The following is a 288,358-nucleotide window of genomic DNA, read 5'->3' on the forward strand; positions in this document are numbered from 1 at the left end:
GCAGACCTTTTTAAGTTATAGTTCTATAACTTAGAAAATGCCCTCAACATACACATAACAGCATTTGAAATCCACAGTTCATTAACCTTTTTCTCTAAAGAATATAAAATAATCAAGGTAGGCCTGACAAGAAAAAGACAGTGGGAGGAAGTTCTGAATACCAGAAACCAAGAGGGTTTTCTGAAGGAAGATTTATATCTTGCATAAGCTAACTATAAAATCAAATATTAACTGAACTATTAAAATATTAATTTCTAAAGCATAGTCGATATTCAATTTAAGATAATATCAAGGAGACATTTACATGCAGCTTTCAGATTTCAAATTCCACTTTTAAGGCACTTTACAAGGATATTATCCCAAAGAGATGTCATGAATTTTATCTTTTATTTTGCCTGGAACATTTTAATAAAATCATATAATCAAAAATAATTTAGCTTAGGAAAAGACCTTCAAGATCATAGAATCCAACAGAAAACCAATTTTTGATTAAGTAATACAAGTTTACTGGTATTGCCTCTGCTTTCTGAAGATGTACTCCCCAAGAGGCTGCAATTCTTTGGGAGAAAATTCTTAGGCACTGCACTGAGGTATAGAAGTATTTTGCAGGGCCAAAGGACTGGAAGTAAACAATAAAGATCACAGGGAGGAAGTAAATGCAAAGTAACCTGCAGACAGTAAGTAAATCTGTGTGTACTGGAGTGGAAGTTTTGAATATGAATCCATGAGAAAAGAAGAAGCTGCTGCTGAGGATAAAGTTGGTCACATGAGCTCAAAGTTTGTGGAAACTTGTGTGTCTGTGTAAGGGTCAGGTTTTAAGATCAGAGTTCTTCAAAAGTTTGCCATTATAAGCTTCCCATTTGCATAGTGTCACCGTGCCCTTGGAGCTGTTTTTCTAACTTCTAACAAGTAAGAGTGTCTTTTTTTCTATTTAAAGGAAAATAAATTTTGTGTGAAATGATGTTATTATAGATGCTTAAAAGAAGGTGGTAGCTGAGGAAAATGCTAAAGAAGGGAAAAATGCTAAAGAAAGAAGAGGAAAAGTTAATGTGAAACAGAGCCAGCTGGTGATTTTATAATTACGTAACAGAAACTTTACTTCAGTCCTTGGGTTTTGTAGCAATTGAAACTAAAAGGTGTTATGTAGAACCAGATAGGAAATTTTATATTTTCAAAATGAATGGTTTTTCTTAGATGATGAAACATGAATGCATGACCTGTGCTGCTGGAGCGGCAACTTCCCCTTTGGCTATCAATGAAGGAAAGCTGTACTTGTCTTAATTTTTAAGTTTGATGGGTAGCAGCAGAAACCTTTCTTTTGGAACTGAGGTAGTGATTCAGATAGGATGAACTAAAACACAAAAAAGAATTTCAAAATTAAAATTAATATCTTTTGGTTTTGTCACTGTGCTGTAGTCCCACATGAATATTTGTGAACATCTGAGGTGAGTGGATTGCTCCCCCACCCTATTCTCAATTTCTTTCAAATAGTTTGCAAAATTAAAAAGATTTTTCCCATACTCAAGGTACAATTTTCATTTGTGGATACCTTAAAAAAAATGCCCAGAATGTCTCTCAGAGAAAATTATCCTATTGTCAAATCTTTTGTCATAAAGAGTGTTTGTAGATTGTACTGTCCTAGAATTTTAATTAGCCTTCAGTAGCATTATCAAAATATGTTTTTAAATATATGATAACAGGCATATTTCTTGAGCTATTAGGTTCATTCATATTATCACATGAACAAAACACAAGGTTGATGAATTTTCCTAGGAATGAGTTAGATATTTGCCTTAGAAGTAGTTTTTTAATACTTTTCTTCTACAAGAATGTGTCCAAAACATTTATCATTTCATGACTTGTTGAAGATGCAACTCCTGACAATTCTTGCACTCAGTGACCACAGAGGATCATGAAGAGGCAGGTGTGGTATATATTCAGTTTTCTCCGATTTTGTGCGGAGAACTCTTGCACTGGGGAGTCCAAAACTTCAAGTGCAAATAAAACTGCATCAGAGATATCTGATATGGGGTTGATACGGCAGCAATGTTTTGCAAAACAAGCTTTCCCTTGAGGTTTTGTCTTTTTGTTGCCTTTTTGTTGTTGTTGCTGTTGTTGTTGTTGTTGGGTTTTTTGTTGTTTTTTTACCCAATCAGTTCTGACTTACTGACTCTCCTCTCTGCACTATAATCAGGAATAATCAGTACTTTGGCAAAGGCTTCTTTATAAATTTTACATCATTATAAAAAAACCCAACTGCAGCACTGTTAGACACCTGTTCGGTATTTTTCCCTCTCTGCTGTTCAAGCTGCCTGTACAGAAATAGCCCAGGTGTTAATCTGTGCTATTAGTGCCTAGAGAGGTAGTGTTTGAGTTAGAGGTAGTGCTTGAGTTAGATGAAGTAAGGGGCTAAAGAGAAGCTACCAGTCCTATAAAGATAGAAACATTACCATACTCTGTCATCTGCACATCTTTCTGGGAAAGTATTCCTCATCATATAGAGCAGAATCCCAAAAAAAATTAATTTTACGTCCAGATTAAAAATTTTTCAGGACCCTTATTGAGGAACAGTGGACACTGCTTTATGATTTTAAAAATAGTGATGATAATGACATCTTTTTCCCCTCTCCCAACAGATCCATGAGATACTCCTTTTCTTATTCCAGGTAGACAATAAAATGGGAAAGTGGCTTAAATATCCATCCATTCTGATGTGTTTGAGAAGTGGGGGAATTACTGTCTTTGTAATTATACCCTTGGACAAAATTTTTAACTCTCTTACCATGTCTCTCATGACATGACCCCACTCACACCACTCACCCATTTATGCAGATTCTTCTCTCTGTGTCACATTCTGTTTTTGCTTTTTCTCTTTTAATAACCATGGCAACAGAATGTTAATGGACAGAATTTATGAATGCTAAGTACTAATAAACTAACATCTGAGCTCAAAATCAGCACCTACAGAAAGTTTAGCTTTTCTAAATAATCCCATAAAACACGAACATTCACAAAAATAGCATCTGTACAATTCCATTCTATTTGCAGAGTTATTATTAAAGAGTTTCTTGTCAGTGTTCTGCCTCTGAACACTCACTCTGCTGAGAGTAGTGTCTTCTGACTTTTAAAGTGGTGTTGAGTCACTTAGAATCACTGGCATCCTAGAAGATTTCACCACTCTGTTCTGGGATATATGGTCTTGGGACAGTAGCCTGCCATATTATGGGTGGGTCCAACTCTTCCATCTGAGGGCAAATCCAAAACCAGTTTCATTAAACTCACCCTTTGTTTGGGAGAAATAATTGCCCTGCCTCCTTGTGAAGATGTGCATTTCAGCAGCCTCCATCTATTGGTGTGGGCAGCCAAGTGTTGAAGTTAAGTGCCGTTTTCCTTAGTGGGTGTTTGAAGGGAGCAGTCAGGAAATTCAGTTTTTCCTGACATCAGACAGCAGCAGAATGAGGTATCAGGATTCATCAGCCAAATCAGAAACTTGAATTATTCAAACTTGCATTTACCTCAGTACCACCGGCCTTCTAAGGCTGGGCTTTGCTTTTACAACCACACAAGTATTTGTATCCATAATGTCTGTTCCTTCAGTATTTAATTACTGAGATTGTCTCATTGTTGTCTGAATTGCCACCTTTGCCTTCACTGTAAAAATGAGCGTTTCAAATATCTCCCAGTCCTAACTTCAGCTTTTCTTGACTAAGACTTCCCTGCAGAGTTTAGTTCCTCTGAACAACTGTATTCCTGTAAAATTCCATTTTTATTTATTTGATTAATTAATTAATTAATTAATTTAGAAATCTCAGTGCAGCTGAGTCAACTCCTTTGGCTTCTGCATAATTTTATATTTACCTGACTTTCACCTCGTGTTACAGACTTTTTGACCTGGATGAAAAGTGTTCAAAAGGAAACACATAACTGCTTTTTAATCTTGTTTCACAGGGTTTGTTGTAAGTTATTTGGTCTCTTCATGCATTGGCAATTGCTCTGCTAGGCTGCAGAAGTAGAAGTAAGCTTCCAGGTAGAAGTAAGCTCCTTGAGTGTAGATTTGTGCCTCTTATATAAAAACCCCAGTTAACCTCCTCAGAATATTCTTGCAGAGATAACAATGACTGTTGAGGACTTTTTTTGGAAAAGGAGTCAGATGCTGAGATGGGAAGATAATTGACAGACATGGTCACATTACAGAGACTTAAATGCACACCTCAGTACCAATTGTGCATTTATTTATTTCTAAATGTGTTGAATTATATTCAGAATGTCATGCCATATCAGCAGTGAGGACCTGTCTACAAAGACTTGTCTGTTTGAGCTTGGGTTTTCTCTATTCCAAAGTACCTCCTGCAGGCAGGTGGAGCCACTCTTACCCTCTCTATTAGGAAGAGTTAAGGTAGGCTGAAATGTAAAAAATGTTGGTTAATGTCTTGTAGTGAAAGTAATTTTTTCACAATTACTTTCCTCTGTAGAAAAAAGAATTAAAAAACAAACACTCTCTTCTAGAACTATTTTTTTTTTGACAATCATAATTTGAAAGAAGTTACAGGGGTCATATATTTTGAAGAAGTGATTTTAAGGTTTCTAGGGTTTGGGTCTTTTTTCAAGATAGCATGGTAGCAGGGATTCTGGTTTTCTTATCTGACATGTACTTTGGTATTCATGGTCACTGGAGACAACGTCACCCCGTGGTTTGGAGCCATACTGGAGTTTGTTGCCTTCACTGCATAGTTTCTTGAGGATGATTTGTATAGGACTGGGATTAAGAATTTTAAAACTTCTGAAATTCATGTCTTTAATATTGGCTTTGAAATTTTTTAAAAGTAACTGATTTTAGAGAAATTACTGCAAATATAATTTATTGGGTCCAAAGGAAGAATTTCCTTTCAGGAAAGGGAATGATATCTTATGATTTCAATGAGGATTATTTGGGCAAGTTTCAGTCCATTTCCCTGAACTCTTTGCCATCCCATTCACTTTCATTGTTTTCACTTGGTTTCTGAATTTTCCCCCTTTTTTTGGAGCATTTCTCTTCTTTAGGTCCTTCTCCTGTCTCTTTGTTTACATTTCTTCCCTGATTTCAGGATTTTAATTGCAATAATTTTGTCAAGTTTTTGTCCTTTTCACTGCACCTCATTTCCTCAGTCCATTTGGTTGCAGTTACTCCATTACCAGATTTTCTGGGTTTTTTCAATTGTATTGGTTTTGATCATGTCTCCTTTCCAAAGTGTTAGACTTTACTCTCTGATTTCAAGATTTCATTCTCTTTCCCGAAAGGAAAAAATTTCCTATGGTAGTAAACTTGTAAAAATGAAATTAATGGAGCAGTCATTAATTATTACAGATGTAAATTGCCTGCAATGATTATTTATAGACCTCAAACCCACATTTAAATTCATTGCTTTCCTCAGATTATAATGTTATTTTTTTGCCTTTTAAGACATAGTATGCATTTATGAAACTCACACTCCAATTTAAGTTTTGAAGAACATGACGATTTTTTGTCACAATCCATCTATCCTCTCCTTTCAAATAAATTTTGTATTCTTTATAATTACCATTGCAATATATACCTTGTTGTTTTTCTACTCTGTTGTTTACACTACTTTAAATGCTACTAGTTGCTTCTACTGTAGTATTTAGAAAGCAAAACTTTTTAAATGGAACTTTCCTAAATATCTTATTGTTTGTATTTTGGGGTTCAACATTATTTGTCAGATTCTCTGACACAATAACATAATAAGCATATTCCAAGAGCATTGTAGAGCTATTCTGAAATAATTTTTCTTATAATATCAGTATTTCAACTTTATAATGCTAAAAAATCTTCATTACAAATGAAGATTTTGAAAAGTTTCATTAAATTAAGCTATTTTCTCTGCACTCTTCTAATATCACTGGCTTCAATTTCAAAAAAAGTATTTCAGTAATTTCAAAACCAACCATTCTCATTAAACAGAAGCTTATCCTGATGGGGCTGCATTGCTTGTTTTTTTTCTCCCTTTCCCGTTAATGAATTTTTGTCAAGAAAAAGCATATTCTGATTCAACCCTGTGAGCACCTTTAATTCAACTTTGAGCAATTATTAGCTAATTCAAAGTGCCTTGCAATAATACTACCTATCCTGATGTATGTCAAAATTCTGCAAGGATTTCTTTCAAGAGAGTAATTTATTTGACTGTTAACAAATGGTTTTGTAAGGCAGAGCAGTGTATTATGTTAAGGACCTTTGAAAACAAGTTGAGTAACTCCAGAGTTTTTATCACTTTTTCAAGAAATATAGATCTGTTCCATTTGACCCATAAAATGAAGGGGGTTTTCTGTATTGAAATAATAAGCAAGAAAAACTGATTTTGTTATGTCTTCAAACATAAAATTATTGACGATATTCCAGTGTTATCATTGTACTGATTTTTTATAGAGAATACCATTCTCTTGAAGAAAAGGAGAATATAAAATAATATTTAGATTATTAAGCTCAGTGATGATGACTACAGGGAAGTTTCTGAAAAACTCACATTAACAGGACTTATTTTGCTTTTGACTTTTTCTGCTTTCTGTCTTGCATTCTTCTTTCTTTCCCATATTCTTCAGTTTAGCTTTTTAGAAATTACAGAGATATGAGATTCAACAGCTGCCAGAACAACTACTATCTTGAGTTTACCTGGGATAAGTCCAAGTGCTGAATTAATTGTTTGAATTCATGTATTGCTGTCAACACAGCTGTTCAACACTGCAGTGTTTCCTTATCTTGGTTTACATCACTATTGGTACAGGTTTGCAATGCTGTAGTGCAGCTTTCAGTCCATTCTGTGATGTATTTAAATAAACTGAGCTTTACTGCAGTGCTGGAGAAAAAATAATGCTATATTTTATTTGACTGGCAACTCAGAGCAATCCAGCTAAAAATGTGGTGAATAAATGAATTTTGAGGCATTGTTCTGAGCCAAATCAAATTTAGAAATCCATATGCTGAGCAGATTATCTTTGAGGATTGCAAGTTGTTCCATCAACTGATGTTTATGTACAAATGGCTAATTTTGAAATTTGATACCTGTGGTAATACACATCACCCATCTAGCTGAGCTTCTTTTGTCTTAAAATCATAGCAACATTCTTTCTTATGATGGCAGCTTTAAATGGCTAAAATAAAATGATGCTAATGCCACAAGATGTTTATACAATAACTAGACCAATTTAATGGGAAATAATTCATCTTTCCTACTTCTAAATTCCTAAAACAAACTCTTTTTCTGAGAGGGAAGTTTAGAAGCTTAACATTTGTATTATTTCCTTGGGATACCCAAGTAACCCTTGGGGTTTTCTTGCCCTTTTCCTTCTATGTACATCAGTGTAAGCCTAATATGCCTGAATTTTAAGTCTGTTTTCTATGATGTGGTATGGGGTAGAAATTCCTCTATGCCAGCCCATTTGTTTCCAGAACTAATACTGTGTTCATGAGAGAGCAAATGGTATAGACAACTTTCCTGATAAATGTAATTTACAGGATGAAGAGGCATTGGGTCATTTTAAATTAAGAAATTATGTTCTTGTGTCTCCCTCTTGTGGTACGAAAATATATTGACCAGAAATTGTTGAGAACCATTGGAAAAGAGCACCCTACTTCATGATTTCAGATTTGTTCATTGCTAAACATTTTCTAATGTTTGTGTTCCAAATTTTTGTGCTCTTTTAATTGGACTGAATTCTCCTAGAGGTGCAGGGAGATTTTCAATTTAAAATTTTGGCCAGATCTTTTACGAAAACACTGCTATGTAGCTGAATATAAAGAGTGCCCAAAGATAATAAAATGTTTGTAAGCGCCAAACCCATTGAAGCTGTTGTAAAACAGAAATTATAGTTCAGAGGGAAGTGAAGGCACAAAGCTGTCCTTCAAACATGGGCTAATAAGCTTGCAGAATTTATCAGCAGCAAACTCTTAAACCACTAAATTATTTCTGTCCTTGTAAGGCGCTGATTAGGACAGAATCAGTACACAACCAGAGGAGTCAGTGCAGTCACAGAGTTTTAGACTCCCATTTCAAAATAGAAAACAAAGTGTTTGAGGTGCTGTTTTGTTCCAGACTTTAGACACAATACAGAAAACAAGGGAAAACTCCTTTGACTTGAAGACAAAATGTTTTCTATCTCTGTTTCTCTAACTGCAGTCCTATAAACTCACTTGTTCTCTTATAACCTGAGAAAAGATGTATTCTTATATTTTGTAAACTGACCCAGAAGGGATGCTCCTGGGAACATTTTCTGGCTATGTGGAAATGTAGGGTTTTTTGACAACATGAGATAAACAGCACCCCCTGAAAGAATGAGAGATGGCCTTCAAAACACTGTTTAATTACAATAGAAGCAAAAGTCTGAACTTTATGTGTCCCAGGTGAATGTCTTAACCACAGAGTTTTAAAGTAGACAAATGCTATCTTGTCTGGCAAATAAATATCATAAGTAGAACATCTTTTAACAGAAGACACTGCTACTGCTAATAAGCAAGTACAAGATTCCTGATCTGGTAGTTAATGGCATCCCAGAAATCTAAGCAACATTTTCTTAGTATGCTGAAGCATATTGAGTATTTCTTAGTGTGATCAAGTGCAGATTTGAAAGCAAAAGTATTACCTACAAGGGAAATTATCTTATTTGCAATCAAACATAAAGTATTTGCACAGCTGTCAGACAAAAAGGGGGGAAAATTTTCCGAGATACCAGAAGCATTCTGTAAAATCTGACATACCAGGTCAGAGAATTGGTTTTCCCCATTCACAACTTGTTAAGAGACTAGATGGTTTAATTTTGTCCCTAGTAAGTTCAACTTTCTCATTCTTGTACACAAGAAGATGCTCAAAGTACTGTTTGAAAGACTATTTTGAATGCTTAAAAAGAAAACCAGTGAAGAAGTAGGTTTATGGTAGAGCAGCAGTATGCCAGATGTGAGTTAATAGAAAGAAAAATGATATAGCACCTGCTTAAATCAGTGTAGATGTTGAATTTTGCCTAATTTTTTCTTGTCAATACATGGGCTTGACATTTCTTTCTTAACTCTCCTGACAGTACTTCAAGTCTGATTTAAAGGTTTTATAGGAATGTCCTTTGTTCTTGCTGTATAGTTTTGCTAGTAAAATTATAGTGCAAGTGATCCCATCCGTGCAAAATCCTATATTTGGTCATAAAGAATGCCAAACAAAACATATAATAAAAGTTGGGTACAACAATAATTTAACAAGTATTTAGCTCTATTTCTTTAGGAAAATAATTCAACAATCAGTCTAATTTTGTCCTACAGAAACTACCACTGCAGACTAGCAAGGCAAAATTTCATTTTGACTCTAAGATCCTAGGTTAGCATGTAAAAAATGTATTTGAACTTTTAGGTGGAATATAGTGATCCAGAGTAACTGGTGGGCCCTAAGCAATAAAATCATTAAGGTGTTCCCTTTCCCACTACTGGAGAGCTAGAGAGCCAACTGTCCTACTGTAACTGGGAAGCTAAACTGGCACATTTGTACCTGTCTCCACTGGGTGGCAGCCCAAGCTCTTGAACCTGAAAGCAAGAGCCGAAAAAAAACAGCATCACCCTCGCATATCCCCACTTTGTAAACCTCTTGAGAATTTTCTGTACATCTAATGAGTCAGATGTTGGCCCCTTCATCTTCAGGGTAAGATGGTCTCTCTTCTACTAATGGCTCTTCAAAAAGGCAGTTCCATATTGTTCTTAATTAGATTGTGATTAGTTCACACAAACTGTTTTTAAAGTGAGGATTCTGAAGTGAACATCTTCACAGTGAGCACTCTCTACTCACAAAATTCCCTGGAGAGATCTAATAGATTTAAGTAGCTTATCTGGAAATTGAGGGGAAAACCATGCACTGTGTGCCCCACAGAGTCTTGTACTTTAAAGCACATTGAAGCACCACTGAACAAAGTGAATTTTTACCTCTGTGACAAACAGCACTTTTGATCTGCTGTCCCAGGAGGCTCATGGCCGTGACTGCAGTCATCACTGTTTGTTCAGCTGTAGTCTTTGCAAGCCTCACAAGTGGTGAGACTCTCTGGCTCTGACTCCTGTGACACTCACTGGTGAGGGATTCATTGCCAGGATTCCTTCCTTCCCCCAGCAAGAAACATGGGTCTCAACAGCTTCAGGTGACAAGGACCCCATTGTCCTTCCAGGATGGTAAAGAGAAATTGCAGTGTCCTGGCCATGCCACATAGAAAGTAAATTTCCATAGGTGCTGGAAGTCTTTCTGTACTTTCTGTTGGATACAGTTTCACTTTTCTCTCTTAATGGATTTTCCAAGGAGTTGCTTGGCCTCACAGCACATATGATTGTTTAGTCACCATTCCACTAAACAACAGTATAATACAAGAAGGAAATTTTTATTGGACTCTGGTGTACAAGCCATATTCTTTTCAATAGAGATCTGTTAGTTTAATCTGTGTAACCTTGGATTATTTCAGATACTTTCAAAAATTCCTTTAGGAAAGATTGCACTGTTTTCCTTCAGTAGATAAATAAGGTAATGGATCCTTTTCTTTTCCATGGACAGGCCCAGGAAACTGGGTAACACTGAGAAAAGACCCTAGCTTGGAGTTTGCCCTGATCTCAGAATCACAAGTCAGTGTGATAGCAGCTTCAGAGTGGTGTCATGCAGAAAGACACACTGCATGCCACTTTTCAAAACCTTTGCATCTCCTAATCTCCAACTTGGGACCTGCAAGATTTAGGAAATCAAGCCCAGGCAAGAATAACCTGTTAAGGAAAAGGTTAATCTCTGATGAATTTATCTTCACCTTAATCTATAACCCTTATATTAAGTTTAGGGTTTCAGTCTGAGAACCTAGGACTCCTTGAAAAGTTTTCAGTTGTTTTCCTTTAAATGTTTTCAGCCAGGTTTATCTGGACATTGTCACTGAAATGGGTGCTTCATATCATAAAACACCTGAAGGAAAATGAAAGCTATCTTTAGTTTCACAGGATAAAATTTCAGTTCTGAAACAGAGGTGTTTCTAATAAAACTGTCTTTGGGAGTCGGATGACTTTTTTTTTTGTTTTTGCATCAAAGGCACAATGAAAATATCTTCTTGCATTAATTTCTTTCTTGTTCTTAAAAGATGGGAAGAATCAAAAGCTTCTGTACCCATATTGTGATGTAGACTGCCCCAGAGTCCAATGGCTCTGATAGTGCAAGCTGATGTAGCTGACTGTAGCCCACCAGGAAAGGTACAGCCCTTCACACTCTCTCCTCAACTGCACAGGAGGTTTCTCATACTCAAAACAGAGATACATCATTCCTAATGTCTAGGAGTGGTGTCATGAGCTGTACAGAAATCCAGCCAGAACAAACCACAGGTCACGCCCTGGCAGCAAAGGTCACTGTGGACATGTCACCAGCCCTATACTATCAATGCCAAAGCTCATTTGGCAGCATTTACTCAGATTTCCATGAGTTACCTGGGGGGTTGTGGTCATGTCTGTGATGGTGATTGCTGAGACCATTTTGAGACAACAGACTTTCAAACAATGACAGTTTTGGACGAATTTATTTCAAGAGTGAGATCTAGATTGTAATATTTGCTTCTAAAGGAAAGGGGAGTGAATATGAACTTCAGCTTTATCTCCAGATATTTTAACTGCACTTGAAATGTCTTCCACCCAGACAAATTGCTTAGTACCTGCCGTGAAATAATGCAACACACCAAGAAGAGGACTAACCTTTCTGTGTCTGTTGCTTTGTAACATTTTATGCTGCCTAAGGGTCTTCTGGTCTCCTATGGAAACAACCTGGTCTCTGCCTGCCCACAAGTAGGTCTCTGTCCCTCACCTACCTCATGAAAGAGGGTTTTCACAGTTAATTTTTGTGAAGTGCTTTGCAATTACTACCTGACAGATGCCTAAATATGTGCCATGGTTAGCATAATAGAGTAACTAAAATGACCTTTACAGAACCATTTTTGCTGTAAAAACCTCTCCTCTCAGTGTGCTCTGCTTTAATGTTCTCATCTTCTTTCCATTTAATTCTCATCTCATACTTTTTGTTTCTTTTCATTGACCCTTCTGGACAACTGTTTTTGGGAAAGCCTTTTTATATATCTCTCTTTCCTTTCTCTCTCTAATAGATAACATCTTCTTTTAAAGAGCAGGCTTTCCCTCCCTCAGCTAAGTACTATCTTGGCAGGCAACTGGGGAGGAGGAGTTTTCTTTAAAAGGCTCTGAAATTGTGTTGTTAAAAAAATATATAAATAAAGCAACAAGCCTTTTAATAGGGCTTTGAACAATCATCCCTTTCATTCCCTTATGGCCTTTTGTGCTTCTGGCTTTTTTATTATTTAGTGTGCTTCAAAAAAAAAATCCAAATGTTTTATGTTAAGCCATTAAGAGTTTATTTGGGTTGAAAATAAATAAATAAATGTGATGCTAGCAGTTGCGACTGGGAGCACATGCACAGTTGCCTGGCAGAGGCAACCTATAGGAGGCACATCAGAAGGCCAGAATAAGCTTCAGTTAAAGACCAGAACAAAAGCATCAGCAGCATTTGTTTCTGGTTAAGTACTTTTGCATGAGCCTGACTACTGGAGTGGTTTACCCAGCTTTTATCTGTTTCAAATTCACCTCAGTCCCCTCAACCCTCACTACAGAATCACTCCAGACTGTAATTCATGGTAATTACATGGAACAGGAGGAAGCATGGGATTTTTAAAAATATTTTTTTTGGTTTTTTTTTTTAATCATCTGATGAAAGCGTGTGACTGGTTGGTATCCAGTGTTGCTCCTGGAGTTATGAGATACCTAACTGTTTTATCCATGACCTGCCTGGGTGGTGTGGTTTTTTTTGGTGGTTTTTTTTGTTTGTTTGTTTTTTTTTTTTGGTTTTTTTTTTTTTGTTTGTTTGTTTTTTTTTTTTCGGTGTGTGTATATTTTGATTTAAGTCATGGGTAAATTTTGTGAATAGCCAGAAACAGCATTTTTCTCTTTCTACCTCCTTCCATTTTTGCCAGCTTTGCCTGTCATGCCCAGAGAATTCTGTATCAGCCTGATGACTACAGCTAGGTGTCCTTTCTGTGCATAATTAGTATCAATCTTTCTTCATCTCAGTTCCCTGGTGGAGTCATTTGGGAGAGAGAGAAGAGTCTTTGGCAAAAACCACGTTATGAGGCTCACATCAGAGCTCCCATGTGAGGGATTTGGCAAATCAATATCAAAACTTAAACTTTCAACCCTCTTTCTTCATGAGACTGAAGTATTTGGAAATTCTTGAAAAGCACACATTTAGACTATAGCTGGTCTTGTTAAATTAATAGATTGCAAGTAGATAGGAGGAACTTCTAATCTGAGCCTGACTTTGCTGTCTCAGTTTTGAGACTCGTGAATAAAACAACCTGATAATCATTGTGAAGTTGAATGGAATCCCTTGACAGTCCAGATCTCAAAAATTTAGGAAACAGGTGTCCATCTCTAGAAAGGATTCAAAGGCAGGACAGTGCCTAAAGGGCACACTTCAATGAGTGCCATTTTGTGTGTGGGCCATAGAATGTCAGGTTGCAAATGACAAAGAGAGCTGCTGGCACACATAACCTCAGGTTCATGAAAGAACAGAAATCCACTACATTAAACAAGAGAACATGAAACTGTCTCTCTGACACAGCAACAGCTCCACTTTTTGCTCTCTTGCAACAGTGTTGCTGATTTTTATAGAATCATAGAATGTCCTGAGTTGGATGGGACCCACAAGGATCAACAAAGTAAAAAAAAAAAAAAAAAAATTATCTTGGAATTATATGTAGGAGTATGATCTGAACACACTTTTAATTACTAGATTCCTTTCACTTGTGTAATTTGCTGGAGTTCCCTATAAAAATAAAGTGTACCTTTCAAAATTTTGTTACAGGATCAGGAACAGAAAAGAAAAAGTCATCAGATACTTGGACTTGAGAGGCTTAATGCTTTATAGACCGGGCTCTTGTGTTCAGCCTTCTGTATGCTGGTTCTGACCTATTAAAAAATAATTAGTAGGGCTCATAAAAAGCTTAAGAGGAAGACCTAATTAAGGTTTTCCCAGTCCATAAACCAGGGATTATAAACTTTCTGACCTTATAATGATATGTGAAAATAGTCAACTTACTGCATTCTGCAGTATTTTAGTAGGCAGGGTATGTGTTCCTGAGATACAGAAAATTAAGTGGAAAATTGAGGTTATTGGGAAAGGGGAAGACTACATTGCTATTACTAATTTTAATGAGATGAGAAGAACTTATACTGTAAACTTGAAATATAAAAAATCCCAAAAGATCAGTAGAAAACTTCCTACTGGTTTTTCAAAGTCTTGACTAAAAAGTAGTAACAACTGGTATGGTATCTTCAGCTATTATGGACAAGTGAAGGTTCACTTGATATCTGTAAGTAGCTGCTTTTAGAGAATGGTACTGCTTGACAAGGCACATCTCTAACCAAAAATTGGTTCATTGTTGGATACTGAGAAACAATCATATTTGTTTTAAAAATCCTGAGTTACCTGGACAATTTTACTTGTAAGATCATTCACCATTGGTATTTTAGAGACCTTGGTCTCAAGTTTGCATGAAAGAAGTGTATCTAGGTATCTTAAGGGTTTATGTGTTTCTAGAAAACCTTTACAATTTAGAAGCTATACTTTTGTTATCCAATTATTGGTCATGGACCATTCAGTTATTGAAGAATATCAGCAGTTGAATGTGCTTCATGTCATACTTGGAATGATACTTATTCCTGGAATATAGATTTGAAATAACCTATGTCACAAACCTATAAATATTTATGAAATGCAGATCAAGACCTCATAAAAGAAAATTCCAACTTGAATTTATTTTACGGCATAATGTCACCATGTCTCATATTTTCCTCTCACAAACCTACATTGCAGGTATTTTATAACACCTGTCTTTTAGACCTTTGAAAAAAATAAAAAAATATTCACTAAAGAACTGTTAAAGAAAAAAAAATCAAGCATGGGTAGGGACACCTTGGAGACAAGAAGTGAGGATGGTTTGGATTGTGTGGCAAAAATAGGATTGCAATGGTGGTCTGACAGTTAAAAACTGAAATTGCAAAGGGATTAATGAAAACAATTATTTATCCTTCCAAATCTGGAAACAGTTGTTTGTGATTTATTGTAAATATAACCAAAGGCACTGGAGTAGCTTGGTGTGAGTAGAGGCCAGTGGTCAGTACCAGAAGTGCTGGGTCTGTATGGTAATTTTCTTCTTATAGGGGGCTGAAAAAGACATTTCTGCTTCTCTGCCAAAGTGTGACTTTGGGGTGACTAATGTGGTAAGAATTTACAAAGAATAGATTAATTTAAAATATTTTTTAGACTATTTGGAGTTTTTTTCCTGGTCATGAATAAGGTAAGTCACTGAGTTTGTCAGTTTCTGTGATGAGTCTGGAAGATTCTGAAGTAACTTCTCTTACTTAACTGAGCTCCAGGGTTCCAAATCTAGACCCTGCACAAATTCCATCTGTTCCTTTTACATCTCTTCTGGAAGAAAATAAAGGTTATAATGAGGAAAATCCTGCGCAAGGACTATAGCAAATGCAGTGCATTAATGCAGTGCAGTAGATTAAGCAAGACTGAAGTTCTGCTTCAACCTGATAAAACAAATACAGCATAATGTTAAGACAGAGGAAGAGTAACACCAGCCTCCTCCTCCTCCTCCTTCTCTGCACACACACACACACACAACTTGTTTACAAAAGTGCCTTGTAGTGACTGCTGGTGGTGTCACTCCGTCCCATGCCCCAGAGCTATCACCGGGCCTCATGGGAGATGTGACTACAGCATCGGACATGGGACTGTTTGTTCACTCACTTTCTGTGAAGAGAGTTTTGAACTGTGTTTTGAATAGACAGCATTTTCTTTGTGTGGTTGGTAAATAACACAGAGCAAAGTTAGTCAGCAAGTTGCATAGCTTCTGCATTCTGATTCTTTGGAGCCCTTTTGTACCAAGCTTGACAGGATGTTTTTAACAGAATGTGACCTCACTGGGATACCAGAGGTAAGGAAAAAAGTTATTTGGGCTGTTGTGGAATAATTTGCGCAGAGCTGACTGAAAGTACTGCTTTAAAATGCCTTTTGGAAAGAAGAGGGTCTCATAGTGATCCAGTCAACACCTTGTTCAGTGAAAATCAGTGTCTTTCACTCCTTTGTGAGTCATAGGAAGTCTTAATGAGATTTTCAATTTCCCACATGTGGAAAAAGAGGCCGATCTGTAAATCTCAGAATGATCATGTACTTGCTCATTGAGCAAAGGCCCAGTTCTAGAGCATCAAAATGTTTTCTTTCTAACACAGCACAGAATAAGCAGAGCAGATCCAGTTCATCCAAGTCCTAGGAGCAGCAGCGTGAGCATCGGAGCGGCGGCAAACCCAGCAAGACCAGGCAACAGCAACCTTGCGGACACCCATCCTCAGCCACTGGGTGAAGGTAAGAGGCAAAGCCACACCAAGCAGTATCATGGAGTTCCCTGGACAGGAGCAGGAGTGTGTTTTCATCATAGACAGTGGAGCTGAGGCTGCCGCTTGTCACCGTGCTTGGAGGCAGAGCAGAGGGGGGTGCGGTGCCCTGGGGGCTGCGGGCAGTGCGGGCACCCCCTCTCCTCCCTCTGCTGGCCAGTGCGGGGGGACCGGCACCCCCAGGCTTCTGGGGAGCCTGACCTGCACCGGCCCTCCAGGGCTTCCCCGGGGGCTGCCCCGGCTTCTGAGCACTGACAGGATGGAGAGGTGCGAGCTTCAGCTGCAGTGAAACAACAGAGAGAAATATGAGTGCTCCACAAGTCGGAGAACGTGACTCAAAAACACCAAAATAAAGAGGATGTCAGATTCAGATATTTGTACAGTATAAAATATTAGAGATTCATGCTGAATAACTGATTTTTTTACATTCAGGATCTAGAAAGGTATTTATGGAAAATGAAAGAAAAATGCATTATTACAAAATACAGCTTCATGAATAATAGGAATCTTGCTATTCTGAAATGGAATTAACAATATGTGATCCATTTTACTATCTATAGCAACAGAACAACAAAGCTTCTTTGTTTTTGTGGCCAGCAATTGTAGGTTTTTTTTTCAGACAGCATAGGTGACTTAAAAATTTTAAAAGTTTCTTTCAAGTCACTGGTGGAGCAATAAGAGGAAATGGAGTTCTCATGATATATAAAACTTATTCATTCTTAAAGAATTTCATAACAAAAAGATCTAAAAATATGCTTTTATTATTGGAAAGTTTTGGGTTTTGCTGACAACGAAAGTGCTCTTAGGTAAATGAGGATGGAAAAGTTTGCTCATTTACTTATGACTAACTAGAGTTGCTTTTTACTGTAAAGCACATAAGGAATTAAAGCTTTGTTTTTGCTAGTGATAAGTTAAAAATGGATGGTTTGAGCTTCATTTAGTTGTATAAAAGATGTGGTGAGTGCATCACTCGTCTCAGACAGAGTAATGACTTAGGTTTGACAATGTTTTTATTGTGATACTTTTATATTGCCAAGCCTACTGCTGTCTTTCGATCCATTGGTGTGTGGTTATAAAAGCTGCAAGTTCTGCTCTAATCTTAAAGCAAATATTTGTACTGAAGAACCTTCTAGAGAGAAGCATGTTCTGTGAAGCAGAAGTATTTCAAATGGGGATGACTAAAGATGTTAAATTTATATTCACAACTTTGGTATTTGTGTTGCAGTAGTACTTCTGATCTTCATCATAGGTCAGATGCTAGGAATTCTATAATAAACCCCAAGATTTTATAAAGCAAACAACTAATTACCACATGAAATAGCAGTTCAATTAAAAAAAAATATAGCAAATTATTAGTAATAAATGTGTTAAGATAGAGTTTTCAGATTTAATATCTACCTACAGTTGCATATATATACTCTGAAGCAGTTTTTAAGAGATGATTTTTCCTAGTGTCTCATTCACTAAAGATAAACTGCCACCAATAGGTGTAAGCTTGATCTTTTTATGACCTTCAGTCAGGGAGAAGTTAGCAGAGTGGGGTGTAATTTACTTCATCCCAGAATTTGAAGAAAATAGTGCAAAAGTTCAATAAAAGTGGATTGTTTCATACTGATGAAACCTAAAGTGGAGAAACCAGTAGAGGTCAGTGCAGAGTGCTGAAATGGAAGGAGAGTGCCAAGGCTTTGTGTATTTATGCTCTCTACTTTGATCTTTAACTTTTCCTTTAAACTGGGGTAAAGGCTTACAGTGGCTTACACCCAATATTCTCATCCTCTTCAAAAGATAGATTTGAAGAAGATTGTATGAACAATCTTGTATTGAACAAGTATGTTTACTTGTGATAATATGATAATGTTCACTGCTTAAACAGATCAATTTAAGCAACAAAAACAAATTTTGTTGTATGTTATAGCTAGCAGACATGCTGGAAACCTTATTTGGTGGAATCATTATTGAAAACTACATCTAGCTGATGGCTATGTAGCAAAAAAAAAGTAGTAGGAGAAAGTATAATTTTTAGGGAACAAGTTTTCAAATAATTGAAGTTAGAGTAACAACAGGATTTTTCTTGTTTTTGGTAAAAATTTTGTGTAATTGTCATTATGTGGTGTTTTAAAAGCCTTTTCTTCATGTATATACATAGATATGCAGGGGGCTGTGGGGACGCAGACTCTGTATATAAAGTTGAATTATCTTTTGTTTCTCTTTTTAAAGCCATTGTTTGCTCGTGGTTTCCTTTTGTGATTTAAAGCAAGGAAAAGAATCACTGCCTATGGTCTGTGCATAAAAAGATCCTTCAATATATATTAGCTGCAAAATCTTCTCTCTGAAAAGCTTCTGTTCAAGCTGCTTTCTGAGGATCTAGAAAAAGCAACCTGCCTGTGCTCATTCTATTTCTTTACACTTTAACTGAGTATTTTGAAAAGTAGCTTACTATTGAATTGTGATTCTTGAATATCAAGGAATTGCAAAAAATATTATCACCAGATAAAAGGGGTTATGTTCTACTTTGATTCTGATACCAATTTACATTTGCTGTCTATGATGTTAGGGAGAAATTTCTTGTATCTTTAAAGAGAGTAGAGCCACACAGAGTAAATATTCTTGAAAATCCTCTTCACTTGTTCTGCTTACCTTTCATGTTCTTCTTTAAATTAATTATGGAGCCATTGGAAAGAATCCAACACCTTTGAAAATCATACTTTCTTTTAATTTGCTTTATCATGCTCTTAAAAGTGACGGGAACCAGACAGGGACTCTGCAACCCTTCCTCGCAGGCACTTGTGCTGTGTGCCATGAGTGTGAAGGAAGCTCCAGAGGCTTTAAAGGGAGGATTACTGAAGGGGAGGGATTCCCTGCTAACTGTAGCAGCTATCAGCAGTATAAATTGAGGTGGGAAGAAGGGAGAGGTGTTATAAGCTGCTGTTGCATATCTGACCTGTGATATGGTTTTTGCTACAATCCTCTGGGTAATATCACACACAGGTCTTCCAATCCACGGGTTTTCATGTCAACATCTCCCTTTATACATGTAGCACAATGTACTGGATTTGCTGAAGCCAATTAAGTGCTCCTTCACAGTTTGAATCAGTGGTGAGACCAAAAGCTCTACAGCTCTCTTTTTTTATTTTTTTTTCCCCTGGAGCAGAGGAAACTTAGAAATAATCTCATTTCTTTCATAACACAGGATCCAATCTAATAGAGTGGCATACAACTGATGGTATGTCAAATGACAATTTCTAGCATGATTCCAAATTTTTACCGGAACTTTTCTCAATTCCTCTCAATTCAGTTCTTATTTGAAACTGAAGAAATTACTTTAAGTACTGATTTCACTCCTGGATTTGACTGTGTTTTGAAAAAATAGTCTTGAATCCAAAAGCCAAATCCACCTACTTTCCCCACATAGATTTCTGTTGTCCATAACATTTTGACAAGCAATATTTTTCCAATTGGCTTTTACATATCTCTCTCATTTTTTGTTGGTTAAAAAGGCTGTGAGAAGTTGTATTTAGTTGAGCCACAGTGGAAGGGCTCGATTGCAGTAACTGATTCTCTTCATCAGTTATTTTTGGGAGGGAACACTTCTCAAATGCCTTTTCTGAAAAGTAATGCAGAGATTGAAATTAAGGTACTATTAAGGTACTATTAAGATAATATTAAGGTACTATACTCTGTGCTCCTATTTTAGGGAGTTGACGTTGAAGTCCACAAGTCCAAGTGGACTCTTGCTTCAATGAAGTTTTTTTTTTGTAAAATATTGAATACAAACCCCTAAAATTCAGAGACCAAAATAATATTGCTGAAAATGCATAGTTTAGTCAAGTGTAAAGCTATTCTAGAAGTTTGGTGTTCTTATCTGCATCATGACCAAAGATAAAAGATTGCAGCCAAGCTGTTCATGACCAAGAAACAGAAGGTCTATCTTATCACTGAAGTTTCCAGTCTCTCATAGATCAGTGTTTGATATTTTCTTGATTGTGGTATTGCATTCATACTTACAGGTATAGAAACATCATATTCTCATTTTTTCCTTCTCTTCTGATGTCTTTGATCTTCTTTTTTTTTTTTTTTTTTTCTGGTTTGTAGAAGTCCTTCCCTGCAAAGTAGCTATGCATAGTTAAATTATCCTGCCACTATATAACCACAATTATGTTTGTTTAACTCAGGAATATGTTTCTTCATTTTTAGTGCATATGGGTGTACCAGTATCTTTATGTTACCTGAAATGAAGGTATCTGTCATTCACCTATAAAGCTTTGTATTCTCTATAGGTACATATCGAAAAAATGTGGGCTTGTGTCCAGATGGGAATAGCACTGATCCAGTCAGTGGAGATCAGTGACCAAGACAGCAGCATTAGTGAAAATCTCCTCATGTAAACAAGGAAAGTGTGGCATTTGCACCAACAATTGAATAAATCCAGACTCCTTGTTGGTAATTACATTACCAATCTGCAGATTGTGAAATAAATAAATTAGAGCCAATAAATTGGAATAATATATGCAGGCAAATAAACCCTAATTTCAAACATTTGATAGGGAGGAAAAAATATAGATTTTTCACGCATTTAATGAAGAAATGGACAGCCTAAGTAATTGGTATGATTTTGGGAAATGTAGACATATATCTCAAGAAAATGTCAATATAACAGTTTCATTTTTGGTGGTTCTATCATTTTACTGAAACATGTCTATGGAGGCACCTTTATTCCTAATGTGCTTTAAGAATCAAAATGGTGATTTCCCCTGATCATATTAGATTGGATTGTGTAGCTGGGTTTGGGTGTTTTTCACTTTATCCTGGATTTCTGTTGGGAATTTGTTACCTGCCCTTTAATTGTGTATCTCAAGTCAATACTAGGCTTTTGTTTTTAATTGCTCCACTTTCTCCTTTGTCAAAAGCAAAGTTTAGATGCCAGTCTAAAGTCTTGATATTCTTTGACTTACTCTGAAACCCACACAGAGCTGATACAAGTTTTGAGTATCTTACATATCCTGGGAACAGAAAAAAAAAGCAACCAACTTATGGGTTGTGGTGATCTAAAGCTAAGGAACCATATGATCTCAGCATTAAATCTGAGGAATATGCAATATTAAGGCTTTCTAGAAATTCTGAAAATCACTCCCCTTTCCTAAAAAAATTCTGTTATTTCTCTTACACATATGTATTTCTAAGAGTTTAATACTCACACTGCTAACTGTAAACAAAATAAGTGTGAATTCAGTTTTTGTAATACATATTCATGTTTACAAGCAAAATCACTTCAAAAGATATTTATGTTTTTAACAAATCTCATCTAACACTGAATCCTATCTTTTGCTCTACTGTACAGAATAACTTTTCTATGAACACTCTGTAACATATCAAAGTCTTCTGTAGTGGATGTTTGTGATTAGTCAATATAGTTCAAGGAGTTATTAAAAATAGGCTTCACAGAATAGAAAATATTTAACAAGTACATTTACTTTCTATTTTTCTTATTTTTCCATTGTTTACTTGTTCCTTTTTTATTATGATGGCACATCACAGTTTCAATTTTACACACAGGGTGTCCCAACTCTCTGAAAAGGCAATAAATAGCAGTGTTATTTTAGTACATTATTTTACTATTCTTTAGGGATTTCAGGGTGGTCCAGAAAAAGAAGTGTGCTCTTCTGAAAACTTTTTATCTATTTTTAAATTTATTTTATTTTTATCAATACATTCATATTCTAGGGCTATATATGTATATGAATCTGTACAGAACATTATTAAATTTCTTCAGGGAAATGATACTTAGGATCTCATCAATATATTTTGTGATATCAACAAGTTAATATGGACATTTTTTTTTTCCAGGAATTAAGTTGTTAAACTTAAGAAAACACTTCATTAAAATTAAATGAAATATGGATCAAAGTCTGAAAAAATACTAACTGCAGCTTTAAACAGTATGAAACTGAAACACATTTCCCGTGAACTTGACTCACAGAAATATTTTTTCTATTTTTCTCGGTAATAATTTTATTAGTAGTGCTCCTATAGAAGTGTTAATCATGTGATTGCATGTGTCACAGATATTCCATTTTGCTAGCAGATTTATGCTACTTCAGAGAAAACATATGAGTAAAGATTTTCTGGCAGCTTAATTTCAGTGGTAAAGATGACCACAGAGAATATGAATGTTTATACATGGTATGATTATATCCAGTTATTTTATGAAAAAGTTACCTGGAGTAGCATGGATTTTAATTCTTAACCAACACAGTAGCATCTGCAATGAGATGACAGAGTTGACTGAATTCATGTTTAAGGGGAGGAGGGGATGTCATCTGCTTTGTCTTAAGCAAGTTTTTTAGCAAAATCTGCCATGACATCCTAATATTGATGCACTGTATTTGTGGACTAGATGGAGGGACAGGTGCATGAGTAAAAAACAGATGGATCATTGAATTCCAGGGGCTAATGGTTCATACTCCATCTTTTTATCTGAGTTCCTTAGAGGATCATCCAGAAGCTCACCCTGGTTCAGTAACTTCCTCAGTGTCTTGGTGGACAATGGGTTAAACATTTTATGCTGACAGTGATAAAGGGAAAAAAGCACTGGGCTCTGTCAACAGCAGACTACCAGTAGATCAAAGAAAGCTGTGATTTCCTTATACTTGGTACCAATTAGGCCACATCTAGAATGATACATCCAGATCTGGATACCTCCATTCAAGACAGAGGTTGTTCAACTGGAGCAAGTTTGGCAGGGAACTATCAAGATGGTTGGATGTCGGAACCCAGAATGTCCCTTGGACACTCTTGGATGTTCCAGGCCCAGGTCAAAAGCATCTGAGACCCTGGAATGCAGCCACAGACCCCTGTGACTTTGAACTTGATCCATGGAACAATTTACCAACTTTGCAGGAAGAACAAGAAATCACAAAAGTTTAGATATTATAGTAGAAGTAGTCACAAAGTGAGAGGAAGAATTTTTGAGTGCTGCACAGGGGGGTTTTAGGCCTTGTACAGAGGGGTCTGAGTTTTGTACATGGGGGTCAGAAGTTCTAAGATGGAGGGACTTGGGTGTGCCCTGTCCTCTTTCTTTCTTCTTCCTAACCTCCATGTTCTTGGTGATGTTGGCACTCACAGATTGGTTTAGAGTAGAAAGTCACTGTTCAGTATAGGTGATGGGCATTGGGAAAAAACTATAAACATCTAATATGCAATGTATGATATAAAAGAGGGCACCAGCCCCCTGGGCAGTGGAGCGTGCCTTTGCCTGACTGCTGAACGGACCACAGCAGCTCAGGGAGAAGTCTTTTAGATAACATGCAATAAACTACCTTGAGACCAGACGACTGAACACTATTGAGTCTTTCTTTGGAAGCTCGGGTTGGAGGAGAGACTTTTCCACCTTTCCGGGCCACCCCAATCAGGGAGTGAGGCCCGATGACAACAACAGACCCCACAGGTAGAGGCAGCAGCGTATGTCTTGTGAAGAAGCTCTGCAAAAGCAGAGCCTGTTTAATCTAGAAAAGAGATACCTGCAAGTAAAAAAAAAAAAAAAATTAGGCAGAGCAATCCTGAGAAAATAATAGTGTGGCAGCTTCTGGAATAATATTTTCCTTGTAAGTGGGTAGTGCCTCCTGCCTCCTAAGGAAGCTCACCATTCATATGCATCAGGTGAGTTGGGCTACTAAGCAGCTCTAATGAAACACTAAACATTGCAAGAGGTTCCCTTCATGTTAGGCAGTAATAGTTAATAGTAGTTTACTAATTTGTATGGGTAAAGTATTGCTTTCACACAGACAGTAAATAAAATATAAAAAAAATTGGCATTCTAGGGCTTATTCAGGTCTCTGAACCTCCTGTGTCTGCTGGGAGAATTCTTTGCACGGATAGTTTCAGCATGTCCTGTTCAGCTGATTTAACTTCAGGTGGAAGCAGCCTTGTTGCTTTCCTGAGCGCAACACCAATATCATCATCCTTGGTTATTGCTGTTGGTATCCAGCTGCACAAAGGGAGATGAGGAGATAATGGCATGGGCACTAATGGCTGGTGATGGATGGTTGAAACCTCTTCAGGTTCCTTCCATGCATCCTGGCACAAGAACCCATCTGCCAGGGCTATTTGGGAGTCACAGTGTGTGAATGGAAATGGGAGAAAACTCTGTCTAAATTCTGAGCTAGTAGGAAATGAGGACTCTAATATTGTGTGAGTAGATGTCGCTACAGTGGCCATGATAAGCAAGCCTTGTAGGAAGGCTGGATGTGGCATCACTTTTATTAGTTCTTATATACAATATGAGAGTTGGCTGAATTAAAATACAGCAGTGTGAGGTCTTATTTGCTCACAGTGGCACCAACAGACCTCATCAATGAGACAGAAATTTTTTTCTTTTCATTCCTGGTCACTGAGGACAGGGAGAGCAGAACAAGTAGGAGTAGCTGTAGTCTCAGCTGTCATTGCAGCATCAGTGTGGGAATAAACACTTAGAAACTGGATACTGGAAAAGTATCCCTAGTTCTAATCCATGGTAAAGCCAGATAACTTTGGGTAGTCAGCTGTTAAATGGGAATTAAATGGGAATATTCTCTGGTTATGAGACACTGAATCCCACCACAGCTGTAAGGCAAAACTTAAGTATTACAATCCTCTGGTATTACATGAAGAAACAGGTCTTCAAAGTCAACATTCACATTTTTTGATTTAAAAAAGAAAACAAAAACCCCTTTCCTAAATTATTTAAATTTGAGACTTTAGGAGAATGATATTGATGCTGCCCATTTTTATCTCTTGTAGACACCATACTCACACGCTTAATGGGTATTTACCTCTTAACAATTAAAAACTGTACAACTTGGTTGTTTTTTTTTTTTTTTTTTTTAATATATAATGTTTTGGAAATAGCATTGGGTTGATTAATTTCTGTATTATTAGATCTTTACACTACTTGGCTGCAAGTACAACAAAGAAACAAGATGCATAATCATTTCTGTGATTGCCATGTCTGCTGCCCAGTTGCACAGCCTCTGTCCAGAAGGAAGGGAAAAGGCATCACATCCTGTACATCTGCTTATACAATCTTATAGATATTGCTATTGCAAAGACATCAGGGTTTCTTCCATTGATTTATGGAAGTCAGATTTCATGAGCACAGTGAGTGAGGCACAGTGAGCAATGCTGATTAAAACGGAAAGATAAGGTTTATTCTTGTAGCAAGAAAATGTTCAAGAGACTGGTATCAATGAAACTACTTCTCTTTCTGTAACAACACTGGGGTTGCCAGTGGGAATTTCAGTGGGATTATACAGTTGGAATATGATTATATTCTTAGATGGCTTTTGTTTCTTTGTTAAACACTATCTAAAGCCCCATCAAAGATATAAGCATTTTGTTAGAATTTTAAAACTCTTTTGTAGGTGCTGTTATAGAATTGGCATCCTTCCTTTAATCAGCTGACAAATTGACCAGTGCTTGTACAAGTTCTACAACTGCCTCAAAGTATAGCTGAAAAAGGACAAACTTGAAATTCTGACTTCCACAGGTTTGGAACACAGTTAATCTGGTGTATAAAAGACAAAATTTTGAAGAACCAGAGTTTATTCTGAGGATTTCTTTCACTTGGAGGAAGAGTTTTTAGTACCCTTTTTGGATGTTCTGTTCTAATTTAGCTCTAGATATTTGGTTATGTGCCTGTAGTGATTTTGAAATAAGAAAATTATGGTGAATTAAATGTTACTATAATACAGTGTGTTTTGTGGTGTTTACCCACCTTTATGTACATGATCTGCAGATATATAGCATTTGTATGAAAGATACTTCAGTATGAGAAATCAATGTCATGTGCAAGTGTAATGTAAAATGATTAAAAAGCAGAAATTCTTTGCTTTTTAGAGCTTTGACATAGGCAACTTTCCTTTTTGTTTATCTGGACTATGAGGGAGAGAAGCACATTGTCCTGCTTTTTATTAAGTTTTTTTATTATGGGAACATTCCTCAACCAAAATATACCTGGAATAGAACAGTCCATCTCCAAAGGCAAAATACATTCCCTTCTCAACATACTAGAATGAAGGACTGAATCATACTTTAAATTATTTGCCTTTTGCCAAAATATCTGGTAAATCTACTTAACTGAATAAAAAATTATCCTGAATGCTCAAAGTACTTTTGTGAAATAAAACGTATGTACAATGACAGCGGGAAAGGAAGAAGCAGAGATTGCCAAGGACATTCTGAGAACATTTATTGATTGGAAACAAATCAGTGAAATTTTGTTTTGTTTTGTTTTGTTTAGTTTCGCTGGATTGTTTTTTTCTTCTCCATATTACATGAAGTGGTCTCTGTCTGGGTGTAATTTTTACTTTTTAGTGCCATCTGCACCTGTGGCCTTTGGACTTAATGTTTATGACAGATGGACTGGACTGTGCTTGCACCATTTAGTGTATAATCCTTCTGTATGTATCTATGCCATGCTAGGCAGTGGCACTGGCCCAATGGGCATATTTATTAGTGCAGACTTCCTGTCTGCTTCTATTGTTCTGTTGCAGTATCCTTTGAGCCTAATGGACCTTGCTTTGTGCTGGGCCCACCTACAAAATATTGTTTCTGATTCGTGCCAGATATCTATTGCAGACTCTGATTTTTTTTTCTAAAACATTTGCCAACTAGAACGCTTAAAATGGATCAATTCCATATTGTAAATGCTCTTCCTCTCCTCTCAGCCTGCAAGCTTCATTTTGGAACAAGCTTGCTAGCTTTGTTTGCTAGTATCAAGATACTTGATAAAAACATGAGAAGCATTCGTATTGAAAAATGTCACCTCTCACTACCTGAGCTGCTGTCCTACTGGAAGCAGAAGTTGTCCCCAGTAAGGCAGTGGTCCCTGTAGAAGAGAGTGCAATAAACACAGCCTTGGCTGCAGGAGCTTGCTGGCTGGCTCACGGCCTGCAGCCGGGAGCTGGGTGGCACATCCCATCCCTGCTGACTTCATTGGCCCTGTGTGATGTGGGAAAAAGGATGGACTACTATTGAACAAGAAGTGTCGCCTTCTAGATCTGAACAGCAAAACAAACGCAACACTTGGGCCCTTGAAATTTTGCAAGTTATTTGTGAACCTAACAATCTACAGAGGTGATATCATGAAAATGAAGAACAATTCATTATCAATCATTTATCCCATAAAACCATGAGGTTGCCTCTCTAAAATTTTTGGGCCTGCTACAGAAAAACATGAAATGAACCTCACAGTTTAATTGTAGTCACATTATATTAGTGGCAAATTTCAAGAAGACAATTAAGAATCAAAATCACCCTGTTCTAAAAATACAATTTTTCAACATATATATCCTAACAGTTAAAAAAGGCTTTGTAAAATATTTCTACAGAAAGTAATCATGCCTCATAGAGTAAACTCTCTATGGATAAAGAGACCATCTATATATCTTCTCATATTGCATAGCAAGACTATGTAGTATGGCTCATATTGTCATGGTCATGAGAAAAGGAAACATATTCTGCATCATACACCTTCAATAACAGGGATATTTTCTGGAATTGGGTATACCTAACAATCAGATTTCTGCAGGATGAGAATGAAGACCTGTGAGGGAGAATTTATCATTTCATAAATGAAAAAAACAATTATCAGCAACAGTTTCACATCTAGAAAAGGCTTCTTTATATTTTTGAAATAAAGCTATATAGTAAAACCAAATATATTATGATGGCATATTCATGACTAGGAAGTAGGGAAATTTTTCTTTCATTCAGCCATTTTAAATTTGACATTTTTACTTTGTAGTAAAAACTCAAACTATCACATATATATCCAGAATATATTACTTGTGATCTCGGCCTTAAGAAGAAAGTATGTAGAAGTCCATATAGGAATATTCATATGTGTTTTTTATATCTGTCTTTTTCATTCACCTTTGCTGTTGAATACTTAGAACTTTTGAAGATCAGGTAACCAACTTGCAATGGTGAAACTCCATACAGGCAATCTTTGCAAAGGAATATGTATATTTTCAACCTCGAATTTAATATTAAAACACATTATTGAAACTTGAAAATCCTATGGCAGTATGTTTTACAATTTTCTTTCACATCTCAAGCAATTTATATTTGTTTCTTGTTGTGATATCTGGAAGAGTTTCATCAATTTAGCCTATTAGTTGCACATCTTGAAGGAATATTTTTGAGAATATAGTGTAAAAAATGTGCAAGCTAGTTGTAGCAAATCCAGTTTAATACCCTTCAATTTGAATTAGCCGTGTGATGATTCTGATTTTTTTTCCCTGTGTTTGCTGTGGCAGTATCACAATTTGTTTCTGATAGATTATTGCTCACCTACTCCACGAAAAAGCAGTTTTCTAAGTTGCTTTTCTCTGGTGCCAGTCAGTGTGAGGATGAAGTATCATGTCAAAAGCTGCAGTATCTCCTTATTTGTAAAAGACAATATATAAATTTTAAGGTGAGAGCAGAAGCTGGTACAGTGGTATATCACAGAAGAGACAGGATATTATTGTTTATTTTTTTTTATTTGCTTTTCTTTCTTTTCCTTCATAGAGTCCATAGCCAAAATGCAGGACAACAATAGAGATATAATCCAAGTTTGCCAGAACAGAGCAGTAATCTTCTCCCACTTAAGTCTGTTGGTTATGTGATAAGATTAGCTTTAAGGTTATTTTATGTTTGAGTTTCTGATTTGAGCCCTCTGCAAATAATGACCTGAGGGGTTGTGTCATCATGTAGACAAGCTACATGGCCATTCAGCTGTGATTATCCTAACTTCAGTGCCAGTAATATACTGTGCCCCAGAACTGTGGAGCTAGGTATCATGTCCTGCAAATGGAATTATTCAGTTAATCACGGAAGAGCCCGGGGACTGAGCTGATGGAAGCACACGATAGCAAGGTTATGCCTATCAAGGATATGCAGCCTAAATCTCTCAACTGTGGGGCATAGTAGACACAAGTGTTACATGACGGCCCTCCCCTGTGGATCATCATCATCTTATCCCCTCCCTAGACAGTACTTGATTACCAGCCAAGCCAATATACCAGACTGTCATATTCCACCCTGGCATCTGCAAGGTTGCATCTGAAATGCACACAACCAAGGGGATTTTTTACTACCCTGAACATTACAAAGTCAGCCTTATCTGGCCTTGACTGAATTCACACTTCTCTTAGAGGAGCTGTAAGTCTAAAGAGCTTCGCAGAACTTTCAAACTGGCCAATAGCTACCTGCATGGCTTTGGGAACATGAGACAGGAGACTGTGGTCATCTGCAAGCAGATAGACTGCCTTTCCTCATCCATGACTTTCCAGGTGCTGACCAATGGATTAGGCCACTTTGTTCTGATGTCTCTAGGCATGTTCAAGTCTGTTTTTCAGAAAGACTAATCTCCTCACCTGTTAACCTGCTGAGGGATTCCACTGCTGTGGTTTATTGTAAGATCCATTAAGGAAACCAGCTGCTTCTTTTGTCTGCTGAAACACCAGTTATTGCTGCTAGATCACCTGTGAATTCAGAAGGTCCCATGGCCAGATTACTGTGAGCCACACCTGACACCTCCTGGAGGGGCTCTGAGCGTTGACTGATGGAAGATCTGCAGCTTTTTGCTCCTCCACCAATTTTCATTCTAGTATGTCAGCACATACTTTTTAATTCCATTGTGGTGTTCTGTCTTTGCAAGTTATTCTTAATGTTAATACATTTCTGATGCTTTATACCTAGATGTTAGGAGCAACCTTATCTCATTTGTGGTGCAATTGAATAATTCTTCATACCTGCTCCTTACAAAATCAAAGAATTTCTCTGATGTTGAACACTAGATAAAAGGACATCGTGATGAATTTGTCAAACGTGGTAGTCAGAGTAAAGCTCAAAGAACTTGTTTTACAAATGTGTAATATGGCTGCAGCTGCTTTATTTTAAAAGTTATTCTCACTTTGTGCTCTCAGGAAGCATACTTAAATAGTGAATAACTGCTCCAAGTTGAAACAGAAATTAAAAAAAAATGCATTTCACTTATGAGTAAAGAGAATAATACAATGTGATTTGTGCCCCTTTTAATTATTTTAGAAATAATACATTTTTTTCTTCTGTTATTTTGTAGACTCATATATACAAATGACAATGTATAAAAATATTCACATCATAATATTTTTTTTTTTTTAATAAAAAAGCAAATGTCAAAACTGCAAATACTGGAATAGCAAATTTTAAGAGAGTAAAATGAATGTATTTGTGGAAAGCTTTTGTGAGAGATCTGTATAATATTCTCTTGTTTTAATTAAAGGTCTTTTTTGCATAAAGACCTCAAGTTATCATTGGTTGTGTTTCTCATCTTTTTAGATATCATTAGGTCCTGCCTAAAAAATTAAAAGGACTCTGTGCACATACAACTCTCCTATGTTTCTTCCCTAGTGGTGGGGAGTTCAAGTGTTGAATAAAGTGCAGTGGGAGACTGTGAACTTTTTGGAATCAGTTGTTTCTCTGTATAGGGACTCATAGACAGAGTGTGATTAATTCCATTAGCCAAAGTCTGTCCATCAACTTACTTTAAAATCTATTCTTGTGGTAGTCTTCAGTGCTAGGAAAAGTAGTTTTTCATGTGTTTGACAGCCCCACATGCGAACCTCACTGCACAACTTCTGCATGTAACTGAGATTGATATGGCCAGCACTGGTTTCTGTGTGAGATTATTTCACTTGTCCCCCCTTCTCTGCTCTCAATATTTTTCTTCTTTCTATTAGTTGTATTTCCATTCCACCAGCTAATACTGCAGTCAGTGAGGTTGAGAGAGTAATTAATCCTTTTTATATGTCTTAAGTCTTTCTTCCATCTACCTACATGTTTTCCCTAAATCCTGTGATTGCTTGGGCTGAAGCAACAGAGACAGATGGAGATTGTCACATCTACATACAAATGATGAAGGGATGATGGCTGCTGGCCATTGACTTGCAGTGGCAGATGCATCTTTAACTTGTACCTCAAAGGAGCCCCTTTTAAGGATCCTGTCACTTTCTTTGGTTGCTGAAAATGCAAAAACCGATCCTCAGCTCCCATGTACTCTTCTGGTGATTCATTGTGTTGCAACAGCAAGCCATTTACACAGCAAAACTCTCACTTAGAAAAAGCTAAGCCAAGAAAAATGTGAGAGACTAGTAAGGTGCTCAGTTCGTAGTAAAAATGTCTTGTAACATCTAATATCAACATAGAAATCTGAAATGCAACATATCTTTCAAATAAGATAAATTTTAAGGTGGTTACTGCTATATGTATGTATTACCAGAAATCTGAATTAGAGAATAAATGTCTACCTAATGTCTCCTTAACTGAAGCTGATATCAAAGTTAGCTTCTTTGTAACATTACTGATATATTTTATGGGGCTCTAGATAATTCAGAGAAAATGTCTTCACAAAATGGTATTGTTAGGCTAAACTGGTAGATAAACACTTAGGCATGTTTGTGTAACATGAAAAAAGGTCAGTGTGGGACCTAATAGCTCAAAGCTCTGATAAAAGCTGCAGCATTGACTGCTTGTATTTATGTTAACTAGTATCTTCATAAATTAAAAGCTGCTTCCATTTAAAATAGTAGCTGCACTATGTTTTCCCTGTGTTAGTGTAAAAAAAAAAGAGGTGTACTTGGTGGGAACAGGAGGGAAAGGACGAATGAAGACTTAGAATTTCCGTTAATTAATCAACTTTGCTATAGAAAAATAATGGGTGAAATAGCAAGAAAATAATATTTGTGTGTTTGTATGTGGAATAAATCCAAATGTATTAAAAGACCCATTAATTCTAAGTTCCCAGAGGTTAATACTAGTCTATATTTTTGGTACTCTGATATTTGAGTTTATGGAATATATATATTCCTTCTGACTACTCTGTAGTCTTTTCTGTTAATTATCATCTGAAAGACTATGTAGTCCTCTTCTAAGTGACATAAAAATGCAGCAATTCTCAGAAATTTTCCCACTGATGCCTATGAAGCTATTTGCAAGAGAAACTGCTGACCAGAGTAAGCAAGGACTCTGATAAAGGGTTCAAATGAAATATACAGTTTAATGTATGTTTGCTTGAATTATTCTCGTTCTCTAACATTCTCATTGTTGAAATCCTTATTTCTTTTTCTACTTATATTTCTAACTCCCGACTCTTGCTCTGTTTCTTCTTCTTTTTTCTTTTTTTCTTATTTTTCTCTTTCCTCCTCCTAATATTGCATTTTAACAAGATTTTGTGAGTCACACTGATTCCAGGCAAACAAGCTGCTGTACTGTAAAATAAATAGCCTTGAAATGCTACAAAGTAAATCACTTGCCTTCAAGATTAAGCTTAAATGTTTGCTTCAGCTTCATGTCTGAACATCCTTCCACTTAACCAGATGATAGCAGACTTTTTGCCAACAAAACATATCTTTACTAAACCAGGGCCATCCTTCAATAAGAACAGAGCAGTATGATGCCCTCTGCCATCAAAACATGCCTCTAGCCCTATTTATTTATGAGGAGCTTTGTACTGGATACAAACTGATCATGAATGTTATCCAGCTTTATATAAGACATCACATGGCATTGGTAATCTGATACAGGGTTTTAAATGGATAGCTACACTGCCAGTTTGAAGTGCCAGCATTTTTTTTTTTTCATTTTGCTATCAAATAACATAGCATGAAGAAATAGTCAAGCCTTCACTGAGTTTATGTTTCCTGCAGAGGAATTGATGCATCTTTATTTTGCCTTTTATTCGTCTTTAAAAACTAAACAATTTAGTATTCCTTATAGAGAATTCTGGAAAAAGATTGTTTTAGGAAGAGTAATCTATATTTTACTCCTTTCACCCAAATATATCTATTTCACAACCTCATGTTTCCACATCTGTTTACTGCATTCTATTAAAATAGTTATACTTTGATTTCAGAGGAGAGTCTTGAGAAACTGGCAGGGTTTCAGACAAGAAGCATTGACTTTTCTTACTGTTTATTCTCATAGAAATCTATTTGATCACATATTCTTGTTATTGCAAATCTAGAGAATCAGCTTTACATGTGGATTAGGTATATAACTGACATTCGCTTCATGCAGGCATGGAAGAATCTAACCTGGTGTGAGAAACCTGAAGTGTGACTAACATTCTGAATTTTTGCTTTGCAATATAAGCTACAGAATGGATGAGCATTAACATGGAAAATCTAGGCTCTTTTTTCCCAGAGGGCACCTTTGCATTTTTGTAGCTGAAATGCTTTGTGTGCTCTATCACTTTGATGTGAAAGCGAAAATCTGATGAACATTTCTTTGAGTGTTTTAAAGGTAAAGTTAGTAAAGCCTTGATGACTGCCTTGAATCCCTAGTTTAAATCATTTTAAGACAACTTAAAGTAAGATTCTGGAACTGGTCTGTGCATTCTTAAGGGAAGGGAAATTGGCTGATTTGTGCTTGAGTAACTGAAAAGCAGGTACGAGAAAAATATGGCAGAGGGAGCACCTAAAAAAGTGAAGATAACCTAACTGAAAATTTTGTAAGCAATTAGATGGTAGCATAGGTTAAGGTGTCTCAAGACAGCATTTCAGTAGCTAATTATTTAGCAAATATTCATTTGCAATTGAAATAGCTTGAGTAGAGTTGTGACGGGGGCAGAGGGTGGAACTGGTAAGGAGAATTGCATGCTCAATATCTGTATATATGTTTCTTCTACCATGACAGAAAGACCTGTAGGTTTGTATGCTTCCCTAAGTCTGCACATTAGAGAAACTGAATAGCATGACTGAGTTTAAAAGGGGTTACATTAATGTGGAGTCTAAGGATTCTTTATGTGCATAAAACCATGATGGTTCATTCCATGAACAGCTGCTAGCCAATAAACCTTTTAAAAAGCCTTTTGGAGGCGACACTGAAAATCAAGAGCAAATACTTTCACTGCAGGATTTTTACACTGAATTTTCAAAAATAGGGCACCTCCAAATACATGTTGAAGGGTAATGTAAATGCCTCTTTGGGACTCGGGATGATATTAATTGTATATCTCACTAACATAGTTTGACCCCAGCCTGCAGTTAAGCCCCACACACCCATTCATTTGCTCCCCTTGAATGGGACTGGGGAGAGAATAAGAACAGTGAAAATGAGAAAACCCACTGGTTGAGCTAAAGATGGTGGAGTAAGTAAAATAAAAGACACACCTTCAAGAAAAGCAAAACAAAGAATTAATTATCCACTTCCCATCAACAGAAGTGTTCAGCCAGGAAAGCCAGGCTCCATCATGTGTAACTGTGACTTAGGAAGACAATGCCAACGCTCGAATGCCCATTCTCTTACCCCTTCTTTTTCTCCCAACCCTATATGCTGAGCATGATGCCAAATGGTGTGGGATATACATTTGGTCAGTCGGGGTCAGCTGTCCCAGCTGTGTCCTCTCCCAAGTCCTTGTGCACCCCCAGCCCACTTGCTGGTGGGGTGAGGTGAGAAGCAGCAAAGGCCTTGGTACTGCACAAGCCCTGTCCAACCATAATGAAAACACCCCTGTGTCATCAACACTGTTCTCAGTACAAATCCACAATGTAGCCCGCTACCAGCGACTGTGAAGTAAATGAACTCTCTCCCTGCCAAAACCTGTGCACCAACATGACATTGAAATAGCATCTCTACTTAGTATCTAATAGAGAAGTTGTACAGTGTTAAATGTATTTAAACATAATTAGATGAAACTGCTTTGAGGTGGTGACTTAATTGTCCAAGTTTATATCTGGATGGATCTGGCTCTTTGGTATTTTTACTCCTGACTTTATGCAGGCTGCAGAACTCTCACAGTTTCAGTGAGAACAGAATGCTGTATATAATAGCTGAAGTCCACTAGTGATGCTAAGCCAAAGCTTCTAACAAAAACCTTCCACTTGGTTGAGGTTATGTTGTCAGTTTTTGGGGAAGACTCTTTATTTATACTCTGCCTGTACAGTGTTTCTGATTACTGAGTAGCGCTATGCTATAAGAAACAAGTAATAAAATTTATGGATTTGCTTGTAAATTGAGCAATTGCTGTTGATTCCATACTGGCTCTGCTGCATTGAGAGAACCTTATATATTAAAAATGTGATATCTAAAAATGATAAGCCAAAGGAAAACAAAACCAGCATGTTTGTAATCTATGTTACTGCAGAAATGCAAAATAAAATAGAAGAATAAAAGATGTTAAAATGTTAAAAACTTTCCTTCTCTCTTTCTCTGGTGCAAAATTTTCTAGGAGCTAAAGGATGGGTGTGCCAGCTCCAAATCACCACAAGTGTTCAGCATGGTAGAGCTGTCCATGAAAAGGAGCATCACATTTCAGGGTTTCTATCTTTGTACAGTCAGCACTAAGGATTAAGGAACTGCAGCTTAATTATGCAGAGATAAGGGCAAGCTGGCAAAAGTACTAGTCACATGGCCACTGTACAAAGATAAACGCAATCAGCATGTTTCTATACCTAACTAAGATATTTTAAAATGTGTTTCATTTTTTATTAATTTAAAGCCTTTTAAATAGTAAGGGTTTGTGGGACTGGTGTCCTACACGTCCTGACCAATGCATGGGAAGAAAAATTATATTCCCTTTTAATGAAATTACAAAGCATTTCCTCGAGATCTGATCCTGTAGCTTAATAGAATTGTCTCATCTTATGGACAACTTAGTTAATGCTGGTGTAATAAGAGATGGCTGTAGTATCATGAGTTGGAAATCCATCATTAAGGATGTAACAGCTGCAACTTCCACTTAAAATTTGTCATTATATCTTGAAGTATAAACATTCAAAATACAGTTCAAAAGAAAATAGAACCTTCAGCTAAGTGACTTTCATCACTGAAATGGGATTAACAGTAAAAATACAAATGACAGACTCAGGTAGCATCTTTGCTCGGTGGGTTAGAAATTTGCCCCCTTGTGTTTGATGACTACAGCTATCAGGGCAGGACAGAGGGTCTTTTATCACAGTCTTAAAGTGTATTTTGCAAGTCCTTTTGCATACTTGATTTGCATCTTGTATGCAAATATATTTGTTCTATATTTGAAAAGTGTCTCCTAATAATCTGCATTGATCTTATTTTCTTTAGCAGATTGACTAACTTGCTTTGTGTAAGTTACACTGTAAGGACATCTTTAATAGTTGAATTAGATGGTTGGCTCACTTTTTACAGTACATTTTATTAGACTAAATGTATGGTAGACAGGTTTAAAACCAATACCTACAGGTATCTTTTCAGTACAGTGCTCAGGAAATTAACCATGGAGCTCTCATTAGCATTAATGGGTGCTTAGTGGTTAATTTACTGTGCACCATACTAAAAACATTCCCTCCAGGGTGCTCACCAGGCTGTGTGGGAGATTTCTCCCTGCTGATGGTACTGTAATTGTATTTTATTAGATCAAGTTGCATCTGAAAGATTTTGATTTCTATGGCATCTGTGACTGACTCTGAGTCAAAGACAAAACACACCTGTGTTCAATATGAGTCAGCTGTGACAGCAAAATACTCCAAGAAGTTCTTGTGGAAAGATACAGTGGGAAAAAAACCCATACTATCAATACTTCCAATTTCTTGTAAATGGAAGGTTACAGCAAATGTATTTTTAATGATATATTAAACATTATAACCATAAACTTTCAAAATAACTGTTCAGAAATTTGGAATAGACCTTGAAATTTTAGTTTATTATGCAAGTGTTTTCAATCGAAAAGGGAAGACTTCAAGAAATTAGGAGAAATCAACTGGAATCAAGAGTTTGGAAAGTCAAGTCTTAAAGAAATGAAAGTTTTCCCAGTCAGAGGTGCAAAAACTCCCTGGAATTCATTCTCCAGTCCAAGAGAATTGCACTCAAAGTCTGTTCTGAACAATGAATTTTTAAAAAGCATTTATCTTAAGCAGAAAACTATAAAAAATGGGGAAAGGAGAAAACAAGAAAGAATCCTGTGCTTTGTTGAATAGAAACTGGTGGGATAAAAGAAGAAAAAATCAGCCCATGTCTTTGCTTTAGAAAGAAGATTATTAATTTCTTAGTAGTACATGAAGAAGGAAGATGTGCTTAAAATTATCTTTTACCCAAACGGCTCCAAATTATATCTGTTTCACTTATTAATGAGACCAATGCTAAGTACAAAAGCAAAGGCAGGCTTACTAAAGCAAATCTCACTAAGCTTATTGCATGTGTATGTGAAGGAGATGGGAGACAAAAAGATTGGAATATAAAATAACAATCAGACAGAAAGTATTAAGAAATATGAGTTCCTCCACCATAAAATTGTGGAGTAATACGACTTCTAGCTACATTTAAGACAAGAAAAAAAATAAAGAACAGACTAATATGGATTTCTAATTGTGGCCCTATCAGAAAAAAAGTTAGAAAATGTTGATGATATGAAAGAGATGGAAGTAAACAACATAAAACAAAGGGCTCATAGGTCATGTTGAATCAATCTCAGATAAGAATTTATTTGTTGTTAACAGAAGTAAAAATCAGTCTAATTTATCTGGACTTCAGAGAGCTATGGGGAATCATGGGTTACACTGAGAAAAATGGGGATTAATAAGGAATTCTTGAGTGAGTGAAGAAGTGGCTGGAAGAGAGATGAGTAGATTTTACTTTAATACTAGTGCACTGCTTGTGTATTGCTTCTTGTCTGATAATATAGATCCAAAAATATTATCTATCTTGCAACTATTTGGCCACTAAGGATTTTTTTAGATCATTTTCATCACCATTGTCTGTAATGTTGAACTAAAGAGCAACTGTTACAGTGTCTGTCACTTAAACCTATGTCATAAGTGTCACAGATTCTCATAATTCATAATGGTAGTATCATTTTTTACATTACAGGCTTTAACATCACTGGTTTGTGATACCCATCTATTATTATTTTTTTATCCTAACCTCCTTCCTCATTATTGCATATGTACACGCTGAAGTGTTTGCTACTCTTTAGTGACCTGCTAATACCCTGTGTCAGCCTGACATCAAAAAGGTGCAGAAAAAATATTTAGGACAGTGCTTTGCACTCTAATATCTTCTAGGAAAGTTAAGAATAAAACTGAGGTTGGGTAGCCTTTTTTAGACAGAGAAAGTGGTTGCCTCCAGAAAAAGATCTTTCATTTGTTTCAGATATGTTTACAGAATATAAAATCTGGAAGCATATTTAAAGCATATTACCCTTGGATATCTGCCCAAGGGTAGCCAGCAGATATATTACAATTTCCAGTTGTGGGTGAATTGTAACAGATGTAATGAAGTGAGTGGTGCAGGAAAAGCACAGGAAAAAATATGATATATCACAACTGGAAGTCTAATGTCTTTCTTGTCACAGATATTCAGATTGACTGCATGTAATAGTTCACAGCAAGTAAAGAAAGGTAAATATGGTCTCACTTCAAAAGGGTGATTCCAAAGCAGCTTTTCTGGTTTTGGAATAAAGCAGTTCTAGTGATACAGACAGAAGAAAACTGCAGGTCTTGCCCACCTTTCCCTCCCTGGAAGTAACATGTGTTGCTATGGTTTAGGTGATCACAGTCATCTGTTTCAAAGTTTTTCAAAAGAAAATGACACAGTGTAGCTTTTGTTAACCCTGTATTTTATGCTTGCTATATAAATGCTGGGAAAGAACTTCTACCATTCATTTTCAGAAATGTCTCTTATTTAAACACTGTCAACCTGTGAACTAATGTTGCTTTGCAAAAGTGAGACAAATTCCTTTACTAGAAAAAATTATGACAAAATATATCACCTGTTTTAGAAGGTTTGTACTTGTTCTCCTCAGTCAAGATTTTCCATCACTGTATTCTTCCATTCTTCAGTATTAGCAGTTTTGTTTATCTATTTCTTCTTAGCTTCAGGGAAGATTGAAAATGCTTCTTGAATGGATGAGGCATTGAGCAAAAAGTGTTTGTAGGAAAGGGTAGCAGGCAACAGCCTGCTCTTACACAGCATAGGAGGAAATAAAAAGTGCTACATTCATTACTTTTATGAAGAGACCTGAAAGAACAAACTATCAAGAGAGGCTCCTAAAATTGCAAAGTTGTTTTGTTACATCTGAAAAGGTGTTTGTGTGGCAAAATGACTAAAACTGCTTTCCAGAAGTGTGGCAATTCTGGGTAGACTGTGTATAAAGGGGCATCTATAGCTCCTAGAATATGCCCTTCATTGTTCCCACCATGAAGACATCCTGCCCTCTACCACATGTAAAAAAAAAGCTCTATCAGTGCCCCCAGGAAGGCTTAGATTTTTCTGGAAAAAGAAATAAAACTTCATAGGAAGAAAATCCTGACTCCACTGAAGCACATGAAAAACGACCCACCAGCAGCAGCTGTAGCCTCTGATTTTTCTCTCTAATTAGCAAAAAGTCAGCTGGAAAAATAGACAGAATTTGATGCATTTCTTAACAAAGACCAGGTTGTTTGTAAAAACAGACCAGTTTTTAAAGAAAGTAAGGACTGAATACACTTTTTGCCACAAAAATCAATTCTTAACCATGCAAGGAGCTGAAAAGGTGATGGCAAAACTAATGATAGACAGTAGGGTGTAGAATGAGTAAGGATAGATTGTACATTCACTTTGATGATGAAGAATATTTAATAAACTCAGCGTTTTTATATTTAATAATAGAAAATAAAATTTTCTGTGATATACTTTCAGCTTTTACCAGTGTAAAATAGTTTGATGAGATGATCTGTTAGAAAAAAATTCAAAAGATTTTCCAGCATAAAATTCTCATCTAAAGAAATTGAAACATATGGGGGGATGGACAGACACATGCCAGCTAAATTTATTTAAATTGAGACATTGATCTGCACCTACACAGTATTTTTTTTCAAATTACTAGATACTGCTTCACAAAAATAAAGCCAAATAATTCTCTGTAATGAAAAAGGCTATTTTAATGTCTTTGACATTTCCTTGATATTATTTGCTTTGACTTTGCTGCTTCTTTCTTTTTTAATTTCTCATAAATGGATATCTCTCACTCCTTGCAGTGTGAACTAAAGGAAACAGTATGTTTTTGATAAATCAGTTTCTGTTAGTTTTAAGAGTGCTCAGAGTTTCCCTTATGAATCTGTATTGAACCTACTTCCTGTGGATGCAGGCATACATCTTTGTTTTTCTTCATGGACCTCAGCTAGAACATGAGATTGGGTAACCTATGTGGTTTGACACAGGGTATGCACTGCAACTGCTACAAATTGTTTTCCTAGTAGTTGCATTTTTTATCTTATAACACAAAAAAGAACTCTTATCTGGTCTCATCATTGTCTGATATATCTAGAACACAGAGACTGTTGGTTGGGAAAAATGCACGATAATGGGATGGCTTCTGTACTAGAAACACACATAAATGTTTAGTGGGTCTCTTAGATCTTTTTGTAAAAACACCTGACATGCTGCTATCCTGCATGGAAATGCCAAAACTTTCTAGTATTTGAATCTGGACTGACTGTGAGCTGCCCTATATCAGCATGACTGATGCCAGCTGAGAGCATGTTCATGTTTTTCATGTACTTGCTGGTTTCATCCTCATTTACAATTTCCATATCTAAGTTAGGCTTGCCAGTGCACTGTGCAATATGTGCAAGTCCACATTGCTGCACAGAGCATGTTCCTGGACAAGCTGCCAGAACACAGGTGCCTAAATGCAGCATCTTAAATGCTGCACCTTGGAGCACCTTGGTTTAGGTGTTAATTGTAGATGTCCATAAAAAGTCTTTATAACTTAAAGACTACTGCAGTCAGGTAACATAAAATTCCTCCTATACAAAATTTCCTTTTTCTTCTTTCTCCCCTTTAGCCATCTCTGCACCACTAAATGAATAAGTACTATCTCACAATACTAAATAGAAAATAAATAGGCAATATAATACCCATATAGCATATGCCTAGCATATGGACTATGGTCTCTGAAAATTTTTTGATCTTATATTGCAGAAAGCTTTTATCATGGATCTGTGGTGTTCTTTCCAAGGAACGAGTGATTAGTGGTTTTCTGTGTATATAGTTGTAGTGATGCTGTAGCTGCATGGTATGACACAAACATATCTCTTGTATATTTACAGGGAGCAGAATAGTCTAGTTTAATTATGTAAAAATATTTATCTCCCCTAATACCATATCTGGAAAGTGTATTTCCCACTCCCACAGTTGAATGTATCCTCATATCAATTTCTCATATGTAGTTCTCAACACAATGCTTTACATTTTCAAAGTGCTTTAGAAACATTAACTAATTAACTAATGCATATCATTATGAGCCTGTGAATCTTGGATGTCAAAAGGCAAAAGACAAGGCAACCAGAGTGAATTAAATAAAACACAGATTAAATGGCCAGCATAGCAGCCCTCAACAAATTTCTCTACCCCGTGCAAAACTCTCTGATCTGCACTGCTCTTTCTTGCTTCTTTCCTCTGGTGTGAGGCAGCACTGCTTGGTGGTAATCTTTCCTTTCAATTTAGGTCCCATAATTCATGGCACTTGTCTGCTCCTGCTTTAATACATATGAGCATAAGATTGTACTGTCCTTGATAGGTGGTTAAGACAGCATTTTTTCTGAGACACACTCACTGCGCAGTCTCAGAATAAGAAGGAATATAAATGCAGTAATCTGATTAATACAAAAATCCTATTTGTCGATTTTGATCAGAGTCATGATCTGAAAGTAAAATCTAAATATGAGACGATGATAGGAAATATTTATGTCCTTTGATACAGTTCTGATATTGAAAGGACTGTCTGTATGAAGGTGTCTGGTCTTTTTCCTGAGAGAATATCCCTCATGTACTGGATACAGCCCAATAGGAAAAAAAAAGTCATTTGACTCACAGCTCATTTATAATAATTCTCTTTCCTTAGATCTCTTCAGATATGGACAGATGATTTTTATTTATCTAGATTTTCTAGATGATTTTTATGGCTGTTTGTTCCTGCTTTCCTTTTTCCAAAGTTCTTTAAGTCTTCCCCTACACATAATTATATGGTACGTTCCTCAATTGACCCAGCTAAAGGCTCTTCATTCAAAGAAGCGTTCCTAATATGTAATGGTGCTGTGTTTTCATGGCTGTAACCATATTTTTTTTCATATGCAATTGAATGTAACCTTCATGAAACACCCTAAGAGCTCGAGGAAATGAGAAATCTGCAAAGGGAGAAGGGATAAGAGTGACAGGTGTGCCCATCAGTACAGCAATTCATTCTTTCTTTGGGGATGACTAGATGGGCAGGTTTTCTGAACTGATGTGAGCTTGTAATAAAAAGTTTGTAATGAAAACTACTTGCTGAAGTTATTCTTAAATTTTCTGAAAAATTAGAATTTACTTCAGTGATTTTATCATCTTTCATTCTCTATCCTCAAACCCAACATTTCAGCATTCCTAGGGGGCAAATAAAAGTTGTAGGTAAAAGGCATCTTAATAACTACTGGATAATAACAAAAGTTCTGACAATTTAAATTGATTTTGTACCAGTATTAATAACTGTAGAGCCATTATATAGCTATTAATGATGATACAGCTATTATAATTACAGCTATTGTAATAAATGAGGAAATGATTTCACTGGCTTAAGCAGAAAGATTATAGTATAATCTATATGAAATGGCACTTTTCCCCCTCCTGCAGATACTTCATTAGCACAATCATACTTCTCTAGTAGTAGCACCTAAGAGTCCCTTATTGGTATGAAAGAATTCCTGACAGCAGTGCCAAGTTGCCTTGCAGTTAAAGTGAAGAGGCCTGAACTATAAATATTTTTGTGACCTTTATGAATGCAACCAGATTGCTAATTTTAAATGATAAGTATATAAACAGGTTGGAAAAGCTGGACTGTACTGCTGAAAATTTGCCATTAACAATTTTTTTCCCAGAAATGTATGTTCAAGTGATTAATTACTTCACGTTACGCTTGTCGTTAATCTCCCTGGTGCAGTGCTCCCCCATCTGTCTGTCTCATCGTCACAATCTCTCCTGCTCTAAGTGTAAGTGTAGCTCCTTCTCCAGATATGTGGTTAGATACACACCCAGAAAGACTTTATAGAAAATGGAGGGCAGAGGTCCAACAAAGTACAATGTGCTGTTGATGGGGTTGTTTTTCAACAAGCTTTTAGAGACAGGGATTGTCTTTTAATGGTGTTCACAGTGCCTCTTTATATGGGCTTCTTCCAGACTCGCCACCCATGGCTGAGGTGTCTAATCTTTACCACAATCCAAAAATAACTGTGTTCAATTCAGGCATGTTCCTGGTTTTAATTTACCTTTAATAACAGTCTATAGATCAAATCTGTCCTTTACATTATGGTTAATAAATGGTGTCCCAGCACAGGGGTTCTAAACAAGCTATTTTGGTTGCTAAGATGGAGACACTTTCTCCAGAGCTAATGAAACTTTTATAGATCTGGATGGGTCCCTGTCCATCAGATCTTGGGGGAGAATTTTATAATCAAGGATTAACGAGATAAATGTCTGTGGTTGGTACATTCAAGGACATCTTTCGCAGCTTTGTGAATAAAAGATATTATCACCTCATATAAAGTAGGAAAGAGAGATGAGGTGCATGGACCTGAACTGTGCATCTGGGGCTAGTTTAAGGAACAATGCTTTGTAAAACATGATAGTAAAACTAGACTTCCCTGAAGCTTTATTTGCCAGTTTAAAAAAAAGCCTGTTTTATTTCCTCATGTAATATCCACATCTAATATATATCTCTAGGCCAATGCTAGATGGAGGGACTTAATTAATTGAAAACAGTTTGAGATTCTTGCAATAACTTTCATCTTAGAAGTACATTGATAGATGTGTGATCAACCAGATATCTACTTATTAAAAAACAAGTACCATATTTTACTCCTACTGTACACAACTGGTGCCTTTATATTGCTTTAACCTTTTAAATTCATAACTAGGCAGTGATTTTGTCTTTTTGGTCAGATCAGCAATGCTCGATCTTCCATTTAAATGAATGCTTCCTTTAACATACTGCTTGAGAATCAGGAATGTTTCTTGTGGTTTATGTCTTGGCTATATTTCTATAATTCTTTGGTGCCCACCATTTTTTCTTTTTCTCTCTCCTAAAATATTTCAACCACACCCACAAAAATATCCCAAACCAAACAATAAAAAACACCCGATGAAAAAATCTCAGGCACAGTCTGAAGAGGGAAGTCCTTTGCAATAATGATAACATACCCACAAAGGTCTGTGTTTCCTGCTTCTTATTTCTACTTTATTCCATTTAAGTGAGCATGAAACATGTATTTTTTTCCATTTTCTCCCTAGAAATGTTCATTCTTATATAACTATAGAGTATGTATTGAAATGGAGTACATGCAAATAAGTGGTAATGAAAGCTCTGTTCATAAAAAGATTAAATGCGATACCGAATGTTTAGTCAATTGTTAGTCTCTTCGATTAGATTCAACAGATCAATAGGCTGTTATTTTCATGAATTACTATAATTCTGACAGTTTTCTGTTTGCTTATAACATATGTTGTTTGCATTTATATTGTAATTTGCCTTGTAATTTGCAATATAATCTTAAGGAAACATTGAATATTTCCTTGATATATAGGGTCCCCTACAGTTAGATTTTCAAAAGTCAAGCTCAAATAAACCATTCGGATTTAAACAGAAGAAAGGAAATTAATAATAAGATATTGATAGAAACTTTTTCAAGGAATTTCAGAACTTTGAGAAGAAAATGTTTGAACTGCGTCTGTGTTGAATACGCCCACGGCTCAATATGACATCACTCCTAATTATGGTCTTGAAAACTGACAATGTAGCATTTGAAACAAGAGTTCTGTCACTGACCGTATTGGGGCAATATTGATAACAGACCGTACTGGACCTCCATGTGAACCACAAGGTCCATTGAGCATGAGCAGGACCATACCTGGAGATCATCAGGACTTCTCAAGAATGCATTAACTCAAAACCTGGGATTTGATGCTACTAAAATTTCTGCAGAGAGCTAAATTCCTAAGTATCTTTATCAAGAATTAAATGTGGAGCAGACCCTCAACCTGAAACACCTAAAAATCTCAAAATTAGGGAGTGTGTAGTACCAGGTTTAGGCTGCCCTTCTGGCTGACTTTGACTGGGGACTAGAACCTGGATAATTCTGTGTCTCGAGCATATTAACAGGGATAGTATATCTACTTGAAAAGGTATTAAAAAATGAGAGTTCCTCTGCTTTTTTGCTAATATATGAGAGAAGGTATAGTCATTCTAGCTCTGTAGAGTGCTATAGTAGCACTGTAACTGCTAAGACAAAAATTTTGTCTGCATATAGTTGTGCAGAAAGTCTGTCTGCCTGTTTCAGGAACACCTACTCTGCCACCCTCCCACCCATCACCACCAAGCTAGAGTTATAAATGTGGTATAAATAGTTAAATATTCAGTCACTTAGGGGGAAACTTTCTGGGACGTTTGTTTAATACCTGGCTTGTAAAAGACATAATTTCAACTTCTTGTCTCAACTCAGGTAGAAACATTAGGTTTCCTGAAATATTTTCCTCTTCCTGCTGTCTGTCTCTCAAAATCTCTCTCTTTTTCCCTTTGATTCTTTCTCTGGTTAAAACATATAACATAAGATCATTGGATAGCAAAGAAATTTTTTATTTTCCAGCTAGGCAATGCCTAGTCCTCAGATGACATCATGCAAGGCTTATGAACTGCTCCAAGTCACCTTCTAGAGTCTGACCACTCTCCAGTAGTTGCTTGAGGGAGGGAACTTTACCTTGAAGTTCAGAACATTTATGAATCTAGGTTGAACCTGAGCACCTTCATACCACAAAGTGTAAAAGGTAGAATGTGAGCTGCTATAGGATAGTGGGATGTCCTACAATATAGACTGAGCTAAAGGAGGAACACAGCAACAGAAGGAAGAGAGATACATGGAGCATCATGATTTTATAGAGGTTTGAACAAAACCCAGGTGGGATCCAAACACACTGCAGGAATTTCAAAAGAAAAAATAAAGAGCTAGAGCTCTTGGGATATTTTCATATTCATTTACTATTTTGAGGAGTTATTGCTTTTAGAATTTTATAAATTAATAAAGGCTTTGCTTTATGATTTCCACTGTAGGAGCTTGTGTTGGATATCTGCCTACTTGTAACTCCTTTCAGACAGCCATTTTCCTCCTATTTACCGGCTTTTTATCATTTTAATTATGTGACAAATGCTACAGATTACAGATTTTTTTCCTGATTAATGTTGCTACTGAGGCATTCACTCTTGGAATACTGTTACAAGAAAAATATGTATTTATTCAATCTTTAGGATTGCTTAAATAATAAAAAAAACTTGTCACTTTGTAAATCTCCTAGAAAAACATTTTTGTTTTGCCAGATCTTATGCTTCATACAGACGGCATGCACCATGCTAACAGTCAAAATACAGTATTACTGTAATATCAATATTTTATACACAACAATTTCATAAGCAATAACCTTGCAACTTAAAACAATGATTCTCTGTCATAATACAGATAATTAGGGATAAGCATCCTCATTCTGTTCATTTTTGGTTGCCTCCTAATCTCTGTAAGTAAGAATATTAAACTCCAGTAATCCATAGATAATATGGTGGGAGTGACTTACCACAGTTGTATACTGGGATCAAATTAGTTACCTCAGAGACATTTAGTTTCCTTCAAATGACAAAAAAAAAAAAATCGATAAAAGGAAAATAAAATAACTAGTTTGTATCCCCTCTGCTTCCCCCATCCCCCTTCAGTCTTTCTGAAAAATTGCTATTTGTAAGAAAAAAACTAAGCACAGTTCTAGATGTTATTTGGGGATTTAAATTAATTCTACCACAAAGGAGAAATCAATAGATTATAGCATTTCAACCACTCAGAAGCAAAATCAAAAACTATTGGGCACTTTATTCTGATCTATTGAATATCTAAGTGGGATTTTTGTGGGGAACCTCACACATATAAAATACATAGAAAAGGGTTTAGAAGACAAGAGATGCAGCCTTGTAACTGTGGACCTACAAATCAATGACCTGCACAGAAGTTCTGAGGCTATTTTCTCACATAATGCCTGCAAAACTCCAACAAACAGCCTACATCCTCTGAAATTTCTCACTTGTGTAGATAAACAAACTCAGTTTCTTCAGTCCTTATTTCCAAATCTTGTTTTCCAAACCTAATTCATTGCTGTTGCTTTCCTCTGGACCGCTTCCAGTTGATCCACATCTCCCTGCCAAAAACTCCATGTGATAGAGCCAGAACCAAGTGGAGTGGAAGGATGACTTCACGAATCTAACATGACACTCCTATTTGTACACTGCCTCTCCATCTTTGTATTTATATATCACAGTACAATGTTTGCTTTTTTCTTCACACCACGGAGGTGCTTTTAAAAACCTGTCCATCTCTTATCCTCCAAACACTTACATGCTTAAATTGACTTGAGTTTAAGGGGGCAATTAAGGTGTGTAAAGCAATGCACATATTTAAGCATTTCAAGGGTCAAGGCCAAATATTTCTGTCAAGGAGTTGTTATTAAAAAAAAAAAAAAAAAAAAGAAAAGCCAACCAGAGTCAAACACAGAGTAATGCAATAACAGAGTTCTCTAATGTAATTAAATCTTTACTGATCTGCACTTACATGGGATCCAAGTAAACCATTGTGTGAAGAACTAAATACTGTAATAACAGTATTCTGCATCTCAGATCTGCCATTGTTTTTGGAAAGGACAGAAAATTATCTTATTTCTAATTGAGTTTCAGTTTACTTTTTAAGTAAATAGAATATCTTTTAATTCACTGACTTTCAAGATTTTTTTAAGATACTAGCCAGACTGAAAAAAGTCTACCAATTAAAAGATTTACATAAATGCTAATTGTATTCTGCTAACAGATTAAGCAACAATGGATTGCTCAAATTAAACTTGTTTATTTCAAATGTGTTTCAGAAAAAAATTCAAAATAATATCTGGTGTTCAGTTTACTTCTATTTTCTCACAACAGAATTCAGTATTTAATAGAAAGTTTAATTCTGATTTTTAATTTCTTCATTCATGCTATCTCAAATGTGTGAATTTGGGTTGTTTTTTTTTATTGCTTTTTCCTTCTTTATAAATTTTTTTTACCATTTTTATAGACACTGTCAAGAAGATTTTATTTTCATCACTGATTTTCTAAATATTTAATCCAAAATGTCTTTAAAAATGATATTCATTTTTTTTCAGAGAATTATTTGTATATTTTTACCCATGTGATTATGTAAATAAACATTTAGTTAAAGGTACCATTATTGAACTGCTTTTAAGGATGTTCAGTACACAACAGCTGACCCATCATGATGTGATTACTCATGTTGCCTTCATTTTCATTTCAACCAGAATGCAGGGTTTTCTTGGTCCTATTGTAAGAGCAGAAAAACAATTATTTTATGCATGACTGATCATAGTGATGGAGACTCTATATGGGACACAGCAGGAAGCTGAGAACTGCTTGATGCTTCAAAATGCCATGTACTTACAGCACATTCAAATGTTGTAAAATCTAAATATTCAGCCTAATTTTATTTGTAACTTTAGATTTTCTAATCAGCTGTATATATATATTTCTAATCCCCATGGCATGATGAAAAAACAATACTTTTCAAAAAAGGTATAATGCATCAGTTTTAAAGCACAAATGAGTTCTGACTAAGTGGAGGATGCTTTACTAGGCAAACTGGTGTTAGAAGTTAATTGGGTTTGACTAGCAAGTCCAGTTATTGGCAGAATTTATAAGCTTTTGCAGAATTGTGACCATTGTGCTATCATACAGTAATATGCACAATGTGAGATCTGACAGTAAGTGCTTGCTGTCTGACAGTAAGTAATGAACACAAGTAAAAAATATCCTTATAAAATAGACCCCTTTTTGAAATGAAATGTAGTACAAGACTATTTTTCAGGATGCTTAAACATTTATTACATTGGCATATAATTAACTTTTCATTGTTTTTCTGTTCTGTGCCAAATCTGGTACAGGAATGGTCAGTTGTTGCTCCATGGCGGAGTAAAAATATTCCTAGTACAGGAAGGATTTCTTAGAAAATATTATTATATAACTATAATAATTATTCTGTATTTGGGGAGACTTCCTGGCTTTTTATGAAACACAGTGCTATAAATTTAAATCCTAAAGTAGAATTCCATAAATCCTGGTGGTCTATTGCCATATAATTTTTTTTTTCTTTATGTGCTTAAATTTCTGCAAATGTTTAGACATGCAGTAGATCCTTTAGCATCTAGCATAAATTTGAAAACACTGAAGAAAATAATACATATGTGAACTGCTGTGTGATGCATTTTGTTTCTATTTAGTGTTAAGTGAGTTAATCTGAAGAAGCATTTAACCACCAGAGAGGTAAACATTACTGTGAAGTGCATAAAGTTTTGCAATTAAATTCAGTTTCATTTAGGAGAAAAATCACTTAAGTTGCCTCTGTTCTAAATTTTTTCAGGGGATTATGATGATTTGAGGTTGGTAATACATCTATCCCCCACTATTTTTCCCTCAATTATCCAAAGGCTGGAAGAACCTACCTCCTTCGAGAGCTTAACTATTGTTAAAATCCCTGTTTTCCTGCAGGATAACCAACTCCTGGCAATTGCCCTGGAGCCCAGAGTTTGCCTTTGCAGGCTCATGCGTGCACATCACACCACCCGTCTCTTTTCCTGACTGCCAATTCCATCCCAATGAGCTGGCAGGGTGCTCAAATTCACATCAATTCTGTTCCATGATATTTTCATCAAATTGCCAAGCCTTAATTGCATAAGTGGGCTACATGGTTTTTTTTGTGCTTGCACACCATTGTAAATAGGGCTGGCTACATGGAGCTGTCGGTAGGATATTTTGCATTTCAATGTTCTCATTTTTTTTCTGGGGGATCACTTTGTGTTCATCCCTTCATAAGATGCTTTTCTAGGTTTCTCCCTTGTATTTCACCAGAGAGTTTAGTTTGTGCTTTATTTTGCATCTCAGAGAAAGCTAATTTTTTCAATTTATTAAGGAATTCAGATGATTCTTAGAAAATATGCAGAACTTCTAGTTCTTTATTATCATGTTTCACTAATACTTGGTGAAGTACATTAGTTGACCAAATGCTCTTATAGAATGGGACTGATTCACCATCCACAGCTGTACCTGGAATTGTGGTCTGACTTCACTGTGCATGCTCAAGCCTGAAATCAGCTGTTAAGGTGATGCCAACAGCAGTTTTGGTACCACTTCAATGCAAATCCGAGGGGTTTGAGAAGGAGGAAGGGGGTGGGGTGTGTGTGTATTTGTGTGTACTGACTTCTGAATGGGACAGTCTTGAGAACTTTTTCTTCTTGGGGCTTAATTCCAACACTGACCTTACAAAGTGTGTTACTGTGATTTTTCTCTGGCGCATTTCTAAAGCAGTAAGAAGAGTAAACATCTTGGTGCTATAGTTTATGTGAAGAAAAAGTAGACCTGCAGATTCTGATATTGATGTTGAAGATGAGTTCAAAGACAGAGTTTGCATTTGCTTCTAATAAAGTATTTAATAGATCCTCAGGGTAAAGTCTTGAAGCAAAATTATTTCTAGCCATTTTTAGAAAAGTACAGGCAGTGGTGACTCTTTCCATGTTATACCCAACTCTAATAAAACGATGGGAGATTTATTTGGATGCTGATCTAAGAGCGAAAATTCAGGAAAGTAGCTTATATAAAGCTTAAATGTAAGACTTGTTTATTCAAAAGTTTTGTGATTCCACTACCCTGAAATACATCACTACAGGCCTGTCAGCCTGATGTTGCTGTGGGGGCAGGTCATGGGGCAGATCATCTTGAGTGCCATCCCACACCATCTACAGGACAACCAGGGAATCAGGCCCAGCCAGCATAGGTTTATGTAAGGCACTTCCTACCTGACCAGCCTGATCTCCATTTATGACCAGGTGACCAAAATAGTGGATGAGAGAAAGGCTGTAGATGTTGTCAACCTGGAGTTTAGTAAAGCCTTTGGCACAGCATTCTCCTGGAGAAACTGGCTGCTCGTGGCTTCAATAGGTGCACAGTTCACTGGGCAAAAACATGGCTGGATGGAGAGGCCCAGAGAGTGGTGGTGACAGCATCCATCTGGCAGATGGTCACAAGTGGGGTCATCTCAGTACTGGGGACAGGCCTGTTTAATATCTTTATTGACAGTATGGATGAGGGGTTGAAGAGAACCCTCAGTCTGTTCACAGCCAACACCAAGCTGAGTGAGAGTGTTGAACTTCTGGGGTGTAGGAAGGTTCTGCAGAGGGATCTGGACAGGCCGAATTTATAGGCTGAAGCCAGTGATATAGGTTCAACAACATGAAGTATTGAGTTCTGTACCTGGATTACAGCAACCCCAGGCAGTGCCACAGGTTGGAGGCAGAGCAGCTGGAAAGCTGGAAACCTGGATTGCAGCAACCCCAGGCAGTGCCACAGGTTGGAGGCAGAGCAGCTGGAAAGCTGGTCAGTGGGAAACAGCTCGGGGGTGCTGGTTGACAGTGGCTGAACACGAACCAGCGTGTGCCCAGGTGGCCAAGAAGGCCAGTGTGATCTGGGCCTGGATCAGCAACAATGTGGCCAGCAGGACCAGGGCAGCGATTGTCCCTCTGTACCTGGCACTGGTGAGGTTTCATCTTGCCTGCTGTGTTCAGGCTCCTCATTACAAGAAGGACATTGAGGTGCTGGAACATGTCCAGAGAAGGGCAATGGAGCTGGTGAAGAGTTTGTAGCACGAGTGTGATGATGAAGAGATGAGAGTGCTGGGGGTATTTAGCTTGGAGAAAAGCAAGCTCAAGGGGAAACCTTATCACTCCATACAACCACCTGCAAGGAGGTTGTAGCCTGGTGAGGGTCAGGCTTCTCCAGGCAACCAGTGATAGAGCAAGAGGAAATGACCTCAAGGTGTGCCATGGAAGGCTCAGATTAGGTAAGAGGAGACATTGCTTCATGGAAAGGGTTTTGAAGTATTGGAACAGGCTGTCCAGGGAAATAATCCTGAACACATTTAAAACACATGTTGATGTGGCATTTAGGGACAGGGTTTAGTGGAGGACTTGACAGTGCTGGGTTGGTGGTTGGGCTCAGTGATCTTACAGGCTTTTTCCAACCTAAAATATGCTATAGTTCTATGATTCTGAATAGCCAAAGGTCTAGCTGTGCTCTACTGGCTGCATCTGCCTGCATGTGAAGAAACTGCTGCTGTTCCGCAACCTCTGGTTGCCTATCACTAGCCTTGGACATGAATATGGTTAAATCACCTCAAATGAAATATCTATTGACTTACTTAAAATAGGGAATTGAATAAAATGAATTGTTGAGCTGAAACATATGTTCTTACGCTAAGTATTGATTTGTAGCTGCAAGAAATTGTTAATTAGTCTGTTTCCCCAGCAATAAGCAATACCAACCAATAGCTGTTCAATGTTTAGTAACTGTTGTCCACTGTATTTATATATTTCTCTGAAGATTTAAATGCTGAGGACAGTTAAGTGTTCCCAGATCATTAATCATTAGGTTGTGTAGAAGTCCATAGAAAGACCCCATCAGCTGGCTGGTTTAGATGATAGTATTAACACTTCTTGAGAAGACAATCTCTCTCAAGGTTCTCCAGGACTGTAAAAAAGCTCTCAGGGATTTCATGAAGTCTAATAGAGTACCAGTCATCTCACTTTCTGCTTTTATTCAATGCTTAAGAAATACTTTATTGACCACGTTCACAGGCAATACTCTCCTAAAAATATTTTTAAAAATCCCAAATATTGATTTTGTAAACATACAGCTGATTTATTTTCTCATAATTCCCACCTGTGCTCTCAAAGAAGCATCTTGAAAACTTGCTATATGGAAGCATTATATTCTGAGTCATGCATGGAGAACTCAGCATCTCTGGAAACCAGAATGTGTTCAGAAAAGTACGTGTATTAAAAGGACAAGACAAAGAAGAAGTTAGACTGAAGAACCCAACTTGACGGGTTAATTCTTTGTTCCTTTGCAGTCACTGAGCAACCTAACTGTTATGCAAACCAGGGAATGCTCTTTTCTCTCAGCCATGTTTTGAAATAATTATTGACTATTGTCCTTGCTGATATTTAGGTGGAGACTCTATTTTCTGTACTGTGTGGCACTGTATTTCCATGGTGTATAAATTGTTTTCCTAAAAAAAATCAGTCAGCCTCTTCAGTGTTGTAAAGATATAAGCCCAATCTATTGGTGACAACAGCTTTGAATAAATAGTTCATTCATTCCAATGGAATATCAAAATGTACAGTAACCTATACATCCACCTGCATTACTGGAATGCATTTCAGATGTCCATTGGGTGCATCACACAGCACTGAAGTGATGAGAATGACAACCACTGGCTATATTACTTGTACTACTGTCACATGAACGTGCTCAGATAATTGAATAATTTGGTTTTGGGGTTCAGATATCATATAACAGTAAATACTCATGCTACTGAAGGTACTCATGCTATGGAAGGTGTGTACTAAAAGGTATTATTATGCCTCTTTGAGGTAACATTGCTGTTAATTTAAGTAATTTAAGTAAATTTAAGAAAACTCTATGTTGTCTCAATGTTTTATCACAAATTTTGTGGGTGCCAGCAGTACCAAAGGTTTATATGGTTCTTGCATAACTAGTCAGGGAGCGGCATTTGGGATTTTTGCAGGAGTGAAGTCCTGGCTGGCTGCCCAGCCTTTCCTCTCTCTTCCTGGGGGTTGGAACTGTCAGGGGATTCCCCAATAACAATCAATGACCTGCTGGCTCTTCTGGCAGCATGCCATTAAGTTGTGAAACTGCTGAGAATTACATGTCCTGATTCACCCTCACATATGCCAGGGAGCTTCCAGCCAGGAGAATATTCTAACCTGTTAAACAAAGATAATGAATATATTCTACCTCTAGTCAACCATTCCCCCCCCCCCCCCCGCCCCTTATTAACACAGGGCAAAATATGGTTTTTGTGTGTTGGACTTTTGTGCAAGCACATCCTGAGGTCTCTTTTCATGTTAGGTTTTAGTGATTCAATAGGGGTTTTTCACACCATTTTTTTCCTTTAATTTTCATGTGAACACCAAGAAAATCTAAATACATACTCCAGGTTTTTGTGTTTGTGTTAATGCTAAACAATTCTTAACAGATTTTAATCAAAGGTGATGATAATGATAACATCTATTTTACCTAAACCTTCATTTCTCATTTTACATATTACCTTCAACTGTCTTCTCGCTACAATTGCCAGCTTGCTCCACTTTGCATGCAGCACATTTTTGCACTTAATTCTAAGGGTACTTTTTGCAGTGAAATATTGGGTTAAATAATGACTATCTTGTTTTTACCTAGCTTTTTTTCTGAAGAAATTAAATTTACCTTGGGTTACAACAACTCAGTGCAATGCTACAGGCTGGGGGCAGATTGGCTGGAAGGCTGCCCAGCGGAAAAGGACATGGGGATGCTGGTCAACAGCCGGCTGAATATGAGCCAGTGTGTGCCCAGGTGGCCGAGAAGGTCAATGGCATCCTGGCCTGTATCAGAAATAGAGTGGCCAGCAGGACCAGGGCAGTGATTCAGTGATTGTCCCCTTGTATTTGTCACTGGTGAGGCCACACCTGGAATCTTGTGTCCCATTCCCCTCACTGCAAGAAGGACATTGAGATGCTGGAGTGAGTCCAGAGAAGGGCAGTGAAGGTGGTAAAGGGACTGGAGCACATGTTTTATAAGGAGTAGCTGAGGGAGATGGAGTTTAGCCTGGAGAAAAGGAAGCTCAAGGGGAGGCCTTTCCATTCCCTACAACCACCTGAAAGGAGCTTGTAGCAAGGTGGGGGTCAGTCTTTTCTCCAGGCAAGCAGGAAGACCAACATTGTCCTGGGGTGAACCAGGAAAAGCATCACCAGCCTTCCTCAAGGGAGGTGATTATCCCACTGTACTCTGCACTGTGTGCAGTTCTGGGCAGCACAATATCAAAAAGATTTAAAGCTATTAGAAAGTGTCCAAAAAGGCGCTATGAAGGTGGTGAACTGCCTAGAGGAGAAGCCATACAAGGAGCAGCTGAGGTCACTTGGTCTGCTCAGCCTGGACAAGAGGAGACTGAGGGGAGACCTCATTGCAGTTACTTCCTCATGAGGGGAAGAGGAGGGGCAGGCACTGATCTCTTCTCTCTGGTGACCAATGACAGGACATGAGGGAATGGCCTGAAGTTGTGTCGGGGAGGTTTAAGCTGGATATCAGGAAAAGGATTTTTACCCAGAGGGTGCTTGGGCACTGGAACAGGCTCCCCAGGGAAGTGGTCACAGCACCAAGCCTGACAGAGTTCAAGAAACATTTGGACAGTGGTTTCAGGCACACGAGTGATTCTTGGGGTGGGGTGTGCAGGCCAGGATTTGGACTTTGGTGATCCTTTTGAGTACCTTCTACCTTATATGTTTCTGTAAACTAGCAACAGGACAAGAGGAAATGGCCTCAAGTTGCACCAGGGGATATTGCAGCTGGACATCAGGAAGAATTTTTTCACTATAAGGGTGGTTAAACATTGGAATGGACTGCCCAAGAAGGTGGCAGAGTCACTATCCCTGGAAGTGTTCAAGAAATGACTGGGCATGGCACTTAGTGCCATGGTTTAGTTGGCATGGTGGTGTTCAGTCAGAGGTTGGACCTGCTGATCCTGAAGATCTTTTTCAAACTTAATATTTATGATTTTATGATTCTGTGGTTTTACTGGGAACAGGATTAAGATTCCTCTAAGATCTGTTGTGAAACCCTAAAATGGCATACGTTCTGTGGAAACATTCCAAGAGAATACTGAGCTATAAGAATTCATAGAGATCTAATGGCATTCTTTGCTGTGAAAGTTAATATAGTGACTCAGACTTAATAGTTTCTTATCCTTCAAGGCCTTGTTAGGTATTTTTTTAGGATTCTAAAAGATTTTTCCTGATGATATATTTTAGTTTCCAGAAAAAATAAAAAAATAGAAAACTTGGAGTCCTTTTAGATGTAGTAGTTATAGGTCATAGATAAAGAAGGACATAATGTATCAGTGGATCAATTACTCGTATTGTCAGTCATACATATCTCATGCTATTTTCAACTTTTAAGAGCAAATTATTCTGCAAACAATTGCATAAACCCTGCCAAATAGTTTATTGTAAAAATCCCTTAGAATGCAAATTCTCCAGAAATTTCTAACATAAATTTTATTATGGCTTCATGTCTGGTACAATTTTGGAGTTTAATGCAAATGGATTTTAATGGTTAGAATTTTTACGGCTTTTTAAATTAATGCCAACTCAAAAAAACCTTCAAAATCACATCTAAAGTAGTTACTGACTTATTAAAAATCAATGTACCACATTTTATAACATACATTTTAAAATTCATCTAACAGTGTGCAACAGGTTATCTTACACTTTTGCTGTATAAAAGATGGTTCACTGTGAAATTAGTTTGAGTGTCTGTAAAGAAGAAGCTACCTACAGGTAGGATGAACATGATATGTATGTGTAATCATGTTTCCTTCTTTTGAACCAGCAGAATTTCCCCTTAAAAAAAAGAGATTAAAGGAAGTATTTGTTCAAAATAATTTAAAAGCTTTGAAGCCACTTAAGTGATTTCACTAATCTTTTGGGGTTGGATTGGTTTGTTTTTTTGTTTTTCAAAAAAGCCTTTCTTTAATAAATGTGCTTTGCCTTTAGATGAGCAAAAACTGAAATTCTTACTCTTAAGGAAATCAAGGTAGCTCTTAATCAAAGTGACCATTTTTATTATTTTACTTACTCACAAATGAAAAATCTAGGAAAAAAAAAACCAAATTAAAATGTAAAAAACCCCACAAGCTGTATTTCTAAGTGGTGATTAAAAATGTGGGTGTGGATTCTTCAAGAAGTTTCCTTTAAACCCTTCCAGTCACATAGTGAAACTCTAGGATTGTAAAGTCCAAAGCTTTTCTAATTGCCTGATTCATGTCGTAGACATCAGACTGTGTCTTGAGAACAGGAGGAAGAGCAAATAGTGTACTCTGCGCCATATGTTTTGCCAGTGGCTTACACCTTGTTCCACCTAGAGGTGTTTACCTCTAAGTACATAGGTGTGTGATTGCATTCTCCTCCACATGACAGAGTTGACCAAAATTGTACAGCAACAGGCCTTAACAAGTTGTAAGCCTTTTCTTCCCCCATTCATGAATAGCTGGACAGGGAATTGTGACTCCTTTGGGTCAAATCTCCTTTCTGGTACAGTTCCTTATATCCGAACTTGTCTTAGGTGATCTCATATTGGAAGATTCATTGAAGAAATGTTCTTAAGACACCAATTAATGCAGGACAGAAAGTGACATCTACCATTTTTATTTTATTGTTATTCTAGCAAACACTCTCACACAAATGAAATTCACATTTGAATTGAGATTTCATATATCTGCTTTGAGAACAAAGAAAATTGTTAAGATCAACTTGCAGCATACTGAAAAGAAAATCTTTAATGAAAATCCTGAACTACTTCAATGTGCTGTGACACACACTACATTGGAATAATTGTGTGTGTGTAAACAAACTGAATGCAACTGTACTGCTGTTTTGCTACCACTAACAAGAGATGGCATTAAATACCTCAGCAGCTTTACACATTTCATCTCTGTTACTAATACTAATGATACCTAGATGGCAACCCAGAATCATAATTACTTTGCCATCACCACTCCCATTATAGTATATATGAAAGAAAAATGAGACCCTAGCTCTTCTACATTCCAAGCATCACAATACCATGAACATGAAGCATAACTGTGGAACTGAGAAAACATATTGAACAGAATACAAATCAAGAGCTCAATGACATAAACACAGCTCCTTCATGTGCTGATGAGGATGTCCTCTGTGATGACTTGCACACGAGCTGAAGAAAATGCACTTTTATTTTCAAATGCACTTTGCCCAGCAACACAGACACAAATGAAGCTGACTGTGATAATTTTCAAGTATCAGGTATTTAGTGGTACTTCCCATCTAGCTTGGAAAATTTTAACATTTTTAAAACATCTACCCTAGTACATGTCTTAACATATTTTCAGAGTAATATGACAAGCAGTTATTACCTATTGCAAAAGCACTTCCATGCCTAGTCACAAACATCCCAAGTGACACAGCAATGCTGAGTAGATGTTATAATGCCAGGGCATGCACTTTGTTGTTTACAATCAAACGTGTAATTTTTCTTGACCTCACTGGGCATTCTGTATGCATGACACTTGATGTAACTTTTCCTGCTAAAAGATCATATTTGCTGTTCAGTAATAATACCTTTGCACTTTGTGTTTGTGTCTGTGAGCATGACACACAATCTACCTCAAGAATTCAATTGGGAGTTTTCTTTTCTTCACAGGAGATAATATAGGTTCAATACAACATAATACAGCATATAGAATAGGATGCTGTTCATAGCAGAATTTACTATCAGCCATGTTAGAGAAACCATTTTATTCCTCCCTATTTTTTTTTAAGGAGAGAATAAATGATATTTCTGGTCCAGCTAATGCAGTGGCAAGGACTGTCGAGCTACATTTCCTCCGTTATCATGAGCCCAGGTGTTAAACATGGCACATGACACCAGCACTCACCATGCAGTGAGGCAGGGGCATTGTGTGCTGACAGAGAATCAATAATGAAGTGGAAAAGACAGTGACACTCTATGGCATTGTCTCTCTTCCTGACAGATCTGTTCAGCCCCAAAAGTATTAATTCAATTGCTTCCGTAGCATCAGATCCTGATTTCATTCAGAAATCAGCACTCATGAGGAGACTGAGCAGCATCTATCATGCATAAATATATTTCATGGTCCTTTCTTTTTAAATACTTAGTTATACAAATTGCTGTTACTACTGATGAAGCCATAGGGTGCTCCAATCTTTTCTTCTCAATGATAACCATTTCTGTAGCAGAAATCCAATTTTAAGTCAGAGCTACTCTTGGCTTGACTCCACACTTGGGTATTTTAGGGAGAATCTAGTGGCAAATTTAGTTAAAAGTTAATTAATTCAGTTTAGTCAACAGAGCTATGTTACTAGTAGCTATATAGCAACAAAGTAAGTTGCATATGTTAATTGTTCTCTCTACTCTCTCTATTCACTGTTATGACGACTGGGAATGTACAATGCTTTCTACTTTTTGTTCACAACAAATACAGTCACACTCAATATTAGTTTACCTCTATGCCCCTGTTTCTCCCAAAATTATGGCATTTATATATTGAGAACTCTCAAGCATCAAATCCAAAGCAGGAAAGATCTGAGTTATAAGTTTGTAAAACACATCTGAAACATATAAGCTGGAAAAGCTTAGGCAGTTTCTGCAAACAATATTTACCTGCTCTACAGATAAATGGACAGCTTGATTGTATTCTTTTTTAGCTTGCACAATTTTCACAAGTGAATGTTAACACAAGTGAATTTTAAGTCAAAGTACCTAAATTACATTTGATTTTCATTCACTGAATTTTTATTAGCTGTAATGGACATTGCATGCTTTCAGATTTTTTTTTCATTTTTCAAATTAAACTTTTCACACAGGTTACTTAATCGTTATTTGGGTGTCTGGCATTTAAGGATCATTCTGTGGATACTTAGGCTTCTATTTTTGTGGAGGATTTGGTGGAGAAATCAGATTGATGAATTTAGACTACTTTCATATCATCAGATCTGATAGTACTTGTGAAATCACTGTGGGCTTCAGCTCTATTGTTTGTCCTCATGGTTCAGTTTCTATGGGAGGCCATACCAGAGTTAGTGTCATTCCCACACCAGAAAGTAAAAAAATACCAGTACTGGAATCGCATCTTAGGATGTGTACTCACATAGACACTTTAAGAAATAATCTGGAATGTAAACACAATTTGTAATAGTGAATCACACAGGACATTCATATTCTTTACCTGAGGTCTTGTTTTACATTTATCCAAATTCTGATGACCAAAGTTGATGAAAAGGTGTACAAAATCAGCATAGAGCTAGAGCTATCATTACAAAATAAATGTGAAAAATGTTCTTGAATCAAGATCTGCTGAAAAATCCAGGGAGGTAGTGTGAATTTTAGACAGTAATAGAAACTTTAAACAAAGCTAAAAGGACACACTGAGGTTCTGAAGGCAAATTAAGATCCTGTCTAATTGCTATTTTAATTTTAGTTGAGTATACTTACTTTCTGTACTGAATGTACATTCTACTGTGGAAAGTAGATGTCCACAGAGTGAACTGCATGGAAATAGTATTTCTATTAAGTTGTTATTGGATTTTTGTCTGACTGAAACTGCCTTAATGAAGCTTTATTCTGTAAGAATTCAGAGATTTTAAAACCTGTAATTCTTCTTTGTGCTATACCAGGTATCCTGCAAGATGTGCCAAAGTCAAATACCATTTTGAAACAGGATTATGAGAAGTGGATGTTTGCATGATTTTGTGAACATGACTCTATTTAATGGATGAAAACCAGATCACTTTTCACATCAGTAACTTCTTTTTAAGAAATTCTTTTGCCTTTATTTACTTTAAGAAGATCCTCAAAAAAGCCTGTAGCATGGTCCACTGATAGGAAGAATTAGGATCCCACTAAAGAAAGAGAGAGAAAGGAAGCAGGGAAGAAATGTGAGCTGCTATCATTTTCCTCTTGAATAGGTAGTTATTTTTTCAATCTGTGATGTGTAAACTACTGAAAATGTGGAGCCACCTTAGGAGCATGCATGTGCAATCTTGATTTTTGTATTAGAGAAATAAATAGTTCTTACAGCATTCAAAGTCTGGATGTGCTGTGTTGAGACTCATGTTACTCTGACAAGGCTTCCACGTCAAACTGGGGAAATTATACTGTCCCAAATTTTCTCCAACAAGACATCACAGTAGATTATCTGGCTGCCACCACTCATCAGGCTGCAGCTGTTACCCTGCTCTGTTTGCCTGAACCAGCTCCCTGCATCTCTGCTGAAGTCAGATGGGATGCAGACCATGCTTGAAAGCAAGTTGGATTAGCAATAATAAGGAGCCAGACTGTGAAGCCAGTAAAGAGTCAAACATGACTGGTGGTGCAAATCCAGGCTCACCCAGACTTTTGTTTGGTGCTTTGGTCCAAGGGCTAGTGGGGTTTATCCATCACAGCATTAAAAATAAAAGAGTACATTGATGGTCTTGACCTTAACATTATCCCTTTGATTTAATGTTGACCTCATAATTTTGCACCAAAAGGATGAGGTACTGCTAAAACATATCAAGAATTGAGACTGTAGGCAGTACAAACAGTAATGTTGTGGCAATGTGTAGAAGCAGTGTATTGCTGAAGACTCTCTCTCTCTACTTCAAATGGTTTCGTAATTCTGCAGCTGTATACAAATGATCCATTTTGTTAATCTGAATTCCGAGGGTCATTAAAATTTTTTTCTCTTCTCTCCAAAGTAGTTTATTACTTTGAGAGAAAAAAATCAGTTTAAAGCCAGGTAAGGGAGGAAAGCTGACAAAAACATAAATTAGAGGAAGAACTTAATTTAAAAAGTGTCAAAAAGGATAGATAGTCTTAGTTCAATAATAAAGCCTGGTTCAAGAGCCTTCTATCTTAAAATAAAGCATTCGAGCACTCTATTACCTGTATACAACCAATCTTTGATTTCCAATCTAAGCCTATTTTTGCTTCTTATGTGATTAGCATACAAATGTAACCAAAAAAAAATGTGGCTACTCTGATGACACCTAGGATGGGTTTTTGACTTTCATGTCAGTGTTAGTGAGAGATTGTGTATGATTTTGAAGGTAAGTCTTTAATTAAAACCTCTTGTTTTTCTTGACTCTAAATATCATCACTACTGAGTCAAGTTAAGTCTACACTTCCTGGAATATTTCGTGCTGTGCCTTGTGCTGTTTTATGGAGATGCCAAATAATTTTTATCTGTTATTTAAGGGATTTGACCTTTTCTGAACTACTATACTGTGTTTCTGAGTGTGAATATCTATTGAAGTCACGTAAGGCACTGTAATTGGAGAATAGAAATGCCATCTAGAGTTGCATAAGCAACTTTTGTTTTCCCTAGGATTTAATGCTTGCTGGAGTTCTCACTGATAAGATATCCCTCAGGTCAATCCCTGTGAGCTACAGTCATCATAGTACTCTTATTTCAAGATATTATAAATAAGTATAATCAAAGCAAGATGCCACAAACTTGAGGAGAGCTGCACTTTGCATTATTTTCTTATAAATATTTTTGCTGCTCCTGATATTATAGACCAAGCCTCAATTTGTCTCCCAAGCCAAACATCAGCAGCAACCTGTACAGTTATTTATCATAACTTTTATGCCAAGACAAATCTTGAGTGACTCTGTTGGCGCCAGTTGATTTTCTTTGAATATATATTGATTTCCAGTGATGTTACACAGTAAAGTCATCATATTCATCATAAGAAATGTAATCTTATTTGTAATTCCACAACTTGGTGTAGAGGGACCACTAACAAATAAACAAAACCAGTCAGTGTAAATAGTCAGAACTGTGAATTCCTTCCTACTGATCCATGCCATCATCTTGCTTTTTTTAGTGGCACCAATTGTAAGAGGAGATGTGTGTAATTACACCTCTGTGGTTTCCTTTGGCTTTTTTCTGAGATTGAGCACAAAGATGCCTGTTATGATGGTGAGATTTGTGAAGTCTGTCATACTTTGTTTGCACTGGCCTAAGACAATAAATATATTTCATGTAGTTCATGCATTGAGATTATTTCTTTCTCAGTGCTGAGTGCAGTGGGGTCTGAGGAGTTTGCAAATAACTCTAATCTTCAAATCTCTCTCTCAAAAAAAAAATCAAACCTAAAATTAAAGTTGTTGGCTATTAGGTTATTTAATTATCTTTATAGCAACAGCTGCATAATTTGCAAACACTCAAATCTGATTAAAATTAAAGATACTGAATTTACTAGCCAAATATTTCAGTCTAATGATCACTGAAATGGCAGTTAGCCAAAATATTTAACAATTTAATTTCTGGTAGTGCACACTGCTTGAGTTCCTTAATATCCACTGTCTCATTAATATTTCATTTGTAATGAGTTTCAGAAGTTCTTTGTAGCTAAGTTGCAACACCATGAAGCTGGTTACTCTGTATTTTTTCTCATAAAGGAAATAGTCTCCTGGGGGATGATAATTGACTGCTTGGGTTGGTCTCTGAGGATGTTAAAGGTCTTCTTGGTTCTTCATAAGTGCCATTTGTATCTGTAATTTTTGGTCTTCTAAGGCAAGCTGAGTGTCCAAATGGACCTGCACTCTTAAATTGCTCAGCTGCAGTGAGGTGACAGGTCTCTTGAAACCCACTCTTCTGAAACACACCTTTTGGTAGGGAGGGTACTTGCTCTCTTTGTCTCTAGACCATCACATTAGGAAATATAACTGAAAATGTGATTGCCTTCTACAAATGTCCAGGTCAAAGTAGCTTGCAAAAGTTCCACCTAAGTTTTATTTAGGTGGCTGTATTATTACTACTGTCTGCCTGCGTTTTGCTTCATCATTTTCTTTGGCACAGTTTTGTTCTTTCTCTTGCTTTGACTCCCTCTTCTTTACTCAGATCAGGAAATTTGTTTTTTTTTTTCTCTATGTTATGCCGAGATTCACTGACATTATAAATGTTCTCAGAAAGAGACAAATAAGTGTTATCAATATAGAGGTCTAAATAATGAATAATGACCTACATGATTTCTCTCTTCAATCCTCTTTTTTCATTATGTCACACAGTATTTAATTTCTCACATAGTTGCATTTTCAGATATTGTGACTTTTAACACCATTAAACAATTATCCCGGTGTACTGTAGTGCACCATGATAATTGTTCAGAGGAACTGATGCTGACAGATACATAAGAAAATATTTTGTATTTGCAGTGGCAGTATAGCAAATATATATGTGGTTTCCAATGTGGCTGAGATGTGCTTGCACCCTGGAAGCACTTCACTGCATGTACTGAAAGTAAGGTCTTGCAGGAGTATCAGATTCTGGCATGATACTTATTGTCTGGCTGCAGGATGCTTACCTGGACTTTCCTCTATGTATGCCCAATTCTCTTTTCATTGTTCTTATATTTTAAAAGTCTTTGTAACCTGTTTATGTGAGGAGGAAGAAAGAGAAATGGAAAGAAGAAAAGTAAAGGGCTCATATAAAGCCAGGAGTAGAAGGAAATTTTTCAGTGTCGATATTTTTCTGCTTTATTTCTTCTTCCTTTTTTTTTTTTTTTCCATTTCCTAAGATTTTGGTTATGGTGATAAATGTTACCACTTAGCTGGCAAATTGTTTGGAATTGATGCAAAATAATTGATTTATAGTGTACTTGGGTGATGACAATACTTTTTCTCTGCTCTAATCTTAGTCATTTTACAGTGAGATTTATGCTTACTCTTTGCAATTGCACTTGTTGTTGTTTGGGGATGAGAAGAAATGTTTCCCTCATTGATGAAATCGTAGATGAATCTCCACTTGCCTGTAAGGTTTAGCTGTGTAAATGATGAAGTCAGGTTCAGTATACTGCGTGACAATGACTAGCAGAGATGCTTGATCCTCTCTCTATTGCTTTATTAAAAAAAAAAAAAAAACAAAAACAAAACAACAACAACAACAACAACAACAACAACCGATCAAACAAAAAAACCACCACAAAACAATGAAAAAACACACAAAAAAACATAGCAAACCTTCCCTGTAGCACCAGCTCATAGAGCATTAAGTGGTATAGCAGCTACCCAGCTGTGTACTTCATGCCTTCCACCCAGTCATACCAACCTGCACCTAACTCAGAAATTCCTCTCTCTCCAATATCTTATGAGCCGAGTCTATAAGTCCAATGTACTATGAGAAGACTAGTAAAAGAAATACAATCTTGTAGGGTACACATGACATCTAGGTGGCTTTCACAGGTGTTTTACTAAATTTATGGCTTCAGTAAGCCACATTCCTGGCATCTAAAGGTGCTGCATGGGCAGGCTTCCTGTTGCTTCCTGTTGTAGGAACCAGTGTTGTTTGTGGAAACACCACCTCTTTTTACTGCACAGTAGCTTCAAATTCATACTAATTCAAAATTTAAAATAAACATGTCCAGGTTCTTGGTAATGAAATATTTTAAAAAGAATAAGATCCTACTTTAAGTCTGAATAGTTAAATTTTGTACTGAATGCATAGTTAATTATAGCAATTTCTACATTTGCAGTAAACAAGGAAGTCTGTAAATGTAGTACCACACTGCATTAATACAATACTAGCATGAATAGAAGGTAGAACAGAAAAGAGGGTTAATAAGGCAGACATTATAATAAGTATATTTTTATGTGTAAATCAAAAGATCTAAAATGTAAAATATTACCATGCATGAGAATTGGCAGTAGAAACAACAGAGCTTTAATCTAAAGTACACTAATGCAGCTCAAGTATAATCAGGGTTGAATAAATATTCATCACCTGTATTATACTGTACTCTGAAGATGAAGATACAGAAAAAAGTACAGGTCCATATTAAAATTCAGTTTTTGGCTTTGCAAGCTTGTTCAAGTCATTAATTTATGTGCAGCTTTATAGCTAAGGGCTCACCGGTGTTGCTGCTCAGAGTATGTGCAGTTCTGTCAAAGTCAAAATGTGTCACTGAAGTGGCCAGTTTTGCATGAATTCTGTTTGAAAAGGGAAGGTGTGGGGGGAAATCCAATTCTGTCAGAACAAAAAAGGTTAAAACATTAACTTCAAGCTGATTTTTCTTGTTGACATTTGGGATTGTGCCTTAATACAAAATAACACAGTAGCTACTGAATTCTGAATAGTCAAAAAAAAATTTAAGGTGTTGTATTAGCCTTTGCTTTGGTTTGGAAAAGAGCTATGCTTAGAGTCTTAAGTTTGTTTACATATTTTGCAGACTTTTTCAGATCAAAATAAATAGAGATCCGACCCTTCAAGGATGAAACTAAATTCTTTCTCAAGTCTTGGGAAACAATTTCTGTTACTTTTAATATTTTGCAATTACATTGCCCTTTTCTTAATTCTGGTTTCCTGCTGTGGTTCCAGTATCCTGTTTCTACTAACAGCAGATATCTTGCACCTTTTGAGTTTGCTTTCTGCTCAGGAGCAGAGAACATAGACAATAAATTGAAGTGGTTGAAGAGAATCAGGCAAAGACCCTTTATAAAATTCTAGTACTGTGCCCTGGAAAGTCTTTCTTGTTCATAGTCGGGCTAATAAGAATTAGAAAAAAAGCTCAGAGAGAAGATCTGAGTGATGCTCATCTAGGGTGAAGTAACTGACAGCTTTCCAAGTCCCTACCGACGCTTTACGGAAAGCACACTGCATCTTCCAAGGACTGGTGTTTTCTCATAGATAAAGACGCTGGGAGCTTGACATTTTCAATACACTGAGATTCCTGACGAAAGGGATTTATTCATTGCCCTGCACTAGTTAAGTGAACCTGGAGATTGCATTAATCACCATTTGCAGATGGTTTCCACAGTTTTACGTTTGTACTTCCAACCACTTTGGTTGTGTTTCAGGCAGATTTTTTTTTTTTTAAAGTGCCAAGCAACATCAACAACTGCTAAAGTTATTCACACTTAATCATTGATTTCACTCACTGGTGAAGGATCCCCTCACAGGAACCCTTGAGGAAGCTGAAGTGAGGTACCTTCTAAGGATATTGTTTCTTTCAAGTATTCAATTCTGAGCCTCAGTTAATTATACCCGTGTTACTACATTGCCCTAACTCAAAGGTAGTTAACAGTACTTAGTTATTCACTCAACTGTGAATAAAGCTCATAGCTTCGCCTTAAGTAGAAGTAATTAGCTCAGAAACAAGTAATTTCCAGCTAGGGAGGTAAAAATCCTGTGACAATAATTGATGATAGGACTAGGAGAAGAAAACAGGTCATCTAGTTCTTGGTCCTGTACCTAAAATGAGATTATTCTTCCTTCTGTGCTTTGAAATGTCATTCCATTCATCAAGTTAAATGTACAGTGGATTAATGATACCAGTGTATTCTAGCCAAATTATTTCCCTTTTGAGATTCTGACATTGTAAATGACAATATTGTTTCAGTAAGCTTTCATATTCTTTGTAACAATAACAAAAAATTTTGACAATATTACAGATATTAATCAGATCCTTTTAATGTAGATCTGATTTGCACATTGTTTATTTCCTTTCTTCTGTACTAGATGAATATGTTACTGGTGAATAAATGTTTCCATTATTCAATTAGTTGTATAGATAGTCAAATAATGTTTAATTTTGTGACCTATTCACATTTTTTCATCAATTGGTACTAAAATACTCTCAAGTAATTATTTTCATTATTCAACTAGCTTTTTAAATGATCAAATAATATTATTAAGTTAAATTCAATTATTATCAGCAAGTGAAGAACTGAGTATTAGAGTATTGTTTTTCATTATTTGCTTCAATGCACTTGCCTATGCCATTAACTTACTTTGAAATGTTTCCTGTAAAAGTAAAATCTTTTACACTTTTACTTTTGTACACTCACATATACCAATAATATAACCTCAGACTGACGAATAAACCTAATGGACTAGAAGACAAGTACTGTAGATCTCACTTCTTCACTGTTGGTATAAAGATTGACCACTTCCTTTCAACTGTGTTTCTGTCAGTAGTTTAGCATGTGCTTTTTTTCCCTTCCATATGAGGAACCATAGACTACTATTTCAGTAAATACAATATTTGTATTTTAGTGATGTTAATATTGTTAATTGGAATTCATTGTTCAGCCTGAACTTGTTTGCAAGTTACAGGCTTCTTTCTTTCCAAAGCAGTTTTGGATTTTACACCACTCATTTTTATTTGGTATATTTTAAATTCAGTCTAATATGGTGTTCAAAAACCACTGGTATAAACATGAAAGAATATTAATGTAGGCACAAGAACACTGCAGTGCACTTGACAGATGGAAAAAAGTTTACAGTGAATGTATCATTGCCCTATGGTGGAGAACAACACTGTTCATAGATTAGTGCTCATTTTATTATGGTCATATCTTAGCATTAATCTGTGTGTAGAACTCTCTGTGAAGTGGTTGTGATATGTGTGCATCAATTAAGGGTAGTATGCGACACTTAGGACTGTATTTTCAAATGTCAGCTCTTGGTGTCTGGAAAACCCTCTGTCTTATATGTCCAAAATATTTATTTATATGTGCAAATATTGGTGGTTACAGAATGCTTTTGTGAGTGAGACAGTGAACCTGAAGTGTTTGAAAAATTCACTGATTTACATTTACCTAAAATTGAGTTAATTAAGCCATAGGCTTAAACCAGGTGGACTCATTCAAGCCAGTTCCACAAAATTTCCATTCACAATGGCATGAATGTAATTTCTACCACTCTGTATGACACTGCAATACCCTTGCCATGTAGCTCAGGATAATATCTATTGTTTTAATTATTAAATCTGTTAAATGTGGGTCTATATAAACCCAGACAGCAATACCACAGTTCTGAACAAAGACTTTGGGCTCTATGAAGGCCTATGTTAACAATTCTTTCAAAAGAGTTTTGCATGATTTGAAAACCTGCTTTGTTTACATGAAAGCAACTTCTGTTTATCACCATTTCTGATATCTCAGACCTCAGATAACAGAAGTAAAAATGTGGTCCCTGAAAAATCTGGGAGAATCTCTACTTTTAGCATACAATCAAATAGAGAAACAGTTTTGTCCACACTTGCTCAGTATGACCTCTATATTTTGTGAAATCCACAATGACATAGGATTGTATTCTTCTGAATTGATATTATTAGAAAAGTCCTCTAACTGTTGAGATTTGAGAGGAATAATTTACCGTCAATATAATTTCCTGTGTCTCCCTTTGTGATGCTCTAATGAAGTTATTATAGTTTGGCCCTTCAGCCTATGACAGATTGAATTTTCCATGACTTGATGATGTGACAAAGTCATTGCTCAAAGGCAAATATACTTTGTAACTGATAAACTAATGCAAATTAATTTATACTTCAAGTAAAGTTTTTTAAAAAGGCATCTGATTTTATTTTAAACTCAAAACCCAAGCACTGTCATAATTTAGTGGTCTCAAGAAAGCAATAAGTACAATATGTGATGCAAAAAGAAGTATTACCACAAGATTAGGGAAGTTTCAGAACTTTAATCTTTTATTTTCCATATTGATCAGCTATGATGATGGCCAATGTCCTTTTAAAAAACTTTAGCTGTATCATAGGCTGATTTAGGACAGAATGAAGAACGGGACATAAAAGTAATTTTCACTTGTCATGTTCATGCAAAGAATCTGTGAATTATTACTCTCAACAACAAAAGCTTTACCCAGATTGTCAATTCACTTATTTCATTGCCTTTAGGCCAGAACTCTGGACAAGGGTTTGGTGCTGTCACATATCCTTTTCCATCTCATTTAAGTGATCTGGCCTCTGTTTTGGGAATGCATTTTTATTGTGCTGTTAAGCCCTGTGTCCCACACATGAATATTTCATATCTCTACTAAGTGCTTTCACTGAATATATTAGACCCTGGGTTTTTTTGGTGTTTTTTTTTTTTTTTTCATGCCTGTTGCCACAAATAAGGTGGTAAGCATGCCCTAAATATACATGAATAATCCTTTATGGGATGGGAATTTTCAGATGCCAATAATAGCTACTTTGTCAGGTTTTAGATAGGCTATCGAAAATGTTTAAACATAATCTGTCCGTCATACTACGTAAGCATTTTTCTATTTATATCTGCTTTACCAGTCCACAACAAACATAATGAGCAATAAATGAAGCAGTGGCCAAAAGGCACGTTTATGACTCATGCAGATGCCAAGGGACCATCCTAATATGGGCACTGCTTGGCATTTCTGCTAGCAACAGACCAGAGTGTAACTCTTATTTGACAGTAGTTTTTAAGTTTACAGTCAAAGCCCCTAGATCTTACTCATCCTAATGTAAATTAATGTTAAAGTTACAATTTACTTATTCTGCTTAATATGAGAGACATCAAGGGCAGGAAACACGAGCAGTTCAAACCAATATTTTACATCCAAAGCACAGTACAAACAAGAACAAAATTGGTCCTGTACTGTGGTAAAATGACAACATGGAAGTGTGCCCATTCGATACTCTTCAGACAGACCTAAACTAAATTAACCCTGGAATTTAGCTTCACCTATTTTCTAAGAAATAAGCTTGGCTGTTTTAATAGCCAAGATTCATAACCTCATTTCAGCCATTCTTGTGACAACTAGAATATTTCCCAACAATGAATCTCCTGATAGTTTATGCAGATTGCATCTATAGAGCTGAAAATATATATGCACTTCCCATGAGTGATTTCGAGATGGAGATGGAAATGGAGCAAAGAATGAGTTAATAAAAGGACAAGAAGGATACTTTACATCATGTTAGAGGGCTGTGATCTATTTTTGGGCCTATGTAGAAACCTCCTTCCATGGTATTCTAACCTAAGGTTTAAAAGTAATGTCCTAGGGGACTTTCAATACTTCTGTTTCTCCCATTTGCATACTGGAGTTATGAGCCAAATGTACCAGTGCTCCAGGAGATGTTCTTGGGGATGCCTGGCTGTGAAGCACCTGACAGATGAACTTTCTATCTTTTTCTATACATAAACTTTCTATCCAGTAAAAAATTTATTATTTATTGAGCATAGTTATGTGTCCTTTTGCTGTAGAAATAGGGTCCCTTTTCATCTTCAGAAGGTGCTGCAGGAGCCACTTTGCTGTAATTTAAAATCATGGTAGCCTTTCCCTGCAAAATGCAAGCTGTACATGCAAGACTTAGAAGTGATACAATGATCTTATCCATGTGCAGCTCTGAAACAGCCTGTTTCTTGGCTGCACAGAAGAAAACTATGCTAACATTCTGAGTCCTTCTCCATTGGTGTAGAACAACTTCAGAAGTCAGCTATATTATAATACTTCTGTCTGACAGATGAAGTGCTTTTCATAAAATCCTCTTCTGCTGATACAAACTGCTTGGTTGATTCCTTGTACTTCCAACGAGACCAATCTCCTTTATTCCATGTGATAAACCCCCTCATCAAGAAGTTTACATGAAGCTGTACAGTAGGATGTAACATTTGTTAGACAGGGAGTCAAAGAATCAGTGTTATTACCCAAAGAGGAGCCCACATATTTACCACCATGCAGATTTGGCATTTTTGACATCTCTGCTTCAGACTGGAGTCTTGCCACCAGTTTACACTAAAAGCTTGAAGCATGCTGAGTTCAATGGAAGCTTTTTGCATTAAAACCTGAGTGCTACGTATCAAGCTCTAGGTGCCTATTTGCTGACTTTTCAGAAAGAAACATGATAAAAACCCTTCTTAAGGATTAGAAGAGGCTCCATGTCACTGAATGAATTTTTTATCTATATGTTTTATTTTGTATTTATTTTTCAGTCATCTCCGTATTAACATCTGATTAGCAGCCGCTTGTTTAAGAGAGCATATCAGGTTATCTGGCTGGAGATAACAAAGCATGTTTTCCATAGAGGCTTCCAGACTAGAGGCTACACAGATGTGCCTGAGTTAAAAGGATCTCACTGTGTACTTTGAGAAGTGTAGATGGCTTCTGTATTTAGAGAAAACTCATCTGAAGCATCATAAAATAAAATGTACGGAAAATATAATATTCCATAATTAAGATTTCTAATGAATTGCCTTGTTAATCCATACAGTGTATGCATGTTGCAAAATTTTCCTGGCTTAATTAGTGCACTTGCTGATTATGTTTATTTCCTGATGTACACACTGATTAAGCATTGTCCATACACTGAGGCTTGAAGCGGGATCAGTCTACAAAATAGTACCTAGTCATTTAACTGGAGACTCAGAATGCAAATAGATCAACTTATGTAAAATTAAATTAGTTCTAATAGAACCCATTTTGACTGAGCAGCTGGTGACACATCATAAACAGAATTCTCTTGTTATGTGAAATAAAGGGCTTCTGCTAACAGATGCTTATATACTTTTAAGCCACAAAAAAATATTGTATTATGTTTAAGGTCTAAAGTTAATGAAAGAAGATAAATTCTGAGCTTGTTAGGTAACATTTCTGCACTGGATCTCAGCATTCCTATCTGAATACTGTATAAGGTCAGGTAGCCCTTTGCAATGCTCCATAGGAGCATTGCAAAGGTGAGTAATCACTAAATCATAAGTCTCACAGCACATCAAACATGCTCTCTTTAACAAGCAGTGTCTCTCAGCTGATTTTTGAAATACAGTGCGAAGATTTGGTGCTGTCCCATATATTGTAATTATTTTTCCTTTTAATAGAAATGACTATTTTTTGTTTGTTATTTTTTTGCAACATAATTTCAGACTTGTTATAACACTCAAACTAGCCATTACAAAGCAGTTGTGTGCTGTTCCTAATCAACATTTCACAATGAACTGCAATTTTTTGCTAGGAATGTTGTCAGACATCCTGAAATGTGTAAAGCCCCTGTGACAGGCGTTTTTCTTGGTGACAGAACACTTAGTGTTCTGTATGAACGAGTCTGGTGTGTTTAAGCTCCTGGATGTACTGTTTATTTATGGTAAATTTCACCCTTCAAGAAACAGAACCAAATAACTTCAACAGAAATAAGTAATTAAGCAACTGAGTAATACATTAAAGGTCTAAATTTGTATTTTAGGGATGTAATGGATTTAACTCTGATCATGAATTTAAGATAACTTTTGTGAAGAAGTCATTATTCTTACAGACTCCTTGATTTTTGTTCTGTGTTTGACAGTGCTTACCCTAGAAAAATTTCTCTCCCTAACTGACATACAGAAGCATACAAATTAAGGCATATGGATGCTTTAAAATATTATAAAATTAGTCATATCTTTAGTAAGGTAATTAGGAAAACAATCAAATGCTTAATGCTTCTTTTTATTCCATTCCTGGCAAATTCGTGATTGCATTTTGTTTTTTAGTCAGTGGCATCAACTAAGTTGAATTAAAAATGTTGGTTGATATATTCACACTCTGGTAGTTTTTCTGGCTTTACTAAGTTTTAATTTAATATCAACGTATTCTATGGAGTTAGAGGTCTACAGAGTTTATACCACAGTATTTTAATCAAAATAGATATGTGGGCTGAACCTAGATGAGCAAAGAGAGATGAAAGATACAGCAATTTAAATATCTTAGTTCTTACTATCATTTGAATAAATGAGCAATAAAACTCGAATCAAAGAATTGCACTTGTATTCTTAATGCAAGAATTACATTTATTTTCTTAATGCAAGGTTGAACTATGAAGATGTGGATTTTCAATTATCAAGAAACTTGTACTAGCTACACATGCTACTTCTTTTTGACAATGTGGAAGATACACTAGCTTCACATTTGAGTAAAATCATCTGAATTTATGTTTCTTCAATTACCTATTTTGTGAATTGTTTGATTTTTATAGTTTTAAAATTTTTTGTTTTTTTTTTTTTTTATCCTTATCATGTGGGTCACTCTTTCTGTGGGGAAACAGGAATTCAGTGTGGTCACACAATCAGTCATTGATATTATAATTGATACATAAAATTATGGTTTAGATACATTATAAAAAGTACTGGAACAGTCTGCACTTAGAACTGACTTCAAAAAAAAGTTATAATGTTTTCCATGTGTGGTTTGATGTTTTATGACTAGTCTTTTCCATGTTTATTCACATGTGTATTCATACATGGACTTGAAGAGGAAAAAAGTGCTACTGATTCTTCAAGACCTGATAATTAAGTTTTTTTGCACTTAAAGTACCTAAACAATAAAGGATGTACTTTTCCTGGGTAGTCAAAAAGGCATTTTTCCAATTTATTTATTTATATCCATTTATTCACATGTGTATTCATACATGGACTTGAAGAGGAAAAAAATGCTACTGATTCTTCAAGACCTGATAATTAAGTTTTTTTTGCACTTAAAGTACCTAAACAATAAAGGATGTACTTTTCCTGGGTAGCCAAAAAGGCATTTTTCCAATTTTCGCTACTAGTTATGTAATAGCACCCTTTTCAGGTGTGAAATGCCACACTTTTGTGTTCTGAATAAGACTTTTGAAAAACAATACCGCTGTTTTTATTAATATTTGGAAAGGATAATTTTAACAATAAAGCCTACTCTTTAGAGTATTCTTGGGAAAGAATACACAAAAAAATACATATTATATACTTAGGCAGTAATTTTAGGAGACATTTTGTAAATGTCAAATGTAAATTTTGTCTTTAAATACAGTCCTTTATTCCATCTATTCAATTAATAAACGTGTGTGGGAATTAAAATTTTAAACTAATTTCCTCCATAGTCACTTAGGATTTTAATACTGCAGAAAAGAATTAAAATACATTAATCTTTTAGCAATCCTCACTGGTACATTATAGTTCTGCTCTACAGTTATTATTATAGTTCTGCTCTACAGTTTCCAAGCTATGAGGAAAAACCCGGCCTTTTGTACAAGTGAAATTTTTTGCCTGAGAGTCTTTATACCTAGGAGTTATGTTTTTAAGTGTGATAGGCTCTTGATCAGCATGCTTTAATGCAAAGCTCTTTAAGTTGGAAGGATGTTCTCACCTGTCATTGTTATGAAAACATTTAAAAGTGTTAGGTTCACTAATCATAGACATAACACAAAATCTAGTTCCATTTTTTTTGCAGAGATTAGGAGCAATGGAGCAGTAGATATGAATGGACTTAAATCTACACCAAAGTTTTGGAGACCAGACAATATATCTGAATTTATATGCAATTAAATCTTTCCTCCCAGGATGTTCATTTTACCATGTCTCAGCCCTCTGTATTCTCTTGAAGACACTGAAAAAACCCCACACTAATATGACTTATAATTATTTGAAAACAATCCCATAAATTTGCATAATCTCATTCTTTTACTTGCTCTTTGTGGTTTGTCAGCAGCCTTTAATGGTGGTAAAACATCCAGATGACTGAAAAACATTTACTGCTAGTCAAACCTTTGTGCAATACGAGCTGAGGCTAATGATATCATACCTGGGCACTGGTTATTATGGTCACAGTTTACATTCCTGACACTGTCTCTATGGTCTCACCCATTTTATGCCTAGAAAAAAGAAAATCAGCCAGCATGCATTCCAGACTGAAATTTAAACAGCCAAAAATCATTCTACTGTTAAGCAAGAAGACAATACGAAGCAAGCAAATTAAATCCAAACATGTTTAAATTGCTGATTTAGCCTGCATGGCCTTTTCATATGATTCATACAAATAAAACCAAAACCAAACCACCCCAAAAAAACCCACCCCCTAAAAAAAACCCACAAAAATTCCCCCCCAAAAACCACTAACCCCAAACTAAATTGGGATTACAGCTCTGACAAAGTGCAAAACTTCATAATTTTGCCTCTTTCTAATGCATTATCAGCTGCAAAATGCCAGTGTGCTAGGATCAGAATTAAAACCACATGAAGTGAAATATCAAACTTTATGCTCAAAAAACCTAAGAAAGTTCCCGAGACACAACCTTAATTTAAAGAAGCAAAATTACAAGAAGTCATGCAGAGCAGTATTCTCCTCCCCTCCTTGGAATTGTGCAGCTCTTTATTATGGAAAGGCAGTAGCCCCTCTATAGTTAGGGTTGCAATCAACTTCCATTATAAAGCCCTATTTTAGCCCCCTGTAACTTTGGCTTGAAAAAATTGGAATACAAATTGCCATATTTTCTTCAAAAGCAAAGAAGAATAGCTGAGGATTTTTTTGTTTATTTAGTGGGGTAGACGAGTGTGATGATTAGGTTTTATTTTAAGCTTTTTTTTTTTTTTTAATTGAAGATAAACTGTTTAACTGTAAAAAAGTTCAAGTGTGTAAGAAAAAAATAACACATTTAAAATTTTAGGTTTTTGGAGGTTTTTTTACAGTTGCTGCCATTTCTGCCCTTATTAGTTGAAATTATTTTCAAATAATTTAATAGAAATAAACATTGCCTTTTCTCTAGTAGGAGGGATGGGCTTAATTTTTCTGCTGCTGCTGACAGTAAGAATATTTTGCTGGTGACTTCTATGGACATAGAACTAGGCAATCTGATCGATATTTTCAAAAGCAAGTCCATGTTTGGGAGTGTGGTGTATATCTCACAGCAGAGCGTAATTCATGTGTGGATCTACCTGGAGATTTTGAGCAAGTGATTAGTTTCTGGGGCTTTCTGCATATTCTTGGTTGACATTTCCAACACAGAGGGAATGACTGAGCTTTAAATTAAAAGACTGCTTTTAGAAATGCCAGAAGAAAACATATACTTAGTAACTGAGGGCTCGTGACTAATGACACAGTGGTTTACACTAGCCACTCCCAGCATTCAGCCTTATTTATCACGCTTGGCTCATTTCCTAGGATTAGGTCCAGAATAGCCTCTGGCCATGTAGGCTGTTCAACAAAGTGTGTAAGAAAAGAAAGCAAGTCTAGTCCATGGAAACATAGTTCCCCCTTTTTTTCAGATGGCTGTTATCCCTTTCTGGATTTCAGCTTTTTAAATACTTCATGGTTAAAGATCAGGCATTCTTGTAGATCTCATTGATTCACAGAGGGAAAAAAAAGACAAAAAAAAACCCCTCTGATGGCTCTCCTTTACTTTTGTGCAAATCATTTAGAAAAAGTTTATAGCACTATTTCCATCCTATTAAAATTGTCTCTTCAGTGTTAGAAAGATTTTTTTGCCCTGAAGGTTTAATTAAATTATGCCTAAAATTTACATATATATATTTACAAGATTATATGAACTAGATATTCATATATAGATACTTGAAAGCAGAGATTAATTTACATATGCCTATTTATAGTGGTTTGGACAGCCAAAGTTTGCATTCACTGTGTTACAACATTAAGTATTGTAATTGTTTATTGCATTAAAATGGTATTTTAAAATACTAACAAGGTGCATAAAATGTAAATTTAAATCCAGTTGTGGTCATATAGTCAAAATATTGTATACACAGACTTTGGATCCTTTTCATGCAATGCTTAAGATTTCCTTGTGAGATTACTGTGTCCTATGGCATAACTATCTGAATACATTCCAGTAAAGTTATTCAAAGTTGAGCAAAATTATTTTAATGTTATTACAAAAACCCCAACAATATAAATTTAGAAATTTCAACAGTGAAACCTGACAAGGTTTTAAAAATATAATACAAATATCTGTACTAGGGAGATGGTTCTACTGAGCAAGTCAGATAGGTTTTAGTAGGATATATCTATAAAATAGATCATAAAAATGTAGAAGCAGAAGGAAAATCCTGTGCCAAAATCCTGGCGAGTTAAAAAAGGAAGAGGATGCCAATATTTTCTGTCTTTATATCCACAAAAGAGATGTTTAAAAATACTTATTTCGACTGGCTCCTTTCATTGCGATAATTAATGTTGAGACCTCTTTGAATTTTGGTTCACCATGTAGAATTTTTAAACCCCAGGAACACTAAGATCACTGTTTCTACAGTGTCATTAGGGTTTTCTTTGGAGAATAAGGATGCTCTTTGCACAAGCAGAAAGGAGAAAGGAAAATGATGTGCAGGATTTCCCTGGAGGAAGCAGCTGTCAAAGAGCAGGTAAGACATTGCTGGCAATAGGTGTTGAAGTTTTGTGTATGTAGCTGAGAGAGCGGCAGAAAAGGTTGCCTTGGCACTCTCCCAAGGCATGGCTATCAGCTACAAAACTCTGAAGAACCACAGCTGGAAGCCAAGGGAAATATGAGGACAGGAACTTAGACTGCAAGACAGATGGGTGTTTACCTGTTGAATTCTCTATTCTGGAAAACTGGAATGTGAGTAACGGAGAGAGAGCAAGCAGACACACTTGCCTGCAGACAAGTCCAAATCAAAAAAAGAATGCTTCCCAAACAGAAATCGGACTGCTCTCAGTTGCCATAGGTAGGCTTTAATAAAATACACATAATGAAAAATATGAAGGGAATTGAGGAAAAGGCGCAGTTTTCAGAGATCTGGATATTTACACAACTATGCTGAGCTTTGTGCTTCTCAGGACTATTTAGATTTGGTGAGCTTCATGTTAACATTTTCAGGGCTCATTTGCTCTGGTAGAAATAATTATATTCCCAGAGTCTGATGTTGCAGATACCCATGATGAAGTTTTTTGAGGTTAACACTAGAAGTTAAAGGTGTCACCCCTACTTCTTACAAAATTTATGATGATGTGTGAAATGTACGAATGGCACATACAGACGCAAATCCTTAAAATAGGCAGCAAACAGATCAATAATTTAAAAGTCAAAAGTTCTCTAAAATAAGGTTTACATAAACAGAATAATTTTGCTTTCTGAGTCAGGACTTAAAAATTACTAATTTATTATAAGATCCAACATTGTGACTCAAAAATAATTTTTCCAGCTGATCAGCTATCTAAAATGCAAATGAAAATCTGATAGGATAGAACTAGGATAGAAAGTTACCACAATAGCAATATGATTATTGTTTTTTTATTTATGTATTTAATAATACAATGATTAGGAGAAAGATATGTTTGAGAGCTTTTTTTAATTAGCAGCAAGAGCTGAGAAAATTTGTTACTATTTAGCCTTATTATGGGAGTTTTTGAAAGGTTTAATCTATATTTGACATCACCTACACCTAATTTTCAGTGAATATTAAATAACTGCTTTCAGTTACTTATTAAGGCTATATATTAAAGTAAATAAGACTGCAAAAAGACAATTTTTTCCCCCCGGTTTTAGATCTGCTTGCATTTGATAAAACTGCAACTCTAACCAGCAATATTCTAATCTCGTTTTCAGTGAGGTACAATCCCAAAAATAAGCCCCAGTAAGAATACTTTTTTGCATCTTTTGCTTGAAGAATTTTCCATAGTCCTTTGAGAATTTTTATAGAAAGCCTAAGAGAATTGGTTACATGGCTGCACTAAGAGACTTCGAGAAAACTCACCTGAAATGTCTGTTTTCAGCATTCTGTGGTATAATTTATTGGCAGGAAAGGACTACTTCAAAATTTGCTGGCTTTCTCTGGAGCAATGTTGAGCAAACATTTAAGAAAGAAATTGGCTAGAGAGAAGATGAAATCTTTCTGTTATTTCAGTGAGTAGCATTTCACACAGAACATGCTGAAAACCTTTACATTCCTATGAGCCAATATATAATTTTAATTGGATTTTTTTTTTCCTTGTTAGTATTAGTTCAGGTATCTTTTCTTCCTCCTCCTTTCTATTCATCTAAATGGACACTTTAGAAGTAATATGTTGTACAAACATGGTTAGTACATTTTCTAAATGTCATTTCAAAGTTGAATGCTTGATGATTTGTAGTTTTTATGCTATGTATATATCTGCCAGCTTTCCTCAGCATAGGCTGGCTAAAATAACTCACTCCACGTTGATTTATTATTTTTGTTACACCAGGTGCTTCATGGGTTTGGCAACTTTGGCAATGTTATTGTCTATAATGACTCTGCACTTGGTGCTTGATGATGTCAACACGTGCAATGAATTTACTGGCACCAGCAGAGAATATTTCATTCCCTTATCTCTTTGTGAAGCAGCAAGCTTCATCTCCCATATTGCTTGTTTTTCAATACGTCTCATGTAATCTCTCTGATTTCTTTGATACGTCTCCCTTTCAAGAATGTTTAGTTATGATTCTGCTAAGCTAATAGCTTTTCACAGAAGTAGAAATACATTTGTTATGTTAAAGTTTCTTTATAATTATTATCACTCTCTATTTTTTGTCTCATGATGTCTCTTAGGCATCTCTGTTTTGTTTGGGAGGTAGTATAAACATGTCTTTCTCTATTAAGTAGATCTAGAATATCATTTGGTAAGATGTGGGGATACAGAGAGTACATCTATTTCTGCAGAGGAAAGAAAACTACCTTTTTCCACTGTATTAGTCTCTCCTTCATAAATGGAAGAGAAAATAAATTCAGGTGAAAACATTGAAATTTTTTGTACTATTTAATGCAATATTCATGGTACTTATTTAAAGTTCTGTGCAGTTTTTGAAATTTTCCCCGAATTTGAATAGCAGTCAGGTAACTGCTGTACAGTTTACAAGAAGACTTTCTTTGTCTGTCTGGTTTATCTGATGTATTACCACCATTAATTTATAATTTTATCTATGGTCTTTGAGGAGTATTTTATTTATCAGTTGAAGTCTTGTACCTGACCATGAATGAACAATTGCTTATCACAACAAGTCTGAATAGTAAATACTGCATATTGCAATGCACATTTGTTTCATTTGTGTTTCTGCAACAAGTCATCACTCTCTCCTATTATATTTCACTTTTGCCTAAGTAGCAGTTTGAGGGATAATTTAGCTTTTTTTTACCTTCTCCTCAGTTGTCTTGCAAGTTTAGAACCTCCTGTTGCTTAGAGAATTAAAACAGTATCACTGTTGCAACCTAAAGTTTTGCTAAGTTTTAAGCACTTGCATCCTAAGTACATTTTTTTAAATGGATGATAAATACAATCCAATCTGCCAGCTTTCCATTACCTATGGGACTGCAAACTATGCAAAATGCAAAGTTGTGTTAAATCTGAACTTTAATTAGGATTGATTTAATGACAAAGACTTTTTCTTTCTTACTTAAGTGTCTCAGTGGAATGGAACAAATACCTTTCAAATCCTTTTTAGGAAGTAGTTTTAAATATGCATGGCACTATCACTGCATATATATAGATAGTTATAATACAGAGAAGTATTCTGTATGTACAAATATTACTCATCCTTCCAGCTGCATGTTCCTCCCGCGTTCAAGAGGATCTGAATATCTCTGCTAAGTGAGCTGTATCTTTAAGGTAAATGAGGTGCTTATACTTGATCCTGGAAAAAATAGAATGTGACCTAAATGCCAGTCTCTATGATCAATTAAGGCCATGCACAGCAGATCATAAAAAAAGGAAAAAAAAAAAAGACTAGGAAAAAAGCTCCATCTGGTTCAGAAGACAGTGGCCAGTCCCATAAATAACACAAGCTGTCAGGAAAGCATCATTCCTGAAGTACTCTCTGTATTGGCTTTCTGTTCAACTACTGGGCCACTACAAGGAGCTTCAGAGCTTTGCATAGGCTTGGACCAAACCTATCTCTTCATCTCACCACAAGTGCCTCGTTCATGAGTTATTTCAAATTAGCAAGGTAGAGAATGAAATGTATAGAAGTAAAGAACATGGACATATACAATTCTAGAATCCAATTGCACATGCACACATACACAGACACACACACAGACACAAAAAGCCTGTGTACACATAAAAAAAAAGAAGTCTAAGTTTTCATTTCAGCTGAGCTTTTCAGAAACAGTAAAACAAAACCCAACTGCAACACTACATTTGGAAAATGTAATTGCAAACTCCATACCAAAGTGTGAGGTAAAGATGAACAATAAGGTTCACATTAAAATTATTTAGTTTTTGAATCACTGTCTTGGGAGCTAATAACATTTTTACTCCAGTAGAATCTATTAATAGGTCTGAAGGTGAGAGCGCTGGTTGATGAACAATCATAAGGTAAATAAATAAATAAATAAATGTTCTGGAAGTTTATTACATTGGTGCACAATAGAAATATGCCCATCTTGGGGTTTTTCTTTAGTTGGGAGATGTCTTTCATAAAAAATGGAAATGCTATCAGAGAACATGAGCAGTGCTGAGATGATGTTGAGCTCTACACAACAGGAGAAGAATCCACAGTCCCAGCTCTGCCTCTGTAACTTTCTATCACTCAGTTCAAGAAAGCATCTGGTATCTCAATTTTCCTTCAGATGCTACTCAGTGTCTCCTCTCTGGTGTTAGATTTAGGGCCCAGGGTATGTAGGCTACTAGGCGAGCACTGAAAATTGCTTTCAACAATCTTACCATTTTTGAAGAATTATCTCACGTAAGGGGTAGCAAGCTTCCTTGATTCAATTCTGCGCTAAATCTCTAGCACATGATGAAGCCACTCCTTTCCCAGGATGTTTCATCAGTTTCTCTTAAACATCCTCCCCCCTACTGCAGAAGATTCTCCATTTTTCTAAAGTATTCCCTGGGGAAAAGAACAAAAGAGAAATAGTTTCTTTAAGTATATTTTCTTAGTTAAACATATAGTATATAGCTGAACTGTATTTCCGAGGAATCAAATGGTTACTCCCACACCCAAAGTATTAAAGAATGGAAAAGTTGTGGCATGAACAGGGTGAAGAGACACTGAAATTTCGCTTGCTCAGGGATAAAATGGAGCTAGGTACTCCTGCCTATTAATCTATTGAAGATAAATAGCAAACTGCTGCATTTACTTCTTTCTGGTCTTCATTCAGAAGAGAACACACAGAAAATTCACTTTGAAACATCTCCTTAAAGGTGCATAATCAATCCCTAGGGAGAAATTCACAGCCCGGAGAGAGCCTTGTGCTTGGGTTTGATAGTGACAGATAGCAATGGAATACGGTACTCAGTTCTCCGAACTAAGAGACCATTATGTGTGCGACTCTCAGTGAGACCATGGCAGAATAAAGCTTCCCCCAGCCCCACCCAGAAGTGTGGCTGCCTTTGTAATTTTAATTGGTCTGTGTTTGTGGAGTGGGGCCTCTATTTACTTATGGCTTGGGGCTTGTGTTTACCAAGCCTGGTGGAGGCCAAGTGTCATATCACTGAAGCTTAGTTCCTGCAAGCTCTCCTGCTATATCTTGAGGCACTTTTCTTTTCAGTATCTGTGCCTGTCTAATTCACGAGCTTCTGTGAAACAAGCACAGGAGGGTACAAGGCCTACAGGGAGGAATTACACCTAATTACTCAAATAATTGCTAGGCTGTTGCCTTCTTAGTCACTGAAAATAATTTCCAGGTCCCTGGCTTTTATAGATAGTCTTCTAGAGGCAGGAGGACACAGCCCCCTTTTTAACTCAGCCCATTCACTCACAAAATCAGAACACTCGAGCCTGCAAAATTAATAAGCACCACTTCCATTACATATATTTTAGGTTGTTGTTGCCGTGGCGATAAAGTCAGGGACATTGAATCTCCTCTGTTGAGCCATTGTTATCATCCCTGGCCATCTGCTGCAGAGGAGTGATATTCCATCTCATTTGCATGATGACTGATATATGGGAGGTTTGGAAGGACATATGCCACAGCAATCATGTGATGAAAATTAAAGTGAAAGTTTTGGGCCCAGAGCCGAAAAAAATCTGTGTATGCGCATGAGGCTGTTGATGTGCAAATGTGAATCATATTGAGAAGGTTTGAATAGGGAGGTGTGACGTAAAGAGGGGACACAAACGCAGGTGCTTATCTCTAGGCAGTCAAAGGCGCTGGATGTCATATCATGGGAACTACCTTTCAAAGACACAGCTTTAGTGCACAGTTCAGCACACAAGGGAGGAGAAACATATAAGTTTTGGAAACAAAAATAAAGTAAGTTTAACAACTTTTTCACACTATGAACCCATTGATGTATAAGCAACTTGTACTGTTAGTAACTTTCTGTCTTTTTTGTTTGTTTGTTTGTGCTCTAAGCTTGCAAAAAGTAAAAAAAAAACATGCCCATTTATTAATGTTAAAATCTTGAGAGATTTGTGTTAGAAGTTTGAGGGGTTTTAATCATGTTTAAAATGCTCTCTGCAAACTTTTCTTTTTTTTTTTTTTTTTTTTAAGACACTAATGCTGCTTCTTCCACAATGTATGCTTGGTCATTATCTTAAATGCTATTTTGGGCCTCAATTAAAAAATAGCTACTTGTAACTGCTTTGACACAGCTTTCTGAATAAAATGTCATGGTGTAATTGCATTTATACTGCCTCAGTAAAGCCTTTGTTCATATACATTTTACAATTGTGCAAATTTGCAGCTCTAGCTATTTGATTTGAGGAAATGATCACAAGGACTCCTTTTCTCTCATTTTGAAAAGTTACTGAACTTAAATACTGGCTTTTTAAAAAAGAGAGATAAAAAAATGAGGTGGGAGAGGGAGAGTGGACCAGTGTATTTGTAGGAACTGTTCGGTAGATGCAGGTTCATTTGCAGTTCTGTATTACAGAGCAGAGAGCTTTCTCAGGATGTTTTAGAATGCTTTAAAATAATGTGTAATGTTTTTGAAATGAAAATTACTGATCAATATGTTTATTAACTTTACTCAAAGGGGAAAAGGATCTTTCAAAGCATGGCATTTCTGTCCTTTAAATTATTTGGGATTCAGAGAATGAATTGAGAGCTTCTGATTAAAAAAGCGAATACTGTACTTCAGAATAAATGTATGTGTCAGGAAAATCTTTAGAAAGTTAAATGACAGTAATATCAGGCAAGGTTGAAGAATGAAATGGACCTTCTGGGACAACATTTTGCAGGAGGATAATTTTTATGAAATAGCATTTGATGCAAGAGAAAGTCTGTTTAACACTCTGATCAGCAATAGCTCTCTCTCTCTCTCTCTCTCTCTCTGACTTTCTTTTGTCTTTAACAAAGCACTTAGTTCAGATGTTTGTCTTCCTTCATATGTAAATAGCAAGACAATCTTGTGCAAGGTGCTGTGAATTTTTCATTTAAAAGATTATAAAAGCACAAATCCCAGATTTTATCCTTAAACTGTAAAACTGTATGGGGTGAACTTGGTTAGTTAAGGATCTTTGTGGGATTCAAAACGACCATTTACTACCTCTTTTGTCAATGAAATTAGTTAATTGTGTAGATGTGTCTTCTTTGGTTTGGCTGTGCAGTGGTTTTGTAATTCTTAAGGAAAATTACAGCATTTCTGATTAAAGCTTTTTCTGAGACAATAATAATTTCTTCTCTAAGCTGGCTAACTAATAATACAGATTTGAAATCAGGAATTTCTAAAAATAGGCTTTGCCTCTTAACTTCCCAGTTTGGAGCATTTTATTGTTACTTGTAAATATCATCTTTGTGTTATAGTACTTTCATGCCTGCAGGCTAAGATTACCAGTCTTCCTTTTTTTCCTCCTCCTTCTAAATATTCAATTACTCAATGGTAATTATTATTATGTGGCCTTCTTGGCTTACTGCATTATTAGATTAATATAGATTTCTTGTGCCAAATTAGCGGAAATCACTGTTATATACAACAACGGATCACTTTTTTTTTTTTTTTTTAAAGTTTTATTTACTTTGTTGAATAACAGGAAGACTTGGACATCATGATGTTCTATTCTTAAGACTTTTAATATAATATGTCTTAGAATGCTAAGCAGGAGAGGGTGCTTTTTTGTTTTGCTTTTTCTCTTGTAGGTTTCTAATAGAAACTTTGGTTAAATTATAACTTAATTTTTTCAGAGATCTATAAATAGGGATCTTGTGAACGAAATTGCAGTTCAAGCCCCCTGATCTCTGATTCTCGTGACAGAGGTGGGTAGCAGAGGTGAGAAAATTGAAGACGAAAGAAGAGGAGCTGTCCAGGGTACTGCAGCTGACTAGTATTTCCTGTTACTGCACCGAAAAACATCTTTACTGAAGTGTTCACAAAACTGTCACCATTTGTTACTTTTTATTTTCCCCCATCAGAAATAGAATATAAACACTCACCTTACAACGAAGTCAACTATAAAAATGATGTACATGAAAAACTTAACTCAGGAGCATGTCATCTTTCTGTGAATAACAAATACACCCTCAGATCACAGTAACTTTCAAATATTGCTAAGTAAGATTAAGTTTTTATGCAAGGTTTTTGTCAGAGTTACAGACAATAAACTTTACCAGTCTAAATTAATCTATGAGTACAACACAAATGGTTTCTATGGTAGTACTGTAATGTAAACAAAACAAAGGAAAAAGAAAAAAAACCATGCAGATCCCAATCTTGCATTACTTGATTGCTTTTGAAATGAATTCTTGTCCTTATGTGACCTGAAACGTGTGGTTATAAAGCTATAGAAATCCAAACGATCATATTTGTTTGATATGAAATGAAAAAAAAGTAGTTAAATTGAAAGTTTAACATCATGAAATTCAAAATCCCAAGCGGTATATAAACATTAAAAGAAACTTTGGACTGCTAATCCTAGGAAATGAGTTTTATGGATTGAATTCAACAAGGCTTCAGAAATGGTTCCATCTGCTGCCTAGCAGCTGGTGAAAGGATAAATTTAATTCATTAATTCATTTGGAAAAAAGAATCCAAATAGTAAAGAGTTCATTGCTCATAATGCACATAGGTGAAAATCAAAACTGAAATTAGGTCCAGCTGATCATCTTTGATAGTGAGAAACATTTTCTTTGTAATTGTTATAATTATCTTGATCAGTCAGTTGACAGTACATTGACTGTTAACAGTTAACAGGTATGTTTATGTCTTAAAAAGTTGAGAATAGTTCTCAACTCTCTCCTCTTCCAGAAGGAACATCCCTACTTTGGGAGGTACAGATTGCGCAAGTTTTAAAAGTTAGGTTGTTTCAGTGAAACAATATTGGTGTCTTTCTATGAATATTTGCAACTTGTCTCTTATTAAGTCAATTTAAGGATCCAAAATAAGGGACCACTGAAATTAGAAAATAGACTTTTGCATTGTTAAATCACTATAATAATCCAAACCCAGAACCTCATATGCAGAGTTTATTACATTACTTTCCTATTAGAGTCACAAGTTTTCCATTAGAGTAACAAGCCTAATCTTTTCTTTCTTGTCTTCACCCATTTGACATTTGAGTTTCATGTTAAGTGCTACAAATTTAAAGTATGAGTGAAAAATATAAGTTAACAACTGAGAAAGGGTGATATTTAAAAATCCAGGGTTTTAAAGGCAAAATTAATTGGACAAATGCTTAAACAATAAATTGACATTCAAGATCTAACTATAAAGTTTTCCAAATTACCGCAATCTCCAGATAAAGATTTTTTTTTTAAATGGTTACCTCGAATTTAATCTAAATCTCAAGCAGTGAGTGCCAAGTTAGCTAAGGTTTTTGAACAGTAAGATGGTCAAGTGGAAAAATCTCTCATTCTTCTTATACCAGGCACACAGGTGAACCTGTGCCTCATTACTTGCTGAGGAGTACAGAGAACTGATGAACCTGTTATCCTGAAACCAGTTAAATATCTTCCAAAGCCTATTTTCAATGTTTCTGCTTGAGATGGTGATTTCATGAATGATATTTGGCTTTTCCCATTTCTCTGTAGCCCATAGCTCACTGTGGTGGGTTTGTTGGATTTACTATAAAGGTTCTGTTCGCACCCTGTGGGTTGGGTTAAGAATTAGGATTTATGCATTTACTTCTACTGTTGCTTTGTTTATACAGCTTTGGTTTAGTTTTGATCCCTTTTTTTTTGCCTTTGAGGCTCTTCCACAGTGTCAGCTGCTGACTGATAGTAGGAGAACGGCCTCGTGGTGTGAATGAAAGGGACCTAGCGGTTGGTAAACAGAGATAAGGAATAAATAGAGCACAGGCAAAAGGAGATAGTTCTGTGGGAGCCCAGATTGCCGCCAGTCTGTTCAAGTGAGATGCAGTGCCTGTCCTTTTCCCAGATTAAATTAGTGTGCGAAATCTCCAGTGACCTCCTCCCCTTCTCCCCATACTCTTTAGCCAAGCTGAACAGCCTCTGCTGTAAAGTATTCATTTTATCCAGGGACAAGTTGGACAATAGAACTCTCCCTGTTACTTATGGACAGCTGTCGTGATTCATGGGGCTTTTCAGCATTTCATTTTTCATAAGAGTTAAAGGGTTTTACCTTGTAACTGACGAGAGGTTAGAAATGCAAAGATGCCAGCCCTGAGGTTGCCTGTAGTAAGGAAGTTAATAAATAAATATCACACACACACACACACAAACACATCCCCTCCCCAATGTGCGAAAGGCTGTGTTTTTTGTTAGTGCTGCTCTTCTTATTTAAAGGGGTTTAATTGTGATAACATGATTACACTGAAGCATGAACTGCATGGAGAAATTAACAAGCGATATGCCGGGCCCCCAAGGTTCCCTAAATTAAAGGTGACCAATGCAAACCCAGTGAATGCCCTTTTCCCTTCTTTGCCCTTGCTTTTGCCTACAACTCCTATCAGTTTATTACCTGCAAATAACTCCCAGGAAAGAGTAAACACTCATGAGATACCTCTGTGGTCCCGTTTTTTTTTTTTTTTTTTTTTTTTTTTTTTGTGATTTACTGCAAATATATTCAGCATTTTGACTGATTAAATAGACCTTCGGCAACCTTGAGGGTCACTGTGTAGAGTATGTACATAGAAAATGCATCAGCCCATTGTACCCTGGCAGCTAATGAGATTGGTCGTTAAGTAAATGACACAAAGCCTACAAAAAAAGCTTAGCAGCTCACTAGAGTATCACAGAGTGTCCCTGCACACCACACAACGACACAAACAGTGGACTAACCTAGCCCACCCCTGCTTTATTCTACATCACTGCTTCCCTGATGTCAGCGTGAGAGGCAGAACAAAGGCTAAAAGGCACACGGTAAGTCAGTCTGACAATTATGCCCTAGGGAGAAAGTAGAGCAAATCTTAGCCTAACCATGGGGTTGAAAGTCCGTTTCTAGACAAGTAGGTCATAATGAAGGGATTTTTTCCCCCCGTCACTTCATGAAGGGGAGAAAAAATATCTCTGGAATCAAGGTTGGGTTTGTTTTTTGTTTGTTTGTTTGTTTGTTTCCTTTTCTTTCTGTCTGATTTGCCAGCTTACAAAAGTTTCTGGAATTCCGAAAGTAACATGAAACAGTATGTATTGTGAACTGGATATTTCAATTATAGTCTAATGAATTAAATATTCCTTGTAGGAACTGCCACACAGTAATCATTGCCTCAGATCTACATTACATCTGATGAACTTTACAGACAGAAAGTTTCTTTTTACTTCCCTGTAAAAATCTGTTGAAAATGTGTTATATATATGAATGCAAATTTCAATCCACTAGACAGCTACTTACACCCCTAAATCCCTGGTACAGTTTTTACAAGTATGCAGATATAAATGAAGTTGCTACTATAATTTTGGGATTTTTAGAAAAGATTTTTACATGATGTCTTTCTCTGTGTTGTCTTTTACATGAGCTGAAATTAAAGACTTGAAGATTAGTGCTTAACAGTTGCACAGTCATTACTTATTTTCCTTGCACAGCAGCAAAATATTCAGCTGATATCTTATAATAGCAGGTGCCTGCCTGTGTAACCAATGATAAAATCTTTTCTACTAGTGTTTCAGTGTAGTACCTCAGGACCCTTTATTTTGCTGAAAAATGGCAACAGGAAGTTGCCGGAAAGTCTTGTTTGCATTACTAAAATGTTTCTGTCTGCTTTCCACTTTGGAGACTCAGGGGATGCTAGCTTCAAAACAACATGATCTTATTGCAAGATGCCTGTGTGCATTAAGTAATGCTTCTTCTCCTCTCCCTGCAAAACCACTGCAAACCATATGTTTTAAGAATTCTTTATCAAATACAGACAGTTAAAGAAGTGGTCTTTACACATCAGTCTGCATTACAATTGATCTTTTGTTGGGTTTTTGGGGTTTAGTTCTTTGTCTTGTTTGTTTTGGTTTGGTTTGGGTTTTTTAATTTGTTTTGCTTTGCTTTGCTTTGCTTTGGGAGACTTATTTAATTTAGAAAAAAAAGCTTGTCAATATATGTGTATTTAGACATATCAGGATAACTGGTTCACTTAATTAAAACTCTTCACAGGTCACAGAAGTCAGTTTGTTATGATATGTTGCTTACCCAGGAACATCTTTTTTACTGTATGGGCAATAGAATTATCACACAGCTTACAGACACTAAGATAAAATGTGACATTCTAACAGTTACATTTGAGGATTCCTTGCAAAGGGGTATGAGCATATTCATATATACAAACACATGTGTGCATATTTATAAAAAAAGTTCACATATGTAAAAAACTCTATTCACCTATATAGTATCCCAGTTACCTGACACCCAGTATATATTAGGTATATCTGCAGTTATATTTGTTTTTCTGTTTTCCAGTAATTCCAGTTTAGAAAATATAATGAGAAAGTAACCAAACTGAAGTAAATTTGTGTATTTTATTTTATTTTCCATCCTTTTAAAAGTTGTGTACATCTCAGCAATGTTTTCCCTGTGTTACCTCAGCAAATATGAGATATTCAGGCACCAGAAAACAAGCTTTCTAAGTCCTATAATTCAAACCTAGATCAACAGAGATTTAGCAAGCTTCAGTCTTGCAACAGTTTTGCTTTAAAATATGCTAACTGATATTAAGTTTTCAGTTTATTTTAACAGAAAATATTCCAAGATATTTGATGTTCAAGTGTATCCCCACAGCTTTTAAAAATTAGCATATTCCTGTGACACAGTCGTGTATTCTTTTTACGTACCTACACCAACAAGAGTAAAGGGTATTTGATATTTCAGCATTCACCTCATTAATAAGTTCAGCTATTTATACTGTTAAAAGCAAAGAATGGTTTCATAGGGGTAATGCACATGCAGCAGCATTACAGAAATCATACTGCTGTAATCAGACAATTGCATTCTGTAATCTGACAGGTTGAGCCTCAGTAAGTTTCAGTAGTTTTTCACAGCTTCATTTTTTTTTCCTCATCTTTGTCACTTCTTTACTACACCTAAGAGAAAAGACAAAGAAAACTTGATTTCTGATTATTAATGTCATTCATCTGATCTCCCTGATAAACTAAAAATCATTCCAGATTTTTAGAAACCACTTTTCACTCGACTTTTTGGACTTTACAATCCAGTATGAGGCCTCTACCTTTATCTTAGCGCGCAGTTCCAGGGCACACGGGTATGAACTGTGCATGTGGAACTGAAAAACTTTATGGTACTATGTGGTTGATTTGAATAATTCTAATTCAGTTTTTTTTGCATGTTTATAGTTTTTAAGCCAGTAATCCCAAAATATCTGATATTACTGACAAATAAGTACTGCCAAAGTCACTGACTATACTCATAAAGGCCCGATGCAGTCGCTCCAAAATAAAATACAGACGATAACATGCAGAATAAACTTTATATTCTAATATATCCACAAATATAGAGAGAATCTAGACCAAAGTCTCTTACTGAACTGATTGATTTTGGGAGCATTCATAAATACCTGGGATCAGGTCACTTTATAGTTATTGTGCGCATAGTTGTGGACTATTAAAAACTACATGAGCAAAGTCAGTATTTCTGGATTTTAATTATCTTGAAGTACTTAAGGTTACAGATATTGTTTAATTAATTAATAATAAAAAACCCCTTTTATTCTTCTTAATGTTTTTTGGTATTTACATGAAATTTCTTTGGAGTGGAGGAAAATTGCTCTCTTTTATATTTATGGAAGACTTTTAATGATACTAGCCACTCCTGCCTTTTTAAATAACAGATTTCCAATTCAAGAAAAGGTGATAACCTAACAGCAAAAGTTACTTTAGAATGAAAAAGGGTTTGCCTTCTTGGGTAGGGGAACACTGACAAAAACATTCATACACGTGAGTGATTCCACTGAGGTGAGGTTGATGGCTCACTTTAATACAGTCAAGCAGGTGTGAAAGTGTTTTGAAGATGTGGGTTTTATTGATTTACTTAAGAGATCCAAATAACATTTGCTATCACATATTTCAGGTTTTGTTTCATACATGAACTTTACCCTTCACTAAGGAACTTTGGTGAAAAAGAGCTAGATTTTTATTTAAAGGCATGCATTTGAATGCTGCACTGTTGGGCATTAAATTAAAAAAAATGCTTTAGAACTTTTCCAACACATTGGTTCAAATGAGGACTGGAGATCCCAGTTTTTTCTAAACAGTGGTCTTCTTTTTCCAGCGGTAGAGTCACTAGGTCAGTTGCCTAAATCTCAAGAGAAATTTTGACACTTTCGCTGCCCCTCCTGCCCCCAAGTTGAAGCACATGTACAGCATCTGGATTGGCACAGCAAAATAGAAATGGCTCCAAAGGCACTGTTATGGACTATCAGGTCAATAATCCTTATGTTAAGAAGGATTTACATGGTACAGAGTAATGGCGCTGTCATTTCTGAAATAAAAATCCACTTTTTAATGAGCATAAAAATATTGTTTTGCACTCTTCATATCAGAGATATATGAGGAGCTAAAATGACAAACCTATATAACTTCCCAAAATAAAAGTTCTCATTTAAATATTTGAATAAAATAAGTGTTTAAATATTGTAGGTAGAACGGCTACATTTTGCCAAATAGGGACTTTTTTGAAAATGTACTTATTGTTCTCAAATTTTTTCTTCCTTACTGTCTTAGAAGAATTAAAGGATGCGCATATCAGGTCTTCAAATAGAATTTTTATGGGGCAATCCAGAAATAAATTTGGCTTAGGGTTTTTTTGTTTTGTTTTGTTTTTTTTAATTTTTTTCTACTGTGTGATTTTGTCCTCCTTAAGGGAGAAGTTTGACGCAATCTAACACACATGTTCTTGTCACAAAAGTTTGAAAGTAAGATCAGCTGTCATAGAAAACCGCAGTAGTGATTTTTTTCCTATTAATATGTTTTCTTCTTTCTGATTGAAAAAATTATTTTCTCTAATTGAAAAAAAAAACCAAAAAACAAACCACACACACACATAAAACCCCTTTCTTAAATATCCCACATTTGGAGAAAAAGTATTTTCTTCTAATAATGTGGTTAACTCAGACTCCGTAAGAGGCATGGAAAGTCACCAAATCCTAAACAGAAAGAACAAGCACTGCAGCAAAAATGGAGAGAATGGGTGCACATGACATTTTCATTGCATCTCTAACATTTTATAAAATTAAAGACCATTTTGAAGTATGTGTCTGATGGGAATCATCCTATATATAAGCATTCAACATTTAGTGAACAGAGTGCAACTGAACACATAAATCACACTAAATAGCATTGACACTTGGTCTAAAGAAACATATATTTATTGCTCAAGTGTATGTCCAAGCTAATCTATGGAGAGCCTTGCCATTATTTTTGTGATAAACAGTACTGTCTATAAAAAGGGTTAAAGAAAATGCATTCTGTTGCATCTGCTTACTAAATCCCTTACTTTAGTAGAAATTCAAATTTTGTAAAGATTATTCGTTTTATTGATGCATATAATTATAATCACAAGCCATCTGCTGATTTGGCAGGCATGGTTAAAATTCTCTAACTCTCATAACCTTTCAAGTACAGTGCCCTTGGGACTCTATTTCACTTTTATATTTTGGAAAACATGTAGGGACAAACAAGAGAGGTCATCTGCCGAAAGTCAGACCTGTAAAACATTAAAAGAATAAAGATCATGTTGACTGCTCCTGTTTTAATAGGAAAAAAAAAGTATTTTCTATTTTGTTTCTCACTTCAGGATGGATTACACTGGTTTTCATCACACACTTTGGGAATTTGAATTTTTTTCTAGGGATTAAAGCTCTCTCCTAGCACCTCTGGGATCTGGGCTCCAAGTTTAAACTAAAAGAACAAATATTGTTCAGTTTGGTTGCCACAGGTGAATTAAACGTATTTAACCTTGGCCTTAATTTTTCTTTTTTACACAATTCTCATTGCATTTCCATTTAAAATGTTTTAACAAATGCTATTCCAATTTTTTTTTTAAATTTGTTTACTGAGTTTCATAGAGAGGCACCTATCAGATATTTAGGTTTTTCCTGTGAAGCTCAAAAGAGCATTTTGATTTAAAGGGCTACATCCAATAAGGCATAACATGAATGGCTAACATTCTCTGCCATAGCCCTTTAGAAACAAATGACTTTATTTATATTAGCATACCACTGACTGGTGGTTAGCCACAGTTGCAAATGTTTGGGCTTTTGGTCTGTGAGAAGTTTTTTTGTGCCCATCACCTTGTGTAGCCAAACTATTTTATGGTTGACAGTTCTTCCTTTGTTAAAAAATCATTGCAGATGTCATTGTGGTAAATGTGGTGTTACTCTGCTGCTTCTAGCAGAAAACAACCATAAGAGGAAAAAAAACCCCAACCTCTAAGGTACTCTCTCAGTCAAAAATAAAAAAAAAAAAATTATCCCATTTCAACTAGTTGTAGTATACTGACAATAATGTGATTTAGGAGAGTGTTTTTGAGAGAAAATACAGGAAAATGGAAAAAACTCTCTGCAGAATGGGATAGTCCAGTGACTTCCTGATATTAGCAGAAGGCAAAGGCAGTAACCCTTCAACAGAGTTGTCTTGGCTCATTCTGTATTGATGTGTATCTCACAGGGACAAAAGATGCAACTCTCACTTCTGTTTAATTAGTGTATCTGAAGGCCTGTATGCAACATGCACGCTGCTTTACTCCTTTTGGAGGTTTGATTCTCACCCCACACCCTCATTATGAGAAGCAGGAGGGAAATGCACATGTTTAAAAGTGTCTTCACAGCTGAAACTAGGGAAACAGGCCGAGAGTAGCTCTGGTTTATTTCACAACCAATTAAGTATGACATCTGTTGAAACTCAGGAAATAAGTCTCCCTTCCCCCGTTCATATACTTAAGCTGCCAGACTTTTGTTTAGATATGATGAATTTCACCAACAAGGGTTTTTCCTTTGGGGTTAATACATGAAATAATAATAATAATAATAATAATAATAATAATAATATTTTCTTCATTTTGTTTTTTACACAGCATTTCACTGAGTACATATGACTCAGATCTGTTTGACACTCACAAATCAAGAAAATAATTGTGTTAATAATTCTTTGCCGAAACACTCACCTTACTTGCTGAAAAAAAGGGTATGTTTGTGGCAAGCAATGCAGGCATAATGACATTTTAATATTTGAAAATCTGGTTCTTATTAACTCCCAAAGGCCAGCAAAAGTTGCGAGAAGGAATTTGGGTTTCAATTTATTTACTTACATGGTTGCAAACTTGGTTCAGAACAGAAGACACCAAATAAAACAGGGCAGGTGGAATCATGTATGGTTAAAACAAAGCAATACAAAAGAATTAAATGCAGATCCACTGTCACTGGTAAAATCAAGTTTCTCTGGTGTGCAGCATTTCATAGTAAAAGAAACACAGATAAGTTCTATTAGCAACTTTTATTCATATAAAATCCTTTCCATTTATCAGACATTAATTTGTGTGATGAATTTGCTTTAATTCCTTCCAAAAATATTGTCCAATGCAAATACTAAAAGGATGGTGTTTCAGTCCATACCAACTCTTAGAGTTCAGTTTCTCTCTGTTCTGCTTAGAGTTTGATTGTCTTCTTTCTGCTATATCTGGCTAAGAAATATTTGCCATATCATGCTGACCTTTTCCTTTGCCTCTTGGCACTGGGTTTTCCTGTGTCTCTGACACCACACTGCTCATGTCAAAGCTATGGCTAACTCTCCTTTTCTGTAAGCTACACCATCTACTAGAACTCCCTTTTATTTGTTCATCAGCCTCGCTTTGCCAGTACTTTTCTACAAGGATTGGCACTGCCTTCATTTCTGGAGGATGCTTTCCTACTCTATTTCTCTTGCCTTCCGTACTTCACAACACAGCTCACATGGCATATGTGCTATTTAAGCTTTAAGATGCTGTTCAGTGATCACCATAGGTTCCTTGGTTAGGCATCAGCATTTGGTGAACTGTCAGTGTGCACAGTGGAAGTGGCTAGATCTGAGCCAGTCATCCAGTTTCCCTTTAGAGTTAGTGGAAAGAGACTTTTCTTGTGTGCAATTCATCTCACCTTGAAGGGTATGAAACGAGTAAGATGCATCACACATCAACACAGCCTCAGAGATGCCTGCAGGTCACCTACAGGCTACCCAGAGACCATGGGAATCCAGCAGTCACCACCTCAGAAATAAGTTTGCATTTCAGGCATGTAAAGTTATTGAGATAAATCCTGTCTTTCCCATCCAGCCTACAAATTTGACTTGATTTCTTCTTAAATTATCTCTACACAGAAACGTTTCTCACATATTCATACAAGACAGTGATATGGATAATATGATACATCGTGGATCAAAACTCTCCTCTTACTCCTCTCCTCACATAGCATTGATGAAAATCTTTGTCTACTTAGCTAGTAATGGAGAACAGAATAACAGAAGTGAATGCTGCTGTGCAGCTCAGAGGACTAAATTTTGCTCCTGAAATGTTATTTTTACAAAAGGGAAGGTGTCAGTTCTTAGAAGCCACCATATTTCCTTTAAAAAAAGTTTATTTTCTCAAAACTACTTCTTAAAAAAATAAAGATAAACGAATTGTAAAGATTTAATGATATCCATTAATTCAAAAATACCTTGAATCTGCTGGATTTTTTAAACATTGCCGATAGAAGCATTTCCAGCCATTTTCTTTTTCCTCTTAGTCACCACTTAGCATCCGGACACACTTTTAGGGGTGGTTTCTCTGTCTCCTCAGGCTTTCAAGACTGTTTCTCAAGCTTCAAAGTAATAGAAAGATTGATTTGATTATGGTTTTGCATTGTTTCAGTGGGTGATTATAGTGATTCAATATTGCCTATGTTTTCATAAAAACTATAAACAAGTTTTCAGGTTAAAATTTCAGATGCTGTGCATCTGTGCATAGATTTCAACTATTTTCTTTCATTTTTCAAGAGATTTAATGACACAAGTTTAGATTTTTACAGAATTATTTATCATCCCAAGATTTTAGCACATAGGTGTGTGATTTTTAAACAAATAATCTTTTAAATTTCTAGGGACAACTTCTCAAAGTTCCTTCAGATCAAGGCAAAGTTCTTAAGTTCTGCAAATGGGCAGTTCAAGATTCTCTTCAGGGCTCAAAGTTGCATGCAACTCCACAGATCTGTGCTAACCCTTATGTGGTGGATAGTCCCTATGGGACAGTATTTGGCTATGCATTTCCCTAATCCATGCCATGGAAGGCATAGGTGGGCCTTGGAAGCAGGGAGCCATCGCTGCGTCTCTGATGCTGTTTTGCCTTTTCAGACTCTTTCCCTGAGGGTAGGATAGGCACAGGAGTAAATTCTGCAGTAAAATAATGCTCAGCTTGATCTTATTTTGAAATTATGAGTTTTACAAAGAGTAAGTGACTCTGGACCTCCAGTAGCACCTCCACAGACTCAAAGTCAGTGAAAATCATGCACAAGATTGTGGGCGTGCAAAGTTTATTATGGTATAAATTGGCACCAGTTCAACAAACTTAAACCTTTGTAATGTTATAACATTTCTCCTGGAAAGCTTAAACATAAAATTCTCAGACTTCTCTTCCCCAAAATCAGTACTTTGGTGTCTATCACTAAAAAGTGTTTCCTTACATATCCCTAAGTCATTCTGAATACCATGAGAGAATAAACAGCTTTAGCCCTGAATACTTTGGGCCCAGTGTTATTTATAGCAACAACATTAGCAATACCAGTTATTTTTATTGCTATTAATGTGACTTACATGGTACTATATTGTGATCATGGGAAATTGAGGGAGTGAGGTGATATTGAGGGAGTGCAAGCTGCTTTCAGTGAATGATTGCCAGCCTACAAACAGCAAGTTCAGCATTGCAGACACCCTCCAGGTCACAAGGCTTACTTCCCTGTTTATTTGGGGCTTGGTATCTATTTGTTAGTTGCATGATGATCCCTGTCTTTTAAATTTATATGATACTTTAGGAGTAAAGAAGTCAAGTTTATAAGAGTAAAAAGTAGGGAAGACACCATGGTTTTTGGCACCATTTTTTTTCCTTCTTCCTGAATTTCCTACAGCTCTCCCCACGACAGGAATATCAGCTCAACAGACTGTTTAGAGAAGCTGCCTTTTAGCATCCCAGTTCCTTCAGCGTACAGCACGAAGCCTGCTTCTAGTAGGGAGATATTTAGCCTGGGTACTGACAGAATTCAAGCTAAGCAGACCAGACCTCAGGAAAGGTGAAACTCATTCCAAAGGTGAAGTTTTCCTATTCACCAAGTAGAAAGGATTTTTCCCTATTTTCTGCCTGTGGATGAAGGAGGAATAAAGTTCTTGAGAACTCAGGAAACCTAAGAAAAGCCAGTAACATGAGAAGACTTTGACTATATGGAGAATAATCATGGTGGGAATTTATTTCTTTTTTTCATGAACAGTGAGTGAGATACAGTATGTTGGAAGAAGGAATAATCTGGTCAGGGGAAGAATCTGAGACAAAATGAGCATTACATAACAGTTTTTCCTGGCCTGACCTGAGTGATCAGGGATTTCTGTGAATCATTAAACCCAATTAATGTACCTTCAGGAAATTCACTTTCACTTAATCCAAAATCAAGCAGGAGAATTGCTTCTAATGGTGCAATAAATAAATATCTGCCTTTTAAAAGAGCATATCCACACAGCTCACATTTTCTCTCAGCGTGTTCGAGCTGTCAATGCAACTTGCACAACATGGGATGCCTGACAGAAAGAAGCGGTTTGTTACAGTAATGCTCTAAGGAAAGTGTACTATTCATTTCCTAGATGACCATTGAAGTGATCCCTTGGAATGCCATGGTGCTTTGCTTTGGTGTTCTCAAAAGGAAATTTATCATATTTTGAGCTGTCAGTCCTGCAAGGTTTACCTGGAGCTGGAAGCTTAAATTTCTTCTTCCACCATCATGTTAAGATGTCTATGTTCCTGCCACAGATTTGTCAATTTCCATTATCTCATGTGACAGCTAGCAAGGAATTCAGCCTCATAATAACTTCATGAACAGGCCTGTTGCAGATGAAATTGCAAGTAGCTGAGCTCATTCTCACATGACATGTACTCACACATGTGTGTATATGCTGTCCCTTTGGTGTCTGGTGAAAATTTGCTTTCTCTGCTGACATCTGCAGATCTTACACTGAGGAAATCTCCTCAGATCGGGGTAACCTCCACACAGATATTTTCAGCATAAAATCATTTTATAAAAACATCACCAGTTTAGAGTCCTGCCCTCAGTTATATGAAAAACATTTTCTGAATGTTGACACAAACAGGACTTGAATTTTGGAAGAGCTGTCACTATGCCTGACTTTAGTCATAGTCGTTGTAGCCTTCCACAAGAAAGCTGAAATAACCAGTAGCTAGTATTACTCTTGATCTTCTATGGGTATAAAAAATACATCCTCTTCCACCTAGCTAGAAATTGATGTGTTCTATTTACTTGCTATTGAATTGTCTGTTGGAATTACATAAAAACATGAACAGTTTACTAAAAATCTTAAATCATTAAAATTTGCCATGTAAAATAATACAAACTCTTTCCCTAGCTGCATTAATTCTTGTGCTATTATTGCTTATACTACTTAAACCAATATTCCATAAAGAAGTTTTCTAGCTCCTAGATCAGTAAGCTATAAATAAACATACTCACTCAGCAATCAGGTAAGACAAGCTAGATGGCTACAAGGATCTAATCTTCCTGATACAAACTATTATGCAATATTGCAAAAAAAAAACCCTTTCATTAGCTTTTATGTCCTTAGATTCCTGCTTCTGTTGATGCATTTAGTAACCTGGAGAACATGGTGTTTGCCCAAAAAAGTAATGTTGTTTCCATGAAAAAAAAAAAACAAAACATGGGATTGGAATGAGTTTTAAGTATTTCTTTTTTTTTTTAAACTGCTTTGCAAATTCTTTGCACAACAAACCTCGCCAATATGTAAACAGGGCTCTAGCTACTGTGTTTGTCCACAGCTAGAGCTACAGATGAACACAGTGTAGTTGTGTGATGACAGGAACAGCTGACTCATTAGTAGAGAGCAGTGAAAGGTAATTAACCCTGGGAAAAGTACAGCTGCCATGCGAGCTGTTCCTTTCTGTAGGATCTGATTAGAAATTAGTGTTAAACCACTGATTCTTTAAAAAAATGTCATTGATAATTCACTTTCTCTCTCAGGTGTAGCCCCTGAAAGGGCCTAGGATAGAACCAGTGTACAAAGGTCTTCTATCTAAAAAGGCCTTTTCTGAAAGAAGTGCCCACCTGTTTGGCTGCTTCTGGACTTTTCTTAACCATGAATACTGTCCCAGCTTTCAATGTTTTGAGGACAGCCTCCAAGTACATGGGCAGTGCAGAGAATGCACTGTCAAAATGATTTAATGTTGTTGGTTGCCATAATGGAGTCTTTAGTGAGGCTGATTATTTAAAAGTCACAGCTACAACTTCTTGTAACAGGACACAGTTCTGATGCAAAATGATCAGATCTCTTCAAAAGAAAGCAAAAAATCTGTCTCCTCCTGAATAGGTAAGCACAGCATATGCAAATAGAGAAAAAAAGGCTTATGCCCTGGGCACAGAAAGCCACTCCTCAGCCCATCCCTTTTCCTAAATACACTTTGGCATTTGAGGTACCAACTCAAGACATAGAGCCCATTATTTAAACAGAGCCCAAACAACAAACTAGACTATTACATAGATATGCAGACACCTGATTAAAGCCTACTTATCAAGAATAAAATAATTATCAACTAAAATAACAAAATTTCATTTACTGTGCTTTTGAAATTTCTAAACTGCTGTTTATTATTTACAGCTGTCACATGCAAGATAGTTTTGATCACCTCACCTTGTCAGCCCTTCTGACCAGGAGTGTATATTTGTATACCTGTGTGGTTAACATTGAGTGTATGTGAGTGCTTTCACATGCAGACAGCTTGCACTATTGAGGTCCACCGGGGTGTCCTGGTTGTTTCCAATGCAGCCAGGCTTACGCTAGCAAATCTGAAGGGTAACTGAGCTTTAAGTTACAAAGTTTGTAAGATATCTCTCCGTGGCATGATTTTTTCATCTTCCTTTAGTACAGTTTGCTACAATTATTACTATTATTACTATTATTTTTCCAATATAAAATAGTATTATAAAGATATGTTCCTGTAGCATTATTCTTAAGTGAGTATTGTTTAGTGGTACCACAGGTCATTTCTTGCCTCACGTCTAAAAGGTTCACATTGAAAGAAACTTTCCTCTTTCAAATTCTTTTAAATTAAACAACAATTATTGTGTGTGATATTTGAATTTAATGTTATTGCAAACATATAAATAAATTTATATACACAATAATATATATATTTACACTCACATATATATATTCATATACACTCATAAATAAATAAACAAATAAATAAATATATATATACACACCTCATTGACATTTTCGTAATGAGAGCAAAAATATTCAAAGGAAAATAGGTGAAGATATTTTCTCAAAGAATGTTTCTCTATATAGGAAAACAAACAGATTTTTAAGATAAGGGTCTGATGTGTAAAGATTACAGTTATATCCAGATTGCCTAAGATATTAGGAGAGAAGAGAAAGAAAATGTGTTTTAAATTATTTTGCTATTTACCATGTTTTTTAGTACCCATCCTTCTCAGTATTGTCCTTTTATATTTTGTCCTCTTTTTTATTTTTTTTTTTTTTTGTAAAAAAACCTGCAGTGAAAGTGGAAACATTTCAAGTTGAGTTTCAGAGGAAGTTAAATGAGCAGGCTACTGAACTGATGAATCCATGATAATGAAAATAATATTTTCTACATTAAAGTATGTTTAGAAATGCACAAAAGCACTTTACAGCACTCTACGTTGGTATTCTCATTTAGCTGAAAGGTGAAAAGACTTGCTGAGGGGCACAGAACAGATTAGTGACAGAGGCAGAAAGAGAATTCCAGAATCCTTTTTTTCTAGTTCTTTGCCCAATCATGGTGCCTCCTATTTATGCCTACGACAGAAGACAGGTGTCGTTTTAGGAAATAATCTTTGTCTCACTTTAGAATCATAAAAGGCTCTGAAAAGAGAATTTAAACCACCATTCCTGGTGATGCAGACCTCTTAGAATGTTTGAATAAACTGAACGTGCTTTTCCTTGCTCCATTTACCTGATTCAAACATATGCTAAGCAAAACTTTTTCCATAAGAAGTCTGTCCCAAGGAACATTTGACATGCACATTTTTGTATCTGACAAGTATTAGTCAATTTTTTGGATATCCTTTACTGCTTTGATTTGCAAGGTGGTATTTTTATTCTTGGAGGTTTTTTCCTGTGCTCTTCAACATGTTCCTAAGATCTTCAGGGCAGTGCAGTAGTGTAAGAAAGCCCCCATTATCTTTAGCAGTTAGGGTCATTACAAGTCTTTTAAATGGTGTCAGACTCTACTTCACATGGCACTCTTGAAGTTAATGAACATATGTGATTTGAATGTTGAGGGAAGGCACACTTCTTCCCTTTGTGTGACTTTCCCCTTTCCTGGGACATGCCTATCATGCTTAATGAAGAGAACTTGTTCAGAAAGGGCAAGATAGGAAGGAAAGATGCACAGGATAGCAGAGTGGTAGTTTTATATTTCTTTTAGTAAAAGTAGATTGCATTTTTAGGTTTATTGTTCCTTTTGACTCCATGTCAGAAAATGTCCAGTCAGCTATTTCGCAATGGTTTTATTCAGAATTGCAATGTCCTAACTATTAAAATATTCCTAAAAAAATATGGCTGGAACAGTCATAAATCACAGGGAAGGAATAGAGGAACCTAGAAGAAGCCTGTAACTGTTTGAGAAGTGACCTTCACTTTTACTGAACCTAACCAGCTTCAGAACTTCTACAGAGATTCAGTGCCACCATAACAGCACCCCATAAAACTGCCCTTGAAACCCATCAATTCCTAACCAACTGGAAAAATCAGGTACAGTAGAAAGACTCTAACAGTGGCAGCTAAACAGCAGGCGTGTAGCAAGCATCAGAACCAGACCAGGATCCCCTTGCCACCAAAGTGGGAGGTAACCGAGTAATTAGACCCACACAATTTCGCTGATCTTGGTTGTGCTGATCTGTGTGCTCAGGCATCTCCTGCTGGCCTCAATCCTGCAACTACTGGGCAGCCCTCCCCTGAGCAGAGTGGCGCCATCTCTTGCTGAAGGCAGCAGTGGTCCCCGCACACAGCACCTCACAGCAGAGATGACTGCATGCAGGGAAAGTCATCCTGCCTGGAAAAGAGTAAACATGTTTCTGAAGAAAACAAACCCTGTGTTCCAGTGTCAACTATGCATACTCTTTGAACTTTCTTTTAAAATTACTCTGAAATCATAAGGTTGTTATGGAGTGGATTTACTCAAAATAATGCATATCATTGTAACACAAGCCTTGAAGTTAAGTGGCTACTTTAATGAAACATAGTTGCCATAGTTACTGTTGGTGAGCAGAGAATAACTTTTAGTTCTTTTGAAGCTATAAATTAGTTTAAGAAGAGGAAAAGGAATAAACAAGCATGCAAAAGTTTATTATTCAGTGTTTCATGCCTGATCAACTCTTAAAAAGAAAAACTCTCCCTAGACTAGACATTAACTTTTTCTAGCTGAAATCTATAATTGCCCATCAACAAACACAAAATTACTTTTCAACTCTCCACTATGTCTATTTTTATGTTTTCCCCCATTTTTTCTCCTGAAGAAACAGTTTTTCAAAGTTCTGCTTGCAGAATTTTGTTAATAACTGTCATTTTACAGCATCTAAATTGCTATAAAAATAATGTTCTAAAGGCAATAATGTATTGCTTAAAACAACCTATGAAATCTATGGTCTACCTCTATTATTCATTATAAACACTGTCTTAAAGCTGATGAGAGGGAAATGAGAATTTATCATGGTGAAGATGTCTTCTAGGACCAGCTTCATTGTTTCTCAGTTTAGCATTGAGATGTGCTCTATCCCTGAAGTGTTAATGGAGGTCACTGCTGTTGCTCTCCTTTACTGTGTCAAAGCAAAAGAGTTCCTACATAGTTGACTATTGAGAAACAAAATTATGTTCTTTTCAGTATATCACCTTCAGCTTATGAGCCTCTAGAGCAGTCATGATTAACAGGACTTTTACAAAGTTTCTGTGTAGTTACAAGGACAGCTTCAATCTTCTGTCATTTTTTTGCATTAGCTATGATTATGCTTTTACCACCAAAATGCATTTATTCTAAAGGTAACAATACCGACTCAGAGAATAGCTTATGTTTCATCTATATTTATCAGCACTCACTGTACATTTGTGTCTTCATTACCAGGAAATATTAAGGGACATTGTGCCATCTATTCCTGTTTACAGTTTATTATGCAGAGATAGGAAACACTTAGCATGTAAAATGAATGTAGAAATTATTCCTGGATAGAAACACGGACATTTCCCACTCGTTGGCTCTTTCTCCTCCATCACCGGATCAGAGTGTAATTGTCAGTAATCAGGCCTGCTTGCTGCTGATAAAACCACTCTGAATGCTAGCAGCCTTCTTTGTGTGATGACTCAATTATTCCAGAAGTGCCTCATCAAATCTGCCCCATCAGCTGGGCTAATAAATAAGGAGAAGAAACTGGCCCCCCAAAGCAAATTATAAATCCATTTGCATTAACCATTTCGCTGGTCCATGATCTAGGCAGAAATAAGCATGGCAGATTGCGTTAAGCTTATTTGAATATGTTTATAATGTTTACAGCTTGCAACCTTTTTTTTTTTTTTCACAAGGTGTTGGAATTATCAGTCATGAATAGCATCTAAATGCAGTTATGTTAATTACAGCAAAGCCTCCGGCATCTTTGAGGGATAGTTTGTTGCTTAAATCCGGTGAAAGTTAAACTCCTCTGCTAGGTGAAATACGATCTTGGTTTTGCAGTTACTGTCCTATTGAAAAGAGAAGATAAGTGGAAGTGAAGTTTTTTGGAGGTACTGGAAGGGCAACTGCCTGGGTTACCAGCCTATATCACACCGCTAACGTGACCTTCTGTTCATCTCAGGGTAGAACAACATAAAATAAAGTTTAGCATTAGAGTTGAGAAAGAAAATGCAATTGTTGAAACAGCAATAATTCTGCTTCCTGTGTACTTTGTACTAAATGAAACAAGGGCAAAGACAAGTACTCTGCCCCAAGGAAACTCCTTTCTGAAACTCAAATTATACACAAAAAAAAAAAAAAAAAAATATTTACAAGTAAAGTCCTGCAGATTTCTTGCAGGGAATGTGTAGGCCAAATGAAATTCAGTTACTCATAAACTGAACATTTTACATGTACTTCAGGATCTCCCTGAGGCTTGTGCAGAACTTAATGTGTAAAGTCACAGACTTCAGACTGTGCAGGATAAAGACCTGACTGAAGTCCAGAGTTATCTTTATTTATTTGTAATGGCATCTTTCTTTCACATATTATTTTCTCAAATACTAAATATGCTGTATTATTTTGTCTTGGGAAAGAGAATTCACTGTCACTGTAGAACCACAAGAAATGTTCAGGGATCATAATGGTGAGCACACTGGATTTTGTTTCCTTAGATATTACTTTTATTCTGAGTTAACAAATCACAAACTGAAGCCATTATTCATTCCCACATCAACCAGAGATGTGGTAAATGAGAGAAAATCAAATTAACCTGCTGGAAAAAGGATGTATTATGCTTAAAAAACTTTTGGGATCTTTCAGAAATATAGGACAGCTTTGAGTATTGAAATTCTGACAGAAAAAACAGCTTCAGACTTCTGCTGAGATAATTTTGTCATTGTACAATATGTCTTTTTTCATTTTAAAATCCTCAGGAGCTCTGACAATCTGACCTTAATGAGTGGACTTTCAGCCCCAGACGATGGGTCAACAAAAATAGTTGTTTGAAGGGATTTGTCACCAACATTTGATGTAGAGGATCAGGACTGAAACTGTCATTCACATCAGTATCCTGGTATGACTCATGGATCTCAGTAGGATCACACTTCAGAGTTGGTACATAATCATGTTGCACTGGATATGGATATAAACCAAGGAAGGAATTGCAAAGGCTCCAGGTGACTTCACTGAACAATTACACTGACAAATCAAGCAACTCATGTGTTCCATCTTTGTTTATAATGTTTATAAACTTTATGAAGTTTATTATTCTAGTTGAATTGAGATGACGGTCGAAAGGGGTGAAAGTTTTCTTTATAGGCAAGCAGGCTTCACCTTCTAGAATAAAAAATACTGCTCAGACACATAGACAGTGAAGGGTAAGCATAATTTACCGTCTGTAAATTGTTTTGAATTCTTGAATAAAAATAGAGAAAGGAGTTAAAGCAAGCTATGAATGGATTGGGCCAAATGAAGATACGTGTGGACCCAAGGGAAGTGACCCCACCAAGCAACCTTGATTGACAAATAAATAAGTTAGCTCTGCCTCATTTCCATCAACAATGATTTTATCATCAAAGCCACCAACAACCTGCTTAGATGTACTTTGTGGGCTCTTGAGGCTGAGATCTTATTTTATCCAGTTGGTATTGCAGATTTCTGCACTTGCAATACCTCAACATTTGGCCCATGATCAAGTTTATAATTCATAAAACTTACTAAATAGATTCAGTATAAGCCCTTGATATTCCTGTGAAATCACCACCAAGCTTTTTGCTACCTGAACTATTAGATCCCAACATTTATATTTGAAATATAACTTCTTGGAGCGCAGACAGGGGTCTGCAGGGATGACACATAGTTCATGTTACATTAAGGGTATGTCACATGCCATGATGCAGCATAATCCTGTAGACCCTGTTTATAGCATGACAGATGCATGACATTGTATTAGAATTTTTAGACACCCTATCTTCAAATGTGGGTATTCACCCACAAATCAATTGAATGGCAGCCCGCACCCTGTTACGTGAAAGAAATCAAGCCCAGCACATTTAAACTTACTAACCATCAGCAGCTTCCGTTGTGTTTAAACACAGCAGAAGGGTGCAGGTTTTGTGTTTTGACAGTTACATGTAGTTTTTCAGTACAATTTTAAAACCTGCCCCCTAGACCCATCCCAGTCCAAACTTCTTATAAGGAGGACTTGCAATATACTAGCTTATTATGTAAAGCTAAGCGTGGAAAGTTTAGTATATTTTTCCTTGTCCTTTGTGCACTTTTCCAAGTGGATCTCAGCTGTGCTGTCTTAACTCTCGGTCCCTTAGGATGAGAGAGACAGCAGATGGGGTTAGGGCAGAGGGCTGATGCTTCTGACAGCAAACGGCCTGGTCGTTGAGTGGAAGCTGTGAGCGTCAGGAAGCTCCTTTTCCCCAGAGAACCAACTAACCACTGAAGAAAGTTGAAAATGAGCCCTTTGAGAAGCGCTATTAAAAGTAGTAAAAAATTGCAATTGTGCAGATGATGTGCTGCTGTGTGGTTATTCGGATGCTAATGAGTTTGACATCAGGGAACTCAAAGGGTTTGCAGCTACTCCCTTATGTGATTTAGTTCTTTATTGGCAATCTTTGGGAAAATAAAGGAAAAATATATTTTTAATAAATACTCAAGTAGATAGAATTTTAGACAAAAATCTGCTAAGTTTAAGCCTTTAGAAAGTTTTGCTCACCATTGTAGTTATTCTCAGAGGCCTTTTGTTTTAGGTTAGTGTGTTTTGAACAAAGAGGAAGAGGAAGGTAGAAGGTTTTGAGACTTATTTTGTGGTTTTGGTTTTTTTTATGAATGTTGAAATAGAATAACAGGAAAACAGGGCTTTGAGGATAAAAAAACATCTCTTTCTAGTAACATGTACTTTAAAAAATAGCTTTAAAAATCCTTTTGGTATTGGTATGGTTTACTCTGGGTTTTCTCCATTCTTTATCATCTTACATCTGTTGCCTGCCCGTTTCATTATTTGATCAAAGTGTACTGATTATAATTAAAAGTTCTTGATGGGATGAAACGAGCATCCTATCTATTGGGGCACAAGCAGAAATTAGTCACTCAAGAAACTCCAGCTTCCCTGAGAACCTGTTTAGAATGAGCCTTTGCAATTTCAGAAATGTAACATTCAAAATTTTGTTGGAAAAAAAACCCATTAGTTATCATTAAAAGATTAGTTAAACTTCTGAAAGTTTATTTGCAAACTTTGTCATAATTGGAATATCTTCAATGAATAGATCTATTTTACTAAATACACTGGATGCTATGTGAAACAGACCTCTGAATTTGCAACTGCTAGCAAAATTTTAATGTTTTGGTAGCTAGTGTTAGGAGCAGCCCCTAAATAAAAGTTGCCCTGAATAACTGGTCATTGTCAGATTCTTCCAGGTTGCAAGTGCCTAGACCTTAAAGTGTCAGGAGGGTTTGGGTATTCAGTATTTCTGAAAACAAGGATCTCGGTGTTGTACACTCAGATGTAAACTTCTGCAGCTCTACTTCCCTCGCTGTCACTCTTGATTTAGCATAAAGCCCCTGACAAAAAGGAATAAAAAATTAAGCATGGAGAAATGTTGAAGATTTCAATTTGGCTTATGCTGAGAATACTCTCAGCCTGCCAAACTTTATATTTTAAGATTTGAAGTTAGAAAAAATAGAACAGAGGGGTTTTCTTCTGTTTTTAAAATATTTCATAATGTTTCTCATTTATTTTACATCATGAACTGAACCATCCCACTCAGTCTGATGCAATTAAAACATTTGGCTACGGATTTCTACATATAGGAACGGTCGATTATTGTCCACGCAAGACAAAAAACTTAGAACAGGTCTATTTCATAAGCTATCAAAATGGCATTAATGATGTGAAGAAACTTTAAGAAAAGAAAGAAATGCTTTTCTTTATGCCCTTTAGAAGCACCATTGATGCCTCTACACCCCATCTTTGTAAAACCACTGAAGAAAATATTGCACCTGGATTATTTACCCATTTGATTTAAAGAGTATCTTGTTTCATTTATGTTTTATTTAGTATAGCTGGGTTGTTTTTTTTTTTTTTTTTTTTTTTTTTTTTTTTTTTTTTGTTTTTGTTTTTGTTTCTTTGTCTGTTTTTTCCAGAGAATGAATTTGAGGATTATCTGTTAAATCAGGCAAGGCATCTTGGGCTGTGTGACAAATTTGGTCCTTTGGAATCTGCACGTATTTTCACCTGGAAACACACAAAGGTGGGATGACTTATTTACAAAAATTAATTTGAGTAGAAATATGGCTATATATTAGTAGTAGAATACTATGGGGTTTCATGTGTCATGCCTCATGCACTAGGATTACTTTTCTTGCATAAAATCTGCTGTTTTAAGAAAGTCTTCAACAGTCATGTATAGCAGTACTAAACAGGAGAAGAGATGAAAATTTTTGTAAATACGTAGAAATTCTGGTTCCTAAGTTTGTGAATTACACTCTTTTGGCCGTACATACTGTCAGTAACACAAGTATCTTTGAATCTATTAAGACTCCAGGAATGAGAATGTATTTCAGGGTGCACTGCTTAAATTTAAAATTATTGATTAATAACTTATTGTTGATTTTTATATATATATGTATAAGGTTTGTGTTTTGGGATTTTTTTAACCATATAGCAGTTGGGCGGGCTAAAACTTTAGTGTACTTAAAAAGATCTCTAAGCATCAAAGCTTTTGTTTTTTACTGACTCTTTCTTCTAAAAATTTATGTTTAATATATACTAGCACAGGAAATAGTGACAAGATCTTTAACTACATAAAAAGTGATAATCTAGGAACAAAAACATCCAGAAAGTAGCCTGAGTTGAGCTGCATTTCAGCTTAGTATACTATATAATTTTTTTTTAAATTTAAAAACTAGCAGTTGCCCCTTAATTTCATGAAGCTGCAACTCTGCCCTCTAAAGCCTTGGTAAAGAAGACTAATAGAAATACTTGGCACATGTTGGTTACCTAAGGGAATAATAGAACTATTTGCTGTAGTCGTTTGGCAAAAGGACATAAACATATGGCTTTGGTTTATATTCAGCACTGCCAGTTGTGCAAAGTTGCATGGATGAAGTATATAACAGCAGTGACAACTCAGAAATCAGAAGTGAGAATCAAAATAAATCATCCTCATTACAAAGCTATTCAAGCTTGCCTCTGATCTAAGGCTTATTTTGTCTCTGCATATTTTCAAGTAGTGAATTCAATATAAAAAATCTACTTCTATAAAACAAGTACACCATTCAATCACACTATAAAATGCCAAACTGTTGATGATTTAAATGTGTTATAAAGATGCTTTAAAGTTTGCATTTTGTAAATGTACTTATTTTGATTCTCAAGAAATTCATAGAGCTGAACCAATTATTTCCATGTCATTCAACTTTTTCCTGGAGAAATCAGGCACATCATCAAGCAAACTAAAGTAAAATTTTCAAAAACAAAGATGCAATGTCTCCTTGGTTAAGAATAGTAAAAATCACTAAAAAAAGCATATTTTTAGTGATAGTCTTTAAGTCTTTAGGAACATATTTCCAAATATTTTTCCTTTCTGATCATCAACATATTATTAAAAAAAAAAAAAAAAAAAAAAAAAGAAAGATATAGAAGAGCAAGAAACTTTAACCACATTACAAGCAATGTTCCTAAAAAACTTGTATTTGGATTCTGCATTATTTCTGCTGCCAGCAATGAAAATACATAACATTGTCTAGAAGCTCTTATATGTGTTCTTGGCATTTCTTTCTCTCACTATACTTCTCACCATTCGTCTGAGATCAGTACTTCACATTAAAAATGTTACCGTAGATTAAGAGAAAGATTCAGTCAGCACACATATGCACATACAGACAATGCTTTCAGATTTATTAATTTTTTTTCTCTCTGACTTTATTATCTTTTTATGTGGTAAAATTTTATACAAGTTAGTGAAAAGAAATATCAAAATATGAGTATCAAAACCACTGAAAATCCTGCTCTGAGGTTATTATTTACTGTAGGGAGAAGTACACAGACTGTCGTGTCACCTTGGGGCACAGTATAGCACAGTCCTGTTCATTGTCCTTAGCAGAATCTTACTTCAGCTTTGAAGTTTGTGGCTCATGTTGGAGACTTGAGAATGCATTTGTGTGCTTTAAAAATCAGCAAGGTTTTTTCTTCTGACTGAGTTCACTAAGCTTGTGACAGATATAGCTGTTATCTCAATACTAGCTTCAGTAATTCACAAAATAAAAAGAGTAGAGAAAATTTATTTTTCTTCCAGACCTCTCAAAATCAGGTTAAGTTTGTCCTAGTGATATTATTCCCTGAATTTGATTTTGAAAATCAGGTATAACTTTAAGTCAGAAACTCACAGTGCAATGATAAAGCTCATACTCCTTATCTCTAGATTAACTGGCGATTTCTATTCCATTCCTCTAGCTAGTTATGTGAAAGGAAACAGACTGACACTCCAGCAGTGTGAAACCCACTCCAGGAAATCCACACTTGTATGAAGATTACAATGGAAATTGCAAAGTGCATAGCTCTTATATGAGCTCTTTCCAGGAGATGCATTTCACTTTTACCTATGTCAGCAGCACTGGCTTCCCTAAGCCATAGTTTATTTCACAGTAATGTGCTGTAAAACTATCCTACCCAGATAGTAGTGTCAATTTAGTTTCTGAAATTCAAATTAAAAAATGTGCAAGTAAACTGACATAGTTGTTATTATTATTGTTGTCATTATTATAATTTATTGCACATGCCCTATTTTCAGCTGTTAGTCATATTCTTGGATCCTATTATAACATCAGTACATGCACATGTGCACAGACAGACTCCAGGCACACAAAAAACCAAACTCAGAGCCAAATCCTAATTCTCTCACTCAGGGAAGTATTTCCAGGTGCTGCTCTCCAGTCTGTTAACTGCAGTGGGATGGTACAAACAAAAGAAGTGCCATTTGGTTCCTACAGCCAGGAACTCTGAAATACTTTGCTCAGAAAGTATGATTGCTGCTATTGCACCAGTAAATTAATCTGAAGAAACATTAATACCTTGTAGGAGTTAAATAGCAAATTATTACAGTTTCAGCCAAGTAGAATTTGGGGTATTGTTATTGACTCCAGTCAGTTTTCTGTGATCTACTTGTTGGCTTACACTTAAATCTCAATCAACATTGAAGGAAAAGTGGAAGAAAGATCAGAATGAAATTCACAAAGTCAGAAAGAGGGCATTCATAAACCTCGGGGGATTTGTTGCAACATGTTTTCACAAAAAAATTCAACATCAATATCTTCAGTAAATTTTGAGATCACAGAAATGGAGTATAACTGAAGGAGAAGGCATTTATTTCTTAGCCTACTTGCTTAATGATTTGGGACTGCAGAGCTGCTGCATCTCTGTCCTTGTGTTTCTGACTACGTATTTCCTACTAATTCCTTTAGAGTACATTAGCTAGATTCAACTAATTTTGAAAAGAAAATGTTTAGATGAGTTCAAAATCCATCAAATTAGAGGATATAGATATATATCCCAAAGATTAAGTGGACTTAGTTCCACTATTCACTTGCCATTATTTTTGTAAAGTTTACCCTTAAAAATTATGGGACAATAACCCCCAATAAAATTTTTCTGGCAAAAATTTTATTATCCCCATAGTCCTGATGGCTAAAAGATTAGCAGTGAGATATTGTATGAGGATTTTGTTCAGACATGACCATTCTATTTACTCGTTATGGATTCTTGACTGAAGACAACATATGTAGTGTGAGGGAGGGTAACCTTCCCCCAGGTTTGACAGCATGAAGCACCTTCCAGAATCCATCCAACCTTTACAGTCACAACAGTAATAATATATGTCTCAAATTAACACCTTCATAACAAGTGCCTCTGAAAATGTTGGCTAGAATTTCTCAGAATTTAATCCTTTCGTTTTTCCATGGGTGATTTGAAAGTTTGAATGCTTCTTGCTGACCATCCTTTGATGTAATTTCATGTAAAATTATCACTATGTAGATGAAAAACAGAAGTGAGACACTTCATTCACTTTGTATCAGTATCAGGCAGTCTCTAAAAGAGCTACCAAACTCCAAAGATAGTACATTTAAATTTTAAGCAAGAGAAGGTTTTTATTTTGCTGACACAGTTTAGCAATTTCAATTTTATTCAGTTACTTTTGTATTTCAAGTTAATGCATAGGACTATTTTTAAGTTAAGGTGTCTCTGGTGCAACACAGATATGATGATTAGTTTGATATGTGTAAGCACCAGGCTAAACTGTCCTATAAATTATAGGTTTGAGTTGATAAAAAGATATCTCATAGTGTGAAATTTTTACAAGGAAAGAAAATCAATTGAAAAATCACCTGCATTGATTTTATCATTGGTTTTCACTCTTTGTCCAGTTTTTAAATATTCATCACAATGCAACCTGCTGTTTAGACCAAAGTAACTGCTGTTCAGTAGAAGCAGTGGGCACTTTTTGCTTCATAATTAAAAGAGCAGCACTGTGATTGGTGTGGTATTTATTATGAAATGATGACAAAGGAGTACCAGTGTTTTTAATAGTTTTAGCTTACAGGAGCTGTTGTTAATTTTGTCTGTAGAGTTGCAGGTGAAATAATGCACAGTGGATAAATAGTCTATATTGGTTTAACTGAATATAATATATAGTGTGTTCTGGAGTTGTTTGTCTCAATAGACTATAGTAATCAAAAGTAATGAACCTATTATGTGCAGGACCTTGGAGAGCATAGAATGGCAGTAAAAGTGTGGCACATAAAAGGTTTATTAAAGGAAATTAAAGTCCATCATTGCCACACCTGCTCCCCTATTATAAGTCTATGGCAGGTCAGTGCCTTCAATCACAACTCAGCATCAGAGAACAGAGCCATGTTTCCCATTACCATTGCAGTCACATTGCAAAAACTCGTTCTCCAGCTTTTAAGGATAGTAACAAGTAAAGGCTGCCATCAGCCCCACTACATAAACAGAAGCTCCTCATGTTTTTCCCTGCTAATAATCAATATCAGATGTAAATTTAAACAGAGAAAAGGTATAATTGTCTGGCTTTGATGTGCATTTCCATCCGCTTATATTTTAATTTCAGACATCACTAACCTGTGTTCTAGAATTGCACTTCTTCAAGTCCATGAATACCCTTTTTAAATGTTTGTGTTCTCTCCTTCAAATTGATATTTTGCTTCCAATATCTGCTTATAATGTTCAAATGCTTATAAAAACAAATAAACCCCAGAAAATTAGAGAAATGCTTTTTATCCCCTAGAAAGGCTTTCTCTTTTTATTTCTCAGGTCAATCTTGTCATATTCTGCAATGTTTTTTCAGATAAGACCTTCAAAACATCTCAGTAATCTGAATCATATTGAGCTAAAAATAAAGCATACTCAGATCTTCAAACTCTATAAAGGGAAAAAGGCACAAACAGGATTTCTTGCATCTTTCCTCAGTTCAATGCAGTTCAGCTGATCCTCAGAAAGAAAAAAATAAATAATTGAAAGGATCTTCTGTTGACATCAGTATTTATCTTGTGACATTTTTCAGGGAGAGATGCCTGGCAACTTCTGGTCTCCACATCTACCTATCACCCAACACAGTTTCATAAATCAGATACTGGTGTCTGCAAACTGATGTACAGAAGCCCATGGGAGTTGCTTTGTCTAGAGCATATTTAATCATCACCATTTTACAAACAGGGAAACTGAGATTCAATAAAAGACAGATAGCAAGGTTCCTTCAGAGACTGAAGAAAAATTCCATAGTTCCCAACATTTTGCTTAGACAAAAATTCCTGGTGATAGAATTTCTTATGTAAAGTTTGATAAAACTTTCTTATGTAAAAAGTAAGTGCTACTTTTAGAAAGTAATTTGCCTCCCTGGACATGATCAAAATTGCACTGTTGTACAATCTGCTATTTGTCACTGCAGTTCTCCACACCACAACATGAAATCTTAATCCATTTGAATTTCAGGGGTTTGCAATAAAATCCATGGATTGAAAGCCTGCCCCTATAATTATGTGTCTGGGCCACATCCAAGACCAGAAGGTGCATATTTCCAGTTTGGGTTTAGATGTAGCCAAAAGTATAGTGAGAAGAGCTGATCTTGAAAGGATTCTCTTATTTCAGTTAGAAAAGTTATTGCATCAGCTGACTTTTGGGGGCATCTGGGCTTTTTGATTGTTTGGATTTGATTTTTTTTTTTATGTAAAATACAAATCTGGACAATGCATTCTCCCAAAAAACCTCCTATAAATCTATAATTCACTGTCCCTTCAAGAAAAACTTCTTAAAGAAGTAGTTGATTGAGTCTTGAAGAATTTCAAAGCTGTATATGTGTAGTTATGCATTGTCAAGCAAGAAGGTTTCATGTTTTAAGGATGAAGTTGTCAGAAATGCAGGCTCCAACATAGCTATAGAGCTATGCCTCAGTTACAACGAAAATGCAGAGTTCCTGTAGTCACACAAGCTTTCTGGGACCTTTTGTTTCAGGAGGTGGATGCTGAAAGCAGCACTCATGCAGCATTATTCTTTCTAACCTTATGCCTTCAGCTAACACCTGTAGACCTCATCATTAAACCTTACAGAGTCACTCATAACTATCACTTTATTAAACAAATCTGCATCATTAAAGGTATCTCCTAGGTATTTACTAGATATTCACAGATGGCTTTTTATCTCTTTGACAAGATTAATAAGGCATGATTATTCTTTTTTTTTCTATTGCTGTCTAGCCTTTGGAAATGTGAAAAAAAAAAAGGATTGGAGTGTTTTTTTTTCTCTCAATGGCAAAAGGTATGAATTAAAGACCTTGTGTTAATATTACAGATGGATGCAGATGGGGAAAATAAAAAGCTGCGCACACGCTCCAAAGGAACCAAGGGTGAGTTAGCAAGCACGCTCCACGACCCTGTGCCCAGAACACCATGAAATATCATAGTTCCTGTGCACAGTCCTTAATGTGTACTGAGAGACTCTGCAGCTTCCTTACGGCTGCTTTTTTTAATCAAGGCAGGACACAGACTGCTGGCATTGAGAGGCACAATGTGATTAACTATGGTATAAAGAAAAGCCAAAAAAACCTACTGATGCTATTTTATTTGAGTTATTTTTCAAAGGAAATAAAGGTCACGTTTTTACTATGAAAAAAAACCCTAACAACAACAAAAAAATCCCAAAAAACTCCCAAAAAACCAACAAAAAACCCCATAAAACCAAAAGCGCCAAAATTATTTTCTCTACAGTGAGTAGAGTTGACAGCATTGAATGAATGCTTTAAAAATTGTATATCAAAACTTTGTCTCAGCCACCTGAATGTTTTTCTGTCTATTGCCATTAATTATCTATAAAATAGTTGTGTAAATGGTCCAGAGGTAAATTTTCATTGATCAAAAGCTGCAGGTGTATGTGGCAGAAGACAATCTTGTGGGTTTTTTTGAAGTATTGGTGCTCATGTTTCATTTGCAAAGTTATGACATAGTTGTATTTCCCACATATTACTCTCTTTTTGTAAGGAACAGATGGAAATGCAGTACAGAAAGATAAACAGGCCCTTAATGATCTCAGCATCTGGAAAACATGATTGACTAGCGGTACAGCCATCCCAGGAAAATAACTTTTTATTTTAATTCATAACACTTTTTGTGACTCTTGATAACAAGTGAAAAATGGGTATACTTAAAAATAAATGTCAAAGTTTTGCCTACCCAGTGAATACTTTTGCTTATGACTATTTTCAGAGGCACAATGCACCCATCGTTCACTCTATTTTAATGAGAACTGTTGATTCTAAAGATTGTGCAAAACAGACTACTTGTATTCATTGTCACATCTCACTAATTTGAATTGTTGATATTGTGCCTTCAGGTTCAAGTTATGGTCAGAATGAAAGATTAGGGTGGTTTGGCATTACTTCTCTATTTTCAAATGATCAAAGGGGCAAAAAGTGCTAGACTTCACGCAGGGAAAGACAGAGGTAAAGCATTGAAGTACTGCAGACTGACTGCAGATAAGGGGATAAATACAGACAAACCTTTCTAAAAAACATAATTATTGTCATATCAGAACTTTGATGCAACCCTCCGTGGTGATCACTGAAATTAATATAAAGTTAATGTATATTTCAAAAGTACTAAACAGAGAACTTGTAAAGTCTCTGAATAGGGAAGTTATTCACACCTCAGCATTAGGACATGTCTTCTCTGTTGGTCAGGACTGTGAGTTAAAAGAAGTTGCTGGCATAGCAAACTTCAGTTGTAGTTAATAGGGGTTTCATACCCTTTCACTCAAAAGGCTAATAACATAATTTTAATGGGATTTTTTTCCTCCATGTTTTTATACTTGTGCATACACTCTTATAGCAATTAATATATGAAGAACATTTTCACCAGAAGTGCAAACAACAACAGTTGCCTCTGCAATATGAGTAAACCTTAGTGACACCTGTTGGCCTTGTCACTATGCTGTATACTCCTGTGTGGGCAGGAATTTGTAGACACTAGACTTTGCAATTCCCAAACTGATTTTAAATTCTGAAAAATAAGAGATTTTGCATTCTATTTTCAGGAAAACAAGGGTCTTTGTTTTTACTTTTATTTTTATTATTTTCCTTATTGTTCTGCTGAAAATCATACTCCAGGTCTCATGCATCCTAAAATAACTGTGACAATTACACATTCGTTCAGCATTTGTCACTAGTAGCTACAATCCTGTGGTTAGCATGAAATAACCACCTGTGTTTTGATAGCCACTCCTCTGTCATTACAGATAGGCAGGTGCAAGGCTGCAGAAAGCACCAATCTGGAAGTGTAAACTAATTAATTCTTTCCTGCTTTTATTAACAGTTCAAGTGGACTCTATAGCTCAAGAGCTCAGGTAAGAACTTACTTTGTTTATTTTTTCAGTTTTATTTTCTTATCATATTGAAAAATTTATGCCACTGCTACTTCTATAAAATAAAGAATCAAGCAAATGTATTTTGTAAAGCTCTAGGACAGATCTGAAAAAGGATAATTTATGTGGGTTCACTTTTTAGATATACAAAAAAATAAAGCAAAATGTTAGCAATAATTATGCAAGCATAATCAAAAGTAATGTGAAGTGGGCAGGACTCTGGTATTTTGTCTTTATCTTCAGCCTGTGTCAGGGCACACAACAAAATAATTTCTGGTGAATCTCCAGCTCTTTAATCTTCTTTTTCCTGTAATATGTATTATAGTATTTCAATATCTGAACATTATAAGAGTTATTAATATATTTTACTAGATGGCTTTTATAAAACTGATCTGTATACTCCTGTAAATTCTAAATGCAGTAATGGCTTATTCTTCCTGAAGTATTTGTTGAGGTTTCATAGTTTATGGAAGTAGCAGGGAGTATTTCTCAAACTTGCACAAAGGATCTCTGTCCACTTAAAACCACACACTACACAAGGATATTTCAGACTGCAAATTTTCTAGTAAAATTTCAACATGACTACTTAAATTTACCTATGCATGCACCAAATCCTAATAACTGATCCAAAAGCTTAGATTTAACTCTGGAAAGATTGGCAGATTATTCTGTACCAAATCTTCCAAAAAGAAAGAAAATATTTAGAGGTACCCACAAATTCCTAGAGTTATTAATCAGAATTACAATTCACTACAGCTTCAGTGTAAATACTGAAAAAAAATTTTGCAGAAAGATCTTTAGAGTTCTTTGTAAATTAGCTTATATTCCCTACACTCTTCATCATGTTACTGAGCTGCTTGCTTAATCACAGCAGGCATCCAAAATATGTGCTTGTGGGTTCATCCAACTAGGGAACAGAAACATCATCGTGTGATTTATTTGATCAACAAAAAATGCCCAGTCTCTTAAAATAGAACATGAAATATTTACAGGAAGTTATTTACAGTGAAGACTTACAATATTTTAAGGTTTTGTTTTATAATAAAACTGAGGAAATTATAAGCTTCTTATAGCTACTCCATGAACAGAAGTGTAGGCTAACTTTTTGGATAAATTATTCATGGTGAGTCACTCATTCAGCTCTGCTGTGAATCTCATTTTTTGTATGGCTTCAGTTTCCTGAGATTTAGTGCTTCTTCTTTTTTCCTCTGTGCATCGCTAATTTATGCACCAGAAGGATGCATTAATCCGAAGAGGCAGCCATCCAAAAAAAGGGATGGTCCATGTGTTCCTAAGAGAAAAATGTTTGAAAAATAGAGGATGTGCAAGTTTCTGCAACATCAGGGAAGCTGTGATTTATGTATTATTGATTGCTATAGTTTTCCCAAGCAACTTTATTTTTCCCTGTGAAATATGTGCTGCCTTAGGAACTACTGTGACTACTGTGCAGCAGATCACTCTGTCAGACATGTGGACTACCTCCATAAGGAAACATAAACTGGTTTAAAACAGTGAGCTAAACAGCACAGAAGAGCATTATCCAGCCCTTAACTTGGTATTTGTAATTTCTGCTGTACCAAATTCCATATTGGGTATCTCCACAGTCAAATGACTGGTATAAAAGTCAGGTGATCAAATTCTGTGGATCTACTTGTCCATGAAAAAGTAGAGGGAGAGAGGCAAGGACTGCTCTTTGGAAATGCAGCCATCGGAGTGCATTCCTGTTAGTCATACCCATATTATTGTGGGAAAACTATTGAACATTCCTCAAGAATTAAAGACTGAAATAGTCTGTTTTGTTCCCTGAATACAGATATTGGAACCACTGTCTTTTCTGACCAAGGTTCTAAATGCTGTGTTGGCTGAGAAATTTAAATCCGGGCTTAATTAATTTCCCCTTTTCCCCTGGTTTATCCTATCTGACAAAGCACTTTTGCACTCCTTATTGAGTTTCTGTTACGAAGTGCCTTGGGATACTTCTACATGAAAGACGCTACATAAGCTTACATGCTCATTTTGTATTACTATTAATTTCATAACACTGATTGGTTCTAGAGCATTTGTTAGCCTTTTCTTATTCTGTAACTTGTGTTTCACAAAAGTAGAGAATAAAGTAAATGAAAAGCAAAACAAAGAGTTTCAATCACTAAATAGATTCAATAAAGCATGAAATTTTTTCTCTTCTAAATTGCAGGCATTGAAATCTTGCTTAATAGAATTCACTGCCAAAAAAATCTCTTGATTTCAAGAAAGCCAAGATTTCACTAAGAAAACTGGCTAATGTTAACATCCATCTTCTCCTGAAAAATAGGACTGCCTTTCTGCATAAAAAAGTTTATTTTTAGAAAAATATTATCTTAAGAGACAAGCTGGGTCTTAGAATTTTTTTTTTTCTTGGTAAAATAGCTAAAAATTCTCTTGCACTGCATGGACTTTTCAGGGAACAGACTTTTCTTTCAGGTATACACAATGATTTATGTGTCAAACTTTCACTTATTTCATATAACCATATGCCCAAAGGAATCCCAGCTTTCAGTAAAATATAAATAATTTTCTTTATACATAAACACTATTAACATTTCTGTGTAATTAGTTCAAATTTATTAGGGTTATTTTAACAGTATCTACTGTATGTACTGTAGTGTTGAAGCATAGAATGCTAAAATTAATAAGTCTTTCAAAACAGAACTGTTACTCCTTGAAGTGTTGATCATTTATATGTTAACAACAAGATTTAATTTTTTATTTAGGAATGTACTGCTGTGGTGTTTTCATTGGTAGCTAAGCTACCTTAAGAAAATATGAAGCTTTTTATCACAAGCTAAACATAGCAAACAACAACATGTGGTAGAAGTGAGTGCTGAAGCCAGGAGATCTCTGTTCCATACATTCAAGTTTGAATCTGACACCTTTTGGGCTTAGAAGCTCTGTTGTATCCATCTTCTGTGAGAAGCAGAATGAAGAGGTCTTCTCTTAGACAATTTTGTCATGGACCACTGAAAGGACCAGGACCTTCAGCTGTGTTCAGGATTAGAATGGAAACCAAAGTAAAGTGAGGAATATTGGAGTGATGTATTCTCATTACTGTGTTTTATTTAACAGATGGGATAGAGTACAATGAACCATCTGTAGGTTATGGAGTGGCATCTGGGTCAGACCAAGGAAGAGCAAATTGGATTGATCCAAGCACAGAATTGCAAAAGAATAGATCAGTTTGGCTAAATCCATATCTGAATAGAAGGGGTACCTTTTCTGAGTTAGATACAGGTGAAACCAAGTGGTTTGGGCTTCTGTCACTGATGATTAATGTAGAGTCCACAAGGTGTTTCAAATCATGAAGAACAGCATTGCTGTTTGGTGGGAATAGTTACACTTCCCCTTACTTTCTGCACTGTTGCATCATTTCTTCAAAAGTAAGGACAATTACTTTTTTTATCTGTAACTCTTGTTCCAGAGGTTGTGAGACATTTTAGATAATCAGAGAAGTTGAACTGTTCATTTTGAATGTACAGAGTTATGAGTATCTTGAATACTTTAGCAAAGTGAGGACTATCAGAGCAGAGCTATCTGGATGTCTCCTTCTTAGAAGTAGTAACTGGACAATTCATCCTTCTGTGGCTGCCTATTGATCAGGAGAGTGAGAAACCAGCACAGCAACACTGAAAGCAATGGAAAGTCTGTGTTACTAAAATGTATTCTTTAACTTTACCTGTGATGTTTGAAGAGGTACATTAATATACTGTTGTATACAAGTATATGACAACATGCTAAAAAGCACTTAATTAACTGAAGTAGTTATTCCTCATTCTACATTGCTGAATATTTTCCTGATTTCCTCTAAGAACTATTAAATTATATGTCTACAATTATAACTGAGCTCCGTTTCAGACAGTATTAGAATGAAAGTAGAGAGTATGGTAGATAGAAGGGAATTTGGCCAGTCAGGAAAACCTTATGGCATGAAAGAAAAGGCCTGTTCATGCCTAGCTGCATTTAGGAAGGACTGATTGGCAACTCTTTTTCTGAACTTCATAAAGTAGGCAGTTTTTAAAGAAATATTTGTGGGAAAAATGCAGTAGTATACCAGATGACTGGAGGAGGTGAAAGTGATACTCAGATGATGGAAGAACTGAGCACATGAAGAAAAATCACATAAAAAGGCTCCAAGGTGTTCCTCAGTAAGAACTGAGATTATGGTTGATTTGTGTAGCTATCACCTTCACAGTGGTGTTATCCCACAGCACTGCTTAGAAATAAGACAGAGACTGAGAAACCTGTTTGTTCCTAGCTGGCATCTGGAAAAAAATGTCAGGTTTGTCCTTTGAGCTTGGCTTCTGTTTCCACAGGAGTTGGTCAGAGACTGATTTTCTGGAAACTGCTGTGGAAAAGCACGTTTGACATAATCCTGAATAAGCACATTTGGAAAAGAAACTGAGGTGGACTCTTGCATTTCCTGGCATTTCATCTGTCTCCCACTGGCAGAAAGTGCAGGACCCTCACAGTCCTTAATGCGCTTTGCCGAAACAAATTGTATCTCTGAATTCAAACAGACTCAGTAGTAAATTTTAAATGAAGATGGTCAATAACTGTAGCTACTGCCAGACATGTCTGAGCTCCACTGAAAGTCTTTTTTTTGCAATTCAAGATTGGGTGTTGACAGCATACCCTTCCAGATCTCCTCCCCAGTGCTCTCCATGATGTTAACTGGCTGGGGCAGAGCTGTGCCACCTTGGCATTTAAGTATTTCTCCATGACATATTGGAATAAGCATTCCACTCGAGTCAAAGTTCTCTATCATGCTGTTTCTATTGATAACTGATCTTCAATTAAACAATAGTCATTAATCTTAAGAGTAGCTATTCCCAAGATCTGCTAACAGAATGAGTTAGAGTATCTGCTGCTTGCTCTTTAGCTTGGAAAAGGAGCTTCCTCCCTGTCCTAGCCTTTGTAGAAATTGAAATGGTTATGGGGTGCTGAAAATATTAACCTCTGTCTCTTACTCCATGATTTCTGGTACAAGGAAGTCTGTCATATTATTATGAATCATGCTTTCTTAAATTCCCATTTAATCTTGTTCATTTACTATTCTTTCCTGACAACATTGTTAGGTTCCCAAGGAACTTTATCTGATGTTCTAGACCTTACTCTCCTCAAAGAATCTGTTGAAATCTGTGTTTTACACTAAGGAAGAATGGTTTTGTAGTTGATGTTTGATAGAAAACATTGAACAGTCAAATATAAACACAGAACAATCTCTATGTAGTGCCATTTACTGCAACGCAAAGATAAGTGTTTAGTCACAGTATATTGTCACAGTCATAGCAGTGACAAAAAGGTGTTAGAAATCACCAATCCTTACTATATCCTGTATGTCAATGTAGTCACCATAACTAAAAAAATCAACCATTAATGAAAATTGTAATAGTAATCAAGTTTATAGTCTGTCATGTCTAAGTTCTTCCCTTGTTTCCTCCTTCATCTCCCAGTCGCCCTCTAATTAGCCATCAAATTGTGAAACCTACAGAGTTGTCATCCCTCCTCTCCCTTCACTCTGCCTCTCCATCTCATTTCTTTTCCTCCTTTCCTTTTCCTAGAGTTTGAATGAGTTGATGGACCTCAGGCTTTTTAATTTTTTTATAGTACTGGGTGCTTTCATAGTTCAAAACCAAGTTATTCTTTCAGTACTGTTAAACCAGTAGCCAAGACAAGAGTTAACAACAAAACACACAGAAAGAAAGTCAAAATTCAAACATTTCCACTTCAAGTTTTCTTCTTTCAACATTAATGTGAGTGGATTAAGGCTTGCATAAAATATTTGCAACTTATGTATGGAGAAGATCAGATAATTTTCACTCTTATTAAAATGTCACTGTTTGAATGTAAAGTAATAAGGTAATAAGAGCCACCATTCTGTTTCAGTAAATGATAACATGGTTCTGGGTGACCACTTTTAACATTTCGTACGTAACCTTGGGGTTTACAGTTCTTTGACTTAAACATTCAGTGAACTGTTCTGAATAACTACTAAGATGGTTGAAATAAGAACTGTATTTCATAATTCTTTTGAGGCAACTGTGGTTGGAGCTGTTAATTATGATTAGTAATTTGCTTAATTCCTATACATGTTCAAACCTTTTGATCTATGTACTGTGACCTCTACCTTTTCTTCCTGGATTTATTTAGAACTTCTAGGAACAGCATTTCATTATCAGATTTCTATTTTATCTTGCTTTAGTTGATACTTTAAGTGCATTTGCTTTATAGATGACTTTTATATCTCTGTTTAGCATCAACAACATTAGATATATTTCTAGCATATTATAGGCCTCTTTTGGTGTCTGCTATGTTGATTTCTAGCCAAAATCCACAATCTCAGTGTCTCTTTTCTCTTTGTTATTATATTGATTGTGGTCTTACAATTTTTTTACTTAAAGCCTCCATTAAATATTAAAATGGGTAATTATAATTTAGTTTCAATTAATGTTTTTCTGGAAGAGGTTTTTTATAATATATGTCAAATTCACTTCACTTTATTGTGGCTGCTAGATTGAGATAGTTATTTTCAGGTTTTTTCTACCTGAGACCTAGTTGTATCATAGAATACTCCCTGCCTTGGACTAAAATTTTTATGCTGTTTAATATATTACATGAGTTGTTGTCCTCCCCATCTCAACTGCTGTGCTTATCAGCACATAGTAAATGTTATCTTCTCAAACCTACACAGAAATTTAGGGTTTCATATGCCTTCATGCCTTCTGCTGCATGACAGAATGCATCAGAACATTACAGCCCCAAATGTTCATTTCCTCTTATGGCAGATCTTTTCCCTGTAGATGACCACAAGCCACACAGAGATGGAAATGCCAGCCCGTAACTTCTGCCTCATATATATCAATCATAAGTTAAATATTATGGCTAGCTGAATTGCTGCCTCTGACTGATGTCAAGGGTTGATTCAGCCAAGCAAAAGTGAGCAGAAATAGACTGTGTACAGCCTGGAGATAGCAAGGAAAGGGAAAGAATGCAGCCATGAGACCTCCTGCTACATTAAAGGGAGGTACTGGCTGCTGACAATGAGTTGCTTACAGTCCCATTCTCTGTTGGCAAAAAAAAAAACCAAACACCCACAAAGCTGATCTTCTTTACTTCTTCTTTAACCAGACTGTAGTTACCAATATGCTTTTTATTTAAGCATTTACTGGCGCTAGCAGGCTGACCACTTTTTTTCAAGGCTTTCTGGATGCAAAGGTTCTGGGGATGATCTGTAGATTTGCCTAGAAACTTAATCCATTCTAAGCCAAATTCTTGGCCTGGGTCCCACTGGAATTTATTGACCTACTGAACCTGGACAGATTGAGTGAGTAAATGAAAAAGAGGCTAGGGAGGCTGGATTTGGCCCAGATTTTGGGCATTCATTCATATTACTGACTTTAAGAACTTTTTGAGTTCCACAAAATAATAACGAAATTTTCTCTAAACTGGCTCTTACTAAAAATAACTTACCTGTTAGAAAGGTATACAGCCATACAACTTTAACCATGTTGAATTCTTGATTTATGAAATGGCACTCTGAAGAAATCATCCATTTCCTTGACATAGTATTTCAAATTGAGGGTTTATATGTAATATTTTTCATATGATCTGAATATCCTTATGATCCTACAAGCTTGTTAACTGAAAACAAGAAAATTAGACACGTTAAATCCCTGTTGTCATTCTCTGAGTTGCCTTTCCTTTGTGGAGAATCCTGACAAAATAATAAGTTAAAATATATATATATATATTTGAAAAGAGAAATAAAAAGCCATTTAATTAACCTCTTGCAGCCTGAAATTTTTGTCCACAGAGGAAGGAACTTGAGGCATGAGTGAATTTAACCATAACTGCATGTCTTTTTCCTCTGTTACTGCTGACTTACCATTGTTCCACTCTTTTTACGTGTGTCTTTCCATTTGCTCAATCATTTCACAGTCCAGTTGTTCTTTTTGGTCAGGTGGCCTGTAACATTCAGTTTACTGCCTGAAACATCTCCAAGCTCAGTACATAATGACTCAACACCATTACCCATTTCTCCCCAGCCTCTTCTTATGGGGTCTAATAAATCCTCTTTTACCAACAAGGCTATGACAGTTTCTTTGCTTTTCTTCTATGTCTTTTTAAAATAAAATACATCTTTTAATATTTTGCTCTAGCCAGCTTTCAGTTATGATATTATATTTTCTCCACATTATTATCTGTCCAGTTCTGCTCCTTTTTTTTCTAGCTAAACCTTCCATTTGTGTATATAGAAGACATTTAATACTCCCAAGTTACTGATCTTGTTTTTCTCTATATTAGTGTTCATAAATAAAAATTTCCCTTTTATCTTTTTCCCATCTATATCTCATATCCATTCCTTTCATCTTGGTCCAGCCCTGGACTGAACTTTTCACAACTCTGGCATTTTATAAAAAAGAGCATTGCATAAAACTTCCATAGCTGTAGAAGGTTCTTTAACCCTGGAATGGTTGTTACAGGGCACAGGAACAGCCTCTGTCCCTTTCACAGATATAAATTGTAAGCCAAGTGTGTGGGTTACAAAGGGACGACATGATTTTATTTGTGTTGTGTGTGCTGTTTAAAAATGAGAATTAGTCAGATTTTATTTAATTACCATTGGAGTAAGTCCTCCAAGTTCTAAGTTTCATTGCAACCCATTCTCTTTGTCCAAATGAAGAGCAATTTTTTTCAGCACATTTTATTGGTTTATGTTCTTACCATTTTAATGCTTTAAAATGTTGATGGAAAAAAAAAGATTTTACCTGATTAATTCTTTCACACATGTATTTTTGAGGAGTTTCCAGCTGGAATATTTTCCAGATTTTCCTCATCTCCTAGTCTGAATCAGTAAAATACAATAAAGTCAGTCACGGAGTCCAAATGCTATAAATTATCTGAAATAATCCTGTATCTTGGTTAATTCTATAAAATAGAAGAAACCATTAATGCCAATAACTCTGGCTCCAGATGAGCAGCTGGAGCAAATACATGTTCAACTTCTTGTCAGTGATGAAAATTCAATGGTCTTTTCCATGCCTAGCCTTTAAAATTTCATCTGTAAAATTCATATCAGAGTTAATGCATGTCCTTCTTTAATATTTTCACATAAAGCCAAAAGTTTTTATTTGCATAATGTTTGGATATCTTTAACAATTGTAAAAATTATTTAAAATAGCTAGAAAGAAAACTCTTGTTTTCTGATTTAACTTTGTCTTAGACTGCTAATGAATTATAACCAAAACTTGATGACAATTTTCTCAGCTGCCAAAGTCTTCCTTCCTGAAGTTCTTCAGGTAGTCGGTCTGCGGCTACCTATAACTTGCAAATCAAACAGTTGTTTCTGGACATTTGCAATTTTCCATCACCTGACAGTTCATGAATCTTGCTTTTACTTATTTTTAGTAGGTAGAATGGTGACTTATTTTATCCCTTACTCCAGCATACTCCACTATTCAGGGATAAATTCATGGACATACAAAACCTCTGTAAGCATAGCTGCATATCCCGTTGAGTAGAAAAATGTTTGGAATTGGAAAATTATTTGCAGGATGGAACATCAGAACACGGTAGAAATCCTAACATAATGAATTAACATTTTTATTTATCCATACAGCATACAAAAGAGGAGATACTGAAAGACAAATCCCTCTGAGACTGAGAGTTGAAGGGTACACAAATGGGTTGAAGTCATCACAGCCTTTTCTTAACTGGCATTCTCACTTATGAAAAGCATCTCATCAAGTATCTTTCCTAAAAAATATAAAAGGAATGGGTGAAGAAATTCTTTTTTATTACACAAGTAATTTTCTTTATATAAGCTTTGAGAGAATTTTCTTCATTTTAAATCCAGCAAATATATGTATTTTAGAGTGGGATAGAGTAAGCAGAATTACTGTTTAGCTGTCATTTTTCCCAAGTGTCTATAAGCCGTGTAAATTTTTTGTTTTAGTATCCATGACCCAAAGTGATGCATTTTTCTTTCTTTTAGAAAACATTAAAATATATATAGTTATATATATATCTGTGACTGATGTATGTGTCTTAAAGTCTCTTGTATCTACTTATCTGAAGTTCTGAAGCTAGGATTTGATTTTTGTAAACCGTTAGATTTTGTGAATTCTTTCATATTCAGTAAGCAATTTCATGGCATTGAAAACACAACCCTAAGTCCCAGCTTCGGAAAAATTTTTGCAGACCCAACTGGGGCTGTGAGTTTTCAGACTTTCTGTGGTGACTGACTTGAAACTGTTAATACTATCTTTCTGTCTGTTATCCTGTTTCGAGAAACCTGAGCTGACAACACTTTCACTCTCACTGAATTTTAAGATTTAGAGACACTCTTCACAAACAATGACAGTTAATTAAGAAAGTGGAATATAAATCTGTTTTAACCTGAAGACAAACCACTGAGTCATCGTAACACTTCCTCTTCCTTCCCAAACTCTGTTGTCCATCTGAAGTTACTGTAATTAGCAACACCTGTTTGGGTTTTCAATTGCAGTGATGAGACTACCAGTACTCTTTTTTGAACTCTGACATTACAGCTCATTTTATAAACCTCTGTTATTGATGGTTGCTGCAAATTATATCAATAATGTGATTTGAACTGACATGTGATCCATCCTAAGAGTAGATCATCCCCTGTCTGTGTCCAGTGCTAGTAAATGCTCCTAATCATCATCAGTTTATGAGGAACTCAACATTTTTCTGTGATTTTAGGTGATCAGATATTTTCACTGCTGTAGCCTAAACCCTAGAAAGCTTTCCTAAACCCCAAAGCAAACCCTTGTGCTAAAGAATTAGACAGAATCCAGTTTATATGTGGTTTAGAGAACAAACTGATATAAAAGAGAGACTAAGATGAGGAGATGTTCAAAATTAACTTCCTCTTAGATACTTCTGATTCTTAAAATTCTTAGAAGAAAGACCAACCACAACAGGCACTTGTATGTTACTGCCTCATTTTTGAGTGGCAATTGTCCCTGCATTTTCGAATACCAGCTCTTCCATCCTATAAGGAAAATGTAGTATTTGACTACATAGTCTTAGGGCATCTGAAGGTTTGGGGAAAATAAACTAAGCAAGGTCTAAAGCATCTGGCAATATCTTTAACTACAATGTGATTATGAAGTAGTTAGATTTACCTTCTCTGGGTAAATCCTAGTGTGAAGTTAAATGCTTCTGCACTACAGAAGATGCTGTCTCCTATAATTGTAATTCAATAGTTAGGCAAACAGGCAAAACCCAATTCATGCTACAAATTTAAAATTATTTTCTCCACAAATAAAAATTTCCACTACGTTTTCTTGCACAAACTCACATAAGATATGGGATCCTTACATAATAGAAAATAAATGTGCCTTGATATTCAAAGGCATTTATTTTCTCTCTTGAATCTAAGAAGTGTACACAAGATTTGGTGTGTTCTGGTCTCATTATTTTATATGGCATCCATTGCAAGCATTATTAAACACCACTTTTCAGGCTGAATGTACCCCTATTTTTACCAACTATGGCAATTCTTTGCTCTGTTTTCATGCTTTGCCAATCTGCAGGCTACTGTGAATAAGAAAAAATCCTCAGAGGTCTGGAAGTCTTGCCAGCAGACTAACTACAACAAATCCTTGCTGGCTACAAAGTGGTTAAAGGTCAAGTTAAAGGCTTGACAAACACATCACTTAGATGAACCACTTACAAAAAAAAAAAAAAAAAACAAACAAAAAAAAAAAAAAACCCACTCAAAAAATCCCACCAAAAAGCCCAAAAATCTCCAAACAAACAAAAAAATCAACAAAACAAACAAACTAAAAAAGAACAAACCAAAAACAAACAACAAAAAACCAAACATGGCCAGTTTTTAAGAGAAGTTTTATGTGTTTCGGACTGCTTAAAAAAATCTCTCTTTCTTCTGAGACTTTTTTTTGTGGTGGGGATCCAATGGGCAGTAATGCCTGTATACTACCTGTGTCTGCAAGATGTTATCTGAAAAGAAATAAAGGAAAGAGAATGACCTATTGAATTCCCCCAAAATATATTTAGGTATGAAATATCTATGAAAGATTTATCTTGGGGCTTTTTTCAGAATATGCAGCCAGGTCCTAAATGTAATAGGTTTTAGCCTCTTGGCTCACACTATGATAACTGATACAAAACAGGTTTTGGTAACTGAATCATTGACTAAAAAAAGATATAATAAAATTTTTGCTCATTCTATGTAATACAAACTTGATTTTTTTATCCATAAAATTTAAGCACAGTTAAACTGGGAAAAAAAACCCAACTGTGCATTGGCTTCAGGCTCATAGCAAAAAGAGCTTCTCCTGTTTTATGAGCCTTGGATTACCAAATAACCTTGACAGCCGAATCAGTGTTCCATGACAACAAGCAGGCCATTGATAAATAGCAACAAAACTATTAGATGTTGAATTTAAGAGATGAGTAATAGAGAAGCTAAATTATAGGTTTACCACTTGACAAAGTACAGTTTGACAAATCAGTGATAACCTACATGTGAGTCTATGTATGAATGCACACAAGGATAAGAGAGAAATAGAAACTTTTAAAGACAAAGGTGAAATCAGCATGACATGAATGTTACAAAGGCATAAATACATTCTTTTCATAGTACTAGAATTCCTGTTTTCCACTATCAAATCCTTAGCAAACCATGTGCACTTGAAAAAGCTGCCACTTGTGAATTTTTTTTTCTGGTTTTACTTAAATTTTTAATTTCAAGCACTGTAAGGTAGAAAAGGGGAGGAATTTCTCATATATGATAGAACTTTAAACTGGTTTCTGCAAACTAATATATTCCAATTAAAGCTCAAAACCAGCAGTTTAAAGGACCATCAGCAAAAGCAAGAGCTGAAAAATCTCTGCCTGGAGACAGGAGAGCAATTTGAATTTCCTAGGAAATAAGTGACAACTCTGTTTGTCAACTTCCTGTAATCAAAATGGTGTCAGGAATGATTTTACTAAAAGTTGAATCTTATGTATTTTTAAAAAATTATGGGACCTATAGAGAAAATCTGGATGGGTGACAGCTCATGTACAGAAAGATACAATAAGGATGAGCTAATGCATCAGTCTTTCGTAGAGGAGAAATTTTCTAACATGACCAGTGTGCTCCCAGGAAGATCTGTGGGCCTCCTGTCCCAGCTTTGATGCAGCAAAGCTGTTTTTGGTTTTGTTTTGTTTTTTGATTTACCGCTGTAAACTGTGGTGGTTCTGTTAGGTGGGATTCTTGTGCTCTCACTTCCCAGAGTAGATATGCAGGTGGCAGAGGGCAGCAGTACTCCCACACTGGTTTTGACCATGGTCTGCTGACATCTCAGTTTGATTCTCTTTTCCAGCTGTGGTGAAAAACCAACTTGTTGAATAAATGTTATGCCAGTCCACAATGTAATATTATATTACTAGAAAAAGACTGTATGTCTCAGTGAGCAACGAATTTACCACATCGTCACGTTCTCCCTTAACTTGAGGTTAGTCAAATCTTGACAATATTCAGACAAATTACAGGATTAAGGCTGAAGAAATGCCATTCACAAATATGAACTAAGTAACTGTATTTCCTTAGAAACAAATTATGCATATTTTTTGACACTGCATCCACCTCTGATATCTGTTAAATGGGCATTATTTCCAGAGGTACACTGATACTACTGTAATTCTGACCTTTATTATGACATTCATGTTATCCTTTATTCATAAATAAATAAATAACACAGAAGTCATATTTTATTCAACTACAGCATATGCTTACCATCCCATGTTCCTGGCTTCTAGATGCCCATAGCATTTTAGTCTTCAGAAGATCCAGAATATCTAGTGTTTGAGATGTATATGATGAAATTTTAACATTCCCCCTAAAATGCAGATCTTTGTATTTACATGTCCTTTATGTTTGCAATGAGGTGCTTCATGTTTGCAAAAAAGTGCTTAGCCAAAAATGGGTTTTGTTTTGTTTTTTTTTTTTTGACAAAAACCTCAAGTTAGTCATATGCTTTTATCCAAAACAATCAGAACCTGAGCCAATTTAGTGCACATAAGATACCTTGGAAGGATGAATTTATGCTGTTGAGCTTGTAATATGTGTAACCAATAGGAGTTCTCTTCATTCATGGCTTTTTTTTTTTTTTTTTCAAATCTTGCAGCTAAGTCAGTGAGCCAAATGCAAAATCCATCACCTGAGGGCATCGTGCAGATTTGTAATGCACCCTGGGGGTACCTAAGGTGCATAATCCATTGAGTGGATTACACAGATCCATATATACAGTTTTTTCATCTCCGACAGATATAATATGAGCAGTATTATTCATACTACAAACAATTTCTTGGTATACTGTGTGAGAGAGAAAAATCAAATCATGTCAAATCTCATACATGAAAAATTATTAAGAAAAGAGTGTTGAAGATTCCAGCCTCTTTAGGGAAGTGTCTTATGTTGTAACACCTATGTGCCATCGAGATTTGTACAGTGACAAAGGTTTGGCTAAAAAACTGCAGAACCAAGTGAATATTCAGATCAATATATGGGTCTATTAGGAGCTGAAAAAAGTGTATTAAACCTGCTAAAGGTCTTCCTCTCTAAATTTCTGCTATTCCTACTCCTGCCAGTCATCAGAAAGTTAGGCATCTGAACTGGATAAGACCTTTCCCAGGGAACAGCTCCCCCTTTTATCACATAGAAATAGCTTCATTTGAGATGAATAGCCCTTCGCAGGAGCCTTTTTTCATTTTCTTTACAGAGACCTGAGTAGAGCTTAAACCTCCAGTCTTTATGGCTGGAGTAAATTAAATCAAACCAATGCTCAGGACTAATATTGATAGAGGGAAGTGTGTTGCAAAATATTATCAATGTACAGTGTGTTTCTCATAGGTTTTATGCTGTTGAACTCAACATATGTAATTGGATGTTCATACTGATGTAAAGGTTAAGGACCAAAGGCTTAGGGTTTTGTAATACAACATGTGGTATAATTTTCCCCATAGCTGTTTTCCTGGATTATCAACACAGGCTACAGTTTTGTTTATCTTTTCCTTAAGGCTGTTGGGTTCTGGATTTTTTTGGTTTTGTCTTACTCCTCATTCCCCTTCCCCCAGAAAGATTTTGGGATCAGTGAAAAGAAACGGGACTTGCCTGGGGCCTGGACTTTCAGTACCTGAGCTAAAATTAAATACCCACTAGGCACAATTTGCTGAAACTGCAAATGATTTAACATTTTTGTCAATTCTCACTTTTATACTTAGAATTAAACTACAGGGTGGTGCTATTTTTAAAACAGTTTGCTCATCACTTCTCCCATTTTTTCTCTGTCCCTGGCAATTGATCATTGCAGTGCCTACAAATGCTCCATGGCAAAGAAAAGAAAAGCTGAAGATCAGATATCAGGTGTTCCCGTCAACAAGAGGAAGTCCCTGTTAATGAAACCCCGCCACTACAGCCCCAGCTTGGAATGCAAAGAAGAAAATGAAGACAGGACAGAGTTACAGGAAGATATCAGTGTCCTCGAAAGCAGCTCAACTCCAGGTAGTTGCTTGAACTTCACTTGAACTTCAATTCCACAGGAAGGGAGATGATAAAAAACAGTATTTTGAAACACGATGCAAGACAAGTTTGACTTCTAGGCGAGTGGGAATGGTGCCTTTCTGTCCAGATTTAACCATCATACTTCCATTTATTTTGTTCAATAGCTTGTCCTGGGGTCTAGTAAATGCTTTGCAGGTCACACAGAGACAACTACTGCAGCAGGTCAGATATGAAGCAGCTTCTGCTTCTCCACTACCTCTGTGAAACAACAAGCTTAAGCCCACCACCATCCCACATATTTTTGAAGAGCGGATTTTCACTGGAATATATAGAGCTCTTAGGAGGGAAAAATAATGCTTAGCAAAACATTGTTGACTTTAACATTTAGCAAAGCAATTTCATGCATGCGACTGCTGTGTGTGTTCTATTTAACACGATTATTAGACTCAGCACTTTTATACCTGTTATTCCAACACTGCTAAGCCAAACACATCCAACAATTTATAGCAGCTTCTAAAATGTATATGCTGGAAAATATGGACAAGGATGGGGGAACAGAAAGATATAGCTATAGTATGTTTTGATTACTCTTCCTTTCTAATGTATTTATATATATATTCAAGTTGAACAAAAAGTCTCAAACCAAATTGTTTTTCACATATTTAAGAAGTCCTACCAAAATAGTTAATCAGACAAGTGAGAAGATATCAGTGGAAGATATCAGGAAGACATTGGCAGTCACCTGCGCACAGCAAATGTTAAAATAAAAGGAATGTGATCTGGCACTGGGAAATTAGTAATCATAGATAATATGTAAACTGAATGAACTTAAATGCCACTCAGTTGCTGGTTGCTATCAAAATTAAAAGATAATTTATTTTCCACTGATTTTCTTCTTATCAAATGTCTTTGAAGGACAGGGTGGTAGATTATATCATCTAGGGTCCCTTTACTACAAAAGACTGGACCTAGATGGTCTTTTAAGGTCCCTTACAGCCTGGGCTGTCCTATTATTTTGTGATGAACTGAGATTAGTTATTTATGTATTTATCCACTCTAAATTGAATCCCTTAAAGCAAAACAAATCCCACAAATTTTATACATATGATTGCTATGAAACACACAGAAGAGGAAGAAGAATGTCCTTCACATTAAAGAGTCAAATCCTGATTCTACCAAAATCAGTGGAGCTCTTTGTGGCATTTCTATAACAGCAAAGTTTTCAGTCATTTGTCACTTGTAAATCTTCTAGGAGGAGATTTTTCCAAAGGTCTGCATCCCATTGCTGTGAAAGCCTAGAAGGTATCTCCATCTTCAAACAGAACATTAATTAGCAAGGTGATACACAATGTCTCTGTCTTTTGGGTGATATTTTTAAGAAAAAATAATCAAGGAAAAAATCCCATACCTCTTAGCGTCTATTTAGGCTGCAGGGAGTGTTTCTAGCTCCAAACACCAGAAGGGAATCTTGGAATGAGTTCCTGTATGGTTCTTATCTTGGGGTTTTGTTATTGCTTGTTTTGACTCTTTTTTTTTTTTAGATATTTGGATTTTAGATTTTTTTTTTTTTTGTGTTGATTCAGCCTGGTTCCTGACCATCCAGAGTTGCACTCAGTAACATATTTTTTCTTTCCCTTTTTCTGTTCTTTGCACATCTTGAAGAACTTGATGAAGGGAAATTGCTATGATGGGTGTAAAAGTAGACTCTGTGGCACAAAGCAAAGTTATTTAACATTTTTAGGTTCTCTTTTTAAAAAAGGGCAAGTGTTGGGCCAAATCCATTGATTGAAAAGTAGGGAAACCATGACCTTCAGTCAAAACAAAAAATTCCACTTGATTTTGAAAAGATTTATTTGATACCAACATGATATATTCTAACCTGCTTGTTCAGTGATAATACAACCTATGTCTTTTGCATAAATTTTACCAACTACAAAATAAATTTCAGTGAAAGCATAAATTTGGTCTGGGTATGTAGGTACTTGGTATTTCTTAGTTTAATATTGCTCACTTTATTATGAACTCATGATTATTTTCAGTTGATCAGTTAATGATTCTGTTCCTGGATTGATGCAACTGTAAACTAAGCTGAGTTTTGGTTATCTTAAAAGTAAATTTACAGCCTGTAGATGTAAAAAGCAAAGCTGTGACAGCTGAACCATTAAGACTGATTCAATAATAAATTTTTAAAGATTGCTTTAAAAATTACTGATTATTTAAGGAACAAAATTTTTTGTCATGAACTCACATTATTTTTCATCTTTCACAATTAAAAATAATTGAAAAAAACTTTTCCCATTGAAATTTTTTTTGTTTGTTTTCATTTGATGGGCAGGAGCTTTCTTTTAAGACAGATCTTGCTACTTTTTTAAATTACCCACTGAGGGGATTCTGTTACTTTCCAAATGGCAGAAGAGCAAATAACAGAAACCCATTTGACTAAAGTTAGTTATAGAGCCAAATCATCATTCTTACTTGCTGAGATGTGAAAAGATGGCACACTTTGTTCAGAATACTGCAATTTGTGTGGTACTAGACCAGCTGCTAAAAAGTTACATGAAGGTTTACAGACACTTCTTTAAATACAACTTTATGCACACAGTGCACAAGGCCACCTCTCCCTGCATGAGTCCAATTTTCTAAAGAAGAATAAGAATTAATCAATATTTTCTTTTAACATATAACAAACAGTTGAACCAAACAATTATGTAAACTGGAAATGACCCAAAATGCTAACAGTTTGGCAGCAGTAAAGTGAAATGCATTGTGGTGCACATGTGCATTTTTGTCCCCCTTTTCCCCTCCACAATAATCTGCACTTAATAGGAATATTTTAAACTATGTAGCTAAGCAACAGAGGTAATTGTTGCTTTCTAGAGCTTTTGTTAGGCACTCTAACACAGCCCAAATATGCATAATTAGGTATAATGTCTATAAATCATTATTGTACACATGTGGGTAGTTAAGTGGATTGAGAGAATAGTTCAATGAATTGGACATATTCACTGAAAATGCTTTTTATTTGTTTTCTGTAGTTCATAATACTTTAAAATTATCATAACCCTTTACACTTTCTCTTAATAGCTCACTGTGTTATTGAGAGAAACTTCATTTGCATTTTAGGCTATGCTTAATTTATTATTTAAACCTGGAGTTCTTCTGATTCGGGAAAGGACAGATATATCTTATGAAATAGTCTATGCTTGTTTATTCATCCTCCTTTCTAGGAAGTAAAATGTTAAATTTTTCAGTTTATGTTGAATAGATCCCAACAAAAGAATGTACCCTATAATCAGCATTATTGAAGGGGCTAGTGTTGTGACTAAATTCTTCCCTTCATCCAAAAATGCTTTTAGTTACTATGGCAATATTTACTTGATCCTGGCAAAACCAGTGTTGATTTTAGAGAGATAATTACCAGAAAGGAAGATGATGGAGATGTATTTTTGAGTGTCCTTGTCAGAGGAAATGTTTATAAAAAATTAAATGAGATACAAAAGGCATATTGTCTTCCACACTGACAAGCTCTCCTACATGCAGCCTTTATTACCTGCTGGCTGCTGCTTTTCTTCTGAAGAAAGATGTTTATAAAGACAGGATGCATTTCAGTGGTGTCTTTAACAAGTCCTTTATGAGTCTGTACATAACAACCACTTCTGTTTGCCTGTGCATGACCTGATCTATCACTTAGTGTGGCAATTTCAATGGTGACCAGGAGCTTACCCTTTGTGAAGTATTGAGGATTTTTCCATCAAGGTCTTTCATGGGATCTGGGGTGACAGGGAAAGTAATTACGGTTTAATATGAAAAAATATTTGGGCCTCTTAGATGAAATAAAGGTGAAATAGTTTAGAGGAATTTTAAAATGTGTTTGTGTGCTTGTGTATATATATATGCATATATATATGCATGCATATTATATAGATGATATGTATATATGTAATATCAATTTATTGAACATAATATTTACATACATGTATATGAGTGCATGTTCATGTGTGTGTGTTCTAAGAAAATACATGTTTTCACCATTAGTGAGAAATGGGGATATAATTTTTTCTCATATAGTGCTGGAACTATAAGATAAAGTATATATCATTTTAGAAGGGTTTTTCATTATGCTACAAGTAGTCATTTCAAACAGATCCTTGATGTGAGTTCAATTATTTTAGAGTACCTTTCTGAGTAATGAAACAGCAATTGATAAGTCAATATCTTCACGTCACTTGTACAAGATACAAAAAATAGTTATTCTTACATATTTCTCTTGCTTATTTTTCTCATACAGAGGAGAGTATTACAAAATCATCTGAGGAAACCCCTCATTTGGGTGGGCAAGAAAATTCCAGTCAAAGAAAAGACAACTACTCCAGCTATCAAGATGCCGTGGCCAAATCTTTGATCAACATGGGAAAAATAGCAAAAGATGCACCCAGTCAAACAGCGGCAGAAAATCTAAATGATAGTGGCATTCAATCATTAAAAACAGAAAGTGATGACACTGATGAATGTTACATGGTTAGCTCAGCTGAAGGAAAGGAAAAGACTGCTATCTCTGACCCAAAATACTGTTCATCTGAGGAAAATGAAAGTAACTCTGAAAATATGGACAATGAGTGGGATAGCTCTTCAAATTTCTCAGAAGAAACTAGTGAAAAGCCCCATGTAACTCCGAAATATATCGTAGAGTGTAATAAACCCGGCATCCTGGAAGTCCCAGAAATTAAGCAGGAAGAGGTTGAATATGGTCCTTGTGGAACACTCTGCAACTCAGAAACAGAGCTAAGAGCATCCCAGGAGCCTCACTCCGATCCTTTCGAGAAGAGAATTCAGAATCTCTTCCCTGAAAGCGAAGAAGACGACAACGAGTGCCTGTCAGAAACCACAGATGTGTCAGTTGAGCTGGACAAAACAAAAGGGAACTTGAGTTTGCTAGAGCAAGCAATCGCTCTGCAGGCAGAGCAAGGGCATGTGTTTCACAGCACCTACAAGGAACTGGATAGGTTTCTTCTGGAGCATCTAGCAGGGGAAAGGAGACAAACCAAAGTTATTGACATTGGTGGGAGACAGATATTTAGCAGCAAACGTAAGGAAGTATTTTTGGCTCTTCTTGCTGGCTTAAGCATTTGTCCCGTGACTGGTAGAGGATTCTGAGCTGGGTTTTATAGCAACAGTAAAGAATTTGGAATTCAGCTGGTAATTTTGTTAATTATGTACCTTCACACTAGTGCCTCACGTCTAACCAGGTTAAATGCTAGGTACTTGGCTTCCTGCCAAACTGCTACGTGAAATCATCAGTAATGGGTACTAAAAGGCCTGTGTAGCTGGCACTGACATTCCTCCTCCTCCTTTTCCTCCTCCTCTGCTTCCTCCTCTGTAGGGTGCTAATACAAACCTCCAAAGTTTCACCAGCCAAAAGGCAAGGCATTAAAACAGTACTCATGGGCAAGTTTAAGGTGAAAAATTTGCCTCTCTTGAAGATATTACCTATTTCCTAAGCCACGTGTTTTCTGAGTTCAGTCTACTTCATTAGTATCAAGTATAGTATAGTATAGTCAAGTATAAATATAGTATTAGTATATTAGCACTGATCATTATTACATCAGTCAACATTACATTTTTCTATATCCAGCACTTCTGAGCCCGGAAAACACAAGCTATGCTCTTCTGCCTCATTCACCATCAGCAGAAACACCAGTAAATTCCAAAATCTTTATTGTTTCTGAGGGCTTGTGATATCCTACAAACCTGTAGAACATCACTCAATTTTCATCACTTAATCAGGCTTCCAGAAGTAGAGACATAAAATATTTGGGTTTGATTTATAAACTGGTCTGCCTTGTGTAAAACTCCTCAATTGAGGATAATTACAGAACATCAAGAAATGTCATTTTATAAGCACACTCCCTTCTGTAGTAAGTAACAATACATTCATCTGTCCTTTGACTTTTCCTTTTGGCTTTGCAAAGATCCTGAGGTCATCCTAGCATTGATGCTATTTCTGCTTTTGATAAATGATTTACTTTGGTATTTCTACTGTAACTTTAGAGTAGTCCCTGTGGACATTGAAAATATTATAGTAATTTACTTATCTAAAGCATTTAGTGTGAAAGAGAACTGACAGGCATTTTTAGTAGCTGTAACTATAAAATATTTCCTGCAATATTGGAGAAGAAAATGTAGACATCCCATTTTTGTGTCTCAAGCAGTGTTTTCATTAGTATGTCTTAAGCTGTGCATGCATGGTATTAATCTACCTTTTTATTAAACTATGTGAACCTTTATTTGCTCAGATGAGTTTGGCATATGCAGGAACTTTATAGATATCTTTTCCTACCCTGAGAGCAGCTGTATTCACCGGGCTCACATTGGTGTCAATGTGACTTTCTCACAGCACACATAAGAAAGAGCAGTGATGTAAGAATGGCAGAGTCTGTCCCTTCCAGATTTGCCTCACATTATAATTAGCTGTGGTTTCCAGGTGAGTTCAGAGGTAATACCCCTGGAGAAACATACCAGGCTTTGTTCAGGTTGCATAAACATCATGATTGTAGTCAATGTTGACTACAATCATGATTGTAGTCAATCGGCCACATAATTTTGCCACTTTATTTAATTAACTGGGTTTTATTTCTAAAAATCTACCACCAAATCCATCAGCTCTTAATTTTCACTCTTGGATGCTAGATCAGAAAAAAAACTATTCATGATAAACCTATCCAATTACCGCAGGAAACACTAAATCACATTTCTGGGTCCCTCTTTATTTTCTGTTCACTATTGCAGCACTTTCCATTTGCAGTGATTCTAAAAAGCATGTGATCTCTTGATGATGCTGAGTCTATTTGATTTCCTCTCTATTTATTTATTTTATTTTTTTGATCTAAAAACTTGCCAGGAAGTTTAACCCACAGCTGTCCCTGGTGATTCTGCCCCTAAGCGCATCCTACCTCACAGTCCAGAAAAAATTAGCTTGAAGGAGACAGCTCCCTGTGCTGGCTGCAGCTGTTTTCTCCCCCAGCACCAAATGCTGTTGGCAGCCAATCACAGATGGAGCTAAAACCATCCTCAGCAATTTATGCGGCCACTTCCTCCAGATTTCTCACAAGAGAATTTCTGGACCAGAAATCATTCCTTTCTCGCCCAGACTTTTGATCCTGTATTGGAAATCAAATAAAGGTTTTCTGACCAGTGCTTCTTGCACAATTCTAGGTGCTTGAAACAGAAATTGGGAGGCCGTTACAGAGTGGTAGCAGTGGGGCTGGGCTGAGACCTCGCCTTTGAAAGGGTATCGGCTGCTCCATGTTTTCAGTGTCTTTGTGGGCTGCTCCACAAAGCAGCATTGCCATGTGTACCAGAGGGAGCTGCTTGCCTTGCCTCTCAAATGTAAAGTGGCATGTATTCAGTTTCCTAACAAAGAACCTACAGCCTAGAGATCTGTGATATTTAAGGAATGGCTTCTGGTTGAAATGCTTTTTGTTTGTTTGTTTATTTGTTTCACACCTCAGCTTTTATTTGGTTGTCCCAGCTTCCTGGAGTCTGACATTAACAGAGCAAAAGATTGTTTCTCCTTTTTTTATTTATTCCTTTATAGATCTTACTGTTGGCTCATGCTGCCAGTTTTCTGGCTTATTGGATTGTGGCTTCTGTCCTGTTTGAGGCTCTGAATGGAATAAATGGCACTGCAATCCTAAAGCTATATAATTTAGCACAAAAATGGCATACTGGGAGAGGGAAATCATTGTTTAAAGGACACAATGTGAAAACCTGAAGTGATATGTCAGTTGCATACATCCCTGTTAAAACTTTGGACAGGAATGAAATCTGAAATATAAAATAGAGAATATCGTACTGCTAGGATCACTCAGCTGAGCACAGACAGGGGCTAAACTCAAATAAAATCTTTATCTGATTTCTCTGCAGATTCACCCAGGCCTGAAAAGAGAGAAACCAAATGCCCCATCCCAGGATGTGATGGCACAGGGCATGTGACTGGGCTGTACCCTCACCACCGCAGTCTCTCAGGCTGTCCACATAAAGTTAGAGTGCCACTAGAAAGTGAGTATCCTCGACCTGCAGCCCAGAATAACAACTGGATCTGTCTCAGTATTGTGTGTGCTTACGCTGGAGAAGAATCCTCTTTTTTCTGCATGAGACAGCAGGATGAGACTGGGAAAGAAGCCATCACACCTTTGCTCATAGTCACAGTCCTGCTTCCCACACTTGTGTAGCTCAAGTGCTCCTCAGCAGCATCTTTACAAACAACAGCAGGCTCCTTAGGTAGCCTGGGAAGAACAAGGCCAGACAGACTATCCCCACACTGCCAGCAGACCTGCATGCTGTAGTGCCATGAATCTTCAAGAAGTTGCTTGCTCACACCTTTGCTAAGGCACAGGCATCCCCTGCTTGTTCCAGAGCCGAGGCCTCATTTGTCGCAGTCGAACACGGAGGCTGCTGGTTCTCATTGCCAACAGATGAGAGGCCTGGGCATGCTTATGCAGAGATGTTTTTAGTATCCCCCTTACTGCTGAGCTCAAAAAGGTTATTTCTATCAGTACATCCCAGCACTGGTCCACAGTAGGTCTCTGTCTTGTGACAGTATCACACTAACCCTTTTATGCCCAGCCTAGCCTGAATTTCCCTGCTTATTTCTAACTGTGCTGCTCTGGTTCTGATTACACTGAGGTGGGTGTGTGTAATCCTGCAACATGATGCAATGAAATGCTGCATAATAAGCCAAAACTTAATGTGAAACTATTTGCTTAAACAACCTAGTTAGTCAGATTGTTCTTTGTGGTGGTATGCATAACAACAAATTAAAAGGATATTTGCACTTTAATAAAATCCTCTTTCTAACTGTAGTTCTCCTCTTTTTTAAATCTGGCACTAAACTGTATTAATGGAAACAACTGCTGAATTAAGCAGGCTGCATTTGGAAGTCCTTAGCAACATTAACTTCCTAAAAACTTAAAATTAACAACTCCTTGTTAATTATCACACTTCCAATTAGATGTGCTCTGTCCTGATGGAAAAAAAAAAAAAAAAAAAAAAAAAAAAGGTTAGAATTTGGTTCCTGGCAGAACAAACCCATGGAATGAACAGTCAGCTTTTGTAAAACACTGTGCCCCAAAGATGTATAATGTTTAACATGGATATATTTGTCAGTTTTAGTGAAGGTGATCCACATCCAAGGGCATAAGAAATGTACAGGCAAGAGGTTGTAATTGCTATTAAGAGTGTAAACTGATGCTTGGGACTATTACTGATTGGTCCAAGGCAGTTTCAGCACAGCTCAGATGACCAGAAGGTGTAACGTTCAAAGGGACATACTCAAAATATCTGATAGAATGTATAAACAGCCTTCCTGTACTTGAGAGCTTTCCTTCCCTGGGAAAGAGGACTGCAGCTCCATGGAACATGGACTGTGTGGCCCAGGGCTCCTCTATCACCTGCCTTTTCCAGCATTAGTGGTGTATAAAGGGCTTCATGATTTAACATCTTTACTGACTTCTACTTATGTTCCTTTGAAGTCAGTATAAAGAATTTTGTGCATGTGGGAAGCCACACCACAGTAATATAGAAATAAACTGGTTTATGCTGGAGGGACCATGGTCACTGTCCTGTAGGTCCTTTGCCTCCCCTATTCTTTTGTGATAAAAATGTGAAAGAATTGAGAATCTGAGTTTAAAGAGGATATGTTCATTTTTTTTTTAAAGATATATGTTTTTAATTGATGCACTTTATTATCAACTTTTTTTTTTTAAATTTCTTTTTAGTTCTGGCCATGCATGAAAATGTTTTAAAGTGCCCCACCCCAGGATGCACTGGAAGAGGACATGTCAACAGCAATCGTAACACACACCGAAGGTAGACCAGAAAAATTCCTGTCCACTTAAAACCTAACACGTACTCGGGACTAAATTGATAGGCACATCTTGGAATTAGATGCTATGTACTACACTGAAGAGTGTCTATGAACTGCAAGGGCAGCCTGTATTATTTATAACCAAATAATTGTGTCTAATTCCATTACATAAAAAATGGCTGCAGCACAGAGGATGGCAAATTCCACTAGTATTTTTATAGATGAGATTTAAAGCTACAATTTCATCACAGTCCTCACATTGAAAAATCATCATGTACAAGGGGAAGGAATAAAAAAATGAAAAAATGCATTAATATTGCTACAACTGGAAAACCCAATGGAAACCAAAACCAATTTATTTTTCACCACTACATGCTAGACGTTGACAGGAACTTCCAATTAGGACACATTCCCTTTTAGCAAAAAAGAAAATTTTAAGTGAACTATTTTAAAGTCTGTTTAAAAGTTCCACTTATTACCCTCAAGAATACCATCTTCCTGCCTGGAACATGCCTATCTGTTTAACATGCTGCCTGCAGGGAGAAAGTAAAATTGAGAAAAAGCTTCCAGATGGGCAGCTGGGGAATCACAGCTGGACTGCAGGTGAGGCAGAGAGCCACTCTCTGTCTCCAGCAAGCCATTGCTGTCAGCGCAGCTCTTGTCAGTACTGCTTTCTGCTGGAAGCAGTATATTCCATCATATTGCTTCTGAGAAAATATAATGTCAATCAAACTTGGGATATAAGAATTTCAAAACCAACTCTCTTTGTTGATCTGAATTTCTGTGAGATTTTGGGGTTTCTAGTTTTTTGATTGATTTGTTACTGCACCAAAATTAAGGTTTATCATACTCTTTTAATACTAAAATTAGTAATTCAGTCTTTATCAGATATATGAAAAGCTTGTCTACAAGACTATATAAGGCACAAGCAGATATTTTTCCTTTGTTTTTCCTGTTTTAAATCCCTAGTCATCATTGCAGCACATCAGCTGTATCATGAGCAACCCATGAATAGGATAAGAAAACATGTTCCAATCTAATAAAACAAACAGGAAGATATAAGCTAGCACAACTCAAAATGATAAAATGTGTTCTTTGGTAACAGTCTCTCTTATATCCCTGTTTTTTTTTTCCAAATTCACTTTCCTTTTAATCAGCAGGAGGCTTATATGCATGGTTTAGCTGATAAAGTAAATGTCATTTGTCAAAAAATTTACTAGTGACTTGCCAGACACAAAACATCAAAGCTGAACTGTGGAAAACTCCTACATGATTCAGTTTCCAGATATATCACCTAAAATACACAGATTTCACAGTTTTGCATTAAGGATAGAAAAACAGATGAATCTGGGCTATAGCAGCAGCAGTTCCCTTAAATGCACAGACCATCAAAGTCACTGGTTTCCACAGAAAAACAGCATGTATCTCCTTGGAACAATAATTAATTTCAATGTTTTTTTTTCTCGTTGTTTCTGTTCTTCACCTTTGCTTTTCAACAGCCTTTCTGGTTGTCCAATTGCTGCAGCTGAAAAGCTGGCAATGTCCCAGGAAAAGAACCAGCTCGAGTCTCCAAAAGCTGGGCAGTGCCATGATCAGACTCACAGGTAGGAGCCATCACAAACCAGTTTCTCCAAACAAACAAGCTCTTATTTACGCACAAACTCTGTTGACTGGTCCTCAGATATTTCACCCACTTCAGATTTCAGCTTCAGTGGTAACCCAGTTTTCCAAGATGAACCTCTGCAAAACTATCTATTCTCAAAATAAACCACCATCTTTCTGTTGGTTCTTGTGTATGTGGCTGACATTAAAGACGAGAGGCGTATCTTTGGATAAGTAATCAAATATATCCTATTAAATCTTACTTCCAAACAAGTAACCTGATCAGAACAATTAATAGAATTTCTTTATTTTTTGTTTGTTGGTTTAATTACTTTAATTTATATTTTATACAATGACATCAAAAAGGAGAAACACTTTTTAGGGCAATTGTATTTTGTCTGAGTTATATGGACCCTACAGACACACATAATTTGCACATCATTGGCACCACGACCATTACAACCTATTATATTCAGGTCTATTTGGGGACACTTTAATTTGTGGATTATTGACATGATCAGCTCTAATGGTTCCTTCAGAGCCATTACAGAATATTATGTCCATGTGTCTGCCAACTGCACGTGCCTTAACTCTACATATGAAAAGTCCTAAGGAAATTACTAAAGACAAGTAGTTACTGAAGATTAACTAAATGGAATAACACATCATAAATCATTTGTTCCTCCCAAATAGCACAAGCAATTATTTCAGATCATCTTATATTATATTTATACCATACTCATTCACAGTAAAGTGAGAACAATACTGATCCAAAAAACCTAAAAGCTAGAAAAAAATCCAGACAAATTTTTAAAACTAAAGGAAGTGGCAATCTCTCAGTAAGTCAGTAACTTCCTTGTAAGTAGCCCAAACTGCTATTAAAGAATACTGAATTTTTTAACGTCTTCATCTTTTAGTTTGTGAAGTAGTCAAGGTACTTTTTGACTACTAGTGAGCCACTATATTTATGTTGTTTATTTCTTGTAGACACTCACCAGTAAGTTTTGCATATGATAATAGCACACTTTTGGATTATGAGATGCAATCATATCCTATTTTTCAACACACGGTTATATAAAGACATTCTTGTCTTTCTCCTTCATTCTTTTCCTCTTCTCTGCAGGACAAATTTAGCAAAGCAGCCTGAGCTATCTCAGTTCAGTTACAGAACTTCACAGCCAGTCACTTCCTCCAGAGGCACCCTGGGGAAAGAACAGGAGAAGTTTGCAAAAGTCCCATTTGATTATGCCAGTTTTGATGCACAAGTCTTTGGCAAACGCACAACAGCACCTGTGTCACAAGGTCGAAAAACACCTCAGTTTCTTGAATGTAAGCTCGAAATTCAATTTTCTCTTGAAAAGGGGGCAAAATGTCAATGATTTTTCTTCCTTTTTGCTTGCTCTGCTTACAAACTTCTAGAATTCTAAAAAGGTCCATAGAAACCATCTTTAATCATTGTGTCAAGAATGTTAAATAGAATCACTAATTTGCAAAATATTGAATTTTGAAACAATAAATATCATCACTACAAAGTTTACTTATTTGATGCTTCTTTTAAAAGCAGTTATCAGTGGAAAAGAGGAGTAAAAAGGAATTCTTTATGTTTTATCCGTTGCCTTGTTCCTTGATTAAATGGTGGTATCTTCATGGGACAGATGAGAAGTCCCATGGAATGTGTCTGCACAAGGTTCAATGAACTGCTGTACAAAGAAATCCAAGTAAGGTTCCAAAAATACTTCACGTACCATTTAGGTGAATCTATACAGGCATTATTCCTCCTAGATGAGCATGTGCCCCAGCTACATTAATTCCAGGCCTGGGCTGAATTTGGTTTGGTACCTCATATTTCTGTACTAAATCATATGTGTAGTGCAGTCATACCCAATGGATCAAATTGTTATCAAGATTCCTCTTCTTGCATCATTTTCAGTTTTGCAGAGGTACTACTCTGTACAAATGAGATACCACAGTGCAAACACTGAGAGTTTATTGCAGATGCTCTTCAGAATCTGCATGGGAAACATCTGCAAGGTTCTGCCATTGAATTGACCATTATAAAATACTCTTCAGTTTGAAGAAACAAATAATTCTGTTCCCATGAGGAAAATGGAAAAGAAATGTTTCATTCCACCAAGACTGGATTCAGAAGAAAATAGATCCAGAACAATGTGAAAAAATTTTAAATTTTTAAATTTAATTTTTAAATTAAATTTCTAATTTACTTTTCTTTCATTAATGAAAAAAAGAGAAATAAAATAGGAAAACAAATTTTGTCCCACTTACTCCAACAAAGAAGAACATTCATAGTAAGGTGAACAGAAAAGCAAAAATTTTGTTAATGAATAAATTAATATATAAGTTAATTATAATATAATATGCATCTAATACTATAAAATGTTATAAATGTTATATATATCTATAAAATTTTGTATATTTTTATATTTATTTGTGTACATGTCTGAGTACACAAAAATACACATATATGTTTGTAGGTTTTTGTGTGAATATATACAAATACTCTATTTAATATTGCAAATAAAAAATAGATATTTATCTGACCTGGAAAATAGGCTTGCTTAAATGAAAGCAAATATATGCATTGCCAGCTTCTTGGGTGGCAGATTTTCCAATTTTGTTTGTAAAATTGAATATTCCCTATTAGCTGTCTCTTTGCGCAGATGTATGTCTATTTCACAGGTTCATTTCAAGGAAAAAAATGATTGAAATGTTTTTATACAAATGCAAATGCATATATATGCAATTTATGTATGAAGTATATCAGAGCTGAAGTTTACAGCCTGTTGTTCTTGCAAAGATTGCAACGTGCAGCTATTATTTTAATGGAAAGGTGCAAGTAAAAGAGCGGGTGAGTGATTTAACTCTTCAGGTATACAAAAGTTGGCAATAAGAAGCTGATGATGTAGTGATGGGTTCAGAGTCCTATGTAAATATGTAGCCAGACAAAAGCCCATCATTAGCCTTCTGTGTATTCTGCACTTTTAAACTTTATTTTTTTAACAAAACATACACCCGTTATAGCCTTGGGTTTTTTTTTTTTGGTTGGTCGGTTGGTTGCTTTTTTTTTTTTTTTTTTTTTTCTTTTAGGATAGGTAATGAAAAATACACTTTCTGGTCTTTAAACACAATTTAAATTTCATTGTAGTAACTGTTAAAAATGTAGACTGTCTTCTTTGTGCTACAGTGCTGTGCTTACAGCAGGGGAGATAAATCCTTTTTAATTTTCACTAGAGAAAGGGAGGACTGAATCATGAGGCTTTCATGTATTGCTCTACTGAGATGCCTCTAGTGCTTAGAGAAATGGAATATAGCATTCAGCTACAGTCAAAGCACATAAACAAGCATTTCTTTCAGAGCATCCCAAGTTTGAGGGAAGATGAGTCCTTCTATGTCTTGTGTAGCTCTTAGCATTAGAAAGCACCCAGCCAAAGCTCTACATCCAAAAGGATCCAGAGCCTTGGGGCTCAGATCTTTAGGGAACGAGCAGATGGCCATATGCAGAAATGTTCTTGATGTATCTGGGTGTAGGCTGAGAAATTGGATTTTGCTTAGTTTATCTTTGTAGGACACTGTGAGGGCTGCAGACAAAAGAAGTGATTATTGCTTCTTTAGAGCTGAAATCATGGTGCTGTGTTCTCCCTGCAACAGTTTATGCCATCTCAAGCTCCAAAATCCAGAAGAGAGAGCAGAGTTCTCTCTGTTTTACAGTAAATGCTGCTAATGAAGAAAAACAAAGAACCACTCACACCACTTTTATCTGTGAAAGTGCTTTTCTGTTCACCTATCAGTTCTTAATTTTCATCTAACCTCCCTGTGCCTAATAAAGCTGTGTATTATTCCAAATATAGCCAACAAAAGACTGTAAACCAAGATCATATGCATGCTTATTATTTTTTTTAATTGATTAAAGGATAGACTTAAATTTCTAAATATTTCCACAAAATACTTAGCACTGAATGTTCCTTACAGGTAATGTTTTTATCTGATTTCTCTGCTTCATTCAAGAGCCTGGTTTTGTTCTCCTTAGTCATTTAAACAAAGCTATTTGAGTAACAGAGTTATTCATCTAAGTAGAGTAAGCAGTGTTGTTTTAGCTAAGACTGGACACAATAGAGCTCCAACAGGAAGCCTTTATAAGAGTATATTTACAATTGCATTTTTCCATTGGGTTGGTCAAATCATGATGGATACCACACTAATGCTTGCTCAGTCTTTCCTTGGACATCATTGTTTTTAATGCCTCAGTTAAGGACAAGTAAAATATGAGTAAAAAATCTCAGAAGGTTTGTTGACAGATGTGTATTTCTCAAGGAAAAATTTAATTACTGTGTTTCTGAAGCCATTTCTACTGTAAACCCTTACTGGCAATAGCAAATTGATTGTTTTAAATGTAATCTTTGAATATTTTTTTTATGTATGAAATTGTAGTCTGAGAAGTGAAACTATTTAACGGGAAAAATTTCATACATGCAATTGCTAATCAAATCTCTCTTCAACAGCAAAGCATTTTTCAAATCCAGTGAAATTTTCTAATCGACTGCCTAGTGCTAGCGCCCACACACAGAGCCCTTGCCATGCCAACTCTTATAGCTACGGTCAATGTAGTGAAGACACCCACATAGCAGCAGCTGCTGCTATCCTGAACCTTTCCACCCGCTGCAGGGAAGCAGCAGAGATCCTCTCCAACAAACCACAGAGTCTGTCTGCCAAGGTAGGGTAGTCCAAGAACCTGGAGGGTGTGCTAGCTACTGAACTGTGCGAATAAACTGTCTTTCATGTTAGTGACTGCATTAAATCCCCCAAAAGGAGGCTTCTGTTTGCATGCTCTTTTGAAGAGAGGCAGAGGAAAAAAAGCCAGTAACACAGTGACCAGTTCTGATAAAACTAAATAAATAGCAGGAATTATGTTGTTAATTCTTTTCATAATTGAGCCCTAATTGCAAGGGGGGAGTTTTCTGGGAGGAAAAAAGAAAAAAGGTTATTTCAAATCTAACAACAATCTGTGGTGGATAATGAGTAAGATCTGCTTTAAAAGGGAACTTTTCTCCCTCTGAAACCTGCCATTAGTGATCATTTTGGAGACTGACTTTAAAAAATATATAAAAAATCATATGATTAATCAAGGAAATATTTTGCTAGCAATGGAACAGAACTACCTATGGAGTCTGTTGTGTTTGGAGCTCCTAACAGTTTGGCAAGGTGAAGAGGGGGGAATAACAACTGACTTTGGTAACATTCTCCTTTCTGCTGGCAAGAGTGGAGAATCAGGCCCACTGCGTTTGGAGATAGATAATTTGGGCAAGTCTGTCATAATGGAAAGCTGCCTAATTTTGTAGATGTTTGTGTGGCTTTCGTGTTTTGTTTTCTGCTCTGCATTTCCTCACAGATCTTTATGTTTTACAAATGGTGCTGTGTGAGCTGTGAACCTTATTTTCTGTGCCATTAAATAGTATTATAATGCTGAGGAAAATAAGCAAGATTTTCTTCTGATGACAGTGGTGTGGGAGCACTGCTGTTTATTATTTACATTAAAATCACACATGTTCCACTGCAATGAAACTTTTGAAAGCTCTTTGTAGATAAGAAGGAGTCATTACAAGAACTTAAGGAGAAGTCATTGGGGAGTGAAAAGAGGTGCATTTGTCAAAACACAGCACAGCAGGTGTGCTTCTGCTGTGGGACTCTGACTCATGATATTTGCTCCGAAAGACAGATGATCTGTTTTTCTGCAAGCAGGTGTCAGTCCACCTTATCCCTCTGTTATCTGAGCCTCACAAGACTCATTCTGGCTAGGTATGTCTTCTACAGCTGTTGATCTACATTTTGATTGAGGGTTTATTCACCACTGCTAGGAGGTTAGCTATTGTTTTTTGAGTGGAACCATTAATTTTGCCACCAGCATAACACTTTGTTAGGTATTCTGAGCCTTGTGCCTTTGCAGAGTGGTATCCCCTACTTTGCTGCTATTGATTTCTACTTGTGTGTGAAGTTTAGGACATTAAAATCAACGTTAGGAGCTTCCACAGGGTAAACTTTTTTAGAGTGTCCACATGCATTCCCTGTAACTCATTATCTGTTCCAAAGAGTGCTCATAGTACCTCTCCTAATGACAGATCTATTCATGATATCTGCTGCAAAAAACCTTCTTCCATCAGTCTTTAATAGAGACTTCTCCTAGCAGGGAAATGGAAACTGATGCCAATGGTTGGATTAAATTGCTGCAGCAGCCTTTGGCTGACCTCAGCAATAGACCTTTGTTGCCAGAGAAGAGCAGTAAAGGGACCAGGCATAACCCAAAGATTTTCTCCTATGTACCTGCTTCACAGTTGCCAAATCATGGGGAAGGACTGAATGGAAGTGAGCATAACAGTAACGATACAGAGGGGCACTTGGGGCACATAGCTTGCTCCTTTTTCACAGCCAGGAATCCAGCCTGAAAGAAAATCACCTGCCTACCTTGCTATCTGCCTACTTCCACTTTTGCCAGACTTTCTGGAGGGCATACTGCTACAAAACATCTGACAGAAGAATCAGAATTAAATTCTGGCCAAAATACAGACAAGTAAGCCCCAGACAGATTTGGTATCCAAAAGTACACAAAACACATTTTTATTTGGTTTTGGATATTTATTACCTTGATCATACAGGATTCAAACTAAAAATTTGTGAATTAACTTGCCAGACTCTCCTCAATAAAGACACTTTCTAATTTTAAAATATGAAAAAATAAAATACTATTTATCACTGTTTCTGAATTGTTTTGTGGCTAGCAGTGGCCACAAATGTAAATGTTTAATTTCTAGAATATCTTACAAATTTTTAGATTATTAAAAAACCCTTCTTGAAACTTTATCTGTATTTGAACTCAAATAATGCAATGCATTACTACAGAGTTAAATATTTCCTTTTTCTACTTGACAGCACACACACTCAACACATTTGAAAATAACTGTGCAGAGTGGCTGTGTTCAAAGCCCCACTGTATCAAGTATCTCAGCCCTGTCCCTTGAAAAAACCCTTTTATTCCTTTTTCTAAGAAAACTTGATTTGCATTGTCCATACTCTAGCAGATCAAAGCTCCTGACTTGTAAAGGTGTTTGAGCATCAAGCAGCCTCACAGCAATCCAGTCCTTGGTTCTTTACAGATGGGAGGTTATGTGGCGGTAGAAAAAGGATATGTGAGAGTACAGAAGACTTCCCAGGCTTGCTGGAAATATTTTGCCAGTAACACAATTGTCAGAAATATAAAAATATTGTGCTTCCAAGTTTTAAAAGCAGAACTTAAAGTTCAAACATTTCAAGTAAGTGGCATTTTCTTGTATCTTCTCAAGGCATGCATATGTTGACTTGTTTAAACAAGTGGGGAAAACAACAAAATGCTTTTTTGCATAAATGTGTTCCCAAGTATCTCTATTTATTTTTGCCTCTTAAATTTTATTTCTTGACTCCCAAAGCATTGTCCCTCTCCTAGAAAGTCGGATGGTTTACCCTGAACATTCGCCACTTTCCTATATATACAGATAACATTTAAATGAAAAAAGTAAATGTATTTTATAACATAGTTCCAAATTTCAGTAATTTAATGGATATTCAAATATGTATTTCTCATTCTCTGCATATCAGTTCAAAAGGGAGAGTCCAAGACAACAAAATAGAAAGAGAAGTGTAGCAAGGATAGAGAAGTCACAGTCTGCATTAACAGTACCACTGATGAGAAAAACTTCCAAAGAGACCTTATGTTCAAGGTGATCTGACAAATATCCCGTTTAAAAATAATAATTAAAAATAAGTAATTAAAATAATACATTTATTCTGAAATAAGCAGTAAAATGAATCTTAAACCTTATCTATGAATTATGTATCAGTTGCATACAAAATAATAAGATCATCAGATACCTTGATGATAAAGTTTTCAAAATAATTAATAGCACATTAATGTTGCACTGTCTGAGCCATTCAGCCTGGGACTGCAGTAAACTTTTCCCCTGACTATAATCCCAACCAGGCAATTCTCATGCAGCCTGTACTCCAAGCCAGTCTCCTGGTTGTATTTGATTTGCAGTTTATGTAGCTTCATTCAGCTCCCATAGAAGTCAGCAGAAGGGTTCCCCTAGGAGTCTTAGCCTGCAGTTTCTAGCTCTGTGCAAGAATCCACATCATCATAACTTCCACGGATGTCCCCTGTTTACAGCTCTCACTACACATGTCTCAGTGAGGTAGCTGCAAGCAATAGTTTATCTGTATCCTCATCACTACTGCTTGCCAAACACTTTGTTGACTGTTTTGGTGTTTTTCCCACCTGTTTAGACAAAATGGCATATGCACACTATGCCTTTAAATAAAACAACAACAAAAAATATAAAAATAAAATCATACTTGCTAACAATGTTTAAATTCCAGTTTTTGAACAAAATTGTGTCATCTCTCCATTCTTGGATACTGATGACAGTGAAAATTGCATTGATTATTTAAAAACTGTAGTTAGCACTCAGCACGTTTGTCAGGCAGTATTTTAATCCAAATACCTTAAAGCCTAAATACAAGATGAAAAGTCATCCAAGAGTATCACTAGGTACCATCCTGTAATACTGCTGTGCATATTGCTCTCTAAGTACATTCTTGGCCAGCTTTTTTTAATTTGTGAAATGCTCTGGGCTTAAATTGTGACTCCATTTTTGTCTCAGATGTCGTTGGGCTGTCACAAGTTTTCTCATTTTGACACAATATTTTAATTTTCTGCAGAAGTTCTCAATTGCTTAAATTTAGGTGTGAAGAATTGAGGACCTGGTGCATGTGTTTTTGTTGGCTGGGTATAGAAAATATTTTACTCTTTCGAATGGACTCGTATTAAGAATATTATTCAGACACACGCAAGATACGAGTCTCATTTACTCTCAGTACCAGAACTTAAGAGCTATTTTGAGCTTTCCAAACCAGACTGAACTGCTGGGGGAATGCAAAATCATTGATCATGTTGTTCCTTTGGACTTGCTTAGCATTAAATTCCGTGGCTGATGCCAACCAAAGAATACAAGAATTCTCTTATATGTCATGACACAATGTCCCTGATGTCACAGGTTTGAAATAAGACACAGGCAGACACAATAATTTACTATTTCTGATCCAGCTGAGATAAAACTTAACTTATAATCATTACTGGAGACACACTTGAGAGTATTAAATGTTATGAGTGATCAGACGGACCAAAAGCATATGAAAAAATGGAGGAGAAATTTGACACAAAAAACTAGCATACTTTTTTGTCTTAGCTGTTGTAATTCAGTTCTAAGGACAGGACCTAACTGAGTACCAGAAAATATTCCCTAATATTTATGTCATAAGATACGGCTGAAAAAAAATTGACTTTATTGTACAAATCAGTTGGAGAGTATACTGACCATTTTTTTTGTTTTGGTTTACACATTTATATTAGTCTAAATTTTTGGTAATAAATTACTGTTTGTACCTTATCTTTTCACTGAATAGCTACTGGAATAAAGAAAATGTGCTCTCATCATTTTTCTTTCATTTTTTTTCTGGAATACTTTTACCACCTGCTTGTAAAACGTAAGGTGGTGGGGTTAGACTGTCACTTATGAGGTAGTAGGTAAGAAGTAACCTGAATTTAATTACTGCGTGTATCCTATCATGCTCATTGTTTTTTCTTCATTGTTTCAGTGGATATTTTCCTGGTTTACACCAGTGTAAATATAGATGTGAGTAAGATCAAAATCAGGCTGCAAAGATTTAGACAGCTTAAAACAAACATAAGTTAGGAAGTTAAAAGATACATTTTCATCTTTGTTTTGCTTATGGTTTTAAGGAATAATCAGAACAGTTTACATTGTTTAGTAGCTGTATTTTAAATATGTCATGATAAATGGATAAATATAGGCCTGTTCACACATGCACTAGAGTCAACAGTAATAAGATCTTGCCTTCAATGAGGAGAACATAGCCTTTACAAGCTTGAGCTAAGCATAGTAAGTGTCATTTTCTGTCAGCATGTCAGAGCACTGCTCTAACATTTTTTTCCCATTTGCCATTTTTGTCTTTTAGTTCCATTTAAAAACTGATGCAAAAATAAATGTGGTAAAGCAAGCAAAGGAGACATATTGAGAGGAGGGTGGGATCAGAGTAGGAATGTAAACTGGAGCAATAACTCTGACTTCCCTCTTTTTGCTCTGCCATTTGGAGTTTACTAGGAAGGCACCAAAGCAATAGCTCTTTTATACCGTTCTGAGTAAAAAGCCATGCTGTAAACCTGTGATCAGTTCTGCAATGGGCAAAGGGGGGTATTTTTCCCATGACTTTATTTAATTGTGGCGTGCATCTGTGAACTCATTTAAATCCCATCTGCACGCTACTTCACAAACACACTACCCAGCCTTTCCTGGGAATTAGGTACGTGTTGGACAACCCAACCTCTACATGAATTTCAGGCAAGTGTTGAGAAAGCTTTAAATATCCGTGTTAGTAAATGTCCTGCATATCAGTAAGAGCTCCTTTTGGAGGCTATTGGTATCTGCTTCTCAGAGAGAATGATTTTCTGATATTATTCTATGTCAAGTTGCATTAAGAAGGGAGCCTCAATTGTTTTTGGTCTTTCTTGTTGTTGCTGTTGCCTTCTGAGTAGTTGATATTTTGTCAGTAGAGAGAATCTGCACTATTTATGGGTTTTGCACTATAAAACTACTGCAGCCCAATCACATGGCTTCCTTTCCTAAGCCATCTGTCACAGAGGTCTGGAATTTTATGTGAATGTTGGTTGTGCAGACTTAACCCAAGTTTTTTTTTATTATGAAAAATTGTCAGCAACTACAATATTTAGCATTTTACTTTACATTGGTCATTAAACTTGATTACTGTAGCTCCGTTTCATAGCTATAGTTATATACCAATGACAAAGCCAAAAACACTGGGGCAATCATGGCAGAGCTCTATTATCAGATCCTGGAGTGTGTGCTTGGCACTGATATAGTTAATATCTTGGATTTTTGTAACTAAGGTTTATTAATGCTGGTATAAAAATGTATTTGATATTATACAGATGGCATAAGATGTTGTGGTTACTAAGTTATTATCCAGGATAAGCTGCACTGTCAAATTCAGGGCTTAAAACTATCACAGGAGATTAAACTATTTACTAAAAAGGGGCAGAAAGATATAACAAAAGCATCTTAGTATGAACATATTAGAAGTGTATTTACTTCCCATAAATATAATAAAATATCTCTCTCTTTAAGCTGTATGATTGAAAATGCGAACTTGGCTATGTGGGAGAAGCAAACATAGGAGGCGCCTGAGTTTCTGAACCAGGGACAAGCAGATGGCTTGGTGGTGCTTCAGTCTAGGTGGGCATCTGCATCAGGCTCATGGATGCAAAAGGGAGCCATGCTGGCTGAGTGAAGAGAGGTTGTCAGGCCTTAAATCGTCATCTACCACCAATATTTTCCTTCTGATTCAGAAGATTTAATTAATCACATTTTACCTTTGAATTAGTCATCACTGGCAGTGGTAGAAGGCAAGGCTGCATTAAGGAAGCTTGCACCCGCAGTCCATCCAGCGTGGCCATGTCATACTTTCAGCACAGGGGAAGAGCTCCCTGTTTCACCACAACTCTTAAGATCCTCAAGCAAGGACAGGTTTCACTGCCCTATCATTAGCAATTGGATGGTTGACTAATCATCATGCCCCAGCAATATTTAATGTTCATAAAAAAAGAAAGGGGCTCCCCCTGCCAATGTCTTTCTGAGGAAGAGGTCTAAGAAAGACAGACAAACTTACTTCTGGGCATACCTGACTCTTTTCTATTTACAACACAACATCTGGGTGATTCACTTACACTATGAGTTTCCTATTATATGACTCAAGGTAGGAAATCTAGGTTTATACAGCTGTCTCCTACACCTACACAGCACAGAACACATCTACCTCAAATTCCCAAGTGTTATACAAGCTTTGTGGTGACACAAATTAAAAATAGTAGTGATGACAATGAGCAGGTTAATTACAGTATTCTATGTGTAAGTCTCCGACATTGCTATTTATCGCCATAGTATTTGAATGTTTTCCACCTTATTCAGGAAAACACTGAACTAGACTACTGAGTAGTCCTCCAGAAGGCATGTTTCATATTTTCCCCTACTTGCCCTCAGTAAATGTTGGCAATAGCAAGGACTAGTCTTATATTCATCCCTATATAGAAAATATGTCAATATGTAGTGTAGCATATTAAGCATGAGGGCAAATTTGTTGTTGCTTACATTAGTAAATTGCACCTTTCAGCAGCTTTTTACCATTGCAAGAAGATGAGATTGTCCTCTTTTTCTGTGATCAAACAGGATAAGGCAGAACAGTGACATTTCCTTCCTTTGTTCTTGTACAGCCAAGCAGCATTTGCCCCTTTTTGTGAGCAGAAGAGCTTCTCCCAGACTGGAAATAGAGGTTGGGTCTCTCCCCAAACTGCGCACACCTTTGCAATTAAAGGCCGCTTTTTGCTGTACTCCCCAGGAAGCAAAGGGTTTCTAATTCAGGCAGAATATCTCCATTAGGGAGAACCTCCTCAAAATCCTCCTGCACCTCTCAGTCTAGTGGTCTCAGTGCACACCTGTGCCTTAGTGGCCTAGTCAGTGATGATAAAGGCAGCATGTTCTTTCAAGTGATGTAGAAAATCCCAGAGAAAATTTCTCCTACTGTGCTACTTTTAGATGTATTTCTTTCCCCCTCCTTCTCCCCCACCATGATGCAGATGTTGTAATGTTTCCAGGGTGTGGGGGGAAGGGAGGATATGTAATAGTAATGCTGTTGATGACCTAAACAATGCATTAATGCTTTTAACTGTGAATTGGGGTCATAGTTCTCTGTAAGAGTGAAAAGATCAAGAAGATTTAAAGCTAAACTTTTTTTAAATAAAACTAGATTTAGGGTGTATAGGTTATGGTTTAGTGGCATCTTATTTAAATTCTACTTACTATGTTTAAGCTGAGATGCAGGGATACCATTACTGAAGCTACTCTTAAGTCTGCCTAAGAGTTGGACATTAACTGACATAAATCGAAAAGCTGGGTTTAGATTCAGATAAATTTAAATAAAAGCGTGCATTTATATTTATCCTTTAAAAGCACCACATGGTTATTTTACAGCCTTACCATGTCCATATCTAAACATGTCTCTATTTCCTGTTGCATGTCAGGGAGCTGAGATAGAAGTGGATGAAAATGGCACGCTGGATTTGAGCATGAAAAAGAATCGAAGCCAAGACAAAGTTATGCCTCTCACTTCTTCCAACACAGCACTTCCCACTCCTTCCTCTTCTCCTTTCAAAGCAAGTAGCATCCTGGTAAATGCAGCCTTCTACCAGGCACTTTGTGAACAGGAAGGCTGGGATACACCAATCAACTACAGCAAGACCCATGGCAGGAAAGAAGAAGAAAAAGAGGTATTTTTTCAATTTCTGAGTGACTTTTTCCCTTGCATGAGAGACCATATGATAGTCTTTAGGGCAGTTTAAAGGGAATCAGTTTCCACAGGTGAACGTTGATCTGGTTTTAATGGTCTCTTGGATGGGATATAAAAAAATCCTGTTACTCACTTTGGAAGATCTTGCTTTCAGAGCCTACTTGTTAATGTCTACCATCATTAGAGTCTGCTTTTTAAATTTTGTTCTTAATGGCTCAGTCCTGTAACACAGACACCCAAATGGACTAGCAATCACCAGGGAAAAAAGGAAAAACAAAACAAAAATAACCCCAACAAATAAAGTCAAACCAAGGCAGTTCTTTCATGCTGAAAAAAAGGATAATTTTTCCATACCAATTCTTTAGACTTCTAGATAACTTGCTATCTAAGAATTTAAACTAATAGTTAAAACCTTGTCCGTAATATTCTTTCACTGGAAAACTTTTTATTTTACATACTGCAAGAAATTTCTGCCACTGAATCTTAGATCTCCAACTTGCAACTTAAGTGATCAATCTTCTAGAGTGTCACTTCCAAGTCAATAACTGTCTTTATTTTTTTTTTCTGTTTTTCTCTTTCATATCCATTTATCCTGTCTTAAAAACAAGGCAGCATAGTCTACTATGGCCTTTCTTATTCTACTTTGCTGGCAAGCTCAATTTAATATTTTTTCTCTTGAACCTGACTTTCAGGATATGGACTGCTTTCATTTTTCTGGAATCAGGAACGGACCACCAGCTCTTTAAAAGCCTATGTTACAGCTTTCAGAAACAAAATATAGGTGTCCTGGTTGGAAGGTTTTATACTACTTACTCCTTGTTTGGTTTTATATATCTAAGAATAGAATTTGATCATTATAATAATATGAAATTATCTTTTGTTCAAATATCAAATCTGACACTTCAAGAAGACACAGATGGAGTAAAGCTATTTACAATTGATGTTAGACTATCCAGGCATCCAATTCAGAAACCACCTGGAATTAAAAGATAATTCAATTGCATGAGGAAAATAATCTATCAGCACTGGGTAGAGGGTTTCAATGTGTCCGCTGAAGAAGCTTGCAATTGGAGGCTGGGTTGTCTTGAACAATTTGCAGTGTCCTCTTTGGGGCTAATGATGGTCTTTATCTCACCAATGACAGAACAATCCGTGTCCCAGGGTTTTGGAGTGGGTTTGACCCGAAGCGGGAGGATGAGGGCTCTGGCCCTTCCCCATTCATGCTGCTTGATGAGCACGCACAACCAGCTTTGAGAGGACTGCCTTGCTGCTGGGATCAAGAGGGGTCACAGACTTGGCAAGGGACCTGTCGTGTCACTCCTCCTCCCTGCTGCCATCACAGCTCAGCAAAAGAGCCAGGACAGGAGCACCTTCACATCCCCCCTAATCCATGCCTGACTTTCACAAGGCTAGGATGGGTGTCTGGATGTTTCCCTGTCCTTTCCCAGCACAGGGAATTGGAGGCAAATAAACTACCCAGCTGGACATAATGGTCCAATGCACTCGGGCACTGGTGCCCCTTGCACTTGGTGCTTTAACACTGTGCATTTTGTCCCTAATTGAGGATCTGGCCCCAGATCTCTGCTGTGAGACTTTGCTGTCCCAGGGAGCCTTGATACATCCAGTGATGACAGGGCCAGAGGCTCTGTTTTCAAAATCAAAGACTGGCAGTTATCCTTATGCAAAGAAAATGACTGATTATATCTATTTCTAATTCATTGTTATCTGGTTCATATGCACAACAGTTGCTTAATTTTGGTGGTAATTTCCAGAAAATATTGTCTCTCTCTCTCTTAGCAAAATAGCCTGTCCAGATGCCCCCTTAAAAAAAAAAAATCTGAATTTGGATAAAGCTCAAAATCTCTCCAAAAGGAAAGCGCTGAGAAATAACTAGAGCTGTCAGTTAGTTCAACTGTCAGTTCTCCAAAGATTTCAGGGCTTAAAAATGTTAAAAGTGCCAGATGCTATTATCTGTTATTCATGTTACCATTATGTTCTGGTCTTTTCTGAAATCAATATAAACTTCCATCTGTACATTAATGGAGTATCATTGCTTGCTTTCTTTCAGTAGTGTGCATGCATGAATACACACATGCTCTTTGCAGGAAATAGTGTTTGGACCAATTGGGCTGGTTCCGATTTTTCTTTTAGTCTGAAATTCTTTAGATTTTTATAGCATTTAACTATAAGTCTATTCAAATGGAAAAGGAAAAATGATACATACAGTTGGGCTTGAAAAGCTATGACAACCATCAACCAACATAGCAGAAAGAGAGAAGTGCTAAAGGTGTTTTCCCAAAGGATTATCTCTCCCTCTAAAGATAAATAGCTGGAGAAGCACACAAGCCAAGATATGATGCTCTGCTTTTAGTCTTAAGTGCAGAGGATCAAAAAGTATTTGTTTTTTATTTCTGACCTTCTGTTTTTTGACAGATGCAACCACTTTTGGGCCACATGTAGTGATGTAAGGTTCTAGAAAAGCAGAGTTTCAGTATTCCTTTGCCTACATTTCCTTTGCACTGTCCTGATTTTCCAGCTTCTACACATATGAAGATTTTATGTTGCTTGAATAACACCGAGTGTCCCTCAAGGAACTAAGAAAATTACTAAAGCTGACTAAAGAAATCACCTATTTAAATGTCTATATATCTCCCTTTCTCCTGTGAAATATCCTAGGGAAAAAAACTGTATTAAACTGTTGTTGTTGTTTCTGTATGTATATGTGTGTATAGCTGTAGTTTTAAAAAAATAGAAATCTTAACAGCTCAATCCAGGAAATTCACAATTAAGTTTTGAAAAAAATCTAGTTATTTAAAGATAGAAAATGAAAATACTGCAATTCTAAACCCTCTAATATAAGTTATACTGGTGGCTATAGGTGTACTCCTGTCAGTCTTCACCATGAAATTTTGTTTTTATTAAATTACTCAGTGAAATGAAGTTGTGAACTGCAATACTGTAGCATTTTGTCAAACCTTGGATATATATAATTCTCCATCAGTCTGCTCTGTGCAGCAGGTATCAGACAGTGACATGATGAATAACTCACATACACACACACACACACACACACACACACACACACACACACATAAAGTTTCTGGTCCATCACCAGCAAAAGATCAGGATAGCTTTCATTTAAAGAACACAAGTTACACAAATGAAAATATTAACTGAGCCTGCAGCACAAACAGTTATGGCAATTCTTGTGTGCTGCAGGTGCATCCTGAGGTACATGACCCAGATCAGGATCACAGTGGAGTGCTAGAAGGTCCTTTTCACCACCCCATACTCCAGGCTGCCCTCAGAAGGAGTGGAAGAGGCTGATGTATGCCTGGTTTAGATGCATAGGGCCCAGGCAAGGCATGCTTTAAATTTTTAGGACCACACGTCAGTTCAGTGATGCAGATGTAGCCTGGCAGAGTTAGTTGTTAGACAGGAAACTGATAAACCACCCTTCTTTAACCTAAATTAAACTAAGTGGAAACCATTTTACCTGTGTTTTTCACAGTTATTTTGACATCTGATCCCATCTGATCCCTTGGTAACAGGAGGTTACCATTTTTTGTAGTTTCCTTGGGGAGCTTTTGACTTTACAGTAACTGCTACCAGTGATCCCTGCTTGTGTTTGTAAGAAAGGGAGGTCAGAACTTGTGGATAGAAGTAGTCAGGAACTCAGATACCCATGGCAAAATCACCCCTATATGCCACTGCAAAATTACCCCTATATGCCACTGGGAACAAGTTTTAATCCAGTATTTTTTTAATACTTTTAAAAAACATATCTTTGATGTTTCTTGGATCTTGAACAAAGCTGACATCCATTTTTCCTCTTTTGCATTTTAGTGCTTTAGTTTCCATGTTTGGAAGACTTTCAATCATTTATTATTTCTGAACTAACATCAAGACCTTCGGTAGTTGTTAATTTTCTCTGTTGCTTCCTTATCTGAAATTCTCCTTCAGAAATATAATTCCCCAAGCCTGAAATATATGAGGGTTTTTCTATTTATTTAAAATAATTACTCATTAATTACTGTGAAAGAGTGCTTAGTAAAGATGAATATATGTATTTTTGCTTTCTATATTTGTATCAGATTAGATTATTCTCAAACAAATTAACCCCACAAATGTAGTTGAAATAATCAGTAGTAATTGATACAACAATAATATGGCATCATTTCTATATGCACTGTGAAGTGTGAGTTACAGTAGGCAGTAGGTAGCCAGCAGCAGATCGCAGAAGAAAGTCATGTTGAGGATCCAGCCTCCAAACAGGCAAAGATGAACTGCCAGAATTGAGGACCATATGGAAGCTTTATCAGAAGAAACACCCCTGCAGAGCTTACAAGACCCAGGAGGCAGAAACTCCATTTTCAGTCCAGATTCGACTCAGCCCTGCACTCTGTGTTAACAGCTCTGCAGACAAGCCTGTTCCTCTGTCCTGGCACATTTGTCAGCTGCACAAGCCCAGAGCAACCATGGCACCAGCACTGTGAGTTTAGCAGAGGCTGGGACCTTCCCCTCTCAACCACGGACAGCAGTTTCTGCTTCTACAGATGGTAATCTCTGGGAAACACCTGAGCGTTAGAATGGAATCACAAAACCAACATGAAGTCCAAGAAGGGATTAATAGAGGTCTGATAATTGATGCTATAAGCTTTGGAGAATTCTCGAAAGATAAAATAGCTACAGAGCATCCCTCCAAAAAGAAAATACTTATCTTTCATAAAGATAATAATAATTGGAGGCATTAAGTCTCAAAACAGTAAAAACCAAGTTATTTTGAAGCTATCAAAGAAGATTTTTCAGAAAACAAAAATGCAATTTCATTCCAGGACTCCAAGTTTCCAAAATGCCTTCCCAAAGGAGTGAATGCTCATGATTCATTCCATTCACCAAACAGCATGGTAGCAGTGATGATTTAGATTTACAAATAGTAGAAATCAAGAACTACCCTTAGCAGCCTGCTATTAAGAAAGCTTCAAAGCTTTTTTGTTCTTTATGGATTTTCTTTTAACAAGAATGTGCTCTCTCAGTAAGATAACAGGACATTCCATTCCACAGACCTAAAAAGCTTTGGATTAACATTTGCTTATGTAAATAACACTTTTTAATATTTATGATTGCAATTTTGTAATTTATGGTGGAATGGTCACCACTTCAACTGTATTCAAAAGTCAGCAATGCACTTACACAGCAAATAAAAAGAACATAACTGCCAAAGTCCAGTTGGCTCTACCAGCAACCACTTCTCTTTTCTCTGTGTACTTTTCTTTGGCCTTTATCACCATCTTATAAAACAAACACAAATTTCTCCTATATATGGCTTAAATTAGTATCTGCTTTCAGAAATATTTACACAACATTCTTAAAAGTCTGCCTGTAGGAACCTGAAACTATGATATACTAAACTTTCCTAATTTCTCTCCATCATTTCTTTTTAATTTCTTTCATTTTTTTTAAGTTTACAAGAGGTTCTCTTCTTGCCATGGCAAATTGTTTCTTGAATGTGTGGGAGGGAGGACTTGAAGAGAAACCTTTTGTTACATTCTCATTTAATATTTCAGAAAGATCCAGTGAGCTCTCCAGAAAATATGGAGGAAAAGAAGTACCCAGGAGATGTCTCCATACCCAGTCCTAAACCCAAGCTCCATTCAAGAGATCTCAAAAAAGAACTCATCACGTGAGTCACAGAAAATGCCACATTTTCCTTTGCCCTGGTAAAGGCTGGCTATGCTGCTGTTCTGACTTCTGTTTTGAAGTAGATTTGCAGGAGCAGGGAGAGTTGCACAATTCCCTGCCAGTAGTTAGTTACACATCGTGGGTATGCAGACATGAGGTTTGGAGCTGCGACAAGCCAGAGTGTGCCTGGAGGTCTGGATAGATTAATGACTAAATTTATACTGGGTGCCACTCCTTATTCCTCAGATAGATAGGTAACAAGTGGGCAACAGCTCCTTCTACAAAACACACAGTTTCATAACATGCTACAGATTGCCTCTGCTAATGCTTATATAATTAAATAAGCTTTAATGGAACAATCGTCATTATAGATCCATTGCTTAGAACTTGTGTAGAAGCAGTTAGGATTTCTCAGACAGAAAATATGCGGAGTTCATAAAAAGACAAAATAAAAGACAAAATGGGGTTTTCCAACCTGTAGGAAACAGGTTTAAGTCCTTCATCTGCTTCCTTCCGAGCAGAATTAGTTATTCAGTCCCACTGAAAATCCAGTGGCTATAAAAATTCATGCCCTGGGACTATAGGCTAACACTCTCTTTTCCCAGTTACTGAGATGTACTTGCCCTGTGTTAAGTTCCAAAACTTTACTATCTAGAAAAGCAAACAGATTCTATTAAATCAGTCTGCATACAACAGCTTGTTTCAACTTAGAATGTTCACTAAAATTGTCCCAGGCAGCTCACAACCCAAGTCACTTTTAAAAAATGTTATCTAGGCTCTTTACAAAATCCCTTTGGGTTCACATCAATATAATTTTGATATTAACATAGAATTTTCACTATAATAGTCAGCCAGGACTCAGCAATCATTTATGGCACATTTCTTTTTGTCCCAAAGCAGAGCAGGTCTCTCTAAACAAGTGTGGTCCATATCACTTAGTGATGATAGCCCATAACTGCAGGCTCACTCATGAATAAACAAGTCACATCACGCCAACTTGTGTCCTGCTCTCCAGACTCGGTGGCACTGAAGCTGTTAGAGCAGCCTCTGTCCCTAGAATTTACATTTCCCTGGGGCAAGCTGTTGTGAAGAGTGATTCTTTCCCCTCATGTCATGCAGTCAGCATGTTGTCTACTCACCACATTATATCTGCAGTCATAGTTCATGACCTAAATTGCTACAGGTCGGGTTGTCTTGCCTCTTCTTCTAAAACAAATGCATACAAAAATCACAAAATTATTTTCTGAAGGATAATGGCTTTTATTTTGTAGTATTTTTATTGCTTTGTGATACTGACCTGTTTTGAGATACCTGTAATATACTTTTCTACTCTCCTAAATAAAGTATTTACTAGAGCAATGATGAGCTTACAGTGGTTCAAAAAGTATCTAAAAACGGGTATCTAAAATGTAATTGTACCAAAAATTAAATAAATAATATTTTTAATTTATCAGAAGAATCTATAGGCAATATAGAGATCAGACTACATTCCTATGATCCCACTGAGCTCAGATATTTTACTGAAAAATTCAGTACAGTTGGCTCCATCATGAGGAAGCTTTTAAAATGACATAAGCACTTGCAGAGAAAAATTTTGAACGTGGTTAGCACAGTTGGAGCAAACTACTCTATGAATCTCACCATCTAGCATTTGCTTTCTATTTTTTCATGTAAATTCTATTGGCCATATTGACATCACTCAGGTTGAAATGGGCTATGAAAATAAGGCTGATTTCTTCCTAAGGCTTTTTTACAGATTTGAAAAACTTCCTAACATTCTTCCAGCTCAGAGAAAATAGCCAGGTGAGCATCTCAGGCACCCCTTTTTCATTAGCATGGAGCACTAGATAGCAGTTTTTGTGTAGCACCTGCTTGCCCTTTTTGTCCATATTCCCAGTGAAAGAAAAACAGTTCTCTATAAGGCAACTCTCCAGAGTTGGTGTTAGAGTGTTTTAAATATTATACTTAATTCACCTCCCCCTCCACGCACAAGTTGTATTTTTTGGTATCTTTCCTCTTTTGCAGAGGACTGTATCCTAGCTTGACTTCAGTGTTACAGCTGAAGAAGGGCTGAGGAAAAAGACACGCTATAACATCTTCTCCAGCATGTCTCCATCTCTTGGTTTAAATTAGTGTATCTGTTCTGTTAAACGTACACCATTGTCTTGGTTTCAGCCAGCACAGGGTTAAATTTTGCAGTAGCCAGGAGGTGAGGTGGCTGAGGGTTATTCTATAACCTCACCCAGGGAGAAGGTTGTCCTCCCAGTCAGGTAAGCTTGGCAAAGGGAGTGGTTGGGTAACACCAGTTCTGTTCTGAGCAGTCATTTGCCTATCTTGTGCACTTTCTTATGGATAGTTTTGCTGCTACCATTCATTTTGAATGAATCTTCATTCATTCATTTTGTTATCTCATTGCTGTTTCCAGTGATTTGCTCTTATCTTGCGATGTGCCTTTCACCTTTTGTGCCTCCAATTCTACTCTCCAGCCTGCCACAGGGGAAGGAGGAAGAGGGGGGGCGAGCAACCAGCCTATGGTTTAGAGAGTCTTGGTGGGATCACTAATTTGGAGAGTACCATTCCCAAACCACAACAACTACCTTTGTATCACTTCTCAGTTCAGCTGAGAAGCAGCTTGAGAAAGTTTTGTTCTCTTTCAGAACATCAGATGTTGATATAGACGTCTTTTCTCTTCTGCAAGCAATCCTAACACCTTTCTCACTTGTATCAGTAAATAAATATTGGGTATGTCTCTAAAGAAGGTGCCTTATTTTAGTCAGAAGTGAAAGGAATTATTTTAAATATTACTGTTCTCTGGTCTCCAGTGTTTTATACTGGACGTCAGATCAGAAACTTCAGCTCCAACATTTATAAATTGCTGTGAAGATTTTGTGTCAATAATAAAACAGTCTTTTTAAGAACCCACTTTATAAGCAAAATACCTATGCAAAGGTAACTCTAAACAGATAAAATAAGGGTTTTAATCATTTGCATTGTAGAAATAGGAAAAATTCTTTCCCTCTGTGTGTCAAGTAATAATTAAAAAATAGAAGTGAAGTTTTTCTAGATGACTGCAGTGTCGTGACAGTGTGTAATGATGAACGTGATTGCCCTAAGGATCATTATATAATTCACTGCAGAGTACGGTGAGCTATGTGGTGTATTATATATACTCTAATTTCTCATTCCTTCTTCTCTGCATAGCTGTCCAACCCCAGGATGTGATGGGAGCGGTCATGTAACAGGAAACTATGCCTCACACCGCAGGTAAGAAACAACAGGAAGCCTAAAACAGGAAATAGAGCTACTTCTAGCTCTTGCCATCTTTGAACCTTTCTGCACTAACCATGGATAAGTATTCAAAAACAATTTGCAGAAAACAATCCACAGAGAAACATGGCTGGTTTTCCTGGTTTTGCTATATTTGTGAAGGTGTGGGCTTAATACACTGAGGCAGTTAAGCAGCATATGCTTATTACTGTAGCTGCATTTCTCAGCTGAGACCTGCAGATAAGTCATTTAGTGAAGTTTGCATTTCCCTGAGTGTACAAGCAGTCTCTATACAGATGCTATTGCATCTGATTATAAATGAGGTTTCTGCATACCTCTCTATGAATGGCTTTGAAACTCATAATCTACTATTATAAACTGAGGATATTAAATATTTTCCTCAAAATAGCCTACTGTCAACCTAGGCGTTGAAATAACAATTTTCTGCTTTTCCCCTGGGAGCAGAATGGAAGTGTTTTTTATACCTTCTACCAACCATGTGGACCAGTTCCTCTAGCTGTCCTTCATATAGGAAACATAAAGGATAGATTCTGTGTACCACTGTCCCCTCATAGCAAAGCAAAGGGGCTAGAAACTTTTGTCCCAAACTACAGCTTTTTTTAGTGATTTAAGAACCACAGAGTTATGCTGGTCCTTCTTTGCTGAGAATAAATATTTGAGAGTATAATTTTGACTAATATAAATAATATATTGTCTGGATGTTGGTGTTTTAGATAAAAATAAATGCTTTGGTTTAGTAAAATATTTCACATCAGGTTTTCTTTTCAGTGTTTCTGGGTGCCCATTAGCTGACAAGACATTAAAATCCCTTATGGCTGCTAACTCTCAGGAGCTCAAGTAAGTATTGACAATAGCACAAATGTTATTGTTCTTTATCTTCGACAAACATATTCCTTGTGTTATTGAAGTTGTAAATTTGAATTGCTCTGAGTGGTATCAAACCTTTTTCTGAAAAGTGTAGTGAATTGGTTTGAAAGTTTTTGAGTGAAATATAGTTTACTTTTCTCCATTTGTCTTTCTTTATTCTTGTACCCCTTCATTTTCATTAATTAATCAGGGCCTGGGGGGACAAAAATCGTGAACACTAGGGAAGATGCAGTTTTCACAGTATTTTTGAATCAGAGAGGAAGAGAAAATATCTAATATGTAAGATGGATCTGACAACTGATCCAGATAGAATTAACTGGAATTATTTAGTTAGAAGTAAATCTTGTTAGAATAAATCTAAAAATGAGACCAGGATACCTGCAAATCCTTTTTTAATTTTTCACTACCCTATACTATGAGTTTAATGCCACTGAAGCAGGCATCAAGTCATATGATTTTGTGCTGGCATAATTCTCACCATGAAATGTCACTTACAAAAGGACTGTGCGGGCTTTGCTATATAGACAGATGTATAGGGACATATGAATATTTCAAAAATCTGTAGTCAAGAGAGGCACTGGCAACCAGTCATCTAGTTATTGAATTGGCTTTGTCAATAAGGATGTGGGGAAAAGGGAAGGATAATTAGAGTTCTTTCATAGCTTTCCCTCTGCAACTTATAAATTGGATCCCATAATAGATGGCTTGGAAAAATTCATGAATGCACATAAAAAGGGGAGAACCCCGTGACTGTCCTTTCTGTCCTTTAGGTTCATCCCTAGTCCAGATAGAAGAAAATAAAGTCTGATCATGGCACTATTTTCCTTTTCTAATGGTATTAGTAGCAGAAGTGAATACATTTAGGCTTGGAGCAGTGTTTGGCTTCCCCAGATCAAATGTTAGTGGTCTTATTCCCTAACCTTACAACTTCAGTTATAATTGAAATGCTGAACTGATGGTAGCTATGAAGCTGAATGCACAGGAGATGCAGTAAAATAGCAAAGAAAGACCATTTATATAGGCAGCTGTCCAAAGCAATTCACAAAGCCAATAGGTAAACTGGCACACTGGCACAATGCTGCATTTTTTGACATTTCTGATCCTCAAAGGTATAAAATTTAGGTTTTGTTTGTTTTAAAAGAGCAGAAACCGGCTCTTGCAGGTTAGCAAGGAACCGGCTTGTAAAAATGCTGACAAATTTGAAGTAATTTGCTGAGTCATATATATTTGTCCCTGCTTTTACTGGCTTTCTGCCACACAAAGACACTCACACAAATATTTTGAATAGTTGCTCCTCATGCATCACCCCCCCGCCCCATTCATGTGTGAATAAGTAAATTTGCATACCAATATGGTTATTTTTCCACTAAAGCTTCTAGAGTTTTGGTCATGCCATAAGGAAAGAGGAGCAACAGCATATGACTTAAATGACAAACTGCACACTGTACGCCATGTATAATAAGTGAGTTGTGAAAGACAAAGTCAAAGTTCATGGACATTTCACAGACAGAAATATGTTGCATAACGCAGTTAGCATTTAATTTCAATTAACTAGAAAAAGAGCAAAAATCAAAATCTGTTCACAGACAATTTGCAAAAGGAAAAAAGGCTAAATAAAATTATTTTCCATAAATGTACCACCTTAATTTAGGTTTTTGCAAACGTAGTTCAGGTGGTATTTTGAAGAAAACTTTGCTTCTGTCTAAATTAAATCTTTTTCCACAATTCTGCAATCGTACTTGTGCTGGTATAGTGATATCAATAGTTAATTATAGCATTGCTATGTGAGCAGAGGGCATAAATGCTCATAGAATCCGGCCAGGAAAGTACCCTCATGTAGTTAGGCATGAATATGAAAAAGCTGTGTATTTTTTCCAAATGTTATTCATGTTTAATTTGCCAGAATCAAGATAAGATTTTGGCTTTAATTATGAAACTCTATGCCAGCAAAGATACAAGGCTTCCATGTGATCTACAGTTTGGAAATAAGGAAGATCTGCTCAGAAAGTGGGCCTGTGATTCAGATTCAAGAAAATATCTATATGAGGATTCTTGCTGCTCAGAACAATCTGAGATGGTCAATTTAAAACATAATGAGTTTGGTGATGACTCAGATTTTAAAGCTAAAAGGGATAATTGTGGCTGATATCCGATTTAATCAAAGAGCTTGCTTATCAAGCCTTAAATAATTTCAAATGTGTACTTTAGAGAGGTATTTACTTACAATTCAGAAACTTTTAGGAAGAGGGGGTCAGTCCTACCCTTAGACTCATTTTTGCAGTTGTTGAATGTCAATTTTTAGGAGAGATTTGAGCAGTTTTTCTACATGGGTTCCACATAAAACATTAATACTGATTTATACTGAGTTATACTGCCTTCCATAGGTAGTATAACAATTTCAGAAAATGGTTTTCTCAATTGACCTCTATGGGTTTGCCTTGACTACAGTTCATATCCAACACCTCTGGTGAACTTTTGAGGGAGAAAATGTACCAGAAGTGCTCCTAAACCTGCAGCTCAGTGTTTAAATTTTACATACAGTTGTAGTTCATCTTCCTAAAGAAAAAGCAATCCTCTTGTTGGAGAAAGGGACAAAATAGGAGGTAGTCAATGCCCATTTGCAAGAATTTATACGTAAAATCATTGAGAGATTTATTTTTGAATAACAAATTTGGAAGAATTGTAGAACAACTTGTAACCTACACCCACCTGAGGGTTGACATCTCTTAATTTGATGTCCTGAGACCTCTGGCCTTTCGATGTAAATCTTATTTTCTTGGCTCTGCACAGGAATTCATTATAGAGGATGACTCCCTAAGCTGGGGTACCAGTCCAAACACCACTTAAAAGCTGACGAACTTTCACAGATGGAAAGGCAATAGGGTTTTGGTGTATTTTTTGTTCTGGAATTTCACAGTCCATACAAAGATATAACCAATATTTAGAAAACCCAGCCCAATGATCAAGATTAGGAGTCTTGCTAATGAAGCTTTTTACTTATTTGTCAGTAGCCCACCTGAAATATCTTTTTACAGTTTCATTAGTCCTGATAATATCTCAGCCTCAAATCTTCAGTGACCTCCAGATTAGGTTGGACTCCAATCCGGTTGGAAATCTGTCTGCTGCCATAAGTGGTAACTACAGATGGGGTGATATAAAATTTAGTTCAGTGTTCTTTTTAAGTATATTCACAACTCCCAGACTTTCAGATCTGAATGTCTCGCACAAAGAGCTTTTCTTGAATTAAAGTCCACCTCTATTCTAGGAAGGGAGGCCTTCCATCTGTGATCATCTGATAAAACAAGTAGCCAAAATTAATTTCCTCAGTTTTTGGCAGGTGCTTTGGATTTACTTGTGAGCATTCACACTCTCCAGACATCTGCCCTTGCTGCCTGCTTCACATGACACTGTGCCCAGTCCTCATCCTACACTTAAACAGGTCAACATTTAGTTCTACATGGTAAAGCATGTCCTGGCACTCTGCAAACCCCCACCTTTACCTTTGCTGTCAGTGTGAGGCAAGTCATTCTGCCAAAAATATTTTGTTCACTAAGTGTTGTCATGAAATGTTTTGATATTATCTTAAAAAAAATCACCCCTTTCTTCATTTGAAATCATTTGCTAAATTCTACTTCAATTAATGCATAAATTTGCTCATTTCCAAAAGAAGTCAGATTTTTTGACAAATTAATTTTTCACAGAAAACTAGTTTTAAATATTATGTGAAGAGATGCACCTGCACACTCAGATTCTAAACTCAGTGCTATTACAATTATATTAGTAGGTGTTTTCCATGGCAGCCTACCAATGACTAGATGAAATCATGAATCTCTTTAACTCAGTAAAGATTCAGTAACAACTGAGACCCTTAAGAGCATATCGAACCCTGCAAGTTTCCTTAATGGTTCAGCACAACATTATTTGGCACAACTCCTTATGTAATTCTGATACTCTGTAAAAATAATAGCATTTCAAAGTCCCTTAGGGTTGCTTAATATAAAAACTTTGTGTTGTATAATACAGAAACATATAAAAGCCTGGCATAACTTCTAAGACAAATGTTTTTGGTTCTTCTTTGTTTGCTGAGGTATGCTAATATTCTCTAAAAAATCCTCAAACCAAACCACTCCACAAATATACAACAGCCTTAAATTAAAAAAAAAAAAAAAAAATCTGTACTTCTGAGATGGAAGGTGTTACCAGTGAAGTCCTGCTCCAAACCCCACAGAAGTCAGTGGAAGGACCTACTGACCCAAGCTGGCTTTTGGGGCATAGCAAGCAAGAAACCCACCCTGCCAGACTGCTGGCAAAAGCACAGTAACCAGCAGGCTTTTTTCTTTTTATTGTATGGATGTTTCAGTATTAAACATTCATACTTGAAAAGGCTTGTTTGTCACACATACACAGAGAAACCCCTTAACTATGAGAAATAGGCATAATCCAATTGCTCAGCTGAACACCCAACTGAATCTCAAGCGAGAAAGAGATGGTCCTGTGGTATGCTTACAATGCTAGAATACACATATTATTAAATTCAAATTCTGGCTACCATCTACTGATGCCCAAAAGTAAAACTGCTTCTCTGTTTTAATTTCCCTTTCTGTAAATACTGGCAAAGTGCTTATTTATATCTCTACCTGAAAACATCATACCAATACCAAACAAACACATAATAGCAAATTTACAGATAGATCTATTTCAAGCTGCTTTTTTCTTCTCTTTGTAGTGTTGATTCTGCACAAGGAAAAAATGTTTGATGCAAATATTGATATAAACTAACTAAATCAACACATCATATACAATATATTTCACGTTCCTTATTAAAATTCTGCTATTAAAAAAAAATCCCTCCCCAATAAAAGGGTGTCTGCTTATTTAAGAAAATTTTTAAAAAGCAGCAAGAGTTATGTTCAGTTATTCAACAAAAGCTCTGCTGTTCTTTTTTCCACTCTAGACAAAATACAGATTGTACACATTATTTACTCTGTATCTTTGTGACTGTAAGCTTCCCATATTATTCCATAGGTGCCCAACACCTGGCTGTGATGGCTCTGGCCACGTGACAGGGAACTATGCATCCCACAGAAGGTAACAACCATCCCATCACATGGGGCTGCAGTGCTCAGGGCTCTCGGCTGGCAGCAGCAGAAAGAGGTGGCTCTTATTCTGTGTGCTTCTTTCAGCTTGTCTGGCTGTCCTCGTGCCAGGAAAGGAGGTATCAAAGTCACTCCTACCAAGGAAGAAAAAGAAGACCCTGAACTTAAGTGAGTACAGAAGCAGGGGTCCACCACCAGTGGAGGGGGGGAAATGGCCTGTGAGAGTTCAGGACTTGAGGAATCATGGGGAGATGCCCCAGTTAATCTGAACCATGTGAGAACGGTGCCCAGAGCTGGAGCCAGACCAAGTGTTTCTGCTTCTTGTGGAGTTGGTGGAGTCCATCACCTAGGAGACTGAACACTGAGGAAGGATTGCTGCATCTGCTTGTATTGCTCCAATTGTTTTAAAGAGTGCTATGCAAGTGCCAATTGGTTGAAAAATTTGGCAAAATGAAGGAAAATTATTACTGACTGAGGTGAAACATGTCAGCTAATTAAATCACAGGGACACTTTAAAAATATGTTCCAGAGAACTTAAATATCTGTAAGTCTCATGTCTTTTCTATGTCTATGAATGAAAATTTCACGTAAAGTGAATATTGGAAACTCAGTAGAGATTCACTACAGTCCTGGCTTGAATACACATTCCATTAAAACTTGTAAATGGTAACTTCCAGAATATAAAAGTGAAGACTTAGTTGTATGGAATGTTGTCTTAATATTTGCTAATTATATATGCAAAACTGCATAACACTGACAGAGCAGCACAAAAAAATCCCTCTCCTTTCTTTGAAAGAATTTGCATGGATTTCCTTGCAAGTTTTCCAGTCACAGGAACCCACCCTCTGCTTCATACCAGAAACCAAGATAGAAAGGAGACAATTTTGACTTTACATACACTTGAAGAAGTATAATTTATTGCCTGTGACAGAATTTCAATTTTCTTTTCAGTAAAATACTATCTAAATTAATGTCTTATTCTCTTAGTCTCTACAAGTTTATTTTAAATTGTCTTATTTTAAGATCAGCTGAACCCCCATAATGCAGCTTGACAAGATTTGGATGCCCTGGTACAGTGTGCCACCAGGGACCAAGTCTTATTCCATTAAAGCAAAGTAGCAAAGGCAGCCAGAATGATTTTCTTGGGATTTTTTGAGACTGTCTTTGCTCCCTCCAGTGAAAATGAGGCTTCTTTTGCTGTGTTTCTGTAGATGTCCAGTGATAGGCTGTGATGGCCAAGGTCACATATCAGGTAAATACACTTCTCATCGCACTGCTTCTGGTTGTCCTTTGGCTGCCAAGAGACAGAAGGAGAGTCCTGTCAATGGGTCTTCGCTATCCTGGAAACTGAACAAACAAGAGCTGCCACACTGTCCTTTGCCAGGCTGCAACGGGCTGGGTCATGTTAATAATGTTTTTGTCACCCACAGAAGGTATAACTTTGTGTTTTCTCTTTTCATTTTTCCTTAACATTCCACTCTGAATTGGCAACATGTGAGTTTAGAGTCAGAATAAATTGTGCTAAAGTCTTTTGAGTAATAACATTGCAGCTAAAGTAATACAAAATATCACTTTGAGAGACTTAAACTTTTACGTCTCTTTCTATGTTCCCATTGAAGCATGATATTCCAAAGTGTTCAGATAAGCACAGTGCCTATGCATTTTAAAATTCCTAGGGAAATATGGAGTTGTATCTGCATATCTTCCAAAGAAAAGACAAATATAATTGAAATGTCACCAGAAAAGTTTTAGCCAAGAGTCATTAATTTAATCTTTCTACCGGTGGAAAAGTTATTTTCATAAACTTTGTATTTGAACAGTGAAAATTAGACAAAGGAAAAACAATAAGCATGCAGCACTTCTATGGATCAAAGAAGTTCAAAGTTATAACAATCTTACAACGAAAATTATCATTGCAGAGAAGGAGTCACACATATAACTAACAACAATAAATACCATCTATCACTGTGAAAAATAATAATCTAACTATATTGAATAAAAAATAATCAAAGACCCTGATTGGCAAGTTTGGTTTTCTGTCTTTAATAGTAATTAAGTCCACATTCTCTATCTCCTTTGCTTTCTTCCTAACACTTTGAGCCAACTTCTCTGAAACAAGAAATGACCAAGGTCATTTGAATAAATTCAGTCAGAGTCCAGTGTTATCCTAATTGTATTTCCTACATCCCATCTAAAAGTCTTTTCTTTAGGACATTACTGTAAATTGTGGCTAATTAAGCAAGTAGCAGAACTGTATTTTAGCCGGTAGCAATTCACAGTACAGATGATTCCTGTCCTACATAAGACTGGATCACTTTCAAGATCATGTTAGTTAAAATGACATAGCAAATTTAACTTTGTTTGATATTCTTTCCTAGGACATTTGAAACCTAAAAAGTAACTCATGGCTTTCAAACAATCTCACACTTAGCTATCTGCACTGGGCAGAGATAATAAGCAGAAATTTAGAACTGAAGAACTAGTATCTTTCCCTGTATAGCTTTTAGCTAAGCTAATGAAAGTTTAGGTTTTGTTGCTTTGTGGTTTTTTTTTTTTTTTTTTTTTTTTTTGTTTGTTTGTTTTTTTTTTTCTTAAGTGGCATTGCCATGTCGGTTAGGATTCTCTTTTTAAAAAAATTTTTACACACACACATCCACACACATCAACCATTTTCCTGTGGAACAAAATTTTCTCTCTCCTTACTCAGCCACACCTAAAACCAAATCCTTCTGACAGTTCTTCAGCACATGGGTATTTCTTCTTTGTTATTTATAAAGATAGTATTAAGACATTGCAATTCCTCTTGGCCCTTTAGTGGGCTATAAAAATTGCCTCAGATAATTACCAGCTGATTAAATTGTAAGCTTTGAAATAGCAAAATGTAATTTAATGTGAACAGTGGTTAAAAAACAAACTGACTATATAATAGAACCATTCAAAAAAGCTATTACAGTCTATAGGGTATAGCCAGAGTTATTATTGTATTGATCATTATTATGTATCAAGAAAGTGATACAATAATTGTGCACTGTGGGCATCATCCCATTAATTAATTTTTTTTTAGGATAGTAAACTTGACATTTTAAATACCATACTTTCCTCTCCTTTGGAGCACAATCCCTTGATAAAAACAGTTTATAAGTGTTTGAATTTAAAGAATTCCGTAAATGCATCTTCATATTGCTTAACAGAAGTTGCTACTGCAATTTTGATTATTGTGAAATATGCTTAAGAGTTGTTTACTCATAGATTGAGATTTCTGTGCCAATTTTCAAGCTGGAATATACAGCTAAATGACTCTTTATGAATTATGTCATTCCCCGAAGCCATGCTATAATGGAGATACTGATGTGACCTTAGGTACAGAGGTCTGTCCAAGTGCATGATAATATTGCCTGAAAGGATTGTTGCCATTTTCAAGTGGGTGCTAATGTTTTTTCTCCTATCTGTTTCAGCCTGTCTGGTTGTCCTCTGAATGCACAAACCATAAAAAAGGGCAAAATTTCAGAAGAATTAATGACTATCAAGCTTAAAGCAAGTGGCGGTAAGGAGATCTGTAAAAAATGATGACATTTATTTAGATAGAAGGGCCCTGACTCCCATTTATACTTGTGCCCCTTTATGCCATTCTGGCATTAATTCTCACTACTTCATCTCTAGCAATAAAAAATCTCGACTAACAAAAATATTTGCATGAGAGATTATAAAATTATTCTCATTTACATCTTGATAACTGAACACTGAGGATATGCTCTTGTTCAAGAGCATTATTTTTTTATTTAGGTATTCTTTCAATATCATTTTTATTAACAAACAATTAGTTACACATCAGGAGGACTTAGCTATCTGATGAATAAGGCAAGAAGGGAGAAATTTTGTGGGCAGAAATTGACTCATCTCTCTAACTTCATTCCTACATGGTTTAGCATCTATGCAGTGTGTGTGCAATTTAGCTAACCTAAGTGCAAAGCAATAATTACCAAAGAGTTGCAGGGGGAAATGTGTAGGAGTCTCCCTTCTTATACAATGTGCTTTAGCAAGTTGGGCATTGAGCCAGCATTCAGGAAATTTAGTCTTTAGCCTCCAACTGCTGAGGAAAACGGTTGCATTACTGCTTACAGATTTCCCATGCTAGCTCCTCAGTAGACTCAGTTCTAGGCTTTAAAGCAGTAACAACAGTGGCACAAATCTCCAGGCAGAGTTGGGCTCAGAGTGATACTAAGCAGAAACAGGCACATATATTTGCCAGCAGCTGCTACAGCTCGGTGTTTTTCAGGACAAGGCTTTCATTAAAGAACTAAAGTTTTTTCTTTGCTATCTAACTTGTTGGGATGAAAAAGACTGGCTTCCTTTTTTTTTTTTTTTTTTCTTTTTTTTTCCTGTAATACTTGTTGGCTTTCTGAAAATTTCACCCTTTCCTATTATTTAAACTTCCCTATTTATCAGACCTAACTAAGTCTGTGCTTATTGAAGTTATTCTGCACAGGAACTTGCCCTCACAGAGATTCTTGCAAGATCAGAAACGGGTACAGATGAGTGAACAATTATAATACTAGTGAAGACGTTGCCCTTGTGTGTTTCCTGAAAAAAGAAGGGTTGCTGTTGTATTCTTTTTAAAACCAAACCAAACCAACCAACCAACCAACCAAAGAAACAAACGAAAACCCCACACCCAAGCACCATAAAAATCTCTTCATGTTTTATGATAAACTTTTCTCTTTCTGGGACTTTTTTCCTTTCTGTACCCTCCAGCTTGTAGTTTCATGATGCAATGAAAAAAAAGAAATTTTGAAAAAATTAGGACTAAGATAGCCCCATCTATGTTTCAGCTCATATAGATGTTTAACAGGTAGGAAAGAATTTTGACAGTAAAATCAAAGTAAAAGGCAAGTTAAGGATCAATAATTTGTTAAAAAGCTTATTTTCCTATGGTTAAGTAACAGGTAAGTAAGCTTGTTACTCATACATCCATTTACATGTGGACATTTTAAATCTGATCTTGTTATTTTCAACTATTTACAGGTATTGAGAGTGATGAAGAAATAAGACACTTGGATGAGGAAATAAAAGAACTGAATGAATCCAATCTTAAAATTGAAGCTGACATGATGAAACTTCAAACTCAGGTATCCCATAAATGTGAAATCTTTTCCTATGCTATGTTTAAGCACGATAAATAAATTAAATGCTATGTAAAGGCTATGTTTAAAAATAGCTAGTCTCCTCTGCACTCCTGTTTCCAAGATCTTGTTTTTTGATGTTTTCTGTAAATGAGCAGCAGGTATTGTCTTAAAGATCTGGTGAATGAGAAATTCAGGGAAGTTTGTAGCTAATCTTAGCAAGCAGACATGAAACATACTTACTAAACAAAACATTCATTTTCCTTTGTTGACCAAACATCTGCTTACCAAACCATGGAAGTCCTATGACTTGGGATTTAGGGATGATAATTCCTCTTACAAACCCTCTCCAAGTCTTAGTGAGAGCTGAATTTAATGAGTTCTTATGTGTACCTAAGAAAATTTTCCTAGTTTAGCTCACCCACTGTCAATTATTCAGATAGTTTGAATTTTGCCTCCAGGCAACAGCTGGTAAAAAATGTATACCTTTTGCTAGTTTGTGTAGCAAATTATTTTAATAGGAGTTATGGAAAAGAGTAATTTTCTTTCATTATTTTTTATACTGGAGAGATTAAGTTGGCTTTAATATGCTGATAGTGGTTCTATGGAGTGAGCTGTATGGCTTCATTCCTTCGGACTCCCATACGCACCTGGAAGTTAACCTGGACAGACTGGGTAAAAGCATGAGCAGAACCTTCAGAATTTTCAGAACAAGAGTGAAATAAAATTAAATCTGCGAACTATAAACCCAAACTGATCTAAACCTGAGTGTAACCATACCTGCCTGTATTTGCACCACATTGGAATGAGCAGTGTTGACTCATGCTGTTTTTGCAATAACCACTGCGTGTACGGTCTAAACAAGGTAGAAGCCTGTGCCACCTGTGCTGGATCTAAACAATCTGGCTTCACACTACAGCAGTTGTGGGGATATCCAGCCCAAACTGCACTGCAGGGGGGCTGTGCTCTCTGTCTCAGGACACTTGGTTCTCTCTGGTGGTCGCTGTGCTATTTGCATGGACATTGCCCAGTTTATGCAGTCAGATTTCTTCTCCCCGGACTTTCTCCCTGGTGAAGGCACCTTGACCAGCAAAGCCTGAACTGAACTACAGCAGAAACCATAAATCTCCTACCTCCTTTTACTCTACCCCAGCCAGGTGCCAGACTGCTACCAACACCCTCCAGAGGAGGGGTTGTAGTGGATGACAGGCACACAAAAAGGGGTTTCTCACACTGAGGAGTTTTGCTGTGTGACTGTGTGTGAGCAAAGGAAGAAAAGTGGCCACAAGCAGGAGGCAATTAAGTAGTGCAAAGAGGTGCATACTAATAAGGAAGGGAGGGTATGGCAGTCGTGCATAGGACTGCACTGGTCAATGCCTTGTGGAGCTGTGGTAGGGCACAGGGATGGCAGCCCTTAGTTCTGCCCTGCTGAGCTGTCTGCTCCCGAGAAAAGGAGCAGGGCAGGATGGAACCAGACCTTGCCATTGCTGGTTTTGTTTTTTCAGCACTGCTTTCGACATCTAAGCTTTCAGATCTGAGTATATCCCAGAGCTCTCACTTTAAAAAGATACCATTTTTTTTCCATCTTGGCTGCTTTTTCCTGCTCTTTCCGAAATTCTCCTTTCCATTCTGTTGGTCAGAGATCATCTTTGTGATACGTGCTCAGCTTCTCAGTTTCCTTTCCAGTCTATTTTTTTCTCATTGTTCCCAGCACCAGGCCTGTTGCTAATCCCAGCCAGCCCAGAGCTTACCCAGGAGCAGGGCAGGAAAGTAGCACAACAGCTAATACCCGTGTCCTTGCTATTGTGGTCGAGCAGCAGGGATGCTGTAAGAGCAGGACAGCAAAGTAAACATCAACCCTCTTTTCTCCTTCCCTTCGCCAGCCCTGAGGCCACACTCCATCCCAGCTCCAGACTGACCCTCCTCTCCAATCTCAATTCCCTCCTCCCACTCTGAGGCACTCTCTAGTGCCTTGCTGCCACAAGGTTTCTCCGTGAATCAGCAGCAAAGTCTGTCATTTCAGAGCAAATACAGCCTCTTCTTTGCTCTGAGTGTTCTGGAGAAGTTATGTCTCCAAAAAAAAAACATTGCTGAGTTTCAGATTCATTATGGCTTCTCTTGTAATCATCCACGTGATATTTTGGATTCAAACTTCAGTAACAATGCTGCCAAGGGTTTGTCTGTCTGTGTTTGTGCCTGCCTGTCTCTTTTAGATCACATCTATGGAGAGCAATTTGAAAACAATAGAAGAGGAGAACAAACTCATAGAGCAGAACAACGAGAGCCTGTTGAAGGAGTTAGCTGGCTTAAGCCAAGCCCTTATCTCCAGTCTCGCTGACATTCAGCTGCCACAGATGGTAAGCCCACAGCCAGCAGGTTAACACCTTCTTTTGAGACTGTCTTGCCAGCACTCGAAGCAGATGAGCAAGCTCAGGGACCGGCAGGAGCACTGGAGCTGCATTAGCAGAGAGCACTTGTAGGCTGATTTGCTTTGCAGGGATGCAGGATCATAAAGTCTGCATTGTAGTAGGTGCAGTTACTTTCAGGAATACCAGCCCTGGTATCTTTGCCCTGTACCACACCGTGCAAGGCAGGCTTTTCCCTCAGACCTCCCTGTCTGAACACCCACCCTGCAGAAAGAGTGAAAACTTCACTCTGATGAGAATCCTTATTTACTCAGCTCCAAGATCAAAACTATAACCTGTTTCATACAGATGATTTTTCTGGAGACAACCAAGCTCCATCTTCTCAAGAATTTCACTTCTTACTTTCAAAGAAAGGTCAAGTCCACAGAGGTACTCCTGGACAGTTAGGGAGAATGTCAGTCCTAACCCAAGAGACAAATTGGCCACCAAAAAAAAAAAAAAAAATGGTTACACTAACCATAATATCTCCAGCTCCTTTTCTTGCTTGGAGAGAGTGTGGATTCCCAAGGACATGCAACTCCTATAATTTCCACAACCCTTTCATTAATTTGGATGGCTGCCCTGTTTATGACTTCTCCCCAGTTGCCATATCACTCCTTTGACATGCTTTGGGGTTGGGTGTTTGGTTTTTTTCAGCCTTAATTTTACCTCCTACAATTATAATCTGTTTTGTCTCCATTTAGGGGCCAATCAGTGAGCAGAATTTCGAAGCATATGTAAATACACTCACAGACATGTACAGCAATCTGGAACGGGACTATTCCCCCGAATGCAAAGCTCTGCTGGAAAGTATCAAACAGGCAGTGAAGGGCATCCATGTGTAGGATGTGAAAGCTGCTGGGCAACAGAAATTACTTAACAGCAGTAAACTCCAGATGGATCTGTTAGGAGTTCATGTACTGCTAAGGGGTGTAGGTTGCCATGCTGCATTTACAATTGCAACATTGCACTAATTTTTTCCCAGCTGACATAAAAAAAAGAATAAAACCACAACAGACTATTTGTATTAACAGCAATGCACTCTGTTAGTATATTGTATTTATTTCAGTACGATTTCTTTTTTTTTCTTCTTTTGCACTCAGTTTTTGTAAAGTGAATGTAAAAAGTGTGTGCGACTATTTTTTATATTTTTTATTTATTTCTAATCAAAGAGTTGGTTTTTTTATCTTTTAACAGCATTTTTGCGGCCTGCCATATTTTTACAAATGTGTTTATTAATTTATTTTCCAATGGGATTTTAAATAGACTGAAAGCTATACTGTAAATTAAATAACTTGCTGGGTTTGTACAGGAAGAAAAAAAAAAACCTATGAAAGTAACAAATGACTGAACCGTGGTTCTAGTTTTATTTTCCTCACATCCTGCTTTTTTATAATGGCTTTGTATCAGAAATGGGTTTGCAGTAACATGAGATGTGAAGATGCATGAAATGAGAAGATAAATGGTGCCCACTAGTGGGGAACTTGGGCTCTTAAAAGCACAGTATGCTGGAAAACAGTGTGTTAAAGAATATGTTAGCAATAATGAAATATAGCAATCAGCAAAGCACTTGACTTGGCTGTGTGATTTAGCCTATGAGAATGATTATTTAAAATGTTTCAAGAGAACTTCAGATTTATTTTACCACTGCAGCTTTTGTTCAGAGTTAGCTCATGGAGGGAAATGACAATTATCTCTAAACAAGAAGGGTAATTAGGTAGGTACTGGTACTTTTTTAGTATGAGATGTTGAGATTTTAAGCAAGTGACCAGTATTGCAATGGATTTGGATTTAAAAATCACAAACACATCCCAAGCTAAAGGCTTTGTACATAATGAGTCGAACACATCTCCCCTGAAATGGCATTTAATACTGGTTTGAAGGTAATGGCAGCTGAGAAGGCAGCGGTCTGGAGGGCAACACCCCTCTGGCACCACGGTGGTCGCTTGTCCCTTTGAATGACCGGTAGCAACACCATGACTGGTTTCTCCCATCCTTCTTCACTAAGACTAGGCTGATACTGAATTTGTCACCAGTCTTCTGGTAGGGGCCCAAGTGCTACAGAGCAGACAGACAGGCGGAGGTGTGGACAGACGAGCACTTGCGCAGAGGTGCGGGCGTGCGCCTCGGTATCCGGTTAGCCTGGGTGTGGAACTTCTGAATCCGTCAGAAACTAGCGGTTGCTATAACAGAGGCAATGTCTATTTCAGGGATTGTAAGTAATTAAGCATTGTTTCAGAAGTTTTTTTTATATTTATTTTTTTTAAGAAAAAGGTATAAACAACCAGCTAAACTGCCTTTTTTGTATGCACACACACCTCATGTGCATATGTGCCTCAGTGTAAATGTATACATGGATCTAGCGTGTGTTTAATTTTTCCGTGCTATAATGAAAGTGTTTATTTTTATTAGCCGCATTTATATTTAGATTGAATATGATGGCATTCACAGGCTTGACATATACAATTATATTATTACTGTTCCTGCACAAAAGTACTATTCAGAAGTGATTCAACTCTCATGCACTGTGGTCACTGTTCTGCATTAGGTGGGGCTTGCTTTTTGTTGGGGGGTTGATTCAACTCTCCGATCTTAGTTTAGACAGGGGAAAATGTGTGTTCTTAGGAGCTGTGTTTATTTTTAAATTGATTTTTCAAAAGCTACCATATGTGCTGTCTAATATAAATAGGAGAACACCAAACAAAAATTTGCTATTATTGTTCTTGCTAAAAACTCAAAAAGCAAACATTTGTTATACTTGTTAAATGCATACAAAATGAGTTCATTCATTACAAAGACTAAAGTTTAATTTACTAAATATTTTAACAAATTTGTTATATATTTTATTTAAGTAAAAAAAATCTCTTTACTGACCTATGTATTTATTATTATGATTTACTATGGCTTCAGGTTAATTTATCTGTGTTTGGTTGTTTGCTCAGGATGTTCTGTGAAGTATGTTTGTATTTATTTGCCTCCCTTGTACTTGATGTGTTTTGTAACGTGCACTGGTTTTTTTTTTTCTTTCTGTTTTTCTTTTTTTTTGTGTTTAAATGCATTGATGAGCTATACTGTAAATTAGACCTTTTGTAAAGAGCAATGATGTATGCATTTTTTAATTTGGAGTAGTTTGTATACTGTTTCTTCATACAATTAATATTTCTTACATCAAAACAACAAAATTGTGTTCTGTGCTGTACATTTGGTGTATGGTAGGAAATAAAATTGATAATGAAATATTGCAGCAAGTTTTTTGGGTTTTTTAGCCTCTGGATGCCGACTTATATTACACTTAACTGCACCTGGCACTATACAGTGTGTCAGATGTTTCACTGGCTTTGTGTACAAAATGTGTCATCCTCGTAAGTAAATTTCTGATATAAATAATTTAATTAGTGTTTTACTTTTGTCAATTTGAAATAAGGAGGAGGAAAATAGAACTGCTTAAGAGGTCCTTTTCACTTCTGAAGGGAAAAAAATTCAAAATTATACTCACTGCATTATTTAATGCATTCTTTTCTTGGCAGTTGTAGACTTCATTTATACTGATAAAGTACAGGATTTGTGCTGACCTTTAACAGCTGCTAAATGATGTTTAAGCATAAAAGCCATTGTAAACTTTCCTGCAATTCAGAACCACCCACTGTTCCAGTGCAATTTTCTGCTGAGAATTACAGTGCTTAGACATTGCAGAAATAAAAATCTGCTAGTTTTAGAAAGATAATATTTCCATCTAATGGACTTCTTTTTTCAGTGCTCGTTATAGCAAAAACTGGAAACAGTTTTATTTAGGATGAGTGCTAATGGCTTCAGGAGCATTTCTTGTTGCAGATTCCAACTTTCCACAGATAGAGAATAATGTTCATTTGGAAATTAAGTCAAATTTAAATGCCATAAAGCAGCTGACAATTATTTATTTGAATTGACATATTTAGATAAACCAAAATGACTGACATAAAAAAATTACATGTCCTGCATTTAGCTGGAAGGGAATTTAAAATTTGTATCACATGAATCCAGGATGCTCACAAATCTTGCCAGGTTTGAAGCTGTAGAGTCACAAAGGGCTGGAATGAAGACAGACCTGTCCTGGGAAGCTCTGCTCCAGTGGAGTTCAGAGTTTGCTTTGTTCTAGGACATTTATCCAAGGGCACCGTGAACTGGTTCTTTTTATTAAGCCAGTTATTAGTTATCTATGTAATATAACAATTAATATAAAATAGTATTTTTAAGGGTTCTTAAAATTTACTATTAAACTTCTGCTGTGGATCTTCATATCATGAGACACTACTGGGACAGTCTCTTCTCACACATCACAGATGAAGCAGAAACAGGTCTGTCTTAGCAATGTGCCTTAATGTTAAACAGACAAAGACTGAGGCCAACATTTTCATTTTGTCTGGCTGCCTAAATTCAAATCACAAATTTAGAGAGCCTTATTGGCAGACAGACAACTCTTCTTTCATTTTCAAAGTTCTGTAATAAATATGATTATCTGCTGTTTATAAGACTCGGGAAAAGCAGTGATATGAGGATGTTGGGCTCTACATACACCTAAGAAAACTATGCTCTAATCTCAAATATTTCCAGCAATCTAAGACAAGGATTGTGAGCAGAAAAACACTTTTCCTAGTGGTTTTGGATAAGAATATGATATCCACAGTAAAGTGATTAAATTATTATTATCAAGAGACAATCTACATTCATCTTTAAACAACTTGTCCTGATAAAGTTTTGGTGCTGAAATTATGGCCTTTTTCTATTAAAAAAAAAAAAAAAGAATAAACACTTAACCTATATTGATTATTAAACTAATAGAAGCTGGGAGTTGGGCATATCCCAAAACAACAAAACCCATTATGCTTGAACAACCTTTAAAACCATTTTCATCTTTTAAGTTTCAGTTTTTAACAACTGTTCTGTAACTGTGCCTATATAATGGGGAAAAGTACTAAATTCAGTAAAAATACATAAATTCCAATTTTTGAATTAACTTGAACTGAAGCTTTAAATATTAAAGAAAATGAAGAGGAGCAAGAACAGTCAACATCTGCTGTCCTGACAACTCAGGAAGCCTATTCTCTCTCTTAACTAACCATGATGAAGAGTTTTGCATCTATGATGTAGAAAATAGATTCTGTAGAAAACAGATTCTGTTTTCCACTGCAATTTTATCTCTATTTACTAATTAAGCATCTCTTCTATCTTGCTGACTTAGTGTATATATCTAACTGTGTCATGGCTTTTCTATTCGATGCACCTTCGTCCTACTTATACTGTACTTTTAATAAGTCACAGGATTTCTTGAGGGGAATTTGTTATGCAGTGACATAGAGTTGCAACACAAGTCCTCTCCTTGGATTCCTCCTGTGTTCATTCAGTGCAATACATTCTACCTGTCTTGGAAATTCTACTACGCCTAAACTTTTTTTATGATTTATGCAGCTGTGTAACTTGGATGCTGCCAGGAGATCTGCACCAGACAAAGTCCTTTGTTCAACTTGCTCAAGATACTGTGGGATGATACAGCTCCATTTAGCTTTTGTGTAATGTAGGACAGTGACCTACTTTCAGTACCTTTCAATATCTCATTCTGGCTTGGTTTTCTTCTGTCTCTTTTGCTCTAGTAAGTCTTAGACAGCCAAGCTTACACATAATTGCATCGGGGATTAGTCTGATTTCCTGTCTGACTTCATGGTACAAATTGCTTCAACTGCATTTCATTCTTAACAAATGTTCCCAGGGACATTGTCTAAGAAAATCTCAGGACTTTTCAGTTATGTGATAGCAATTAGTATTTAGGTTGCTGCTGTCTGCTCCTGAAACTGTTACTGCACAAGATTTTTTCCAACCAGCTTTTGGTGCCCAGCTCCAGCTTTTGGTGCCCCACGTCACATCCCTTAGAGTAACCTAATTTTTAGAAGCTAAATGCACAGATGTTTTTGCCAAGCAGGGTCTTTTCCAAATTCTTTTCTCTGGCCAATACAAATTACCAGCTACTAATTTTTCGTATTATTTAATAGCATTTATATATATATATATATATATATATATATATATATATATATATATATATATATATAGTTATTGCTTGTTTGCACAAACAATACATTATAAAATTCCAGGTGGGTACTTGTACCCATCCCATGTATTGAAGAAAACATCACTTTTGTTTCCCCAAGCTTGGTTCTAAACCTTACCAAACTCCCAGTTTACTGTTTGTGAGGACTTTTTTTTTTAACTTTTTCTTTTCTTTTGGCAGAAAATAAAAAAAAATAAAAAACACAGGAATTAATCTCATTCTTTCTTTAACTGATGATACTGTCTGTCCAAACATTTCCCTGAAGCTGGGGCTAGGGTTGAAGCTATGTGGCTAGCAATATTCCCTGATTACAGTAACATGTAGCATTTATGTGCGCCCTCTGCTTACTTCAAAAACAATTTAAAAATCTGAATTAGGACACAGGTTCTATACTGATTTCAAAATTATTGGGATGAAACTGTTCTGATCTTTTAGATGCAGGATAAGCTTAGTTCCTTTGGAAGGGAAGTGCCTAGAATTGGGAGTTGGTTTCTTTAATTCTGATATAAGGTCAAAAAGATTTTAGGGAAGGAATGAAGGTTTTAAAAAGCTCATAAAAACGTACCAGGAGAATGGGTGTAAATTGAATTCCTTCTGTGGATGTGCAGTGCCATTTCCACAGACTGAAGAGCTCAGCTCTGCACAGACACGTGTGGAGGAGGTACCGCACAGGAAGCACCAGTGCTGAGGACTGTGAGGGGACATCCTTGTGTTTTCCAGCTGGCAGGAGACAAAACGGCACCTCAGAAACCCCAGACTGAGGCCCTTCTCAGGTTTCTTGGTAACCCTGAGCAAGGTACTTGATTCTGTTTCCACATCTGGGAAATGAAAATCACTCCAAAGTGCAATTGGGAATGAGCAATGCCAGTCTTACACAGGGGCATGAGATACAGATGTGTGTGCAGTGAGGAAGAAAGAGCCAGAGCAGATGTGTAAGGGCACATAACATCTCCCCCCGCCTTTTTTTTTTTTTATATAAGACATTACAGTCTTCATTTTATTGCCCTGCTTCTTACATGGTTTCCCTTGGAGATATCTTCCAGTTGGTGCTGCTGGCCAGTCTCAAACTAAATTTTCAAAATGCAGAAGCTAAATTTCAAAACAACAGAAGCAAAGGCTATAAAAGCAGAAGTATTTTTACTGAGATAATGGAGCTCCTACAGATTTTGTGAAAAATCAGCTGATTGCTATGAGAGCAAAATTATGATTCATGGGAAGAGGGAAGAGGAGGGAGGTTCAGCTGTTAGAGCTTCTGTTTGGCAAGGGCCAGCTCCAGATCAGCATGACATACAACTCAGAGTAGCAGCAAGAGTTAGTGCAAAGCTGGCCAGAGAACTGTGCTTGTGTGCTTGGTGCAGCACCAAAGGTTGTAAACAGTACAAGCCTCATGTATGAGAGTAAATATTTCAGCAAGAATGAAGGTAGAAAAGCAGTGACTATAGGCCTGTGTTTATAGTGGCAGCTACAGAGTTGGGGCACGGGGCAGAAAGCCGCAGGAGTCCTGTGGTAGCCACACTACATCAGCTCCACCCAGTGCAGAACAGGCCTGTTTTCCAAATGTGGGTCTCTACCTCTTTTGTCACACTAAATACCCTCTCCAGCTTTCTATGGGATCATCAGCAGTGTTACCAACCCTCCTTCCTGGAGAAGCACATGCAACCTCTGGGCTCTGGTTCACCCTAGGATGAGATTATATCTGGAAGAATGAAGGTATTACCCAACATCAGCAGGGCAGGCTAAACCTTGCTGCGGAAAAGCCCAGAGGTGTAAAACTCCAATGGCCAGTACATCTGCTTTTGCAGGCTGGGGTTTGGTGCAGGTGGCTGGTGGTTAGGAGGAACCAAGTTACTGCCTGCGTGCCTTTTCCCCTCTGCCTGGTGGCACCTTCCCACATACTGCCAGCCCCAGCCAAGTAGCTACAGTTCAGCTGCGTTCCGTTCCTTTCCCCCCCTCCATACCCAAGCCAAGCTGGAAGCAATCCTTGCTGAGTTTTTTTCTGCAAGAGGCTTAAATCTCCTTTCACCATCTTGGGAGCATAGCATGACTGTAGTCCTGGCTGGCTGGCCCGGCTGCCACCACTCATGATGCCCTTTTTATTGCCAGATTAAGGGACATTGTCATGATGCGCGTGAAGCCCTCCAGATAAGGCGCTGTACAAGTTCCAGCAGGTTCCAAATACAACAGCGCGGCTTTTGCATCCAGCCCACAGGATCAGAGTTTATTTCCCCAATGCAGACAGCTTTGCACTGCCTTCCTGTTAATTAAAGTAGTGATTACAATACTGCACTGTTTACATGCAAGATTTTGCATGGTCTTGGCCATTCACGTGCAAATGAACTTGTAAGCCTTTCTGTGCCCTAAAATCTGCTGATGTCAGTCTTCCAATTCTAACTCCATGTTGTAGGACATGTGGCTTTCTATAGCTCAGCTTTGATGCCCCCAAGTCATATTATCTCTATTCTGAGCTTCATTATGATAAATCTTTCACTGGTTTTAAATCAAAAACTTTAATTGTACCGTACTTATTCAGCTTAGGTTTTGGCTCCTGAAGGCAGCAGTTTTAATTGCATCATTTGTATAGTGGCCCAATATGTTTTGGTGTGAAAAGTGCATTATCACTTTTAATTTTGCATTATTTTCCCCATATGTTTTAGTTACACTAAAACTTCATATGGGAAGTGATGAGGCTTTCCCACTGTTCCCTCATTCTCTCCTCAGTGTTTTTTTAATGAGCTAGGACCACACTATTTTCTTTTGTTCTCATCAGTTGAGGTTTAAGGGAGCTGTTTATTTGTAGGGTAATTCTTGTATTTATGTAGAGCAAGGCATTAGACATTTTTATCCTCTACTTATTAACAAGCCAGATGGTACCGGCTGCTACCCACACAATTCCAATTATCAGATGGCAAACTGAAATATACGTGGGGCAAATGAGAAGATGTATATTAAAGAAGCCTCATGTAGAATTGGCTTCTCAGAGATGTTGATTCACAAAGGGGTACTAGCAATTAGGGTATGACAGCCTGCTGCTGAATGTACAGCATTGGCCTGAGGGCACAAGCATTCAGATTCCAAAATTTTAATACTCTCTCTTTCCCCTGTGGTATGAATACACATCTTTGAAATCTGATTGAGGTCTTTCATCCTTTAGACTTCTTGTCCTTTTCAGAGTGATATGCAATATCAAAGCCAGTCAGTAAGTTAAGATATCCCAGAAAGATGCAGAAGAGCTGAAAATCAGCATGAAGTCTGTTCAACACATCTCCTAATACAGTCTCATGCACTCCCTGGCATGTACCTCAGTAACACAGGAATAGCTCTAACACTGAAATCTAGGATACAACCAAGTATTACTACTCCAGGTCTCAAATTTACCTAGAAGTTACAATATACACATGGATTTTTGGCTTAAGAGAAACTTTTAAATTCAGGTTTGAATATAAAGAGGTCTGGTCACGTTGATTATGGTTGGCTTCATGGTCTTTTAAAACAACTTTTGAAAATTCAGAACCTAGACCCAGTTCTTACATAGGGATTCACCCTACATTATTTACACAGGCTGATAATAAAGAATGCGTGTTCTAATGGAAGGTTTTATATTGCTTTGTTGTGTTGGGAGTTTTCTTTGGTTTTGTTTTATTTTTCTGTCCAGAAGACAGAATAGGAAAAGTGTTTGGGCAAAAACTGTGCTCTTATGCCTCCTTTACTTTGACATAGAAATAACATACAGGAGTTGGCTGGGAAGATGGTGAATTATGTGGGAAAGTTTTTTGTGTGACATTTTTACTCCTTTTCTCTAATGGCTCAAGCTGAAGTACTAAGCCAAATCAACCTGTGAAGAAACTGATGTCCTCAGGTCCGATCAGCTAAAGGAAAAAGTTATTTAAGCTAAAGTAATGGCTTTCTAAAGTTCTTCATCTTCATATGGGCTACTAGCAGATGAATCATCTAGATGACTGGATTTTGGAAAAGTTGTAATGTGAAGCATTTCAGATTGTTCTAGTTTCTGTTTACATTATTCCATCAGGAGAACACCTCTTTCAACAGCTGTTTTCACAATGCAAGGGGAAAAGTACTTTCCCTGCAGCTGTTCCTGGCTCTTACACTTATAACCTGCAAGTCTTGGCAAAGTGTTTTAATGGAATGAGTTTGAAAACCAAATCTGTATGGTTTAACACCATTTACACTTCAAACAGCTGACCACATGCAAGTGGCACATGTGCAAATTCTCACTCCTATTCATGGAGGAGTGAAAGGTGTGCACAGGCATTTGTTTGCCATTTGGTTACACAAGTGTATGAATCCACAACCGTGAAGAAGCTGCTGCTGCTTCTTTCCCACCTTCCATCTGTGAAATGGGGGGCTAATATCTGTTAGCTGTAGACCTGAGAAAGACCTGCAGTGGTCTCTAGAATGCTCTCAATGCGATCCTAAGTGTAAATCAGTGGTACAGCTATTCACACAGTCTTGATGAGTTCAGACAGTTTTGTAGTTGGCTTAATAGCTGCAAAAAATCTCAAACCAAATCCAAACCATTGTCTAGTATCCTTGTTCATTCCAGTGAAATAAGCTGATTATCTTCTTTATGTTACAGATATTCCTCAAAAGGGTTAGGCAAAGTAGAGAAGTTCAAAATAAACATCTCCTTGTAGATTCTAGGTGCAATTGCCAGTTTCTCCCAGTCTACACAACTGTTGCTTTTTGCTTCAGTACCCTAAAATCCACCAGGCCAAAGTTTAATTTGATTTCTCAAAATAAGAAAGCCAACACTGGTCAGGTGCTTGGAGATCACTGACATCCTAATTATTGTCAGGTCTGGATTGCGAAGAAGTGATTCAATAACTGAACATCTGTGTACTTGCTCACATAGAGTTGCTGTTTCACCCACAAACAGCTGTGGAGTAGACAGGCAAAATTCTCTGCATGGTGATAATTACAGTGTGCATTACAAAGGAGGCATAGACATAAGAGCATGCAATCAGATTGGGTTTTTAAACTTTGGAACAGAGAAATGCTGCTAGATCCAAGTCTAATATACATAAAATAAGTTTCTCAGCCAAAAGAGAGGAACATTTAGTTAGATCTGGATGAGGAATGAGGAAATTCACTTACTAAACAGGAAACTTTCTCTGATCTTAGTTTTGTTTCTGTAGAAACAATGGTTAAGAGCTACCCAAGCACACAAACTCTTCCATATACTGAAACACAATTGATTGTCTGTGGAGCTGCAATTTCCTTTAATATGCTTTTATTGCTTGCTACATGTGCCTGTCTGCTCTGTCCTAAGCAGTGGTGTCAGCTATTATATTACCATTACTGACCACCATGGTAGTGGTGACAGCTGAGTACCTATATCAGAGCTCACGATCTCCTCATCTCCTATCTTATGCTCTTTCATCCCCTTAGTCATATCTTTACATGAACATTACTGCATTTCTTCCAGAAGAAAAAAAAAATCAGTGAAATCTTTTTCTCAGGCAATCTTTCAAGGCAAGCAGCTATGTGCTGCTGAAACACTATAAATTAGAGCTTAAATGAAACAAAATGGAATTTCATTAATGCATCATCCTTGTGTGCAGGACTGCCTTTTCCCTACATTCTGGATCTAGAAACTCAGCTTTCTTTTTCCATGCTAGGAGCTGAAAGGCATTCAAGTATGAAACAGTGCCTTCCTTGGCTTAATTCTGGCACTTTGAATTCACTGATCCAAGGCTCACACGGGAGTTTGAGTGTGCTGGTGTGGCATTTTGGGAATCACTACTCACACAGCCAGAGAGAACAGTCTCACCTCAGGTAAACAGAACATCCTGGATGATGGCAGGACTGAATATATCATAAACATAAGTATTATGCCAAAGTGCAAGAAAATTAAGTGGTGCCTGGGGTCCAACACTTACTGCAGAATGGCTGTATTTTATTATCACAAGAGTTTCTGGTAGGATAATGACTGCACAGCAAATTCCTTTCCTAAGCAGTAGTTTAATCCGTGTGTTTACATTACATTTATGGAGAAGAGAAATAGAATTCAAGTTTCTACTGTTTGGTTTTTTTTTTTTTGGTTTTTTTTTTTTTTTTATTGTATTTTGTTTGTCATCTGAATAGGTTCCAAAATGTCATAAATTTTTCTCTGAGGGACGATATTAGGCACCGCAAGATATGTGACAGACCAAAAAAGATACGTAACTCTATAAAAGCAAACCAGCTGTCAAGGTTTTGGTTGTTCCCTTAATAGGTAGCTGTGGAAAAACATTGTTTGGATAGAATAACTGCAAATTTGGGATTGTGGCACTAAGCAGGGTGCACAGGAGGAAAATAAGGAAATGGAAGATTTATTTTAAAGTAAAAAATTTTATTTAAGGGAAAAGCCATTGGAGAGGAAGAGAGATGAGGAGTGGTAACAGGAGCCCCCCTCCTGCCTGCAGTCAGGGCCAAGTAGAAGACAAAGCTCTTAGTTCTACTGACTAAGTAGAATGTGTCTCTGCTGAGATTAAATATAATATTTTGACATACCTGGAACAAAGCTGTGTGTGGTCAGTGGGTGCCTATCAATGGCTCTGGGTGCTTAAAACACGGGACCTTCAGCACTGATGGTGTTGTGGGTCCCCTACCAGGGAAAGCCGATGGGGTGGGTGCAGGCAGCCTCTGGCTATGCGGAGACGCCCTCTGGGTTTGCTGGCACAGGAACAGACCTGCAGGGCGCAGGTCTGGCCCCGATGGCAGCCCCCTCACTTAAAGCCTGCAGAGAAATGTTGGTCCATCATTGCCTGTGCTCCTGAGTGGCGCTCAACACTCTTGTGTCAGCAGTCACCAGGGCGCTTGTAACAATTTATAGTAGGTGGGATTCATCCCCTTGTGTTTTGTATCCCTCAACAGAGAACAAAAATTCAGCAAGACGCTTAAACGTGTTTGTGTGAGTTTACACACTTTTTCTGCTGACCTTAATGGTGCTATTCACATGCTCAGAGCAAGGCCTGTGCTCAAGTACATGGCTGAATCAGCTCTTGTGTGTGTACTGAAATATAACAGCGATTTCTGTAATCAAGGCCAGTGCCAAGCTCTGGTACACCCCTGCCTGGAGTCAAGATATTAGACCAATGCTGCTGTGTGTAGTAGCTGGCATTGCAGCTCCTCTTCCCAGGGCTGCTGAAGATGAGCAGGAAGCATTCACACAAATTGGCTCATGCTGCTTCTTTAATAATTCATGTATTTTTGCTCTCTTCTATAGTTAATGAACCTCCCCCACTCTCACCCTTGTTCTCTCTCCCTCTCCCATTCAGTCAGTTTGTTGTGGTTTCATGTATCTAATCCATCTGTCACTCGATTATAGCTATCGAGCACCTGTTATGGATTTCTAGAGTTTCATTCAAGCTGTTGACAAGTTATTCACAAATTGGCCCTTGTCACACTGTCATCATGTGGAGTGCACTTTAGTGAATTCTTTTGGGTACACAAAATAATGAACAGAAGACAGCAAGGCTTCTGAATTAAGCAGTTTCCCCAATATTTAAAGAACCGTTAACTAATTGGACGTTTCTTGTGGGTGATATATTTTTTAAGCTTTTTTCTTAAAATATATTGTCTTCTTCATGCAGACCCTTTTGCATGAATAAGCATAACACAACTTGATTGAGCTGTCAGGGCAAGCTTTGTTGAGAATGATGCCTTATTCTATACAGTCTATGTTGCAGCTGTGACAAGTTGATCATTGCTTCTTCTGTACAATGCTACTTTGCCTACTCTGCTTTGGAATCAGCAGGGAAAGCAGAGGGCTGGTTGACTGACTAGCCCTCAGTAGCTGCAAGTCTCTTTTCCTCAGGTGGATATTTGTTTTGTTTTGCCCTGAGGGATACCAGGCAGAAATCAGGCAGTGGAGGTGACAAAGGTCACTGTCCAAAAGTGAAACATCTCCTGAACAAAGCATTAAGAAAAGTTAAAGTTAAAAGCAGGTTCAGCTATGTCTTGGAAAATTCTCACTTTCATAGCAAAATTTCAAATATCTCAGTACCAGAAGGTCTAGAAATACATTTTTCACCCAGTTTTTACTTCTGCTCCCATATAGGTGATACTTACTCCTTAGACTTTTGTCCTGTACTGTTCATGTAACTCTTCTGTCTGTACTCTGCTTACACTACCCATATACTCTTATTATTACCAGTTTTTAGTGTTGTAGTAAGGACCTTGAAAGTAATGTGGTACCAGGATAACATTAACATAAGCTGCAAGATGATTCTAAAATTCTCCTAGTGCAGTGTACTAGTTATAGGGAAGAAGGCATTTGCAAATACAGGCAAAGTGATTGATCTGTTTGCAGTTATGAGAGAAGTTATTTATGCACAATTTGGCTCAAAACAAGTAAATGTAGTGCATGCATATCTGTATATTTAAAAACTATTTTGCATCAATGAACATATGTACATTTTTCTAGTGTAGTCTGCAAATCCTTTGAATAAGATTCCAGAGCTTCAGTGTTTTTATCTTTGAAGAGGATTTTTTTTTCTAAATTCAAAAGGAGAGAAACTAAGGTTTAGCAATTGCCTTGTCCATATGGGGTACAAATATAGCAGTACCAAATTATCTGGCAATTGCAATGGGGCTAAATTACTTCTGCTCACTTGTCAGGTTTCTTAGTGCTTAGGGGTTTGACGCTGTAAGATCCATTTTCCTTTGTAGTTTCACAGGGAGACATCCAGCTGCCCTGATCGGTGCTCTGATAAACCAATAGGTGGCAGGACTTCAAAACAAACTGTGAAATAATAAAGCCATGCTCCATTATAAAGAAGTTTGAAATAGAAAGTGCAGCTGCCTCAATATTTAATAGCTTAACAATTATCTCATAAGAAACTATTTTTAGAGGTTTTTTTAATATGTTTATTTATAATAATTTAATATTCAAATCTGTGAACTGCAATTCAGATGCTCAGAACAACTTCCAATTAAAAAAACCCAGAGTTTCAGGGAAGTTATGGGTTATGTTTGTAAGGACATTTAGGTATTAGAGGATGCTGATAGGCATCTATGATTTTTAAAGCAAGTAAGATTCAGATTCACACAAATACTTAGTTACCTAAATATTTAGTCACTTATGCTGTGCGATACTGTGATACTGATCACCTTGAGGGATCCCAGCAAAAATAGGTTATGAGGATAAATTCCATTTCCATAACCAACTTCCTCTGAGCCAGGTCATACAATCAAACTATGAACCTGAAGAGGCTTCACTGAGCATTTTAAAACCAGACCACGGTGAATCCATCAGTGCAAATCAGTAATGATAACTTCCCACTTGCTGCTATCCAGCACATTCAAATCAGCCCAATCTCAACTTCAGCACCACAGTAATGAGCTGCTCTGAGCCCTGCCTCAAGCAAAGATCCTGCAAGCCCTGACACCAGGGTTTTAGCCTGGATACCTAAACATATATATCCTTCTATCGAAACAATATCCTTCTATTACTGGCTTAGCCACCCAGAAGCATCCTCAGCATGCCTGAGGCTGGCTGTCTCCCAGCACCATGGCAGAAAAACAAATACAGGGAGACCTCTAAATGGAAGAAAAGCTCAACTCCAGCCTACCTGACAGCTGAGGGATAGTGAGAATAATAGAATAAGTGAGCAGTGACAGCCATCAAGACAAGCAGAGGTTTTGACAACTAGGGCACAGGCTGCTTAAGTAGTTGACTTGGCTGTGGTGCCCACGTCCATCAGAGCCCCCAGCCAAGGATCCTGAGCAAGGGAAGCCACCTCTAAACTGGCATCACATCAGTTGCTCAGACACATAAGCCCTATTCTTCAGCCTTGCACTATTGGCTAATTCAGGCAGCTTCCTCGCTCAGCTGTTTGCCTTAAAAAGCTGAAAATCCCTTTCTTACAAGCTTAGCAATTCCCATGTAGGATCCCAAGCTGCAAACAGACACTCAAGTTGGTGCTGAAATTCCAAGCTGTGAGCGGTCGAGGAGTTGTGTTGTGCATCTCTGCCAAACAATGCTAAAAACCATCTAAATAAATCCCTTCAAATCCGAAATATTTCTGGCTGTCAGGAAACTAGGCTAGGGGGGCTTAAATCACTTTTGAAAATTAGTGTAGGATCCTAAGTCACTTATGTGCCTTTGAAAAATTTATCCTTAAAAGTTGGATGCTCAAAAGTGATTTTGCTTCACAAGTACCACTGATAACTTCAGAAATCATCCCTGAAGTGAGAATGAATAAAAAATTATTCATAGAAATAAGGGTATCACCAGCTCTCTGGGAAAAAGGGAAGCATAAAACAGGCCCAACATCATATTGGTGTTCAGGCTTTTTCAGTGAATTGCTTTGAAACAAATTGGTTTTCATTTGCTTAAAAAAAAAAAAAAATAAAAATAGTAATGTATTCCTTTTAATTTTTTTAACATGTAAATCCAGATGTTTTCTGAGTATCTCTCATGGGCTCTGTGAGCCTTTGATTACAGGATTCTGGTAATAAGGATATTTTGACCCTTTGAATTGTTCTTTTGGTTGATGCCAAAAAGCAGTCTCAGGTTTTATAGCTGCTGAAGTATTGTACTGTAAGAATAGTCACAACACCTCTAGTCTTATTTTTGCATAAAAAATAAATAAAGGTTTATAAAAATTATGTTTTACCTTCATTTCAGTTGTTGTTACTCTTTAAGTGTGATTTAGGGTTGTTCCTTTCTACTCTGAAATGGTTTAAGGAGTGAATAGTTTTGAGGAAAAGAAATAAGTATCATCCCAAGAAGCAACTGTTGGAGATTTTGAGATTTTGATAGAACTGTATAAATGTGGGCTAAATTCACCAATGCAAAATCAGCACAAATCTCATTCTTATATATGCTTCTGATGTTGCTGCATTTCTGCAACATGCACCTGTACTGAGACATGAGGCTGAGCAGAACGCCTTGTCTTAGTTGCCTGCTCTCTTGAGCAAAAGTAGCCTTGTATTACCTACTCATTTCTTTCAAATGCTTTTCTTCTCAGCAACTGTCATGCATTTTAAAAATGGGCTGGTTTTTTTCTTTAATAATTTGGCCATTTCTTAAGGTCGTGGATGGGAGTATCGTACATGTAGTGCCATCTCTAGCACACCCCAAAATTTACATCCCAATCTTCATCTCACTTCCTATTTTCATGGTGTCTGCTCCCCCTAAAATAACTTTTTTTCCATACTTTAGAAAAGCCACCACTGACAGAGCAAGTCCACGTAGTCTCAGCAACCCAGCCCAGAGCTGCTTTGGAAAAGGAAATCTGTGAGAAGGCTGTCAGAACAGAAGATGGGGGGAAAGTGAGCCAAGACAAAAAATAAAACCAAACAAATTAAAAAAAAAAAAAAAAGAAAACAAAAAAATCCCCAAAACCAAGGAAAATCTTTAGATTTTCTCCTGTTCTGAAGATTTATCGAGTCTTTCCTGTACATCACCATTTCAAGCACTGTTGGTTTCAGTTATCTCTTTGAGCAATACAGACAGTCGTAGGGCTGAGGTGGCTTTGTGGTAGGCAGTTGTGCTATTTCTTTCACTTGACAAGTATCATCTCCTGCCATGTCTTTTTCCATTTGCTTCTCTTGTTACTGAAGAAATGCTCAGTTTTACAAAAGCTGGCATGCCCTGAGAAATTCCATGTACTCTTTCTTTTACAGTGCCTGTGCATGTAGATCTCTGAAGGCATGCAGGAGATTTTTGACTTTGCATAGAACAAAGGCGTCCAAATCCATTGCTAGGGAATACCTGTGGGGGAAAGAAAAACACCAACAAAACCCATCCTACTTGCCTTTTGACATGTACTATAAAAAGATTTGAGTTACTGAGAAATAGCTTATGTGCACAAAATAAAAATGCACTGTATCAGCCTTTTTCTTTGGGGATTAGCAGAATGAAAATTGATTTATTTTTGGTGGTGTTTCCTCCCCTGGGCCTAGAGAAAATCAAAACTCTAGATCATCCCAGGTAAGGGTTTTAAAAAATGCTTGTGTGTATTTTTTTCCCTTAGTTAATATTATTGAATTTAAAGCTTGCATTAACCAATTACTACGACTTAAATGTGGACTACATCCTCATAAATTTCTATAAACATGTTAAAAATCTTATTAGTATTTAAATAAACATAGAAATAAACATTGTGTTTATTGCTTAGTGCTTGTTTTGCTTTCTTAAATTCAGTGATCAACCACCATCTTAGATGGAGAGGTTCACAGTAATGCAAACATGTAGCAGCTGATATCTAGAACTATTTCTACGCAGATGGCAGGGTGGATCACTGTTCACAAATACAAGTACATGTATGTGTATGTGTGTATATATATATACATAAATAACTTGAGCAACTATCAAATATATATATATTAGTTATTGTACACATAGCTTTACATATAAACATAAATACATATATTCTGATTTTGATGAGAATTATTCTGATTACCACTCAAGACAGTTGTCAATAGTTGCACAAATAGGACTGCACCACAATGGTAAATTTTTGTCCTTTCTCCAGAAGGGTTTAGAAACAATATCAAAACCCACACAGGAGTGATGAATCAGGCTTGTCACATGAATTTTGACTCATTAGTGGGCCAGGTATACAGAAGGATGAGTGCATATTTTTAACAAAAATTTGGTGTCATTTAAAGCCACTGTTTAATGTATTTTTTCTAACTCACTTGCTTAAGAGCATAACAATAAAATCAGCCAAGTAGGTAATGGGTAAGATTCTCTTTCAATGACTTCTCACAGCCAAAGACTTTCACTGTCTCTATGCATTGACCTTTCAGCAAACATAGGGTGTGATTAAAGAGTTTTTAGGACATTATTGGTGAGTGCATTTTTTTAACTTTAATTTTCATGCTACTTTGCTTTTGACTATGCACCAGGGATATTTTTAGATTATTGATGACTGCACCATCTGGCTGTATTCTATTAATATCAGTATAACTGAGTTTTACAAACTCTTTCTCCTTCAGTTCAAACCCTTAGGCAACACATCTTTCCACAGCTACAGCAGGTACTCCAGAGTGAATGACCTTGGTTGCATTAAGCAACAGAAAGTATTTGCTCATGTTTTAAGCAGTATTTCTACCTGTGCTTTCTGACAGTTGTGAATATGGGACTTCAAAATAAGAGGATGGAAACAGATTTCAAGGTTAATTATCTCATACCCTCAACACAGAATCCATCTGGATTTTGCTGAATGCAGAAACTTGATGGCTGGGGGTTGTTAGGAGTGTCATGGTCCAAAGAAACTCTGAAGGACCTTTCCACTATGAAGAGATGCAAGGGGACCCTCACCAATGAAGTTCAGAGTCAGATTTGTCAGTCCAGAGGTGGCGCTGGACATGGAGAAATTCCAGTTTTTTCAGCTTCAAAGAATTCCTGCTTGGTCTTACACATTGACCAGAAAGAGGGTGTGAATTGAGATTTTTGTAATCTCTTTTTCTCATGGTTTCCAACCACCCCTTTAAGAGAAGGATTCAAATATTTCAGTGCTCATTGCTTTGCTTTTAACACCAGTTTCATCTGGTCTGCCTGTTTAGTTTTCAATTTCTTGCTACACTACATCCTATTTTTAGTGCTTCCATAATTTAAAAAAAAAAATCATAGTAATTCACAGAATTCCCAAGAATAATGGATTAACCACTTGACAACCTAATTATACCAAATGCTGTACTTTGTTTTCACTGGTAATAATGCAACTGTTTAACCACAATTTTATAATCCTTAGATTGTGATGTTTTCCTGACTTGTTTTCCTGAGACTTAATCACTGAAAGAAAAAATTTGTTGACACAATGAGTTTTGATAACCACAATGCCGAATATCCATGAACCTAAAAACAAATGCCATTCATAAAGTGAATTGCAAATAATGAGTGTTCTGGTTCTTCTGCTCCCCATATTCTAAGGAATATTTACAAAAAATAGTATGAAAAAACTCACAGAAGCTTTTGTAGGAAATTTATTAAGAGAGAAAAGTTTTGTTATTTTGAGAAGTGTCATAAATTATTTGTCAAGCTCAACTAGGAACAAACCAAACGTAGTGGTGTTATCACCTGGAAACACTGCTGTGTATCAAAGATAGAGAGCAATCCTTTTTAGGGTGGTGACAACAGGACTTGAAACAAGGATATTTCTGTTGTATGAGATGCAGAACAACGTCCTTTATCTAAGAGAAGGGCTTTAACAACTTCTATTCAGCCACAGTGGAGAAACAGTTGGCTGAAAACATAGTATATGATCTCTGTGTTGGTTGTAAGCCCATGAATATAATTCTTATGGAAATTATTTTTATCTTCTCCAAAGACAAAATGTTTTGGAAACTCCCTGTGGGTTTCTCAGACTGTTGGTTCATTACCTGGATTACTCTTGCAGTGTTTTAGGCTCTCACACTCTGGACTGAGTTGTGATTCTATATCTATCTCCATTTCTTTCTTTTGCTGACTTTTCCTTATCCAACCCACATTCTTCCCCAATGGGAAATAAATTGTTTAACATTTTTCATTTGAAGCTAAGGCTCATTCAATAACTTCCATTGAGTTTTTCCAAATCAGGTTCCATTAGCAGAACTAAAATGAAAACAATTCCTGCTGTGGTGAGCCCTAAGAAATGGTTTGTGTAATGAACCAAGACAATGGGTGATTGACAGTCAAGAATTTATGAAGCCAGGATACATACAAAAAACCCTTATTAACAAATGGATTCCCATTTCTTTCCTAATGTCAGCAAACAGTCAACCTTATATAGTAGGTAAATAAATACTCAGGTTTAGGGATTTAAATAGTGTGCATCCCCAACAATGAAAAAAAAAACATGCTTAATACTCTTTCTTGCAGTTAAAGAAACAAAATTAACTTCAGAGTTACTATTGTAAACTCTCTGATTTAGGGCACAAGATGGGGGAAGACCTAATGTAGGCGTTGCTAAAAACCACAAGGAACTGACTGTTAGTACAGCAGGATACCAGGAAGAGTAGAGATCCCCAAGAATTTATGGGGAAGAAAATTCACGGTGCTAGCTGAGCTCTTTTGCGCTGGCCCACTGCCAGAACTTCAGGACACCAGAGAGGGTCCTGCAGAGCCACTTTGGTGTGTGGTTCCTATAGCAGTTGGCACTTTACCTTCAGAGGTAGCCTGACAGATGTTATTGAAGCACAGCACCTGCACAAGGACCAAGTTCAAATCATGTGATGCCCTGAACCACATAATCTTTCAAAGATGTCTTGTGACAGACTCTAGTGCCAAGGCAAACCAAAGGCATTTCAGAAACTGGGCTTAAAGCAGTGGAAATTAGATATTCTGGTAAACATCCTACAAGCTCTTGCATTGCACCAGTGATGGCAGACACAGGGTGGCTCTACAGAGAACTGCTCTAACGTGTTGCACAGAAGTCGCCACAGCATTAGCAAGGTACCCATCTCATTCTGCATGTCTTCCTCGCATCTTTGCACACCTAGACCTGGAACACTGTGAAGCATGAGTAGAAACACATCTGACTTCAGAGAATCTTAGAATGACCTGAGCTGGAGAGGACCTTAATCTAGTTATTAACCCCATACCATTGACAGCTTCTCTGAGCAACCTTTCCAGTCCATCACTATCCTCACAGTAAAGAATTTCTCCCTAATATCTAATCTAAACCAACCCTCTTTTATTTTGAAGCCATTGTCCCTTGTCATGTCACTACATGCTCTTGTAAATCACCTTTCTCCATCATTCTTGTGGCTCCCTTTAGATCCTGGAAGGCCTCAATTATGACATCCTGAAGCCTTCTCTTCTCCAGGCTGAACAATTAAAATTGTCTCAGCCTTTCAGTCTTTATAGATAAAATGTTGCCATATTCTGAAGATCTGTCTTTGATATGCTTCTAATAGTCACTTAAAACCGGAGTGGCAATGTCTACTAGATGACTCCGAAAAGTGTGATATACGTTTTATAAAATGCTACAGTTAAGCAATTAAGAGACAATCTATTAAAATTACAATCAAAAATATGCTGTATGGGATTTTAAAAGCCATTTAAAATGTTTGGTTCCTTTCTATTTCTTTTTCCTTTTTTCTTTTTTAATCAAAAGAGAATATAGTATTCAGGTGGACATCAGCATTTGAATAGGAAAGGAGTTAAATCGGGAAGGAGTGTGTGGACCTTTTGGTCCAGACGGTTCACACTTGTGGTCATATCAATTATACTATCCCATACAATGTTCCCATGGGAATCTCTGAGTATGATATCATAGACCCATTTATCTTTCATAGGCAGTGAACACTTACAGCTGCCATAGATTTAGAGGAAACAGAAAACCTGCAGCATTTCATGGAACAGGTCCTTTCATTTGCATTTTTTCCACCCTAAAGTGTAAAGTATTATCTGCTGTGTTTTGGTTGTTTGTTACCAGACTACTCAAGATTCCACCTCAGCATCTGGAGACACTCAGACCTTAGCATTCAAAGTCAGCCTTTAATTGCAGGCAAGGAGGAGAGAAGTGTGATGCTGCAAAGGGGGCTCATGCACCTCTTCTACACCACAACTGCATTCTATTCAGATAACTGGACCACAATAGCTTTTCACAGGGAGCTACTCTACCCTCCAGTAGTGCTACTGAAAACTGTTTGATAAGAAGCCCTTCTCTTTCCTTGCTCCATTTCACTTCATCAGGCTTTATATGGAATTCTTTTGTCTCTAATTGCCCTTCAAAAGTTTACAACCATATTGATACTTGGAAGAAGTCAGGCAACTTGAACAGGTAGAGAGTCTTCAGCATAAATTATGTAAGGATTCGGCTGTAATTGAAAGGAAAGTCTAACCAGCAGAGAGAAAATTCTTGTACTTATGAATCCAATTTATCTTGATCACTTCAACCACTTTGATCTACATCTGCTGACTGTAGCAGAACTGGAGGAAAAAAACTTTCTTCTTTGTAATATCATGGGAGGGAATTGTTCTCTGCAAAGAAGGTGTGCACCTACAGAGATACTCTGAACTCTGAGCTTTGACACAGCTTTTACCACATCCACTTGCTACATAAAGTGATTACAGCTTTTTTTGTACATCCCACATGTGAGACTTTATGAGAAACCCAATCAGGCTGGCAAAACATGATGAAGTAGAGAAAAACAATTTACTTCTAGAAAAGTGGACTAGACGCATAGGCCTTGAAAACTTCCATGTCAAACAACTTTGAGCTGTCAAATATAAATATCCCCATGATTAGGGAGGACTATTTTAAGTCTCAGTTTGGGATTTGGGAAACCTTAATTCTTGCCAAGTCTTTCTGGAGGATGTCCTAAACTCCATAGCAGGTATTTATTTCAACTAATTACATACAATCTGTTCTGGAGAAAATGAGTACTAGTACTGGACTGAAATGCAACAAAAGACACATATGAGCCTCTATGCAACATTCCCACTTTCAAAAAACATCAGAATTTTTTGTTCATTATCTGAAGAGGAATCTTAAGTCACCTGACAATATAAGTAGCCCTTCCTTCAAACTTCAAAAGCCACAAACACCCCCAAGCTTCTGTCTCTCATCATGTTGTTCCTTTTGAAAATTTTCTGTGATTCTTTTTCTGATGATAAATATAAGCTCACAGAATGAAAACAAGGCAACCATAAGAGTGCTCCTGTTTCAACTAGAAAGCACAATCATGTGCATCCTGCAAATTTCAGGTTGCAGTGTAGGATCTATAAAAAGCCTATCCAACAGATATGAACGAGTTATCCTAATCTGGGAGTATTACCCACATCATGACTTGTGCTTCTGTGCAGGTGTGCTTGGATACAAACAGCTAATATTTTTAAAACCTACACTCCATGAAGTTAAAAAAAACCAAAAAACAACTGTGATAAAAATAGACTGAAATACCACTTGTTCTTGAAAAAATCCATAGGAAAATAATTTTATACTGCCAAAATAATTCATTCTGAGTTAAACACAAAACTAAGCACTGCTGAGATCCCATCTGCAGTGCTGCATCCAGCTCTGGGGTCCCCAGCACAGGAAGGACATGGACCTGTTGAATCAAGTTCAGAGGAGGCCACCAAGATGATTAGAGGGATGGGGCACCTCTCCTATGAAGAAATGCTGAGAGAATTTGGATTATTTGGTCTGGAGAAGACAAGGCTTCAGAGAGACCTAATTGTGGTCTTCCAGTGTCTGAAGGGAGCCTGCAAGAAAGATGGAGAGAGACTGTTTATAAGAGCATATGGTGACAGGATATGGGGTACAGGATTCAAAATGACAGTAGTCCCTGGTCTAGTGAAAGGTGTCCCTGTCCATAGCAGGGGATTGAAACTAGATGATCTTTTAAGTCCCTCCCAACATGAGTGTAAGGAAAGATGTCTAAAATCAAGTCACAGACTAGTGTTTTATTAGTCTTGTAGTTGTAGCATATTCCATTAAATGTTGAAAAATTATTAAAGATAACAGTTCACCACAGTATCCTAATAAAACTTCAGAAATAAATTTTAAGGAATTTTTACAAATCTCATCAGATTACATCACATACTGTAATGCATTACATAAATCCTTTTCAGAGTAGGTAATTTACATGCACAAATAATTACGTTGAAGGAAGTGAAGCAATAAAGTTTAAAGCACCAGATCTAGGAACACTATTGTTTCCTCAGGCAGGCTGGTAGTAAAAGACTCCTAATTGTCCTTAGGATAATGATGGGCCACAGAATGCTACAAGTAGAGATAATATAAGGATTACACATCTGACATAAAATTCTGAAACATAAAGCATGATCTCCATTTTGCTGTCCAATTTTTATTCTGAATTTACTCACTTTAGTATATGAAATAGACACAGAGTTGTTCTGCTATAAGGACATCTACATTTTTTGCTTATTAAAAAAAAAGATGGTAATATCTATATGTTGTTATGCTAGACCATGGTGCATTCCATTTACTTTGAGCAATGAAGGTGCATCAACGCCAAAAGCATAATGCTAATAATCTAAGAACATTCATATTACAACAGTGAAAGGTGCATAAAGATGCATTTCACTACCAGACAGGAAAATTTCTTTAACATACTTTGGCTGATCTGCAAAGCCCTCCATTGAAATTTGCATGAAATTTGTCATCTTACCTTTAATACAGAGCCTCGTTATTCAGTTAATTTTCTCCCCTCTCTCTCTCTCTCTTTCTTTCTTTCTCCCTTTCTGTCAAATATCCTGAAAATAACCTTCAGCTTCTTTAAAGCATAAAGCTTTGGCGTTTTGGAGAAACTGTAATGAGCCAATAAACTCAATTTGGAGGCTGGTTAGTATCACATAAATTAATTTCCCTGCTAAATGATCAGAGTCACATCCACCTTTTTCACTACCATCTGCCTCACAACAAAGTTGGCACTGTACTCCTTTGAGAGGTGGACTGTAAAAGTGTCATTTAGGAAAGGCTTATTAACAAAATCCTTCCTAAGTTCCAATTTTCCTGTTCCAGGGTAATGATCACAGGCAGCACATATATACTGTTAGCAGGAAACAGTCAAATGTCCATATGGCATGTACTTAAATAAATAATATAAAAAAAAATCTAAAAAAAAATGGAATGTGGGTATGGATCTATGCAAATATTCACCTTAATTTTCAGGGATTTTCCTATGTAGTTGATCACAACAATTCTGCTAGTTGCTAGTTCTGCCTATGAAGGAACAGTCTCTGCCAGCTGGGGTATTTCCCACTTGCCTCTGGGCTATATAAACAAGGCCTTTGCCACACCTATAAAATGGCACTGGATCAAACCACTTTTCCTGAGCTCGCTCTTAATTCCACATCCCCCATTCTGATGTGTGACAGACATTCAAAGTCACTCACTCAGCCATCTGATTTAGTCCCTTACCAAGTGTTGTAAAGCAGGAAAGCATCCAAACGTGGTTGCTAAATTGTGATTAAAAACACTGTTCTGGAATTTTTTACTTGTGAGTACACATACCTGGAGACTGAGGTTTTCTTTATTTGAGAAGCTTGCAACGAAGGCAAGGAAGTCTTAAATATTGACAAGGACTTTGATTTTGTTTTTCCAGTAATGAAAAATATAGGGTGACAAAACTGATTCATGGGACAGTAGAGTAATAAGATGTCCATGTGAAGAAGCTAAGGAAGAGGTTGAATACCCAAGTTAAAATGTACTTTTAATTGTTTTGTTTTTATGGAGCAGAGTCAGAATTAAGCAGTTCCACCACATGGGATTTTACTTGCAATGAAGTTATTTTGCTGTTAATGGTACTGTTCCTTCCTGGGCAGAGGTGCCAGCGGGCCATGAGCTTTCAGACAGAGGTCGAGTACCAATGTGACATACAAGCATCATGTTATTTTGTTCTCTTTCACTAAATGTCCTACAGCTTGCTGTTGTTCTACCACACAAAGTGTAGATAGTAGCCTTTATTTATTTTCAGAAATAAGATGTATTTTTTTCCATCTGATATTCAAAACCTCAATTTTTCCGCCCTTACCACTAGCCCCAAATGCTGAAGTAGTAATAGTAATTACTTGGGTTTCAATGTTCTCCTTTCTAAATAACTGGAAAAGACATCATTAAAAATAGTCTCCATAACTTTCTATCTTATTAAGTATAATTAGATTCTTTAGTATTATTTTTCCCTCTTAATTATTATTTCATCTGTTTTGTTTTTATAGGTGTTCTAAGGAGAACTGCATTTTAAGCAATGCTTTTCAATAAATTACTACTTAAGAAACTCAACAGAGAGTTAGAGCAACAAAACCCAGTAGCAGTAACCACATGAGTCAAATTTAACTTAAAAGAAGCTTTTGAAACCACACTGTGGATTTCTAATCTGCTTTTTATCCTCAAAATTGAATCTAAATTACTTGAATGTAAATTAAAAATAGCAAACAATACAACTGCAAAGTTCAAAATGTACACCACAGAATTACTGTCATTCTTTCAGATCTATTGTCTCCCTAAATTTAGAGAGAATTGAAAACTTCCTTTTTCTCCACTGAAAATTAGCATTGCCAGTAGATCATCTAGTAAACTTATTATATTAAATTTTTAATTCACATTTCTCCAGGCCACAATGATACTAGAAACTCCAGAGTACATGCATGTTGTAGTAGGACAACACCAACATTAGATAATAACAAATCCAAACTATCACCATGTCTAAGATGCAGTAAATTGAAGAGGCAGAAGCTTCTTCAATTCTGAAGAGGCAGAAGCTACTGGTTGCTCCTGCCAGTAGCTCAGGAGGATCTCCTCCATTTCATCATTCTGGAGATCAGTGCAGGTTTTCTATTCATTATGGGAGAATATTCTTGTTTTTACCCTGTCTTCACTGCATCCTGCCTCTCAGATCCTGAAAACATGGATATGCCTATTTTTAGCAAAGACAATTTGCTTAAAAAACCTCAACTGGCACTATTAGCTAAACTCTGTCCTCTAGGGCTGGGATGAAGACTTTGAGGTCTCCTCAGTTTGGTTAGGTCCAAAAACTAGCAAAATAATTGTCCTGATTTTTCCAGGAATTCTGAATAATTTCCATGTGAATGAGGTTTAACTGAAATATCTCTGGACTCCTCACAGCTAGTTTCTGTTTCTCCACGTGAATTATGGAGTTCTCCAATGTCACAAAAATGGAAATTAATCCTGAGATAGAAAATTCTGAGTAGGTTTCTGTCTGAACCCATGAAAAAATGTGAAAAGTGCTTTCAAGTAACAAAACGTAGCTTTCTTATAGCAGGAACATAGCCACCTATCCCTTTATGGCTGCCTCTTCGTTAAATGCTGGGTGGTTGAGAGCTCTTTGCCTCCTGGCAGCACTGCTGAGCCACTTTTCCTCCCCTAAGAAACAGGGCACACTGCATTTCTTGAGAAAGTTTAAAAATACATTTTCCTGGGGTTTGTAGTTAGGTTTGAGTTGTAGGAAACATTCTACCAGTGTTTTAAAATCACTGCTTGCCTTTCTCTTACTTCTATCCTCAACATCTTACAAACACAGCCTGTATTTCATTCCTGTTTTGCAGTTTCATGGCCATTTCATTGCCAGCTAAAAACATAGGAAGTATTTACACTGGTCATTAAAACACTGCTTAGAGTATCTGAAATCTCAGTTTGTCAAGAGAACATTAATCTGGTCAATTTTCCACCATGTATATGATCAAAAGAAGCAGAACTCTGCTACCCGTCATGCAAATAAAATTATGTGCACAAGGCACACTGTTAGTATTATCACCAGAGACACACTGTGTATTCCTATAAGGCTATTTTAATGTGTCTGGTGTATCATACCTTTTTATAGACATGGTTGCTGATTTAAAAACAAAGCCATTTCTGTTAGCTTGCTAAAAAGCAAACCTAAAGCTTGGAAATATAACTACTATTTCTGTGTACATATTTTTGGCACAAATACGAATTCTTTAGGGTACATTACTTGGTATTCTGCAGATGAAAATGAGGCTGGTTTTTGCATGTTTTCAGCTGACTAGATGCAAATCTTTGAAGATGCAGAAGCTACACAGCAAAATTTAAGATGACATACTATTTGGAAAGCTTACAAGATTTATTAACCTGACCACAGTGCCATGTAAAATGTGGTTCTGCCATTTCTTATTTTATTCTGAGCATATCCAGACATCAGATATCCTGGACAGCTACATTTTGAAATCCCATTGTGAATATACAATGTTCAGAGAGAAGGATGGCATAAACAAGTCCACTCTTATGTCTCTGAGTTGTTGTCTGCTCAGTTTCTATAGTGAAATGACTTCTGCAAAACAAGCAGCAGGATGAAGCTGCAGAACCTGAACCTGTTCCCTCCTTCTGGAGCACAGTAAAAGGCTGCAGTTACTGCCACCTAGAAGTACTGGAGATATATTTTGGAACTGTTTAGATGCTCATCCTGAATACACCACAAAGTAAGGTAGATATGTATAAACCTTTTCCTTGGAAGTAACAAAGTTTTATCTATCTATCTATATATATATATATATATCTCATTTTATTTCTGAACAGATGCTAAAAGAGCATAGTTTTAAATCTGAGAAAATTTAAAACTAAAAGGGAAGACAGAAGATAATTTGAGGGTGTTCCAGTCCCAAGTATCATAACAGAGGCAGCCTTCACATCCAGTCTGAGTTTCAAACTCACATCTTAGTGACTTTCCAAGTGCCCACACTGCCCTCTTTCAAATTTTAGGGAAGGATGATTTTTTAGTTCATCTCCTGTTTTGGCTATGATTTTGATGCTGTTCTCTTCTGGAGTCACCCACGCCTGTCTTCTGCGCTACTTCCTTGCTGGATCTTCCATTTATCCTTCAGTCTGCCCTGTTCTTCAGCTGTGAAACCTCCCTTCTCTTATCAGGTCCAGGAATTTCTGGGGAAGGTGGCAACTCCAGAAGGCAGAAGATCTAGTGTGTAAAGCTAGGACAGGGCAAGGAGACTTCCTTTCCTCTGACCTGCCACACACTTTTGAAAGAAATTAAGACAAACTTCTGGCATACTGATATACTCCCCATATAACCAAAAAAAAAAAATCTCTTAAATCTTATCATAATGCACCTTTAAAATAAAAAAAAAAAAAAAAAAAGAAAAGAAGAAAAAAATTCAAAAAGACATCTAAGATGATACAAAATCACAACAAAGCTTAATGTAGTTGAGCAAATGTGCCATGACAGTATGTACTGGTACATCTAAGAGATTCCTTCTCAGCTGGAGCACAGAACAAATGGAGTTAATAGGCAGGCAGAAAAAGCAGATGACTCCTTTCCAAGCATCATTACATTCCTCCTCTCCCCCACACACATGCAGTCTAAAGCAGTGATTCCTGGGTTGTGCTCATGTCAGGCTCTGCAGGTCTTGAAGCTTGCATGTCTGCACATCCCACACATGGCATCAAGTCCCTGGTGCACAGGACATTTCCTGTGTGCCTCATTCAGCATTTCAGTGGTGCCTACTCAGCACATCAGTGCCCTGCTGAGTGCTCTGTTCATGCCACCTGGAGTAAGTTCTAGGTCATACCACCAGGGCAAGTCATTTACACCAAGCCCTACAGCTCTGGGCCTCAGACAAAGGAAACAAACACAAATAAAACCTTCAAACTTATTGAAAACTAGCTCAGATTTACCAGGTGTAAAGATAAGGTCTTAAGAACAATGTTCCAGGAATAGAAGAGAGCTCATCTGATTAACAGCTATGTTTGAGAAAACTTCTTTTTAAACCGTGTGACTAGGGACTGTGTCCAAGAAGAGACTGAGGTCCTGCTTCACACATCTTGGTGCATTTTCTCCACCTGTATTATGACCAAAGCAAAGCCATCCAGGGATGAAAATAATGTACCTGGTGAAGGTGGGCTAATCCTTGCTGCTGGAACAAGCCCTGAGGGGCAAGACTAAGTACTCTATGTGTAACACTGAGAAGGTATCCACACACACAGACCTGCCTGGCTTCAGGCACAGGTTTGCTGCAGTTCTGCTGGTGCCAGCACTGACTGAGCACAAACACCACTGCCTGCTCCCTGTCAGTCATACCCAAAGAGAATTTGGCTTGTTTAATAGAATAACAAGAGCCAAGAGAATAACAATAGAATAACAAAAGAATAACAATAGAAAAGAATAACAAAAGCCAAGAGAACATTTGTCTTCTAAATATATAAACTATGTAAACTCTGGGGACAAACATCTGCTTAAGTTTAAAATTAACCTTTGATTAGAGACAGGCATAGTCTGGGCTCAGATAAACTTGGATATAAACACATGCACAGTGAGGGTCTGAACCGGCCTTTTGGTGAGAATTGCAGGCAGTTGTTGAGGGGAAGGCAGGAGAGCACAAGAGAACAAAGCTATATTAAAGCTGTTTATGGACTGTAATTAGGGGTGAATCAAAAGCTGTGAAGGAAAAATAAACAAATAACCCAAACCAATGGTAAAACCAAGAAACTAAAAAAATATGGAAATGGTTAAGCTAACAGAATACCAGCCTGTAAACTGTTTACAGTCTGCCTGCTGTAACAGAAATATTTTGCTGGGATTGGAAGCCTAAAGTCAGAGAGACACAGAACTGGTGAGTGCATAAATATAAGTCTGTATAAGAGTGTGAGGATCCAGTGACTGTGCAGGGAACAGGTTACTCACATGCTGCTGCGACTCAGGAAAAAGTAAAGCTTATTTGGTTAAGAGGTAAAGATGGTGTTTTCTGTGTACACATGATGGTACCAACTATGTCACTTTTCTAAAATCTTTGCTTCCTCTGGTTTTTCAAGGTTCTATTGCCTTGAAAAAATTCAGTGGTTAGTTTGCAAATACCTGATTTATGGTTTTTTTTTTTTTTTTTTTTTTTTTTTTTTTGTTTGGCCTGGATTAGGTTGGGTTGGGATTTGGGGGTTTGGTGGGGTTTAGTTGGTTGGTTGGTTTTTGTTTTGTTTTGTTGTTGTTGTTGCTGTTGTTTTTTTGAGGTAAAAGCTTGAATTTTATTGTGTGAGGGAAATAAATCAGCTATGGCAACAGCAGAGCTACTCTGAGCATCTTGTTCTCCCTTCTAGTTTTGAGAAGCAGTCAGGAATATCACCATCTCTCTCCCAAAGACACAGGACATGCACAAGGAAAGACATTCAGTGGGGATAAATATGGGGAAGGGATAGCTTCTGCTGCTCCTGTTGTGTTAAGATTGTACTTGTTTTGGACTTATTTTTGCTGGTGGTGAGTTTCAGGGTTTGCTGCTTGGAATTTTCTGTTTGCTTCTTGATGTAGCTGCATATAGGGAGTGGCTGCAAAAATGAGTGAAGGTGTAGATTTAGCTCAGTAGATTTACCTGCAGAGTTACCTCTGAACGCCTCCAGGACATCCCAATAATCCACCTATGCAGGTGGATCCTCAGTGAAGTACATTGTATTTGGCCTTTCTATGGAGAAACATAAACAGTCAATCCTGCTGACTTCTGCAGTTGACCCAGCGCTTCCTAGATGGTAGTGTTTGTTGGGGTTTTTTCCCTGAAATACCAAAGACATTATGTATGTCTGTGATAAAATACATTACCCTTGACTGGTTAAGTGGTGCTCTCTGATTCTCTGCATAGTTGTATTGTGTCATTGAACCACCAGGTCCTGAAGGTGTAGTGCTCAGATATTAGAATGGTAGGGAACTTAAATATCTAGAGAGATCCCTGATAAATGATACACACTGTAGACAAACCTCTGCCAAATTCTATTCAAATAGCACAGGGATAATGTGAATATGACTCTAATGAAGGAAGGCTGGAGTTGCCATAATGCATGCAGGTGCAATTGCTCCAAATCTCTCTTAAAATCCATTTTCCTGCCAGTGCTCATTCTTCCTTTAAACAGAAGTTAATACTCTGCTGACATTACTGAACTCCATCAGGCTCATTATCTCAGGCTAGCATTTAGATCAGGTTTTTGGAGGTGAAAGACCAATTCATTAACTCTATTGTGTCACTCAATGACTTCCTGTGGAGAGATCATAAGTCACATGGGGGTGTCACTGCTGGAAGATAAAAGAGAGCTATAAAGTAGGAAGACAACTGGTATAATTCACAAAAAAAGAGAAAAAAAAATTACTCTATAGCCTTTAATTTCTATTCATAGTTCATGTTTTAAGTGTGTTATTTAGATAACAGTGCATCTGAGTTTTTTTTTTTTTTCTGAGTTTCAGAAATGGAATGAAAGAGGTTACTGGTTGGTTATTTGTTTTTGATTTAAAGGAGAAAATTAATATAGGCAACAAGTAACACAGAAATCCCTGTTTAAAAAAAAAGCGTGCTTTAAAGCCTGTCATGTTGAAATGCTGACATATATTAATTTGTCTTGGCTTAAAGGGAAAAAAAATGAGTGTTGGGAAAATTATTACTTTATCAAAAATAAAGTATTATGAAATTGTCTTAATTGTTGATAAAGAAAGAAGTGACTGCCAGGAATCAAAATCCACTTATTTGATTAAAATAAAATCTCCATGCTGTTTCTCAAGGTTAAAGACAATGTTTATTTTTAGAATGCTCTCTGGTGTATTCTAAAATAACTTTTTCTCTCTGAAAGAAAGAGAAAATCTCTCTGAAATAATTGTCTAGGACTTTTATATAGAAAGTAGTTTCCTACTGCTACTACTTATGACTGAACATGAAGTTTCTCAGTTTGCACATGGGAAGTAAACAAGCAAAAAATACTTGTGTTTTTAATTGAGTTTTTTGTAGAAAATTTTCAAGTATGAGACTTTGCCAGTTAACAACTACTTAATGTGAAGAAGCAGCGCCAAATAAGGAACGCCTTTGCCACAGAGCTTTGCAGCCTCTATTCAGCTTCCCTCTACCGGTTGTTCAATAAAACTGTGGGACATCATAGAGTCCTAGAATGGTTTGGCTTTGAAGAGACCTTAAAGATCGTCTGGTTCCAACCCCCTTGCCATGGGCAAGGACACCTTCCACCAGCCCAGGTTGCTCAGAGCCCCATCCAACCTGGCCTTGAGCACTCCCAGGGATGGGGCACCCACAGCTTCTCTGGGAGAAGCTGGACAACCTGTTCCAGTGTCTCACCATCCTCACAGTAAAGATTTTCTTCCAGATACCTAATCTAAACCTACTCTCTTGAAGTTTAATGCCATTTTCCCTTCTCTTATCACTACCAAACCTTGTAAAAAGTCCCTCTACAGATCTCTTTGCAGGCCCCCTGTTGGCACTGGAAGGCTCCTCTAATGTCTGCCAAAGCTTTCTCTTCTCCAGGCTGAAGATCCCCAGACCTCTCAGCCTTTCCTCACAGGTCGATCCTGGGCGGGACCCTCTCTTGGCCAGGCAGCAGGAAGCCCCGGGGGAGGTGCGGGATGGGGCTGGAGGAGGGCGGGCCGGGCCGAGGCCCGTGGCAGCGCCCAAGGCCGCAGGGGGAGCGCAGGCGGGCGCTGCAGTGCCGCCTCTCGCCGCCAGAGGACGCCACGGCGGCTGGCGGTGAGTCTCTGCCTTAGCGAGGCCCAGGGAAAGAGTCCTGGTAGAAAAATGCCAACATCAAAGCATCTAAACATATCGGAGCATGTTCTTGTGCTTCACTACCTTTTGGTAAACTCCCTCCTTCAGCTGATGGCACCGGGATTTCCAGCAGGTAACACAGGCCGAAGGCTGGGAGCAAACAGGAAACCAGCAGCTGTTATCAGTCACTGCATGAAAAGCAACGGCACCACTCTTACAATTTTTAAGGTCTCGAGCTATCAGAAAAACCCCCACGACTTGGGAAATCTAAGATCTTCTTCCATTTATAATGTATTCACAGAATGGGCAGGTTGGAAGGAACCACAGTGTGTCATCAGGTCCAACCTCCCTGCCCAAGCAGGCTCATTTTAGAGCATGCGGCGCAGGATTGTGTGCAGATGGTTCTTGCTTATGGCTGGTGAGGGAGACTCCACAGCCTCTCTGGGCAGTCTGCTTCATTGAATGGTTGCTCTCACAGTAAAGAAGTTCTCCCTCATATTCAGGAAGAAATTTCTGAGCATCGGTTTCTGCCCATTGTCTCTTGTCCTATTACGTGGCATCACTGAGAAGAGCCTGGCTCAATTCTCTTGTCACTCTCCCTTCAGATATTTATACATTGATGAGGTGCTCAAACCTTCTTATTCCAATAAATCCTGGGATTTCTTTTTGTATTTTTCACTTCATAATCATTATTGATAAAAATTAGTGCAGTTTCCAAGCTGTACATAAAAGAAGAAGCAAGTTTTCCTTTCTTCTAGCTGGTTTGGAAACAGCTACCTTCTCCTCTTCATCCTGCCCCCATTTCAGCTGATTCTCTTTAATGCTAAAATATTCCTTCCTTAAGTGAGAATCCTTTTCTGAGATCCTTTACGAATGAAAACTACAGTTGAAAATAAAACAGTAAAAAGAAATTCTAAACTGGTATCAATATTCCTATTATGAATGCAGTTATTTATTGATCAATTTGGTTCCTCTTGCTGTGTTATCTGGGAGCATCCTTTGTTCTATTTTTCATCTGGATTGAAGCAGTCTTCACAAAGCCTTTCTTTACATTTCATCCATGTTATCTCTTCTGTCCCCCCTCCCCACACACTGCAACTTTGAGCTGCACTCATTGGAAATATTTTCTGATATTAACAGACTGGTTGTTTTTTTTTCATCAGGTAGCAGCTCAGTAATTGGAAACCCAAGAGTCACTTAATATGAAGATCACTGAAAATCATAAATCATTTTCTTCTTGACCTTTTCCACCAAAACATTAGCTTCTGAGTCAGCCTGCTTCGAAGCTACAGAAGCACTACATATTGTTATGTTGGTTTCTGACTTCAAGCAATTCTTTTCTTTCATTTCCTCCTATTTTTAGCATCTGAAGGCTGAAATTTTACAATATGCTATTGCTCTTTTTTTTTTTCCCAGGAACAAATGTCAGCGCATCAAAAGCTCACTGCTTTTAGTATGTGTCACTTGAGATCACTGGGAAAAAAATACTTTGTAAGCCTCCTTATTGAATCATTAACCGTGGGCGCTACTATAAATAGTTTTCACAAAAGTTCTGGGATCAGTTATTTCAGCATCACTTCACTGCTAAGTAAAATCATAAAGACTCTCAACACTGAACATGGGGACAAAAAAAAACAAAAAACATTATCCCATAGGTGAAGAGGTATGCAATCAAAATATTTTTATTATATGTAGCTTTTGTATGTGTTTTTGTATATACCCTGTGGTATCACAAATATTTCTGTCACTTATATATTATTTGCAGTGAATATAACTGTACAAACTCATACATATACTTGTGTCGTTCACCTCCCCTCTCTGTTTAGATGCCAGTCTTAAATCTTCCAGACCTGAAATGCTTTCTGCAGCAATCCAGTCCTCTCAGACAACTATACAATAGTTGCTTCTTAGGAAAAGAACTTTGAATTTCTAGGAAAATGGTTCATACCATCTTTCTGATCTACAGTTATTGAGGCGAGGGGGTTGTGGGGTCACTGCAACCACATTTGGCAGATCCAGACAAAGGCCACAGTAACTCCTGTTGCCTTTGGTGTACTGCCACAGAAATTCACCTTCAGTGTATGCAGACAGTTATGTCATGGTCCCATAGCTGTGGCTGTGGACAGGGTCAATCTCCTCACGGCATATACAGCTACGACTCCTATACAGCCTGCAACACCAAGAATTTATTAAAGAGATAGAAGGACTTATTTTTTCTTGATAATCAATTAGCTTTCCTGCCACCTGGCCAGAGGTGTACACTGAGTGCTCAGAGGCATGCACTGAATTTAATGAATCTCTGGGAGAGGTGTGATAAGCAGAAAGACTTTGATATATTTGGCAGGAGCAACCAATACAGGTTTTCCAGAATGCTGTTCAATTTGTCATTCATCAAGTTTGTATCTAAAGCAACAAAGAAATCAAATATATGAAACATCTAAAACAGGACTACTAAATTGCCACCTAGTGGTCTTGTAATGAAGCTAAAATCTCCAGCCTGCTATCTGGCTGAAAAAATATTGGTGGGAGTTTTGTATTTTTGTCAGGGTCCTAGTGTGGGTGTTCACTGATGCCTTGCACATAGTGTGATTGGAAAAGAGGGGTGTCAGGGCACAACTTCCAAGCCAATACAAGACAATTGGAATTGCTGGGGTACCAGGGACAGCTTGTACAGGACGTAAGATACCAAAATGGAATTGCTGAGCCAGTCAGCCATCCTGTGCATAGGGTAAAAAATGCTGCCAGGTAGGAGCCCTAGTCTATTATCTGTACTACTTGTTTACTTTTCATTTTTAACAAAACAAACAAACAAAAAAAAGTAAATAATTTGAAATAAAAGGTTTTCTGACTATTGGTAAATTAGTTAGGAATTTTCTTCTTCTGAGGCTCAATAAGATCCAGAGAGATGGTTGTGGCCTTTCAGTACCTACAGGGGCTATGCAAGAAAACTGGAGAGGACAATGGAGTGACAGGAGAAGGGACAACAGCTTTAAACTGAAAGTAGGTTTAGGTGAGATATTAGGAAGAAATTCTCTACTGTGAGGATGGTGAGGCACTGGAACAAGTTGCCCAGAGAAGCTGTTGATGCCCCGTCTCTGAAAGTGTTCAGGACTGGGCTGGACAGGGCTGTGAGCAACCTGATCTATTGGAAGGTGGCAGGGGGGCTGGAGGTAGATGATCTTTAAGGCTCCTTCAAAGCCAAACTATCCTATGGTTCTCTGATGATTCCAGAGGAGGAAGCACTTTGATCTGCTGGGGTATTCCCCCAACTTCTAGTCTCACTCTGCCTGAGCCATATGTTCATCAGCATGTGCTGTTTACACAGAACCAAGCAGATGAGAAACAATAAAGAAGCACAAGTGGAACAGTAAGTTTTGCAGTTCTGCTTTTGTGATTGGTCTGCCCAGAAGCGACTAAGAGAGACTAAAAATAATTTGCAACGTGATGAACTGCATAAGCAAATTCTCTGGGGATTAATGCATCCTCAATAATTTTACCAATAATCAGGTGGGGGAGCACTGTACTGACAAAGCTGATGCTCATAGGAGGTGGCAGAGGCAGAGGTCTTGTGTTAGAAAGCATCCTGGAGTGGGGGCTGCTGGCTACATCTCTGGGAGGACACATCAGTTGTTTCACAGATAAGTCAGAGATAAGTCAGTCCATGGCAGCAGAATCCAAATGATTAATCTCCCTCCTCCATCCTGTCACCTACTGGGACCTAGTACAGTTAGTAGCTAAAGGAGAAACATCAGCCCTGAAAGAAAGACTGAAAACCCTTATTGCACTTTTACTGAGCTACTGGGCAGAAAAGGTGTCACATGACAGCTTTATAGCATTGGTCTGAGGATGCTGCATGAAAGTTTAACGCTGGACAAAACACATCCCCTTGCAGATCACTTGCAGATCAATACCTTGATTAAGGAATTGGCAATTCTTGTGTCTTCTCTCCTCTTGGGATGAACTGAGAGCCCTGCAAGCAAAGGTCATTGCTTCCCACAGAATATGAGATGAGATAGGTCAGGAAAACTAGATGAAGAAGAGAAAACAAACATGGCTGGGGCAAAGAGTAGGACTATTGCTATTGGGTAGCATAAAAATAATCAATCGTTGACTTGAATATTGTCTTCCTGCACTTCAGATTTTGTGACTTAAGTACAACTCACCATAAAGAGCACCATATATATTTGTAGTTTTCCTTTCATATCACTTTTGGCCTGGTTGACATTAATCTGTTTTAAGATAAATCTGATTCTTTTTTTTTTTGCATGCACCTGTAGTTCTCTTGTTTCTCATTGTACTTTGTTCTTGTCCAGGGAAATCTGCACCTTGTTTCTCTATGTTTCACAGATTTGATCTGCACACTGTTTAGTTTTAAACAAGTATCTATGGTTATACTGGTGTCTGACCTCACTCCATTAACTTAATCATATTTTAGTAAATGAAGTTCTCTCTAGAGTGAATAGCTATCTAAACTGGTTTACCTTTTTTTTAAGGCCTCAGCTTCCCTTCCTCTAATTATTATGAAAGCACAGTAATAGAAGAAGTTGTAAACACACTCTGTACACTGATGTGCCACTAATCCAAACTACCTAGTATAATAAAAAGGCACTCAATTAAAAACTAGTTTACTCCTTAATGTACCCTAGGTGATTTGATCTTTAAGGAGTGTACAATATAAGGTGAAAGGTAATCAATACAGTACTGTCTGAGCAATTGCAGATATAACTGCATACCTGTTGTCAATAAAATTATCCAGGGACAGAATGCCCTATAAATGCAACCAGCTTTTTCAAAAAATAAACGCTCTGCTCCAAACCTGAGAAGCCAGTAAGCCACAAAATAGAATCCACATGACAATTACTCATTTGAACTTTATTGTGTGCCATGAGTTTTTGTTCCCCTTAACCTTTTCTCAGTTAGTCTCTTCAGGGCTTATTAGGATTGCATTTGACTAAAGGATTTACCATACCATCAACCTGTCAGTGTTCTGCTATCCCAGTAGCTTCCTGAGTTTTCCAACTCTGTTCAAATTGCCATGCCAAATGGCATCCACATAACTCTGGAAGACGTGCCTTTGATTTCTGGGGCATCATGCCTTTTACTTGATGTTTATACATTTACAAAATCACTGAAGGCTTTGAGGAGGAAGAAAGCATCATCCAGTGTTACTGTGCCAGCATTGAGTAAGAAGAACTATTCAGTTGTCGTGTGTAGGGAATATACAGAGAGAACTTTGTGTTGGCTATGAAATTGTACACTGTCTGTCTTGTCTTCATCTTATGGGCTATGCAGTTTTTACTCAGCTCAGAGCAGTCAGACTGAACTTGTGCCTCCCCTAAAATATCTGAAGATGTGCTGTAAGGGGCAAGCTATCTACACTTACTGCTCTGGCAGACAGCTACATTAAGGCTTTTAAAAACTGAAGTACAGTCAGGCACTTAAAAAAGGACCATAGTTTTCTCAGCCAGTTGACATATCTCAGGTGAAATGACAAAATAGGGCTTTCACCAGAATTTCTTTGAGAGATCTTAAAAGACACGAGCAGGCTAACAGAACAGTCGTGATCTGAAAAATAATATTGTTCTCTGAATACATGGAACAGCATTCAGTCAAAGGGATGTAAAAGTTGAAGTAACTTGAATGTTGTGGGTTTTTTAAACGATTTTAAATCAAAATTGCGAATGAAACAAGCGTGACCTTTTACAAAGCAAAGTTGCTTTTATTTATTCATTGTTTATTTTCACTTTGTGTGTGTGTGTCTGTCATCTCCAGGAATAAAACACTGAAGTCAATTCCCTTCTGCCTTTCTTTATATGGAGCTGGTATTTATAATGAGCCTCCAGTCAGCTCTGTCATATTAAAATGAACTTCCTGAATTATTGTTGTTCGCCTGATTTCACAATCAGCCCTTTGCAACCCACAACACTGTCACTAGCAATCTAACCAAAGGCAAAAATTTCTTTAATGTCTAGATCAGTTTATGTTGAATAATCTCAACACCTTTCAGCAGCAGTAGTATTTAAATACAGCTGGAGTAGAACAAAACAGAATGACTGGATTTTTAAAAAACCTCATACATCCATGCTTCTTTCCTTCCTGCTGGAATTGTGTAAGTTATAAATGTTGGGGACTCTTTTTCTCCTCTTTCTATGTCTTGCTAATACTTGGTGTTTTGCCTTGGGTGCAGACGTTAAAACTTTGAAGGTTGATGGTCTTTGCTGTAGGAAAGTGACTTCTCCATTAGAAAGCCATTCGCTTTATAAAGCTATATAAAGACTTGAGTGAAAAAAATTATCTATTTTTCTAGCATGGATGTCTCTGTTATCCTTTTGATAGATAGAGCAAAAAAACTACTGTCTTTTGGAACACTGAAGGAATAAACCAACCAGAGATAGTACCTTTACTTGCAGCTTAAAAGTCCATTTCCAGTTACCACTTCATATATTTTTCTTCATTTTTTTCAATTACACTTTTTTCAATTATTTCTATTTACAGTTTTTCAAAGAAAGACAGTATCAGGTATCAGGTAGATAGATTTGGGGGGGGGATGGACAACAGGGGAAGAGATTGCCTATATCCATTCTCTATTCATCATCTTTTCAATAATCTTTTCATCTCCTACAAAAATTGAAATCTTCAAAAAAACACAGGCTAGATTACTCTTCTTCCCATGTGTTTACCTGTTGGGGTAAAGAAATATTTACACCACCTGATTCCAATAAATGTGCTAAAAAAAGACTGATACAGATTCACAACAGGTGATTTTAAGAAAATGTATCAGTGTATAAGGCATTAGTAAGGTCTAGAAAATAATTTTTAAAATTTTTTACCTCTGTCAGTAACAGAACGGTTTAATTTCTATGCTCCAGGTTGAGATGAACTTTGAAAAAATGCTAAAGACAGGCCCTTGTGCATATTACCAAGATAAATTCTTTCTTTGCTATATAGTGCTCTGTGTGCAATAAACATACACAGGATTAAATTCTGAATAAGATACGTTTTATATTTCTAGTCCTATGGTAGAGAAATTCAGAGTTCAATCTGACTTTAACTCTGCTTCAGCACTGGCAGAATTCTTACCTATTCCAAGGACAGAACCGCTTGCTTACAGAAGGGATGCAGGAGCTCTGTAGCTCTTTCTAAATAAAGCCTCACTACTAACCTCAGCCACGTCCCAAAAGTTATAGCAAGTGCAGATCGCTGGAAAAGCTCTGTCACTGAGCTAAAAATCAGAGCAGAAGAGAGACTGCACACTCAACTGTTAATTCCCATTTTTCCAGTACTTTAACTTGCCATAAAGCTTGTGCGCCACCAGAGGGCATGCCATGCCTCAATAAAATGCAGATCGGTAAACAATTCCAAAGCAAGGGGAAGTAATTCCACTAGTCTTCTTAGGCTATTGGACATTTCATATAACTAATCAAAAGCCTACCACAAACTGAACTACCCCAAGTGCAGCATCTATCAGGTATTTCTCAACTGCTCTTTCATTCCAGTATCTCCTTTATGGGAAAAATAATAAATTAATTAGTTCTCACATGTAAACAAAGATGGAAACTAAACTATTAGAACTGAAGATATATTTTCCCTTCACAACAAATTAATATGATTAAAAACTTAGGAACGTGTTCATTTTTCAGATATTAATTACATAGTTTTAGGTTTCATTTCTCCTAATGTTTAGCTAACACACTGCAGACTTATTGTAGTGAGTGTTTATGTGGATTTTGCCTTACTAGCGCGTCAAGTAATACAGAATTCTATCAGCTGAGAAGCCAGCCTTTTGCATATTATTAGTTACAGAAATATAGCACAGCTGGAAGTACATTTGCCCTTTAAAATTTTTATTAGTAAAATATGCTTTAATTTTACCAGTCTGCAATCTTGTATAAGGATTCTGAACATGTTTTCCATCTCAAAGAACTTAACATGTAGACATCCTCTTAATTGATATCTATAAATTCTAATTTTCTATAAATCAAGCAAAATGAATACTGTCACTAAAACTGAAAGAAAATTACAGAGGGAAAGATAAAGAAAAAAGCATTTCTCATAATGTGCAGTTTTTCATTGCAATTGGCTTAATGTTTGCATTTTTTTCAGTGCGATAATTTTAGCAGCACTTGTAATGATCCCTTAGCTTCACATATGAAAACAAGTTTACTGTCCATCTCGAGATTCAAAACTAAGTTACCTCACAAACTCTTTTTTACCAAGTTATGTCTTGCTACTTCGTAATATTATTGCATTTCTTCAGGTAGAAACAGGGTCTTCAGGGAAAGCAATACAACAGGAGAGTTCACAAACTAATGTATCAATGCATAATTATATGTTTTATGTGTTACCAGATACTCTAATAGCCAGTTCTTCAGTGTAGCATACTAGCAATTTTCTAGAATCTTCTTTAAAAAAAAAAGAAAGAAATGTGAGTAAACAATCTTTTTTTTTTTTTAATTTGACCTATCAGAAAAAGTTTGGTATCATCTATATTTCTGAAATGCAGTAAAATGAAAGATTAATGAATAAACTGTGTAAAATAATAATTTCTTTTTACAAAAATAGTGAATTATCATTGAGGTAACTGATCAAACTTTGTTATGTGAGAAAAGAAAAGCATCTAAGATGTGGATAAGTCATCAAATAGTACGAATGGAAAATCTTTTCTTCAGCACAACGCTTATTTTTACACAAGAATGTAAAGAATATAGCAGCCAGTGATCTTCACATTATACAGAGCATCCAGTTTTTCAGGTTTGTAGTTAAGCACCTAACTTCAGATGTCAGAATGTAAACAAAGCATAATATTTATTTGTGTGTTTACAAGGCAAGGGTGTGCAGTGCCTTAAATCTATTCTTTGGATAGCAGAAGCCCATTGGTTCATTTTCAAAGTGATTTTCAGAATATCATTACAGGGTAGGATGCACTCACTTGCCTGCTCATCCAGGGTGAATTTGCTTCCTTACCTTAACACTGGCATAGCCAATTACTAGCTTAGAATAATATCTATATCAGAATTCTACAATTTTTAAGTACAATGTTTACATGTAAGTCCAACCTAAAATTAAAACATTATTTCATTCTGCTTCAGTGAATCAGAGAAAAAATGCCCTCCCAAGAGAAGGATAAATGCCCAGAGGCATGGACACAAATGACTCGCTGACACTTTCTAAACATTTTCCTTCTGGTTGTTTCAGAACTCAGCAAAACACCTTGTTGGTCAAAGATGAGAGAAGTCCTTGTCCAGCTAAGCCTAAAATGATCTCAAATTTCAGCATCATCTAGGCTGCTCTATGAAGAGGAAAGATTGTGCTAGGAAGCAAAGGCTATTTTTTTCTGAAAAGCAGATGTTCTGATAGGCAGAATATATATTAACTGGAAACTATGGGGTAATATTAATTCACACTCTAAGGTTAAGAAGGACAGTATTTGAGTTGTGAAAGTCTCTCACACAAATAAAAAGTTAAAAAGTTCTTTGAATTTAAGCATACTGATTTCTACCCAGAAAGCCCATAAATCACTGACCTAGAACTTGGCTTAAAGCACATTTCTGGGTATGGGCCCTGCAGTCCCATGCTATGGTGCTATAAAAACTTACACAGGTGCTCTGAAATTTGAGCTATCAAAGTCAAGGAGACTGCTCTCAGGAATTAAAAAAAACCCTCTTCTGCTTCATGTTGGAAGGAATGGGTGGCAGACAACTTTCAAAATACCTTGTATTTCTTACTACTTCTGCTGACACTTTTTTTTTTTTTAATGCCAGCTGTTTATCACAAACACAGGGTAACCCAGCTGGAATGCAAAGAGGTTAATTTGCCTCAAGTGAGCCAGATGTTCTTAAGTAAAAACTTCTGCAGAAATTATAAAGAAAGATTATGGATACATCCATATCCTAAGCAATAATTAACTAACTAAAAAGTTATGCTCTCTGGCCAAAAGGTTGGCTTTCAACAAATGTTTTGAATCATTATGGTTACTACATGCTTATTGGAGCTATGATTTCTGAATGTGTTTGGGGTGGCTTTGTTTCTTTCATGTAACAGTTTGGTTTTTTGTTTTTTTTTTTTTTTTTTTTTTAAACAATAGATTGTTTTCAAAAACAATCTAGGGAGTTTTTTTTTAGGGAGTTGCTAAAAGTCATCTCAGATTATAGCAAAGCCTGGAAAAAAGAGAAATTTAGCCTCAATCAAAAGAGGGAAATTATGTTGCCCTTATCACTGGTGCAAAGAATAAAAAGTGCAGTTCAATGGCAGCAGCTGGAGGGAGACAACAAAAGATCGAGAGGATGGAAGTCTCATGGTCAAGAAGAGCTGCCTCTGCAACAACTTGTAAACAAGCACTTTAATCATATTTGCTATTTCATTAACATTTGAACAATTCAGATTGAAATATGAAAGATGGTTTTATTTCCCTTCTCCTTTATGCAGGCCCTGGATAGATTTAAGCAAAACACTTATCATCTGAATTATGAGGATAACAATAACATTTCTCTGTCTCAAAGGGCTGATTATGAAAACAAATTAGATGCTCAGATGTTATAGCAATGAATCCCAGTAAATTAAAGAAAAAATTTCAAAACAAAATAACCACATGTACATAATTTTTTAGATACCTTGATTTCTAAAATTTTTTTGGAAATCATAAGCTGTTTGTATGTAAGCAAGGTATTTCTGGATGGTTAACCCCAGAAATATGAAGAACACTTAATGGGAAATACTTCAGCTAGTTGACAGCAAAACAGATAAACAGGAGACTACTAAATTATTAAATGACTTACACTACAGCTTCTTATATGCAGTTTTGCAGCTGGAGGAGAAGTGACTGCTAGAATGCTTAGTTTGGTGTCTTCAAAATGTCTACAGTGAGGCTGTGGTCTGAAAAGTGATTATGTAAAAATAGCACTTCCTACTCAGCAGATCTGTTCTTGTATGCTTTAGTAGAGAGAGAGAAAAAAAAACTAAAAAAACAAACTACTGCATGTCTTCACTGCTGAGCCACCATATCTCTGGGGTGGGGGCAGGGGGGAAAGAAACTGCATTATACTCTAGTTTATGCTACTCCATCAAAATCACCAATTTAAAGCTATAATGTACCTAAGCAAAACCCATCATTTCAAAATTGTGCCCTTTGAAATCAGTCCTCCATAACCTCATTACCTTCATCTGAATGGAAATGAATGAAATGAAAGGAAATAAACCCTTCAGATTGAAAAATCATGATTGGATTTACTCCAGCTTCCTATCATCACCCAAACTAATCAAGCTATTTTCTCCCCAGGTGGAAAATGAAAAGAAGGAGAGAGGTGATGATGATTCTTTTTTTAAATATTTGGCAGGTAATCTCAGAGCATGAAGCCCATGTAAGTTTCAAGAGGTTACATGAGGAGTACAGAAGGCTAATACTATGATAACAGCTGCTAGCACAGGGATGTAAGCAATGCAAAAATCAGATTCATGCCGTTTGGCCAGCCTGTTTCCAGGGCTGTCAGACTCCTAAGTGATGGAGTGGGCTTTGCCACTATCAGCTGCTTCCAAAGGATCAGTATGTCATAGCAAATGTTCCTCTTTAAGCTTTTCAGAAGAAGTCTTCTATGTCAGTATGATTTTTTTTCCTGAAGAAGGGCAGATGAAGAGGCTTTTGTAAAAAGAAAAAAAAAAAGTAAAATTCTGAACATGGGAAAATACATACTTAGATATCTGTCTAGAGATTTGAAAGGATACTTTGATCATTCTTGCCAATTACATACCTGTTAGAGGCGAGTATATTTACATATTTAATATTCAGCTAATCTCCAAAAACTTTGATCAAAAAGACATGCCATTTATCCTCAAACACTGTGCCAAAATTTCATCTCTAGATAGCCTAATGTGTGAAGTGATGAATTTGTTTTCAAGTCTTTTACAGAATGACTTCCATTTTTCACTTCAGATTAAAACACCTACCCTTTTAACAAGTGCACTGCTTCTCCTGAACACTATCTTTAAATATAAAAGGAATCATAGCACAATGGCTCCCTCAGGGTTTTGCCTTTTGACATTTCTCTAAGAAAACATCTCGGAAAGAAAACTAATGGCATTATGCTTGCAGACACAATCCTTTTCTAAATGAACAGAAATGTCTACATATTTCTTCTCATCTGTGACACATTTTAGTGTGCCTTATAGACAGAGATCCTGAGTGACCTTCATTAAGTGCCTGGACAAGAAGCCTGACTAGCTCTAGAACTGAAAGTTCCGAGTGTGGACTTGTTCATTAATGGAAAATGGAAAGGTTACCGCATAAGTTTGCAGAAAAACCCAACATCAATTCTGACAGAAGATAATTCAGCAGCAGAGGTTTTGCAACACACTCTGGACTTGGGTTTGTTTTGTTAGATGTAGATATAACAAATCCCAATAGAAAGTGCCATTTTTTATTTTATTAAATGGTGTTTTTATAGTATGCATCCTTTCCAAGCAATGTCTAACCTTGTAATTCTTTTCCTCTTTGTCTGTACCAAGATTTCTCCTAAACCTCTTAAAACATCTCTTTCCCAAAATAAGAATCCTCCCAAGAGTGCTTTATTCAACAAAGAGAGATATGCAAATGCAACATCACAATTCTTTTATTGATTAAGAATGCAGCATTTGCTTTGATCTGCAGACTAGATCTTGGAGATGTTCCAAGCACAGTCTACATGTTTACTGAAGTAGCAGGCATTCCTCTCCCTACAGCACCAAGGATTCTAACAGTGGAGCGTTAAGACCTCCAGCAAGTAAGATGTATAGTCTGGTAACAAAACTCATGTATCTGGAGCCAGTGCCAGAACAGCACTACTTGTTTATAGTCCTAAAATTGAACTACCATGACACAGTCTCTCATGAAAACATAAGTTAAGAAAAGATTTTATTTGCAAGTATTACCTGAATTATTCTAGTATTTAATCAGAATATTCCTCAGTGTTGCCACTTTTGGGAGCCAGTGTAGGAATGAAACTCTGTAGGGAGGCAGCTGTGACTCTTCATCCCACCATGGGAAGGTGAGGTCCACTCTGGCAGTGTGTGCCTCACTAGTGGCATTTAGGGCTTGAAGAAAGAACTGATTTTGTACAATTGTTTTCAGTGTTCAGGGTGCAACTGGACAATTTATTTAAGCATGGACTAGAGAGCTTGCTAACCTACAAGATGAAAAATAGGCACTAAGAATATGTGAGCAAAACATTTTATTACAGAAGAAATTATCTTTCATAGAGTGTAGCAACCTTTTTATCCTTGTCTATCACAAATATTTTGAAGGTCTTAAAGCATTTTTTCTTACCAATTATTAATCAGTAAACAGGAGAGCTTACAAGCATATAAATAAGCCTTAAAAATTACAGATAAAATTTAATAGCCTTTAACAAGAACACTATTTTTCTTTCCCCATCACTAGATTTGTTATTTTTTTCCTTTAGTCATAAGACTCATTTTCTTTGCAAATGTTTTTTCTACCTGAGACAAATTTGTAGAAACTGATTTACTGAGAAGAATTCTGACACTTTCCTGGCAGCTTGCAGTGATGCCTGGTGAAAACAGCTAAATTTTGCTGTAGAAGAAAATTGCAAAAACTCATGAAAACAGCTTTTGAACTCATCCAAATGTGATCTCCCTAAATAAAAAATTAAATAGAAATGTCAGGATTGTAGTTTTTAACTCACTTCAGGAACTCTATTTGGTATACTGGCTATACAGCTTAATATTAAAGCTGCTTTTGTTTTGGTTGGATTTTTCCTCATTAGAAAAAAAAAAGGCAAAAAACAAACAAAACACTGTAAGACTTATTTTTCTTGTAAAGCTGCCTAGAGTGCATATCTATCATACAATTTTGCCGGGAGACTGTTTTGCTTCTAGAAATTTCACCCTGACGTCTACAAAATCTGATAAAATCTATCGAAGAATAAAAAAACATAAATGCTGTGTGTCCCTGTTTTGCCCAACTCCCCATAATCAGACACAAGCAAGTAAAAGCGGGCCCAAAGAAAAGTCAAGAGCTCTGTCTCTGCATGCCATAAATCAGAGATCACTCTTCTTCGCCTTGAGAAAAATGTAAGGCTTGTAGTGCAAAAGCTACCAGAGGACACTACCAGTATTTCGGGTTCCCTACAACAGCAGGAAACTTGTTCTGCTTAAGGAGACCGAGAAGTACCAAAGCCTAGGTATTTCTCCTATACAATGACATTTTAGATTTTTTTTTTTTGGGAAGCACTCCAGCCATGAAAAGGAAACCCACAAGAAATTTGCATCCAAGCAAGCAGCATGACAGGGACTTTAAATTGTGTATACCTGACAAAACCCATCATCAGTGCAATGCTTTTTATATCCCCTATCTTGGTAGTTAATTTCCTACATAAACTTTCAAAGCCTCTAATTTAAATTCTTTATGGGTATAACCTGTTAAAGGTGCTTTAGATGACAACTTAATAAAGGCTGATCTTGTGAAAACAGAACAGAAGATGACAAGAAATTAGAGTGCTATTCTTGGTTTTCCTTATTTTTTTCTAGTTCTCAAAAATTTGTTTAACCTTGCTGTACTTCACTGTACTTGAAGGCTAATGATGCATGCCTATTCTACAGAGAACTGGGAAAATAATTATCTTTACATTTTAAAGCTATGGGAATGAAAAGTATCATTACTGCACTGTTATTTAATTGTATTAAAAATTATACTTCAACTTCCATTAAAGTCTTTGGTATTTAATATAACAAGAGAGAGCAGAAATAATGAATACCACAGTCTCTTATTTTCTCTACGGGTAAAGGTATTATAGGAATTGATTGGCAAAGCCAAGTCTTTTTAGAGGAAACAGAGCCTGTCTTCTGTCTAAAGGAGGAAGAACCCCTATCAAACTCCTACCACCAGTTTAGTTTAGGTTCTTCACAGTCATTTTGTAGTGTTTCAGGTCTGGGAGCTTTTGGATTCTGTGAACATTACAGTATTTCTCTGGTAATTACGCTGCAAAGAAAAATTATCTGAAGTTATCTAAAGAAATCAAGCTCTCTGGTGTTAACATCCCAGATGGGAAGAGAGCAACAGTAGGAAGCTGACTAAACACAAATCTCTATATAGAATTTTAATATTTCCTCAATACTGTGCTGACTAAAATAAGGTATTTCAGAGAATTTCCTGTCAAACAGAAATCAGATCTAAGGGCTCACTGAAAATTAGCAACAATTGTTAGTGCCACATAACTTCCTCCTTCCTTTGCACTAACCAATGACTGTGTTTCTGAAAACAACTCTTGCAAAATCAGAAGAGTTGTCAGGAGAAAGGTGACTACAACAATGACATAAGAAGCTAAATGATCTATTAAAAGTGAACATTCTGATAGTTGAGCTATAGAGGTGAGATGCAGTAATAAACCCATGTAAATACATCCCTGGTTCCCGAATAATTTACACTCTGTTTTAGGCAGAGAAAATAGTGAAGATATTTTGGATGCTATTGTACTTTACAATAACCCCATCTTTGGGTATTACTGATCCCTGTGACTATTGGGTTATTGTATTGTGCTACAATAACTCTAAGAATATTAATAGTTTTTAGAAGAGTAACCATCAAGAAAGAAATTTATCAGAGTAAATTTTATTTTTTTAAATTGATATTTGAAGTTTTTAAGGTTTTGGATTAAATTTAGGTATTGAGTAAGTTGGTTTGAAATTTTGAAACTGGTTATAGTAGGTCACATCTTAGCATGCAGAAAAGTTTACATCATGACTCACTAAGAAGGCAACATTATTCAAATGCTGGGTCTTTACCTTTATGTGTTTCCATGTCTTTTTTTTTTTTCCTATGAAATGAAGAGTGTATTTCATCCTCTAACTATAAAAGTCTTCAGACATTAGTCACCTGCAGCTCTGAGTCACAAAACAAATATTTATTACAGCCCAGACTCTAAGTATCCAATTGTGATTTGATTCCTCAGTTCTGATTGTAATGAATGGTGTCACTCTTCTGCAACAGCTAAATTAGTTTTAAATAGCCACACAAACACTACAACCATATACTTAATTTGTCCTTGTTGTGGAAAACTAATTAACATGTGACAAAATAAATTATGTTTGAAGGAGGCCAGTGAATGAATTAAATGGGAGGTCTTAAGATATCACATTTAAACACCAAAATAAAGATGAGTTACTGTCATTGTCTGAAATGACCCTTCTAGCTTCATGTGGAAAGTCAGAAAAAAGAAAGGTAGTACATTGACTTTATTAATAATGTCAGTGATAGTGCAGATGGTATCAAATGAAAGGCAATGAAAAAAAGCCTCAGGGTCATTTGGCTAAATGAACTTTTAACAGAAGCATACCCACATTACATGGGAAACTGAAGCTACTCTGACAGTCAAGGTCTAAAGTGCCCAAAAGTTTCAAGCAGATTTCACAGAAATTTTCAAGTATCTGGAATAAAGTAGGATTAAACAGTCAAAAGCTGCTTCTGTGGCAAAACAGAGAAGAAAAAATCTTAAACTAGAATCCAAGGAAGTGTGATATTTGTAAAATTATTCAGAGTAACTCTAAGGTATCTAGGATGCATTTTCCCTTGTGGCTTTCTAAAATCTGTTTCTTGTGAATTATTCCAGAAAATAAGATGCTTCTACTCTTTCCTCTTTACAGTTGAGGTTCAGGAATCCATTGCTATTTTTCTTTTAGATTCTAAAAATTCATCTAAAGATTCTGGCAAATTTTTTAAGACAGAATACTATCATAAAAGATATGAAGAGCTATGCAGTAGCTTTCATCTAATTTTTTTCATGTTAAAAGATACGTATGAACAAAATGGAGCAAGATTAAATAACCTGAATTCTGTGCAGTGTTTTTGTTTTGTCATTGTATATATTGTATACCTATTTTTTTAATATATCTATGGGATTTTACCCTTAATACAGATGTATTTGAAGAATCCCCATGAATTGGGGGATTCCAATTGGATACCAAATAATTTCATTTGTCATACAAGTTTGACCTGTGTGGTTACTTACATGCTGGGTAGTGCCTAAAGACTTCCACTGCTCTAGAGACTTAAATCATTTGGATATAAATCTATTAATAGGTCTTAATTACTAACTTTCTGTACACTATGGGTTCAGTTCTCTATTATATGCCAAAAATACAAGTAGCTTTATTCAGGTAAAAACAAAACAAAACAAGAAAAAAGCACCATTTATTTTCACCAAACTGGTAAGGTTGGAGCAGACCACTGGAGGTCATTTAGTTAGAGCATGTTGGGCTTGTGTCCAGACAGTTTTTGAATATGTCCACAGAAAGAGGCTCCATAATCTCTCTGGGCAGCCTGTTCCTTTTTACACTTTTTCACAGAAAGGAAAGTTCTTTGAGCTTCATTTTCTATTCTACAGCATCAACATTCTTTTCAGAGAACAGAAGTATGAAATCAGCAGAGTTCTACAATTACAACTACTTACAAGCCAAAGTGAGAGTTAAGTGTAAACTTTCATTGACCTAAGTTGATGCTGGCACAATCTAAATAGTCATGTTTACTTGCCACTGCTAGACTTACCTGTGATCTAGAGTTCGCTTTGAGTTCTACTTTTTCAATAGGAAATGGTTATGTGAAGCACTGAAGCACCCAAAAATGACCTAGATACAGACTTTAAAAACAGGAAGTCTAATAGTGATAACTAGTGAGCATTCTCTAACAAGAACACGCTGCTACCTATACACTCTAAGATATTTTCAGGAGTGCAAATTCCAATTATATGCTAGAAAATGCAAAAAAAGCACATCATTTAAATACAGTTCATACCTTGGGAGAGGAAAATTAGGTTTGTACTATCACTGTCTTTTCACCTCCTTCAGTAGCAGGCTATCAAGTCATACAGAGGCAAACTTAGCATGTAAAACAAACAATTGTGTTCTTTTTCTTTAATACAGAGATTTTAATTGTTCCAGGACCAGATTCTGCCACTATTATAATGTATAATAGCAGAAAACATCTAGACTTTTCTCACTTAAAAGTACCCTGAACACTTTCTTGCCACTGAAAGCTTCAACATGCACTCAAGAAGAAAGGCTATGTAAGGTATACCCTCACACTTGTCTGTTGCCCCATTGATTTCTGGCTATTATTTCACTTGAGAAGTCACAGACTTTAGCAGAGTAATTTTCACACTCTCTCATGCCTGTGTTTTTTCAATGTTTTTTTCTTTTTCTTTTCATGTAATTGTATGAAAAGTTAGAGATTGGGTAATACAGTTAAAGGCACATAACACCTATCAAGATTTATAGTTTTTTATTGCCAAATAGTTGATTATTTAGGTTTTTTATTTCTTTAGGTCAGTAGAAAATTGAGAATTGCCAAGAACCAAGATGAAAGAAACAGAGAACCATAGTTTGAGCTGGAAGGGAATTTAGAGATGACTTAGTCCAACTTCCCTGCCATGGGCAGGCACACTTCCCACACTTCACTAAGACCATCCACTGTGGCTCTGAACAGTTCAAGGCATCCACAGCTTCTCTGGGCAACTTCTTGCAGTGTCTCACTGTGATACAATCTTTCACATGATTCAAAGGGTGGAGATTTAGGCACTCATGCAGATTTTTTGATGTACCGAATGTTCAGTCCTGTAGTTGCATGCAGGAACGAGTTGGCTTTAACAATATCTTCCACTATTACCAGTATGCACTAAGCGGAAAATATTGGCCTTCAGCATTTGCTCAAGGCTTAACACAAGCTTACTCATCCTTGTCTTGCATGAAGATACATGCAAGATAGATTGCATGAAGATAGATGCATTAGGCCAAATTAAAAAAAAATGAGAGAGATCATAAACCTATTTCTTATCACAACAGAAAGACATCATTTTTACAAGAGACCAAATGCTGATCAAAGGTGGCTGAAACTATCAGAAGCTTTTTAACTTGGCATACCTTAAACATGACAAATCAGTACAATATTCATCTGGTTATTACACCCTGTAATTAAGTATACACTGCAAAGTTTGGCCTGCCAAGTTATGTCTTTTAGAGCTCCATTTGGGATTGATCAGTTAAAAAAGCTCAGCATCATGGTCTAGTGCACCAAGAGGCTGCAATGGTCTTGATGAGAGTCCACTCACAAGCCCTGCCTGCAGCCTGAAAAGATTCATTTAGCCACAGGTTGCTCTATCCTATAGGTGTTACCTCCCACCCCCACAGCAGTGCTCTGGTTTGCCGCCTTGCTTTTACTCTATGATTTCTCCATAAACTCCGTTGCTATAACCACTCTCCTTTGCTTATCCTGCTCAGATCAGACTGTGTCCTGGCAATGAGAGCACTACTCATCTTCTGCTTTCAGCTCTTCGATCCCCTTTAGCTTTGGAGTCCTTCTCCTGCTGCTGGCTGGTACCCAGTGGCCACTATTCCTGTCAAAATGAATCTCTCTTAGAAGTGAGGCCCCTGAAAGTATTCAGCATATAATGCAAACAGCTGTGCATGGAGCAGCTCAAATCTACTATTCACTGTGAGCATACTCAGTTACAAGATTTGCCTTCAGTATCTTGCATTCTTCTCCCACTTTAGCCATTCCTTTCCAAAATGTGCTAGTAACTCTTCCTCCAACATGCATATGCACTTGCAGGATGCTCTGCCTGGGATGGGGTCAAACAACTTGAACAATGCCCCATTTACCAGTGGTAAATGAAGAAAGGGGCATCATACTGCTTTTGGTGTTGAATAAAGCTGAAACCAGTCTCACCCATCAATCCCAAAATTAAGCATTCTGATAGTGAGATGAAGATGGGTTAGGACTGGTATAGTACCCAGATAAAGGAATAAACAAGTGATACTACCAACAACTTATCAAAAGCTGCTGAACTGACACAGCTGGCCTGCACACATATGACTGACAGTCAGTTACTCTATACCATAAAAGCCCAGTCCTGAATTTTAGTGGCAGAATCTTCTAACACATTTCTTCTAGGAGTGTATGTGTGGAGGTTCCTCCCATGAGTGGAGACGTCCCTCAATATTACTTCTTCAGGCTAAGCAAGAGATTTGCCCACAGTCATTGGTGTGGTTGAGTAACATCAATCTCTACTTAATAATTAATACAAGTGCTTTAATATAATTGCTTCAACATTGTCTTATAAAACACTATAATAGTTGCTATAGCTCCTATACTGTGTAATAAATAATTCTCATAAAGATCTTCTTGTCTAATCGTTATCATAATGAATCACATATATTTATGTATCTGGTGTGCCATCCTTAATCTTGCATGACATAGTTCAATTACACATGTATAATCCTTTAGACATAGATATTATTATTTTTAAATTATATAATATATAATTAATTAATATAATATAGACAATAATATTTGCCAAAATATTAAATGAGTTAGAAATGGAACTAGAAGCATTTTGACGCATTTAAGACATGCAGATAGCTTTTATCATCTTTCCTACTTAAAGATAAAAGTTGCATGTAAGAAATAGAGTACTTGGAGACTATTAGGTATCTAGTAATTAGCTGATCTTAAAAGCCTTCGAAATTATGGAATATAGGCCAGCTGACTATCAATAACAGGACTAGTGTACACTGTATCCACTAATACACTACAGGGTATTGTCAGTCCAAATATGGAAGAGAGGCTCCACAAGTTAAATTTTAATTCATATAAATTAAATTACATATTGTTCCATATTTGATTAACAAAATCAGGCAAAAATAAAGTGAAAACATTATTTTAAGACTAATATATCTGCTGTTTATTTGCTATAAATACAGCAACTTCCTTTACATATGACTCATTCAAGGGAAGCTCAGAGACAGTCTTTAAAGTATTAACTGTGGTGGCATAACATTTTTCTTGGTTTGAAGGACTGTGTTCCTTCTAAAAAAAGAATGTTATAAATTTAGAAAAACACCCTATTGATTTAAGAAAAGGATGACATAAAGAGTATGTTGTTGACTCACTGTCAGCTACATCTTGAGACAAATCAACATATTTCCATGGAGAATGTCTTGTGCTTGCAGTTTACAATCAATAAGGAGGACAGAAGTGATAATATATGACACTTTCTGCTTACATATTCATTTTCTATCCTAATATACCTCTGAGACAAGTTACAAATGGTTTAAAGCAGAAATACTGAAGGAAGACATTTCTTTTTCCATCACGGGTCATGGAAAAAATAGAAAGTAATATACATGAAATCGAAATAACTGGCACTTGCCTTAGTACCAAATTCTAAAAGATTTTTAAATATTTGATTGACTAGATTTCATAGTACATCAATCATTATCTAGATGTGCTCAGTTTGTTGTATTTACGAGCAACATTTGGTTGAGCACTTGGCAGTGACTACAGGCCACTGGAACGCTTCTGGTGCTACAACCTCAGGCTTGTTCTTAACAGAGAAAAAAAACAGGAAGTTCCACACAAGAAATTGGAAGAGTGATCTGAAGAAGGCCAAAAAGCTGATCATGAGAGACACATCCCTAAGACCAATGTCTATGGCCACAGACTCCATTTAACTTTTTTCTTCATTTCATTCACTCATTTGCATCTTTAAGTTAAAATATTGGTTTCAATGTTTTGGTATTTTTCTTTTTCTAGTATGTGCTTTCAATGTTTTAAAATCTGAACCGAGCTCAGCTTATGTTCTGACAACTAAGATACTTCAAGTTCTGTGCCATGCATTGCCCACTGCCAGAGGGTCTCCCAAAAATTGCTCCAGAGGGGTTGAGAGTGATAATATCATCCTAGCAGTACACTTCATGGCAAGGAAAAAAAGCCTCACGCACTCTCCTAACCCCTTGTATGCAGGCATATCACTTTTGAAGACTATCACTGCTATTCCTGCCTACTTGGGACATCAAAAGAAGAAGGTTTTGCTACCATTGTATGACATTTCTTTTAACAAAGTTGATAAGAGGTGTGGCCACTTAAATGGGGCGTGAGAGCTGGGATGCACAGATAAGATTACAGGCATCCCAAATAAATATATGTAACGCAAATCCTAATGCATTCTATTTGGAGTGATTCAGAGGAGTATGATTGGGAAGCACAGCATTACAAACACTGGACAATTGCTTAATGCAATTTATATTTGCAAAGAGGGCATTTCAAAATTTACAGCAATGAAAATCTCTATCCCTAAAAACTCAAAACACCTTAGCAAGTTGCAGTAACAAACTGCCTCTCTCTGAAGGGTGCTAGAGAGGAGAAAGGATGAAAAGAAAAAGTGGCAAGTCTTAAAGACCAGTAGGAATTCTCAATGAAGGAATCTGGCACATAGACAAGGCCTGTAGTAAAGGCTGATTTAATCCTTTTAAATGCACTCTTTCCAATCACCTAGCTCTGGAGCTTTGGGTGGATCTTGTTCTGATCTAAAACTTGAGTAGCATACAACCACTTTTATCCAACACAGTAATGCTGGGTTTGTTTATCCAAACTGCAGATTAACAAGGTCAAAGATGCAGAGACACTATACACTGTGTATGTTGATCTTACCAGTTTTACAGATGAAATCTTTCAAGTCTCACCTGTCAAAGCAACATTGTACAAATGCGACTAAACTGCTTTCAGAGCCAGGCCACACCTCCAAGAGGTGCAGCTGCACAGCTGCTGGTTCCAGAGGCCCACATCGACAGCCTGTGGATGATGGTTTGCCAGGCTGGTGTCTGGCCACTCATGGGGACTGCAGGTTACACTCTGACCAGTCCATTACAACTTAGATACGGGTGTGTTCATCCTGTACATGTGACCTGAAGGGACTCAGCTTGGGCTTGGCACTCCCTGGGGGATGACCCAGTTCCATTCCTGGGAACTGGAACATTACTTACCACAAAGCTTTGGAAATGGCATGATGACTGCTGGGATACAGATGAGAGCTGCAGAAGGAACATTCAAACACCTGGGAGTGAAGAATGGAAGACCAGAACATTTTAGAAATATGAAAGGTAGGCCAAAAATTCAGGAAAAATTAAACTGCTTTCCAGAAGTTATTTCTTTTTTTTTTTTTTTCCTTTGCATTACTTGTGTTGTTTTCAGTAACACAGTAATTTTACTCTCTGAGATAATACAGTAATGCAGGAAGACCAAGGGTGCAGGATGGGGAAGCCACTGCATCACGCCTCCATTTCAGGGTCTCTTCCTGAAACAAGCTACACCAATGGAATGTGTGACACAGCGTGAAGTATGTGCTCACGGTATCCAATTGCCAGAAGTGGTATCTGTTGTAGAGAGCAGAGGACAACCTCTGAAAACTGGAGCTGCTACTTCTGTAACACATCTTTTTTGCTCTACATTGTAACACCAACCAGTCAAAGTCTGTCAGGAAAGAAAATCTACCAAAAATAAAGGAAAAGAAAGAAGGCAATCAAAAGAAAATATAAAAAGACAAAGATAGAGCTCAGTGAATGAAAGGTAAGTGTCAGGAAGTTATCAATATGAGAGAGTATATAAAATAGAGGAAATCAACTATAATTTTAAAATGCTTGGTAATTAAAGGTGAAACAAAAGTACAGAATGAAATTTGTCTGGGGAAAGGAAATCTAATACGATTGTGGAAACTTGAGAAAAAATTAGTTACATGCAAAATGAATGAGAAAAAAAAAGCAGAATTAGAAAACAGTTGCTTCAAAATGACAGTGAGTTATAAATATATTCTAAAAAGCTGTGTCAACATACAAATGTATGCACAACAGTGTGAAATAACTACAAAAAGAGCTAAAGTGTAAGTCTCTAATATCCATATCCTTGCATTGACTTTCCAAAGCTAAACAACAAAGTAAAGAAGTTCTTTACATAGTTGGAATAATCCAAACCTTAAGAAATCCTACAAAACATTATATTGTCACAACTTTATTAAAATTAGATTTCATTGCAGAACATAAAAAATATTTTAAACAGTATCAGCTTAAGCTCCACCAAAAATCTTACAAATTTAAGCTTTATTAGATTAAGAAAATGTCATATATGTCTAAAAATAAATGTTAAAGAAAAACACTTTAATACTTGTTTTGTATGTTTTCTGTAGCATTTGAAAATATTTTAAAATGCTTATTCAACAACAGAACATAGAGTTGAAACTGATTCAAAGTACCTTAAATGCAATGATATATAAGTGGTTTCCATTATTTAGAGATGTGCAAAAAATATAAGCAGTGCAAACGATGCATTATTTGTTAGCTTTATGCCAACAGGATTGTATTAAGGGAATGTTATTTGCACCACTCTACTTTTAAGCTATTGCCATTGTTAGGAAGGCCGATATGTCTAAAGGACACCTTTTTTCTAGATAAATAAGAAATGAAACATGCCTAATAATACACCTACTCAGTATTTGTGACATGATCTTTGTTTAAAACAGTTTTCATTATAAATTGCTGTGTGTATCCAATTTTCTGTTCAGTATAGTAACAGTTAAGTCTAAATACTAAACCTTAAAGACCCCTGGTAGCAAATTTCCAATTTATCTAAAAATTGGCAGTCTTGAGTACTTGTCTATTAGATATCTGAATGTTATAACCTTCACCAGAAGCACAGAATAAAGATTCACTGGAGTCTTCCACATAGTACAGACTTCATCTGAATGATCATGAAAAAATAACAAAGCAGCAGGACAAAATACTGAAAAAGTAAATTATACTTAAATCTGCAGATCCCAAATTTGCACAGAATAATGAAGATGGGGGGGAACTTTACCCTAGCCCATTGTTTTATGAGGGTGAAAGGATGATCACTGTGCTTCCTTTAAGAAGTGGGTTTTGTTATTTCAATTTCATTCAGTTAAGAAGTGGGGAATGTGGGTTTTGAGCTCAGCAAGCTTATACAGAGCTTTAATGGGCCTGTCACATAATACTTTAGCTTTTTTGAGACTATTAACGTAGATTCAAATAAAAACAAAGCTTGCCCAAATGATGCACGTCTCGAATTTAAAATAATGTGACAATAAGTATCTTTCACACAAAGATGCAGAAGTACATACTGCAGCAGAAAATACACACCTTACTTCTTTTTTGACAATGGATGGACAGGACTTTGTTAGAACTGATTTGGAGAACTATACATGCTTGAGTAGAATTTTCTGCTAGACCTGAAAGCTGCATCTTCTTTTCAGCTCTGAAAGAAGATGGCAGAATGGCCTTCCTAATTGTATGTCCATGTTCACTGCAAATGGAAAAAATAGTATCAGTTCAAACACGATAATTAACAGAGGAAAAAAAGCTATCTGAAAATTTCTCTTAAAATTGAATGAGCAAAAGATGGCCATAACTTCTGTCCTGACTGAATACTGATCAAGTGCACCTTGTCTGACAGGTAATGCCTACATGCTGCTCAGGCACAAGAATATCTGGGCTGTGATAGAAAGAAAAGGAATCAAAGACAGGAAATATTCACACACAATACGCAGGGAATTATACACACTTATTACATCTAACTAAAATTTCTTAATAGAAAGAAACTTACAATACTCAAAGCCAGTAAAAATCATTCATTTACTGATGCAATGATGCAAGGCATATTTCAATGTAAAAACTGAATTTATGTGTTTATTCTCCCTTTTATTTCTCTCATTCAAGGAGCCATCAGTTACATCACTAATAGGGTGGCAATTTGTAGCACTATTTGAATCATTCAGTCCAACTGACAGGAGACTTATTTCTTTCTGAGTCCCAGCCTAACAGAAACTCTCCCCCTTATATTGCCAATTATCTTCACCTCAGTTGTTGCCATCTACAACCATTGTGTGCTCCAGGTATTAACTAATCCTACCCCCAAAAGAGATTAATGCTCCTGACCTCCTACCAGCTACACTTTTATGTCCTCCAATTCTCAGGACTTTTAGTTAGAAAGCCTGTTCCACCACTACTCAAACTTTAGCTAAAGTTCAAATCTTTATGCCTTTCAGCTGCAATTCACAAAGCACTCAGTGTTTACAACGCTCCAGATTAAATTATCATTGTAAATGTCTACAAGTTATCTAGATTAGTTTTATTATTACACCCACTCCACATCTTCACGTTTTCATACCCATTAGCCTGAAATCCTTAAATACTACACCTTTTGCCTGATTGTTTGGAGAATATGAAATTACTGTTCCTGGATTATGAATGTCATCCCTTTTCTGATACTGACCTCAGGCGCTTCTCATTCCTTTCCACAACAAAAACAGATAAGCCAAGTTGCTACAAGCCCTGACACCTGTGTAACTCTTAATTTTCCCTAACACCAGCCAAGCCTACTTTCTCCACTGACTCTCTAAATCCCACATCATTCTTCCTTACCACATCAAACATGAGACAGTGCCTCAGACACATCACTTGAGGACCAGGGCTCAGAATGACCCAACACTCTTCATCACCTTGGCCTTCAAGTCTGCAATGGGACCCCAGGCTTCCCTGGCTTTCCACTTATTTATGTCTTGTTCTTTCCACAGTACTTCTTCCTTTCCCAAATTCATAGAATATCCTGAGTTGAAAGCGGTACACAAGGATTACCAAAGTCAAACTCCTGACCCTGCAAAGGACCCCATCAGGAATCACACCATGGGCTTAAAAGTGTTGTCCAAACACTTATGTCAGACTTAGTGTCCTAACCACTTCCCTAGGGAGCCTGTGCCAGTTCTCAACAACCCTCAGGGCAAAAAAATCTTTTCCTAATACCCAACCAAAACCTCCACAACATCTTCATTCCGCTCCCGCAGGCCCTTTGCGGGTCACCAGAAAGACATCAAGTGTCCCCCTCCACTTCCCACGGAGGCTGCCGCCTGCTGTGAGGTTTCACCCGGTCTCTTCTCCAGGCAGAACAAGCCAAGTGACCTCAGCTGTTGTTCATTCATCATCTCCTCTAGACCTTTTTACCATCTCTACAGCCCCCTTTAGACGTTTTCTGACATTTCTAATGATTTCTCTGAGCTTTCCCTATGATCGCTCTTGCTTCCTGTAGTTTTTCAAACTATCTTTCGGAGCTTCGACAACAAAGCCCGAGTGCCCTTCCCTCGGGGCGTGGGGGAACCTTCTGGCCCCCCTTGCGAGAGGCCCTACGGAAGGGTCCTGCAGAGCCGCCGCGGCCCCTGAGATAGACGAGAACGCCACAAAGCGCGGAGGCCCGGGCAAATGAGAACTCTTTCGGACGGGCACCGGGGGCACCTTGCGCATGTTTTTAAACCCGGGCCGCCGGCGCGGCTGCGCGACCCCCACCGCCCACCCGCGGTGCTGCCGCCGCTCGGCCCTTCCGCACGACAACACGGTGCTGCTCTCTGTCCTCGGTGGCCCACGGAAGACCAGCGGGCCGGGGACACGGGCTTGCCAGCAGCGCTTCCCGGCCGGCGGAGGGGGAACGCGGAGCGGGAGCCAGCGCCCGGGCCCCCGCGACCCCAGGGCGACTGGTGACGAGCGCCGCGAGTGCCGGCCGCCCATTGGCTGTCCCCGCGGAGCGAGCGGCCAATCAGAGCCGGGCGCGGAGCGGCGCAGCGCTCGCCCTCGCCTCGCCCGGCGGCCCCGCGCGCGGGGGGCGGGGTCACGTGACGCTCTGTTTACATCCTCTCAGCTGTCGGGCCCCGCCTCCCCCGTCCCGTCCCGTCCCGTCCCGTCCCTCGCACCGGCACCGGCCGCCGACCCGACCCGCGGCCGCCCCGCGCAGCCCTCCGCTCGCTCAGCCGATTGCCCGCGGCCTGCCGGAGCGCTCTCCTGCCTGCAGTTCTCGCCCCCCATCCCCCCCAGGCGGGTCTCGCCGGTGCCGCCCAGCGCAGGGTCCGGGGCCCGCTGCGGAACGGGTGAGTGTCCCGCACTGTGCGGGGGGCGGGCACAGCTGCGCTCCGGCCGCGCTGTGCGGCGCGGAGGCCCCGGCGGACAGCCGGGACGGTGGGTTGCGGCGGGAGAGGGGAGAATCCGGACCTCCGGCCCCTGCCCTCCGGCCCCTGCCCTTCTCTGGTTCCCCGGACGCTGTGCTCCGCATTGTCCGTGGGCCCCGCACGCAGGCGCGGATGAAGGGGGATGAGGGGGAGGCGGTTGTTTTCGCACAGCCGGGACAGGGCGAGGGCTCGCCCTGGGGAGGGACAGGACGGGCTCTGTGCGTACGCCCTCGGCAGCCCCTTCTCCTCCTCCTCCTCCTCTGCCCGACCCTTGCCACATCTCGCGCCGTCTGCGTAATGAATAATCTCTGGCCCAGAACGGGTTGGGAGGAGGAGAGCTGGTTGGTGTAGCTGCCGTGGGCCTGGGCAGCTGTGAGAGGACGGGGACAAGAGAGAAGGTTCCAGCCTCGAGATCCAGGCGGGGGGGTGGTGGTACAGACAAGGTGAGGGCAGCGCTTGTCCCCCGCTGCGGCTCAGCGCCTTGCCTCCCCCCTACGACGGCTCTGCGTTTGCTTTTTGCCTTTGAGGAAATGCAGCGAGAAGGGAAGCCTGCGGTTTTGGGGATTTCTTTGGGCTTAGTTTGTTTGGTTTTTTCACTGTCGAGTCTTTACAACGTCAGAGGCTTTGTGGGGGCTGCGTCTTCCTGGCCGAGGCATCGTTGAGGGGTGCGTGAGACAACATTTTGTTTTTCGAGAAAAACCCGTGGGCTAATGAAGGGTATTTCTCCTTTTGGGAATGGAGGAGGTGGTGCGGCTGCAGCAGGCGGAAGATATTTTGTTTACATAAATAAAGCGTGTGAAATGCGCGATAACTTCGCTTTTCTCCCGCAAACCAGGATGAGTCGGTCGGTGAGCATTCCTGGCGGCAGCTGCCGGTGGAAAAGGAGAAAGCTGCCTCTGCCCCCCGCTTTGCCATAAACGCACATTTTGTCTCTGTTTATATTGTGGTCGCTGTTTTGGCTGGGAGAAGAGTAAGGGGAGGAGCAGGAACTGGCTCCGGGGCTGCCACCTCCTCCCGTCTGTTTTCTTTGTTGTTATCAGCTCGAGGAGGCGTCCTGAGGTCACGTCTGTAGCTGAGCTGCGGTGTTAATGGGATTCCTCTTGGGCCCGAATCCTCGGGCCGCCTTCTGCAGTGAGAGTGCGGGTCTCGTCTGCCCTCCGTGCGCCCTCCTCCCCCCTGCCTCGGCAGTTGTCAGCGGCTCGCTCTGAAGTTGCAGGAAGGGGAAGGGGGGGCAGAGGGAGATGGAATCTTGGCATTTATTTGATACTCGGTCAGCAGCCTGAGCCTCCTTTGTGCAGCTCTGTCATAAAAAAGAAAAACAACCAACAAAAAACAAAGCAAAAAAAAAAAAAAACTACACCAAAAAACAAAGCAACAACAACAAAAATGGAAACAAGCACCTAAGGTGGAAGGGTGAGGGGTTGTCTATTTGAAAACAAATTCTTTATGAAAGTACTAAACTGCTCCAGTGTATGGAAAATGCTTGTGTCCTTGCAGTACTTGCTAGTGCCAACATAGTGTTCTCCTAGGGCATTTTTTTTACTCCTGTCAACTAATAAGTCAAGCACAGTTGAACTGCAGGCTTTAGCAAGAATGTAAGGTTTCTTCTCATAAAGGGCAGCAAATGTTGAGATACTCCTAAAAAATACCCAGAATAAGGCTAGTCAGCACTTCAGCAAATTAATGAAGGTACCCAATTCCTCTTGACCATGTGACCTCTGTGTTAGAGAATGCTTTTCTAGATGCAAGGCACAAAAAATCCAGTACTTAGAGTTAGTAGATTACAATGATCTGTAGTAAGAATGTCTTTATAACCTCAATCCATTCTATTTGCAAATGAATTATAATGTGTGATATGCTTTTTTCCCCCCAACAGGACCATTACCTTACTCTGGGCAGACCATCTCTGGAAGGAATCAGGCTTGGATAAATTGAGCTGTCTTCTGCAGAACTCCTGCCTGATTTGTTGGGAAAGTTTGAAAGTATTTTGGATGTGTAGGTGTAAAAATGTGTGACAAATCAATTGGTATTTTCACTGACTCTGGATGAATAAATACAATGATAGGAATGTTAGAAGTAAGTGAGTGAGGTCAGAGAGCCACAGTGAGGGCTTTGGAGATGGACACTTAGCCAGATGTTCTTTACAACAGTCAGTGTCCCTCAGAAATGTTAGAAAATACAATTGGATGTTGTTGGGAGGACTGCAGTGAGGAGAATATAATGAAATCACAGAAACAGAAAAAAGTATGTAATACTGGACAGTCCTGGATGGCCAGATTTTATTACTGTGTCTGTTGCAGGGTTAGGTTCCTTCCCTGCATCATCTCTGATCTTCACTCCAGAATTCTTGTTAAAATCTTCGTGCCTCTCTAATTGGCCTTCTTTCTGGATTTTCTTAATCTAATCTGTGTCATGACTTGCTTTAGATACGTGACTGGCCAGTTTCAATTTTGCAGTATTCTATTGATAAATTATGAAATCTTGCCATTTTTATAATCATAATCTTGACAGTTTGGTGGTTTTTATAGTTTAGTCTTTTGTTTGCCTGTCAGTGACTGCCCCAACCTGCAGCTCCTTTTGAAGAGGCTTCTGCTTAATAGGAGACTTAAAAATAGGACCTCACTGTCAGGCATATATTGTAGTTTTCCATGCCTGTGGTGGACTGTACCAGAGCAGTCACTTGGCTATGTTTCTGTAAACTTGAAGTGCTTTGAGATGGAAGTGTGTATTCTGAAGCTAAAGGTAGGCTTCTTAGGCATTATACCAGTGGAGGTGTAAGTGTTAAGACAAACAATGCTAAAAGACATTAGCACAAAATTCCTACTGCAAGACATTGTAGTACACTGTTCTTGTTTTTCCCCCCAGAACCAGGCAAAAAAATTTCCCCATGCAGTGTCTCAGAAAGGTTTATGTCAGGTATTTCAAAAGTTCCCCAGAACAAATACATTAAAAGCAATTCTGAAATACTAAGCATTATGGTAATGCTCATGCCAGTCTTAGGTGCATGGAGAGAAACACCTGAAAATACAGTCATTTTTTTTCTGGATGAGAGGTGTCTTTACATGTACGTGTTCTTGTCATTTCCAGCTTTGTTCCCATTTTCAGCAGGAATGTCACAGAGATCTGCTATTCTACCCTGCTGAACTGAAAGTGATGTTCTGTAGCTGATGATTAATTAGCTCTCTGTGTAAGAAAAGTGCCTTGAAGTCTCCAGCACTTGGCACTCTTGAATGCAGACATGGTTTAAATAATCTCATTTATTTTTCCTACTTAAAATGTAAACTCCTCAAAGCAGAAGTGAGTAGAATGTAGATCCAATTATGTTTTGCAAATGAATAATCAAATATGTGACTGGCCCAAAGCACTCCAGGAATCTTCCAGTAGGGTTGGAAGTTGATCTGCATGCTTCATCCTCTCCAACAAGTGTGGATTTTTTTGGATGGAAAGCTCTTCTAGTTTATCTGCTTTGCAGCGTGAACTGTGTTCACGCTGTTCTGCTTCATCATTTATGGAATTACAGGGAATGAAGTGTAGTAGTTATATCAAATATTATGGGTATAATTACATGAGAGCATCAGGAAATAACTACTGTGCTCCAATTCCTTTGGGACTTATTTGTGTGCACTGGATGTTAATGAAAGCCTTCAGGCCTCCTTCATGCAAGCTCTTAAAGCAGCTTCTGCTGCTTTGTTACTTAAGAAATTTGGGCTGGACTTCTGGTCCTTGAAAAAAAGGATAGAATTTGTAGCAGCTCAGGATGCTGAATATAATATTTTATAGAACCGAAAGATAGCTGGCTGGCATTCAGAAGAGGGGTGTTGGTTTTCTGTTGTTTTTGTCCTGGTATGTCATGCCTGCTTCATGTTTCAGAGGAAGTGTTGCAAAGTCAACAGTGATGTTAACCTCAAGGAGCTTGGAATACTGATGGAATGTATGTATGTGGATTCTTGCTGAATCTACTTCTGATCAGAAGCTTATTGGAAATGTTGAAAGTAAGAAGTAAAAGTAAACTGTAAGCAAAAATGTCTTTAAAAATGGCAGTTAGTCCAAAGAAACTTATTTTTGGAAGGAAGAAAAGGATTGGAACCTATAGGGTTGGAAACAGGTCTGGAGAACAACTGTAGGGTCTTTATCACTTACACATTGTGACTACAATTGGTATGTGACATATTTCTCAGTTAATTTTATTAGTCCTTTCAATTGAAGCACAAAAGTATAATTGTCCTTTATTGTGAGGAAAAGACACTGGTTTAGAGGTCATTACAGAACACTTTAAATAAGCAAAGAAAGACAAACTCTGCAGCCCTAAAAGAGATTAGGTGTGACATTGGGAGTCACCATGGGAACTCACAGGGTACAGGTCCTGGTGTATTCTCATACGGAGAAGTTCTTGAGTTGGGAATTACTGTGGAGCTTCTCTTCTTAGAGGGGCTGTCTTGGGGCAGAAAAATACTTGGAGCCTGCTGCTTAGAGAATGAATTTAATGAAGGCTCGTTTTGGAGCTCTGGCTTTATTGTTTAGTGAAGAAAGGCTGTAAAGTTCTTGCTTTTACAAGTACAGAGTGTTGAGCTCTATGAGTTGCATGCAGTTGGAGGTTTAAGATACTGTGAGTGTTGTTAATGTGGTATAACAGGTGATGTTTGGAATGCCTCTCAAGTATAGCATTTCACTTGATTTTCTCTAATCAGTATTTGCTCAGCATACAGTTGCAAAACAGAGTTGGATTTGCTGTGTTTCTAGGGTGTAAAAGAGGTTGGAATTAATGTTGAAAACCTTGTTTGAGGAAAAAAATTCAGAATTTGTCAACAGAACCTTAAAATCAGGTTTAAAAGGTAACAGGCTTTCATCAAGTGGCTTGATAGTGACATGACATGTTTTTAATCCTGAATGAAAGACATTTATATGGAGGTGCTGCAGGGCATCAGAGTTGTCAGCATGGAGCTGTTAGATATGAGAGGAACTGAAGGCCTACATTATTTGAAGTGTTAAAAACAAAAAAAAAGATGGCAGACAAATCTGAATTAGGGGTAGCTCAGCAGTTAGAGAAGAGAGCCCTAGTCTTGGTTGATGACATGTGTGCTTTACTGGAGATAGTGTATGTTTAGAGACACACATGCACAGAGAACATGTGGACAACCAACCAATTCTATGGCAGTGTAGAGACTGTAAACAGGATCTCTGTTCTGAATGTTTTTCGAACCTGGTGATGACAGACTGGTTACAAGTCAGTGTCTCCAGGTTTGCTCTTCTGGTCTCTTTTTGGCTAATAATGCCTCTATCTGGTTGCTTTTCCAGTCCCACCTGTTAGGTTCCTTTCAAAGCAGTCTTAAGTGACACAGAGCAGCTCCTCTGACTTAGTTGCAGAGAAGCAAAGACAGGATGTGGGCAGAAGAGTTTTCTGTTTTGTTGTTTAGCACTAATTGTTGCTGTAGCACCGCCCAAGTAGCCAATAGTTACCATGAGCACCTAAAATAGCACTAGAAGTCTGTGTTTGAGCACTCGAGTCACATCACAAATACCAGAAGCTTGCTGTTTTTATTGCAAAACCTTTTCTTTGCATGATTTCTAAATAGATAAGTCTTATTAAAGCTGTCAGTAATCATAATTATGTCTTCCTTTTTTTTAGCAATTGGCTTCTTAAAGTCTTAAGTGATAGGTGCATATTTCTAATGGCAAATTAAGCAATCTTGAAAACTATTTTCAGGATGAATAGTGACAACTTTGTAATGCTGGATAATGTTTCTCCAGGAGGTATCTGTCACTGGGAAGATTTTTTTTCAGCTGATGTCTACAAATGTCATTTTAGATTTAGTGGTAAGAGTTAGAGTCAAATCATAGTTGTTCTAAAATACTAGTTTAAGATGTAGTGAAAGGCAGTATGCAGTAATATTGTAGAAACAAAATGAATGTAAGTATTAAAAGCATGTATTGGTTCCATTCTTCAAGTAAAACAAATATAATTTGTTATGAGTTGTCTTCAGGAGTGAGAGGGAACTAGATTTCAAAGAAATCATCTCAGAGGTGACATGTCCTAATTATTTGCTCATATTTTAAAAAAATTGCCTCTCCAAAAGGAGATTTCTGTATCAATGTGTGGTTTTTGTAAGTGAAGTGATAGTAATTGGAATTGTTTATAGTAATAGCTAGTGAATCACAGTCAGCAATTGATATGCCTGTGCCATCCCTGTCCCAGATGAAAGGCTTGATCCCTGTAAGTAGTTGTTTTAACATTAAAAGAGGAATTAGGACCATGTGGTTGGCAGAAAATAAGAAGTGATTACTATTTTGAGATTTTTTTTTTTATTTCTATAGCAAGTGTTTTTAGCAGATATTTGGGAATTACCATGTGGTTTTCCTGATATATAAAAGAAAAAGCCAAGTAATACTATTCAACCCAGTCAGGATGACTGTGCTATTATATCATGGTCTGTATATCAAAGTTAAAAAAATCAAAGTTAAAAAAAGAGATGATTGTGGGAGTCGCAATCCTCTTAATCATATTTTCAGAACAGTTGTTTTTGCTTGACAGGTATGACTGAAATGAATGCGAGTCAGCATTGCTGAAAGACTGAACTCCAAAGCAGTTGCGAAAGGAGATGCTTAATTTTGACAAATGGTTAATATTTCTGTAGTACTAACAACTTCAAGTAATCAAGAATGCTGTATTTCTGCTGGTACATCAGTTTGCCATTACAGGATTTGATTTTCATTTAAAAATCTTTGCCTGAGACTCATGAAGTTCTTGTTTACTGTTGTAGTTCTTGTTGGATTCTAGTGGGTGGGGCTTTGCTGGCTCTTCTTCTGCTGGGCATGTGATCCTGCTCTGTATTTGCAAAACTGTTTCCTCTACCTTTTTGAGAATGAACTGTGGTTTTCCTTCCATTCAGTGTAGTCCAGTTTGTTAAACTTTGCTGTGTGCTTCCTTCAGGAAACTCTAAATTTGGCATTCCTGTGGTCAGAAGGTCAGTGAAACTGGAAGGACACAGAAAAGTCAAGCTGCTGAGTTTCTCTGACTTCTGCTGAGCTGACATCTGCAGGATTATAAAATCCCATAGGCCTTAGTCTCTTGTTATTTGCTTCAGTTAATTATGCATTCATCATGACTAAGACTCATTACTGCCAAGTTTCCTGAGATTCTGTAATGTTTTCTGAAGTAATTCAGTTGTCAGAAAAAGTCAGTGTAAAATTTGACTTCTTCATTCTGGCATGCTCTGGATAAACTGGAGTTGTCCATGATATAACTCCATCAGGCTGTGTGAGTGTAGCAGCCTCTTGTGTTATATCTGTAAACTACACTTACGTAAGGTGAAAGCCATGTGCTTAGTATGACTGCAAAAAACCTGATACAGTAAGATTGTGGGAATGATGATTATCGTGAGCTGTGCAAGTGCACAGCTGCTATATAGGCAATGATAAAAGGTTCTCAACTTCCATTTTTTGCTGAAGTATTTGTATGAATATCTTGGAATGGTTACTGGACCTTTCACAAATGCTCCAAATCCCTTCCAGATGACATCTTCCATTGTTGGTACTGTAAGTAAATTACAACTTTGGAGCCACATTTAGAATAGTACTTGTTTCATACCTGAAAACAAAGAAAACCAGTAATTCAGAAATATTTTCAAGTTTAAAATGTGCTGATGTATTTTGGTTTGTGCTTTTAAAGAAGGCCCATAAGGAGTTTTGCTCAAGTATTTCTAGTTTTTAGTTCAGGTGTCCATGGCCTCAGGTCCAGTGAGTTGTGAGGCTAAGCACGTATTCTCAGTAGCAAACAAACACACATATTCAGCATGTACGTCTATAATTTGCCACCACACCAACACAGGCAACAGCACTAATGCAAGCACAGACAGCACCAATGGCCTCATCCTGTTACTCTTTCTAGATGGCCAGGCTTAATGTGTGCAAACACATGTGTGTTTGTATTACAAATCTTTCCAGTTACTGAGTTTAGGCACTCATTGTACCCTGGAACTCTTCAGTCTGTATATGCCTGTTTGCCTCTTACACGCATGCTCAGCTGTGTGCTCATGTGCACGTGCTCAGCTGCCATTCCCAAACATCACAGATTCTCCAGGAGCTTTCCTTGGACTTCTCTTTGTTTCTCCAGCAGCCAGGTGCGTCACTTGGCCAATGTGTCCCATCCCAGTTCCAAGGCCACTCCACTGGCCAATCCAGCTTGGTATTCTGTGTGATTACACCTGAACCTGCAGAAGGTCACGCCCTGCTTTGCTGGCATCACAGCCTCACCAGCCCTTGTGACCTGTGGTCTGACTCCATGTCTTGTAGGTGCACGTGGGCACCAAACAGAGGCCCAAGAAGGAGTTGCAAAAGGAGATTGACAGTCTGACAGGATAGGCAGGGCACAGCTGGACATACATACTGACCTGCAGCCTGCTGACATCTACCTGTTTCTCTTGTCACTATAGCTGTGGCTTTCCCATGCTTGTGTCTCCCCTAGTCACTGTGAATTTTCCCTTCCCCACTTCTGGTTCCTCCCTCAAGCATCCCCTCACAGGATTTGTGCCATTCCCAAGTCCCTTTCCCCTTTCAAGCGCAGGACTCCAGGATGGTTTGGATGGATGAGAGATCTCTGAAGTCAGGTCTTAGAAGATGTGGTTTATTAAAAGGGGGAAAGGCCCTGCTTGGAGTTGCCACGCGCAACTCGTGGCAGGCCCAGGGAGAGAGGGAGAGGGAGAGAGAGGGAGCGAGGGTTCCAGGTGAGGGTCCCAGGGGAAGGTTCAAGAGAGTGTCCGGTCCCTCGGGCACACCTTATCAGGGGGCTTCAAGGTGGGCTGGAACAGGACTTGGGCCAATGGGGTCACAGATACCTGATACTTCAGGGGAGGGTCACAGGTGTGGGATGAACCTTACATTGGGGGTGAGACAGAGCATTCCATTTGACCTTTGGACCTATCTGCAGGTAAAGGGCATTGTTTAATCAGAAGCGGGGATTGTTTTCAACCTGGCTATACTATTGTTTTCTAGTTATTCAGTAGTCAAGGTTTGTTATTTCAAATCTAGTTCTCATCTCAGTGTCTGTATTTTCCAAATCTTTTGCCAGGGAATCATATTTATAAGGTTTTCCTATTTCATCTTCCCCAACAGCTCGCCATGGTAACTTTTGTAGCTCTGTAAAAGTCACATCTTTGGATCTGAGAAATGCCTCAGAGAGGCACCGTGGTGGGAGTGTGGAGAGAGCTGATGGTAGGCTGGGTCAGGGTATTCACATGTGTTTCCCCCACTTGTAAATACAGACCTGCTCCTTTGTGTGCAGAACAGCTTTCTGTCACATCACCCAATAAAGTTAACTTTAATATGTGCAGGCAAATAATCTGTTTAATCAATTGCAAGCCCTGTGGAAAATTTACGGTAGAAGATACTGACTGGCCACAGAGGTGTAAATTAAAATGGTACTGTTACCAAGCAATACTTTGAAACACGACCTCAAAGTAGGGAGAATAATAAAATATTTGTATGAACATTTGTGAAACAGACTTTGATCACAGTGTTAAAGCTGTAACCTTTTACGTTGTAAACTAAAGTGTTGATTTTTTTTTTTTCCCTGGATGACTAGAGACTTTTTGGTAGAATTTTAATATAGATTTAGTTCGTACTTGATCAGCATGTTTTGAAAGTTTGGATAAATCATCACTTTTTTGGTTAGAACCATGAAAGGGAAATTTATCTCTGTTTTATATAAAGTAAGCATTGAAAATCTTAAGCAATAGAGATTTATGGACAAAGTCACATCTTTATAGGTTGTGCTGTTCATGGGTTTATGGTATGTGTGGAGACTGAGACAAATTATGATATGGATCCTTAAAGCCTAAAGCTTTTGGATATGCAGGATTTGGGAATTAAAAAGAAGAAAGTAGGGTAGATATCCATTGCTTTCTTTGACAAGATAAAACTGACTCAGTGTGCAAATATTAGTAAACAAATTACTTTTGAAAAAAAATGGTGATTCCAGTGTGATGCTTCTGGAAGATTGCATCAGTGAAAGAATCTTGTTTCATGGTTCTGAGGAAGGGAAACAGGGGTAGGCTTTACTAATTCTTCCCTCTTCAGAATTACAGGACTAAGTAATAAAAAAACTTCTGTAAAGATACTGTTGTATTGTACTGTACTGTTTTAAAAATCAAGCACAGAAGAATTGGGATATATTTTTTCCTTAAATTGTATTGGTTTAGTATCTCATAAGAAGAGGATACATAATAAATAAAAGTTGAGATTCTCAGGCTTTGAAAGTAAACATCATGATAATACAGTATTTATTGTTTATGCTGTGATTATTATGTGCTATTTTGAAGCTTTTAGATACATTTCTGAAGATTAGAAACCAAAAAAAATTAGTGTACCTGGAGGTTGGTAAAGTTGATTGATATTTCTGTTTTTTAATTGGGCCTTTTTTTTTTTTTTTTTTTTTTTTTTTTTTGGTAGAGACTGAAGTAAATGCATAGCTCCAAGATGAGGTTTCAAGTGTCAGGAATGCAGCGATCTTCTATTTTTACACTTGACCTCATTTCTGTTTTCTTTTGCTAAAGGCAACAGGCGTATGTTGTTCTGTTGCTGCTAGAAGTGAGTTATTTAAATAACTTGAAATGTTTATGTGCAGTAAGCTTTGAACTTTAGTACTGGCTGAAATTGTGAAAATTTTGTTATGGGCCACATTTTGCCTAGTCAGAGTTATATGAAGTGTGACTTGATCTGCTTAAGAGCTACAACTTTTATGGAAAAAGGATAGGAAAATATGTTTCAGAATGAAAACATATTTTCTGAAATATGTTTCAGAAAATACTTACAAAACCTGCTTTGTGTTTCATTATAAAAGAGGATTCTCCCTCCCCATCCCCCAGTTGTTACTGGGGTCTCTCTGAAGGTTATTTCAAGTCAAGGAACATCATTTTTATGTTCTGGTCACCCAAACTAAATTATTAACCAACTTCTTTCCTGAAAAGAAACAAGTTTTGTTTGAAAAATGTTGACTATTTCACTATTTATATATATATGTATATATATATGTATGTATATATGTATTTATATATATATATATATATATAAATTTGCAGAGCGTTGTGTCACTTTTATGCCTTTTGCCTTTTCAGGCCAAACAATTAGATATACCAGAACCAGTTCTTTTTACACATGACTCTACAGCTCTTCTGATTCTTAACATTTGCCTGTTATGGCTTATATGAACCTGCTTGAAATGAATACTCTCTGTTAAATACCTTTCTGCTAAGCTGTGTATTGTGACAATGAGTTTTGCAGCCTGGTCACTCTGTAGCTCACTAATTTGTGAAATATGTGCACAGCCAGCAGTTTCTGATATGCAAAACAGGTGCATGAGACAGGCTCAGTGAATATCAGACATCTGTATGTATTAAACAATATCAATTCATATCTCTAGTGAAGTTCTGATATTTTAGGCAGTGAACAAACTGCTATTACCTGGTACCTCCTGTTTCTGTGGGTCTGTTAGGCCCTTGAGAGAAGCTTTTCATCTTTCCCCTTTCTCCCAACCAGTCTGTGATAAAGCTCTTTGGCTAGTTTATACTGGACAAACTAAAAATAATTGTGGCCTGGGAATAGACAGAGCTGTAGGCACACCTCTCAGGAGCTGAGACCTTTACAAAATGTGCTAGAAGAGGATTGCCAGGTTCTGTCACAGACACTAGTATCAGAGGAAGGATAGGGAATCTTTCTGCATATTAGACATTGGGTTTAACTGACACCCTTTGCTTAGATCTTCAGTGGAACTTTGAAAGGTCATTAAGTCATCTTAGGCTCCCCAGAGACAAGAGCATTTTGGTGCATTGTCTTAAAGCTAAGCAAAAGGAATTGTTTTGGACTGTTGCAGGTAGAGAAGCAGTATTAATTATTTTGAAGTCTGCAGTTGATTGTACACTATATGGTACTAGGAATCAAGGCAGAGCTACTGTTCATTCAGTCATAAAGGTATACATACAACGTGTTGTCTATATTTGAAGAAGAATTTGAAGTCTGTATTTGAAGAAGAAACTGCTCCTGAAGCTTGAGAGACTTAGCTTTGCAAAAAGTTTTTGGTTGCCCAGATTTTAAGCAATAAGGAGAGCTAAGTCAGGATGTAGGGTTAAGCTGCACATGGAAATTTTAGTCCAGGACGTATGTAGGATTGTTTGCTTTGCTTTGTAGTTAAAGGTACTGCATTTTCAAGCCTTTATCAGCATATCTGAGAACAGGTCTGGCATACAGAACTATGTATAGAAAAATGTTCCTTTCAGCATTCATGCCATTGGTATGGTGTAAAGTGGGTAGATAGAACTTCAGATGAGAAGAACAAATTAGGTACAAGAGACAGCATAGACCAGGAAAGGAATGTCTCCTAATTCAAAGAAGAGCAAAAAGCAATCCAACAAACACAAAAGTAACTAACAAAATTCTGTTAATTATTATTTTTTTTACTCAAGTTTCTGTGAACTGTCTTAATATTAAAAAAAAAGTTCAGTAGCTACTCAGCAAGTTAGTCTAACACTATGCCCTTGTATAGCTGCCAAGGTTAAATTCATTTGATCATGTGCTTATATGCTTGTCACTGCTCATACATTTGTGGAGTTCTATAAGTTTCAGTACCTCTTCTGAGAGGAATGCAGTACCATGTCTGCTGTTCAGCACGTTCAGGTGACTGGAGGTGGAGGAAGAGTGAAAGCAGGCACATACCTGGAATCTTGCATAAACAGCTGTTGAAAGCTGAAACAGGAAGATCAGAGCTTAAGCTTACATCAGACTTGACAAACATTTTCTGCCCAAGTAGGTCAATGCAATTCAGGTTAAGTCAGTAGTTGTAGCTGTTTACATTCATTTGACTTAACGCTAATCCTGTGGTCTATTTTTTGTTCCATTGCTCTATTGCAAAGAACCTTGAAGTATGCTCTGTGGAGTGCACTTCACTGGAGAGCTGACTCTACTTGGTTTTGTACTTGTTTCTGTTTAACTTGAAGAGCTTCTTGAAGTGGCCCACTGAACAGCAGTTTAAGAGTGAATGTTTTTAAGATTAGTCTAGAGTATAGACTTCAAAAATGTGCAGTGTTCTCTATAGAGTTTTCCTTAATGCACCAAGTAGCATCATATATCCAAAAAACAACAGATTTTCTTTCATAGCTGCTTGGGGTGATAAAACAAATAGCTGTGGAAGAGAAGGTAGTTCTAGTAGCTGGATTTCCAAAGGACTTAAACTTGTTGCTGCCTTCAGTATCAGTTTAGCAACAAGTATAGGTGTAAAAGTTTTTAAAAAATGTTTATGAAGACATCATTCTAAAATACATCTGTGTCCCGCATTTTATTTTTAATTTTGTAGTCACCTACTGCAGTTACTGCCAGTACATACTTCATATTTTGGCTTTCTCCAGTCTTTGCTGAATGAAAGTAATAGTAGAATTACTCTTTTTCTTTCAGATCACAATCAATCATACTGTTCGTTTGAAAGCTCCTGCTGAAATCTTAAGCTCAGCTCTGCAGTTTGGGGTTGAATTTCCTTGTGTCAGTCGCTGTTAATACTGAATTGAAGTCCTGTGGTTGTAGGAGTCACTGGATGGGATGAGGACAGGCAAAACATGATCTTGAGTTCATAACAGCTGCAAGGGTATCATATATTGAGTCTGGCCAAGAAGGAGTAGGTCTGATATTTGATTAGTAGCCTGGGAAACTTAGAATCTCTGCTGATTAGAGCAATGCTGCTGATTTTTGCTATGAATAAACTGAAATTGTTAACTTGACTGAAGTGTTTCAGGCCCCTGTGTGCATTCATGGTTAATTCCCTTCTATTGCCAGTCACAGAATATTCCTTTTTGGGGAAACTGAACGGCTCAATCCTAATATTAATGTGCAGCACAGTGACTTACTGCTGTCTTCTCCCTATTACAGGAAAGAGGGAAAATTCACCAAGCAAGATTGTATTCTATGTATAAGTTTAAAGTAATGTATCACACTCCTGATACAGTGTCATCTTTCTCCAAGCTGATGTGTTAGTGAAAATTGTGTTAGTTGTGAGGAGGAGACTTCAAATATGGCTGATTCCATTTATTATTCTCATTTCCATTCTTTGAAATAAAGTAAGGATCAAGTAAGCCAGCTCAAGTAGCTTGTATTTCTGAGTAATTGTCTATATGGAGTCAGGTTGTGTCAATATTACAAGGTACTTAATTTTAATATATTTGGCATCATATGGATTTAGCAATGGCCATGAGGTTTGTCTGGCAGATTAACTGGATACCTTGCTAGCACGATATTTAAACTGTATTTAAGAGTGTGTGCAAGTCTGTAGTGGCCCAGGAAATTAACTTAAAGTGCAATTACATTTGTAGAAATTCTGAAACATGCAAAACTTGTGTCCCTTTAAAAGCTGGTAAAAAAATCTTGGTTAGCCATATACTTAATTACTAACTTTTCAGCTAAGAGTTTTGCATATCTTGAAACCAAAATAATGTGGAATTAGAATGCACTCATGTTGTCATCTCAGCCACATAGCCAAAAATAAGTGATTAATGTGACAATATTAAAAAAAAAAAAAAAAAAGGAAAACCATCAAAAAAGCACCCAGAAATTATTTAAGGTACTTTCACTGAAATTGATTACAAGGTTAGGTCAGAGGCAGATCAGAGGTGGTGGTGTTACACAGTTGTGTGGATTGTTAGGGAAATTGGGAAGTGTTTCCATTTCATTTTTATTGTGAATATAAGAAACTTCAAGATGGGGTTCCAGCTTCTGAAAATAAATTCATGAGTAGTGTGGAATGAAAAATGAAGATTGTTTTAATTGCAGTTATTTTTACTAAGTGAATTAACTTTTTAACAAGACTATATTGAAATTTTAACTGCTATACCATAATTTCTGTTGGCTCCTGTATTCCAGAGATTCCTAAGGCTAAAAGCAATAGATGGTTTTTGTTAACTTGACAAACCTTCATCTTTCTTGTGAAGTTGCTATACCTCTTGGTGTAATAGGCATCAGAATGTTGCTTGTGCTCTTTGTGAACTGCACGTGTTTCAGTTTTAATATCAGGGAGCTTCACAGGATGTTTTTGGTGAGCATTCAGCTGTGTAGAAAGTTTTATCATAGTATGCTTTGCTGGTTTTATCTTGGTCCTGGGTCAACACTCAAAGGAAGATTTGACTAACTTGCCCTTTTTCTCCAGCTGTGCCAAAATGGCTTCTGAGATGTTTTCTTTTGTGTGTTTAAAAGCATTGGAGGAAAGGGAACTATCAAAAAGTATTTCTCTGCAGCACAAGAGGCCACTTCTCATGAAAAGATCTACTTCTTTCACTTCCTAGGGCATTTTTTGTTTTTGAACTAAAATACTTTCCATATGAGCAGCATTTTAGCCTACCTGTAGCTGTAGTGTGCAGAGTAGAGCACTGTAGATGACTAATGAATGCGAACCAAACCAAGATACCTTAAAAGCAAACACAATCACTGTCATCTACCTAATGTCACCTTGTTCAGACAGTGACAGTGTGTCTAGAATGATATGTCGCCCTCAACTGCACTGCCAAATAGCCACGCTGTTTTGCTGTATCCCATTCTTGAGAGGAGACTCCATTTCTCTTCTCCCCTGCTTACCTCAATGTCACAGTGTCAACCACACCTTTTCTGTTCTTGGCTTCGAGATTTTGTGTGATAACCATTATTGAAGCTGAGACACTTGATGGCTATCCTCAGTAGAAAGTCTTGTGATTCTGCAATAACTTGAGCCATCATATAATTGCAAGAATACAAAATTACCAAATACCTAAAATAGTCTGTTGCAGTGTCATGAGCATTGAAAATTAGAAAAATGTTATCTACAGGAAAAAAATGGTATGTGAAAGCAGTGAAGGCACTTGTTGATGGAAATGCTAAAGCTTTAGGTTTTCCCATCCGCCGGCTCTGCAGTGTGTTACAGCACTTAACTGGCACAGTGCTGATGGCTAGCCGAGTTCTCCATCTGCTGGTGCAAGGTGATGGATGCACCCCGCAGGAAGAGCTGAAAGCGGCATTCCCATTTCTCAAGTGTAGCTGCTGAATTTAGTCTTTAGAAAACTTAGTTCCTATCTTTATGGTTTTAGTTACTTTTATTTCCAAACATATCTCAAGATAAAAATTAACTTTTTAAAAAAATATCTCAGGTTTCATATTTTCTGTCTAAGTTATCCTTTAGTTTTTTCACAAGTAAAAAGAAATATTCTTGTGCACTTGAACACACACAGGCCTGCTTATTCTGCTGTGGAGCACTAAGGTGTTCAGAAGTCTGATTTTTCTACTTTAATCAAAGGGGTTTTTTGCTGGATAATTGCACATGGTGACTTTTTGCCTCTTCCCATTCCAGAATGTCAGTGGGAATTGGTTTTGCTTCGGAGGGAGGCACACAGCTGAATGGTGAATAGTCATCATTTCACCTCTGTTTAACAGCCCTGAGCATTCCACCCGCATCCCTAGTAAACTCCCTGCAGTTTATATACTGGTCATGACACCCTATGGTATGGAATATCCCTTCGGCCAGTTCAGGTCAGCTGTCCTGGCCATGGTCCCTCCTGGCTTTTTGTGTGCCTGCTCACTGCAGAGTGTAGGAAATGGAAAAGTCCTTCCTTGGCTTAGGGTAAACACTACTAAGCAACAACTGAAACTTCAGTGTGTTATCAACATTATTCTGATACTCACTGTGTGCTCAATTCACGTAGAAGTGATGTATTAAACTTTCTGTTCTCCTGTCTCCTGGTCTTCTGTTGCTATTTTACTGATAATTCATGCAACATTAAAAATGCTGATGTCTGGATTTTGAGTTTAATGAAATAACTGCAGATAAATTATAGATCAGAAGGAATTATTTTGAAGTTAATACTTCAAAATAATTGAAGTTATTGCAAAACTGGCTTATTGCAGTGTGCTGTGTAAAATTACACTTAGGAGCTGGCAAGCTGTTAAAATTTTCTAGGTACTTAAGGAGTTTTTATTCCTCTAGTGAATATGATAGGCATTGGGAGGGGCTCATACTTGGAGAGCTTTCCTGTTTTGATTCCAGAAGAGAGCAATGTGCCATTGCATCTGCATTAGTATTCTGTGTCAGCTCAGAAGTGAACATCTGAAAAGCATCTCCTGAACAGCATCCCTTACTGGGCTTTGTTTCCCCCATAGGGTGATCTTAGCACATGGGAACCAAGTTCCTTTCAAAATTAGCAAAGTTGGTACACACTCCAGCTGCTGTTGGACTCTTAGCTCTCAGGATGGGACTAGAGCTCACCCAAAGGCAGTTGCTGTCCTGTAGGTGCCCCCTCAAATATGCCACAGGGGTGAAAGGTTCTTAGCACTGGCTTGCAGTGTCTAGCAAGCAATGCTGCATAAGGGTTTGCATACTGCAGACAGCCCATGCTGGTGTATTAAGCCCATGTTTGTCAACTCTGAGTTAAAAAATCTGAGGGACAAAATTTTGATTGAGTACTAGCTGTCCTACCTCCTAGTTCTGCTTCATAAAGTTATCCAGTACTAACAGTATTTCATTACTTGCTAATAGTTGTTAATTTGTTTTGCAGGATTCGCTTGTGATGTCCTTCTGAAAAAACAGCTGAAACTCCATTACAAACGTATACTTTTGGGGAAACTCTCCTCCTAATGTATTTTGCAAACTAATTGAATTACCACAGAAGTTCAGCATGGGAGGAGCTGTGAGTGCTGGAGAAGACAACGATGACTTAATTGATAACTTGAAAGAAGCTCAGTACATTCGTACGGAGAGTGTGGAGCAGGCCTTCAGAGCGATTGATCGTGGTGATTATTACCTGGAAGGATACAGGGACAATGCTTACAAAGACTTGGCCTGGAAGCATGGGAATATACACTTGTCAGCACCTTGCATTTATTCTGAAGTCATGGAAGCACTGAAACTTCAGCCTGGATTGTCTTTTCTAAATCTGGGTAGTGGAACCGGGTACTTGAGTACAATGGTGGGATTAATATTAGGTAATGATTAATATTAGGTAACCTGAATGTTTTTATTCAAATATAGTGGGTTTGAATATTTAATGAGATTATGCAAGCCCTGTAAAACCTTACTTTTACTTCTTGAACAATGACAGTACCATACATAAGGCTGGCTCTTTGAGATGTGTTGTTAAAATATTGTTATCTGCAAACAGTTCACTGGTGCTCTAATTTGATGACATTTCTTGGGTATTTTGGAAGAGGCAATTCTTCCTGCATTCTGTAGTCTGAAATTCTCATTTGAAAGGAAACAGTCCTTATTTTTGTTTAAAAGGGAAATGTAGAGTGGAACAATTTTTGAAGACTAAAATTTTCATCTGCATTTGCACTCTCTTTTTGCCTTTACTGTATGTTATTGTTCTGATCTTCAGTTTATGGAAGTGAAAATCTTAATTCTAAAGGCTAATTTATTTCTCTTGAAGAAACTTAACTGAAAAATAAATCTGTGTCAGTATGCAAACAGTTATTTCAAAATACATTTAATCAGTTTTTAGTGAGAAGATTTTGGAATGTAGACTGATGAGACTTTTTAATCAGGTGTGTGTGTTTTCAAAAGAATTTTAACACACTAACACTGTGTTTTTTCTTGTTTGCAAATGCATTCCCTATATGAAAAAAAATGGAACTAAATATTGTTACCTAAATTAAATTTCAAATCCTGGACAGAAAAATGCATTAAATCTCCTCATGCCCAGCATTTAGATTACATAGCAAATGCACTAACAACTTATTTTTTTACGAATTATTTTATTACATAAAACAGCAGTAATTATTTTGATGTGTATTTTTCGTAGATAAAGTTTTCTTGACCATACTGTATGCAGTTTTTCCTTTGTTGCAGGCATCTTGCTGATATGCAGATTTTGCTTAAATTAATTTATATATAAAACTAAGGTATCGAGTTGGTTTGTTCATTTTCAATTAATTTAGTTACTTTGACATCAGTTCTTATTTATTGTAAGGAAGAAATTATGACTAATAGTGCATAACAAACATCATTTGTTGGTATCTGCAGTATCTTTTGTTCTAATTAATACTAATAGATAAAAGAATTATTTATTAATAGTAATAAATAAAAACTGTTTTGTGGAAACAGGAATTATGGTCATTCACAGGTAAAAATAAGATAAAGCTCTCTCCTCTCTTAGAGTGTTGCTTTTCTCTGTTTGGGAGTGTTTCTAATTGAGAGTAGATATTTTAAATTGGATTGTGGTATTTAAAGTTCAGTATTAAAACAATTAGTAAATATTGCAGCATTTTTTTCTCTAAAATGTTTCTTAAGGGTAGTGACTAATGGTATTTGTTAATTTCTGTCTTGTGGAAAGCTGTGTTACTTATGCTTTTTTAACTAATATGTTTAAAAAAAAGATACTGACATTTATTGCATTTTATTCTGTATACTGCATTTGTATCTCTGTACTAAGCCAATTTTGAGTGGTTGTTGAACAATCCTGCGTTTGACTGCTCTGTATTAAGCAGAATTCCTGTCCTTCAGGATAGTATATGCAGAGTTGAGGAAGTTAAACAGGAAAAGAATTGTCTTCTACAGGGGATGAGGTTGGCTGAGTTTGACAGCCCCTGAGGAGCACATTTACCCTACAGATGTTCCCAGAAAGGCAGCTCAGGTGCTGATAGTCCCTAGCAGGGCTTGAGCAGCCTGGAGCAGCAACTGCTGCAGAAGTAGACTTTCCATGTTTTGGAGTGCTGTATCCTGTCACTGAAATATCAGTGTTGTACTATGTTTTGAGTTCTAGGCTGAGGTGTAGAAGGTATAAATGGAATTTGTGTCTTTATTTTCTTACTATACTCCTTCTGATAAAACTAGTTACATATAATAATTATACTTAAGTGCTTGTTTTAAGCCAGAGAATAGTTGCTTTAACAAAGAAAAATAAACAGATGTAGTTTTCTGACAAAGAAACCATATTCATTTTTAAAAGCTCACTTTTTTTTCAAAACAATTTCAGTGTACACTGCAGTGAGAAGCAGAACCATGTAGGTTTTGACAGTAGTTGGGTATCTTTCCATATGACAATGTAGTGAGTAATGTTTCTGCCACACTGGCAGTGTCAAAATGACTAGGTTAAATTATTGAATAATCTGAAACTGGTGATCGCTTCTAAGTGTAGCAACATACTAAAAAGACTGTGTACCAGTCCACAGATATTAAATTAATTGTTGCTGAAACTGATAAAATGTAAATGAAGTTCAGACCAGGTGGTGGAATTGCTTTCTCATTATGCTGAAAGAGGCCAGTTGATTTCAGAGAGTAGTCAAGAAGTTGGTTTCACATTTTTAGAATAGCTGACTCTGCTTACATGTCCAGCTGTGACTTTCCCAGTGAAAGAAGAGAATACATTTCTTATCTTTCCATTTAAATTACGGATGCTGTAGTGTATGATGATGTGGTAGTGTTCTACATTCATAGTTTTAATTTCAGGTTGTTAGAGCAACTGACACTTGCAGGATGTTTTAGTTGCTTTCAAAGTTAGGTACTTGACGGAATGTACATGTGAATTTTTGGACAGATTATGTTTATGCATTTTTAATTTACTTAAAATTATGAGATTAAAGTAATTTTGATTAATTTTTGGGTAAAGAAAATTTACCTTGAATGCTGCTGTATGCTGTAAAGCCATTAGAAACATCATAGCCTATTATGGTACAAGAGGATATTAAGCAGCTAGAAAGGGGTTGCCTATGCCAATGTTTTTCTTAAAGTGACCAATAATAACATGAATTTACAGTAAAAATGAATATCAGCAGAAGGTAAATGTTTTCACAAGTTCTGAGAAATGTCCCTTGGATGATAACTACCTCTTGCCTGCTATCAGTGAGGTCTTAAAAGCACTGCAAGTGGTAACCTAATGGATTGCTTTTATTTCACCCAGCAGAAAATGTTCTAAACTATGTTAAAAGTTGCAGTTATTGGTCAGGTTAATGGTATATAGCTATATGCTGTATTTTTGTTGCACTAAAACAAAACCTCTTCCACTAACCCTAGGTCTGTTTTGTTAATCTGTGTCCTAGAAAAGACAAATTGAATTCTGTTTCACTGGAGTAACATCACGGAGCTAAATATTTAGGAAAGATTTAGAATGCTGTAGAGGATATAAATATAAGTTTTGTCTAATCTTATTGATGTTTACTTTCCCTCTTTCCCTTCCCTCTCCCTCTTCCAATTCTATGCTCCAATGACTAAAGACCCTGGGCTATGAGTGCATGTTAAATTTAGAATCCTTACAGCAAATGTGACTGTCTGATTCAGATTCCTTCCTGATGTGGATAATCCTCATAATACTGTCTCATGATTTCTTCTTGTTCCTGAAATAATAGCATTAACTTTTGGCACACAGTTTGACTTGGAATTATACTTGGATTTGATCACAGGAAGGCAATGCAGTTGTGATGGGTTGTGTTGCATGAACATAATGTGTTGGCAATATCACTGTTCTTGGTGGAAATTAATTATTATATTAAATCAGGAACAAATTTCTGATTTTGCAACCTGCAAAATAGAAGAGCATATATGGCTAAGGGATATAATCCCCAATCTCTAAATTGTCAGAAGATTAACAGTTTGCCATAAGAAAGCCTGAAAATCTAAATATCAAAATACAGACTGAATTATATTTGTTTATATTTGTTGTATTATAAGTAAGTAATGTTTTGAAAAAGAATTTGCTCAGACTGACGTCAGTGTAGTAAACTTATTTTCTGCATTCTTACAAAGAAAATTTGTTCTGTAATTGTTTTGTTGTAGTTCTGTCTCTGTTCTTTTATTGAACCTTTAGCCTTTTACCTTCCTCTTTAAGCACTGGTAATGCAGATGCAAAAAATAACTTTGTCTATCAGTGTTTGGAGACTTCTGTTTTATTTTTTGATGTTTTTACACTATAGTGCTGTTCCATGCACTATAATGCTGTTCCATGCTGGTTTTGTTGTGCTTAGAACAGAAACATCACAAAAACACACTATGCTCTTTTTATTTACAGGACCTTTTGGGATAAATCATGGAATAGAGCTTCATTCAGATGTGGTAGAATATGCCAAGGAAAAGTTGGAGAGCTTCATAAAATACAGTGATAGCTTTGATAAGTAAGTATCTAATTTGTCTAGCTTGCTTTGCAATAACATTTTTGGTTTTAAATTCAGCGTGTCATTGCTTATGAGCTTAGGGAGGGGAGAAGAATGGCATCACACTACCAAAACCTAAAACTTGCAGTTTGTGGCCCTACTTCATGAGGTAAGTTGAGGCTTAAGAAAGCACTCTTAGGAGGAATGGGAGTATTTCTGCTATGCAGTGCTTAGCAAAGTAGATTTCCCTGTGTTTTGGCGATGTGTATACATACACGGGTACGTGTGTGTACGTGCACGTACATGCACATATGCGTTTAGGAGAGTGATGTGGTATGTGGGTGTCTTTGCACATATAGAGCAATTTTTATCCATTAAATCAGTTTTTATTATGTAGTTTTACATAATCTCTCTGTACAGTATTAACTTTTTCTAATCTACCCCTATTGATCTGGACATGAGTAATTTTTTCTAATTGCCTTCATGTTTACTTCCTGAAGAGATGGACTCAAGAATATTCATCTATGCTCACAGCACTACTCATTTTTACTTCAGGGTATAACTCTGGGTTCCAGGGCTTTGAATCTTATTGCTTCTACCTATTCAACAATTTTTTATTATTTTAAGTTGGCCTATAAGAGTATTGGGATTCTCTGCCTCTTTTGAAGGGAAAGCAAGGTTCTGGCTAGGGCTGTTCTTCGTAAAAAGTTCTTGTAGGCAATAAATGCTCCAACAGTGATTATAAGGTAACTTCTGGAAATGCAGCAAATCTGAATTGTAGGAGTAACCTAAAAATTACACATTCTACACCTCTTTCTTCCCTTGTGGGCAGCAGAGAAAATTTTTGCTATCCTTTTACCTGTGTAATGTGCCTTATGACTGCCACATTCTTGATTATGTTGACTGGAGCTCAATCAACTTTTTTCCATACCCCAAACTTCAGTAGCTCATGTCTGACCACAAGCTTTTCTCTTCATGCTCCTAGTAACAGAAGAGTGTCATCCTAATGTTACCTGTATCTGCAGTAAATTTTGTAATTCTGATACTGGCTACATTATTTTAGTACCGTGTTAGCCCAGTAAAATAAATAAAATCATGTAGGAGAACATGCATATCTTTCATTATTATTATCTTAATACAAGCATTTATGTTGGGTGAGGTTAATCTATAACACAAGCTAGAACAAATAAAACTTGATTCAGTGAGCAGCTTTATGATGCAATTTATGTGTCTTAAATGCATGTGCAATATGGTCATTTGTGATCACTACTAATACTGCATTAATGACTCTGTTAAGTTAGGTGTACCTGCTAGCTAGTGAATCCTGGAACATACCTGCATTATAGGTGTCTGTACAAGACATACAAAAGCTGGTTTTGATTGGAATGTCTTACCAATCAGGTGATAGGTTTATGTACAGAAATTAAAGGAAATTTGGGTAGCAGTGAAATTTTGTCATTATTAAAACAAACTTTGATTAAGATAATTTAGTACATTAATAGCAGAACACTGGGGGGGTTGGTTACACTTCAAAACGTGCAAGGATTTGAGATAAAACTGTCAGACATGATGTAAGTAAATGTCAGTGTTGTATATGTTCCAAAAAAATACAACTCTCCGCAACCAACATAACAAAAATTATACTTCTGTGAAAGTGATTTTTGTTAGAAATCTGCTTGTAATAGCTGCAGTTCAGCTGATACAATAATGGTTGCCTGGTTGGATTTTGTGTTTTGGGGGGAATTACTAAGTTGTCTGCATAGCTGATTCTGGCTGATTGCTTTCTTTGTAAATATTCTGTATTTTAATGTAGTTAATGAAGATGATGTGTGTTTTATTTTTTTTCCCTGTGGTAGGGTTCTTCTGTATTTGTTTTTACTGTAAGTATTAATATTATATCTTGAATTTTAAGCTGACTCTCAAAGTAATGTTCTCTGATTCCGTAAGTCTGGTTTTGCTTCTTGTTTCAGTAACTTTTTCCTGAATCTTCATGTATAAGTGAAAGATTTTTACCCAAAGTTACAGGACTGCACCATCTGAACTTAACTACTACTTTGGTCAGCTTAGTATTTGGCTGAAAGACCACCCAGGGAAGGAAGAGTTTTGTGGTATCTGTCTGCTGCTGAACACTGGTGTATTCCAAGCAGGAGTTCTCGCTGTTTGAAAATAGGTTACATGGCAGACTGGTATGAATGTAGTTAGTTGTCTCAGTGAATGTGTGTGTGAAAAATAACTTTCACTTGACCAGCATCTTCCAACAATGTACCCAGGGGACATAAAGAGCACAGAGACTAAGATGTGTGTTCCTGACAGTTTTGGAAATATGCAAATGGGAAGTTCAGTAAAGCCACTTGTTTTGCCACTTTCCTGCATTATTTCTTTAGTGTATTAAGTTCTGCAGTCTGATTTGAATGTTCAAAGCATTCTGCTTTTGAAACACAAACCATGATGTTAAACTTATGGGTAGGTACTTGGAGAGCTTCAGCTTGGATCATAAATAAACACTTAGTAACTTTGTTCCTTTGCTTGGAGTAATAGACCCTTGGTTTTGTATCTGACTTCTGTGTGGAGCTGGGTCATGATGATTTAGGTGGGTTCTTGCCTAATAAAACAAGATGGAATATTTCTTGTATGCCATTTGTATTGGGGGAATGTTCCGCTGCTGTGTGATACAGTTTAACATGTATTTTTGATTCCTAATAATAATGTTGTTGAAGTACAATTACAAGGTTACTTTTCAGGTAAGGTACTTCACCAGACGTATATACTTCACTGACAGTATATAAACTTCGCATGTCCAGAAGGATTTGAGATTCAGCCTAAAGGGAAGGCTATCTGTCTCTGATAGCTGGTCTTATCTCAGTTTTGGCCTCTGGAGCTATTCATCAGAAGAGGAGTTCTCAGATACCTGTTTCAAATAATTTCAGTAATTACTTGTATCTGTATCCATATCCCACCAATCTATAAAAACAGTTTTCCTCTAAATGGAGGTGGAGTTGTGCATTCTGAAAGATAAAATGCTGCCTTCATTTACTTGATGTTGTGTGTTTGCCAATAAAAGCAAAGGAGAAGTTCTTTCTTGAAAACATCTGAAAGTGTCATGGTGGTTGAGGTACTAAGATTTTAGGTATAGACTAAAGAAAATTCTTTGAGTCTGAAATATATGTAAGGCTCTCTTTCATTCTTGAAACCTTCAGAGAATGCATGCCAATTAAGGGGGAAAGAATCATTCCTTAAGAAGGCTCTATCTAAAACACATATATTCAAGTACCAGGCCCCGCTTCACCTGTTTATTGAAGGGGAATGTGTTGTCTTTTCTGCTCCCATTCAACTTCTAGACCTAGAATATCCAGCTCGGAGAGAGAGCCACAGGGCAAGGCTAGGTTGCCCATCTTCTAGCACCCTATCAAAACCCAAACCTGGGTAAGCTGGTGAAGTCCCTGCTGTGAAAGAAAATCACCAACCCTTCTCAGGATCAAAAGAATCCACTTCAATGGTAAGTGACAAGAACCCTAGTACTAATTCTGGGATAACTGTTATGGGTGAAACTTCTTCCTGAAGTCCTGTAGTAGATTGTGTTGGAGTTAAAGAACATCTTCCAGTGGAGTGTTTTTCTTCATTGAAATGTAAGAGTACTGGTAGAACTCTAAAGGCTCACTTTTTTAATTAAATTAGATTTGAAAGGCAATTTCCTGGTGTACACACAAAGAAAAATAGAGCTTCTTCTTTCTGGCCAGCTGGCTAGTGATTGCAGTAAAAATCTAAGCAGGAAAAAGCAAACTGTCTCCAAAACTTACTGATTATTTTCTCAGTTTAAATCTTACTGATAACTTAATTTCAGATAGTATAAATAATTATTTTTTAGTAGTGAGTGAATTCTTGTTGATATTTAATCAGAGCAGCACAGGTAGTGGAATTCTTTGATGCCAGAGGTTATGTTAAATAAAAAGGGAAGGAAAATAGGGGCTTGAAACACAGTAATTTTATTTATTTAGAGGTATGAGGGAAATACTACTTGTTATTTACCTTGTTAACCAGAAGGCTCCAAAGACAATTGAATCTACTTTTACTTAGTTAGGAACTAAACCTACATTTTCCAAGTATTTGATAGTAACAAAAATATGTATTCTTGCCCTGAGAACAACAAGTGAAATACTTTTTAATAAATCCTGTAGTGGACACTGCAGTTGCAAATCTCTTATGTCTACAAGTTTTGATAGTACTTAATTTTTTTCTTACATTAAAACAAGTGATGACAGTACTTGGTATATGGCTCCTATAAAAGCTGTCGTTTTACAAAAATCCACATTATAAAATATTAACTTTTCAGCCTATAAAATAATTTTCTGCTTCAGTAAAAATAGAAAGAAAATACTTATCTAGTTTTTGTTAACTGGCAAATCTTTCTCTAGATTTTTTCCATGGGTTTCATAGGGCCTTTACAATAAACTGAACTGACAAGTTTTTTCTTGCTTCTCTATGCCTGTTCATTTTTCCTAATATTCTCTGTGGAATTGCTGAAATGTATTCCTTCAGTATTACTTTTCATTTTACTACCAAAGTTTGGATGTAATATAATGAAGTTATATTATTGAGGTTAGATTTTGTAAATTTGTGTTGAAGGAAGATTGTCATGAGTCATAAGTATTTTTAAGAACTAGTGTCTGACTTTTTCTTCAGAAGTGATTGAATAATGTACTTTAGTCCACTCAGTGAAACTGATGAGAATATCAGAAATAAGGAACAAGATAGCTAAGAAGCAAGACAGTTTTATTCAGAGATGGAAAAATGACAAGTGTAAGTGAGGTAGAGATACAGATTTCCTTCTGTGTCATTGCGTGGAAGCTGAAATAATGTCCAGGACAAAAGTATTGAATAGAAATTTAAGAAGCATCACTTTCGGCTATTACTGTAATGCTGATTAAAATTACTGTTACAATTGGATATAAGGGACTTAAAATGAAGTCTACAATTAGAGGTTTTCAAAGATGTAATATTTGATTTGTTTTCTAGTGTTTCTAGTATACATGCAAAAGGTATCAGCAATACTAGTGGGTGAAAGGTGTGTAACTTCTCAGCAAAACATGCTAGAAGTACATGAATATGAATTTGTACAGGAACCAAAGTCTAGTTCTGAGAGCTTAGAAAAATACTTAAATAAGATAGAATGAACAATGGAGAAAGAGCTTGAGAAAAAGTGGAAAGAGCTTGCCATCTTGCCCTGATACTGCCCCACTTCATAGGAAAAGAATTAGCACTCTCTAAAAATTGTTTACCTTTATATCTGACTAGTGTTAGCTCTAAAGCATTTTCACAGTCAAGTGACATGAGAGAGACTAATGGAAATCAAAAAGTATTTCATTAATCTGTTGCATGTTCTTGTGGCATGTTATGTCACTTAAAGCCATATGAATATTCATCTGTTGTTTTCAAAGAAGAAAAGTTTTAAAACCTGAAAAATTTACTAAATGATCTGAAAACTTCTTCAAAGTTTTTTTTTTTTTTTTTCCAGTGAATTCATCAGTGTTTAAACATTATGTTATAGGTATGCTTGGACTAAGATTACTGATTCAGGAAATTCTTGTTTGACATAAAGGCGGTTCTGAGATGGTATATTTAATGCAACTGCACAAAGAAGCCACACCTTTCTAGGTTAAATGATGTGTAGCTTTTCAGTATTTGTCTTTAAGTCAGCATGGGAACTCATTTTTCAAATGCTGTAGCTTTATACACCAGTTTTTGGGTCTGTTTCTCTTCACCAACAGATGTGCCATAACTGGTAGGGGTTTTGTTTCCTTCTTTCCACACTTTCCATTTTAGGAAAGTATGGCCAGCAGTATATTGGAACTAGGGTGAAAGTGCATTAGTATAGGACAAAAATAAGTGTTACTTCCTTATCACAGTAAGGAAAATGGTTTAATGTTTTATCACATATTTTCAGACTCTATGCATTTTGCAGATTGATTTCACTGTCTGGTTATTAATGTATTTGATGGTTTAAGGGTAGTTTGATATAAAGCTAATTCCATAATTTCTTATGCTGGATTTACTATTCTGTTTTGAAATATTTATTAAGATATGTTGTTTTGGTTTTTTTTTTTCCCACAAAGACTTGTGTGAAATTCTTTCTTCTAATGTAGTGTCACGGTAGTTCACATGACAAATATTAACAATTTGCCAACCTTTTCTTATACATTAGTAAAGTTGAATGGTAGCCCTTTGTGCCCTAAATTTAAATAAATTTTACATTGGAAGGGAATTACTTAAAGCAGTTTGGTGGTAGTGAGTGTGAATTCAGGCTTTTTAGAGCTTTGAGTTGACCAACTAAAGGAAATGTTTGTGGATGGGAAAAAAAGCATACCAAATTCATGATGACATGGATTTTCGTACCATATAAGGGCTGTGAACAGTAAGCTGAGAGATGTGACTTGTGATTAGTAATTATGGGGATAGGCAGAAGTGTACTGTCAGATGATATTTTGATGTGAACGTAGTAGTTGAGAGGTGTAAAATGTGGCTGGATTGGTGCTGGTTTTAAGAACTAAATAATTCTTGTAGCAAAAATAGTTTTAAGTGGCTCCCCCATATTGCTTTTTAAAATCTCATAATATATTTTACTGTTTCCTTCAGATACATATCTGCGGATGCTGACAGTTTTTGGTTTTTTTCCTTCAAATTACTTGATATTTTTCTCCAATGTTATTGACCTTGTTATTTTTTTAAAAAAATCAAGTATGTTTACCACTTAAAACAACAAAAAAGGAGACAGTCCATAACTCCTTGCACGTAGTTTCATCTTCACAAGACATCAGCATAACATCCTTCTTTCATGGAGGTTGTATAGGTAGAAGAGCTTATCCCAAGAGGTGTCCTGCACATAATCAGAGCTGGAAGTAATTAAAGGTAGGGTTCATAGGTAGGTGTCATATTAGGACCAACCAGTGAATCCCCTTGTAAAAAATCCCAGCTACTATCTTAGGTTAGTGTTACACTCTCCAGCTTCATTATTTAGTATTTTGCTATGACACATATACTAGATTGGTGGATATGGATACAAGAGCAACAAACTTATCCATAAGTCTTTGCTGTAAATGTTTTGAATGGTTGTTTATTTTATTACAGTAGTAATACTTTGCAGTGTTGCCATCTATCAGGAATCTAACTTAAAAACATGAGCAGTTACAGTCTGTTGGTGGATAATTTTCTTAAGTTTCTGCAGCAAAGGCAAAAACTCACTTTAAATTCTACAGGGTTTTTTTTTTTTCTAAATTTTAGCTGGAAGAAAAGTACCTTTGCCTTGAACTTGAAATGCCTATTCCATGGAAAAATCTTACATGCCTGAAGCTGCTTGGTTATCTTGGGCCATTGCTACATGTGATCTGTGTGTGCTTACATTTATTCTGTGGCAAGTGTTTGTTTAAACAGAGATTTTCTTTTGCCATGTTATCTGTAATGGGAACTCTTTAATTTCTGTGTTCTTGGCTGTTGGTTCTCTTGTAATGAAGATGGCAGATTCAACTGAAGAACCTGAAGTGACTAAACTTTTGTAGAAAGTTCCAGCACTTTTTTCCCTTCTTTTTGTTATCTGGTGTGAAATAGGTTTTTTTCATGTTACCAATGTAATGCTCTGTAAAGCCACCCTGGTCACATGGTAGAGGTGAACAAACATTAAAGAATATTTGGCAATATTTAGTTGCATTTCAGCTTGGAAAATGTTTAAATGAAATACTAGCTCTTCTTGATAGTTATAGTACATGTTTGTCAATACTGCGTGTTGACAATAAAACAAGAAGCAATTTTATTTTCATCAGTATTAATAAAAGGTAGCTCCATGTAACACAGAATGAAGTGTAATATCTGGTCTGTTTTGGTACCCCAGATGCAATAGGAATAAAATAAACTTTCTGGATATACTGAAAACTATGACTAAAAGAATTGGGGTTTGATTGTTTTAAAATGAAACTTGACCTAATACGGTTGATACTACTTTCCTGCTGTAAGACTAACATGCTTGTGATGCGCCTGGTAGGTATTCTAAATACCGAATACTTCCTTGTATTTGTAGAACCTTTCTATTTAAGTTTTAAAACATTTCCTGATCAATTGATGGGGTCTCATATACCTGAGTAAAACCAATCTAAACTTTACTTTTTTGGAAAATTACGTAGGCAAGTTAGCAGAAAGAATTTTCAGAATTATACTTCAGTCTGTGTTCGAAGGTCATATCTTATTACTGGATTGAATAAATACAAGAAAATTGTACATGTTCAGCTCTTTCTGATTCAGAGGTGTGTGTATAATCAAAATCATCTTAAGGTTCAGGGATCTGGGAAAGAGTCCTGCTGCATCACTAGTGAATTCTACATTTCATGGGAGTGTGGAGGAGCGAGATTCACTGTTCACTACAACTCAACTAGTCCATGAAAGTCTGTGGTGCTCTACTAAGCAGGAAAGCAGTATGCTTTTCTTGTATTTCTGGTATATCTGGTATGAGTCACTGTTCATACCCTAACACATGAAGCAGTAATTTCTGAATAATTTTGTGAGAAGTACAAATGAAGAGGGATTGGCTTTTAAGCAATCATGTTGCTGTTACCAGAGACAGTTTATCACCTTTTCCTCCCATTTCTTCTACCACTTTTACCTTTCTGGGTAACAGGGAATTACATGTGGCAGTTGTGAACTAGCAGCACACCAGCAGCTAGCACACCAGTTCAAGCCAGCTGGGGGTGAGCATTGCACAGCCAGGTGAGCTGATTGGACCTCATTTTTCATGTGGCAAGGATTAAAGAGGTAGCTTCAGAAATTACATGTAACTTAGTCCAATAAAGTGTTTTGTTTGCTGTGGGAAATAAGTCTGTCAGGAAGACAGACTGGGTTGAAACTAACTGAAAAACTATGTGGAGGAAGAAAGTATTTTTTGAAGTAAATGGAATAACAAATGAACAGCTGTTGTGGTCATGAGCTTTGTGTCTTCACAAAACTCTGCTAATAGCATGGAGGGAACACAGTCCAGACAATCTGAAGTGCCTATAGACAGAGTTGGTCTCTAGTGCTTAACCCATCTTAGTCTTACAAGTGTGTTAAGTTGCTTCTGTGTCTTTACTTGGACTTTGTACCCTACTGGTTGCAAGCTGCGGAGTTAATGACAAATTATCTTTAGCTTTTACTCTGTTAGTAAAGACTACTGTGGATTTTTGTCCTCAGCTCATGTATAGAGTATTTTTTGTCTGGGGAATGTTTCATGGGGTTTTCTTGTGTCTTGTATTCCTTGGATAGTTTGGTGTTCCTTCTTGTTTTAAGAGGGTGTGGCCAGTGTATTCATGAGCTTTTAGGGTGGTTTCTAGTAGTGGAAACAGGATTATCTGGTAATAAATTTGGTAGGTTTCAAAGAAGCATTCTGAGATGGTAAGAAGTTGTGAAAGTTGTGGGGGTCCAAGATTTAAAACTGCCTTTTGGAAAAGTACCATATTCATTCTCTCCCTTCCCCCTCCCTCCTTTACTTTTTAAGCCCAGAAAAGTACTTTGCTCAAACTTTCAAATTAAATTGATATGTTAATTCTTGATTTAAAGTGTAGGCAATCTGAAATGAAAACTATGGCATGAACTGCCTGTTTGACCTGTATGTGGAATGTAGAAAATGTAGGAAGGAACATGATAGCCCAAGTGCTTACGGAATGAGATTTGCTTCTTCAGCAGATTGACCGGTGTCTTGGATTTCATTTTCTGCCTTGTCTATTACATTTCTAGATCTTTCTGTATTAATCTGGAATTATTTCAACCATGGTTCTGGCCGGTCTAGCTTCACCTTCTCAGTTTGTGCAACACGGCAATTTATCCCTACTTCACTTCCATATCCCTTTTTTGTCTTCAATTGACCAGTGTTGTTTGTAGCTTTCTTTTTTTTCCCCCTTCCCTCTGGGTTTGGAAAAGAAAACTTGGACTGTTGACCACAAGAAGTGCATGAGAGAGAACCATGCAGTAGTTGTAAAAAAATTCTGGGTTTTGTCTGCACTAGTCAAAGAAAGAAGCATTGGAGTATTTTCAAGATCAAGCATCCCATCTTGGAGAGGAAAAATATACTTCCAGCAAAAACTTCAGTTTCCTGATTTGTTAATGGCAGCGCTCTAGATCAGAAAGCCAAGCCTTACAGGCTTCATCCCTAAGCAGTGAAAGCTGCCAACTTTACTGTAACTGAAAAAATATTGATTTGAATGTTGTCAGGTATTGTACTGGGATTTGCTAATGCGGGCCAAGCAAAAAGAAAAATTATTTTCCATTGACAACCAGCCATAAAGCTCATAAAATGGCTGCATGTATTTGAAGTTGTTAGAAAATTCATTCCTTCTGGATGCTGTTTGAGATGCATTGGACTTTAATACTGCCAGATGAAGTTTATGAACTTCTTCATGCAACAACAGGGGTGTTAGGTTTTATGTAATAATTTTTTCAAAGAAAACCATTAATCCTTTCTATGAGCTACTTTGTAACTTCTCCTCTTATATATTAAATGCTTGGGGAAGATGTACAGTTTTTCACTGCATGATTTTTTTTACAAAATGATATATTTTATTATGGTGTTAAAGTTGAAGCAGTAACATGCTTCAGAGACTTAAAAAATGTCCGAAAATAACAGTGTTGTGGCAAATAAATGTAGCTCTAGCAATAAAGTACTGCCCTGTGCATTTTTCCTTTGGTATTTTATGCAGTGACAGAGAACACCTACAGTCCTTGCAACTTGTGTTATAAACTTAGGTCCACTAAAATGCAGTTGTATTGCTTCCATTTACTGAAGAAAATGAGATGTTTCTGAGATAAAGAATCTTGTATTTTTTGCTTTCCATGTGGTCAAAAAAATGTCAGACTTCCATTGAATTACTTTTTTGAGAAAAGTGGATTGGGCTCACGGTGGAAAATTGGGAGGTACAGAATAAAGAGCCTTTAAATAGACCCTAACTGATAGAAAATGGAGGGGAGCTACTAGGAAATGAACTTTTCAATGTTTATTCAACAGCCTGGATATTGCTCATTGATAAGCATACTGTTTTAGTAGCAGTTGTAACATATAGCTTAAGATTTCTTCAGATGAATCCACTTGCTTGGAGTTAGGAAGGTGATGTTTTGAAGCTTTCTCTGTTTTGCATAATACATAATTGTAACTGCAAGAGTTTTTCTTCAGTGGTTCCTGATGTGGCAGCAAAAAAACAGATTACTTTCAAAGTAATGTCTTAATACAGACTTTTAAATTATGCATGCTAATCATTCTTCATGATACAAGGGAAGATGCGAAATACATTTTTCTGTCTTTATGTGGACTGGCTTTTCTTAAAAATCCTAATTTAAAAAGCATCCCTTCTTTCTTTTTTTCTTCTTTCCCTTAGATTTGAGTTCTGTGAACCTGCCTTTGTGGTTGGTAATTGTTTGGAAATAGCCTCAGACAGTCATCAATATGACCGGATTTACTGTGGAGCTGGAGTCCAGAAAGACCATGAAAACTACATGAAAATTTTATTGAAAGTTGGAGGAATTTTAGTAATGCCTATAGAAGATCAGGTGACTTTAGTGACAATTTCCCCTTTTTATCTTCTAGTATAAGAAATATGTAATTTAAAGAATGCTTTTGAGAATATATTTGACTAAGTTAATGTTCAACTAATGATACCTTCATTTGATGTATTGTTGCAGTTTAGCAGATACTATCTTTTTAATGAAGTCTTGAAGTTTTTTCCCTTAAATTTGTAGGAAAGCATCAATATCCTGCTTTTAACAGTCTGTTTCATGCTATTTCCTCTGTGTTATACCAGAACTGCTTTGAAATTTCCCTGTCACACAGACATTTTCAGTCAGTGCTTCAAAACAAAGAAACCACCTCTAAACCAGGACAATTGATTTCAAAGAATACAAAATAACTATGACTAGTGGGAAATGTCCCAAGGGGAGGAAAAAAAATGAAGGAAAAATGTCTGTATTCACAGCAGTTTTTAGTGTTGCTTTCCCATGTTAGATTTAATGCTTTTCAATCAGGGGCATATTATTTTAATAATACTTAGCACTTCTATCACTTTTCATCCTTAGACCTCAAAAGGCTTCTCAATGGTAAGTATTATTCTCCCTGTTTTACTAATAAGGAAATTGAAAAAGGCACATCATGTGACTTAAGTTGATGTGCTCCTAAATGCAGATTATTACTAAAATGCTTTTTGTTAAGCATGTTAGTTACTTTACTTTCAAAAAAGAATTCTCACATTATTGATCTGCTTTCTTAAAATACCAAAGGGATTTAAGTATAGCCTGCCTGATTCTGTTCCATAAAGAATTTCATTATTTATTCAACTAAGATACTGTCAGTTGAAATTGATGGAATTCAACTTAAAAGTAGCCACAAATTAAGAGAGAAATTAAAACCATTACTATTTTTACCTTATATACAAATGGATAGGGGCTTAGAGCATATTAAGTGTGAGGAGCAGCTACAAGATCTGAGATAATGTAGCTTGTGGAAGAACACCAAGGAAATGTTTAATTCCTGTTGTCTTCCTGAAGAGGTGGAGAATTTACCTGGTAGGCAGGAGTCCAGTTCTCCTCACAGATGCACAGCATACTGAAAGAACATTACAAATTGGCAGCAAGGGAGCTTTCTGCCTGCAAATAAGGAAGACAGTTTTTCATAGTAAGAATGGTTGAACACTACAGCAGGTTACCTAGACAGGTGGGGAATCTCAATCTTTTTTCACTTACTCAGAAAAGCTTCTGATTTAACTTTGAAATTGGCCCTGTTCAAGGAGGAGGGTAGGACTCCAGAGGTTGCTTCCAATCTAAAGTATTCTTTGATCTTTTGGAAAAATGAGAAAAAACAAAACTTACCTTAGTTTTTACCTTAGGGCCTTAAGTTTTCCAGCTGCATCTCTTCCCATTACCAAAGAGCTTTACTCAGTACTCTAGTGACCAAGTGATATTTCAAGGATTATCAAAGTCCTTTCTGTTCCTAAAACAGCCTTAATTCATTAATTTTGAAGCAAAACAAAATAGCAGTGTGTTTGAAACCAATCTGAACAGTATTGACTGACAAAATTGTAACCACTGATTTCTTTTGGTTTTATTTTGTAGCTAACACAGATCTTGAGAACAGGACAGAACACATGGGAAAGTAAGAATATCCTTGCTGTTTCATTTGCTCCACTAGTGCAACCAAACAGGAATGACAATGGCAAACATGACACTGTAGGACTGCGTAAGTTTGTGCTCCCTCCCTTTGGCTTGCAGGGATGATACAGTGCCTGATGTTGGAGGTCTGAAAGCTGAGAGGCTGTGCTGTAGAAACATTCCATTTAGCAAAGCAGTAGCTCACTGATACGTTTTTGTGCTTCTGGTGTATGGTCTGTGTTGCTTCACAGTTAATATTCTGAATTTTAGTTAGTAATTTAAGTGATAGAATTTTTCCAGCTTCTTTTCCAGCCACCTTTTCCTTTCTCAGCTTCTCTATTACAGTGGTATTGATAAAATAGCCAGCTAATATTATGTCCCTCCTAGTGCTAACTTTCTCATGGTCTACCAAAGAAATTTTTTTTCTCTTCCCCCTGGGGCTGTGGTATGATAGGATATTAATAAGCCCAAGCATACTTTATGTCTGTGTGCAGTGGATATAATCATACCTAGCTGTTTGTTATTAGTCATGGGGATTGGCTTTCTAGCTGCAATGCTTTGAGCAACGGTAGTAAAGGCATTTAGAAAGTCTTTGAAGTACACCTGTTTCTAAATGGTAAGATAGGATGATTAACAGGAAAGGAGAAAAAGCTGATAAAGAAAAGCATAGAGTTGAAGTTTTCTGTTAGAGTTGTCAGGGCTAGGAGTAGAACACAGAGCTATGGTAGCATGTGGGAAATTAAATAAACTCAACAAAGAGCCCAAAAGATAACATATTTTAACTATGAAACTGATATAAGCCCTTCAGGAGTCCAGGATGTCCTATCAGCTTGCATTGCCTGCAACTGCTGATCTGAATTTTGAGTGTGTGTGAGCTTGCCATGATAGGTACTTTTTTTTTTTAATGCAAAGTATAAAGATAATTTCCTTTATGTAATCTATTTCTGTGCAGAAATAATTAATTTTTTTGATTTAATACTTGGTTTGAGCCCTCAGAAGTCATTTCCTGAAATTAATTTACTAATTCAAGATTATTTTTCCTCTGTTCCATCCATAATACATAGGTTGTGTCATATCTAACAATGAAATACAGAGGTGGGTAGTCAAATTTGACGATGATTTTATATAACCTAGTTCCCTGGAACAAAAGAGGATTTTCTGTCAACATTCCTAAATTTTCAGAATGAGGAGTGCAGACCATGGACAGTCAGATCTGAATGGTAGTACAAGAAAGGTGTTTCCTATATTATAATTTCAAAATGAAGTTTTAGTGAGAAGAGGAAAAAACAACCAAATGTGGTATTGTTCACATTTGAAAGAAAAAAGTTAGAGGCTTGAAGTTGCACTGCAAAATGAGATCAGTGAGATGGGCTTCTTTTCACTGCTCAGGTGGATCTGGTTTTATTTAAAAAGTTATAAATGAAGCAAAAATGTTCTTGTAGATGTGTTGGGTGTACATGGAAAGTGTGAGGGGTGTAAAAGGGAGTGTGCTGAACTTCAACAACAACAAAAAATTAGCTAATTTCTCTTTTATAGTAACATTCTCTATTTGTTTCAAATCCACAGGCTTATAATTTATCTTAAAAGTTCAAAGTAGGCTAGTCAACATGCTTCTTCTGTAAACTTTAGCCAGAGTTTGTAGATGTCATTACTAAGTGAACATAGAGTCTGTGCCATACTTTGGACAACCCCTGAATGCTTTCTCACACATATGTAGACTAAAATAACTCTCATGTAAAATATCTGTCAGCCATGCTCAAAGTAGAGTATTTTTTTTTTTGTAGAAAACTACAGAGGTGTTGTTAAAAGGTTCATTTTATCAATGTAGTTATTGGTTAGGATGCAGTTCACTGGTAGTAGACAAATGGAAATACATGGACAGTAAATATCCAAAATTTTGCATCCTGCTCTTCTCATTAAAAAATGTTTGCTTTCGTTATAATTGGCACAGTCTGCAATCATGGTTTGTTTCACCTGAACTTATAACATGTTCTGGATGGTTAGATAGGGTTTTGTTCTTGAATTTTGAGCTGATGTTGTAATAAAAAAATGGGACCTTTTTTTTTTTCCCTCCCCTCTCTTTGGCATGATCTGAAATCAGTATTGTCAGTCTTAATATCCTTTCTGTCTCAGATAAATTAATGAGTCTGCAGCTGTAGCCATTGTATGTAACACATATCTTCTTTAAACTACATCAGGAGCTTTTATAGCTGAATGCATTTTCTAGAAGTGTTATTTTTGAAATTATTTCTTCAGTAACTTCTTCCTTGCTGCAGTCCCTGTTAATTTTATGGTATTCTCTGTAGGAAGGAAAGTGACAAGTAAGAAAGTTGAACAAGCTTCAGCTTTTGCTTGTATGCTTTTTTGGTTTTGCATTCCTTGCAATTAGCCATCCATATCTCATCTAGGGCAGGTGTCCAGCAGCCAAGCAATATTTTGTCATCACCTGGCAGTCATTAGAAAACAGAGATCTGTTTTTTTTTTACTTGTTGGTTTGGGGTTTTCTCCCTTTAGGATTTGAGTAATTTTGATTCCTCTTCTGCTGCAAAGATACGGGTGGCTTACCTGGTTTGTCACTTGTGAATTAGACATGTCCCTCCCTTATCAGTTAGATTCAGTAGGAAGTGAGCAGAAGGAGGAGGCAGAAGAAAGGCACCTGCCTAAACAAATGTGGCACAAGGGTAAAAAGTGTTTTCCTACAACAGGATCTTAACAGTGGTAGCAGTAGGTGCCAAGATATGCCAGGTGCTAAAAAGTAACAGTATTGCTGTGTAATTTCTTACATTTATTTTACTGATCTGTTTATGGCTTCTACTGATCTTGCACATCTGTTAAAAGACCTCTTTGTTTCCTGGACTGTTCCACAGGGTTTGTCAAGGTGATAGTATCTAACCGTGTATCATTTGCATATTGTGTCATTTACTAAAATTTCATTTGAATTGTTTTTGAACATTAGTCTCCCTGCCTTGCAGCTAGTTTGGGGTTTTTTTGCTAGAGGGAAGTTTCACTTAGTACAACTTATTTTTCTTTCATTTTAGCTCCATGTGCTGTTAGGAACCTCCAGGACCTAGCTCGGATATATATCAGACGCACTCTTAGAAACTTCATAAACGAGGAGATGAAAGCCAAGGGTATTGCTCAGAAGGCTCCTCCAAAACGCAAACGCAGGAGATGCCGTAGACGCAGGATTAACACCTATGTGTTTGTTGGTAATCAGCTCATTCCTCAGCCTCTAGATAGTGAAGAAGATGAAAAAATGGAAGATGATAACAAAGAGGAGGAGGATAAAGATCACAGTGAGGCCTTGAAGCCAGAAGAGCCTCCTCGAAATCTGTTGAGAGAGAAAATTATGAGTTTACCATTACCCGAATCTTTAAAAGCATACTTGACCTATTACAGAGAAAAATAACTCGTTTTAAGTAGAAATAATGCCTACTGATAGTTCCTTTATTCTTGAAAATGTAGCATTTATTAAGAAGTAGGTGGACAAATTATTATTAGTCTTTCATCAAGACTGAAGTACAGCGATAAATGGTAACTTGTCTCTATCTTGTCTTTGCTACACGGAAGACTTACATTCGACAGTAGAATCCCTTTTTAAAAGTCTATTTTTCTTTAAATTTTGAAAATGCTGTTTTAACTCTGATAGAAATATATATTCCATTATGCAGTACTAATCAATATTTTGCATGGTAAGTCTTTTTTTGATCCCTAACAGATTTGTATTGATAAAAGGATGAGTGAAATTTTATATATGCTAAATAATTGGTTAAACATGTGCATCTGACTTGATGAACAATTTGTCTGTATTTATTACTATTAGGAAAACATTTTAAACATGCAGACACTTACCTTCTAATGTCCAAATCAGACCCTTTAAAAGTTTATTTTACTATGGCTTTGTTGCAATCATTATTACTATGTTGGTATAGAGTATTCCAACAACACAAGTGCAATAAATGTATACAGACACTGAATGAGCTGGCTTTAGTGAAATATGAAAATACAAGTTCTGAAATGTCAGATGACCCTGCTACTTCTGCATTTATCTTTTGCCAAAAGATCTTGCGACAACAGCTTCTCTCAGAGCCTTAAAGAAACACCATATTGAATAAGAAGCAAAGCTCTGCTTACTCAGCTCTGCTTAAACTTAACTCCATTCTACACTGTCAGTATTTCTAACTAGAGGCAGTTCCTCATTTGTGGGAAGTATAGGACAGTACATTTTGTTTATTTCTAGAGCTCACAGCATTGAGTCAAAAAGTCTGGTAACTCAAGATTGTAATTTAGATTTCAGTCATCTATATTTACTGCTTTTAAGTAGAGGTAGAATTTCAACCAAGTTTAGTTTGTATTGCTTATTGGGATAGCTATAATAGTAGAACTTAGAATTTGTTCAGCAAATGCACTTTAGTAAGTGAATTTTATACTTAACATGCATCTTCAAGAAGGTAGACTTGTGCCAGCCTATATTTTGTTTCTGAGCATGGCTCTTAGCACAAAAATATTTATAAAATCATATGCATCTTTTGGAAACCTAAGAGTAGCAGTGCAACTGTGGGGACCCACAATAGTGCTGATTTAAATCCTTCAATGATTTTTCCTCTTCTAGTTGTGACGTTATTTGCAGTTCTCATTTTTAGCTTTGCTTTTACCATCTTAATTTCTTCATTCTGTTGTAACATAACCATGATGGTAAACCATTTATTAGGAACTTGGCATGTGTGAGTATCAAAAACCACAATCATAGGAAATGTATGATTGTTAGACCCTATGAAAAACATTCCCATTGAAATATCCCCCATTATACATTTTATAATACTGGTGACACTTCTTTTTGTGTAAAACAATGAACAAAATAATCACGTATTTCTAAAGCAGTAAATGTTCCTATTCCAAATAGTCTAGCAGTCCATTATTTACTTCAAAATACATTAGCATCTTGTTGCATCTCAGAAGGAAGGTCAGACACAGTCCCATGACACTGACTCTTTTTGGTGCATTTCATGCTGTAGTCCCTGTTTTTAAGGTACATCATAGTAATGTTTAAATGGAATTTCATGAAGGCCTGTTGTACCAGCATGTGGAGTTACTTTCCGCAATATATTTACTGTATAAGTAAGCAAAAGTATTCGAAATAAATATTCTGACTTTATTTTAAAAGCAGGAAAACCTTATAAGAAGTAGTTTTCCAAAATAAGGATACTAATAAAGTAATTGTGATGCTTCAGCTATAAGAATTGAACATAATCTTGTTTTCAGTGGGTTATTTTAGATGGAGGTTAAATAATCTGAAGTTTGAAATGTTTGTCTCCTTTCTTGGAATCTACATCCATGAGCTCAAGAATGAGATTACTAAATATTACTTAAATACTTCAAGGACTTTATACAGGATGATTTTTGAGAATAAACTTCTGCATTCTTTCATGCCTGTATACTTGGAAAAATGGACAGTAGATGACTTGTCATGAATCTTCAGTATGTAAGTTTTTTTTGGAGTCACTGAAAGAGAATGTTTCCTCTGTGTTTTATATGTGGATTTATTTTACACTCTTGAATTTATATTTACATAAATAAAAAGGTAGAAACGCAAAATTAATTAAAATTTAATTTCTGCCATCTCACTTGATGATGGGGACGTTGTTGCAATAAAATGGTTTTTTGTGGTTTCTGCTTGCTTGAATTTCTGTGTTTCTGTGGAAGTATTTTCAGTTATTTGGAAATTCAGGTACAAATTGTTTCATAATTAGGTCAGTAATCTCTTAATAAAGGCTATTCTTGAATTTCAGAAGTATATATTCTCACTAAAATGTGAATTTTTTCAAAGGTTGAAAGATGAGATGTTACTCATGAAACAGGGAAAGGTATTTTGGTCTCAGCATTACTTTTGAAGTACTTGTGTGGAGAGTTTCCTCTGGAGAGACCAGAAGCTAAACTTGAGCTATATACTGAAGAACATTTCCATGTTTTATTTTTTTTTTCCATAAATACTGATTTTTTTTTTAATCCTCAACTGAGCAGCTATCTGGCTCAAAATAAAAGGAAAACTTGGAGATAAGGGCTGCGAGGGTGGTGAGCAACCAATGCATCACACTTCCTTCTTCAACTCCTTGTTGCAGCTTTATTTTATTGCCAGTTAGAGGAAAGATTCAAGGTAGGTCAGGTAGGCTGATGAGCAGCCTATAATTGTGATGACTGTGAGGAAGGGTGTGATGAATTGGAACTTCAGGGGGGTTTATCTTCTTTGGTCTGGACAAGGACCCAGGACTAGTGCTGTCTTTTCAAAAGACATGAATTTTTAATCCCATGTCATTCAGGAAAAACTGAGCAGCTGCCTCCCAGAAATTTGAAATGAGTAATTTTCATTGCAGTGAGCCTAAACAGCTGTGCTTGGCTGAGCACTATTGCTTGTTCAGGTGCAGGCAACTTAAGTCTTGGGTTTTTTGTTTTGTTTTATTTTTTTTTAATCCTGTATTCTTTTTCTCTAAACTACTTTTTTAAAATGCATCTTTGCCTACCAGTTTGAAAACAAATAGGGAATGTAATCAAGTGTGCTGTGTTCTGATTAAAGCTGTTTTAGCTCATTAAATATTTATCCATATGTCCTCAAGAGTGTTGCCTTCCATCATTCATGTAATTGAGTAAAGCTGAAGGCTTTGTGATTTACTAATCAATTATAAAAGATAAAGGAGTGGTGTTCTATGTTCTTCCTAGAGGTGTGTATACTAAACTTCACTTTAATGAGCTGCTACTTATTTTGACAACACTTGAATCATATATGAGGCGTTTTCCATAAACTTGTTCTGAGAAGGTCATTGAAGTGTAACTGGAACATTGAGGCTTTAAAGGTGTGTGGTTTTTGTGATGTTTTAGTAAAACAACTTCAGTAAAACTTAGATGACTGCCTTGATCAGTGCCTGTCTCTCTTCTGTATCTTCACAGTGTACTTGTCAGCTTGTTGAATTACTCTGTTCAAGTAAAGCTGGCTTGTTTAGCCACAAGGCTTGTACCACATTTATGTCCAGTATGGAAGCAAGAATCTTAACTGATTTATCAGTGCTTATCAGCATGATGGTAATACTTTCTTTCTAGAGTTTTCTGTCATCCTTCATATTCTGTGATGTTTTAAAGAGAATTGTCAGGGGAGACGAGGGAACCTGCACATCCTTTTTAAAGCTCTGTCTTCTACTGCAAGCCAGGAATCTATGTAATACCTTGCTATGGTATTTTGCAAAATACTTCGATGCTAGAAAGAAGCAAAGGCACTGCATTGTTTTCTGTCACTGTTTCTTCATGCATTCATGACTAGCCATGATTTTAGCATAAAGAGAAAAGAGCAGAACTATAGGTATCACTACATACTAAATGCTGGTGGTTTTTGTTTTTTATAAGAGTTTCCTTTCCATTTTGGTAGCCTTTTTTTCCTGGCTGAAAAATAATTCATTAGGGTTTCCTGCTGCTCTACTGCTTCCATGGATGATCTTTACAAACAAAAATGTTCCTTGCAGGCAAATAGATATGAAGAGTTAAATTTCAGTTCTTGATATTACAGTAATGCAATTAAAACTGTAGCACATGCTCTTCATTTCTAATTCTCCTCTTGGAGTTATGTTCAATCTCCCTTTGTTTCCCTTGAGTTTTAGATTCACAACTAGAGAGGATAACACAGCGTTCTGCACCTCTGCCGTCTTTTGTGGGCAGAATACTTGGTTCACGTTGATGGTTCCTTCTTACCCTTCTGTAATTGCCTTGGGAGTCACTTGTGTGTTGGATAATGTGCTTCTTGCGTCTTCATTTGCTGTTCTGCATCTCCCATCTTGTATTCAAGTTACCTATTTGTGATAATCTGTATATGTTAGATACTGTGTTTTGTTTCAAGTTGTGGGTCTGCATATTTTTAAACCTAACTGTTCTAGAGCTCTGCATAGCCTTAGAATCTCCAGTACCCAGGGTGGCCCACACCTTGACCCCCTTGCTGCCTCCTGTGTCTTCATTTTTTCTGCTCTCAGACCAGGGCTCCATTTTCTGCATTACAACATCATGTGAGAATGATAAATAGCTTTTTTTTTACAACAATAATAGTGTGTTACTCTTAACCTATATAAGGCTAGGCTTGTGCCACACAAGCATGAATGAGTGAATGCTTACCTATGGACAACAGATCAGCCAGAGAGACTGGTGTTTGTCCTGCCATGGGCGATGTCGGTACTATACATATGAGACAGAGCTACACAAGCATGAAAAAAGCTTTCATATCTCGACTTGGTGATCAAAAAGCATTTTTTCAGGGTTGGAACAGGAGCAGGAGTAATTTGTATGGGGAAATTATTGGTAAATAAACAGTAACAGTAATAAAAAACAGAGCAGTTTATATCATAAAATTAGCTGCAAATTTTGATTCCTCTTTAAAAAATCTTTCATTTCTGCCATTTACCATTATTTTGTCTGTACAATCCATAGGTTTTGTATATGTTTGCTTGTAAGGAGAGTCTGCTCTGTGTTTTAACCACTTTAAATACCTGGTTTAAATCTTTCTAACATTATTGTTTGTCTCAGCCTTCAGTTTTTCCCTTTACTAATTGGTACAGTATGATTTTGTGCTGTAGTCAATAAAAGCAACAATGTAAAGCACTACTTTTTTACCCTTTGCTCCACATCTAACAAATTCTCTACAATTGACTTTCAGTAGTCGTCTCTTAATAGTAGAGACCTTTTTAGAACAACAGCCTAAAAAACTAAGTTTTTTTATTTGTGGCACTTGGCTTGTTTTAGCTTGTTTTTCTCAAAACCTGACGTGTCTATTTTCCACACAGTCAAAAGTAGCACCTCCTTAAAAAATGCTTTTTTACCTTGTTGAAGAACTTTATCTAGAATGTTGTGTGTAATCAAGGATGCCAGAAGAGGGCAGCATTGTCTTTCGGAAACAAAGGCTAGGCACTGGCCGCTGTTACAAAAGACAAAAAATCTACATTGATTTTTTTTATAGTGAAATATTTCTTTGACTAACTTTCCTAGATACACTTTTGCAAAATGTCGTCAGTCTCAGAAGAGTCTTTATGATTTTTCCAAATAATTTTCTGAAATTCCTGTGTAGGTGTATAGTATAAGAGGTTTTCTTCTGAGTTGTGCTTTAATTCAATCCGAGACCTTTCCAGAATTGATGGTGTGGATAAAGCTTTTCATTCATAACCGTTCAAGGTGCCACACTGCAAAAGGGTCAGTCACGGTTTGACTAGCTGTGTAATTAGGTATTCAATGTCTTCAGCTGTCAAAGTTACTTTGGACTCCAGCCTAATCCTTACTTGAGGCCTTATGTTGAGAACTGGGCATCTGTGCACATGAGGAAAGCACAGCTGTGCAGAAAACTGCTGTGGCTGACACACCCCATGCCTGTGCATGACTTGCAGATGTGTAATGCAGTAGCTGCTGTTCCTGCTGCACGGTGCTGCTGCTCCTTTCCTGCTTGGAGCAGAGGCATAGGCTGGGAGGCCTGACTTGTGAAACAAATAGACACTATATTTTGAAGCGTGTGGCACTGTAGGACCCTTCAGGACATTCTCAGAGAAAGAGGTGTAATCTGAAGGAAAGTGCCTCAGAGCCGTGCTTGCCACTCTGCTGCCCAGGGCCCCAGCAAGACTTTTGTGTCCATTCCAGATAATCGAGCTGTGCCACAAACAGATCTCAGCCCTACCTTCAGCATTTGCAGCAACAACCAACCTCACTATCTAGCAAACTGGCAGCTTTTGCATCCTGACAGTTTATAGTCTCTGGCAGTTGTTGATTTACTTTCAGAAAATTGGGTGAAATCTGAACTGGTGGCCAAAAAAACAAGTGTCATATTTAAGGCATAAACCATATCTATCATAACGTTTCCACAGCTTTATCTCAGCTTTGCCAATGATGCCAGCGCCAAGATGAGCATTGGCAACAATTTTGCTTAGATGCAGTTTCAGCTTTTCTTGAAAAAACCAATAAAGCCAGCACGTTTCTAAACAATTGTAATAGCAGAAGTAGGACATACTGAATACTGAATGTTCAAAGGCCAGAGTGGCAATTTGCATGGGCACAAATGTCAGGCTTGTTAGCCCAAATGACTCAAAATGCCAGTAAACAACATGTGAAATGTGGAAAATGGGTAATCAGCTATCTCCTTAGGAAAACCTCTAGTGCTTCATTCCACAGCTCTTCTTTTCTACTCCCCAAAATGCGGATTGTGTGAATGTGTTGTAGAAAGGTGTTACAGGATCATCATTTTAAGTACCTGTGCTAAGTGATTTCTCCACATCGAAGAACCAGGATTTTAGGTTTGTTTTAATTCTGATTAAATCCTTTTAATTATGACATGCAATTCCAGGACCTTATCTCACATCAAGAAATTTAGTTTAAAAATAAAGCAGACTATTTTCCCTTTGATCAGAAGAGTATATTCAATTTTTAAAATAATTTTCTGTTTTTGTG

The 288,358-nt window shown here is 36.9% G+C and overlaps 2 protein-coding genes across 6 annotated transcripts; both read left to right on the forward strand.

Moving 5' to 3' along the window:
• Positions 1-16,143: 16,143 nt before the first annotated feature.
• ST18 (ST18 C2H2C-type zinc finger transcription factor) lies at positions 16,144-184,127 on the forward strand. 4 transcript variants are annotated; one of them, XM_068189036.1, is made up of 22 exons: positions 16,333-16,469; positions 109,129-109,235; positions 115,847-115,901; positions 117,862-117,892; positions 133,291-133,481; positions 137,770-138,567; positions 141,405-141,539; positions 143,258-143,348; positions 144,846-144,950; positions 146,072-146,277; positions 149,466-149,677; positions 158,162-158,407; positions 163,995-164,110; positions 167,311-167,373; positions 168,166-168,234; positions 173,290-173,352; positions 173,448-173,528; positions 174,572-174,793; positions 176,816-176,904; positions 178,383-178,486; positions 180,694-180,837; positions 181,590-184,127. In XM_068189036.1, the coding sequence occupies exons 3-22, from the start codon at positions 115,847-115,849 to the stop codon at positions 181,728-181,730; spliced, it is 3,162 nt and encodes a 1,053-aa protein (XP_068045137.1). In that variant the 5' UTR covers positions 16,333-16,469; positions 109,129-109,235; the 3' UTR covers positions 181,731-184,127. The 4 variants fall into 4 exon arrangements, with proteins under 4 accessions (XP_068045126.1, XP_068045137.1, XP_068045116.1 ...); XM_068189015.1 differs by lacking the exon at positions 16,333-16,469 and adding an exon at positions 83,752-83,909; XM_068189019.1 differs by lacking the exon at positions 16,333-16,469 and adding an exon at positions 88,777-88,913.
• Positions 184,128-242,469: 58,342 nt separating this feature from the next.
• PCMTD1 (protein-L-isoaspartate (D-aspartate) O-methyltransferase domain containing 1) lies at positions 242,470-283,583 on the forward strand. Of its 2 annotated transcripts, XM_068189045.1 has the most exons (7): positions 242,470-242,608; positions 260,233-260,659; positions 264,676-264,778; positions 276,139-276,310; positions 276,833-276,853; positions 277,865-277,988; positions 280,939-283,583. In XM_068189045.1, exons 2-7 carry the CDS (start codon positions 260,353-260,355, stop codon positions 281,307-281,309), a joined length of 1,098 nt encoding a protein of 365 aa, XP_068045146.1. In that variant the 5' UTR covers positions 242,470-242,608; positions 260,233-260,352; the 3' UTR covers positions 281,310-283,583. The 2 variants fall into 2 exon arrangements, with proteins under 2 accessions (XP_068045146.1, XP_068045155.1); XM_068189054.1 differs by lacking the exon at positions 276,833-276,853.
• Positions 283,584-288,358: the final 4,775 nt, after the last annotated feature.

The sequence above is a fragment of the Anomalospiza imberbis genome, chromosome 1 (genome assembly GCF_031753505.1).
Source record: "Anomalospiza imberbis isolate Cuckoo-Finch-1a 21T00152 chromosome 1, ASM3175350v1, whole genome shotgun sequence".
Taxonomy (NCBI): Eukaryota; Metazoa; Chordata; class Aves; order Passeriformes; family Viduidae; genus Anomalospiza; species Anomalospiza imberbis.

Bases quoted from the DNA above. Each gene is read 5' to 3' on its own strand.
- ST18 (XM_068189025.1), top strand. From the start codon at position 115,847: ATGGATGCAGATGGGGAAAATAAAAAGCTGCGCACACGCTCCAAAGGA. The intron at 167,374-168,165 runs GTAAGAAACAAC...TTTTCTTTTCAG, and splicing joins AACTATGCCTCACACCGCAG to TGTTTCTGGGTGCCCATTAG. The intron at 178,487-180,693 runs GTATCCCATAAA...TGTCTCTTTTAG, and splicing joins TGATGAAACTTCAAACTCAG to ATCACATCTATGGAGAGCAA.
- PCMTD1 (XM_068189045.1), top strand. From the start codon at position 260,353: ATGGGAGGAGCTGTGAGTGCTGGAGAAGACAACGATGACTTAATTGAT. The intron at 276,311-276,832 runs GTGACTTTAGTG...TTTCATCCTTAG, and splicing joins TAATGCCTATAGAAGATCAG to ACCTCAAAAGGCTTCTCAAT. The intron at 277,989-280,938 runs GTAAGTTTGTGC...CTTTCATTTTAG, and splicing joins ACATGACACTGTAGGACTGC to CTCCATGTGCTGTTAGGAAC.